The sequence below is a fragment of the Sylvia atricapilla genome, chromosome 6, assembly GCF_009819655.1.
Source record: "Sylvia atricapilla isolate bSylAtr1 chromosome 6, bSylAtr1.pri, whole genome shotgun sequence".
NCBI lineage: Eukaryota > Metazoa > Chordata > Aves > Passeriformes > Sylviidae > Sylvia > Sylvia atricapilla.
Window position 1 is genome coordinate 19,733,602 of NC_089145.1, and position 288,358 is coordinate 20,021,959.

Sequence of the window (288,358 nt, forward strand, 5' to 3'; positions counted from 1 at the left end):
TTCTTTTTCCATTTGTCAACATTCACTTTTAACATTACAGAGAGCTTAACTATGTTTTTATTAGAGTATACTTTCCTTAAGTATGGTTCTGAAATTCTTCTGGGCTTTGCTAGTTTTTTACTAAGATCAGAATATAGAAAATGCATTCTTGTGTTGTCTATATTCAACTTCGTAGTTTTACATCTCAAACATGGAAGTGGTGAAATATGACCAGATTTATTCTAAGTCAAATAATTCTGTCTTTTATGTTGTAACTTTACCTTTTATCCTTAAATTATTTTGCTTAATATTTTCATGGCAGAAGGCATCAGGTCTGATTTTGTGTTCTGTATTTATTTACTTGGTGCTTTCTATGTCCAAATAACTCCATGTCTAACAAAATACTTTGTCAAAGCCTAAAGTGAAGTCCAAATAGATTCTCTTATTTGATTTGTCTTTTTGCTGAAATTTTCTTCAAGGAAATTTTAAATTTTGTCTTCAGCTTACATGTCAAATAATTAAACCGGTGTGGTTTTTTTTGTCTCCTGATCTGCACCCTCTGCCTCTCAATACTGGCTTTCCAAAAGACATGCACAAGATGTGTAAATATCCTGTTTTTCTAGCCAAAATTCTGAAAATTTTGTAAAACTCAATAACTGTTTCTTAAAATTGTTCCTTTAGCATCAAATATTAAGGTTTGTAGCTTACACTTTGCTCCTGCAGTGCCCTCGTCTCAGTCTCTGACTGTGATGTTATTCCTATTTAAATAGAAATTCTTCAAAATGGTTGTGTCCCAAGATCTGATTAAAAAAAAAAAAAAAATCACCCTTGCCCATCAACAAAGTGGTTTTCCTCTTTGTCTAGCAGTACCAGTCCTCCTCTCAGTCTAGCAATTCCGCTTACACCATTACTTTTCCTTTCTTCACCTAATCCTAATTAAATCCATGCTTATTTTTCATTCATATACTTCCTAAATTACCTCTTGCAAAATGGTTGTGCACTTTCGTACGGCTTTCTCTTTGTCTGAAGTAGCTGGAGAGAGCATTATTCTCACCACAGGGAGATGCAACAGGTAGTACATAACATGATAGGATTAATGTCTGTTCCATATAAGAACAAACAATTTGGGAGCAAAAAATTATAGGATGGCATTATTTGCATTAGTCCTGTTTATAGGTTGGCTATATTTCACTTGGTCTGTTTTGGATGAAACTTAAGAGGTGCATTGATTAGGAAATTTCCTTGCATATTCCCTTATTCAATGGCTGTGCTGAAATATGAGATTCTTATTGTACTTGATTGCTTAATCGTACAGACAGCTTCACATCATCTTGGGTTACAGCAGCACAGTGGAGAGCAAGCATCAGAATCAGACTGTAGTTGCTGACAGGTCTTTTCTTCCCTTGGTCAGTTTAGGTTGTGGCAGAAGTGTTTTATGGAGTTTTAAAATGAAGGGGTGATATAGACTGTGCCATAAGACAACTGAGGGAAAGAAAAATGGGAAGGGTAACAAATGACATAGATAAAAAATTCAGTTTTGTACACATACTGGTAGCCATGAAGAGCTCTCTCAAGTGTTGGGGAGAATAACATGAACATCTATATCTGCATGTTTTTAAATTTTTTTTAATGTTGTTCAAAAGTTGAAAGTTAGAGGAAAATGTCACTTGCTATTCCACGTGGGGCAAAAGATTGCATGCCTTTATCACTAAAGTTTAAAGCCATGAAAAGAACAGTTTCAGGGGAAGTTCTGTTTTTAACACAAGAAAAAGGAGGAAAAATAGTACTCAAAATGGCAGTCAGCAGCATGTGTTAAGGTTAATTTTGCAGGAATTTTCAACAAAGGATTGATTTATTGTCATTATATTTCTGCACAGGAGAGAGGCTTTAATCTCTCAGAAACGTGAATCTTCAAAATACAGAAGAAACATTAAATCCTGGTGATTCCAGATATAAGAGGAAAAACCCCAGCCACTTAATTGTACCAATAATGCTATCAGAAACAGCAGGTATAATTCTGAAAGACACATGGTGGGTTTTGGCTGCACTATTTTTGCACAACTGCTACAGTGTAAGAGTACTATTACTTCTTTATCTAATGAAGCCCTGGATAGGATGTTTCTGAACTCCTTTAAGCCCTATCAGAAAAAAAAAAAAGAAAAAAAGAAAGAAAGAAAAAAAAAAAAAAAAAGAATGAGCTAAGCAGACCACAATTACTTTGTTTATCACGTACAGTTTCCACTGATTTGCTCTGGGTACTCTGGGTATCTGTAAGGGGACCCTCAACTGCAGCACAGATAACAAGGTTCTGTGTTTTGTAGCCCAATCTAAGTGCCAAAAGACACACAATAAAACTGGATGAAAACTTACAAGAAAATACTGTCTGCTGATTTATTTTCCTTGATATATCTTGTCCCTGCTACATATGGTTGTTAACCAGGCTTCGACTAATTAAATATGTAAGAAAACAAGATTTTAAAGGACCAATCTTCTCAAATTTAAGAAAGGTGAAAGACATTTTTTTCCTGAAATAATTTCCTGAAAGAACTTGAAGGAAGTCAATCAGCACAGAGAGACTATTACACTTCCCTTAACACCTTCTAGGTGTTAGTGCTCATTTCAGGCAGGCCTGTAGATAAAAAAAGAAAATAATATTTCAGCTCAGAGAGAACAAGGGAAAAGATAACTCAAATTTATTGAGCTGGGTATAATGACAAAAGATGGGAGAAACTGCAGATTCATTTGCAATTTTTCTTGTTATCACATGGGAAATTATGAAAATCAAGAGTTTATAGGATTAGCGAACTCATAGTAGTAGTCTATTTTATGCGGAAACTGTCAAAATCCTTCAATCATATCTGATATAACTGGATGGAATTTTATGCACTGTTAAACAGGGTAGAAGCTCTTTAGAAAAATGTGAAAACAATTTATCATCATTAGGGACACATAAAAACAACTGTGGACAGCTTTAGCAGTCTCCTTATAAACCCTGAAGAATGAAAGCTCAAAAGCTTTGGCTTAGGGACTGACACTGGACTCAGAAAATGTGTGGGTTTTTTAAAATTTATTGCAAGATAGAAGAATTTTCTGGCTATTTGCATTTTTCATTTTTTGGATTTTCTACTGCCTCTCTGGGGCCCAGGTATGAGATTTTACTAGAAGACTCCCTGGACAGATTTGGCCCTCTAATTAATACCCAGTTCTGGTTTTCCAGGTCCATAGTGATGAAGTTGAGGAGGTCTAGGACAATCAAAAATTGCACTGGGATGACTGGTTGAAGGGACAGGAGCAGAGGTGGTATTTTCCTCAATCCCTTAGGTAGCAGGAAGGTAAGAATGCCAAAAGGAACAGGAGAACCCACATGATCAACAGGTGTCCTAAAGACTGGTGCTGTCATTGTAAGCTTGGCCTTTTTCAAGTATGGGGCATTTTGTATGGCACCAGACCTTCTGGACACAGATATGGCTTGCTTGTCTAAAAGGGGGAAAAATATTCTAGTCCATGAATTGGCAGAGTTGATGGAGAGGGCTTTAAACTAGGTTTGAAGAGGGAAGGGCCTTGAATAAGAACAAGCTTGCTCAAGATGAATTGCCTTGGTTGTTGGGGTTTTTTTGTTTGTTTGGGTTTTTGTTGTTGTTGTTTTATTTTTTTTTCTTTTATTATTTATGGAAAAAAAGCACTTGCTACTTCTTATTCCATCTTCTTTCTCTTATCTGGAGCTCATAGTGAAGTCATAAGTAAAATGAAGAAACAAAAAGTCTAGCAAAGATAATTAATACATTTTATTGGCTTTGGGTTTATATCACTGCTGAATACTACAGAAAATTTGAATACTAAAGAAAATCATAGCTTCATGAGAGGTCCATTTTGTTTCCAAAAGCATCCTGTACAACAACCATCATATAATCCTGCTGAAGAGTCCTTCAGCGCAGGGTAAACAATGTAATGCGGTACATTTGGTACAAAATAATGACACTGAACCATTTTGATTTCAGTCCGCTTGACAATCTTGAGGCTTTTTAAGGTCACAGAACAAACAGTATTTTATCTTTTTTGCAATAAAAAGTGGGTACTGGGACTACCCAAACCACACTCCTGTATATAAAGAATCCACCCAGGTTTTACAGATACTGCACTCAAAGAGGTGATTTTAAGTGTCCTAGTGGAGACAAACAGATGTGCTTTTAGCTAGGAGGTGGCAGTTATCTGGCATCAGAGAAGCTGACCTGGACTGGGATCATGGACACATCCTGATGGGACACGGTTCTGCTCTCACAGTGAGTGCTGCTCTTCAATAAGGTGGTCACATACAATATGTGTATTTTATTAGCAGAACTGGTGGGACACATTTTAGCATCATGGGAGGCTTACTTTTGTGCTTTATTTGCCCCTGTGCACTTTGTACGTAAATCTGAAGGGGTTCCAACAAAAAGGAGAAAAGAAACTTATGTTCTTTCTCTTCTTTGTGAGCAAGTGATTAAAATGAAAATGCTTCACAAAAGACCTTGCTTCCTTTTCTGCTCACAGATAGGACCATCTTCAGAGTCAAATGTGCTGTTTGGAGAAGCTTTACAGTAGCCCCTTTCCTTCTATTCTCTCCTCTACTTAATAGTCCATGAAGAACCTTAGGATCTGTGAAAGCTGTGTCATTCTGAAGCCTCTTGCTCCCTGTAGCGTGGCTCCCTCTGATGTTTCAGCCCTTGACTCACATGCACAGCAGATAATAAAAAACAAAGTTGCTTTGCTAGAAAAGTCATGGCTCACTGATCTCTTTAGGGACATACCTTATTCTTTCTCAGCAGATCCTTTGGCTCTGGCCCTTGAAGTTGTTTGAAATTCTCCAGCAGCTCAGGAGGGAGGCTGAATACTGCGATATTTGTTCACTCCTCATTGCTAGTCTGACAAGTGAACAGCAGTTCAGCAGAGTTCAAACATCTGGCAAACAGCTCGCTGCAGCTCTAAGCTGTCACACATTAATAAAGACCAATTGTTCCGTCAAGACCATGGTGAGAAGTTAAAAGGAAGAGAGGAGCCAAGGGGAAACGTGCTAATTAAAAGTATCTTTATAGAGATGTATGAATAAAGGATGATTAATTCAACTTTCTAAGGGTAAATCTATGTTTCAGGATCAGACAGGAACTTTGTTTAGCCTAATTGAAGAGGAGCACAGTCTGCCACTCTGACTCCTGTTGAATAACACCTTCTTCACTTAATAGTTCCATGGAATCCCATCAGATTCTGAAATGTAATTCTGTGATGTCAAGAGAAGTTGGAAGGGCACATTTTCATATTGAATCTTCCTCTGATTTTAAAAGATACTGATCTACTTCTGAAAGAGGACAGAAACATACCAATCCTCTTTGTTCATGTTTTCAGACTCTTTCCTGCTCGTTATGCCAATACACTCTACCTTATATATTGCAGAGAGTATTGGTTTTAAAATATGCCTTGAAGAGAGGTATGTGGAGAAAGTAATGAGACATGCTCGATTTGTGTCTCCTGGAAAATGAATTCCATTTCTATTTCAAGAGATCTAACTTTTGCCCCATCACTTTCTAATTGTAATTTTCTCTGCTCTTTTCAAATCCTTGGCTTTTGTACTACATTAGAGCATTAATTTTTAAAGAAAAATCCATAGATTTTTAGAAATAGGCACAATATTTTAGCTTTTAATTCTATGTCTCTGACCACTTCTCTTCCTAAGAGCTTGTAGTGGGTTGAACCTGGCTGGATGCCAGGCACCCACCAAAGCCTCTCTGTCACTCTCTTCTGCAGCTGGCAGGATAGTGAAATTATGGTGAAAGGTTCATGGGTTGAGATAAGGACAGAGAGAGATCACTCATCATTTATTACAGGCAAACTAAACTCAAATTAGACATAGCAAATGAATTTATTGCTAACAAAATTAGACCAGGACAGTGAGGAATAAAATAAGACCTTAAAACACCTTACCCCTACCCCTTTCTCCTTTCCAGCTCTACCTTGTCGCCCAGCAGTGCAGGGAGACAGGAAATGCAGGTTAAAGTCAGTTCACCACAGATTGTTTCTGCTGCTCCTTCCCTGGCTCCAATGTGGGTTTGTCCCAGTGGAGACAGCTCTGCATAAACTTCTCCAGTGTGAGTACATCCCACAGGCAGCAGTTCTCCACAAACTTCTGTAAAGTGGGCCACTCTTCCATGAGGGGCAGTCCTTCAAGTGCAGACTTCTCCAGCTTGGGTCCCCCATGGGATGGCAATGAGTTACAATTCATCATGGTTTTAAGGGGCTATTTTCCCCCAGGTATCCTTGAATTTTTCTGGAGTCTCATTAAATATCACGGTTGTTTGCAGTATCCATCATCACAAGTGATGGCAAAATATCCTTCCACACATGATTCACAGTGTTACTGGTGTTCAAATAATGCTGTCTCGCTCCCTGATGAGATGATTTTCTTCAGGGCATCTAAAGGATGGTGTATGATCAAAACTCTTGAGTGTACTGTAAAAGAACACAGTGTGTGAAAGTTATTCAATAAGAGCAGTCTTGAAATCTTGAAAGCCAAGTTCTTTCTCCAACAACAATAATAATATTGTTGATGATGTAAAGTTTTTTACTGTATTTATAAGGTAATTTTATTCAAGTATGCTAAGAATTCTTTATTATGCTGTGTATATAGCCATGCTTAATTCACAGCTTTTTGGGTGTCAGAAAATATGTTTAACAAACTAGCAATGCAAGTTAATATTTAAGATGTAAAATAACTAAAATAAAAATCTGGGAAAAGAAAGCATGTGCAAAGATGAAATTTACTATCTGGTATAAATAAGTGAGCTGACAGAGCAGATTCTATAAAATCAGTACTATGGAGGCAGCCTCATCTTTTTATTGTGGAATTACTCATGTTGCCATTCTTGAGACTTAATTTTGCCATATGCTTTAAGGTTCTATTATCCATCATAAATTATTTTAATGCAGGAGTTCACACTGTAAATCTAGGAAAGAAAAAAGCTAAAAAATATGACCTGTTCCATATTGCATACTTGGTTCTAGCTTGAAATATCTAAGTGAAACATGGGAAGCTGTTAGTAACTGGTAATAAATTTAAGGGATCAGAGTAATTTTAAAGAATTTTGGCTTGACAGAGTGTGTGCTTTCACTGTAACAAAGTTAAAAGGAAAACCCATGCCATGGAACCCCAAGGGATCCAAATTTTATTTCAAAGGCACGGCTTAGAAACAAATTTATTTGCATTTTGGGTGAGGGCCACCATTTTCTTCAAGAAATCTATTATGTAACTATTTCCTCTGATACACTACTATATTAAAAAAAATGTGTTTATATATAGGTTCAAGATTGCTCAGAGAAGGCCTATTAGTAATTGAGTTCAGGGACTTATATCTTCATCTGGTAAATTGATACCGCTCTGGTGATTTCAGTCTGTGACATTTAAAGAGTAATAAAAGAATGGAGAATAAAAAGGTTAAAACTTTTACTGCTCTTGGAATGTAAGTTACTTTCCCTCTAATTGTTAGTGTTTTCCTCTGGCAGTATAGACATATTTATAATAACTACACTAAAATACTTGGCTGATCTCTCTCACCTGAGGGAAGAAGACAACGATTTTTTGGATGTTTCTAAATCCAAGGTATCTAAAAGTACATCAGGTAAAAAAGAAAGTAGAAAATGAAGCAGAGATAAGACACTCAAAACAACTTCAGGCCTACACACTAGTATTATGCTTGGATTTAGTAAGCCTAACCGTGATGATAAAAAAAAAAAATCGGAAATAGACTTGGGAAAGCAAATCCAGTATGAAATTTGGCATTGTTATTTTTTAGGAAGTATGGCTGTGTATATATAACTCTCCCCTTGCCTGCCACATATCCCTCACAAAGAAGGTATCCCATAAAATTTGGCGTGCTTCCTATAAAGATCAGTAACACTTTAAGAGGCACAAGCTTATTGCTTAAAATTCTTTCACAAAATATTTGCTTTACACTTTTATTATTGTCTCAGAGGTTCCTGGCCTTCAATTTACTTCCTATTCGTTCCTTGGGCTCCCAAAATTTTATGGTTTTGTTATGTTCAGCTGAGGCCCATGTGAGTCCCCCAAGGCTTCAGTAGTGGGTGGGAGTGCAGGGTTTGCTGCCAGTGGGAGAATGACCCACAGCAAGCTTCTCCCACCTCCATTTCCAACTGCTGAGTCTCTCTCTCACATCCAGGTAGGTTTCTGTCCCTCTGGGAATGTCAGATCATAAATCAAGTGTGTATGTTATCCTCTTTTGACAGAGGGTATGAAACCCCACGGCACAGCTAAGAGGAGGAGATGAACTCTCTGTCCACTGTGACTTTCTGGAAGCGGTTCCAGGCTGCACTCACAAGACATCTCAATCAGCCTTTATACTCACCATTTTAGTGAATCCTTGTAGGATGCTTCCCTTAAATGAAACCATGTGAATCCCTCTTCTTGAGAAGATGAGGGGGCACCCAGATGTTGCAAGGACTAAATGCTAGAGGGGTGAGTGCTTGCATCACTCCCAGGGAAAGAAGGGCAAGTTCTAAGCTGTCTTTGTTCTTACTCCAGCTGCATGGGTCAGTGACCACTGATTTGCTCGATCACGTCTTGGTACAAGGGATTTTAAACACCTAATGGTCAGTTAGTGCAATAAAAATAGCGCAAGATGAAAATGTTCTCCTCTTACAGAGGGAAAAAATACATATTATAAACTTATTGACCAACACCACAAATATAAACCATTAGGGGGACCCCCTGTGATACAGAAACTGTTATAAACAGATGTGCTGCAGCTTTTTTATATTACTTTCAATAACCAGAGCAGTATGTCTTACATTTTTAATCAATTTTCCATTTTACAGCCTGATTTTCAGAAGGAGAGCTGGAGTTTTGCATAGCCTTTGCCCCTGCACTGTTAAATGACCTCTTGGATTTTCTTCACTATAACAAAAGTCGTAACTACTAAATGTGCCATACTTGCTACTGATTGATATGGAGCTGTTAAGTGTATTTTTACATAGATGAAAATCTTGACATCAGGTTAATATGTAAATAAGGAGAGGAAAAACTCCCCTTTCCTGAGCAGCATGTGCTCTTTGGAGGAGCCCAGAGCCAAATGCTCTGCAGTTTGCTTTGGCTCCTCAGCTCATAGCTGTGCTGTGTGCCCAGCCCAGCAAAGGCTCCCAGTGATGCTTCAGGGCCAGGAATGAGCAGAGCTGAAGGACAAATTCCATATATGCTGGGAAAAGGGAACTCTGATCAAGGAGACTTCAGTTTCATGGAACCTAAAGCCTAAGCAGAGTCTAGCCAGTAGTTGGGGAAACTCTCTCTGACAGACACTCACACATTGCTCCTTCCCAATGCCTGCTTTCTTTCCTCCCAGCTGATCCAAAACTTGTATTTGCTGTCCTGGTCTTCTCTGCCACCAGATTGTGTAAGTCACCTTTCCACAGAGCTTTTGAGGTATAAAAATGTTGACAGTATGATTAAATTATGATTTGGATACTTGTGGTTTGGTGTTGGGTTACATTTCCTCTGTAGTTTTTTCTGGATATTCTGGGCTAATTATCCAGTTCATTGGCTCAATTCTTCAAAAATGAAAATTCATTGAAATCACAAACTTCAGCATGGTATCCACTGACTTCATGAACATTTTGCCTGTTCTTTCTGGTTTGATCTGTCATTTAAAATATCAATGAGCTGCTAAAATCAGTGTCTCCCTAACTTTATCAATACTCAAGTTTTATTGGGCATTCCTACTTCAATTCACTAATAGAGAAAGGCATCAAATGTTGCATATATGTTTTTAGTAGCGTTTGAACATTTGATCAAAACCAGCAGAAACAATTCCAGTTGCTGAAAGGAGATGTTCAGTAGCCACAGAAGCTCAAGAAGAACTAATTCTGTTTTCCAGTCTTCAAGGGTATGGTGCTGCTTTTCCACCATCAGCAAGAGGAATAACTAACTCTGATAAGAAAAGAAAAAAATTTTAAGCATATACATATAAGCATAATTAAGCATCATAAAAAGTCTTCTTAAGTGATTCTAAAGGGAAGTATTGTAAGATCAAGGCTCTCTGAAAATTTTATCCAGCTGTAAAGGCCAAAGCACCATCAGTGCCCACCAGGCCCACACTGACTGCCCACTTCCAGCTGCAGAGGACAGGAGGGGTATTCTTCCCAGGAACTGGTATGCTCTGGAGAAACCAGCTGAGAGCTCCTTGGGAGGCAGCAAGAGGAGAAGGCTTGCTGTTTAACAAAACAGTGTTGGTTTGCATAATCCACCAGGAACTGAATGAATCTGTGATGAATTGCTAAAACTGTTACCAAGTACCTAAGGAAAGTGATCCATGGAACCTCAGTATACTGTGTATTTAATTTCACTGACTTTCCCCAAACACCGACGCATGCAATATCTATACCATGGAGCTGTCTGCCTCCAGTGGCAAAATATGCCCTATATGGGTGCTTCCAGTGACTTCTGCCTCTGTAGGAGCACCGGACATGGAAGGAACACTCTCGCACAGCAGGAGGCTACATGAGAAAACCTGCAGAACCACAGTTTCTGTGATCTAAGGAGGGATGGAGGATCCTCCTTAGATCACAGAAAAGGACTTGTTGGGAAAGGACTTGTGTTTTCTCTGGAAACGAAATGGAATCACTTTGGTAATTCCTCTCCTTTTGAGACTTTGTCTGGCAAGGTTACCTACAACAGTGGGAATGGCAATTAGGCACCATGAGTATTCCTTCCAGTCCTGCATTCTTAGGAGCTGGCTTCTCCTCTCAAATCTTAGAGGTCTTTGGGTTTATTCACAGTGACCCTGGGGCTTTGGGAATGTTTTCAAAAGCTTCAGTAACAGTCTGGTGAGATCTCCACTGAAAAGTTAACCAACACTCCAGAGCAGGACATGTTCCTCCTTAAGTCACTCCTACCTGTGAGGACCTTGGGATGATTCTGTGGGACAGTGATTGCATTTTACACCTGTTTTACATATACAGAGGTGACTGTGCAGTGTATCAGGCAATAGAAACCCCTGCTAGTTGTATGTACATATTTGGATAACTAGATTTTAGAGATTATTTATGAAAATCCTTTTATTCTCATCTCCAAAGAGGGCATACTTAGATAGCTTATCATAATTAAAAACACAGACTGCACTGACAGAAAAAGGAGTAAGGTCCTCAAAACACATTCATGGTTACAATTTTTGTTGCAAATCCATTTCTTCACCTCTTTTGAAATCATCTAACCCCTGCCAGGAGTAGTGAAAGGAGTGACCTGGAAGTCTGAGCTGTTGGTGCACTGCCAATGGATAATTTTTTTTTTTGTATTGCTGTACTGGTATGGGCTCAGCAGGTACATAAATTACAATGTTCCAACCCATTTCACTCTCCAAGCTGGAGTGAAGTATGTTCATTTTCACTCTTTGCACTCATTGCTTGTTCTTAGAGAGTCACAGCTCATGTTGTTGTGCAATCCTGAACTTCTTTTATCAGCTTAGCTGGAACACTGTTGGATATCTTTTTTCATTGCGGATCTTTTAATCTTGGCTTGCAAAATCAGAAACTCTTTCCTGGCTGCAGAGATGATTACCTCACTTTAGGTCTCAAACACACTGAAGAACCTCACGCAGGTTTTACAATATAATTTTTCAACCCCCTTTTTTTTTTTTTTTTTTTTTTTTTTTTCTCTTCAATAATACAGTTGGTTAAAAGTGCAGAATTAAAGGCCACACTTGTGTCCTTTTAATTCTGCATATTGGCTAGTGGTTGACTAACATGTCTGACTATGTAGTAGCCAGTCTGTCTTTGATTTTGTTTCTTCTTATATTTATTCATTCTGCTGCCAGAGAACCATGGGAGCCAGATGTAAATATTTGCCCCATTTAGATCCTGAAAACAGACTCTGCTGTCAAGTGCAAAGTGTACACAGTAAGGCCAACAACAACAATTATAAATTAGGGACCAAATGAGCAGTTGGCTTTGCTACACAGGATCATGATTTTGATTTGGAAATATTTTTTTGTTTCTTGGAATATCTAGTAAGGTGTTTTTGGAATACTTCAATGCCACCCCTCTCTTTTTTTCACCCTTTAAAAAAGAAATTAGAAAAAAAGCATGACCTCAGTTCCCCTAATAGAGCAGAAAATCCAAGATATAAATTTTGTTATGGACTCCTTTCCTATACTGATAGCTGATCTAAAGAGAACCTTCAGTTTAAACTAGTTCACGTTTGAGGCAATCTTCTGACAAACTCTTCTCCATCTATATTTCGAATCTGTCTAGATTATGGTGTGGTTTTTTTTTTTTTTTTTTTTTTTTTTTTTTTTTAGGAAAAGGTTTGATGGATGACAGCCTACTGTGTAACTTCTATCATCATAAAAAGTTGTCCCTGAGGACAATTTGTTCTTTGGCTTCCTTTTCCACAGTCCCTGTATATATTGGAAAAGGAAATGCCAAAAGATTAAATATATTTCTCAAGGTCATGTAGGAGTTTGGTGGTAAAAATTGCTCTAATTTTCTACATCCCAGATCAGTATTTTTCGTGCATGTCCAATCTTTTTATTCTCATCTGGTGAGATATTTTGAAATTACTAAAAAAAAATAATGAAATTTTAAATTGCAGTTGTACCACCACCTTCAAAGATTTTCTTCTTATTATCATTTTGTTCTGAATCCCAAAACATCTTGTCATTTTATTTCAGCCCAATCAGTAATACCTCATCAAGCAGGTCAATAGTACCTCATCAAGCAAAAACTCTGCTTGCAGATAGCAGGAGCTGGGGAATCTGATGTTGCCTTCCTGCCACAGATATGTGATCAGTGTATCTTCCTGCTGTAACTATGTGTCAACCCTTGCTTATTTTGACTGGGATTTTTAAAACAGAAGCTATATTTTGCTTCTACCAAGTGTTTTGAACACAAATTTTCTCCAAAAGATATTATTATTGTAGACTTATTTACTAATAATTTACTAATATATTTGTAAGACATTTGAATAAGCTTTTCATTGACTTTTAAACCTTATAGATATACTTTATTACTAATATGCTTTTTTCTGGATCATGTACTGTTCAGTTAGGTGTAAAGATTCAGAAACTTTGGGCTTCCTAATAATTAAAATAAAATAGTTATTTTTCCTATTATTATAAATAAGACAGGTCCTAGTGTCAGTCTTTACTTACTAGTTAAAAAATGGTCTCCTCCGTTTGTATAAATTGAGACAAGAGGCAAGGATAATGAAGAAATACTAAAGAATAAAATTTCAGATTTGTCATGGAAAAAGATGGCAAGCACTGCACAAAGATTTACAGGGAAAAGAAAAAGAAGTGACAAAAAGACCTAAGGAAAGTTTAGCTGCTGTGGATTTTGTGTTGCTTACGGTTTTACTACAGTGGAACAAAGTTTGGTGGGAATCTTTTACCTGGGGCCAAGATAGATTCCACCTGACTTCAATTACTTGAAGTCTGAGCATATTCAGTATCACTGCAAATCATCTATCAATTAATCTGGTACAATTATTTCCAGTGTACCAAGGCTGAAACCATTCTTCCTTGAATATCATTGTTATTTAATAAATTGCATTTTTTCCTTTTGCATGATATTAAATAAATGGCCCTCAAATTTCCAACGGAAGGACTGCACATTATGCACAATGCCTTATGAAATACTAATTAATGGCTTTGTGTAATGTCTGAATGAAATAATTGTTTAGTGTGACACTTTCGCTGAAAAAGTAATTCCTTGCATTTTTCCTTTGCAAAATACTTTTTCTTCCACTGTAATGTTTTCAGAAAGGTTTCTGGTTTGGAGCAACTGGACCATGGTCTATGATATTGCTTAACTGCTGAAGCATGACCTGCATATCCACTGTTTCTAATTTTTGAGTTGTCTGCAGGCAGCTACCCTCCACTTTGAGATACTTCATGCCTGCATTTTCTGTTGTAAGATTTGCCATGCTCTATTCAAAAACTGGCTTGTCAAACCAATGCAGTACCTCTCTTAGAAAGCAGAATTTCCAGCTTTGAAAGAAGACAGGATAATGCCAGGAATCATAAGAAAAAACTGTCCTTCAATTTTAACTTGTTATCATAAAGAATTGCAAGGGAATAATTTCTGGTTGCAAGTAGTTATCCCTAAATTTAATGAATGCTAATAGGCACAGAAAAATATGGAAAATCTAGGTTGTTTTGGGCTTCTGTGGAGATTTGGTTGTTGAACAGTTGTGTTCTTTTTGATACACCAAGGTGAGGAGTCAGGTTTTCCTGATGTGATTTTCCCTTGGTAAATCTCAGTCCTTCCTATGCAAACCTACAGGAGTGCAGAACTTCTGAAGCAGAAGGGAGGTGTGCTCTGTGCACCTGCACTGAGATATCACTGGGACATCTCAGTGCCGTGCAGGACAGGCAGTCCAGTGACACATCCAGTCAGGATTTGGGAAATAGCACAGCTCTAGCACCAGTGAGCTGAGTTTAATCATGTTTTGAAGGAACAACATGAAAATAGCCTGGAAAAGGAACGTGAGAATGAATCTGACTATAAGACATCACATGGATTGTTTCTGGCAAAGATGTGGCAGGCACCTGATAGGTGTCTCAGACCCATGTGCAGGCTCTCAGCACTGTGGGGTCACTAAGTAAGACTGTGCTACAACTGCATTTTTTGTATTAAGGGAGCAGCATGTTCAAATTCCTATAAATATGGTTTTATTTAATAATATATTTTAAATATTACCATGAAATGAAGAGCTTAGTAGATTCATTTTGCCTAAAGCCAAAATTCCTTCTTTTTTGGGAGTGTAGAAAGAGATGCATGGAATTATATTCTCAGTGAGCTGCTTATAATGTAGATTGTTAAATCCCTAAAGATTTAGCATGCAGTTCAACAATTGTTTGTCAAGTGTATTTAAAAATTTTCCAAAACTGCATTTCTGTTTTTTCTAGGGAAGACAATAAGAAAAAAGAATCATTATAACCCAGATTTAGCAGAAGCCTTATCTGTGAGTGGTAAGGTGGGAGTTTGGCTTTACATGGTACTTCAATCAGAAACCTGATTCCTATATTTATTTTCTTATTTCCATTGTACTCAACAAGCACCTTTCCAGCAGATGTGTCATCTGAAGCAACTGGGAAAAAATCTGACAATAGGTTTCCAGTTTACATACACATATTGATAGAACAAACTAAAACATAATTTCCAAAAATTTGGAAAACTTTCCTTGCAGATGCATTTAGCGATACACAGGACACAGAAAGGGAAAAAGCTGCATCTAATCCATCAGAGGTTCAGTTCTGAAGTAAATAGTGGGTATATTCTTATTCCAGTGATTTGCATAAGATTCTACTTTGTTTCTCTGTAGACAAATATATTTTGAATAGTTTGGCAAGTTCAATATTAAGTAAAAGAAAAAAGCATCAAGGAATAAATGAGGACAGTAAGGAAAATGCAGATGATTTGGGAGACAGTGCTCTATTTCACAGACCTTAAATTTTAGTCAAGAGTGTTCCCTTACCTGTATTATAGTGTGAAAACAACCATAATTATTTCACATGCCAATAATGAAGAATGGTTTTTTCATTGTCCTTAGGGTATGGAAGGATGTTTTTAAGCTTTAGAAAAGGAAGATCTGAAAAATGTGTTCCCAAAGAGAGCTATTAGAAATACATTTTCTAGTTAGAAAATAATCCAGTATTTTAAACACATTGAATATCACAGGTAAAAAGGCCAAAAAGAAAATAACTGAGGACTCCATGCTGTTTAGATAGAATACAGATTTTGAACATATTAAGCTAGTGTGCTTAGAACAAGATGAATCTTTCCATATGATGTCAAGGAGCCTGGAAACAAAATTTGTGGCGCATACATTTTTTAGATATTTTTATGAAAAAAACTTCCCACAAGCGAAACCAAAAGACAGAAAAACAGCCTCATTTTCCAGCCACAGAGTTTAGCTTAAAGGTATTTTTAATCCCCTACAAAACAAGAGAGACAACATAACAATTCTTTTATGCATACTTCTGAAATTTAGGCACATCTAAAAACAGAAAGCATTTATATGAGCTTGAACCTTAGCATGAGATTTTGTGTCGGTGTTCTTGTGCATGAAATATAGAGTAAGCCTTCCATTCTGTTTCTTGACAGCCTGTTGCTGACACAATGCCATGAAGACTTCACTGATTCAGAAGCATAAATCTGAAATGGGTCTGTCCCATTACAAATCCTTTTGAGTTTTCCAGTTCTAACAGAATGAACCCATTCTAATTCTTCATTAAAGCTGTTAATTTAGGAGTTACACTACTCCCGCTGTCAATTTACCTTAACAGACATGTACACCTAAAATAAATTTAAATTATCTTTTAATATCTTCATTGTGAAAGTATTTCTTTTTTCTTTTTCAGCGTTACAGAAACTTTCTACTTCTATTATCAAAAACAGCTGGTATTCTGTTCTTGAGGCTGTAAATTACATTTTTAAATGACATAATAATAATAATAACAATAATAATAACAATAATAATTACATTCAAAAATGTTGAATTCCATTATTAATATTTCTACTGTTATTTCAATTTGGTTTTGCCTGTCATTTCTTTACCCATAAATTAAGCTTGACAGAATTTTTCTCTGATGAAAATTTAAATAAGGACTTCGGATTGAAGAACAAATTGGTGTGGCAACTGCCAGATTTGTGCAGACACCGTGAAAATATACTTTGAAGCTAGTTACTTCAGCTTTCTTTCATGAGGGTGCTTAGCCCTGGGAAACACCAAAGGGTGAAAGAGCGCCAAAGCCAGTGTTGGATGTGACAGTAAAATGTAGCTCCACCATGAATATGCTTAAACTAAAGAAGAAGCAAACTCGTTAAGAACAGGAAGATATCTACAGCTTGAAAACTTGCTGGATGGGAGAGTATGTGAGAGTTTGTTTTTGTCTTCAGGGGAAAGGATAAGCCACAAATATTTCTGAAAAAATTCTTCAGTGAGTCTTAGAATATTGGTATTATTTGTACTCTCATCTTTCTGGATCAAGAACTTCAGGGTGGCAAAGAACCAGGAACATTTCTCTTTGTCCCAATGGATTTGGTGGTGTGGCTCTGTAATGAGTTAGGGCCAGGCTCAGCTCCCATCAGAGTCATTGGGGAAAGTCTCATTGCTTTTGTAGCATGTTAATCAAGCTCTAAATGGTCAGAGAAGTGGAACAGACCTGAACAGACCATTCTTTTCTATAACGTCACATTTTGGTACCAAGTGGAATAAAGAACCTGCATAGCAAAGATCAGAAAGAGATTACATTTTAGGACAAGGAGATAAAAGAGAAAGATGGCCAAAATAACAATAATCCCAAGTACTTTTCAGCCTGCAAAAAGGCTGTGACATGTGGCATTCTCTTGAGGTATATGCATTCCTAATGGATTGTAAAATTCCATTAGAAATTACTATATCCAGCCTTACAAACTCCATCATCTAAAGAGGATTTTGAGATTACAGTTTTAAGACAACTCGAAGAATGGGTTAAGTCTCAGGCAGTTGCTGTTTTCATTACTATCCTTGTCTCAAGTCAAGATTAAAGTTGTGCCATTTGCTATTTCCATTAAGCCCTTAATCTGAAAAGTGAGTGTCAATTTAGTCATGTCAGGTTAATATCTCAGGAAGTGGCTGTGCTACTGACCTCTCACTTACTTGTCATATCTCTTATAAATTTAAATGTTTCTCCACTTTCTTCTTCTGCTGATGTACCTAGGTAGGTATTTTAGAAATGTGCTGCCTATACCAATCTATGGCATTCTGTGATTCTTCATATAGCTTATAAATATTATTTATTCCTGTTTGCTTTTCCACTATTTATGACCATTCTTATGCAGACAGGAATTACATAGGTGTAGATACATCTCTATAATTTTTGCCTCCAAGAGGAGAGAAGAAATAAACACGAAGTTATGAAAAACACCATGAGTGTGCTATTAACATCCTCAGATGCTATGAGTGATACCTGGTGGGCAAGATCCATATGGGGCATGAGCAAGTTCTTCAAATACTGGGCTAATTTTTGATGAGCTGGATGGAACCAGGAGAGGCACCAGCAACAACAGGAGATGTTTTAATGTTCTTTTAAGTGTAACTGCTGCAATGTTAAAAGTCTGTATTCTGCATAGAAATCCTTGGCTGAGTCTAAAGCAATGTGCAAGTCACACTCCCTTGAGGCAATCACTGTTACTAATTTATCTCCAGAGTTGCATGGGTAATAATTATTCTCTTCATGGATATTAATCTCTTGTCCTATTGCAAAAGAAATTCCACCTTGTACATCACTGTGACATGTTCATTCTGAACAAAACCTTCTGTACCACATTCTTCTTTATGCTTATATTCTGCATAAAATCTCTATTTCAGTTAGACAGAGGTTAATTTTTGTCTCCTGCCCAAAAGCACAAGTCTGCTGAATTATAGAAGAAAAGCATGAAAAGATCAGTGATTCTTCTGAGAAAGGTTGTTTTCTGATGTAGTACTGGGGTCTGGTAAATAATATCTGTTATAGCAACTGCCTTTGAGAAGAGTGAGCGAACCACTGCCAGCTGCTCATGTCAGCTTCATACTCATGCAGTCTTGTGGTTTTCCACTTATTTAGTACTACACAGAAAAGGAACTTTAAAATATGGCATAGAGTATTGTGTTTTCAGATGAACAGCACAGAGACATTATTTTGGGGTTTTGGAAGAGTTTGACAGCATTTTTTATCATCCATAACACCTTGTAACCTTCTAGGAAATGTTTTAGTCATTAAATCACAGAAAAACTCTGGTGTTGATTTGAAGTTGTTTTTCCCAACTTGACAAAGTGTACTCATCCATGATTCCCACAACAGATTCAGCAAAAGGCTGTCATCTGCATTGATATAAACTTTGAAAATGTATGGCTGCTCCAGCAAGAAAGTAATTTTAATAGATGGACAGAAAAGCCAGAAGGTTGAAAAGGTTTTTGGTGTTCTTTTGAGAGTGTGTGAGGAGACAAGAAGTTGCAGTATTGCAGGATCGAGTGGGAACTGAAGTCGCAGAGGATGGTGAAAGAGCTGAGGCATTAAATGAATACTTTACAGGCAAGAATATTGGGAGATGTGCCAGCTGAAACTGGTTGTTGTATCCACTATCACGGTTGACTTCAGAGCTAGTGAGGCACAGATATTGAATAAATTAAGAGAAGTTGAAATCAAAAAATCATTCATGCCATGTGCAACCTTGAGGCTTTAAAAGGAGGATGGGATAGTATATAGCTCAGGTAGGGTGGCCTTCACTCAGTGCTACAAATGCTGACTTCTCCAATAATAGAGAAAACTGCTGTAGGCCAAATACCATAAAATCTTAATTATAACCTTGTAATTACAGGAAGTCCCTGCCAAGTCAAAGCTGGCACTTTTTTTCTCTTAGTAGAGGATCTCATTTATGCATTTAGCTCATATATATATTTATATATTTAGCTCTACTGACATGAAATGTGCTTTTCTCTGTTCATATACATTTTAAGGTTTAAATGAGTCTTTCACTGGCAAAGCATCAAAGATGTTTATAGTAGGCTTTGTTACACGTGCCATATGATACATATTGAGTCAGCCTTGACACTATTAGTCTATGGAAGGGGAAACTGAGCAAAACAGCAGGGAAATGGCTCTCTTGTTCTCTTGTGTTTTTGTTTTACTTTTTCATTTGTGGTGAGGGAGAGAAATCAAGGAAGCAGTTTCAGAAGCCTACCTACCATCTCCTTGGAAGGAAAGATACAATTCTTATGAATATTTCTTGTCATCTTTGGCACTTATCACATAGGTTTTTCCCAAGGGAAAGCTCTTTGTGCTTTCTGGGTTCCACAGTGGCTTCTGCTAAACAGAACCAGGCAGGTGCTTAAGTCTACCTCATGCAGCTGGCCATGGTGGACTGACACATCCATCTTCTCCTTTTTCCATATTAGCTGCATGCATGCACTAATTAACAAAACCATCCTTCATTCCAATGTCTAAAATATAACAAGTTGGCTGCTAAGAGGGTTGTATTTTAAGACATCTTGAAAGATCACTTCCCTTGCTGATTTTAACAAATGAAAGAAGAGGGCAGATGAAAATGTAGCCATGTAACTAGTAAATGATGACTGAAATATAAGTACAGTGGGAATCTGGGTTTTGTGTAATGTACAGGAGGGCAATGGAAAGCCCCACCATATCCAGCAGAGATTTACTTATCTCTCTGAGTGGCCACAGTGCAGCTCATCAGAAACATTCTTGTTCCTCAGATGAGTGTTAATCCTGTAGTCTTTATTTACATTCATGGGATCACTCTTGTGTATGTGAGCTGCAAAATCAGGTCTGTAATGATTTCTGCTTCATAGATGTGACTGAAAGACCTTTTTCCTTTGTTTCACATTGTTGTATGAAAATGAGCAGACGTTTTTCACACATGAAAATAAGGTATAGCTCATCACTGAACATCTTTGATAAAATAGCTGCTAATTATTTGACTTCAATCACACAGCTCCTTTTAGCACAAACATCTATGATAACATATGAGACCAGTTTGGAGCCAAAATCTTCTATAAAAGCACCAGAGATATGATAAAATAGGAACAAAGCATTTTCCATTTGAAATGCTTAAAATTTATTGCATAAAATTTAAACTCTCCCACTTAAAAAACATTTTAGTGAAATATAAGCTATCATTTTTCATCAGGAAACACTTACTTCCAGTCCATATAGAAATTTCCCCAGGAGATGTGTTTTCAGAAGAATGTTCTTCTTTTCCTAAAATATTTTTGTCAACATATTTTTGTAGCTTTAGTAATGGAAAACATGTGAGTGCTATTCTGAAACATTTCTGTTTTCCTTAACTCTGCAAATTCAGAGGAGAAAAACTCACAAATAAAGGCAGATATATGTGTGTTTATATGTATAGTTATTTACAGCTGATTATACTGACTTGTCCTTGGTGAATCATCCTTACTATTCTCTGGGGGGAAATAAAATAAAAATACAAGACTGGCACAAGAAGAGAAGTTTAGTCCATTGTCTGTTCTTATCTCCTGCCATTTTTTCCAAGCATAATAATTTTTTAGCTAGAAATAGAAATCAAAAGAGAGCCATATGTATATAAAGCTTGGACACTCATATTCTTTAGACCTGTTGACATTATAATCTGTAGTATTTTGTGTTATATAAGCCAGTAATAGCAAGACAAACTCTGCTCTAAATAATTTTAACATCTTGGTTAAAGATACAATTTAAAAAAAGTTACTGACATCATATGCAATATTTGTGTGAGGTGAAGATTCTTGGATTAGTTCAAGCAAGGGTTTTTAATATATTTTTAAATTGCTGTAATTTTCCAACAATTTAATTAGAAATTTGCTGTCTGTGCCATTCATATGCCTAGCACTATTAATTTAACAAAATTTCAGGCCATTTTCTTCCTAATCACAAAGAATAATGTGTAATATTAAAAAGAATATCCTTTTAACAGAGGGCAAACTTGTCCATGCCTTGCTTTTCCAAAGTCTAAGCTTTCCAACTTATTGTCCCGACAATTCAGCCTGTTTTTGTTCACTTTCTTCCATGGGATAAACAAAAAGCCAAACAAGTAAATTCCTTTAAGATGATTGTTTTGCTTGACTTGTTATTAACTGGAATTATTCTTGAAGCTTCACTGTCTTTTTCCTCTGCCCTTTCATCTTGTACTTGAGAAGCAGCTTTGAAAAGAACAGACTGATCCTGGGTATCAGTCCAACACCATCTTCTAATGCTTTAGCCTTCAAATGCCTCCCCTAAAATGGTATCAGCGCTGAATGTCTCTGTACAGCAGCATTTAGCAATAAAAATCCATCACACAGAATTTCTATGGACAGAATGTGATTTAATCCAGAAAGAATTATGCTAGCCTCTAATCTGATTTGCTCCCTGGATTTAAAGAAATTTCACATGTAGAGAGTAACTCTATCCATTTATAATACTGCCGAAGAAGAGCGGCCTTTTTGCTGCCCTCATCTCTCATTTGACTGTGGGCTCAGCTGCTGAATCCTATAAGTCTGTAAAATGCCACCTGCCTGGTTCTTTACTGCCCACTTCCCAGGAAAAGATTTCATACAATACAGGATTTAACTCATAAACTGTCATGGCAAATTCGAAAAGAAAGACAACAGCTTTTCCATCTATCTCTGTAAAACCTTATGAAGACTGATATAAAGGTTTTATCTATATAATTCTGGCATGACGAATATTTTAGATGTGCTATTGGCATGATAAACACATAATAATCTGCATACTTGTAAAGAATAAGAATGAAGGTGTGTATTTGTCAGCACGAGCCTAGTGTATGTTGTCTCATTATTATTGTTTATTATAAATGTGGCAGCCTCTGTAGGTCTCAGTAGACATGGCAATGTTGAGCAAGCACAAATTAATGGGGAGTGTGCATCCAAAAAGATCTTATTGCCTAAATCAGAAAGGCTCAGAATGGGAAAGGAGGATATTCATCATCATTTTAAAGACAAAGCAGACTGTGACTGTGAGGGGTGTAATAGCTTGTCATGTTTTTGCACAGTGTGAATGTCAGAGCCACACTCATGTCAGCACGTTCCACTGCACACTGTGCAGAAAAACTTCAAAGCAAAGTACCAGATACTCTGGTTAGTTTCATATTTATATGTGTGTCTGTGAGAAAAGACAGTGACTTACCAAAGTATGAAAAAAATGCAGCAATAATATCAGTGAAGTCTTAATATCTGCTAATGAAATACACAATATATTTTCTTAGCTTCTTTCTTAGTTTCTGCTACTCTTAGCCCACCTTCCTATTTTGGAAAACTAGAAGCAATTGTTATACAGAAGTTCAAACTGGTGCATCCCGGTGTGTAGAAATACAAGGAAGGCCAAGGTCCATTTGAAATTAAATCTGGCTGGGAGGTTTTTTTAAACTATTTTTCAGTGTCCTAGGCCATTTTAGGCACCAAAAAGTACCAAATCTGGTGCAGAGTATGTAGCAAGACATAGAGGTAACTTTAAAGTCAAACAGACAAGTAAACCCATCTTATACATATGTCAACACATGCACAACTACACAAGTACTTTTTTCTTGTTCCTTTTTGTTTCCACTCACTCTAGCTGTAAAAAACTCACCAAAAGTCAAAGAATGTTATATCTAAGATCACACTCCCCTTCCCAAAGATTATATTATCTCATCCTGAAAATCAGGTATGTGTCATATTCCCAGGCTAGATAGATGTGATGATTTTCTTTATTTCAGTACTGCTTTCTCCAATATTAATTTCTAGAGCCATAATCTCATTTGTTCTCAGGATGTTGATAAAACATGTGAGGGAATGGGCCTATCTGTTTATAAAATTTCTCAGGGGTAGAGGTAAGGGAAGAAGGTATGGCTTTGTTTTCCACAGAACAGGCATCCACAAATAAGCCAAATACCCACTCTATCACTGTGGCCAACAATGAGCTGGTTCAAAGGCTGTCCAGCAAGGTAAGGTGGAGGTAAGGTGGAGGAGGTTATCTGTGCACTAGTGATGTAAAACTTATGTCTGGCATCACAAACAGCTGAATCCCCTACCTGAGGCACACACAGGGTCATAAACAACTTCGGAAAAAATGACTTTGCCAGTTAAAAATTGATCATGTTGCCTATTTTGACTGTAGGCATCATGTCATTTTTTGGGCAAAATCATAAGAACCCTTCCTAATGGTGCAAAATCAACCCATGAAGTCAAATGAGCCTGTGCCAAGGAGGCTGAAGCTTTTGGGTGCTTTTGCTCTGAAGGATGTGCAGAGTGCTTGTGTTACCCCTCCTCTGGCCTGAGCTGGGGAAGCCAAACCTGAAAGCAGCAGAGGTTGCAGAAGTATTTATGTGACTGAGTTCTGGGGGGCTGTCTCTCTAGGTCCCATGATACAGCTCCTTTCTGGAAAACAAGAGAGAGGATGCAACTGTTCCCTTACAACAGAACTTTCATTTAAAGGTAGAATAATCTAGCATAAAAGATAAGAATGAAGAGATTCTTATATAGAGGTTATCTTATTTACAGCTGATCTTTCAGAATGTGTGGTGGGAGTTTGATTTGCTTCATTTTAAGCACAAAAATTAAATTTTTTTGGCAGCAAGCCATATGAAAAAAGCAAAATGCTAACTAATCACATTTAATGTTAAATCAATGGCACAGTGCTATGAAAGCCTGAAGGAATAGAAATGTCTTTTCTTAGCATGCACAGTAATAGCCTTTGGGGTCAAGAAATGATGTATTACTGTAATATCTGCTGCCTTTTAAACTGACACTTTTAATAAATGGCGTATATTCCTCTTATAATTTCTTTATTAGTAACACAAATTTCCCCATCTGTGATTATCATCATGGATGGCAGATGAAAAATTCCCCTTTGCCAATGAACATGCCAGTTGAGCTACACCAGGGAGGCACATGACTTGCCATGCACATGAAGAACTCAGCCCCAGTGGCTCTTTTACTGTAATCCAGCAGCAATTATTGGCCTCTTTACTTGACAGGTGGCCTCTAACCTTTCCAGGCTGCTGTGAGCAGGGTATCAGATATCACAAATGAGGGAATACATCAAAATTAGGCGAGCATTTACTTTCAGCATGTATTTGGCATAGTTCTGAGGATCGGCAATAGACCTTATCCCACAAGCAATTTCCTTTTCCATCTTGATTGAAGGAAATGGATGGCTTAGCTGCAAGCTCTGTTGAATTCCCTACCACGAGCTCTGCAGATATGTAAATGAACATTAGCTGCAGAATATCAGATTATGGAAATACCTAAAGAATGTTACAGCTTGAGGAAGAGGAAAAAATAGTCTCTTGCTAGCAAGACCTTTTCTCTTTGAAGGAAACACCTGAGTGACATGAGTTGAAGTTAAAATATAAATTAAATACAAAAAGTTGAATGAGAAGTAATTATTAAAATTATTTGGATTAGATGGAGAAATTCAAAGCCTATTTCAACAGAAAACTTGTATGCCTGCATAAAGAAATTTTTGAATTCATTGTCAGGCAGGGGCTTTCAGTGAATTATCACAAAAGAAATTGTAAGTTTTACAAACAGAGCACGAATGACCAGGAATTCAGATGTCCATAAAAAATTCATTGCTGTATCAGTGAGCATCCAGTAGCAGCTCAAGAGTGGTTCATATATTATTGCCCAAGAACTACAGAGGCTTTTATCAGTTGTCTAAAGAAGGGTTTCTTGTGCCACCTGAGGTGCCTTGGGGTGTCCTGAGAGCACTTTCCAGCCAGGATGTATGGCTTCTACTCCCAGACTGTTGTGGGCATCTCAAGTGTGTCAGAGCATCTCCAAAGCCTTACTGACACCTCTGCTTGAACTGAACATGAAAGGAAACATTGCAAATGTTAGAAGCCTTTAGAAGCTAATGGAAGACCTAATGTTTCATAGTAAATAGCTACAGATCACTTACTGCTCTATCCCAATATGCTCTGTATCATGATGGCAGCTGGTAGCTAGCAAATAGCTAGTTTGAAAAATTTTACATTACTTTCTGAAGATAGATTTCCCCCCCCTGCTATTATACAATAGCTCAGTCTAGAAAAGGCTATTCATTTGTTTTTGTATTCGTGCAGATTTCAAAATTATTACTCCTTCGTCTAGATGTGGCGTCTCATTCCCAAAATATGATTTTTTTTTCAACATCACATTTTATTTCACATGAATAATCCAAAGAAGATTAAAGCAAAAAGATTAAAGCTAGAAGATTAAAGATAAAAGCTTCAATAGGGAAGGGTTGACAGGACATAGCCAATTAATATTAGTCAGTGTTTCTGTATTTGGGTTCAAAATGAGGGTGACAAGTGGCTAGAGTGTTAACATTGAAAAGGTAGAAGACAACAACCTGGATCACTGTTCCAAACTACATATAAATTCTGATAGACTCTGCCAAGGAGACAAGCCTATACAAAGACATCTGTGTGTTTTAATAGGGATCATGATTCTAACACACACACATGTCTTTGCAGAAATAAATAAAAGAAGAATTATTTTCCTATTCCCCGCTGGAATCCCATCTGGCACTACTAATTGACCAATTACCTTCAACCGCTAATAAATGAAATTATAAAGAAACTGTGCCAAAGGATTATATTTTTGGTTACTTATCCTGAATAGGATAAGTGTCAACTACAGCTTCTGCCTGTGGAAACAAAGTATTTTCTGGATAAGTTTCATTTCATCAGTTTTCTGAGTGTAAGGAAATAGTTCTCAAAGAAACTTTTAAATTCTACTGGGCTGTCTGATTTGTCTTCTTGCTTAGACTCTGATCCTGTTTTAATTTGTCACTTTCTCTGGTTTGCTAATCAACCTCTTTTTGGTTCAAGTCTCTCAATACTGATGGTATATACTCTCGGAACATTAATTCAACAAGCCAGCCCATTTCTAAATTCAACATTTTCTCATTTCAAATGTTATGATGCACTCAGGAAATGAACCCAACAGAGACATTCTGGATGCTTCTCTCTCAGAGCTTTCTGTAAATTCTAGCACACTTTTTCTTGATATAATTATTTTTCCCCTGATTGTTCTAAATAAGCTATGTTCACCTATCATTTAAATCCTGTAATCTATTCTGAAATCCCCCACAAAGCTGGCTAAGTGTCATATTTGGCTCTGCACTGAAAAGGATTCTTGTTTTCAATGATTCATACCATTATATTTGAGTTAGATACATGAAAATATTATGCAAATATTATGAGCAAGGTATTATAAAATGCTATTTGTTCACTTGAAAACAGTCTCAGAAAATGCTTACTTTTAACAGTGAAATAAGTATCCAGTTCATAATTTCTCATAACCAGAGATTTTAAAAAGTTTTTCTGTTTCTGTGGGGTCTTTTGCAAGGTTGACTGCATTTTAAAATTATTTTTTTAGTTGAAAATATGTTAATGCTTTTGAAAATAAAGTGTTTGGCTTTTTTTTTTCTCTCCCTCTTTCAGTTAATTTGATTTAGGCATATGAACAGCCAAAAACCTGCTCAGTTTAATCCCACAGAATAGCAGTAGTGGTTGAATGACACCAGCCTGTAAATGAGTTTCTGTCAGCCCACCTGGATCCTAAGCATCTTAAAGTTTCTCCTGCTTTTCAGAGGGTTGTGTCAAGTCAGTGACAGGACAGACATTCTGTTGCGTGCTCTGTTTTATGAACACAAAGGCACTATTTTTGCTCCAGATATTTGAATGATATTTGCTCCAGAATGGTTATTCTGGTTAAGTGATTACTGATTTCCAGCCTTGGGTTTGTTCAGTTCAGGGAAAAGAATCTCTCTGTGTTACTGAGCCAGGAATACTTGGTGCCTGAAGCTGTGGGTCATGTTTTGCTTGATGACCGTAGTTCCTATTTTTAAAAACATTGTTCTTCTTCTCCTTTTTCCTCTGATGTCCATGAAACAGCTCCGAACCTCTAATTTCTGAGCTTCCTGGATTCACTGTGTATTCAAGGAGGGGCTATTGAAGAAACCTTCTTATTCCAGCTATAGAATGCATCACACTCCTAGGCTCTCATCCTGCTAGGGGACTTCAACCACTCTTAACATCTGATGGGAAAACAGCACAGAAAGCTGTAGGCAGCCCAGCAAACTCCTGGAATTCAGTGTGGATATCTTCTTCATCCAGGTAATAGACAGCCCTACCAGGCAGAGTCGCAAAACTGGACCCGATGGTGAGCAATGCAAGTGAGGTAGTTGGTGACATCAAGATTGGAGGCAGGCTGGGCTTCAGTGACCATGAAATTCACAGTTCTGAAGGATATGAAGATGGATAAAGCATTCTTAAAGTTCCCTACTACCAGAGGAAGCAGCAGAGAACTGGAAGCAGCAGAGGGCAAGAAGCAGTGTGAATGATAGTCTGAGAAATGCTTCTTGTGTTTGTTTTTTCTGCCATTTCTCTACCAGAAAAGCCCAGGTGATGCTGAGTTTATTTCTGCCTGAGCTTGGGCCAATATTCCCCTTATACAGATCAGCCACACACTGGCAGTTGCTAATCTTCTGGGCCACCTCATGTGTGTAACCTCAATGAGGACGCCACTCAGTTACTTGTCTCATTAAATCTCCTGTGGAAGATTGATGCAAACCATTTTCTGAAGATGAATCCCATTGTGTCACTGAAATCAGGTTTCAATTCCAAATATTTTCTGACATTTTCCATGGGATTTATTCTGGAAGGAGATGTGAGAGGACAGCTAAGAAAAAGAAAAAGAAATTGCTTTACCTTCTCCTAAACAATTTCTGAATTCTTTGCCATGGAGAGGTAGCTCACTGTAACAGACCTTTCAGCAGAAGAAATATATTTACATGTATAGTTTCCTCTTCCAAACATGTTGTAAAATTAGAATACATGATAGAATTTAACTTGACTCTGGAAATAATGTGAAATAGAAATGCGGATTATAGAGCAAAGGATTTAAGTCTGAGTGGCATAAATGGAGATTAGTGAAGAGCGCAGTACAGCATTTCTTCTTGCAGAGGTTTCTTACATCTTATCTACCAATTATGCTGAATAGCAATAAGACCTGCTTGAATTAAAGCATTATTAAAGGTTTGTGTATTCTTGACTTATTATGTAGTGGTAAATATTAACTAAAAATTAATATGTTTCTCACCTGGCTGAAAGTCCCCAGTCACAGCCTGACAAAATCTTTCCTGGTGGAATCTCTCATGGATCTCTGTGAGCCCATTCAGGAAAAATGACACATAACTGAGTAGCTTATTTCCATCCAGGGCCAGGTATTGATAGCACATAAGCAGAGTGCTATTTGATTAATATTCTGAGTCTTGAAATAACTCTATATTTCATCACACTTGAATATGATAAGAAAAGAAGTTTGATCCTGGGTCACATTAAATTTAAAATTGAATGTGCTCTTAATGTTTAGTATGGACACTTAAAATCTCGAGTGAATACGATGTGACAAACCAATGCTGTCAAAACAGAATGAGAATTATAAAAGTCGTGCTTCTGTCTGAAACTATAGTTTGCATACAATCCACTTTAAAGCACAGCAGTACTTCAGGAGGCCCTGAACTATTTTATTATGTACTAGGGGAACTTACATACGCATGTGTGTATGACTTCCAGCAAATTCCTACATTTATTATTTTTGTTGAGTGGCAATAGCTTTAGTAAACTTTCAATTAAACTGATAATAAATCAAAAATTGGTATTTAATTTGAGTAGGCAAAATACATCAGAAATTTCTTTCTTGCCTCATCTGTTCAGTGCTTATTGGTTACTAATCTCAAAAGAGATGGCAGGACTAAATTATTTACTTGGTTCTCCAACTGAGAGTATAAGTGCATGACATGAGCAACGTAGAACAATCTTACATTCATTCTCCTTTGCCATGGATATAAAAGATCTTCTGGTGTGTGACAAGATATAAAATTATCTTTTTTTATTCTGCAGAACCTCTCTTGCACAGGGCACAAGGAGCAGATCATGTGTTAAGAGCTTATACGTACTGCAGATCTTAGCCTGCAGATAAGATCTGAAAGCACTCCAAACAGCCCAGAGGCATGGAAACAAGTGAAACAAAACGTGGTGAAATGCTCCTCTGCCTCCTGCTGCTTTTCTAACTCACCTGCAACACCAGGTCCAAAAGCTAAAGGTTAGAAATGCCAAGTATAAATATTGTATCTTTTTTTTTTTTTTTTTTTTTTTTTTTTTTGTTATACAGCTGATCTCTTTTCTGTCTGAAAAGGAGTTTTCTTTCCCTCAATACCTTTGCTTCAAGGAAAAGAAAAATGCCAGTGTGCAAACATGCTATTTCCTTTCCACAAAAGAAGTGGGGAGTATCATAATGATCAAAACAAAAAAGGTTTTCAATAGAGATGCTGAAGGACCAGAAATCCAAACTGTAACCAGCTGTGGTAGCAAACTTTAGCTAGCATTCCACTGTACTGGAATAATGTGTGCTGAGTGCAGGGGGGCATAAGGTTCCAAAAACCTGTTGTAGATCTGAATTTCTGCATCCATCACAAGTTGAACCAAAAGTGTCAGCATTTTTACTTGAACTAGAGGTTTAAGATTTTGCTGGTTTGGTCCATCTCTTCTGCAGAGTTTGATCAATTATGACCTGATTTTATCAGGCTGATGGTTTTAGCTTTACACTATATCATAAACACCTGAAAAGAGGGAGCTGGAAATTTATGAGAGAAGCCCTAAGAGCCCCTTACCTACAGTGACAAAATTGCCACCACCATAATTTCTATTAAGTGCTACAAAATTACAGTGTAACTGCTCTGAAATTACATGTGACATCTGCATGAATACCAAATCACTTCATTGCATTCAGCCATATCACAAAAAGCACTTACTGAATTTGTACTGATTACAACTCTTACAAATTAACTTACCCAAGCAAACGTACTTCCCAGTATACATATATTATTTAAACATCTCAGATTAATCAAAGGAAGGCAACAGAAGAAATAATGCTGGCACTTAACATGGAGTATCATATTTGAAAGAAGTACCCCGATATTTTAAAACTCTTTCAAAGTGCTTGATTTTCAGCAAAGATTCTTTTGTACCTCTCTCTTTCTTAATTTTTGATTAAGCATGCCATGTCATCATCCAGTCTCTCCAGAAAAAAAGCCTAAAAAGGAAAAAAAAGTAAGAAAGAATATGATAAATGTTCATTACACAGAATTTTCTTTTTTGAAATTGCATTTTCCATAGTGCAAGCCAGATTTTATAGAGGTATAAGTCACAAAGAAATAAGAAGCTGGTAATGAGATAGAAGAATATTTGAAATATGGATGCAAATCCCTACTACCTGCTGAGCAAAATAGTCTGCAGAGACTGTCCTGAAAACTGAACTGCCATAACATCTTGTAAGCACTAAATTGCAGCAGAAGATTATTGGAATGATATGTCTGTGAAATGCCAAAGGCATCTGATTTATCTCTAAGCAGAATGTTTCAGCTACATCTACATAAATATTTTAACAGGAATTTAATTTCAGTTTCAGTCACACAATAAATCACTTTATTGTACACATCGTCTTGTCCTAAATAAGTTACCTATTGTGTTATGAGAGTGAAGATGGTTGTGTGCATTCATCTTTCTGGCTTGATGAACAGTCTGAAAACACAATGTATTGATGCACCTATTTACACACACACACACACACACACACACACACACACCACACACACACAGAGAAAAAAAAAAAATCTTGCCACAGGCTGTTTAATTTTGTCTAGAGCATGTGTTAATTCAGATATAACTTATCTAATGTTCATCAAGTGATTTGTATTTGACTCCAACACTGAATCTCTCCAGGATGCCGCAAAACAGAACACAGTAAAAAACAAAAGAAGGAAATCTAACAGAGGTATATTGGCAGCTGTATTCGCTAGCAGACGACAAATAGCAGACCTTTACTGCTTATTTCTTTTCAGTGCATTTTATAAAGAGCATTAGGAACTCAGGTAGCTACTTTTTGACTGACTCTTGCTCACTGTGCATCTCAGACACCATTGCTGCTGCAGTTTGATTGTGTAGTCTTAGATACAGTGAAAGAGTTCAGTTGGTAATTTATAATGTCTTCAGAGGATGCTAAGCTGGGCATGGATCACTTTTTCTGCTTGGCAGAATGCTGGAAATAAACTCCTAATAGTAGAAAGTTTTTTGTGAGTGGCAATCTGGTGCAAGGGTTGCCTGCCTATCCCAAGTCTGTTTGGCACAGGCTACAGAACCAGGAATGCTGACACTGCCAATGAACAGGCATGTCTCTATTTAGCCTTCTTGCCATTCTCTTTGCAAGCTCTTTCCAAGCTCTTTACTTGTTTGCTTGATGAAAGAAAACTGTGAATGAGCTACTGTAAATCTCCTTTCAGGCATGTGAATTCAGTCTGGACAAGTCATACTGCCCTGCCTGAAAACTGATTATCACTTCTGATTTTATTTAATCTCAGCATAGAACTTTTTCCTAGCACTCAGAGGGGACAGGCACAAGTGTAAATAACATCTGGCAGTTGGAATTAGGGCTGTTAAGGAAGAGATTTTTGAAGGCTTAGACAGAAGCTAATATCAAGAAGTCCTAATCAAGTCTTTCACTGTAAGCTGGGTGCGTATCACTCATTTTTACTTCTGAAGATCTCCTTGCAAAACTGTCATGTTCAGGATTTTTTTTTTTTTAATTGGAGACAAGCATAAGTACAGGTACTTGCAAATCTGTTGGCTTAATTTTAAAAATCTGACTCTGTATTGTTAGCTAGGGAAGTTTTAGGCTGCAAGCCAAATTGGCAAAAATAGGTAAAGACACATTTTTATAGGCCCCCTCAAGGCAGTTGTCTGCTCTACAGAGAATTTAGATAACAGTGGACAATTAAGGTTGTGTAATCAGTATCATTTAGCAGACCTAAGCTGATTATAAAAGTTTTAGAAAAGAGTAACTAGACATTTTGCAAAAACACTCAGACATCTTTAAACCCAGATGACTATACTAGTGAGAGCATACAAATGTGTGGTACAGAAACAGAGAGGTGGAAATGGAAAAGGACATGCAAAGATGCCCTGTTGAAGGATAGGCTCCAACATAGTACGGGGCACTGCAATGCAATCCTCTTTTCTGCTTAGAAAGCTAATTTGTAGTTGTCTTGGTGATTACTGAGTCACTGACTTCTCTATTATGCCTGTTAAGCCTGGGATTTCTGCTGTCTAAAGTGGTTAATAAGTCTTCCACTTGTGTCTTTTATTTTTCCCATTGTCAAATAAGGTGAACAGAAAAGACTTTAAAGGGAGTTAGGAACAGCAGTGCCCTTCTTGGGCATGTTTTAAAGGAGAGTTATGCAAAATCTGGGATTGTGTTTTTCCTTAAAGCTGCTGTGACTGTCACAAAAGTTTTTCTTTTCTAATGTGCACCAAGGAGAAAGGCAGCGAATACGCTGTTGTACTTCACACATCTTAGCAATAAGTTAACAGATCTATTTAGGAGCAAAGACATACTCAGCAAGTCTTGGTGCTTAATTAATAGAATCATTGAATATCTGCTTGAATGAGATCCTTGGAGGTCATCTGGTCCAATCTGCAGCTGGGAAGAGGACTATTAACCAAGGCCAAATCAGAAGAGCCCTGGCTTTTACTGATTCCATCTCCTGTCTGCTGTGGTTGTGATGTATGGACATTGTCTGTCTTCCCCAGAGTCTTTTGACACCATTCACTTTTAGACACAGACCACCAGCTCACCAAATCTTTATTCAGTTTAGACAAACAATACAAAGCATTATTTTTTTTAACCCAGTTTCCTGTATTTTCCCTGAATTTATGGCCCAGCTTGTAACCCACAGAGCCTTCTCACCAGAGTAAACAATTCCCATTCTGAGGAATTGTGCAAATTCCATATATTTCTACAATTTTAGCCTACTGGGAAAGTTTAGAGCTCAATGGTCCTTATGCTCACTGTTCATTTTATGGTATAGGGAACTACAGGTACTTTCTATCATAAGCCTGTGGGAGTATTGACTGATTCCAGGCCAGGCAGGGGACTCATTCTCTCTGTTCCACTTCAGTCACTTGTTTGTGACTGCTCATTTTTGCTCTTTGAAATCCTCTCCCAGTCACCTAACTTGTAATGACTCTTTTGCTTTATTCAGGTAGAGCAAAAAATTATGAGAAGATTAATCTGTAAAAATGTAATGAAATAACAGCAGATTGGCAATAGTCATGAGCCAGGTAGCTGAAATTCCCACATGGGAGAGCAATGCCTCCCAGAAGACAATGCAATATTTATGTTATGTGAAATTTCTTTTGTCCTTAAATTCTTCCTTTTTAGCAGCAGGTAGTTTGAGGGATCTGCTTGAAGTAACTGACACCGTTAATCCACAGATCAGACTGCTCCAATCAGAAGGTCACAACTGGATTCTTTTTCTTCACACATCATCTTCCTGAAGAGATTCAATAGTAAAAAATATTGCTTATTTTGAGAAATTAAGAACTTCCAAAATCAGAAAACAGACTCAAATGCAAATTACAAACTGCCTATGACAGATTTAGTGAGATTAGTGGTCTGTCAACAACAGTTTAGACAAACAGAAAGTTTATTCTTTTGAATATGGACAGCTCAAATAAAACAATATCTTTTCCCTCCTTTCCTGTCTTCCATTTGAGTATAACATTCTGAACTTGAATATTTCCTGGAAAGAGCTGCAACACCAAATTAGTATGTTCTCCTGAAATATTTATCAGAATTCTGGAATCCATTTTGAGACAGATGGGGGTCACAATTTTGTACAAATATACAGCACAAAAATGGGAAGACAGCCTGTCTTGCCCTAGACAGTGGACGTGTCACAGGAATACCAGCAGCTTCATAGGGAGGACAGACCAAGTGAAAATAATGCACTGTCCCATCAATAGAAAGGGCAGCACAAATAGTGCATCTGTCATAAAGGACTAGCAAAATTTATAAGCTTCAGGACATACTAGGAAGAATAAAAAGTAAGATATCCTGTGACACAAAGAAATACTTGTGTAGTCCCTTTTTTTCCAGTCCCCAGACCCAGTAATATGAAAAGCCATTTGCCGAAGAATTGTGATAGACTTATCAGGGTAGAATGTAAGGTTTTCCTTGGGAAAATGACTGATGCCTTCCTTAACCTGCTTTGAATTATGCTGGTTGTCATCCTAGATTCCAGATTTGGGAAGAGAAGGGTAGACTTCTGATATTCCTGTTGCAAATGACAAACCTGACATCCTGTTTAGAGATCTTTTACAATGCAATTCCCCTGAGATGGTGGGGAGATCCTTGGAGTAACTCAAGTGCCAAAGTATAATGTTTATTTCTAGGGCCAAATAATATGGTTTATAGATTTCTTGTACACTTATCCAACAGAAACAAGGTAATAGTGGCAAAGCCAAAGGGACAGGGAAAGAATTCCCTGAGATATATTTCATATGCTAAAGCTGTTATTAAAATACAGGTGCACATCTATCTCAGAATCTCTGCTCAGCAGAATGATTGTACAAATTGCCTCTGACTAATGACAGTAAAGGGCCTGAATCTCTGTATTCCCTGGAAAATGTGAAATCTGAATTTAATATAGTGCAGCCTCATTTCTGAGCTAATGCAGTTGTTTAAAATATGTTTTGTTTAAAGAATGCTTTTCTGAGAGACAGAAGTCGAAAAGGCGTGTCTGAGAATGCTACCAACCACAGAGGTCCTTAAAAGACAAATAATACAGGAAAATATTAAAATCTGCTTATCAATCACAGCAACAATAATCATTATTAATTGTTATTATTATCTATTTTGGCCATATAGTCTGACAAGATACGAAATCCTGTGGTGTGGTTCCTCAGGAACAAGGAGGTGATTTAGGTTTACGTCTTCTAGCATTTAGAAAAATATTCACTATAAAGCCAAATAATCTTAAGTAGCTCTCACTAATTCAGATTTCCACACACCCCTCCTCCATTTGTTATTGAGGTGGTTTCTCTGTCAAGAAGTTTTTGGCCTTTCTCATGGTCATAATTCAGACCTTTTAGAGCCTGTAATTCAATAGACTCTTTTAGCTCTTCAGGTACAGAGCAGCAAATTTGGCAGTGCAAAGGAGCTGCCTTTGATCAGTCAAGACCTGGGCAATAACCACCTCACTTCTGCCTATATTTTCTACTTATAAGAATCTGCGTGCTTCTTCTGCAGATTCCGCAGAAGAATGGGGTCTGCTGCTGTCTTCAGAACCCAAAACAACCTAGCAGCCAATACCACCTCTGAAGGAAACATTGTACCACTCAGTAATTGCACTGAGCTTGAGGCCAGATGCCCTGATCAGGATTTGTACTGCAGTTAGGTAAAAAAATCTCACATCTACCTTAGATATTTTTGAGAGTGAGATTGCAAGGGATTTAGAAAAGAGAGGAGAAAATCAAAATGGAATGCCTCTACATGTACAAATATATTCATATAAATGCCTGCTCCTTAGAAATTTCCTTAATTGGTTGAATTCAAGTAAACATCACAGAAAAAGTTTCTTGAGAATTCAAAGTACTGAGCAGATCTAGTAAAGGTGAATTTCAAAATATTCAATGTTCACTGTGATTTAGAAAAGCTCTAAAGAAACACAGAGATTCTATAAAGGCCACTGTAAGGTCTCAAGTGGTGTTGCTATTGGTTCTGCTATTGGTGTGAACTGAATACTGGTTGAAGATAAGCTGCAGCACAGAAAATACCATCCTTCCATAAAGCAAGGCACAAAAACTGCAGCAAGGAAAATCTTAAAAATATGATGGGGCTACAGCATTTTCTTTTCACTGGGATACACATTATATAATTACCAGTATTTCACAATAGAAAGTCATTAGTTATCATAAACCACTTTGAAGTAGTTCACAGAAACCACCCAAATCCTCAATTAATTCACAATTGAATCTGTACTTCACAGTGAGTGATATGTAAGACTATGTTATTTCCCACATCCTCTGCTCCGTTACAATTCTTCATAGAGCCCGCTTTAAAAGCATTGTCAAAGTGTCCAAACATTTTTAGGCAGGATATGGCTGCCTATATCCTTCAAATATATCATGGTTTTCTTCTGAGGTCAGTTTTTAAAAGCCACAGGATTTTTGCATCAACAAAGAAGTCTCAGCAGCAGTGCAATCATGTGGATTATATTAAACTGGGCCATCTGAAGGACTAACCAAAGCCCTGTAAAGCTAAAGGATGTTGCTGAACTTGGGCATTCACATAAGAGAAATGTACAGTGAACTAATTAAAATTTCTGTCCTGTGTACTGTCATTCATTTCACAGCTTCCCTGAGTAACATTCTCTCAGCAGTCATGAAGCATAACTGTCCCCAAAAGTCACCTGTGAAGGCATTATATAGAATCTGATTCTGGGCATTGTTTCTGGGCTTTAATTGGAAGCTATATCATTTTGACTTGTCACAGCCCAGTTGTATTTGTGTCTACTGGTGGGACCATTCATATTTATAAAACCTTTTGTGATCTTAGGGGCCTTGCAATACCTAAGGAGCTTGATGAGTCAGGATATCTCACATTACATGGTCATTCACTGTTTGCTGACTGATGAGGAAAGAAACCCACCAATAAATCCCATGGAGGAGAACATATTCTACCGTTTGTTCAGCAATGCCCAAGCTCTTTAGAAATTAGCTATAATTACTGCCTCATGGTAAAAACAAACATAATAATCCTTGTTTTTAAAAAAGGATGAAAATAAGATCAAATTTGTCTGTCCCAATGTCATATGGAATCAATGAAAAGAGCTTCCAGGAACCCACTGTTCACTAAGGCTGCAGGCTTTAGTGCCAAGCTTTGTCAGAATGCAGCAGCAGCTCCATCTGATAGGGTTGGCCCAATACTTCTGCTTTTGAACCTTAGCAGAACACAACCTTCTACCCAATGAAAAAGTATGTGATGAAACTTATGCAGAGCACAAAGAAGTGGGTCTCCCTGAATGATAGACTACAGTATTATATTATCCAGCTGTCTCACTAATCCAGGTCGAGGGTCCTCCTGTGGATAAGAAACTGCAATGCATAATGCTGCTGGCACTGGCACTTAATTTTCTGCCTCTCTCTGCTATAATATTTCCCCTTGGATTCTGAGAATTCAATTAATTTCTTTTCAAAATCTGATAGCCAAAAAAATTTTAATATTTGGTCCTCAAGGTACTTGCATAGGAAAAGGGTGGTTTTGTTTCTTTGTTTGTTTGGTTGGTTGGTTTTTCGGTTTTTTTGGTTTTGCTTTGGGGGGATGTTTTTGTGTGCACCTACCAAGAAAGTTATTTTTGAAAAAAATAGTGAGAAAGTTGCTCCTTCTAAAACTTTTTAAATCATCCTGAAAATCTAAATTCATGAAAGTAATCTGGTCTCTCCTTTTAGTAAAGCAGAATGAGGAAAAAGGAATAAAAGGCAAAAAAATTGGCTAACTGCAATACGGCAAACTCAGGGCATGCATCAGAGAGACGTGCATGCAGATGGTCCATGAGTGATTTGAAAAAGGTTTCAAATGCTTGTACCTCAGGATATGTCATTATCTGCTGCTATCACATGGAACTGAAGTTTATTAAATCACCCAGCTTCATGCCTAGTAGATAGTAAATCTTTATATAAAATTCAGTGGAGCTATTATATCACAGTTTCACAGCCTTCCTCCTAGCTGTTAAGCATTCTTTTTCTCTGTGTCAGATTTTTAACAGCAGTTTTCTCCCTATTTCATCAGAGGAAGGTGTTTAGCCCTTTTTGTGGTGGGGTACTTTTAAAAAAATCTATTAATTTCTCAGCATGATTCACCAGACTGTTCTCATACGCCAAACTCCTCCTTCCCATCATGATCTGGCTACCCACACTCCCTCAAAAAAGATTTAATTTATTCCAGTGGATATTAACTCTAAATCCCGTGTGCATGCTTATCCACCCTGCCTGTTATTTCAGGACAGCTCCTCGCTTGTGCTGAGGCTCTAATTAGTCAGCTGCCCGCAAACCTCTGGTTCCGAGAGAAAATGCCAGCACAGCGCACTAAGCCCCGCTTCAAATGGCAGTGTCTCCAAAGTGAAGGCATGGGTGTTGGAGAGGAGAAGCGTGTCTTAGCCTGACTTTTCCCCGCACTTGATTTAGTTTGTCTGAGTTTTTGTTTACTGGGAATCTTTAACGGGCTCTGCTGTCGATAAGGCAAGAATTGTTTTCTGCTTAAAATGCAGCTGGTGGGTGGAAAGAGGCGGGCGCGCAGAGCAGCTCAGGATGGCTGGAGAGGGAGTTGCCAGGCAACTGGTGCCTGCAGCATCCGCATCGCCGGCACCGCACCCTGCGCCGGGCTCCGGGACACCCGCTGCCTTCCTCTCCTCTCCTCTCCCTCTCCTCTCCTCTCCTCTCCTCTCTCCCTCTCCTCTCCTCTCCTCTCCTCTCCTCTCCCCTCCTCTCCTCTCTCCTCTCCTCTCCTCTCCTCTCCTCTCCTCCTCTCCTCTCTCCTCTCCTCCCTCTCCTCTCCTCCTCCTCCTCTCCTCTCCTCTCCTCTCTCTCCTCTCTCCTCTCCTCTCCTCTCCTCTCCTCTCCTCTCCTCTCTCTCCTTCTCTCTCTCCTCTCCTCTCCTCTCTCTCTCTCCTCTCCTCTCCTCTCCTCTCCTCCTCTCCTCTCTCTCCTCTCTCTCCTCTCTCCCTCTCCTCTCCTCTCCTCTCTTCCTCTCCTCTCCTCTCCTCTCCTCTCCTCTCTCTCTCCTCTATCCAGGTTATATTCCTTTTCCACTCCCTTGGAGATGTCCGAGGATGTATTCATGCCAAAACTGTTGTGCAGCAAGGGTGTTCCTATGGCGAATGATTTTGTTTTTTAGCTCTGTTTTTGTGCCTAGAGAACATTTCTGTTGCTGCTTTCTTCAGAAAAGTTTTGCTAGAAGATGCTAAAGAGCATTTATACTCAAGTCATGTAGATTCCCAAACATCATGAGCTCTTCAGTTAGGCTTCCCCTCTTATGCCTGATATTGACCTAACACAGGTGAAATTATTTCAGTATTTCCTTGATCATTTCAGTATTTCCTTGAAGAAAGATATAAGAACTGTTTTTGTCATCAGAACTGTGTGTTTATGTATAAGCATATTTTCAATATAGGAGTATGCCTTAGGTAAAACTGTAGATGTCACCCAAGGCAGTGGTCTCTGGAATCTCCTTTACACACTCACTCTGAATGTTGTCCAAGTCCAGTTCCCCACTCCTCCTCAGTGTTCTGACTTTTCTGTGCATGGAAGGGTAGAGATGGCTAGGAAAGGGCAGATGGAAATCTGCCACAAAAATGAGATTTCAGAAGATTTTCAATTTCAGTATGTTTGTTTGGGAAACCTTGAGTAGACAGAACCTGGAAACACTAGAGGCAGAGTGCTAATTTTGATGATAGACTCACCAAGTAGACTGAGAGAAAACATCTGAAGATTTTTTTTTTACCAAGAGACAAGACTGAGATTTGGGGACAACTGCCACAACTCTCCCACATTGGTGCTGAATTCCTCAATTGCTTGTGGACAATACTCGTGATGGGCTTTCACTTTTCTTCCTGCATTAGGTCTGTTCTGCATTGCATGATTTGCAGGGTTTTGTTATAGGCAAGACAATCCTCTTGTTCACCTGCAGTTTTGTATAAAGCTCCCTTTCACTCGTCAGCCTGAATTAATAACACCACTTAAATATGAAAAGGTTTACCAATTACCTCCTCAGTTTTCACCTTTCATTTCGGTGCTAGCATTTACCAAAGAAAATAAATTACAATTGTAGAACTATATACTTAAAATTTCATTTGCCATGTCTTTTCCTTCTCTAAGATCATTGTTCACTAAGTTCCTTCTAGATTCAGACCACTGGGTATGCTTTGTTCAGCTGTACAATTTATATCATGTAGAGACAGAGTTTTCCTTCAGGTATTCAACAAACAATTAACAACCTTCTGAGTACAAACAACAGTCTTATGTGATGGATGCTCACATGTGGAGCTCCTCTAATTCTGGTGTCATTCTGAATTAATTTTAATTTACACTTTCCTGGAAGGGATTTGTTTTGTACCCCTGACTTCCATGCATAGGGCTCTGTGCTATCACCACTTGTACCAGGAAGCAGAGCATCAGGGAGACCTAATGAAATAAGAAGCTGCCCTGAACACATTCTTTTTCAGATACCCAAAGACATCCTCAGTTCTTGTATAGTGTTTCCTCCCCTACACAGCAACCATTTCCATGAGAACCCAGGCACTGGAAGTAGATGCTACAGAAAACTAAATACTGTGTGGTTTCTGTGGGAAAAAGGGTCCTCAATCTCACTTCAGTGAAAGAAAAGGAAATTTTCTACTCATCCACGCAGTCGCCTGGGACCTGGCAAAGCCCAAAGGTTGGATTATTTATCCCCAACTTCTTGAGGACAAACAGATCTATGGAGCACATCAAGCCTGTCAAATAAGTCTCACTTATCTATCTTATCATCTGTCAGAAAAAAAGTCAGTTGCCGAATAGGAGGAAATCTATGGATTGTGTGGAAACCATTAGACTGTAAGCCATTGCCCCTTTTAGATGCCAGTACTTTTCTCACTCTGGTTCGAGTCAGTCTCTTTCAAAGAGAAAGAATAATTGTCAGATGCTAATGGTATATTTACAGTGCAGGATTCCACAATGCAGGGTGGCACATGGTAGGTGAAGAATCCTCCTCTCACAGGGAAGGATGCTAGTTCTGTGTGTGACAGAAATTTTCAGATTATTTTCATAATTTTTCAGAGCAATTAAAAATCCAAGGCAGGGGAAAGACTTGAATAAAATTAAAAAGCTTTGTGGATATAAATCTTCTTTGTTTAAAAAGTGGTTAAGGAATTGAGATAAGATTTTCTGTGAATTTTCTTTCTGTGTGGTCAAAATGTACCTTTTTACTCAAAAGGTACTCACACAGATTTCTGAAGAGTATTTTGTTCTTACCGGTTTTCCTATTCAAAGTACACAAAGACGACACTTATTGACATGGTTTATTGGTGGACTTGGCAGTTCTGGGTTTATGGGTGGACATCAAAGATCTTTTCCCACCTAAATCATTCTATGATACTATGATTAGAGAAGCTTCAAATCAGCTCAAAGGAGTTGAAATCTCTCTTTCTCACTCTGAAATAACACAGCCACTGTCTTTGAATGAAAAGGTTTTCTGTGGTGTAGCTGACCTGGGGCCGTGCCAGCTGGCTGAGTTCTGAAACAATAACAAGAAAATAGGTCACCTCCACATAGTGTTTCTTTCACTTCTTACCCCCCTATCAGAGTGGCTTGTACTAATGCAAATGCCATAGTCATAATCTTGATAATGGATGCAAACCTCTGAAAGGTGAAGGGATAAGCAGTGTGCAATTCAGACCAGTTTTGAGAAGAAAAAAAAAAGGAGAAGATGAAAATCTGTAAGGAAAAGCCCACTTCCATGAGATTTTTCTGAACTAATTCTAACTCTAACACTCTGCCTTCTCCTGCAGCACATATTCCAGCCCAACTTCATCATGCTATGTAAAACAACAGGTAAAAGTGGTTAGATTTCAGATTGACTCTTTGGCCTATCAGCATTTCTTTACCACTGCACTGAACACAGAACAAATCCTCTATACACCCTCTACACTTTCTTTACAATAGCCTGCAGGAACCTATTTAATACATCATTCACTATTCACCTGCAGACCATTTCACTCCAGTTTGTTTTCTTACATACACATTTCAAGGATGCACCAGTGCACTGATAAACTTTTTGTGCAATGGGCACTTTCAGTCATGTGTTTGAAATAGTATTTTAGAATAGCAGGAGAAATTAGATAGCAGATTCTGTCCAGAGAAAGGTCAATGCTCTGATTTTTCTTCTTTATTGTCCCTTGTTTACTAGCTGGATGAAGCAGTTCTCAGGCTTGACCACAGGTCCATGTCCCCTAAAAGGAATTTGATCTGGACCAGCAACTCCTAAAGACTGTAACAAAACCTATATCAGCCCCCATTGGCTGTGATAACCAGTGCACTGTGTGTGCTGCTGCTTTGAAAAAAAAAAAAAAAAAAAAAGAACCCGCCAAAAAAACCCACCAAAAAACCAACCCTTCTTTCTATATGATAGAATAAGGAATGTGAAATACTTGCTTCTCCCAAGTTCTCCAGCACTGCTAATGATTTACTATAATTTAGGCTTAAAAACCAGCAGAGCTTTACTGACATTTCCAACTACTGCATGAGACTGCATTCTTACCGCTCTTAGAATTATTAATGGCAAAATCCTGCCGCTACCTGCAAACCCCCCAAAATATTAATTTGCTTCACTTTCAGGGCATGTCGGCAAATGGATTCTAAAGTCCTGAAAGAGGTATTATTCTTTTGTTATATGGAACTACTCTAGTCTCTTTTATTATGCAATTATGGAAAAAAAAGTTTAAATCACCACTACCTGTAATAAAAATGAGAGGTTTGGGCTTTGTGGTTTTTTAAAATTTATTTTCTACATTGGGTTTTTTTTTTTTTTTCCTTTATAAAAAGAGCAATAGGAGATCAAATGTGAATCTGATTTACTTAACATATTCTCTATGACCTCTGAAGGTCAGAGAGCCAATTCAGAGAACTGAATCACTAATGGCTGTCATTGAAGTATGTGCACAGGAGCAGCCCTATTTTATGAACCATAAACAGAACTTCTCTACCTCTTAGAGGAGCTGCAGGGTGCGGCGACAGCTTCTGTCAAACAGGGAGCTGCAGTGTGCCACTGGGTGAAGGCTGAGATTAGTGTATTTTAGAGAGAGCAACAGGATTGTGCTTCATTTCATTAGCTCAGCACCGACATGACAAGACTAAGGACAGTTGTTCAATGAGTTCATTGATACTGGAACATATGGAAGACTCTGTCTGTCACAATCTTATTAGTGCAAGGATTTGCTGTCCTTTGGACAGGCTTTGGATGGACTTCAGAAAGCAAGAGGATACAGCTGTTAAGGCCTCACCTTTCACCTTGGCTGGGGAAGTTTCTGAGAGTGCAGATGGTGCTCAGTTTCAAACCATGAATCACTGTCACAAAGCCTGTGTTATGTAAGGCTGTGAGGTGGGTTGATCCTGGCTGAGTGCCAGGTGCCCACCAAGCTGCTCTATCACTCTCCTTCCTCAGCAGGACAGAAGGGGAGAAAATAAGATGGAAAAAACCCCTCACATATTAAGATAAAAACAGTGTAATGAAGCAAAAGAAGAGGCCACACATGCAATCAAATGGAAACTAAAGATTTATGCTCTATTTCAGGTATGTCCAGCCAGCCCCTGGGAAGTAGGGAGTGGTTGCTCTGGAAGACGAATGACGCTATAAGAATTGCCACAAGTTCCCCTTTTCTGCTGGTTTAAAGACCCCAGATTCAGTTCTGGGCAGCATTGTCACTACCCCATGTGTGTCTGTCTGTCAGATTACATTCCTGGGAGTTCATGTAGTCACTGCTTTGCCCCTATATTCTCGGTTAGTGCAAGTCCTTGAGGCCATAGAAAGGACAAAAAAGGCTTGCCTTAGGCCGGTGGCTGATCTGGCCTCTTTCCAGGGGAAAAGTGCTGGGAAGCTCGCTTTCTCTTCTAAACTTCCCTGAAGAAGTGAGGGGGAAAGTACAGCTTAGTTTAAGGAACAACATAACTTAAGGAATGAAGTGGAACAATCTTCAAGCTGTTGGAAGATATGAAGAGTAAAACTTCCATTTCACTAAAGAAGCGTAATCTGCAAAGGTATTGAGAGGAGCTGAACTGTGAAGTATGAACCAAAGCAGAACATATGAAACTTCCAGCTAGTAAAAGCCACTCAGAGTTTCTGAGTAAGTTGTGTTCAGGCTACGTTTCCAGTGAGGTTTGCTAATGTAGCAACACCTTTGGTGCAGGTGCTGTTTGGTATGGGGTGCAGCAGGAGGAAACTGCAGCTGGAGAAAGTATGTAGGAACAGTTGGCTAAAACCAAATTCACTGTCATTACAGTTACTGCAGAATAAGCTGTGTGGAGAAAAGTGTGGCTGTTTATGTGGGAAACATTAGGCAACTACTGGAAAAATGACCTCTTTAATATGGTGAAAAATGCAATTTCACATATACACTGTGTATATAGTGTATATACTACATACACTATGTGTATATAATATATACACCCTATGTGTATATTGTACACATAGTGCACTTGCTGACAAAAGTGCATGTGTCAAATTGCCCAGTGCACTGAAACATGTTTGATTAGTTTAGATGAACCCAAAGGGTTAGGAACTCTTTGTGATTTTGGTCTGGACTTTCAAAATAAAACTATGAAATAAATTACTATAATTACATTAGCACGATACATGGAAAATGTTTTCTCTTCCAATTAACTGAAAAGAATAGTTAAATTTACCGTGTTTTCATATCCAGATAGATATTTTTATGAATCACTGTCATTTCAAAATAATAAAACAACTTTCATAGTTAAAACACACTGAAAATTGAGCTTCTGAATTTCTTGATGATGATGTGGTAGTGTAAATTTTTTTCTGAAAAACTTAATTTACTGCTATTAAATGTCTTTCCTTTTCAACCTATACACTCAATAATAGCAGTTTTTATAATGTTCATACATGTTATGGGCACACATAGCTTTTTGTTTCCAAAGTTTTCCCTGAAACTACAAAAAACCTTCGCCTGAAAGCACCTCCAAAACTGTATTACAAAGGCACGACACAAAGTGCAGGAAATCAAAGGGCTGGATTTTCAAGCTGCTTTTGATAATCTAAGTGGAGACAATTCACCTAATTACTTTTCTCTATGTTTTAAATTCCATTAATTGTTTTCTACCGCATCTGCTCTCTAGTGTGACATAGATTACTCTTAACAGGAAACAGTAGCAGAAGATGAAAGGAAGAAAAACCCCAAATTAACATAGTATGATCTGTACGAGTAGCTACATTTGCAAGCAAAACCACAGCGTATGAAGTCACATGGCCACAAGATTTCTTTTGTACCGTCTATTTCAGTTAAATAATACACATTTTAATGAGTTGATTTAACTGTGTGCAGAGGGCCAGTACTTGACCAATGTTCCACTTAGATGTCACTTAAGCTCTGGCCACCTCTGTCCTTTCCTACAGCCTTTTGTGCAATCATTAATCTAGCTCAAGAGGGAATATCTAACCTCATAACTAGGAGGAAGAGAAAGAACAAAGTAAGATTTTGAATAAGAATGGACCAAAATCTGATTAAGTAGTTTCAAAGGGATCTTAAATAGCCTCTGTGCAGGAAAAGAAATCTTTATTTTGCCATGGGAGTGAGTTTCTTCTGCTTTTATAATGTGAAAAATCATTAGGGTGGGTTTTTTTTGGTTGTTGTTGTGGTTTTTTGGTTTTTATTTTCCCCCTCAAGCAATGACCAAAGATCTTGATGTGGCTGTAACATTGTATGAATGGAGAAATGAAAACAAAGTAGGGACAGATAAGTGCATGTAATGGTCCCTTTAAATAGTTTTGACATGTTTTCATGCTTTTTTTTCCTGGTAATAATTCAAGAGATTTATCAGATAATTACGTAAATATATGAGAGAGATGTGCTACCCGTCCAAGGAAAAGGTTAGTGCCATCACAGGCCGTGTAAATCTTCTTTTATGAAAAGGAACGCAAATGAAATGATCACCTAAGTCAAGGTTTTATAAAATATTGACTAGGATTATGTTTGCTGTGGGAGTAATTTTATTTTAATCCCTCATTTGGGATTCTATTCTTATGTAGAGTAGATGATCAATCAAGAGATGCCATTGAACAGCAGGTGGGAATAAGGTCAAAACTGCAATATGCTTACCTTAAAAACTACTGAATATTTATTTTATAGACTTGCAAATAATGGCATAGATCCTTATGTTCTGCTGGTGCTCCTCATAGCTCCAGCTGTATGGGAAATGGAGAATATGTTGTTCTCAAGGAGTCTAAAAATTGATTCTAGACAATACTTGTTTGCCAGTATGTGATATAGTTGGTATTAATTAATATCTTTTGAAATAGTTCAGAATTCTAACTTCTTAAAAGATATTTTTTAAGACATCACAAAAATTTTTATTTCTTGAAAATCCAGGACTCGTTTTGCTTTTTTAATAAGTGAGGTGATTCCTTCCCATTTAAGGCCCGAATCTACTCATAGAGTTGGCTTTCATTGCTGTTGCATGTCTGTACATAGCTGAATGCAAAATATTTCCTGACAACATTTTATTTGCTGGTAAGTGTGAATAAAACATAAATCTCTCACTGTTCTGGAGTTGTGCAATTTAATGTGAAATGAAAGCATTCATCTTTAATCTTTTCTGTCTTTTAGAGAAAAGAAGGGTTTCAAGAAACCCAAAGCAAAACAAAAATCAATGCAGGATAGGAAAGAGGAAGTAAGGGGTAAATGGGTTCAAAAAAAACAACTTCATCAGTAGTTTCTGAGACCTGAGTTTGGTGTTGTAATCCTGGTGGTTTCACAATTCCTGCAACGGCCTGGTCCCTCTATGAGGGTACTGCAAACACTGTGTGTTTGTTACACATGTTGGCAGCCCAATTAATGTTTTGAGTTGCAGGGCATTTTACCTGTGTGTATCTCTAATACAGGTTAAAAAATAGGGAGTGAAAGGGAAATTTTGGCTTCCACTGGAGTGCAGTCTTTACCATTAAGATGCAAACTTGCATATCTTAGTTCACGTAGACTAGATTGAAACTTGGATGAAGAACTTTTAAACCCAGGCAATTATTTCTGTGTTGAATTCTCTCCAGCACCTTCCACAGCAAATTTCCAAGTAAGACTTCTAAGAAAAAGTAAATCTCTGCACAAAAGTTTTTGCAAGTGTAACAAACCAGGTCTTGCAGCCTAAACAAAGCCCAATAGATAACCAGCAACCGGAGAGTTTTAGCACTTAGTTGACAATAAGCTTTGTATGTGTGACTTCAGTGTGTTGTATCTCATCTTCTTATTTTGAAAAGAAAAAAAAGAAAAAATGGTAGCTAATAATACTTAAAGACTGTTTTGAAAATTAATAGAAGTATGTATAGCAGCACTAAAACACCCTTAGCATCACATGTCACTGCCAAGTGCTATTGTTGTTATTGTGGATGAACAATAGCAGCAGCCAGAGACTGGACCAATCCAGGACTAAAACTATCCAGGTATAAAGACTTCAGAAGCTTCAAAGTAGCAGGCACCACAGTTCGTGGCAGTACACCAGGAGAACTTCCCAAAGCATCAGTGTCTTTCTCAGTTAACGGCTTCATAGAGGTTACTCATTAGGCTTTCATTCGAACAAAACCAGAAAGAGGGGTACTTTTTTGTGAAAATTCCTTTACAAAAATAAAGTTAATAGATTTTCTTCACAAAAGCATACAAAAGAGTTCTACTTAAACCTACCCACACTTTCTTTTCACCTCTAATCATTCTTGGAATTTTCCTCACCCTGCTATCTGACATGGGTTTGTAACTATTGTCTGTCATATAGTATTTTGTAAGCAGAGTTTGCCTGTGTTAAAAACTGCTGGATAAAAGTTTTTTATGATTGACCTTAGTTTGACACAGCTCTGTAGGTGCATTATAATCAATAAAATTCTAAATTTTAGGAGGATGTATTTCTTCTGACTATAATGACAATGAAGAGGCAAATCATTAGTGTTTATTAAAAGTGAGTAGTTTAGAGAAATAGTGCTGATAACTAGACCATGCAAAAAACCACTTCACAGTCATGCCAGAGCAGTCCTGAAAGCTGCGGCTGTGCCACACACTTCATGTGAAGTTAATAACACCTCAACGACTCACTGAAATATCCATATTTCATTCTCTTCTGAAATTATTGCTCTCCTTTATGCCATACTCCAAGACAGACAAGATATTTTCTTCCCCTCCATATAACTGAAATTTGAACTACATTTCACTATTGCAACAGGTTTAATTTTAATCCTTGCATACTTGTGTTTGACAAGGAGACAAGGAGAAAATTAAAATGATCTAGATTAGGTCTGCAAAATTTTTAGTACAGTGGAGACTTGATCAAGGGTGGACTGCATACAGGAGTGGATACTTCAGTGTACTTTGTGCACATGCAAAGGCACACAGATACAGGCTATCAGTTTGCAAATTGTACTTCTTGGACTTTTCCCTGCAGTATTGTAACACTACTGAATGGCACTTGTAACTGTAGGTACTTTCCTAAGTCACATTTGACACTTCATGTGACTTTTTACTTTTGTCATGTTTTTAGGCGACAGTGTGTTAAGGACATCATTTCAGGAGTAAAACACTTGAACTCACAGTGTTAGAGTCCAGCTTCTGCATAAAAACACATTTAAATAGATGATGGCAAATTGTGAAAATTCATTAATGTAGTGTTATCTAAGTGTAGCAACAACTGGGTTTTGGAAGGCTAAAGGAAGCATCAGCAGTATATCTGTTCAACCCTTCAGAGAAGTTCCTTTTTCCCCCAAATAAATTATGGAAGCTGTACCATACTTCCACTATGATTATTGCATGGTCCAAAGCAATTGAACAATAATTCACAAGAGGCACTCCTAATATAAGGGAAATTCTGAACAATTAATTGTGACATGATTTACAGATAATTTTGAATAGTGAAAAAGAAAGATATGCCTATTTTATTTGGTATATAAAGAATTGCTCAAGCTCTTGGAAAAATCTTTCTCATATCTCCTGAACAACCTTGAGGGATCCTTCTGTCTCCTTCTTTGAAAGCACTCCTAAAAAAGACATTCAAATCCTCCAAAATAGTTAAAGATTTAATTCCATGCACTGTAAGTTGCAATAATCCAATTTTTTTTGGTGTCTAATTAATTACTTAAATGGAGGAAAAGGAACTTGATACTTATTACTATCTAGATATATGCAGAAAAACCCCATCTTTGGTTATGTTTTAAATATTGATCTTTTCATCTTGTGTGATGATTCAGCTGGTTTGGAGACTGTGAGCACCTGTTAGCAAGGAGGTTTAACTACCATTTTAAAAGGGAGATATCAGTTCCCCAATATTTACAGTATTAATCATAATTATTTTTTTCCAGAACTACTGTGTAAAACTGAAAGCTAAAAAAAAACCAAACCAAAAAAACCCCAAACAAACAGGAAAAACATCCCAGAGAAATTTTGACTTGGTTTTATGGAAGTCAAGCTAAGCCATTTTCATGACATTGTCTCCTGGAATGCACAGATAAATTCAGAGTAATGGCTTCATTGTTCTGTATTATGTTATCCCTCCAGGTTTTGATTGTCAGCAACAGAATTTTAGATCAGTTTCAACCATTGAGTCAAAGTCTGTGCTCTCCACTCAATTTTTTTGAGACCTTAATTGAAAATATGCTATTAAAGGAAGTGTCTGAATGCTTACGCTAAGACATTGAGGTAACAAAAATGTTCTAAAATATCAATTTAGCATTCATTATGTCACACTGGATCCCCTTTCTGAGTCCTTTGGTTCACAAGTACAAACCATCTGCATTAGCATAAATCCTTATTTTCAAGGAAGTTTCAAGACCCCTGTGGATAGTCTGGCTCAGCTGAATGGACAACTACTCCTTTAAGGCCACACTGACTTAGCTATCTGCTACATCCTCAATGACTGAGTGATGTTTTATGTTGGAAGGAAGATTTGGGGGACTACAGGTCTGTCAGCCTCACCTCAGTGCCAGGGAAGGTCGTGGAGCAGATTATCCTGAATGTGATCACACAGCACGTGCAGGGCAACCAGGGGATCAGGCCCAGCCAGAATGGGTTGGGAAAGGGAGGTCCTGCTTGACCAACCTGCACTTCTATTACAAGTTGACCCATTTAGTTGGGAGAGGGAAAGTCTGTGAATGCCGTCTATGTGCACTTTAGTAAAGCTTTTGACAGTGTCCCCCACTCCATCCTCCTGGAGAAGCTGGCTGCTCATGGCTTGGACAGGTGAACTGTTCACTGGGCTAAATATTGGCTGGATGCTGGGCTCAGAGAATGGTGGTAACTGGAGTTCAACCCAGTCAGGCTGGACACAGCAGGTGTTCCCCAGGGCTCATTTGGTTTAGCCTGCAAGGAGGTTCTAATGAGGAGATGACTGTTCTCTTCTCCCAGATAACAAGCAATAGGAAATAGCCTCAAGTTGCACTATGGGAAGTTTAGATTGGATACTAGGTAATATTTCTTCGTTGGAGGGGTGTTCAGGCCTTGGTCCAGGCTACTCTGGAAAGTGGTGGAATCATCATCTCTGGAAGTATTGAACACATGGATGTGGCCCTGGGGACACTGTTTAGTGGTGAACATGGTGATCTTGAGGATCTTAGAGGCATTTTCTAACCTAAATGATTCAATGACTAAGTCAGGGGTGCAGAGGAAAGGATGGGAAGGAAAAAGTGGCATCCACTATAAACACATTAGGAGCAAGGTATCTGTATGCACGGCTGAAGACACCTCTAGATCACCAAGAGGAATCGTGACATGGAGAGCAATTAAAAAAGTGAGTGAAGTATCTCAGCAGCCGATGAAAAAATTTCTTTCAGTCCCTGTTGTAGAAGCCACTGGGGAAATTCCTATTTCAAGGACACTTTTTAAATGGAAATAACAGCATGGTCTTGACAGAGATTGAAGTCTCAGAGGAGGAAGTTATGGAGCAACTCAGCAACTAGGACAGCAGAATATTCATTTGAGAGGCCTGAAGTCAGTGTGGAGTAGCAGAGTTAATGAAAAGAAATTTATCCTTAAAGTGGTAACTGTGCTAGGAAATTCACTTATTTGCTTCCTCCGATTGAAACAGGACCCAAAGAAAATCCTGCAAATTACACCTTGGCAAATCGTAATTTTGCTCAGGGGAATGCCCTGAAAAGCCTAATTAAAGACTAAGGTAAGTTAGTGTAACCTGATATAATCATGCCAATCCTGCTCCTCCAAGGAAAGTGTGATGCAGTTCAGTGCAGCATGTGAAACAGTTAACAAAGTGGAGAGGTAGAGGTGAGTGTAATAGAGTGTAATAGATCACTGGCAAAGATAAATTATTAAAACAGGCACGAAAAATTTTTAAATGTCCAAAGGGACAATTATGATAACAAACTACCACAGCAACATACAGAATATACTGTGAAACTTCCTGTGATGTCCAAGATTTTCCTCATATTTTTTTTCTTTGCCTGTTCCCAAGAGCATACAAGCACAGACCAGTGAGTGTATGTACACCTGGAGGCAGCACTAGGTATATATGTTGTGTAGATATATGGTATACACATATATATATATATATATGGCTTATCAACAACACCTGCATGACATACACAGTTATATAAATATGCCATACATGCAGCAAATATGTACTTTGCATATACCTTGTGTATATGGCAGGGTGAAAAGGAAGGTGCATTTGGAATAGATTAGATTTTCCTAAATGTGACAAGGAATGTTTTTGGGCTACAAGATTTCAGGACATTCTTTGTGTCACTAGATAACCCATAAATGGGAGTAGATAGCCCAGTGGTGATGTGAAAAAGAAATCTGAAATCATCCTTAAGAGCTTATATTTTGAGTGTGAACAATTGCTTAGCCGGTGCCCAAGACTGATCTGACAAAGCTTAGAAAACATGGCTAAATATTTGTACCTCACAGTGAAAAATTTTTAAAAATTTGAGATTTTTAAAAATTGTGAACAACTGCTTACTTTCAGAAGCCGAACTTCTGACACCCATTTTCACAAAACAGACTCTATATCTTTTTATATTTACCAAGATATTTTACGAAAAGTGAAAAATCTAAACCAAGAAAAATCAAAACCAACTAACCAACCAACAAAAAACCCCCAAACCTTCCTTGCAGACAAAAAAAAAAAAAAAAAAAAAAAAGAGAGAGAGAGAGAATTTGCTGTCTCTCAGTTGTAAGAAATCAGATACTCTATCCTTGACAATCCTTCATATGCCTCAAAACCATACTTCTAGATGGGTTAAACCAGAAGCTTCTCTTTACATTAGCATATCCTTCCAGTCCCAGGAATAAGTATTTCTCTGTCTTTATAAATCCATTTTCTGAGTTTATGATTGACAGAAGTTAAAGTGAAAGAAAATACTCTGTATTCAGGTCCGTGAAGTCAAATATCCTGGGATTTCCTTTCTCTCAATCCTCCCTTTCATTTTCCTGTGTAACCAAACAGGACAGAGTAAGGTTTTTCCTGAGAGAAATCTGGGGAGTTTTGCTGGAGCTGATGAAACTCACTTAGTGCTTGCTCTGAACAACAGGGACTGTATATAGCAAGGTCCTGGGCTTAGGCCAGCTCTTTCCCACAGCAATCAAGAGTTAGGTGCAGCAGGCCTTCTGGGCATAGCCTTGAAGGATCTCAGCAGCACAGGACTGGTAGGAGCTTCACAGGGATGAAAGAAAGAAATAGGAACTTGTATTGCTCCTGGTCCCCTGTCCTTTTTCCTGCCTGTCACAAAGGGGCTCTCTTGTGAGAGAGAAGAGAAATCTACTGCCAAATACAAGGACAGTGTTGCAGTGAGGATGAAGGACAGCTAATAGTAAAATGTGAGATGAAAAAAAGAAGGAACTGTATGACCTTAAGAAGTGCAGTAGTGCAAATGGGATCAAATATAATAGTACGAAAGTGAAAGATCATATCCTGAGGAGGAAATGGAATTTCTGCTATAACCTGGGAGCTGATCAGCCAAAAGTGACAGAGTGGAAGAAAGATGTGGGTATATGAATCAGTCACAGAATGTCCCTGAGCAACCAGCATGATATGACTGTAGGAAAAGATTAATTTTGTACTTGGGAATATCAGAAACGATGTGTCTGGCACAGAACAATGTACTACATATTTTGTACAAGACTCTGGTAAGGCTTTGTGTATGTAATTGTAGCTACCTTACTTCAGGAAAAATGAGGAAGGAAGAAGGAATTTAAACTAAAGGATGGTGGCAGTATCACAAATGGTCTCTTCCAATACATGAATGGAGGGGGAACGAACAGCTTTGCTCTAGTAGTATATACTATTTTTTTCTAAATCTGTGAATAAAGCATGGGATTTAAAGCAGTATTTTCACTAGACTGATTTTATATGTCTCAGTAAACCTTAAAATGCACAAATGTTGCAGTTGAATTCTAAGCAATACAGACAAGACTAAGTGCCAGATAACCTAACTTTCTCACCAGGTGCTGTTGGTACTGCTCAGACAGTGTCTCACTTCCCTGGGATAAAAGCAGGTGCAGTTTTAAAATACCCTCTGGTTTAAGTTCTTGAGGCAACTTCTATTTTGAATAAGTACCATTTAATTAGCTGCCACCTTTCTCTTCCCATTGTTATAGTTCGTTTTTGAATTATGTCAATTCAAAGAAATCTAGACAAGAGTTAGTCTCAAAATATGTTCCCATAAAGACAAATCAATATTATCAGTCTTTTCAAGCTATTTAAACAAATGCCTGTTGTTAACATGATTTCAACAAATCCTGAGAATAAGGTGATTTAATCTGTCTGACATTTCATAGTCCTTTTTTTTTTTCTGCTGATCTGTCAGTCCACGACCTTGAAATCATTATTACTTAGACTCTAGTAAATTCTAAGTCATGATGGTTTCTTTTCTCTACAGTTTCTTTTCTCTACCAGATAGTTGGGAATTTTTTTAAGTTTTCAATGCTGAAGCTTATAAGTAATGCAATTTAAATTGCAAGGCACATAATTTTAGTAAATAAGTAGAAGAAAATTTTAAATATTTTTTGTGCCCTGGAGCTTGGAGGTTTTGGAAAAACTTGGTTTTATAATCATCTGACTCTAGTGGCAGAAAAATGTAACTTGCATTGACACACACTCATCAGTGGAAGGTAGATTGTTAATGAAATGATTTAGTAAAGAAGAGACTTAGAACTCTTTACTGTTTGAGATGGAAATACAAACTTAATAGCTTTCAAAAATGTCACAGTCACATGATCTGAAAAAAAGTATTGTAGTCATAGTCATAGGCATGGCTACAACCAAGGTCAGAAGAAATTCCCAAGCTGGTATTTTAACCCATGTTAAGTGAATGGTCATTAGGCAAGTTAATGTAGTGTTGTCACCTGTGTCTTGCAATCTTTGTGACTGATAGGGTCAAGTGTGGTCTTGGAATGGTGGGATCTTGAACCAAATTATTTTCTCTTTTTTGGTATTGGTATAGGTTTGTAGAGGTAAAGTAAACAGCAAGAATATGACTGCAGAAAAAAGAAAATTATTTCTGCACCAGTACAGAGCAATAAGATCCTGTTTGATAGTGAAACTCACCCTGCAGAGCTCTAACATACATTGGCAATTGCATGCAATACAACCTTGATAGAAAATTGTGTTATTCACTGAGCGCAGATGGTACCCTAGCAGGCAAAACCAAAATCAAAGAGAACTTACCTTACTCGACAGTTTCCACTCTATTTGAGAATTCAGAAGAAGAAAACTTGAAGATTTCTTATAATGCTTGTTGTGGATGAGAGAAGTGTTCAAAAATCCTGACAATATGGAAGACAATTCAATGGCAATTTTTATTTTCAGAATGAATCAATGAACTCTGTATTGCTGTATTCTTCCCAGAAAAAATTGCTTGTTTGGTTTTTCTTTTTAATGGAGGGATTTCAGTAAAAAAATATGAAAATGCATTCTGGAAGTTTTGTTTAGAAAAGCCCTTGGATAGTAATATACTTACTCTGCTTTCACCTCTGTGTTCTGACATCCAGATGGTCAGGGTGATGGCTTTGAAATAGTTGCTGAATAATGCATTTGTCCGATAATATTCAGTTCAGTGTCTGCACTGACTATTCTCAACTTGTTGTGTTGCTCCTGTACATAACCATCCATTACACTTCTTAGCCACGTCTGCCATATTGCCCAACGTGGGCCTGCTTTGTCAGAGTTTTTAATTTTCATGTATAAAATGTTTATGGATTTGGATGCTAAAAATGTTTATGAGTAATTTACCATGCATGCTGGAGTATTTAAAATGGCTTATTGTGTCTGTCTGTACCATCTGCAGAGTAAGTCACTAGACTTTTAAATTATCCTCATGGGAAAGGAGGTTTTTAAGCCTTTAGTTTGTTCTAATCAATGCATTTGCCAATGCCACATAAACTGCATGCTGAATGTAAAAAAACCCCAACATTGTAAATATATTAGCTTTTAACTACAGCTAAAAGTTAAACATTTGGATCAATGACACACTAATTAATACTGAAATTCTGTGCCCTTCTTAGGAAGTACAATGTTAATGACATCAGCTTTGGCCCAAAGGGAATCTTCCAATTCAGTCAGAATAAGTACAAAAAACTGCTGGCAGCCCTTCCCTTAGATTTCAGTTGTGTGAAAGCCTCTCATTAGCATCTTTGATTCTAAGATATGTGACTATGCAAAATGGCATTATGTGGCTTTTCATATTTGCCATTGTTCTCCATCTCAGATCACTATACCCCTCAAAAGCTGATTTTCCTCTCCATGTCCTCAGAGTACAGGATCTTGAGATTCCAGCTGTAAAAATGGAGTGCCCCGATGTAAGGAGACTTACCATATCCAGCAGACAACCAATATAAGAAACATTATTTTTCCCTAACCAGAAATACATTGCAATACATAATATTTTGAAAACACTGATATTTTTCACCAAATAATTGAAATTATAATCATTTTGATAACCAAGAGATATTTCTTTTTTCCTATTTCCAAAATAAAAAAAGTATTCATGGTATTTTAGCAGATATTCTCTTAGAAACAGAAAGTAAAAGTTGTCACTGAAAGAAAAATTCCCTAGCACAACCATAATAATTGTAATAGTATCAAAAATGAACAGGGATTTTTTAAAATTTATTAGAGAATGTATTTACAAATCCTGACATGGTTATTTTACTGCTATCTCTGTTACATAGAGATTCCCCTCTGCAAACAGTTACATCACCTAAAGTGATTTTTCCCAGTTCTACCAGAGAAAAAAGAAATGAAATGAGTATTTCAGACAGTCAGACAGGTTAGGATAAACACCACATGAAAGTGCTTTGGGCTAACTTGAGAGACTCTGCCTGAAGGACAGAGCCCATTTATAGAGAGTGATGAATAACTTGGGGTGGAGGAAAGTGTATAATATCTCCAGGTGGCACAGAAAGAATCAGAAAAGGAAGCATGCCTGCAGCCTGTCATACAAACGAGGGAAAAGGACGCTGGGATGGAATCTTTCTCCCTTACACCATTGTATACATTTTATCTGTGCAAGGGGGTATGAAAAATGCCAGCAAACCTCCTACTGATGGTAGTAATGTTTGAAGTTATGCAGTATAAAGTCTCTCAAATTAAAGAGAATCAGGTTCACCTTTCCACTCTTCTAACATAAGCAGAAGGTGAATTTGGAGATTATAGCAAATGTTTCCAATCTCAGCTAAACTGTTTAACATGCTGAATGATAAGAAATGCATTGCCTTACTAATAAAGCATATTTAGGTCATGCTCTGCATTGGGATAATCTCATAGAACAGCTAATGTACGATGTGCTTCTCTTCTCTACTTCCAATGATACTAGAAACAAAACGAAACAAACAAAAAAAAAACCCACATAAAACACAGAAGAAGAATGAGGATGAAAATGCCTCCAAACAATGAAATGCTGTGCTACTAAATTCAGATTAGTAAAGTTGGAAGAAAATAAAGATGTTTTTCATGTTTCTTGCAGGTTAGGCATATACTGAGCGTGTTTTATAAACTGGTTCATACAGATGGTACTTAAAGCATGTTAGACTTAAAAAAAATTGATATGCATATAATGTCATTGTGACCATTTCAATTCTGACCATATAATTTCTATACATTCAATTTTCTTCATATATAAAAAGGAAAAAGAAAATATCTTTTGCACAGCTGAACATCTGCTGCAGGGCACAAATTTTGACATATTGACAGATTTTAGTCTGTAATATTCTATGGAGAAGAAAAAATAATCCTCCTGGGTATTAAATATTTCAAGCAGTAGCTTAAATATGCTGGTAGTATGTTGTACTTATTTTCAACTCAGAACATCAGCATCCAAGGAGTTTATCTATTTCTGAAAAGGATTGGCAGAGTTGATTCCTTTTATTTAAAGTTTACTTAAAGGATGTAATCGGCTGTTCTGTTTTAGAGAGGTTATGTGGAAGTGGAGGAAGCATAACTTTAAATGGGACTCTGTCACAGATGACAAACACAGAATTGAGAACAATTGTGCAAGGAACTGTGGTTCCTTGAACTTCTTCAGAGATACTATTTGCATTCCTTGTTCCTGGGCAGAGTAGTTTCCTTTTGCCTGACAGCTTTCCAGTAGGTTAAATGAATTTAGTGACAAGGGACTCTAAAAGCCAGTAATATAAATGCTGCAGGGATATTTAAATTACATAAGGTATTCAAGGCTTTTTCAAAGCCTGAAACATCTTAAACCTATCCTAGTCCATCTTTCCTGCTGAGATACTATTTCAGATAATTGGATCTCCTGCTATGTGCAGAAGTCAGGTGCAGATAACACCCAGCTTCGTGTATCTAGAAGTAAGAAGAGATTGTCTGTCATGCAGATGTCAAATTGGTTAAAAAAAAGAAAGAGAAATGAATAAAACCAAATGACCAGCTGACTTCACAAAGACAGACTTCCATGCACAAAGAAATCTGAAACAGCTTTTCTTAAATGAAAAAAAAGAAAAAACAACAACCGTTTCAAGGGTATTCTGTGCAACTTCAGGTGCCAGGTTGCAATCACAAAGTCATGTTAGATTCATCAGTGTTCCAGGACAGGTAAAAATAGTAGGAAGAAGTGTTTTCTGTCATCTGGCTTGCTGAGACACATTGCCTTTCCCAGCTCAGCCAAGCCTTGGTAATTCATGTGATCTAAAGGTTACTCAGCACCAATGTGGAGCTGAAAATGGTGGGAGAAAAGGCAATGATCCCTCTGCATTAACATATGCATCCTTTGAAAAGTGAAAACAAAATACATGTGAGTGGGTTGTATAGACAAAGGTCATCTAGATAGAGTAATGGCAAGGAATTATCAAATTTCTTGAGTAGTGAAAATTGTTGATCTGAAAAAAACATATATAAGGAAAAGGGCCTTTACTCCTTCCATTTAGATATCTGCACTAAACTCTTCCCTGGGTAACTGGCAGTTTTTCATTGAGGTTATAGAGCCTACTGGATTACGAAGTAACACATGTTCTTGAGGTCTGTGTGAACTTGGAACATAAAATGAAAACGGCACCAGTCCTTCTCTTGCTCTATTAAGCGCAGTGAGCTCCTGAAGGCACTAATTAGCCAAATGTCACAATAAGCAGTTTTATATTTTTGCTTAAACTTGACAATCACTTAAGCTAAGGTATAAAAATTGGTGAAACAATCAGAGAAACTTTATCACAGAAAAATGGTGTGCTAATTTGGGCTGAGGTAGAAATAGTTTTCCTCACAGTGGCTGGTATAGGGCTTTGTTATGAATTTGTGTTCACCACAGGATTGATGTTTTCGCCTTTTGTAACACTGTTTTCTTATTTCAAACACACATTCCAAGTGCCGAGGCCTGAATTTCTCCCCACATCATGTATGCATGTGAATATCACTCAGTTTTTTGGTAAATCATTCAATGAATGTATATTTGATAGGGAAAAAAGCAAGGATCATTACAGTGAGCAAAATATATTAGATTAAGAAATGAAGCTGTGCAGCAGACATTCATATAAATGCTACGAAATGTATTGCATTTTAAATTCTACGAAATGTATTGCATCACATTTGAGTGATGTAAAATGCTCTTCAGAGACATCTAATTCTTTCTAATTTAAGATCTTAACTTAAAAAGCTTGAAAATTCCCATGTGCCTTGAACAACCTTTAGGTGTCTTTCAGCTTTTGAAGAGAAAGTGTTGACTCAATCATGAAAAAAAACTACTTGAAACAGATTCATTTTCTTTTGTAGTCATAGATCAAATAGATCACAGAATACTTGTTTGTCCATATGACACTTGTCATTTTACCTAGCTTCATTAATAGTGTATGCAAATATTTATAAATTAATAAAATAAAAAAGGCTGCCACAGCAAAATAAAGCAACATTATTAATGTTGTTGTTATATTCTTGTGATTCTTGTGTACCTTTTAGTATAAATATATCTTCTTCAATGCAGAGGCATAACTTTCTTCCTGCTGCTCTTTATGGCTTGATCTTACAACCTCATTGTGAGACGACAGTGTTTTGCAGTTCAGTTTGTATGAGCACAATTTCAGAATCAGGGTTCTTTTCTGAGTTGGTTTCTTTTTTACTGCTTCACATGAATGAGCAATCAATCAAATTACAGTCTGGTTCTGAAATTTGAAAACAAAATAGTTACTCGCTCTGTGGTTGCCTTTTATTTTAAAAGACTCCAGCACAACAGAGAGCATTTTTCACTGTTAATGCTTAGTCCTGTGCTAATTTGTTTTCTCTTTAATAAAAGAATGAGTGGCAACTGAGGTTTCCTTTTCACCTGCAATGGAACTCAATCAGAACATTGCAAGTAGTATTAACAGAGTGTAATAATTTCTCATCTACTGATGACCTTTAAAGAGAATTGTAGTTATTACCTTAGAAAATTCTCTCATTTATTGCCTGTCTCTTCATTGAATTTCAATGCCTTTACCTAACCTAGGAGAAATATAGATGCTTGGCTTCAAAACAGAGAAATAGGATTTTATTATTATAATGGCTGCAGGCAGTGAATCTAATTCAAAATTTTTCACATTATATGGGATTTTTGAAGAAGATGATGGTTACCAGACCAGGCAGTTCACTGCAGAGAATAGAATGAGTTTATATCTAAGGGCTAAATTATTTATAAAGAGCATTTTCTCAGATCTAGCAGAAGTTCATTAAACTGATTAGGTGTGCTTGCTGGATAGCAATAGAGGCTTTTGTTGGTGGTGAAGTTCTTTACATTGTAAGAAAAAAAGATGGATATTGAGATGTGAAAAAGTTCTTGAACATGCATTCTCTACAGAAGTAAAAGTCAAACAAGTTCATCTTTGGTGCAACAAAACCCAGTGGCAGAATTAGTTTTGTAATTTTCTGATCCCAGGCACTTCCAAATGTCTTTTATGTCGCCTTCTTAGTCCCAAAGCTCTGACAGTAGGCACACAAGTTCAGGATTTTTTCTGATGTTAGAAACAGGGAAATTTTACATTGTAGCTAGCTCCTTTTTTGGCATTCCTGTTGCTCCAGCATTTTTTATGGTTGAATATTTTTCCCAAGTTTTCAAACAAATGTTGATCTACCTGTTCTTCAGCTTACCTCTCACATAATGGCAGGTGTTGCTATTCCTAAATGGACACAACTAGGAACACTTAGCCATAATTAAAAAGGAAATATGAAGCCCATGAAGGAAACTTTCTTGAAGGGTACTTAGATTATCCTGTTCAACATACAAATTGTATCATTACTATAAAGAGATTTAGTGTATCTTATGACAAATGACATAGATACAGAATCCAATGAATATTTATACCACTTATAAATGCAACTCACTGGTGCTAGTCTTCAAATTGAGAATTACAGGTTGGAAGATTTTTCTGACTGTCCCTGACAGGTTATAAAAACTATTGTCTTAGTGGGTAGTAATGGTTAAAAATAGTGTATATCATCAGATATCAAGAAAGACATGGAAACTCCATATAAATTCTTAACGTGACTATGCTATTAGTGCTGCATTCAATTCTAGCGGGATCAGAGACTATAGATAAGGAAAATTAAAATAACCAAGAGAATGAAGCAGAGCCTAAAAATCCTGGGATCCTTCAGAAGTCTGGAGACCAGAAGGGCAAGAAGTATATGACTGAGTTCACGAAGGGTTGCTGTGTTGAATGCAGAGTGGATAGACCAAGTGCCACTATTCTACAAGATTTGTTTCAAACAGATAAAATGTAGTAACAGGTAGAAAGTGTATTTCTATCTTTTGTCTTCCATCCATCCCTCCATCAATTTCTAATTATTGCCTTTTTTCATGGTGGCTAGTGAGTTGATGGAATGGGTCTTCTTCCAGCAGTGAGTCTTCTTCCAGCACAGAAGCTTGTGTAAGCAGAGAATATTGTAAGGTTTAGATAAGAATCAAGGCAGTTAGTGCAATATGCAGGACATATCTTATACGTTTGTGTTCCCAGCTTCAGTAGCTGCTCCTGTGGCTTTAGTCAGAGCAAGATAGTTAAAACTCTTAAAAGTATTATTCTCCTGAAGTTGCTCATTCATGTTTGTTAAAGAGTTTCTTCCTCTGATTCTCAGCTCCTCATAGGCTTTACCTGGGATATCTCTTCCTATATTCTTAGCCTAGTTCTTAAAGGAATGGGACTCCAGTTACGCTGAAACCTCCAGACGAAATTGTAATATTCCTGCCAATGCTTAGATTAATAAAAAAATATTTTAAATATTACAATTTTGAATATTCCAACATACACACTTTGGATTCCTCACAGAAGTGGTACAGTCAATTCAATGCTATCTACAAGTAAAATATGTAACTCGTGCTTTTCTAAGAAAAATCATAGCTACATTGGTGTTATGGTGTTCTCTGGGATAAATGGTGAGGGCAAAATACACTAGTTTGGTACAGAGTGTCTTCACAAAGTTAATCACAGATTTTCATAGGCACCTCCTCTCTGCGAACCTGTTTTTTTAAATATAGAGTAGCCTGTACATTGAGAATGATTTTCCAGAGGTTGAACTAAGAGATTTAAATTGCAGACTCCCAGTTAATCTTGATCAGCACTATTTAAAACAGCCCAAAAGCTAATCTGCCCTAGATGTTATAACCTCATGGTTAATGAGGCTTGTTTTGAATCTGATGAGAATTTTTTTTTCAGAGCCAGCCTAAGTTCAGCAAATCATGGTAAAAACTATTTTAAACAGCACACTTAGGGACCTTTGCCCTGTCTTCTTTAATCAAGCTTTGCAGACTGAAGCAGTTTCAATATGGTCCAGCATTGTTTTTTGGGTTGTTGTTTTGTCAATTGTCCATATTTCTTTAGCAATTTGTGTACATTAACCAAAAAACAAAATTAAAACCACAACAATTTGGAACACAATATAACAATCCCACTCCCAGGGTAGTCTTTAAGGCTTCTTACATACGAACCACAGCAAAAAGTCAAAGCATGTGGAAGGAAAGAGGACGGAGGTGTCATGGTCAAAGTAAGGTTGCTGCAGAAAAAAGAATAGAATTTTCACTCCAAATCTTGTGTGTTAAAAGAGAGAGGTTATGTTAGGGGAGGCTTCATCCTCAAATTCCATGTATCATTTCTGTCAACAGAGCACAATAATGGGAACTGCTCACATCCAGTTCTCCAAGTCACAAAGCAAGGAATGTGCTTTATATTTTTCTTGTGATGTAAATTACCCACACTGGTGTTTGCATGACTCACAGGAAATCACACAGGAATGTGCTGAGCACCCTGCCTCTTGGCACCTAAGATTTCCCTTGGATATGCTCAGAACATCTCAACATAATTTGCTTCTTCTGCTGTCAACTGGTTTCCTAAACTGCTGTATATATCTTTTCTTATTAATGTGCCAGAGAAAGAAGATACTATTTATATACAGCACATAAAGTTGGTGGACTCCTCTAGACTGTAAAAAGGTTCTTTTCCACTCTGCAAATATTGGTGGGTGATAGGTAGGCCAGCAGTTCAGATACTTGACATTATAAATCATTACCTTCAAAGTCACAATAACTGGACAACTCAAAATTTAATAACTTGATCAATTTTAGAAACAATCTTGGCTGAAATTCTCCATGCACCATGTTAAGAATATTTCAGCCCTCCAGAAATGGAGCAGCATTTCTAACAGTTTAGAGGCTGTTAACTAATACTTAAAGCTGTTTCTTTAAGAAAAAATGCCATCTTCTGAACACCCAGCATGTGGAAAAATCTGAGCCTTTTGCCTTCTGCATGAGAAGAGTCAGGTGTGTTCTTTCAAAAATTACTGGTTTTCACAAAGGAGAAGTGTGAAAAATTTTTCAGCTTGATTCTCCAGGACTTCTTGCTCGTCTCAAACCCCATTGTTTTCTTAGAGCTTCTCTGTGTCACGAAATTGGAGACTTCATGGGGCAATTATACTTCCCATTTGACAGTCAGTCATTGATAGAAGAGTAATCTGTCCACCTGGAAATATTTCCAAAGATTTAATAGATAATAACAGCAAAAAATACAGCAACATTGAAGTTATGTCAAAATTGTTAACTGAAATACTTCAAATGTTCTGAAATAGATCCAATACTCTTCTTGCACTAGCACGGGGAAATGCACACAGACACATGTGCTGGGTGATATAAAAGATAGAAATTGGTTTGGAAGGAACCTTTATAGTCATCCAGTTCCAACCAACTCTGCCATGGGCAAGGACACCTTCCACTGGACCAGGCTGCTCAGAGTTTTGTCCAACCTGGCCATGAACACTGCCAGGGGTGGGGGAGTCTACAGCTTCTCTGGTCAGATACAGACAACATGTTTGATTAATTAAAAACACTTAATTTACACAAACCTCCACCAAGGTTGCTGCCTAAAGATAAACTGTGAGGTGTGAAAATTACTTAATAGCATGTATTAGGTTGTAAGGTAGTATTTGAAAAGTTGTTTTCTTGAAGCTTTTATTGCATAGGATGAAGTGTAGTAGGATTTCCACTAAGGCTATTGTGACATTTTAACAATATGTGAAAACCCAAGTAAGCTTAATGCAATGTTCTAAGAACATTTTCTTCTCTGTTTGCTCTGTAACTTCCTGGTATTGGAAAAAATGGGATCCTGGCATGCAGCCTGCTCATGTGCAGGAGAACTCAACAGGTCCTGGGCAGTTCCCTGTTTATAAAGTAAGATCATACTCATACTTGCATACCAGCAAGGCATTCAGGTCAGCATTCCAGACAGCCCTTGGCCATCCATCCCCCAAAACCCAGCGTAAGCTGGAAGCAACAATCACAACCCCCACAGGTGATTATGGAAGGTGGGATGTGGGCACATCCTCACAGATATGACTAGAGATATATTTACCTCTTTGAGTCTGAAGCCATTGATAGCCCTGCAGGAGAAAAATTTTCCTTTTCTTCTATGACATGAACTGTGTGTATCTGAAAGTCATGAATTACTGACATGGGCTGGTTTATTATGGCAGCAACTTAAAACCATACATTCAGTTTATCAAAAAAACATATCTGTCTTGAAAGCAAAGTTTTGCTCTCCACAAGGACCATTTGAGAAACTTATTCAATAGTTATGACAGGTATATGACATAGATGCACGTGTCATAATATATCTTATGTACTCATAATGTCTACTGTAGAGCCATGCTGCTAGCATGCCTTTGCATAATTAAACAGTGCCATCACAAAAATTTGAAAATGTTGTAGACAGCAGTTATATTAATGTATAACTTGCGCATAAATTATGTAATGTCTATATGGGGAAAATCTATTCACTATTATCACTTTTATACTGCTCTAATATTTGATCCCATTCCCAGAGAAAAGACTAAAATGAATTCGGAACAAGACTAGACTCACAGTCTTCAATATCAGTGAAGCTTTTAGTCCCCAAACTCCTCAAACAAAAAATGTTAAATGCTTTCTTCAGTTATTACATCTAAGCTAAATAAGAATTAATTTTGTAAAACAGTTTTGTTGTCATTTATCAGGCACATAATTAATAGATATTTTTACACAGGTGTAATTCAGAAAGCAGTTAATTGCATTTCACACAACACAAAGCCTATTACAACTACGTTGAATCTTTTTGTGATGCAATTAATTAAAAATATCACTTTATTTATTCTTTCTATAGAAACTGATTTTATGCATTCTATTTGGAAGAATCAAAAAAGAGGGCCTTTTATGTGCAGCTCACAGTAGAAATGTCCTGAGGGAAATATAATGCATAGTTGTTTTTCCACTAGATAATACTTTAGTTTTTTTAAAATATTTATACTGACATGTCTTCATTTTGAATTTTCTCATAACTGGAATCTGAAGCCTTATCTTAGATCTGGATGCAGCATGTAAGTGGAAAACTACATGTTGGAGGTTGTGTATGTGTGGGTGTCTGTCTAAAGCCCAAAGATTTACTGTGGTAAAGAAGTGGTAAGCCAAGCAAATTCTACTTTCTGTGTCCTTTGAATGAAGGGAAGGAAGAACATCAGACCCTTGTGGTCTGAGCAGATTGCTCATTAAACTTGACAGAAGCAAAGATGTCAGGTCAAAACTTTCAAGAATGACTTTGCTACAGGGAACTTAAAATTTTGCAGAACCAATTCCTCAATCCCATCCCAGATGATCCACTGCAGGTTTTGCTGCCTCAGTGCAGTTTCAGGTGGCTCTGCTTTCTGCCTTACCAAAAATGACACCAAGTGTTGCATGTCAGGTCTTGTGTTCCAGACCTTTGCCATATAATGTGTTTCTTGAATTGTTTTCAAAAACAGTTTAAAAAAATCAATAAACCTACATATTCCACTGGTTTCCTTGTATCTTTGCTACTGAGATCTCACAGGTCAGAGGAAACCTTGATATCTAAAAGGAGACATAGAGAACAACAAAATAAACACTTAGCGGTCCTCAAAACCTCTTTATGAAGACAGATTATTCTTAGGCTAACATATGCCTGAGCCAAGATAGATAACATTTGTGATATTCTAAAGATAGAAGACCCAGGAGTAACAGGAATTATTACCTAGAGGCATAGGGAAGAGAACAAAAGCAAGTTGCTTACATAGACCAGAGAAAACTTAAAATTCTCATGATTTTGAAATGAACACTTGAAATGCCTACCCAAAACTTACTGCAGAATTATAGCAACTGAAACATGGATCATTTGGATGGTGTCAGAAACATCTGCTTGGAATTTTGGTAGTCCAAAGAGTCCCTTCACATGCAGTAAGTTGAATATCATCATCACAAGCAGTCTGTGCACTGGTACTACATCCACGCTACATCTTAAAATCATTAAATACTTACTATTTTAAAGAAGATACTTTTTAATTAAAATTATGGCTGCATATTTTAATTCTTAGATGGCTTGGGTATTATAAAAATAATATATACTTATTACTAACAGTGAAAGCAATCTAAAAGCACTGTGGCTGATAAAACAATAAAAGCCAGCAATAGTGCAAATTTCTCTAGTGACTTTCAGCACAGGATTCCAAGGTACTTGTAAGGTACTAATATGCATAAACGTACTACTGAGAAAGCACAGAAGATATGCTGGGCCAGCAATGCTGCTAACATTTTTCAGGATAGGAAGTAATTAATAACTTCTTTAATTGAAACCACAGAAAACATTTGGGAGAGAGAATATAATTAGCTAGCTTGGAATCTAGCCAGTGAGCTAGCATTGGTACACCCTTGCTGTTATGAAAAGTGTCATGGGATTGTCTATAACCTCACTCCAGTTTCATTTCTTATGGAAAGACAAAATTCAGTGTCCTCTTCTGACTTCTAGGAAAATACTGGGAGACTTTAAATTCAGGTCAGGCCAGAAAAGCAGTTTCTGTAGTAGCAAGTTCCTAAGACATGCATAATGTCTAAAAGACAGAAAGCAATGGATCAAGTAGATGAAAACTTGCCAGATGCATTCATTCTTTTTGTCTGTATTTCAGTTTAGTACCTGTCAACACCAGTAATTGTCTCTTAGTAAACCCACTCAAATCAGAAAGATTTCATTTTGATTTTCTTGAAGTCTTAATGCACACCAAGACATTAAATAAAAGCAATGATTGTGATCAATTTTTTTCTTGTCTTTCTATGTGTAGTTTAGACCCTTCTGTCACTCTCTCGATGAACATTTGTGATACTGTAGTTGTCTCAGAAATACTATGTTGCACACCATCTTCTGGCATTAGACCCTGCATTGTTTGCCTGAGAGTTGATTTTTCAATTTTACAATTTGAATATGAATGCTTTTGCTTTTCAAAAGACCAGAATGTGAAGTGTTTGGCTGGCTGTGAAAGGCACATCTTTTCCCAAACTGTTGGGACAGATGTTTTCACAGGTTGTCATATTTTGCATTTTTTGCTCCTCTGTCAGTAATGTTGTGATCTCTGATCCCATCCATATGGATGGTGGAGAAGCTTGTTCCCAATGCCTATGGCAAATTCCATGCATGCCATCAAAATTAATATAAAAACAAGAACTCCAGATTCTCACACCAAGTTTTAAATTAAGAAATCAGGCTAAAGACTGCTTATGGATAAGTCTTTGCTTTTTGTGAGGGAGAAAGAAATACTACAAAAGTGCTGAGGGATCCTCCATGTCAGTGCATGTTCTCAGTGCAAAGGAGTGTAAAAATCAGGAGCTGAAATCTTGTACAGATGCCTGGCACATGCTTTCCTCTTGCTTATTGGAGGTGGACACAGGAAAGGGTCATATTGTATTTTAGTAAACAACAAGTTTTTGACTGAGATCAATTCCCATTATCTTCTGAGGATGGGAAAAGATAAAAACACATGAATTTTTTCATTTTGGTCCTTCTCTTCTTTGTCATTTGCCACATCCTACCTGAGATGGGAGACAATTTTTTTCCAGCATTGCCTCCCTACTTGCTGAAGAGCAGATTGGTGGAAGCAACATATTGAAAAAGGTCAGTTATCACTTGCTATTTCATTCTCACTTCCCACTAGGTTTACTTGGTGGCCACGGCAGGGAGGGAGGGAGTGAAGGAATGGGGAGAGTAGTGCTGTCAGCCTTCAAGGCCAGGACAGGAGGCTGGGAATAGCATGAACACTCCATAGTGGTAGATATTGATGGATATTTACACAGATAAGAACATGTAGGTGGACAGCCATTTAGTTACCTTGCTAGTTGGATAGATCTATGTATGTATGGATATACTATGCAATTTCTAGTAATGATGCATGCAAAACATAACTCTTTTCCAGTGTTTCTCTTGTTTTTTAGGGTTTTTTTTTGTTTGTTTGTTTATATTGGTAGAGAATTCTGCCTATGGGAATATAATTATTAATTTTTCTGGTATTGAAAGGACTTGATAGAGTATTTGATCCAACAGAGAGGTCTAGAGGAATCTGTAACATTCGTCTTAACTTTTGTGTAACACTTCTCTGAGAGAAAGAAGAGCACCATTTCTTTATTAGTCTCTCTTTAACTGAATCTATCTCACCACAGTGGACAGCAATTCCATTTTCAGTTCTCTGTAATAATAGTGGTGCCTGAAGCACATTTCTGTGGATGAATTCTTGTGTGTGGATAAACTCTTGTTCATAAGAAAGTCAGAACTTCTATCAATTTCCATAAATCAGTTTTGTTACTCAGAAAGATACAAGTAAATTTGTAAGCTCAAAATGTTTCCACTTCTCAGTTTATCTTCCTAGATTCCTCATCTTTCATGTGCTTTTTGCTGAGGTAGCATAAGACAGACTTACAATACAGTCTATGCATGTATGGCTGCATCAGAGGTAGGATTCTCAGCTAGTGCAGGTAGAGGAGTTTACAATATCTTTATCACTTTTGCTAATATAATTATAATTCATTTTTGCTCTGGTTGAGGGTTGCTTTATGGTTTTGTTATAAAGATTAGACTTACTCATATTCTCTTTGGGTAGTAAAGGAGCTGGATATGATACAAAGGAGAATTTAATGCTGCTGTACATAATGAAAATTTGTGTGTGTAAGGGCTAAAGGTTTGCAATCATAGTATAATTTTCAAGGAGTAAATAAAATCCTTGTGCGAATCACTGTACTTTTATGTAAATTCCAAACCATGTATAGAAATGGGCTAAGATGGAACAGACTGCTGGAGAGTAAAAGTTCTTTCAATAGTCCCTGAAGGTAGGGTCTGTCTATGTTTTAATCAGACTCTAGAACCTCTAAACCCCAATTTCAGAAAGTAGTGTTCAAAATGCTCCTAGAAAGACCACTCATTACCTTGAACAGTGTACTTCAAATAGATTATGTGATGAAAGCCTTCACTTATATAATTCTGGTTGTCTTTCTGCAGAAAGATTTGTCTTACAGAGGTTCTCAAGGTCCAAACTGAATGAAACTTTAGCTAGTGGTGTTAAGGACTGTACAGTGAAATTCTAAGCAAGTCAAACCCCAAGATAATTTCCTAGTCTACATCTGCATTTTTACAGGATTGCCCTGACTTGAATAGCATCTAGCTCCACCTGTTTATCAGCGTAATCTCTGCTGACCATCCTACTCCCAAAATAATATAAAAAGAAAGGCAATCCCTCACACTGAGGATGTTAATGGGTTTCTGTTGCAGTGGTAACACTTTGAATTAGAAGCTTTTCTTTTTAAAGAAGATATTTTACATTAAAATGTCTTGTAAATATTGATCTAACACTGTCATCAGGATTACTGAAGTCAGTGAAGTTATATTCTGTATGAATTTGACCTCAGTGCTTGGAAAAATCCTTAATTGACTGCTAAAACAGATTTATCAAAGGACTACATTTTGCATCACGTATGATTTTTCCAAGAGATTGCAAAAGCTATTCATTTTCAGACCCTAAGGGGGTCTTAAACCTATTAACATAGTTTTCAGCATATATATATTGACAGTATACAGTATACAGCCCAGTTAATTTAATTCACATTGGAGTATGTTATTGTTTTTTCAGGAATCTCTGAAATTATGTTGCAAGTTTTCAAATTGCAACATTGCCCATATCAGTAGTTCTTCCTGATGAATATCTGGGCATGTGCCCTGTTTCTCTACATGAAATCAGCCTCCAGTCTCATCTGACAGGAAATGAGATTACTCCTCCTTATGATTTTTTTGAATCCCTCAAAAAGAATCTAAAATTTTAGGAAGTTAGCTTGTAGGCAAATCCAAGTATATTTCAAATATTTATATCAAAGAAAGAAACTGCAGTCAATGGTAGTCATTTTACAAAGCACACTATGTAGAGGCAAAATAATACTTGCATATAGTTCTCAGGTACAATATTAGGAAGGAGGAATAATCCATCCATTAAATGTTTCAAGCTTCAAGCAAATATGTATGAGAGGCCCAAATTTGTTGCCAGTCCAATCTAAAAAATAAATGAACAGATTTTTAACCGCCCACTGTGTATATACAGACAGACACACAGAGATGACACACACACAAAGTGTTACTCCCTACCAACAGGAGATGTCTGGTCCTTTCTTTGTGGATACAATAATGATTCCAAGACTGTGTAACATTAAAGATTTGTGGCAATATAAAAAATCTAAGTATGCATCACTGGAGCTTCTACTAGCTATGGTTTTGTTGCTGGACACAAGCACTGGACAAGCCTCTGTTTCCTGATATTTCTTTCCTCCAAGGTTATTGCAGGATGAGAGGCTGTGGCCAAAGACATGAGGTGCAGCTCCAGGACATCCTTCAGGCACAGCAACAACCGATGCAGAACACTACTCAAGCACCTCAGATTTATTTGCAAATAAAAAGGAAAAAGAAACCCCAGTGTTTCAGATTGTCTCTGAGGACTCATCCTGCAGCAGAAACTTATGCCTGAAGTTTCTTTGCAGGTCAATTCTAGTCTACATTTTACTGTGCACATTTTACTAGTCTACAGTGTCTTCATGGGTCAGTTCTGGTCCACATTTTACTCTCTACAACTTGGCAAAAAATGCTTTTTCATATTCCATCCTCATTGTTGGGACTTCTCATCTGTATCAGAGGGATGAAATAGTAAAAATGAATTAATGCTTACAATTTTGAAAACATTAAATGAATGTTGGAATTAGAAACTAATATGAAAAGGAAAAGAGTCAATTGTGAGTTACAGTGTAGCAAAGCTGGATTTAGGAATCCTGCTGACTGTGCCAATTTGTTGCAAATGGGCAATTAAAACTGCTTAAAGAACCACTGTCAAAGTTATCACCAGAAGTGGTTTTATTGAAATATGACGCTGTAAAATGTGGCTGAACAAAGTTGAGTATCAAGGTTCACTCTATTACTGTACTGCTCAAAGGATATAATGATTCAAAAGTACCAAGACAAAATCAGTGTTATCAAGACAAAGTGTTAGAAGACTATATCATGAGCTTGTGTGCAATATCAGACACTTCCCAAGAAGCTGTAACTGTTAAGAAGTCACTCTGCCTTGAGGAGCAGTCTTGAGAAGAATCCCAATTCAGTGGAGTCCCCACCATGCTGCCAGCTGCTTAGTAGGGAGAACTCAAAGAAGGCTCCTTTAGTCTGCCATATTTATGGAATAAAGGGCTTGGCATGAAGTCAAATCACATGTGATGGATAAGGTGTGTATGAGAATCCTTGTACCCACAACTTTCTTTGCTCCTTGGTGAATGAGAACTGAAAATGGTGTCTGCTGTTCATGGCTTAATTGTGTGATCAGTGGTGCATGCTTATATGCACTGATGTCCATTTTGTTGCTCAGTTCCTCTGTGGATTTCAGAGAACAGATTAGAACTAAAGAAGACCTTGGCTCACAGATCTCTGGCCTTTACCTCTTTTGGAGCCTGTACAAAACTAGCCCTAGTTTGAATAGGGAGCAAGATACATCCATCATATCTTCTGCAGGGGATCCTCTCAAAATGCAGAAAGACCCAAGCCAGGGCACAACCCTTGTAAATAAATCTTGCTGCAAAGAAGTTATCAGTTTTATTTTACAAATATTTGTTTAACCTTTTGTGACTTTGCTCAAAGACAAGCTCTCTAGTTTCTTAAGACTTCTCCAAAAACTTCACCTTGAGGAAAGCTCATTTGGCAGTATAACCTGTCAGAAAGAAACTTTGTTTATTTTTATTCTTGTTCTCTTTAAATCTTTTTGGGGTCATCAACCTCTGTCCTTTCAGGGAATGCCTCTCTATAAAGTGATCTAATTTTTTGAAATATGCAGCCCATAGCTTTGATATAGTGAATTGTAGAAAAACTCTGCTTTGACTAGGCCTGTGTGGAGTTTAACCACTCTCAGCCTCTAAACTAACCATCTCAAGTAAAAAATTCTAAGAACTTCTTCAGGAAGCATGCAAGACATAAGATGAAGGCCTTCAATTTTTCTCACTACACTGGTATTTGAAACTGAATTTAAGCAAAAGTGTTCAAGGGACTCTCCTCCTTTACCTTCTAATCCTATCATAACAGAGAGAACTTCCTGCCTGCCTCAGTCACTGGTTATCATTACTGTTGTTGCCTTTGCTGTGTAATCTGAAAGACAATGTGCTATTGTTCGGTAATTACAAACACTGAACCCACAAAGGGCTGCAGTGGTTGTGTTGTACACACTTGTTTTTCATCCTGTTTTATGCACGATGTCCTACTATTTTGAGAAAGATAAAAAGAGATCAAATAGATATTTACTCTAACCTATCCCTTATCCCTGAGGCACTTGAAGAAGTATTGGATTGTGTTCCACACAATCATCAGCCTTTATATCATCTTTTGATAATATACTGAGAAAGAAAAGCCTTTTTATCATTTGTGTGTGGTCCTGAAAAGAGTGCTAAATGGGTTGTCACTGAAGGTTTTTGAAATTCCACACACAAGATTTTCTCCATGTTTTCTAATTGTATTATCTTAGCAACTAAGTGGCTCACACAGGATGTTGTACAAGGAATGATGACCTAATCACAGAATCACAGAAAGATTTAAGTTAGACTAGACCTTAATTATCAACCAGTTCCAACCCTCCTGCCATGGCAGTAAAGTCACCCCAAAGCCTTATCTTCTCTAGGCTGAACAATCACAATTCTCTTAGCCTTTTTCTTGTAGGGAATGTGATCCATCCATTTAATCATCTAATACTCTGGAGTTCACAGGCACCTTTGAAATCTTTAAATGTCAGTCTAGATAGTAGCTTTTCACAAGAACATGTTATTGTTTTCCTTATTCACATTTTACATTGCCTCTGAAATGTGCTCTGAACAACAGTAAGAAAGGAGCTGACCTTTGTATGTCCAAGTTTATAACTATCTGGATCAATGTTCTTGGGTGTTAGGTTCCCCATTGCATCTTGATATACAATACAGACTTTTTGTATAACTTTAACTAACTTGTTACAAGTTTTTTAAGATATATAGGACAAATGATTTTTCAGGAGCAAATGTTCTCATCCTATTTTTGATTCTATATGGAGTGTCATTATGCTCACATTGTCCCAGGGAAAAAAAAATTATGAACAGTGGCATGGGCAATATTGCAGAGTAGAAATTCAAAACATGACCATTAAAACCTACTCCTCCTATGAAATAATTAATGCTTTCCACATAAGTGAAATGAACAAATGACCCTTCCCCCAAAATATGATTCCTGAAAAATGGATCAGAAAGTGAAAGGCAGCAATGAAGTAAATTTTGCTGCAGGGCTTCAGGTTAACACTTCTTAGATGAAATGACCAGATATACTATAGAATGGTTAAAAAGGAATTATACAGGCTTAAAAATGCTGAGCATCTGTGCAGATCCATGTTTTAGAATGTTATGAGGAGACATTATAGCAAAACCTTATCATTGAATGCTTGAAGATGCAAATATATTCAAATCCGACACAGTTAGGCATTTATTCTTTATCTACTTAGTTGGAAGAGGCATGGTTTTATTTTTTGATTTTGTCCTGCACTAATCCTAAGGAAAATTTGTGATTAAGAGATGAAGCTGGCACAAGCATGAGTTTGGAATTTAGAAAAATCAATGTGAATCCAAATTGAGGTATGCCAGCAGAACGTGGTGGGAGCCGGAAAGATCAGAAAAAAATTTACAAATTTATTTGTTATTTTATTCCAAATCTGTTTTTAAATACTATATTTTCATCTCTAGTACATTTACTAAGTGATATATATATATATATCTCACATACATGATATAGGCACATCTTAAAAATCTATACATTTTCTTTTGTCCTTCTCATTCAAAACAGAAGTTTGCCAAAGAAGGCTTGTCTGAGATACAAACTTAGTTTTGTTTATAACAGAAAGGGAATGATTACCATGATATTACATCCTTATAGGAAGTCTTAACTCAGGCAGCCATGAAGGGAGGCAGAACTGCAAGATGGGGATCCCGTCCTTTGCTACTGGGCAAGGCTGGGTTATCCATTCCCTCCATATGTTCCTAATAAAACATGCCTCGACTCCTCACATGCTGGAGTAAATGAAACTGTAACATTTGACTCTCCCCTGAGATGAAGGCCCAATAGGTACTACTTCAGATATTTCATTCTGAAGGAATTGAGAAAAGCCTGAATAACCCTGACTTTTTCGAGACGTGATTCTTACTGCTTATTGCACAGACGTGGCTTACCTTTTACTAGCAAAGTAAACAAGTAGAGCCACAGAGTTATAGAAAATATTCCCTCAAGGGCAGAACTGTGTATGCAAGTCACTTGCGTGGATGAGGATCGCAAATTGCCTCTGTTGGAATGGGAGTTGCCTCTGTGTCAGCTTCAGAAGCCAATATAGAAATAACACTTGGTGTTTGTGAAAAGGAGCACCTTTCCTCAAGCAGTTTTCACAGCTTGAGAAGCCACGTCTAACAAAATCTCCCATCTACCTTGTGAGGCAAGGAAGTAGTAATATTAAATGCATTTTCAGTACTAATTGGAGCTCTGTGGTTTTGTTCCTATAATTTGTGATTTTTCTCTTCATCTCACGCTGGAAAGATAAATCAACATTTTAAAATTGTCTGCAAGAAAGGTTACAAGAAAAAGTTATTCTGGAAATGCTGAGAACACTTTCCTGACACGTTTAATTACCTGCTTTCCTTTCATCTATCTTTACAAAATACAATCAGATGAATACATGCAATCAAAGTGACTGAATTGAAATACCTTTTTAAAAAGAAATACTGTTTTTATGAAGTTGAAGCAAAATATATGTCCATTTAAAAAATATTTCCTTCTTCCAAATCTACAGATGTGAAAATTTCTGATGAACATTTTGATTTCAAATTGCCATATGTGTGTATATAACCCATATCTGTACTTATACCTACAGCTATACTTTAACTATGTGGCCTATACTTATTTGGAAATATATGTATTTCACATGCACTTGAGTTTAGGTGATGTAATTTGGGGAAAACTGCCTCAGCCAGTAAACCTTTACTGAGCACATTTTTCATACCCTTCTGTCGCCCCTCTTCAACTAAACTTCTGAGCCATAGTGGGCACTGAAAAAAATAGAGGCTAAAGGGCAAAACACCAACGTGCACTTCAACCCAGCAACATTTTACCTTGCTCTATGGTGGTTTTTTTTTTTTTTTTTTTTTTTTTTTTTTTTTTTTTTTTTTTTTTTTTTTTTCTCACTAGGTTAAATCCTGAAGGCTAACTAAAGTAATTCATATTTATCAGATATACTTTGTGGCAAAAGCTTCCTTTGAAGGCTCTCTCCATTGTCTATGGATCTAATTTAGTTTAGCTGTTTTGTCTAGTTCTCTTTTGTGAATGTCCTAGCCTTTCACCATTATTTAATAGCCAGGCAGTGCCATGCCATTAAAGCTCCCTTTGTTTGTTTGTGTGGCAAGTGTGATCCCTAGACATTTAAGAGTATAGTATAAGAAAAGAGAGCAGTTGTCACACGTTCCCTGGGAAATGTTCTCTTTAAGGACAACACTTACAAAACAGTGCTTGCCAGGCAACTGTAGAAAGGTAATCAAACTTTTCAGTGTTTTGTGCTTTTTAGATCTGCTTCTCATGTAAAATGTTTTTTTATTGCCAGAGATCTGATTTTTTTCCAGCTGTCATTCATCTAATTCACAGCAGTGGCCACCTAAATTGCTGTATTCAATATGAGAGCCAAATTACTTTACCTGTCGACATTCTGCCTTTGTCTTCATTGTAAATATCATTCAACCCTAAGAATATTGTCTCTGCTGGTGCAGAAGTGAGTAGGAATGCCAACAGAAATTAAATGACATTTTATCACTTTTGAGATAGCATATGATTTGTTTTAAGAGATTATTGCATTTTCTACACGTATTTAATCAACTGGCATCTCTATTGCTTCCTGATCCAGCTTCCCCTGAAGCCAGTGGTAATTTTTCAGAGACTTCACACAGAGCTGGATTAAACTCAATGTGATTGATAGAAAGTTATTAATCAAACACAATAAATTTAACAATTAGGTTGGCAGGCTTATTGCCTCAGTAGATCTTAGATGTTTAAGGAGATAATAAGTATCTGATAGATGACAGTATTGGTCTCCTATTCTAGAACCCTCTTCCTGGCAATGTGCACTCGATCCAGAAGGTGACTTGTTCAGCACTCTGCCTGTTGAGTAGGAGTATAGCTGTTTACTTCCAGACTCTTTGCATATGTAACCCACAGAGAAAAGAGGTTGGATGTTTCTTTCTTACTGTAGTTCTCACAGTCACCATTTTTTAAAAGATCAAGAAATAGCCAGAGAAATCAAATGAGGTGAGATGCACAGAGTGAATAGATTGCATACAAAGAGGAACTGCCTTTTAGTCACTTGTAAATTCTGTGTGTTCTGGATATGACACTCATCAGCCCTTGCCCTCTTCCACATGGAATCATTTACTCTCACTTTACTCATGACAAGGACAAGAGAGTTACCAGGTAATGAATCACCAAAAATTTGTTTTAGTAATGACAAGAACTTTTAAAAGCTCAGTTTATCTCTTAGATAGCTGATGGACTAGGACAATGTGGCCATAGCTTCTTAAAATCACATTGCAAAAAAAATCCTCAATGCATATTTATTGGTGTTGGTTTAAAAATAACTTGAGAGCAGATGTTCATAAAACTTGGTGCATGAATGATTGCAAAAAGTAAACATCCAAAATATTCAAAGAGTATTTAATGAGTTCATGTAGCCATTGAAATAAACATTCACTGAAAAAATACTTTTGGTATTAGCTCAGCTCTTGCCTGAACTTCAGAGATGGTTTGTGAAGGAAAATGTTAAAAGAAATAATCTAAAAAAGAAAATTTTCTTTTAATAGGCACATTTTTGAAAGGCTTCTTTTGAGTGAAGTACAAATATATTCAGACTTAAAAATACAGTTCTGATAGTGTTGTGTTTTTAATGGTCTCTCATAAGAGTGTGGCAGTGCTGGTGAAATGTTCTGCATGACTTTTTTGCTATTTTTTCAGAGTGGAAGTGGATCATTCCACTTATTCAATAACAATAGGAAGTTGCCTGATATTATGCATGAATAAAAATGATGGGTTTCATTTTCTTTTAAGATGAAGAAGACCATTTGCCAGGAAATGGCGACCTTTCAATCCAGAATATCATTTGTTTCTACTGTTGCACACCTGAATATCTTTAAAACTTAAATGCTTTGCCACACAGGATAAAAAATCCGTGGCCAAAACTCACAGCCAAACAAGAAAGTAGAACAAGACCTGCAGAAAGAACTCCAAAATATAAAAATACTTATTTTGAAATTAGATGCTCAGCTTCTAGAAAATAGTTGGCCAGATAAAAAGAGTATTTATGGAAAAGCAGTTAGCAAACTCACTGATGGTCATTGGCAAGAAAAAAGATATTTTTTTCACATATAGTTCACATACTATAAAAATTCCTACAAAATTTCAAATCACCTACTCAATCAAATGGTACCTTAATTCACTACAAATATTTTCTTATTGTCTAAAGAACTCAACTAATCAATAATTTATATGAAAATCTTGTTTGATGGATCTAGCTGTTTTAGAAACAGCTATTGTTAAGACTATCGTTATTATATAACTCAGATAAGTATTTATCTTGCCTGGTGAAGGTGTCTGATGTCATGAACCTTTATGACAAAAAGGCCAAAATTATTTGATTTGGGACATTTGATGCTTGGGTGGTTTTTCAGTTTTGGTCTTTGGTTGGGTTTTTGTGTTTGGTTTTTGGTTTTGTTTTGTTGTTTATCTGAACATGGACAGTGCAAAAAATCTTTAAACTTTCAGTGTTTAAAAATACATATTTTTGAAAAAGTAAGGCATTCTCTTCAACAGAATTTGATTATTAGTGAGTTCCCAATTACATAAAGCTATCTCAAAATTATGCAAAATCAAATAGCTTTATTTCAAAAAGATAGTATTTAAGACATTACTACTACATAAAAAATTATTTCCGAATTTTTTAGAGAGGTTATTCCTGGAAAATATCAGTCCACTGGTCTCCTTTTTAAAGCAGGTGCCCGCTTCAGCTTTAGTCTGGGCTTATTAACTCATAAAAAATACACCATGGTGGTAAAATAAGTTGTATGCCATCCCCAGAGAAAGAGAACCAGAAGGAATAAGGACACATAGAGTTATAAACCCTGTTATTTAGCCTGACAGAGCAAAGAAGAGGGCAAAATTCCCAGCAGATGTTGAAATCAGTGTGGCTAACCTCAGTCCAATTATTCTGTGCTGATTTACACCAGCTGGGGTTCAGGAGGTGAATGCCTAAGGTGCAGATGTGAACTACATAAGCTACTCTGACCTTTGAGGATGCTTCTCTCTTCAAGTTAATAAAGTGTTCCTGAGGCACCTTGATTATATTCGTATTTATCTCTTGCCATTTACATGAATTATGTTGTCATGACAGCTGTTCTTCACTTACCTAGCTAATATTAGTCGTTTCTGGAGCTTTTTGCAGTACTCATTTTCTCTCAATGCATGCATATCTATTGTGAGTTTTCAATGCCTTTCAAATTTAACCAGCCTCAGAAACCTGTCTTCAAATCTGTGCTGTATATTCCAAAGGTCATAGCTAAGCTGACATGTACAGATTTATGCATTATAATTCTTCTGCTTTTGCACTTACTGCACAGAATACTAGTGAAATATTGTATTGATTTTTATAATTTTAATGTGGTTATTTTCACAATCTTTCTAGTCCCTCTTACCTAGCTGACCAGTTAAGTGGCCAAATTAGAAACATCTTTCTCTTAGTTTATCCAATCAAAATATGCTTCTCTATTTAGAATATTTTAGAATTGCTTTTTGTGCTTTGATTTCTAACCTACAGAATATCCTCTTAAGGGCAAGTGAACCTTAAAACCTCACTGCTACTTGCACATTTCAAGGCCTTTCCCTTAGCAGTGCTGCACTGTTATTCAAGTTTTGCTGTTGGTTTAGCTATGCCTAAAAGTTGAAATTTACTTTGTGCACTTTATTGTCCATAGACTTAGCTTTATTAAAATTAGAAGAGTGATATTCACTATTATTGTATGAATAGTTATAACAGTTTAAGCCTGTCTGATTATCACAGCAAAATCTTTTGAATCTTTTCTGAAGAAAAGGTACTATATCAAATAAATCAAATAAACAGCTGCTGCAATTACATAAGGTAGAATTCAGTCTGCTTGGAGCACAAGCCAGTTACTAGCAGGAGGCAGGAATTGTTCCACTAGGAACAATTATCTAAACTATATGGGAGGTAACAGAGGTTTTCACCCTGGAACATTTTAAATTCTTTTGGTTTTGAAGGAAACAGTTACTTACCTAGAAATTGCAATCATTCTAAAGCACTTACCTGTCCAGAGCAATACAGTTATGGACTGTTACCCATGGTCACTGAAAAAATAACAAACCCCTGGTGTTATTACATGTACCACAAAAAACTGGAATAAACTCAGTATCATGTGAAAAGACTTCAGGGGCTATCTCACTGACTCTCTGGTTTCTAATTATGCAACTTCTTTTTGCATTCAGTAGGGGTATTGACCACCTAGAACCAAGCTGTGATCTTGAATTAATCCTTTGTTTTATATCTTGTGTTCCTATTGAAAAACGTGTAGTTTATACATAGCTTCCCCCCCAACACTGAAAGACACCAAACAGCAACACACAGGTTGAGCCAGAGTCTAGGTGTGTGCAGAGACCTGGGGCTTTTTTTCTTGTTCCTGTCCTCTGTGATACTGGAAGCATGTGTTGGTTTTGTTTCCTTTAAGATGGAGATTTGGTGTGCATTAGTACTGAGTGGGGGCAACTTGTCTAGGAGGAATAGGGGGTGGGGTCCTTTTGTATCACAAGCCCCATGACTATTAGTGTGAACTCATTTTCTGGCCGGTGGTGAAAGAGTACAACTGCCTTTTGCATTTCCTGTGGAAAGGTCTTTGCCATGGCCCCTCTGCTTCCTTGGGGCTTTTTACTCCACTTGTTCCATTCCAGCACAAGCTTTACCTCCCGCACAACAGCTGCAGAATCCCCGTGGTTTTGCTGTTGCAGCGTAACCTGCACAGCTAATTTGACAATCCTGTGGCATGGCTTCTCCTGTAATTACCTTATGGAGCCTTTTAACAATGGTAGTGATACATTTCTTGCTGTTTGAAAAATGGAAGTGGCGGCAGTTACCACAGGTGAGCACAACAAATACTGGCACAGTTAAAAAGAATCAGTTTAGGGAGGGCCGTGGAACTGTGCATTAGGGCCGCACGATTTGACATTTTGCCCATAGAGATCTGTTTCAGAGATTTTCAATTATTTTCTTAGTGAATTTATGACTTTTGAAAGGCTTCATGCTGATGGCTGCAGAGACTGAAATCCTTTACTTATAAGATAAATAGTGGCAGTACCAGCTTTCTAACACTAATATGCCTCAAGTGCAACTCTGTCCTAAAGAAGTGATTGCAGCCTTTACATTCTTTCATGACTTTGCTAGAAGATTAGAGGGCATGTTGATAAGAGCCAGATGAGGGTTTTAATTAGGTGAATATGTATTCAGTGTGGGTAAGATTTAGGTAATCTTAGCTGCCATTCATACAGTAGGCTACAACCATCATATGATAGAAATTTCTAGCCCATATGAACTTGAATAAAAAGTTAAACGGTATCTTACATCTGAAAGTGCTACTCTTTGTGTTTTGGAAAATCTCTTTTGAGTGTCCCAAGACAGAGATGATGCTTGTCACTTCAAGAAAGAGTTGAGTCCTGTACTAAAGGGCTAGACATAAAATCAGGAAAAGGTGAACAAAGAAGAAATATGACATATCAAACACTTACTACTTCTGTTCCAGCATTTCCATTAACAAGATTCCTGGGGTGAAAAACGCAAAAAATCTGTAAAGGACCTGAAGTTCACAGTTTGTCTGATTTACCTGAGTGTCATGACAACTTCGAGAGTACATGGTGTGTGGCACATTCTATGGAGAAAAATGTTCAAATGTACATGGAGGGTAAGAAGAACTTTAGATAGTGTGCATTTCTCTACATATAGATATATATGTACACATCTATATATGACAGTTTGCTTAGCTCATCCAAGAAGTTCCTATGAAAAGCTCTTTAAAGAAATTTGTCTCTCCTCACTGTGGATGCAGGGAGGTGCTTCTACTCCTGGTGGAACTAACAGCAGTGCTTCCTTTGTATCTTTTTCTCTGAATTTTCTGCCCACTTATAAACCCACATTATAACTGAACACCTAGATCATCATTAAATCTTTAAATAATGAGGCTGCAGAAACAGTTACCTGGCTCTGAAAGCAAAAATCTTTCTGTTCAATCTTGTCAAAGGAAGTGCCTGAAATTTTTAGCAGCAGACACTGCCTATCTTGCACTTCTTCAGGCAGATTCCAGTTAGATTGATGCCATTATTATAGTGGCTCAGAGGTCCTCAACTCACAACTCCTAGGTTACACCCACCTTTTTCAAGATATTCCATGGATCTTTCAGTTTTCTAACTGGAGATTACAGCCTAATTATTTTTCTTCCTCCATATGGATCCTGCAGGGTGACTTTTTAAGGTTTATGAAAATGAAATGAAATTAAATTATATGAGAATTAGTCTCTTTTAAAGCTATATGAATATTTTTTTTTCCTGTGGTATAATACCATAAAAACTCTCAACAGTAACAAAACCCTGTATGTATTAAGTTTCACCACTGTAAAAATTCCAAACAACCACAACAACTTAATAAAATAAAAAAATACTAAATCTGAACCCAGTGTACACAATCAAAATCAGCTACAGTCAACAGTGGCACTGCTGACCTTGAACCCAGAGTGCTAGCCATATTTAAATAACAGTCTTTCAGATTATATCTCCGTATACATGGATTTCAGTTTTCCTCTGACTGTATCCCTACCTGACATTTATGATGTGCTGATTCCATCCCTCCTTATCCCCTGGATGGGATGAAAAACATGTAATTGGAAAATACGGACAGCAATTCCCTGAATAACCCCAATAGAAGCTGGGTGAGATGTAGCTGATTGCTTAAAGAACACTGACACAAATACATAATGAAGAAATTCCCTCTTTCCTTGGGGAAAGAAGTTTTTATTTCCCCGAGGTGAGGCATCATGGTGCTAGGAGCCTTGTCTCCTCCTGGTCTGATCCTGGAGAGAGAAGCAATGATATATTTTCTCCCATGGAACTTTTCAGATGCAAGACTTAATCCCTAGGGCTGTAGACAGCTGAGCATAATTTAGAGAGCCACAGACTTTTCTAAATTGCACTGAAGACTGAAGAAAAACAAATATGATTTACGGCCACATTGGTTATTTTCCTTCTTTCCTCAGCCATGCTAAGATTATACTGGTTTCAGTTTAAGCATCTAAATTAGTTCTTATCCTTTATTCATGCAATTCATGATAAGCATAAAAGGTGATGCCTTCATGAGGTCCTTTTGGCCTTGTAAATCTCCACAAGAAAGATAAAACCGTGTTATGTAAGTTTTATGATATTACCAACTCATTACTCAAAAATGCATCTGATTGTGACTGCATTCTTTGTAATGGATCTGCAGCAATGACAACCATATGCTCTCTGTTTTGTATAACCAGGTTTTCAAATCATTAAAATCATTAAGGATTCTTGGAGGCTTTGTAAAGAAAAATAATTGCAGTAATAAGGATGTGTCTAAAGACATTTTCATTGGTGAAGGATAGCTTGACAGACTGGTTTATTTTCTTTCTAAATTCCTTCCTAGTTTAAAACATTGTGTAGTGATCATCATTTAAAGGATCATCTCAGTTGTGTCCTTACGTATTAAAATAATGTTAAAACAACATTATGTGAAAGACTGAGGTAACATGAAATGCTGAATCTTTTACATCTCTACGCATTAAGAAGGAAAAATCAAGGCATAAATTTGCAAGACTTATACTGAGAAATACAATGGTACTGTAGACCTCCAAGAGAAAGAAATCCATGATGCACGGTAAGAAATCAGAATGTTATTCTCCTATCTGCTTTGGCCAAGTGAAAGAGTTATACAATTTCCTGAATGCTACAGATTATTTTGCTATTAATTCTTCAATGATGGAGGAATGTAGCTCATTCTATGATTACTTTTCAAGCACTGTGCCAAAGGCAAATATCACAAAGAAATCAGTATGAGTGGATCAGTGTATTTCTGCCACAGACTCAAAGAATATCATTTGGGATAACTGCAGTGCCAGAATTACCTGCAGAGTCTTGAAGGACGTCTCTATGACAGGGACAATTAATGTACAAAATACTCATTGGCCTTTTACAATGAATGCTTCTCAGCATATATATAAAGTATATTCTGCTAAATATTATATTACATAAATCCATCCAAATAATTACTATTTCTTCCAGCAACCTTTTTTTTTTTTTTTTTTTTTAATTTATCTGAATGGTCTTCAAACATCGTCATCACTTCATCCATTTCAAGGACATTTGGCCTCTTGGAATAATAATATGTCAATTTTGGGGACAGAATATCCTGTGAAAACCATCTAGTCTGTTCCCTCAGCTCTCAATTCATAATACTATACATTGTTTACATGTTTTAAATGTACTAAGGGCACTTCTCAGTAAAGACTCGGGTTTGTTAGCGCACACAATTTTTTATAAAGCTTAAATGTATTGACTCATGAGCTTTGCTTCTGATTTCTGCAGTGTCTTATGCTCATAATCTACTCTCTGCTCTAGTTTAATCTTATAGTCCTAGTTAGAGGTTAGGACAGCAAATAAAAGGAAAGAAGCATGTCCTGACATTGTTGCAATCAATTGAATTCATTGACCTCTGTCAAAAGACAGACCTCAATTCCTAAAACTGTGGACATCTTTATTTTTTGTGGTGTTTTCATTGTTCTCAAGATGCAAGTTTTATGATTTAATGAATTAATAAATTAAATAAAGGCTTAAATATGTAGAAGGACTATTTGTATGAAGAAAGTATGGAACAATGTGGTAGAAAAAGAAGTATGGAGAATGTGTCCCAAAGAAGTGCCAAAAGAGAACTCAGAAAAACATGCAAGAGCAGCAGCATTGTTTGTGCTGAATAGTGGCAGCAGGACTTCATATGCCCTGTATTTCAGGATACTGGATAGATAGAAATCTGTGACCCCAGTAGACATGCTGTGCTTTTTTCTTTGCCTTTGTTGCAGATTTACCTTTTTATTGAGAGTCTATTTATGGAGAGGGTCTGCTGCAGAGCTTTGCTCTCATGCAAGAAGGTTGTACGTCATGCTGTGGTTTCTTTTTTGGATCAAGATCTTCCCCTGGATTGAGGAACGTTGATAGTTCTTGTATGTCATAGACACCAAGGAAAAGAACTGAGTGTATTGCTCATTCTCTCAATGGAAATGGATGCTTTATTTTACCCATTTTGAAGAAATAAACCATTGGGGCCCTGGATATAACTATTCCTGGCCTAATTTCTCCCTCACTTTAAACAGACAAAGAAACTGCACAAAATTATTTTCAGTTATGTTTTCCTAGATATACCTTACAAATTGGTTTGTATTTGTTAAGGATTGGGATAACTCATGAAGCCTTCAAAAGAGCCTCCACAGAAGAAGTAATAGGAGCTTTAAAAGAAAGAGATTTAAAACAACTGCCATTCCATGTACGTGATGCTATTTCGGCAATCCCAATCTAGGGATTGGCCTGGGGAAGTAGCTGCACTCTGTGTAAATAGATGTGCCCTAGGGCTGTAAGTTTATGAAACTAGTTGAAGTCACTGGATCTGCATGGATTTCATGATTGAATCTTGTGTAATAACAGGGATACTCTTAATTTAATGCATGGAATGAAAGTTAAAAGCAAATGAACTAAAACTGACAAAAGAAAAAGAAAATTCAAGATGATTTTTGTTTCTCAGTTGTACAAGAAAAAAATTTGAAAAAAGCCTTTTGCTTTCTTTCTCATGCCATAAAAACCTTATGGTCAAAATATTGCACCTAATCCTAGTTTCTGTTTTGTATGTTTCACTAATCATTATTTTTGTGATTAATAATTAATAAGTTGATTCTAGAGGCTATTTCAGGTTAACTGCTTTTTAAAAAATAATGAAAAAATTTAATGTATTTGAAAGACAATAATTATTTTTGCTATTTAGAAAATGCTCAGCACAAGTAAGTGTGCTTAAAAAATACTATCTTCATCATAGTTTAATTAGGCCGCTGCAAAGTGGCTACTTGTTATAATATCTGATTTTTATCTCTTTTAAAGAAATAGATAGTATTTATTAAATTAACTTCTCTACAGTTTAGAATTTACTGATACTAATCTGCAAATTCTTTTATTAAGATTTTTTTACTGAGACATTAATGTCTTAAAACATCCTCATGTAACTTTTATTCTTCAATCTGAAATCCCAGCTGTGTGCAAGATAATAACAAGGTCTCATCTATTTCAGTAGGATCAAGATTTCATACTAGCATAGCAAATAACAAGCTTTGTAGGTGAATGCATGAGGAAAGTACTCATATTTGTGACAAACTGTCTGTCTAACCTTTTTAAGTGCAACCCTGTCTGAATGCACAGCATTGTTAATGGGAACTGGTGTTTTACTTTTATTTTTAGATTCAGTATTAGCACACAGCAGCAAGAATTCAAGTGAAGCCTCTTGCACCAGCAGTCAAAGGAGTTATGACAGCAATAGCTGGATTATTAATTGAAAGCTGATGCACTTTTATTCGGGCTTGGTAGCTTTCATTCTCAAAGAATAAGGCATATGCCAAAGGAGGGCTGTGGGCTCCCAGAGCCCAAACAAAGAGGAGACAATGCTGAAGAATTGACAGGGACTTTTCAGACATAAAAGTTTTACAGAAGCCAAGCTTTCATTTTGGCAATGCAGAAGATAGCTCATCTGAGGGGGATTTACAGAGGTGTAAACAATACCCCAATTATAGGCCATTTGCCATGTTTATTCGTTAGTCTGAATGTGTTGCATCTTTGATGAGTTCATAAACCACGGTGAGTTTTAAAGAAGGTTCTTAGGCATCATTTGAGTCAACTTCTGTCATGTGTCTCCAATTTGAGATATTTGCAGGATCCAACCTGGCTGTATCTCCTGAAATAGCAGCAGCTTGTACCCTTGTGACTGCAGCACCAGTTATGATCTGAGGGAAGATTAATGACAGGTTTCTATTTTGGATATTGGCTTGAGTCTGACAGTGAGGAGTGGAAGGGGAGATCTTGCTTTGACTGGCTTGAGATGAGATCTCAAGGCAGTCCCAACTGTGCAGGGAATGTAGACCTCTGCAGTGAGTTTCCTAAACAATAACCAAAAGCTTTCGAACAAACAAGCACACAAACAAAGAAAATATCCCAGTTTTAGTAGAATATAAAGTAGTTTAATTAATTTTTTTAACAGAAACTAGGATGGAATAGTAATAAAAGGGATTGTCAGCCAACTTCCCCATGTCTACCATGTCCTCATAGGCTTACCATTGTCTCAGCTGTCTCAGTGTCTTTCTGACATGCAACAAAATGCACACCACCTCTGGGCACTTTTTGCAGTGCCTTGGGTCCAGCAATGTCTACAGTTCCTGTTTCACTGAGCATTATCTTTGTTGCTTTTAGAGCTACAGGCTGTCTCCCTCTGTGAACTCTCCTGGTAGCCCTTCTTCCTTCAATTTCTTAGAAATCTCCTCTGTGTATCTGTGCAATTCCTCCAAAAAAAAAATTTCCGTCATCCTCCAGAGGGTTATATATGACCTCCAGCTCCCCTTTTTAAGAAGTGTAGTGCCTACACTAACAAAAACAAAGAAAGGGTACAGTCTGTCATATGGCTGATCTTGTTAAAATCCTCAAAAGAGAAACTGGTCCTCCTACTTCTGTTGCCATGACAATGAACACTTTTACAGAAAGTCACTTTGTGGCTAAGAAATATATTGTGTAGCAGTTCATACAAAGCAGTAGCATCCCAGCCATTAACCTACTGACTCAAAGTGACTGGCTGCCAACCCCAAAGTCCCTTTTCTGACAGTGACTAGTACCAGATGCTTCAGAGAAAGATGGCAATAAATTAGTTTTAAACAAATTTTCCATAGAGGACTTTTCTAACTGCTTTTATTTAGAGATTAGTTCATTAGACAAGTCAAGGGTTTGTGTTTTTTTTTTTTTTTTTCTTTTTCCATAGCTTTCCTCTGCAATGTAACTGCACGTGTTCTCACCTGACATACAAATGCTTAGTTGTCTTCAATTATCTTCTAAAATCTTATTTCCAAAGTTGCCTGTGGCTGTGAGTAAGAATCAAAGGTTTAACATTGTTTTTTTTAAACCTGTTTCTCATAGATCAACTTCTTTTTTGATGAGAGCTCTGTGTTTGCTATGTTCTATATTATATGTTATGTCTCTACTGTATCTTACATTGCTTTTCTCACAAAACTAAATAGCCTATACATTTTTATGTTAGTCTTTTATATATGTTAGTCCCTGTCTGTGTAAATTCTGATCATCTCCTCGAAGTGAAGCCATGTCTCTTATGAATGAGATAATAGCACAATCTGAACTGTAGTCTGGGCTTTACTAATTATCATAATAATGACGTCACAGCAGCCTCAGTATTTATTAAATATGAAAAAAAGATGTGGGAGGGGAGTGTGTAGAAAGTATGAAAGGAATAAAAATGTAAAAACTACTGATGTAAAAAAGACATAAAAATACTGACAAGAGAATGTCTTGTTTTAAGAAATGGAGAAGAAATTCCCTTGCGTCAACACAAGAGAAAAGCACTAAAACAAGAAAAATCCACTGACTAAACATACTTGAAGAAGCTCTTGGCTCTCACAACCAGTGGTTGGAAAGTGGTGCAGATCATCCAATGGGCTTTGGCAGTAAACCAGAGAAGCATTTAGACACTTTGCACCTTTTTGGATCCTAATAAACTAAGGGTGTCTTCTGCAAGCAGCTGACTTACTTAAAGGACTAAGTGTAATTTTTTTCTTTTCTGAGTTGAAGACTAGATCATTAAGGCAGAAACAAGAACAGATTTGGGGGCATTTGAGAAAAAATAATAAAATATTTTTTGCCAGGGATTAATCCTAAGTTCCAACTAGGACACAATAATGGTTTTTCTGCCTTCTAACAGAAGTTGCTGCCACAATATTAATTAATCTCTTGTACATAAGACAAGAGAGTTTGAAATAAAAAAAAAAAATGAAATAAAAAGACTTTGTATCAAGAGTATTACTGACAAGTCAGCTGTAATTCTGTTTTACACAAAGGCTATTAAAATTTCAAGTAAAACCTGAGTTCAAACTTGAGCAAATATAGATTGAATAAAAAGAAAGAAATAAAAAGATACAGTGGGGTTGTTATTTAGATTCATACCATAAAGAGAATTTTATGTATTTACATAGCTGAATTATGGAACATTTACCTTTTTTGGTACTTCAAAGATGTACCTTCTTGGCAAATATGAGTAAATTAAATTATAAATTCAATCAAATAAATTACTTATGATGAAGTAAAATGTACAAACATGCAACAAAACCACTAAATCATTTTTAGAAGATTTTAGATAAGTCCATCTTTATTTTGCATGTATTCATCTAAAACAAGAATTTTATGAGCAAATTCCTGGGCAGGAATGCATTCTGGGGCAGACAATTATAAAATAAATATGTCAGAAAATTTATTGTAAGATGATTTACAGCTTGAAATTGTTAGTATTTACCTTGGAAAAACTAAGCTTGGATAGGTAAGATCTCATAGAGGCAAAAATATAATTACTTCTATGCCCATTTGAAAGACTGCAAAAGCTTTAAAATAAGATACTAAACACTTGATCCGAGACCATAGTGATGCACAAAAATGCATCCATATATCTATTTCTAGAGTGCTAATACCACATCTTAACTGAGCAGAGTATGTCCTTTCTGAACAGGGAAGGGATTTCAAGAAAGGGAAAAAAACCTCATCTGCATCCCATTCTCTGTTCATTTTGTAAAGGTAATTACAAACTGGTCCAAACTACCAAACTATCTCTGAGTGCTACTGTTAGTGCTATCCAAATTACAGGAGAGCAATTTTCAGAAAAATGGACAGGGTCCTATTTTCACCAGAATAATATGCTACTGATATATCTGCCCAAAAGCCAAAATTATCTCCTCAGCTTGCTAAAGAATAATCTGCAGAAAATATCTAAGACACGTATTTAAAAGGAAGTGGAGGGTGTGTGGAGCATATAATTTTCACAGGAGCTGGTTTGAAGGGGAAAAACACACCCATAAGTGATCTTGCTGATGAAATCTAATTCATATCAGAGATCCAATCTCCAGTGTTAATGCACAGTGCTTGTAGGGGGTGGCATGCTAGCAGAACTATGGTGCAGTCTGCATTTTAAATGCTTCATAATTGAGTCTTTATTCATTTCTTTTGCAGGATTACTAGTAATTGCAGTGAGACCCTCAATCGTTTAGTGGTGGCCTGCACAGAGAGATCGAGCATTCAATTGAATTAAACCAAACATGCTTCAGCAGGGAATTACGAAGGAGAAATTGAACAGAAAAGAGATGGAATATTGCATTAATCGAGGGCACGACTTTTCAGCAGAGGTGACTGTACATAATTCAGATCTACTGACTACAGCACACAGACTGAAGTGAATACGATAAATTGATGTGGGTGGTGCAATAATTGCAGGTTCAGAACAGCACATACTGCCAGAGGGTCTTTGAAGGGCAGAGGATCAAACAGAGGTTACGTTCAGGATTTACAGGGGGTAAATTCTGCTGACCTCAGTGGCAACAAAAGCACAGCTCAAAACCTGAACAGGTGGCTAAAGCAAGTGTTCCAGAATACAAATTGGTCTTGGAAACAGCATTAGACCAACTTAAATTGTTTTGTTTTGGTTTTGATAAATATAATGAAGTTTCAAATTAAGAATCCTCCTCCTTTTTTACTTAGCCTATTAGGACTAGGACTACTGCACTCTGTAATGATACACTCAGTTTCACCAGTGAGCAGTAATTATTGCTCCTGCTTGTGTGGGGGGACCTGTGAGACTACCCCAGGTCATTCTTGAGAAACGCTGTGGTGGATTAAGCACTATAAGGGTTACTCTTCCTTCAGAACAAGCGCTGCATTAAAATCCTACCGTGCAACAGATACTGATGCTGTTTTCAGCTGAGACATAAAGCCAGCATCCAAGAGGTACAAAACCATTTTAATTAGAAGTGAATGTGTGACTTTGAGCATCTCAATTAATCTCCTTTGTTCTCGAAATCTTGCCCACATTCTACTTGTTTAGTCATTATGGTACTTATCAATATAGTTCTACTGTGTGCTCTCATTTTACAGGGACCTTTATCTTGTAGAGGTAAATTCGACATCAGTAAAATTAAAGTCTTTAAAATATTTGTTATTATTTCTACTAGTAAGAAGAAGCTTTGCCTAATTTTGACTGACAGTGCTCTAATGGACTAAAATGAAAGGATTTCAGTGGGTATCAAATCAGTACCAACCGAAAATCACCCCCATATAGTGGTATAAATAAGTGCCACTAGAATTGCTTCTTTAAAATTTATTAGTTTTGGGGTTTATATCCATTTATTAATTTGATACCACTGAGAAAAACACTTCCATCATAAACATTTTTGTTAAATATACTTAATGTATTCTCAGGAACACAGTAGGCCAGCTAACAAACATGGGTTATTTCTACTACTTTCTATCTGAGATTCTACTTCCTCTGAAATTTACAATTTAGAATAAGAAAAAAGTACTTTACTGCTTTGCTCTATGAATCTCCTACTCAAACCAAGAGACAATTTACATAGATGGTAAAAGTGTTTCAGAAGTCATTAATTAACATTCCTAGCTGTTAATTTGAAAGAGAATATAAAACAGAGATGCATTGTAAACCAAATATATCCTCCTCTCCCTGATTTCCATTTTCTTTTGATCATAACAGTCAACTCGCATTACTAACCTGAATCTTGTATTTTAGAGATGAAATTCACAGAATACCCACAAGTATTTTGCAGCAAAAAGAGCAATCAGTCCCTTAAGCAAAAATAAAGTCTTTCATGAAAAAGGAAATGAAGTAGTCAATTAATGTGTTTATAGCAGGATAATTTGGAATGAAAAATTGTTATTGCAAAGCATTTTTGAAGTGCAGCTCAAAAAATATATCAATATTAAAACCTTTCTGATAGTAATGTGATCTCACACTTGTAAGTACATAATTTTAGAATGATCTGGATTTTATAATATACATGTATCTCACAGCAGACTGTAAACATGACATGCATAATTAGAGGAAGAGAGGGAAAAAAATTGACAGAGTAGTGAACCATGCCACAGCTCACTGTTAGAAGCTGTTCTCTGCAGTAAAACCTATTTACTGCAGCTCCAATACTGTGTTCAATTTCAGTGCACTTTATGCTATATAGGTAGGCAGACTACAGGAGTTAGAGAAGAGTTATAAGAGATAACATGGTGCAGAAAGCAATGGTCTGTAACCATACACAAAGAAAACACTGTGGACAATGTTAAAAGCCAAATTGTTAACACAGAAGTGACACCATAATAAGCATAGTGAAAAATAGGCAAATAGAGACAATAGATTGAAATTAAGACAAGAAAAATGTATTATTTGTTAAAAATCTCCTTACTGGAGGTATATGAACACATAGAATAATCTCCCACAAGAGATACTAGAAAATCCATAGCTTGGACTGATCAAAAAACTAGGAAGAATGTGCAATAAATGGCTGTAGAGGAAGACAAATTAGATGTCCTACTGTCACCAGATCCCCTTTCCCTTCCAATTTTTGTGAGTGGAAACCCACACAGATTCATTGCTAAAAGTACAGAAGGACATTGAAGGTATTTGAGCCCAGATAATTTTTCTTTCCTGTTCTTCTGTTTCTGTGTCTTGGAATAAATCTAGTGCAGGATAAGTAAAAGTGGCTGAAAGCACAGTGATTACTAACACAATCAGACTGAAGAAGTCTGACTCTAAGTTATAGTAGACTAAGACAGTAGTAGGAGTTCTGAGGTGGACTTTTTTATTATTATTTATTTTGGAGAGGAGATGAGAAGATGAGGGGAATTCAAGGGGCAGAAAATATTTGTATGAATATAACTCCTCTTTGGTGCTTTGTCTTGATTTATGCTCTAATAGTGCACATATAACCTTGAAGATCATTTCCCAATGCCAAAGGATTCATTAGCTTCTGGACTGGAGGTATTTGTAAGTGGACAATCATACTGACACAGCAAAATTAGTCATTAAGGCTATTATAATAAAGTTGTGAAGCCTTCAAAGATTCTTCCTCTACACAGCTCTGGCACTCATGAAAGTTATTGGTAAATGTGAATCAATGTGCCTTCTAAACATGGGTTCACATATTTAGTCTGCTGCTCACTTACAAGAGCAATAACTGCAAGCAGAAAAGGATATTATGTCCATATAGCATAAGGCCTATGCACTTGGGCAGACAATACATAGGTTATACTGGATTCATAAAAGTCCTTTTGTTCACAAGAAAACAATAATTTTTGGTTTTAACCTGTCCAGTCTCAGGACAAAAGCCCCAGCAATGAGGAGTAAAGGCTTATGTCATGGACATTGCTTCAAACTTTCTGCTGCTCTCGCTCATTTGCTTGTACAAAACTGAGTAAAACTCTTCAAGCAAGCACTCATTTCCTGCGAGACATCTGTGGAGTCTCTATTGAGATAATTAACTGCAAATGGAGGATTTTGTATAATTTCCTGGACTTCATTGCCTTAAATTTCCTCTAATTATTGTTTCCTCTTATTATTACATCCTCTACGTTTCATACCTTCTTTGATGCCCTCATAAAATTGTTCTAACAGGAGTCTTCTCTGATGTCACCAAGAAATTCTTCTAACAGAAGTGTGCTTAAAAAGTCAGGACAGCTTTTTATCTGCATGTCCCAAGAAAAAGAAACCTTTTGGAAAGCCTTTTCAAGTTCACTTTAACAGACCACTCCTTCTGCCTTTATACATGGCTGATTTTTTTGCAATATCCTGAATCAATCCCTCCTTTCTGATATGTTTCACTTAATTATCAATTTGCTCATATCGAGTCCTAACTGCAGAGTCTGAACTAACAGAGTTATATTTCTCATATAAGGCTCTGTGTGATATGAATGGTGCAGATGCATATGGCCCCTCTTTGCAGGGCTGGTGGCACTAATACGTCTGGTCAAAGAGAGCAGAAGTGCAGTACGTCCAGAAAAGCATTAATGAAATAAAAGAGAGGTACTTATCTGTTGTACTCATTCCTCCAGGAGAATGACAATGTGGTTTGTCATTGCTCTTTTTCAGCCACAATGAGGGTATGAGCAGCAGGAATACCCTAAGTTCACAGTCATTTAAAATACTGTAATAGAAAACATGACTGTGGTAGCATCAACCTTCTCCACCTAATTCCAAATAATGTTAGGATATGCCTGATCCAAAAAGAACAGGTTAATCACATTTTCTCAGGAAATAACTTTGGTATCATCTGGGACAACACTCTATTCCACTAGGAAAAAATTCAATATAAACACAAGATAGGGGTCATTCTTCCTTTAAAAATACAGTAACAACGGAAAAGCTCGAAGGCTCTTACTCTTAACTAGAACATAAGAATGAAGAAAGATCTTATTGAGCTTGAAAATTGTAAAGCAGTAATTGAAAATCTGTTCTTATCTTCTCCAAGAATGTGAGGTGGAAATTTGAAACTTTCAATCAAATAATAAAGTTACTCAAAAATAAAGTTAATAAAGTTAATCAAAAAATAAAGTTACTCCTGCAAACAAGAAAGAAAGCATATGCTGACAAATCCTTGTGTTCATCCCTGCTCAGATAAATATTGCACTCTTATTCTCTGCTCCCACCATCTGAATGACACATGTCACTGGTAGAAAAGGTAGAGGAAAGTCAGTTGCTGTCCTGGAAATGTCCAGAAAAAAATATGACAAAATAATTTTGTTCTTTCTTTGGTTGTCCGAAGTGCCCATCGCTCCCTAAGTAGCCTCCTTCAAAATTTAGCTGATTAGGTCAAGGTGATGATTCCCTAGAGATGTTTTTAATGAAATCCTAGTCCTCACATCCACTGGAAAAACTAAGCCGTGCTCTAAGTTTTTCAAAACCTTCTCATGATTGATGTAAGCAATACACTAAAATCCCACTTTAGGTCAGCCCTAATGGAGAGGTATTTACACAGGAAACTCATTTCACCTGGCATACAGCAGGAGTGCTGAAGAAATAACACACATGAGTTCTTATAAAAATTATGAGTAGTGAACTAATGAAAAACACTAGCACATTTCCTGTTCTTTTATTCCAGCACTAAGAATGTGACTTTAGCAGGGAGCCAAGAAATCAAAGTTTTATAAACAACCACTTACAAGATTTTTCCTTACCTCAGCGATGTGGCTATTCCTAACATCTTTGCACACTGCTGAATGGGAAAATCTCTTCCAAAGTACACAGTAGAAATATTTGAAGGTACATATGAGCATGACACACCAACCTGTATCTCCTGCAGAGGCTACAAGGCACAGCTTAAAACCTGACCGAAAACCACATACTGCTACTTTGCAGTTTGTCTCAAGGCTTAATGAAAGCCTAACATTTGAAGTTAATACCTTCCACGATAGACCACTTTTCTACAAAAAAGAATATCAGTGTTTCAAAAGAAGCTGCTACATGGTACCGGCCAAACTCTGTACACATCTATCCTCATTTAAGGATGCTGACTACAACAAAATAAGAATAGCCTAACTGTCACAGTCCATACATATTTGCATGGTATTTAAATAGCTGATATTTGACATATGCAGTACAGATAAAAATTGCAAGATTGTACTTGTAGAGAGCATCTCTTCCTCTTCCTGTATTAGATGGGCAAGCTTGAGGAGTGGTGGTTTTTTTTTGTTTGTTTGGTTTTTTTTTTCATTTTCTTTTTTAATTGCAAATGAATAGCTGACTTTTCTCTTTCCTAACATTTTATAAGCTGATTAATTCTGAGAACCAATTCCAGTAAAGGTATCAAGCCAGACTATATTAAGTGATAAGGATTACACTAATTCATCCACAGCATCTTGATAAACAATCTTTCAGTGATGGATGAGAGGAATTTAATTTCTACCAACTGCGGGCTGAATTCCTTCAGAGTTTTATGACCTACTGAAAAAAGTCTTGCATTCAGATATATAAACTGATTCCAGCAACCAAAGCAATCAAAATAACTTTTGCCTGATTACCAGCTGCAAATCTGCAAGCAGTAGTTTGTGCATTTACTAATGCACATATACTAATGTATTATATGCTCAAATAATAATAGATTTATAGGGACACTTAAGATGGATTTTGATACTCTTTTTTCAGGGGTATTATCCCCTGTCCTGTTCTGAAAGTGCTTAGCATCTCCCGTTGTCTACATCCTTATTAGGCCATGATTCATGCTGAACTTCATCTAACTAGGAAAAATGACATGGAAGCAGTTTTATATAGAAGGAAATATGATTTTTCCCCACACAGACAGGCAAGCCTGAGTAGACCATCTCAATCAACATAAACATTTTACGAAAATGCTGCCCTTCAGTTGTGATCAATTACCCAGTTGGAAAAAGAATCACAAAAAAAGTCATACTGACTTATCTGGCCCCATATTTTTTCTGTATAATAGCATATAGCATAAAATATGCATGTCTTTCATTTCTTATAACACTTACAGTCTTATTACTTTCACTGAATTATCTTTAAATATTTCTCTGCCTTATGAAGTCCATTCTATATGTATATATATTAAAATGTTTATATGTAGAAGATGCTTTCTAGTGGTGGGATACATGATGTATGCACATTTGGCTTATGCAGTCCAGCACTTCAAAATACTTTTCTTTCCTAAAAATAACTAATATATACACAAGGTATTTCAAACTAATCTCACTAATCTTCTTATCCATTGTCATTCCTAATAGGCAGATCTTCAAATCCTTTGGAAGGACGATATCAAACATTTCATCTTTTATAAGACCTGTTTTACTTGAAAGCAAGTACTTTGGTGATGTCTCTCTTTTCAGGAATAAAAGTCGGGAACTCTGTTTTCATTTTGCAGCTAAAAACAGCATGACAATGAAAAATGTAGATGAAAGATATGACAAGACAAAATTACTTAAAGACAACAAGTATGTGCACATGTTTCAGGTAAGGAGCCAAACTCTAACACTGTACTACAAGTAACAGTTTTCTATACCATAAAAATATATATATAGTGCTTAACAAATCCATCTAAATATCTAGTTACATGTAATTCTTCATTGTTTGTCTTTATTCATTGTGAAAGCAAACTTGTATCTTTCAATATTTATATGTAAAAATTAGATTTAACTACATTTGCTGTTATGGAATGAATTTTCAGGCTCTGTGATAGTATATAATCAAATGGCTTAGGTTGTGTCTTGGGTTTTGAAATCAATAAAATGTTTATTCTATGCCATCTGTTGAAACCCGGTTGGGGAGGTTTTTTTTCCTTATCTGTTGTTACTCCAGGTTGGAGGGGGTGGCTACCTTTCTGATAACAAGCCAGCTGTTAAAACCAAGTGAGGCATTGTTTCTCATCTCTGTTCACCCTCCCTTTACCACCATGGGGATATCTTCTGTCAATGAGCCATTAAAGCTCACCAGTGACATGGCACATTACATCATCCTATTGTGAGATGCTCTACCCAGGGAGGAGGAGCCAAATCATTTCCACCTAGATAAAAAGGAGCCACAAGTGTCACTAGACATCCAGTGTTCCCACAGGACTCCCAAAGGAAGACTGGACCCATCTCTGGAACCTTTTATCTAAAGGACCATCTCTACTTCCAACAGGACCACTTCTGCCACTCCAGGAGGGCATTCTTTTGGACTGTTTCCAACACCCTTACCAAGAGGGTATCAGGTTATATTCTGACTCTGTCAGTGGTCTTTTGCATTACTGCATTTATTTTAGTTTACTCATTTTCTTTTCTTATTATTAAATTGTATTTCTGAGTTGAGGTCTCTCACTGGTTTTGCTTTCAAATCACTACAGGCTGGAAGGGACCTTAGAGATTGTCTTGCTCCAACCCCTATGCTATGGCCAGGGACAGCTTCCTCTAGACCAGTTGCTCAAAGCTCCATCCAGCCTGGCCCTGAACACTTCCAGGAATGAGATAGCCACAACTTCTCTAGACAACCGGCTCCAGTGCCTCACTACCCTCAAAGTGAAAAAAAAATCCTCCTAATATCTAATCTAAAGCTATCCTCTTTCAGGTTGGAGCCATTACCCTTTGTCCTATCACTACATGCCCTTGTGAAAAATTCCTGTCGAGCTTCCTTGTAAGTCTCCTTCAGGTACTGGAAAGCTGCAATAATGTCACTTCAGAACCTTCTCTTTTCCAGTAGGAAAAATCCTAATTAACTCAATCCTCATAGAAAAGATACTCCATCCCTCTAATCATCTTCATTGCCTCCTCTGGACTTACTCCAACAGGCTGATGTTCTTCCTTTGCTGGGGATCCCAGATATTTACTCAGTACTCCATGTGGGGCTTTGCCCATGAACAGCTAGACATGGCTTCACAAGGGAAAATTAGAGGGGGAGAACCTTCTTTTGATGCACCTCAGGATATGATTTGTTTTCTAGGCTGCAAGCTCACATTGCTGGCTCCTGTCCTCACCCAGCAGTGCCCCCAAGTCCTTCTCAGCAGAGCTGCTCTCTACCCATTCATTCCCCAGCTCACGTTGATGTTGGGGGTTGCCCCAACTCAAGTGTGGGACCTTACACCATATGAATATCAACATGAATGGTTGTACTGCCACTGCAAAGTTACCTATGGTGCTCTTTGCCTTGAACTCTCACTTCTAACTATAAATGTATGCAATCGTTCCTTTCAAGCCTGAATCAAAATCTCATAGTTTTTCCTTCTTTCCTCCTCCATCTCCCAGTTGTCTGGAGTGTCTCTTCTAGGGGGATTATGTCATTGCTTAGATGTATTAAAATGCATTAGTGAATTAACTTTATGTTAATTATTATGAAAATACATAGGGCGAAAATAGCAAAGTCAAGCCCTAACTTCAGGAGGCTGTCAGGAATTGATAGGACTAAATTACTCATACAAACTGTCTGTTAAATAAAAACTCCTATAGCTAAGATCCATTATTTTTTTCATTAATGCCAGTAGCATTTCATTAAGTAGTTTCCATAGCTTCTTGAACAATGAGCACAAAAGATAGTCTTGTGTTCAAATTAAGGTTTATATAAATGCAATGCTGCATGAAATCTCAGCTCTGAAACTGTGCAAAGAGTCAATGACATCAATGTAGCACTGGTGACTCCTCTCCTTTGCAAATATTGCTGAAACAGCAGTTTTCACAATGGATTTTATCTAAATTAACTTTATTTCACACTCAATTTGTTGTGCATAGTTTACCCTGTCTTTCATGCCAATTAACTTCCAGAAATGCTTGGTGTGCAAAATGAGGAAGATCTAAATGAATTAAATTGGAACTTAATTGTACTATGTGATAATAGCTTCTTTGCAGATTACACAGTGGTTGCCATTAATGTATGTGTGTTTTAATAAGTTGCATTTGTAATGTATTCACCTCAAAATCATCTGGGAAGCCAAAGTAAGTAGCTGTTTCAAAAGCCTGAAATCTCTTCTGTTGTCATATTAAAGAGGGGAAAAATTTACTTGATAAACCAGCAAAGATGCTAAACGCATCACTTTGAGAAGTTACCTGATACCAAGTGGGAATGAAATCTCTTGTGATTATCTTTCTGCTCATCATTAGTAAAGCAAATTAGTTAGCAGAATGCCCATTCCTTTTAGGTGCACTGCAAACACAACTGAGCATCATTAACTTGCCATAATTGTGATAACATAAGAAGTAAACAATATGTTTTTCAAATGCTGACCTAAATATTAGGAGACATTTTCCACTGGTCAGAATGTCTGTCTAGCAGATAGAAATAATGGATATTTGTATCAGGCTCCCCCCCCATACTGAATCTGGTTATTTCCAAAATTTCTCACCACTAATACGGGAGATATTATATATATATATATATATATATGTATACAAATAATGTCACCTGTACTTACATATATCTATACATATGTATATATGCATTTTCACAGAGATGAGCTAATTATGAAACTTCTCTAAGATCTGTAGATGGACTTTTTTTTTTTTAATAGAACTTGAGAAGGAGGTAGATCCTCTACAGGAACATTAAGTAAACTTACGTGAATGTGTGATCTCTATTAATGGTTTATGAATAATAAGAATTTATTTGACCTAGAATAGCAGTATTTATTTCATGTGAGCTCTTTTCCTAAATTTATGTATGAATATAATTCACTCCTGTAGGCACTTTTATTGTCTACAACTACAATGAGAGTGTACACCTAATACCACTCAATGTTTCTCATCACCTGGGGAACCATTTTAAGCTCTCTGAGAAAAATATATCTGTGCCACTTCTGGACCTCAAAGCTCTGGAGCACAGCCACTATTAACATCTTTTCTAAATATTGTGATTTCAAAATGAAAATCAGCAGTATTAGCCTTTTCTGGAATTTTGAATGCTCTATAGAAAAGCATTACAGCTGGTGTCCTGGAGCCAGAAGAATGACTTATGGGAATCAGAAATGCTGGAAGCACGTATGACATCTACCTCTCAGTTACATATTTTCTCTCTACCCTTCTCTGCTTAGAAAGTAATGAACCAAAAATCAATCAAGAATTGCAAATCCTCTACTTCTAGCTGCCCTCCTACATGGCTAATTTTCAGAAGGGAAAAGTCACATGGCTGTTATTACTACATGGCTATTTAAATAATGCATTTGTAAAAATTAGCTGTAGAATGGGACATATAACAACTATATAATTTGCAAACCTGACTTTACCCTCTATTTCATACAACATAATTTTGATGTGATGAACAGATCAGGATTAAGACCTTATGATACGAGGCAACAACTTTCTGGGATGGTTTCTGAAAGACGGGTTAAACTGAAAGATGGGGTAAAAAATTTAATTAAATGTTATGCAAAATTTAGGAAAGTTGTTGCCTTAAAATTCTTGGAAAACAAATCTCTTTTTCATTCATGCAAAAGGAAGCAGCGTTGTGAGGTACTTCACAATACAATGTGGAATTAGGACTGGATGTTTCCTAATGAAATCCAGAGAAGCCAAATTAGAAACCTCTGTACAATTTCACAGGACTCAGAGGGATGCCCAGCATGATGTATCCACTCAGATATCTACACTCTTGCGAAGAATAGTTGATGAAGTGTAACATGTTTGCCTGGAGGCATGACCCGTATCAGTGCTAATTTTGCAGATTGAAGGATCAAGGAATAATTAGACAAGCAGGGGCATCATTAATATGTAGCATGTTTTCCTTTTATTCTCATAATTTTCAGATGCATTTCAGTTGTTTAAAGAGGAGAGACAAGTCAGTGCTTGCCGCATTATTAAAATTCTGAATTATGTTTTAATTCTTAATGCATACACTCTTTCTCAAGACAAATTGCTGTATCTAAGCAGTAGTTTCAACCACTCTAGGAGATAAAAAAGGTAACTAGTTATATTCACTTTTCAGTAGTGGCAGAGGTTTATCTGTGCTCCTTTAAGGATTTGCTGAAACAGAAGTGTAGCTCATTTGCAGCCACAGTAATCAGCTTACCTTTAATCTTTTGTTTTCTTTATAAATAGCAAAGATTTATTTGCTTTGAGCTGTCTAAACCAGAGCTATCATAGATCATCCTAAAGCAGTAATCTTTGTTCTCTGCAACCTGATTTCTGAAAACTGGGGGCAATGCAAAGAAGTCAATGCAAGAAAGTCAAATAAACACATTTTTCCCAAATTCTGGGGTTGTTGTCACTAAGTTAAGATGTGATAAAAAGCAGCATTTTTCTCCCAGGAAAAAAAATTCATGGATAGTTATGAAATAGATCTTTATTGATTCAGATGCCATTGAAAATCCCTCAGCACAACATTTGTTGGCAAATTGCTGTCCTTTATTAAAAGGCCCCATCACAAAATGCTGAACACCAAGAGAGGATTAAAACAACCAATCAGCAGAGCTGCTCACCATGCTATTGAGTCTTAGAATTTGGCAATGCTGGTGGAATTATGCTTCAATCTGAACCAAACCAGATGTTAGCAAAACAGTTTGTATATGCAAACCATAATTGACTTCTTAATTTCTTGCTTTCTCTAGTTGGAATGTTAATTAACGTAGTTATGATTAATAACAGGATAGCTAATTGTTATTTTTCCTTCTCTGTAAATGTCCTTTTTAATTTAAAGAGACTGTTTTGTTTAATTTGTATTTTATGTTTCTGAAGTCCTGATTTATTTGTCCCCACAAACTGCTTATTTGAAATGCATGACAAAGTGATAATTACAGTCAGATCTGGGCAAAGCACGTCACATGTTCAAGAGTATTATTTAAATCTGTAACTGAGTATGTCAGCCTAGTTTGTGCAAATGGAAATTTCAGGTAGAGACTCAAATAATGTAAATAAAATGAGAAAAAAAAAAGAAAATTATGAATACTCTATAAGGATCATAACCAGGCTAAATGACAAAGGGTCATAACCAGGCTAAATGACAAGGAGTAACAACCTTTACAGTTAAGACCATGTAATCCACCAAAAGTGACAATTAATTTCAATTGTCTAACCCCAATACAATCTGAACATCACATGCTTAATACAGCCTTCAACTAATCAGAAAGCCAGATGCTACACATCTTATATTAACTTTTTCCATGCATTAACAGAGGTTTAGAGTCTAAAATCACCTAAATCACATGAGACATTAGTATTATACTTCTGGAGTGGTAGGTGTATTTCTCTACCTTAAAAATGATGTTGGTTTTATAAAGTTGGTAAGTGCCCTCTGAATTTTATCTTTCCATTCCTTTTACTGTAAGTGTGTTGAATATTGAGAAGACTGTGTTTTTTTTGGGTTTCTTTTTTTTTTTTTTTTTATTCCATTGAGATCTAATGGAACATCCAAGTTGGTTTTGTTTCTGTGTTTGGGTTTTTTGTTTTGCTCTGGTTTATGTGGTTTTCTAATTTGTTTTGATTTTTTGTCAGAAGTGAAACTATATCCTTTGAACTTTCCCAAATCACTTTGTTTGCCTTACTGGATCGTGAGACTACCTGAAAAGCAGGTGACATTATAGATCCTCCTTTCACTATGGCATATCATGGGGGACAAGCATTAGCATTATTTTGATGATGTTAAAGCTGCATCATGTGATCCTGTTCCTAGAGTTTGAATCTTAGTAGTTCCTACAGGTTGAATCTATAGTAGATTTTTGCTCATAAAGTACTGACAGTTGCTTTTTGTCATTCACAAGTGACAACAGCTGGCCAGTTTGACAGACTGACCTTTGAAACAATACAAAGACAAAAATGGTGATCTCAGGATTCTTCTGAGCTTTTACTCCAATGGATTTTTAAATTGTTCTTCATTCTCTCAAAATAATATTATGCATTTTTTTATATTTTAAGGGCTCTTCTCAGGTCAATTATTCTTCCTGAAATTTCTGTATGCAGTTCATTGTGTAAATATATATTTAACATTTTTTTACAAGGTCAAATTTTTTTTTCTGACAAGAACTTGGGCTAATTTTTGAGGAACTTCTTTTATATTGGCAAAATTATTTTTTTTACTGAGAAACATATGATGGTTGCAGTTTGACAGACAGCCTATGATGGCAATGGTATGGCAATAGACAAGATCCTATTCTGTGGAGGAGCTGACCTGTCCCTGCTTGGAAGGAAAACTTTGGGGTGAGTAGTGTGTGTGATTCTTTAAGGTTACTGCAGTATACTACTCAGATCACAGTCAGTATTTTAATAAGCAGAAAAATGAGTATTTGTGCCTTTGCCATTGACATTTGCTGAATGACTTTTAAGACAAAAGCCTGTACCACTTGTCAGTATGGAAGATGAGTTCTCACTTTTCATAAACAAGACAGAGGTGACTAGATACGGTGGTCTTGTTCCAACACAGGCAATCATATTCCATTTTCTTCAAATTTAATATGTTTTCCAGTAGATCTGATGCTTTTTCAAATACCCTCTAAGGCGATGACTAGAATTTCTGCATGCTATGGAATAAGTAATATGGTCTACCTGACACAGGGATATATTTCAGCTATAGAAAATTGACCTGTTAAACACCCACAGGAAAAAAAAAAAAAAAAACACAACCAAAAAAACAAAAAAACACCAAAACCCTATCATTAAAATCTCACTATTCTCTCCTCTAGGTAGCTGCAGTAACCATGGTACTGATCTACACATAACACTAAAGGTACAGTACAATAATCCCTGTGGAATGGCAAATGTAGAATTTTAATGATTCCTGCTTTATTTAGGTTGTAAAGTGCTTTGGGAAAGGTATCCTTCAAGATGAAAGCAAGTACAGAAATATAAGCTATTGCTATTATGCTTTGAATTAATCACTACTTGCTTTCCCCTCCAGAGTGATGCAAAAAAACATCTTAACATCTATTTTACTTGCAGCCTGAAAAAGAAGAAAGGCCTTCCTCTCATAAAATAGGATAAAGTAAAGAAAAATATAAAGCTCCTTCAAACCTGAAAGAAAGAAAATCAGTTTCATGTTGATATATATAGCTTTCATCCTGCATTTCTTGAAATTGATATTCATCTGAAGGAAAGAAAATGACCTACGAAATAAATTTGAGTTCTTGGTTATTAAATATCTGCTAGGACAGATTCTGAATGCGTAATGTCTGTAAGCCCCTAAAGTAGGGGAACTGAGGAGACAAAACCTACCACCCACTCAACACAGCTAGTGTGAATGAGCCACTGTCATAATGCACAACAATCATGCTATGCAGACTCCTATTTAATTAAACCTCAGTGTGTGTGGGGCAATATGCTTAAAATAAAAGCAGAAAAAAATTTAAACTGGGGAGGATAATATATTGATGTAAAGGATAATAAAATTTACACATATTGACACTTAAAACTCACACTTTTAAATAGCTCAGTGGGGAACCTGTTTCCAGTGTGCAGTGGCGCACACATGTGGTTACATGCATGTATAAGTGATCAATGGGATGCAAATCAGTCTTTTTTAATTTGATTTCTATCTCAGAAAATAAAATTAGAATCATGGAAAATAGAGAATTGTCATTAAGACAGGGAGAGACAGCATGTTTTTCTTATGTGTCAAAGAGTACAGAATAGTCTGGTGCACAACATTCTCTTTCTCCTTTATTGCAAAGGGTTCTGCATGTCCTGCATTCTACATGGATGAGACAGTCTAATCATGGCTTTATGTAATGATCTGACTTGGAAAGAACCTTTAATGATCATCAGGTCCAACCACCCTGCAATGAGCAGGGCTATCTTCAGCTGGGTCTGTTTGCTCAAGTGTCATCCAGATTTTGAACAGTTCTATTGATGGGACATCCACTGCTTCTCTGGGAAACTTATTAGAGTGTCTCACCACCCTCACCATAAAAAAAAATAAATTATCCTTGTGTCCAGTGGAAATATGCTCTCTTTCAGTTTAAAACCATTTCTGTCACTACAGGTCTTGGTAAAATGCTTTTCTTCATCTTACTAGTAAGCCTCATTTTTATACTGAAAATCCACAGTGTGGTTTCACCTGAGTTGTTCCCAGGTGAAACCATGTTAAATAATGTTAAATTATTTAAATTATTAATGTTAAATTTATTTTTCCCATGTTAAATAATCCAAACTGTCTCATCCTTTATTCATAGAAGGGGTGTTACCATCCTCTGATAATTTCTGTGGATGTCCTCTTTAGGTACTGTAACAGGCCCATGTCTTTCTTGTGCTAGGGACCCAGTAATGCTAAGATGTAACCTCGATCACAGCAGAGAAGATCCAGTGGTACTTTCTAGAATCTCCTGCTTAACACTTGTAGGAAAATGAAAAATATTTTTGTTATTACCTATTCTGCTGAGAAAAGTTGTTCACCTCATCCATCATATCCAAAATCCTACATGGGAATTAGTGGGGGCACAGGAACACAAGCCAAAGTCTGAAGAGATTCTGTACTACCTTATCTGATAAATTTAGAAAGTCACTGTGATTTTAGACCACTTCTTTGACTGATTAGAGACCACTAGGTCTTATTGCAGAAAACAAGTTGCCATGGAGTCTGAGCTATACAACATACTCTTCAACAGCACCTATCAATTATTCTTGAAGTAGGGAGCACAAAAAAATGCATATTTTTAGATTTTTTCTTCTATTCTTTGGGTGCTGTAACATATGTATGTGATATGTACATATGTCACCATATGTAACACAGTCTGGGAAGTGGAATTGTTTAGTCTTGGGTTGTTTAGCTGGAAGAAAAGGATGCTCAGCGAGAACATTATCACTCTTTATGACTGCCTGAATGAATGGTGTAGTGAGGTGGGGGTCAGCCTCTTCTGCCATATCTCAAATGAAAGACTGAAAGAAAATGGCCTCAAATTGCACCAGGGAAGGCTCAGATTAGATATCAGTTAAAAAAATAAAATATCAGTTATCAGTTAGATATCAGTAAGGCACTGGAATGAGTTGTTCAGGGAGGTGATGCAGTATCTGTCTCCAGAAGTGTTCAAGAGGTGTCTGCATGTGGCACTTGTGGGTATTATAAGGTTTAGGGGCATTTATGGCAGTGCTGGGTTGGTGGTCAAGCTAGATCATCTTGAAGGTCTCTTCTAACCTTTAGGATTCTGTGACATCGGTATATATGTAGGTAAGATATTAGCAGCATTGGAGTCTTTCAGTTATCTGAAGATTTTTTTCTCTGAAGAAGGTTCTATCATCAGGTGGCTTTCAAGATGTTCTGATGAACAGATGATCCTGTCTTTGATTTTATCTGGGACATGGATCTAGAAATGTAGGTCCGCCAACCAGTGATGAAAAAACAATCATAAATAAAAATAAAGCTGTGGAAACTAATTTGCTACAGTTACATCAGTGAAGAACATCAAACTGAGGCCCATCCCACCACACAGGTATACACATTGTACTTTTTGCAAAGTTGCAGCAGAATCAGAATTTCTGTCTGACTTTCTAAATGGGCCTCACTCCCTCCTGTCCTGGGCTCCACTTAGATGACACTCTTTAATGATTGCTTAGACACTTCACACTCTGTGCAGGAACACACCGAAATTGCCAGTTCAGTTCACACTCCTGGCTGACTGTAAGCACTTTGCCACTTATCAATGTCTTTTTCCCTTCTTAAGAGTTAAAATATGGGAATGAGTATGTTATTTACTATACTGAAGCCAGAGCTGGCTGTTAAATTAACAGAGCAGCTCAGCCAAGAGTCTCATAAAAGCTGTTTATCTGCTTTTCACACAACTGAGATCCATCTAGTGTGAGTTTGGCCATCTCTATTCCATGCTGTTCCATGGACACTGCACAAATACTGTATAGCTAAGGATGGTTACAGTATTAATTTGATATTTCCCCTCTCCCCAGCCAATAATTTAAAGGACCATCTGGTAATTTAATATATGTTTATTTCCCTCTTTGTCTTCTTTAACTTTAAATAATCACTTTCCACTACTTCCAAGAGATACAAGATGTGTCAATATGTCTTAAATAATTTTTCATAAAGCTAAATCCTTTCTTTGCTGATAAGCAAGCCTAAGATTGTGTTTTCTTAGAGTTGGGGGTGGCTCAAAACCCAGAGACGCTTTATCTAAAACCACACTTAAAACTGAACATTGGGAAACTTTTTAAATCATGTATCAGTTCTTTTCCTGCTATTTTAATTTTACATCTGAAGGAAGAAGGCAAAAGACAGACATTTGAAGAAGTTTCTACTGAGAAGTGGAAAAGAAGGAATTTAAAAGATGACAATCATCTCTCTGTCCTCTCATTAGCAGCCATAATTTGATAACAAAAGATACACTAGTCAGTGGACATCTAAATGCAGACTCAATAATGAATGGCAAAGTAAATCTATTCTCAAAGTTGCCAGTACTGTCTCTGAAGTGACTTTTCGTGATTTCAGCCTTCTGGGTTAAATGCTCAGTTGGTGAATATTGATGCAATGTCATTGATTCTAATGGAGTCAAACTGAATTAGATGAGCTGAGGATGTGAATGTCTGTCACAGTTTACTGAACTAGATTTCTTGTACTAAAAGTTGCCTTTTTATTTTCATAAAGATGTCATGCCTAGCAGGAAATCTCTGTTCTTGCACCAGAGACTCTGTGAGTGTTTCTCAGGTATCTGCTGTCTTGCTGAAGTCGTCACAGCTTGCTTGCTTTCTAAAGTAATAAACTCCACACTTCCTAGACAGCTCCCCCAGAGAGCTGCACATCCAAAATCCTTTAAACATCGAAAGTCTGAAGGAAGAAAGATAAGCTGTTTACTCTTAAAAATTATGAGCCCAGTAGAATAAACTCCCAAAGACTTGCGCCTGTATCTGCAATGTCAAAAATTAAGCTCTTGCTCCAATAATATCAGTGTCTGGCTGTATAGTCCGCCTTTCTCTGAGGCAGTCATATCACTATTGTATGAAGGAAGGTCTCCATTAAGGGTTTTGCAGATGTTAATTGTGAAAATGTCAGCAGGACAGCTGAGTAACCCAATCAGAGAGGACTAATTTTTGCCAAATGGACCTTAATGGTAGTTTACCTGGAAAAAAAAAATGTTATCAGCTTTTGTTACTTTATAAATAACCTCACAATATTTAGTGTCCAAACACAATGATTATTTGAGACCCTCATGTGTTTTTCCTTTTATCTTTTTATTTTCTTCTTATTGTGTGTATAATAATCTAAAGGGAATCATAAAGACATGATTATTTTAAGCCTATTTTAAAAACTAACCTCTCTTTCATACCTCCTCAAGCAAAACAACCCTAAAAATCAAAAACTCAAGCCAATTGAATAAGATTTGACCCAGGACATTTGGATGCTTGGCTTCTTTTCATCCTAGATTAAAGTGCATTCCTTCAATTCTGTATAATGATTGGGCTTTTATGACACTCTCTGAATTTCTAGGGTAAAGTTTTTAAAAAGACTTCATGGCTGAAAAGTATTTGCACTGTTCTGATCACCCAGTGCACTTTGATTTCTTGTGACACTTGGTAGAATTCATCAGCTAAAACTCAGAGCACAGAGGGAGGCAGTGGGTCTACTGCAGTGGGCAGTAGGAAAACAGATTGCAAAATTAAGTTTTAGGTCCATTTCCGCAGACAGGATCCAGCTTTATTTAAATAATGCATATCCTAGAAACCAAGCTGTAGAGCATGGAAATGCCAGTGAAATCTCTTTGTGGAGTTTTCCAATGCCAACCCAAATCTGTTTAATAGAAGAAAGTAGGAGCAGTGTGGAATGTTTTGTTTTGGATAGGCCCTTTAGAATTACATCAGTATTTTTACTTTTACAATTCACTGTGGGAATTTTGGTTTTGACAGCTGAGCTTGGCCTAGGCAGAGCTCTTGGTGCAGTTACCTGTTATTTACAAGTGGCAAATCTCTACTGATTTTCTCAGCAGATGTCAGCCACAAAAATCACAGCTGGTAAGACAACTTGCTTGTAAGAAAAAAGAAAAGCAAAAATGAAAATTTATAAGCAAGCAGCTCTCTCATATGAGATTTGTAACTTTAGGTAATAATTCCTGTAAAGCCCATTTCCCTGTCCCCAGACACCATCCCTAGGGCCCACAGTGAAAGTGTAAAATACAGTCTGTAATGCCAGGTACAGTGCATGTTTTCAGGTAACTATCCCTAGTTTATGGAAGCCAGACAGATGGGAATGCACTGCACTCTTTTTCCCTTGTTTAAACCATGAAAACCAACAGGCTGCCTTCCTAATCCGCTCCCTGGAACTCTTACTTATCTCACTTTTTAAAAGGTGTGTGTGTGTGGTGCTGTGTCACCCCTGCTGCAGGATAATTGCTTGTTGCTGTGTGAGCATCACAAATCCGACTGCAGGGATGGAGCTCTGCACTTCCTGCAAGGAAACTGCCACCTGCAGTGCTCCTGTAGCTCAAGGAACATTTCAGCTTTTCAGTAATAGAGACAGTGAAATAAGAAACTGTTCTTAATTTTACTAGGAGCACATAATCTTACTCACCAGCTAACGATGGCAGTGTTTGAGCTCTTTCTGCACCTAGAAGAAAAGCATTTACTCAGACTAGTAAGTATGGTTAATATAAAGAACCATACTAACTATAAAGGATGAATGTGACATAGCAACCTCTAAAAAATGAGAAAACTGCATCATCATAAAGAGAAGAGGAGAGAGGCAGACCTTTCTTGCTTTATGAAACTGTTCATAATTCAAAAACTTTTTGTTTCTCCAAGCTATTTCAGACAAATGAACTGTGGTGGAACAGCTAGATGTTAATTTTATCCATCAGCAAGAACTTCCTAGAAAAACTGTACATCTTCTTACAGTCTTCTGAGGCAAGAATATTTTAAAAACATTCAGAATAACATTAAATCCTTAAGAGATACCTGTGGTTTAATATTAATTATTTATATTTCTCATTATTTGTTCCTTATCCTCTCCTTTCAGAAGTTGTGCCTATTTGAACACAGATCAGAAATGGTATTTTGTGAGTTATTGGCCAATATGCTAATTTTAATAATGAACTGCAAGAGCTTCGCAAACTAAAAATTGTTTATCCAGTGCAGAAATACAGGTACTTTTGACCAGAGAAAAAAGGGCGAAACCCATCGGCTGATTTGTAGAATGATCACTCTCCACAAGTTTCTTTAGGTTATCAAGTTAATACTGTATTTTCAAAAATACATATTATTTTATTAACTATATATATGTATTTTATATATGTATTTATATAAGTTTATTCATATAAATGGAATGAACTTTTAAACTTTACTCTCTGTTTTCAATGAATAACTTAAATCTTCCCTGATCATGCATACTGGCAAATCACTGACTGTGTATTCAGCTTCAGAAAGAAATTGCAAATTGAGCATTCAAGCATGATTTTATCTTCTTTGCTATCAGTGAATTCTTAAAAAACCCTCCTAGTCCTTTAAAAAAGAATTGCAGAAAGCAAAGTTGTTCTTCCTTATAGAACTAGTACTGATAGTTTGGTAGCCTTTAATGTAAAAATAAACAAATTTCATAGAGGAGAGGTGGGGAAAATACTAAATAAAGATAAACCAATATACTGAAAAAGACTAAGAGTCCTATCAGAATTGATAAGGATTCTAGAACAAAATGTAGGAATTTTAAGGAAGCAAACACAGGGTAATAGGGATATTATATTTGCTCATAACTGTAATATTTCTCATGCTTATACATATTTTTAACTGACTTTTATTGAATGAAGTAATGCACTTCAAATCTCATTTGTTCATTCAGACTCATACCAAAGTATCTCTAACCAAAATATTTGTTTAGGAGGTGGAATAAATACTTTCTATTAATTTCATTTCTTTTATCATAATGAGCATTTCTTCTGATAGCATGGTCATAAAATTCACATTTATAATCTAAACTTAACACTATAATAAACTACGGTCACATTATGTAGCTGATCCCTATGATGGTATCTGAAAAAAAAACCAAAACTGAAAAAAGTCACTTTTGCTGGTATTTAATGACTATACTGGTATTCTAAAGATTGTAGTTTATTTCCTCGCAGAGATGATATAGCTTTTCTATTTTCTATGCTGAGAATCCCTAAATATTTTTGAACCTATTGAAACACAGGATAGTGGTTAAAAAAGAAACACGATTTTATACACTGCCCTTCATCACAGTTCCTTGTTACAGGTGTGATTCAGAGTTGCAAAGGTCAGGAGTAGCTGGTCCATTGACCTCATGATCCATTTCTTTCCTAAATGTTCCTTTCTTGCAGCTTGCCATTTCCAGTACTGCTTTTGGTAAAAAAAAGACAAATTACACATTCATGCCTTCTTGCCCTCTGAGTTTAGCAGTCCATGAAGTACAGTTCCCCCATTCCTGACCACCCCAAAGGGCTGAACCTATTACCCACTAAATTGATTACTCATTGATTTTCCTATCCCTGTTCCTTATCCATCAGCAGGAAGACGGAAAATAACCCTCTCTGTAACTCTGTATGTGGCACATGCAATAAGCTGTGAAGCTGAGACCATCCTGGTGAAATGATAACCGGATGTCCAGGGAAATTATGCTCTTTAAGCATTTTTGACAGATTGATACCTACAAGCCCTGAATTCTCACGACTGGAGGGCATGCAGCCATCTCCTAGCAGTACTTCATAGGAACAGAGATCATGTGCACTTCTCCCTAAGTGAAACAAGGTGGCTAAAAATATCTGTTCTTTTCTCTTTGAAAACTATGTGAAGATATCTATTGTTCTGTAAATAGATCATGCAAAATCATGTCCAGTTTACAGTTTGTTTCCTGTCAGCTGAATGTGAATGTTTGATATGCAAAACATGAGCAGTGTCACTGGGTACAAGAGTCACATAACTCATTGGTACAATCTTTGAGAATTGAGCTTTATATTCAAAATGTTCGCACTAATACTGATTTCAAAATGCAGTTTCTGAAAATATCCTTCAATATCTTCATCCTCTTCCTGGTTGGACTTGCCATAGTAACTTCATTAGCTGTCAAATTTGCAAAAAACAACATTAAAGGAAAACTAATGGAAAAGATGGAGCAAAAATGAAGACAAAGTTCACAGAAAAATACACAGCATTAAAAAGTAGCAGTATTGCATACTATTGGTTTTCAGCAATTAATAGAAATCCATCAAGGTCAGTCTGAATTGATCAATGTTTTACTGGACTTTGGTTGTTTCCCTTTGTTTCTCTAACACACATTTAATTTATGGTCAGTATGGAGAATTCATGGCAAAACCCAAAACTCTTTTTTGTTCTGAACTGGAGTTGAAATTAAATAGATGTAGGAGGCATAAAAGCAGCCTGTTCCTGCATAATTGGGATGATGCTGTATAAAATTGTAAAAAATGGTCAGAGGGATTAATTAAGCTAATATGCAACAGTGACCCCAGTTTGTGCTCTCTGCTGTGAATCCCGCTGTTGTAAAATGTCAGATTTTTTAAAAACATCAAACAGTAAGAGAATAAAAGCTACGATTGACATGCATAGATCTCAGCTTAATTGTAGTTGTTATCACCACAGTTGTCAAGAAATCCCTCTTAGAGGTCACTGTGGCTGCTGTAGGGATAATTTCACTCTTTATAGAGGCCAGCAGACCCTTTACAAGCTACACACCAACTGATTTCAGTAACACAGCATCTACCTGTTTTCCTCAAAATATATTTTGCAGCATCTTATCTGCTGTAATGTGCAGCAGATTAGTAGCCTGAAAAATGAGCCATGTACCCAGTTGAGGAGGGATAAATAATTGATGGTTGGAACTATAATCAAAAGGAAGTAAGTTTTCCTCATCAGGTCACTCAGATTCACAAAGCTGTTAGGAAAGAAAAAAATCTATAATTTTAAGTAGGAAATGATGGCGTGCTCTCATAAAGGAGCATTGTTTGTGGTGATAGTATAGCATACCTATGTAGGAATGAGAAAGGTACTATTTTATTTCACAGAATGACAGAATCACTTGGTTGGAAGAGACCTCCAAGATCATCAAGTCCAACCCAATCCTAACCTCAACTAAACCATGGCACCAAGTGCCACATCCAGTCTTTTCTTAAACACATCCAGAGATGGTGCATCCACCAATTTACTTCCCAATGGAAAACAGACCAAATAGTCTTGACTTTTTAAAATTATTTTTCCCAGTTTTTTGGGTCACTCTTCGTCAATTTTTTTTATGCTGATTCAGAACATTTTAGTGTCACCCTAATGAACAGACTGTTCATGCAAGATGGTATAAAATAATCTTTATTTTATATTAAATATCCACTATGCAGAAACATTATCCACCTGAGAAAACACACAAGTGAGAATGAAGTATGTTTAACTGTGTATTGCTGTAGAGACTTCCTGCGGAGACAGTCATAACTGAACAGGCCCATTCCATTTAAAAATGTTTAATTTCACCCTGTTCAGCTAATTTAGCTCAGAAGTTACCATCAGGCAGCTGATGAAATATTAATTAGTAATGGCTTTTGATAAGGTTAGGTTCATATTCACTGAAAATATTTCTTCCTGACATTTCAATTCAAATGACTTCGTACTTGAATATTCCGAAAGTTTAAGATTCACACATGAATGCATTGATTCCAGCAGTAATACTTACTGTATTTTAATTTTTCTGTTTATATGAATGCACAATAAGAAACAATCTATACAAGGTGTTTTATTATTGTCTCAAATCAACTTCAAACCACAGAGCAGTTTTAGGTGCTACACATGGACCAAACACATGCAAACTGGGATGGACTGAGCAGTAAGATGTTGTGGCTCTTGGGTTTTACAGATAACTAAGTTATATTCAATGCATTCCTAATGCTGCCCATTCACATAATTCTGTTTAGCCACTGATGGAAGAAAAGGTGCTGTTATTTGAGCTGACTGTGGAAAAGCAATATCTACAAGAAAAATTATTGCAGGTGACGAGTTCATTGAAACTTTTTTTTTTTTTTGGGTTTCCTGAAGGAGAAATAGACTACTAAATTTTATTATTTAATTGACAACATATATGAAAACATTTCTCCTTTATATTCCTCAAAGGAACCTTATGTCTAAAAGGCATATACTGAGAAGACACAGAAGTTACAGTAATTAGCATTCTAAAAATATTAACATGAAGCCAGGACATAGTCCAGATATGAATGATAACTTTCATAACTGGCACTCATATTACACTGTGCAAAGACATAAGCTTATCAGCAAATGGGCATTTGATGTGACAAAGAGCAAGGAAAAATCCTGTGTCCACTGCCATCTTAGCTCCTAAGCCTTCCTTTGGCCAATCCCTTCTGTGTGCTGAACAGCCCAAGGTTATAAAATGCTCTTGGCTATGGCTTGATTCATTCTCTTTTGTAGCAGGCAAACGTCTTTATCTAAAACTTGTGTTCATTGTCTTCAGCTGCACAAAGATCAGGCCTTGCCCCTTTGTCTACACCTCAGCTTCTGATTACTGCATCACATTTTGTCTGACAAATAGTCTTACACTACTGATTCTCAGATTGCTGATGCTCAGAATTATTCTGCTCTTTAGTCTCTTTGGCACAACCTTACCTCCTTCCATAATTTCCCCTTTAGTTTTCCTTTGTCCAGTGCCTTGAACATGAATATTTATTAGTATCTTCACCACCTAGAGATGTGCACTCACTTCAGCACCAAAATGAGGCACCACTCTTAATTAAGTTTTAAAAGTAGAGCTCCATTTCTTAAATCCTGCTCAGGGTTTGTATAGCAGGCATGATGGTCATACAGACAACCATTAGGGGCTAAAAAGTGCTGCAAAATTTTTGTGCAAATTTCCCCTTCCACTATGACAGTGTTTTTCTAACGGATCTCAAGATTCCTTCCACCTCTCTTGCATGTATTTGTCTCAGCATTTCTGTATCTTTTCTGTGTATGGGTCAGGCCTTTCACCTTGTTGCAAGGTATGTTCAGTAGCATAATTCCAAATGGAGGAGTACCTTAGCTTTAGCAGAGTGGCTGATCAGTAGTTTAATCAGTGATAGATACTGTTTCTAATTCCCTCTGTGCTGCTCCACCATTTTTTTAGCTTTGAGTGCTGCAGATGCAGGGTCTAAATGGGGTCTTGATGAGGCACGAGCCAATGGGAAAGAAAGCAAGTACACCTGGCTGCTAAACGCCTTTGGAGCTACCAGATGAAGCAAACAGGGTATGTAAATCCACACAACTATGCTTATACTCCCACTCTGCCTCCAGAGCAGTTTATTTGTATGTAAAGATCAAAAAGTGGTTTTCATGAGCAGGAAGCTTTCAGAAGGAGTAGCAAGAAGAGTGACAGTGTTAAAGGAAATTTAAATGTATTTCTTCAGTCCCTCTGAATTGAAAAACTGGAACTCAGTTTATTTCCCACCAAGGTGCTATATGATTTACTGAGTCTAATTTTGGAGCTGTTTACATTTTATTTCAGTTGATTATCATGAGCTACTGAAATATCTCTGCAGCAATCTTATTTCTGTGGAAGCATTTATTGATATTCACTAGGTAATTTATGCTAATGCAGAGAACATTTACAGCTGTTCTCTTCCAATACTAGCACTTACAGATGTTTTGTCAGTCACTTAAAAATACAAGCAATGCAACCGGATTACTTAAATGTTTTAATTCATACTGTTGCTGAGAAACAATGGTGAACAACAGAACATATTTTGCATGATCACTTGTAATAAATAGGTCAATAAACAAAAATCACACCTATGCCTGCAATAATATGAAGAGAAGAATAATCTTCAATAGATCTGTAATGTTTTCCACCAGGCTAGGTCCTGATATACAGTATAGTGTCTATAATAAAACTATTGAAACCAATGTGAGGTGTTTTGGATGAGAGAAGGGCAAATTTTCAAATCTTGACACCCCCCAAAAAAATCAGTGTTCATTTAATGGTATTGTTTTTGCTCATAACAGAGTCAAATGTTATTTTCCACTACACATTTTTCTTCTTTTTTACTTTAATTGCCTTTTTAGGTTCACTCAGACCACTTGCATGTCAGAACTAATCAGTAGTGAATTAATTACAGACATGGATTTAGTAATTGCTTCTTTGCTGGAATTTAATATTTGCCTTCCAGTAATCTAGCAGGAAGTCAGCACTACATTGTTCAGCAGAGTTCCAAGGGATAAAGAAGAGTTTCATAACTACTGTATTTTTAGTCTTTTGGATGACTCATAATTAACTGATGGATATAGTACAAACACTGCTGGAGTAAAAATCATGTAATTTTTCTACCAAGCCAGTCACAATTTTAATCTGTTTGGAATCCCTAAAAATATTTTTGCAGGTATTCTGCAAATACTGGTCAGTTTTGAATGCTGGTAGAAACCCTGTAGATTTATACAGATTAGAAAGCACAGGAAAAATAGACTCTCACCTGGCATGTGATTACTTAGGGTATAAGAGGTAAATCTAACCATCCAACACTAAGGCAGCGGTGCTGATGTTATGCTCAAAGAATTATTTCATGCATCTAGTGATGTCTGTAAAAAAGGTGACAGACCTTATCCAGTTTCAGAAGAAATGCAGTTCTTCTCTCTATAGAATTAAAGAGGATGTAAGTTGCCAAAAAAGGAGTTTTGAGAGCACAGGAAAAGCTGCCATCGTGTACAATGGCACAAGCCTGTTACAATGAACCAAACAGCTCTTGGAGGTCCCCTGAAGAATTGTAAGGGACAGAGCTGAAATCCCAGAGCATTACTGACCCCACAGACTTTGCCTACTGACAAATTTGATCAGCTTCAGCAAGACTTCAGCTCATAAGGGGACTCTAATTTTTCAGAAGAGCATTTTGTTGTTTTATGCACCTTTAAAACCTGCCCTCAGCTGATTGAACAGTATCATCTAGGGGTTTCCTTTAAGAAATGTTTCCCCAAACAAATCCATTAACTACCTTAATTTAATACCCTCACTCTAAAACCAGATTTTACAGTAGAGGGTTATGAAATAACTGGTCCATTAGAAGTACTTTTTTCAAAATCCCATAATTTTCAGGTTGATTTTTTTTCCTGATGCATCTTTTTACATATATGTATTATATGTTTTGATACTTTAAATCTAATTTCCATAGGAAGAAAAAAGTTAGGGATATTAGAACTAAGTAGAACTAAACTCAGATTTGTATCAGAAAAACACCCACTTGCTTTAGCAGTTGAATTTATAACAGATAAAAATAAATCTTTGTGAACAAATCAGTATGTAGGTAAAGCATTCCCTACCATTCCACATTCTGGTGTTAATAAACAAAGGAAAGAAAGATGGAAGTTATAATTCGTGCCATTTCTTTTCTTTAGCTGGCATAATGTTAACCAACGGATGGAATCAAAAATGTCTGTTTGGCCATGAATATTTTGGCCAACAGTATCATGGCTTATTGAACAGAAAATGCTGTCAAGGTAAAAACTGGGCAAAATCATCAAGCAGCTGTAGCTACAATAAGTTCTGCCAACTGAATGTTGTGCCCGATATCTTGATCTGATTTATATAAAATAAAAATCTCTAATTAAATTTAATGGGTGCCCTTTCCTTTTATGTAACCTTGCAACCAAAAATAAATGAAGTTATGTGGTCTTCAATATGGGGAATATATGAGTTCTGCAGCATTACTTTGCAGTCAGGTAGGCAGATATTTCTATTTAATTTACTTAAGGTGAGGGTTTCTGACACAGGGAAGTTTGGGGCATTTGGAAGATCAAAGCTGATAGAGCTAGTTTAATGCTTTTAAATAAACCGAGTATATTCAAATGCTTAGATTGGATACATTCTTTTGCTTTGGTTTCAATAAAAGTGAGGCAGTAAGATGTTATTTTCCATTTGTATGCAAAGTGTGTTGAGAGGCACAAAAGTGTAATGGGCCATTACATTTGTTTTAAATTCATGTGAACAATATTAATAAGAAATACCAAAGATTTTTGTCTGAGATTTTCATAAGAAATGAGCAAAGGTTTATTATGTGAAACTGCATACAATATTTCTTTCTGAATTGTACTCTGAATTATCACCTTGAAACTATGCTTGTTAAAAAATACTTAACTGTCTCAGTCTAGAACAGGAACATCTTGTCCTACATCCACTTGTATATTGTCTATGGATGATTGTTAATTTAACATATGCAACTAATGCTATAAAGTACTTGAAACATTTTTTCTTTTTCCTTATTTGCTAAATACCTACAGTGTACTCTGTTCATCACATTACTAGGAGAGAATTTTATCTTCCCTTAAATTTGTTTAAAGCCTAGACCTAGAGGGTGGTCAATGAATTCAACACTGAGTGTGGGGGTCATGAGACCACCTGGGGCTGCCACCAACATCTGGGCATCCAAGAAATGAGGGAGCCAGTCTGGCAAAACTGGCTTACTTGCCTTTCCATGAAATAAATGCTGGGATACTTTTGCCTGCCCAACCATCCCTTGCCTGTGATTAATTTTAAATTCAACCTCACCCAGGTTTGATAGGTTTTAAGGTTAAGTGTTGATATTTCATGGGTTTGTTTTTGTTTTCTTTTATTGGATTTGCTTGCTCAGGTATTTTCTAACCTTCACAGAAAAGTTGGAGAGCACTGATTTTACATAGAGAATGTTCTTCAGCAAGACATTAGCAATATTATTTGCTTTTTAATTGTCTTTGATATAAGAGGCAAGTAGCATAGTTGCTAGTGTACAAAGACTCCTGCAGAAAATAATTACATACATAGGCTTAAAAAACTTTAAGTAACCCTAAATAGAATTTATAAGTGCATATTTATTCAGACTTCTTTTTATGGATTACTAGTGTAAAAAATCTCAACTTTAGAGAAACATATCTTGAATTAGGATGCATGTTCTTTAATTTTGGATTTGTGCCATAAGATGCTCAACACTGATTTCCTGTCACCCTTGCTACCGTAAATTAGAGGTCTGGCTACTGAATGTTTCTGAAAATCAGGCCTAATTATTGTCCTTTTAAAGGGAGAGATTGATAAAATTATAAAGGTGATTATTTTAGGAACTGTGAAATAGAATATGAAGCATTGCAGACAATTAGTCAAGTATCTATGTGAGCTTGAGGGGAAGAGGTGGGACATAACTAAAAACAAGTCAGGTTATAACTCTCTGAGCTGGATATTTTAAATTTGTCTTTATTTGAAGTTCCTCGCTATTGTGATTCTTGTCAATGACCCACTCCAAAATATAAATGATTTGATGTTTATTTCAAGTTTAAATGTCTAAAAATATAGTTTCACTGGATTATAATATTTTCGTGACATTCAAAGGCTTGGAATTACATGAGTTCTTCTTTTGATATTTGGTTCATACCAATGTCTTGGCAATGAAAATAATTCTACTTTTATTCTCACTGATTTGGCCCCCATTATATTGCCTTTTTTTCCCTATTTTTTTTTTTTTTTTTTTTTTTTTTTTTTTTCCTTTTTTTTTTTTTTTAATTTTCACACTAAAAGCTTAAAGAAAATTAGCAAAAAGCATAGGATTATGTTGAACAAAGCTTCATGTAAAAAAAGTAATTTCAATGTCCTATTGGAACAGATAAGTCTTCCTGAAACAATATTTCAGTGTTTTGAAAGAAAAATGCCATAATGGCTTATGCAAAATGTAAGCTGGGAAGAGCAGTCAAGAATCCTTTACAACCTGCCTCTTCTTCCAGTTAATCACTGAATTATGACCAATTCCATAAAATCGAAGCACACCTCTCTCCATTTTTAGGGGCTTTCTGATGAGAGCCGTGAATTATTTCCCCCCTAGTTTCAGAGAGGAAACATGTGATGGAAATGTCTCACTGTTGTGAAGACCCTGCTCACAGCTGCTCTGGGGCTCAGAAAGATGCATGACTGGATGATTTATCCACAGGAGGAAAAATGTTGCTGTGTCAGAAGAACATCGAGACAATGAAAGTTTCCTTCCCACTGATAATTGTGCCTTCTGTATTTGTAGCACTTAATATTTTCTGTGGTTGTAAGGAGTTTTTGATAACTGTGTTTTCTCTGAATATTTCTGTGCTGTCACACTACTGATGTGACCAAACTATCCTGAATCATGGTAGTCTTTATCTAACAGGATAGGTATTATGCCTTTGTGGCTGGAAAATTGTTGCTGTATTACCCAATCTTCAGCATTCTTCCAGGAGGGTGATAAATTTTGCTGTCTTGAAATGGGCTTTCTTTTCTTTTCTGTTCCTGTCATTGGATTATTCAGGACTTTCTCTATAAGTACAAAATGTGGCACAAATTTCTTCTGTCCTCTTTCCTCTCCCTTCAAGATCTTGGCATGGCTTTTTGTTTGCGTCAATCCTCTAAAATATCAGATAAAGCATGTAAAGAAGGGTACTGCTGGAGATTGGTACTTTTGAGGGCACAAGTAAATGAAGCCCTAACTTAAATGAACAATTTCAGAAATTTTCTGATATCTCAGGGAATTTTTTTAATTCTGGCACAAACATTGGTAGCTTTTTGTCTAGTGTTTATTGATGGTTCCAAGCTGGCATTTATGGCATACTGCAGTAGTGTTTCGTACTTACTTGCTTTTCATGTAAGAATATCAAAGCAGCTTAGAAAATAATAATTCTTATTTGAATTTTCTAGCTCAGGCAACTGAAGGAGCAAGATAATGAATTATAAGATCAAGTCTCTGGGCAATTCTACAGCAGAGTTAAATATACACTTAAAAATCACTGCTCCTGCTGTGTTTCAGAGGTAAAACACAAAGCTACACAGAGATTGTGAGGAAGCTCAGAAGAATACATGTATGGCAGGAGATGGTAAATTAATGCACAACAGGCACAACAGGTGTCTACTGAAGTCTATAATTCCCAATGCAACCATTTCACTACGAATGACAAAAAAAATCTTATAACTGTTTCTAAACACAAAAACTTAACTTGTTTTGAGAATTTCAACTTTGAGAATTGAAATTTCTCATCTGATGCAAGGAAGAAACAGGATTACTTTGATAATTTGTTCAATTGTCTGATGATTTTCTGACAAACTGCAAATTAGATAACATCTCCAACCCCATTTTGAAGTTCCTTAATGTTTTGCTACCATGCTAATCCCTTCCCTTTTTCCATCTGATTATTTGTGACACTGCCAGTTATTTTCTCAACCTGTCTTTATCCAAAAGCTGATGCAGGAATATTAGTACACCTCTGACTCAAAGACTCCTGGCAGGACATAGCGAGTTCTTTTGAGGACCAACAGATCTGAGAGTGACACAGAGTGCTTCCATCACTCTTCCACTGACCAAGAGTAGTGGGCACACAGCTATATGCAGATAAATTTCACTTCCTGTAAAATGACTTTTTTAACCCAGACATCTATTAGTCGACACCAACATGTTTCAGTTGCATGGGGCTGGCACTTTATACAGCAGCAGCATTTTCAGGTGGCAACAGAATTACAGAAACAGTCAGCTGCGTAATAATAAAAATTGTGTGCTGTGAAGTTCTGCAGCTACAGTGTGAAATACACAAATGTCTTCTGACAGCAGATCACTCCTGCTAGCACTGCAGTCTTGGTGTGCACTGACCATCTCAATATCTCTTCATTATTCCAACATTAGTGTAGATTATCCTCATTAAAACAAAACAAAACAAAACAAAAAAGTTTGAACATACAGTACATGCTGTTAGAAATATTCACAGCCGAATGAGTGTTAAATGACACCTTTGCTTGATTTCTACCTTGTTCCTCTTACTCCAGCATTTGACTCACTGCAAATACATTTTAAGTGCAATTACCCTTTAATTCCTATTAATCAAACTGCCGCAGGAAAAGGGACTAGTCCTTGATCAGTTTTCAAAATCCATGGAAGCTGCCTTTATAACAAGTATGGCTGAATCATTGTTATGTACCTCAAACTGCCAAGGGCACTTGCTGGCGAACCCCTGCACACTGAGGAGTAGATCCACTCTCTTCACCACCAGAGTCTGCCGTCTGAATTCCGCAGGACAAAAATTCCTCCTCGGTAATTTCGCACGCACTGGTGCCACCCTGTGGAGTTCAGCCCAAACACTTCGGGATAGCTCAAAAGGAGAGGTAATTCAGGTGCTGAAGAAGTCAGACCTTAACATTCACACCTGCTTCTCCTTGGAGAAACATTTCCCATTTTACAATTACAATAGAAATGCATGTCATGTAGGAGAGTCTTGCTCTGGAGTGTAAAATACCTTCGCATTCGGGGGAATGTGATTAATTCATTCCTTACATAATTTTGAGTTTGTTGTCTCCAATATGGATGCTTATGTGAGCACATATTTCTATCCAAATCATTATCATATGTTTTTGACTTTAATATAATTATGAAGAATGAAGATACATATAGATTAAATAGGTTGAGTAGAGCATTATTTAAATATATATATTCCTATTATTTAAAATTTCCACTCTATTTCTGCCCCATTTCTACTGTGGGAAATATTCAAGCTAATGAGATTATAAGTAGATTCTTTAGTCTGCTAACATACAAGGCACTGGAAAGAATAATTCTTAATTTTCTTGCTATTTTTCTGTGCCCTCCAACCAAAATATCCAGCTCTGTGCTTGATTACCAGTATCCAATCCCCTTGGCAGGCACACTGTGATCCATCTCCATACATGACTGCCAGTACCCAGAACTCTTGGCTTGCACACTCTGGAGCACCAGAGCAGATGCTAAGCCATCTTCTTTTGTGTGTGCTGGGATGCGCTGATGATCTCCCACTGCACTGCTCTGTGAATATTCTCCCTACCCTAAGAACTCCCTTATGTTTTCCCAGCAGTGTCAGAAAAATAAAAAGATGCTGTATACCAGCTCCTGCCAGCTGCTTGCTTTTGCCTCAAGACATAACCTTGTAGACAAAATCCACAATGGCCTCAACAAACAGAAGGTAGCTTTTCTTCTGTCAACGTCTTACCCTGAAACAACTTAAAAAGCTTCTCTCATATGAGGCATAACTCTTTATACATCAGTTTACAGGGATTCTACTTTCAAAAGCTGTGAAGAAAAGCCAGGAGGCTAAAAGATCTTGTGGGCCACTAAGCATTAGATTTCTGTGTCTTATCTTATAAGCACACATCATCTTGGGCAACACTGGAGTGAACACTACCCCTGCGTGGGGGTTCAGCTGGGTGACTGCATCAAAGGTGGCCACTGCAAAATTTAGTTTGGTCACTTTCTCAACTTCAGCCACAGAATTTCCTTCAATGCTCATTGTATGAGTATGAACACAAAACCTAGTTTTAAACCTGGCTATTTTTTCCCATGTTAGTGCTTCTGAAGAAAATTTGAGATGGTGAGTGGAAAGAGTGTGATTTGCACGTGGATGGATATGTCTAATGAAAAGAGAATGGAGATGATTAATGGGTAGTTAGTTGCATATGCAAAGAATCATGTCTGTATTCATGGCACACATTACAAGCTGATTCTTATCTCTTGCAATTCTTGCAGTACCCTAGCTACATTTTTGTTGAAATAAAAGGGCTTTTGATCTACAATACCATGATCAGACTCAGGTGTGATTTCCAGTGGAGCTTATGCTCCTAAAACACTTAACTTGTTTTGGAAGGATCGCACCAACAATATGTTTAAATTGGATTTCAAGGAATTTTTTTGCTTCTTATTATAACTAAGCATTAGTTTTTGGCCCCGTGGGGCTGAAGTATTAGGCAATGTGCCCAATTTCTTTTATTGCCTACTCCATTCCCACTTGAATGCCATGCTAACCTATTTCCTGGCTAAAAAAGCCTCTCACTCTCTCCTCATTTCCCTTAGGTTCCTGTGAGTTTACAGCAAGAATTTTTGCCCCATTTTATTTTTAAAGTTACTTCCAGAGAGAGCCATTTAACTCAAGCCTCAGCAACTGACTTCAAGTGTTTCCATAATAGAGTATTGTACGTAAATATCTGTAGCCTTCTGAGCTGTACGTTCACCTCCTGCTCTCAGTCAGTTTGATGCCTAGACCAGAAATCTATATTTACTACTCTGTACCAGGTAGGGACATGTCCAAGAAGCAATGCTTGGGCAGCTGTCAAGACATGCTTCCTGTGATAAGGTGGGAGCTTGGAGGGGTGACAAAACCTGAGCAACAATAAATGCTACTCACACAGAGAGGTGGTGGAGAGGCATTTTCCCAAGGATGGTATTAGTCAGGATCCCTGGAAGTGAGTAATTTCTGCCTTAATGTGCTACCATCACTTGGGATCCTAGGAAACTGCATGGTTTAATTGGATATCTGTTAATGAAGGCAGGTTTCTTTGTGCTTATCCAGGTTTAATTCCAGATTCTGTCAAATGAGAATGCTACCACAGAATTAGAAATTTAAAAGCTTCTGATCATATGAGAAAAAAATATGGCTCAAAATAATATATTGAATTTTAAATTTACATCTCCAAACTTGAACTTTATTTTATATCTAAGTACTTCAATTTGCCTTAAACTAAGAAAAAAAAATAGCATAGTTAACTTTTTTATTATTTAATTTGGGACAGAACTTGTCTTGAAAATGAGTTACCATTATTGTAACTTTTAAAAAGCATTTATTTGCATTAACTTGAAAAATGAAGTAATTGTAATATGGTTATATAATCAATTTATATTACTGCAAGGAAAATTGTTGAGTATGCTTCTTGAATAATAAATAGTAATAATAAATAAACACAATAATTTTGGTTTTAACCATAAAATATATTAAAGGCCTCAAGATATTTTGGTCCTGAACAAGCTTATGTATATGTTTAATTACAAGTACAGGAGTGATACGGTGAAATTACAGCAATGATGTCCACATACAAGGAAAAGCTTTTCCATGCATCAGTAAATCATTCTAGAATTGATTTTTCATTTCAGGTATTTTTGTTTTGGGAAACATAAGGGTTTACAAACTGAATAATTTAAATTGTCCTGGATTTTCTTTTTATCTTGTGTTATTAGCAACACATAATGTTTGAGCACTAGTTCAATTACCTGCAATATTAAAACAGCTCAAGACTGCTACAGCTCTTTACATTTATATATTTTTAAAATCAACTTTAAAGACACAATCCTGTCTTCACTGAGATGAAGAGATTAGGGTTTTTTTGTTTTATTTGCCGCTGTTTTTGCTTATGAGCTGTATTTGTGTCTGAGTTGAAGCTCTGTGTCCAGGGCAGCAGAGAACAGGAACTTTCCGGCCTCCCCATCTCCTCAGCTGCTCCTTGCCTGCCTGCTTTGCTGAACCTAGGCATGGCACAACACTGCCCACATCAATCTAAAGTGATAAAGTGCATCCCACATCAGTCTCAATATCTTGGCCTCTACATCCATGCTCATGGATGGTAAGGGCAATAAATCTGGTTTTGAGGGCAGCTTAAGGGCTACTTCTGCAGGGGGGACTGGTCCAACTTATCCACCATAAGTGCTGCTCTTGGACCAAACAAGACAACCCAGGGGAGACAGGCTAGAGGCTGGAATGGAATCCTTATTTTATGCTCTCCCATTTCTCTGCCATAAAATTTTATGTCCAGATTGAAAGGAAAAGATAATCAAGGCCAGGTCCGGCAAATGTTTTTCATTTTTGATGAGCTGCAGTGTATGTAATGAGAGATATTTCAAAGCCATATATTCCAACAATGCTTCATTGTCCTCAAGCTACTCAGATGATTTGGAACAACTTCAGTGTTAGAATAACAAATATATTTGAAAGTTAAATATAGGAATCCTTTGATTTATATTCCTTCTCCTGCTATATTTTGTACAGGACAGGATTGCTGAAACTTCTCTGTATTGCAGCATCCGAGGAGGACTCTAAGGAGACATTATTTGCTTTGCAGGAGGAATAGGTTACATATGTTTACTGCATCATTTCTCTTCCTCACTATGATTGTTGCCAAGGAATGGATTCATGCTGCTCCATTTCACAACAGCAATGCAGCTGTAATTTCCATGTACAAAATGAATTCCCTTTGAATAACTGCTTCCTTCTACTTAGAGAGAGAAAATTATTATATTAACAGAAAAAACTTCTGATGTAATATGTTGCTGCTGCTTTATACAACCTTTACCACACAGGGTTAAGGACAGCAAGAAAATAGATACAAATACTGAAAAAAAGTTGATACTTCTTTCTTCCAACAATTTCACACTGTCACCACTGAAAGAAATGCATTGGCTAAATAACAAAGTAAGAGACCCTCAGGACTAATTTCTCTAATGGTGGTTTTCAGCTTATTCTCTTTACAGTCTGTTCATGTAAACTGATTTTAGTCTTCTATATGCATATTTTTGTTTTATTCATTACTACCTATTTATAAATTTAATTTTTAAGAACAGAAGTAGCAGTGATAGACACCATCTCTTTGGGTAGCCAATTTGTTTTAGAGACTTAAGGATTTTTTTGCATTTTCTGTAATTTGAGGGTAGTCAACCATCCTTTGACTCTGAATCTATGCACTACTGCTTTAATTCAGACTTGTAAGACTGAACACATTTTGCTTAAGGGAACGACCAAGAGTTCTGCTCTATTCAAAATATAGATTCTTTGATGAGGAAAATTCTGTATAAGGCCTATTCCCCAAATATACATGATTCAGTGTGCTTTTTCTAACCCATTTGGATACTTGGAGATAACCATGGAAAGCTTAGGGCTGCCATGTCAACCCAGATGAATCTGCATGGCCAGTCCCTTAAATGTTCAGCTGTACTTATTTCCATCCTCATTCTATAAAAATACCTCTCTGATGATGTGCAACGAAGTGTCCATTTTATTTCAGGTATTTAATTTTGACAAAAGTCCAGGAAATACTATCTTAGGATTGGAAGAGCACTTCCTGTGTATAGGTATCTGCTTCTCATGTGGTATATAGGGACCACTAGGTGCTGTGTACGTATGGATGTGGAAGCTTATTTCAAATGCACCTTGGCTGTGAAGCAGTTTCAGTCTTTTGGCTCCAGCAACAGGATTTTTCCATGACACTCTTTTGGTTAGCATATAGGAGGAACAATGAATGGTTTAAATACAACACCTCCAGAGCTTATTTCAAGCACTAGAAACAGCTGGTTGGTGATAAAAAAGCTGATGCTTGAAATCAGGATGATTCCCATTACATTTTACAGACCTTAATAAAGGCCCAGATGACCTGTTTTTCTGTGAAATTTTTTCTGTCGCTAGATGGATGAAAACCTCTACATGAAGGAAGATAATAATGGTGATGAGTTTGATTTAGGACTGATACACAATGTCTGCCATGCTCAAGGAGATTCTGTGGAAAATCCTGTTTGAAAGCACAAGAATGTAGCACCAAGATTTTCTTGTACCTAATGAAATGAGATACACAAGCTTTAGCAATTTTTAATTAATTTAAAATATTCACAGTTTTTAGTCATAACATTCTTCATTTTGTTTTCTTACAGTGTTTACTTCTGTTCATATTGTGAGAAGTTTAGTAAGTAAACAATCAAATTTGTCAGAAAATTTAGTGAATAAATGATCGTACCCTGATTCTTACCTTTTACTGCAAGCATTCATGTAGTCAACTGAAATTATTGTCCAGAGATTACAAAACATTGTGGCACCAATGGAAACGTCACTGGGAGTTTCTTTAGAATAAAATAGTGCTTTTCAGAACAGAACTGCAGCAGCCTCTAATTTGGATTTTTTCCCCTTTGTTCATAGCTACTGCAGTTTTTTAACTCTTGCAATTTCTTATAAGGCCAGGTTGTATTTACCAGCTGTTGTAGCAATTTAATATCAGCCTAGTAGAAAGCAAAGATGACCATCAGTTCTAGCAAGGGGGTCTTTATTTGCAGAGTGTTTGTCATCAGAGCAGTAGGGAGATATTCCCAATGAGCTCTCTGAAACTGATTTAATTTTGCATTTATAAGAAACTTCTAAAGACAGGAGAGTTGTACAAAATGCAGCCTCACAGTACCAAAACCTCACAGTTATTTTTTGTCTTCAAGTGACAGAGTCCTGCTGAGGCAGCTTTATGTCAGGGTTAGAGTGGGAAAACTGGAAGCATTGTGGAAGTTCAAACAAGCCCTGTGACCCCCTGAAAACAGGACATTAGGCAGCTCTCAGGCACTGATGGAGTTCAGATGTGTAGTGGGCATGGGGACAGTTTTTCTACACGAATAGAAAAGTCACTTTTTAAAGATTTTGCAGAAGGGAAAACCGAACAGATCTTGGCATGGCTTTGACAGGATCAAGTGAGTTTTTGTCTCTCCCCTCAAAGCTTTCCCTAAGTCCCCTGCCAGCCAGGGGACTAATCTGACAGCCTGGGCTGCAGTCAGCCATGCAGAGCCCGATTTCATCTTGACCCTGGCTCTTTGCCAACAGGACTTTCTTGACCTCTGTGCTGCCTCTCTGAATGCAAGCTAAGGAAGAATGACGTCTGAATCCTCTCAAGAAACAGGTTTCTCACACATGTCCTTGCATAGGGTACAACTGCACCTATAAAGGCTACAGTGAACTCTGGGGAACCCATGAAGTTTAACTGGTGGGGATGGATCTAGTACAGTTACTTCTTCTTACAGAAGGTAGGGAGCAGGCATGCAGGCATATTTAGCATAAACAGTGTCATGACAAGCTAACAAGGATGTAAAAAAGAAATTCTCATATGGATAAGCAAATAAATAGAACCGACATATGGTGTACTACTATTTCCTAGTGTAAAAAGGGTGCCATGCAGAGTCTTGCAGTAAATCCTAATTCTTGCTGGTAGGTCCTGTCTCTTTTTTCTATTTCAGTATTTCAAAAAGGCCTATAAATGCAGAGTTCATGCATACATCTCACTAAAAACAAATTAATTTATGTTTAAAAATGTAAATTCATCAAGTTCATCACTTGTTATTTGTATATATAGTTTGTACATTATTTGTGCCCAAATTTGTGCCCGAGAATTGATGCCACCTTGCATTTGATCACTATTAAGACTAAAAATGGTTCTCTCTGTGTAATCCTGATGAAATTAAATATGTCTAGCAATAAAGCTAGAAAACAAAATGTTGTTTTCCTAAAAAAATATTCATTATTCCTATTGAAGAATTACTATGGTTACCATAATTACTGTTGATGATATTAAACACTGGTGAGTCCTGAGTGGGACAGGCCAAAAAATAGGCTTGTGCTGTAGAAAAAGATTGTACTGATCATTACAGTATGAATTTCTCTTTTACTTAGTGCTACTACTGTGGCTAAAGCTGTATTATGATTAGATCAGCTCTGAAATGTATTAGAATTAGTATCAGGAATATTTATTATTATGGTTAACATGATTATTATATCTACATAGTTCCTGTGTCTATTTTATAAGCCTATAGTCATGTAGTCATGTTTAAGATTGTTTTAAAGACACTTGCTAGTATTAAAGTGTTAAGATCTGGCAACAGGCAGAAAGTATCTGCATTTATCAGAAGCAGTCAATAATACCATTCGATTATTAGCCAAATGTCTCAGATTATTCTAGTGCTTTAAAACTCCCCAAATTTAAAGATATGTGTAGGGGTTTTTACTTCCTTCCCCACCCCCTTATTCTCCATCACATTCTTGAGTAAATATTTTAAGCTGTCGTTTCATCTCTACAGAAGATTAATATTTACATAATATAAATGTCCTTATTTCTATGTGATTGGCACCTTTCACTTTTCCTGCTGGGGCATGAAAAGACTGCCTAATGAAAAGGATATTCTCACCTTTAGCAGAGGTCTACAATATCCTTTCTTAACCCTTTTTAATTGATGATTTCATTATTAGAAAGTAGCTTTCATTCATAGAAATTCTATAATAACTGCTTCATGCTGCCTACCTGAAATGTACATATTTTTGTGTAAGAAATAACTCTAGAAGTTTTGCTTTGTGCTACCTTTAATCTAAACTTTTCCAGATAAGGCACAAAAAGCAGGTCCAGACTTTTGGGGATGTCATTCACTGCAAAAATTCACATTGGTTCCACCAGAGTGAGAGCAAGAACACAAGAGAGACAGATGAGGATCTAAGTGCAGCATTATACAAGGACTGATAGAGCACTTCTCATAAGAAGTACGCTTCCAAATTTGTATCTTAAAGTGACCAGCAGAAAGCAAAAACGACACAGTTGTGCTAAATCCAAGCATTCAAAGATCAAAAGACAACCCCACAAAAGCAAGGCTGATATCAAGTCATGGCTTGCCTTTATACAATCCTATTTTATTGGCCTTTTGAGATTTCAGTTCCATTTAAAGTGCATTTCTCTGCAGCTAAAAGCTCTGGAAAAATAGTTTAAAATGTGGGAAAACACAGAGACCCATAACAGCTGTAGGAGGTGGGAATGTAAGGGCAGTATCTAAAAGCATGACAGCTGTGATGGCCAGGATGCAGAGTGATGATCTAGATAGTAAAGGTGCTGCTCGTTTCTCTAGGAGTGAGATCAGTTATGGGAGTAAGAGATAGGGAAAACGTATTAATGACTTATTTCTGGTTCCAGTAACGTCTGGCTTCCTCGATTAAGTCTTTAGCCTTATGATCCCTTTAGATTTAAAAGTTTCAGGTGATGTTTCAAGCAGAGAAACATTCTGTGTCAACTATTCCTACTCATGAACTAACACATTTTCTGTATATGACTCTTGTCTGAACATCAGGTCTTTGAGAGGTCTAACAGCTAAGACAGATGTTGATATCTGCTATTAAAAATACCTTCCTTCTATTCAGTATTCCACACTCTATTCTCGCAAAGGGAAAGGAGCAGGTAATAACTATAATAGAAATATTAATTCAGTATATTTGTGTAAGGAAATGGTAAGGTCTTAAAACTGTTTTTCCCTTCCCGTTGGGGAAATAATTAAAATGCAGCAACTCAATTAATAGCCTCTTTACTTAAAGAAGAACTCATGAGTAGTTTAAAGGAAAAATTTCATCTGAAGAAATAGTGTAACATATCTATTAATCAGCCCACCAGAAAAAAGCCTAATTCTCATGCCATCTTAAATATTTTACTTTCTTTATCACTGTAATTTTCTTATATAAATTTCCAATGTTCTTGTCAGACACAAACTTGTGTTCTGGTTTTAACACTTCAAAGAACAGTTTTACAGCCACCTACTCATGGCTATCATTCCAATGAAATTTGATACAATGTAGTGAAAACTTAATTTCTAGTGATTAGTGAAACAGAAAACCCAGCAAATTATCATTGGTATCTCATGACAATATTGAGAAAGATGTCAATCATCCTGCTTGGTTTTACAGTTTGTAAAACATTGTGTACACTGCAGAGATTATAATTTGCAAAGAGCAAACAGCTTTTACATGATTGCCCATACCTCCACCCAGGCCTAAGATTGAAGAACACTCAAAATGTATATATATATATATATACATGTGTTTGTTTGTTTAAGATTATTTATCCAGCATATTGTACAGACCTGGTCTAGCACAAGGTAGAAGAAAATCAAAATTTTCTGTGACTGACTACTAAAAATTACCACCCCATATAAAGGGCATAGGACCAATTGAATGCTTCTTTAACTTTCTCAAGCTCATGGCACATATTTTAAAGAGATTATTTAGAGTGAATTTTTCTCTTTCTAAAGAACTCCAGACAAAATTAAGAAAAGCATAAATAAGAGAAATGTAGTTCTGCAAACTTACTATGAATGAAGTGTAGGACATAGAGCAAAGGAAGAATGGAGGAAAGGAAAGAGGAGCAGCCATGCTGGCTACCTGACATCACAAGCACAAAGGCATTGAGTGAGGGGTCCAGCATTCGAGATTTATTTCACTTCAGCAACATCTAGGATCTATCAAATTTTTCTCTAGATTGTGGACCCAAATTGAAATCTAGAGATGCACAATATGACAGAGGTGAAAAACTGTATGCAGGGAAAGACCATTCTGTTATTTTCATTCTCAGCCATGATTATTATAAAACTTAGTGCCAACAGCCTCAAAGCACAATCACTTAAATCTTTGTTATTACAGGGTAGTCAGCTTCTTTCCTACTGGAGGGAAACACATAAATACAAATGGGTTTTTCTTCTCCTGTTTGGCTCACTCACATGTCATCTAATAGTTTCTGCACAATGTTCCCTGCTCTTTCATTTTTAAAGGTAATTCCAATGAGAACAATGGCTTGGTGCTTAAATAACAGTAAAACTGAAGATAAAAAGCCAAGATAATCACCTATATTCCAAGAAACCATATATTCTGAAAAGTATGTGTTTTCCATGCAAGTGTTGTTGCTTTTCAGGTTTAATGATTAGAATTCTATGAGAAATTAGAGAAAAAAGGTAAATATTGAACTTGTGGTAATGAGATAGCTAAAATACAATCTAATTGGGGTAAGAATCACTCACAGAGTACAATATCTGTGGAAGAAGGTTTGAATGCTGAGTAAAGAAGAGGAAAGAGCACTCTGAAACCAGCTCCAAACTTTAATTCGTATGGACAATAAAGCTGGTCACTGATAATGAGCAGTGCTGCATGGAATTCACCAGGTACACTGCTGAGATGCTAGTACACTGCAGAGACTCAGACAAACTAGAGTTTCCTCTGTTAGGTATAGAAATCTTTGCTGTATCAATATGTTTGTTTTTTTTCCAAAGCAAATATAAAATAATAGCCACATGAAACACAGTTAATAAAGCTGAACATGAATTATACCTATGCACAGGAAGGCACAGTTTTGCTGGTATTGTTCACCCAGGCATGTTTTCAGAGTTTGCATCACTTATCAGGATTCTTCTGATAAGCCACTCACCTGACCTATTTTACTAAATAATGTGCCATATTCATTTCTGTTGCCACACACAACAAAACTGACTGTATAACTATATTACTGTGTGTTTTTCAACCAGAGCAAATATTTCATCATTCTATTTTATGACTTAATCACACATAATACATGAGTTTTGTTGCTTGTTGTACCATTACCATACATAAACTTTAAAGCACAACTTCTGTTTAAAATTTTATTGGAGTATATTTAGAAAAAGGATGCTGGAATCTGTGTCTCATTTTGGACAGAATATTCCTGAAGTATCTTGATTTGCACTGCTTTTACTGGAAGCAGTATTTGGCTCAGCATCTCTGAGCAGCACTGACTTGAAGCATGAAGCATTGTGTACATCATTACTGATGGCTATACCCACAGCAGACAAAATCTGAAAAGATAAGGAACTTGGAAAAAACCATAGGTTAAAATGCTTCATTTCCATGCATTATTTCATTCTAACATTTTTTTCAGTAGGGAAAAGCAAGACTATAAAGATTCAGGATGAATGCCACCTTCATGGAAGCTATTAATGAAAAGTAAATATCAGAGATGCAATGCAATATAAGAGGAAAAATTCTGTGTAATAAGCCAATCCAAATGCTGTACATGTAATACAAACAACACCTTGTTTCTGTATAGTCTTATTCAAGAAACAAAGTAACAAAATTAACAGATGACTGTCCCCAAGACAAGCTCAAAGCAAGCAAATCAGGGGCTATAAGTTACAGAGTACAAGTAATGATCCAGCACTGTAAAGTTATGGACAGCCTTGAAATCATCAGTAAAATGACCTTCAAGGTTTTGGTTTTAGTGGGTGATTTTCTTGAGAGCCATGAGTGCCACTCTGCTGAGCTGTGGTTTATGATAGATAACATACCACCGTTAGATTTATTGCTCAAGTATAAGTAGCAATGGTAAAATATTTGCAAATATGTAGTTCCTGAAATTGATGTAGGAAGCATGAATAACAGCAGTAATGGTACCTCACCAATATTTATGAACTTTCATGTAACACTGTCCCTGAGGGTGGCTGGTTATCAGAACTGCTCCAAATTCCCTCATTCTCAGTCTCCTGCCAATTAAATAGCAAGCTTACAGCTTTTTGTTTCGAAAGCCATCACCTAAAGCACCAGCTGCCAAAATCCATTATTTTTTCATTTTCGTTGAACACACCACAGGTGATTAAAATAAAAGGAAAAAAAAACCTTCCAAAGCACAAAAAATATTTACATTGTAATCTGAGGCAGTTGGGAGATTCTTATCATTACTGTGGTAATAATGAACTGAAGTATGCTCCTTTCATTCTGTCATCTTTTTTCCCCCCCTACATTTCATAACTGGGGACAGGTCAAAGCAGCCCCTTGGTGTTCTGAATGACCCAGGGAACACAAGGAAACACCCACAGGAGTGGACTGATAATGTTTGCTTGATCTTTCAGAGTCAACCGCATCATACAAAGGAAACCAGGATGATTTTTGGTCAAAGCAGAAAGAGCTGATTGTGTTTTAGACAACCAGAATATTTATGTTCAGCAAATTCAACTGATAGTGAGATGTGAAACCCACACTTACCAGAACTGATTGAATACTGTTTAGTAACTTAGCTGACATACCTATTTAGAAAAATTAATGAGCATACTCTGTCTCCAACTGTTATATCCTTTTATTTATGAATACACTAAGGAATAGATACCCTTTTGCTATGAATATTGAAACAATTTTATGCAAACATTGAGAAGTTTTTATAAGCTTTAAGGGAAATTCAGTAACAGTAACAGTTCTGAGTATTTGCTCCAGAAACTTTGTTCCAATAATTATACACATTGAAACTACAAACAGAAACACATATTGTGACCTTCTGGTACAGGTCTAATGAACTCTGTTTTAATGTCAAATGTCAAAATGTTTGAATTATCTCCCTACAAATATACTGCAGCACAAGAATTACGTATATAAATTATTTTTTCAATAAATTCTAAAAGGAAGGAAGGAAGGAGTGCTCTAATTGCTGAGAAATGCCAGGCAGATGCAGGGTGCTAAAAGCCAAAACCCAAACACATTTGTAATTTTTTTTTTCCTGTGACCAACATTCTCTACTGACAAGTTTCTTGAAGCTTTCTTTGGAGGGTGTTCTGGTTACAGGACTAAAAAGATCAGATTTTATCCGTACAGGTATACTTCTGCTAGTATTCTTTGGTTGCTGTGAGAATTAATTTAGATCAAGTGTGGATTTATCCTAGGTGTACATAACACATGAAACTCTTCTGAGCAGGACTAAATTGCTCATTTTTTTTATATTAGCAAGATAAATGGAAGCTTCTGCTGCCACACAGCAAGACAGTGAAGATTTTGTACTGGTGCCACGACTGCTTGCCTGGAAAAGATTGGTATCCCCTGCCTCATGCTAGTATCTAGCTTCCTGAAAAGTGAGGAGATTGTAGCACACACACTGGCAGCAAACAGATTAAGGAAGAATGATCTGGTGGTTTTGTGAGAGGCTAAAGGTGAAATTGCTCAGCACTGGTAAGCAGTCTAGTAGGAGATCCTAAATAAAATGTAGGAGACAACTTTTTTTTGAGTCTCTGGATCTTGAACAAATGCAATAATCTCTCCAAGCTAGCCTGAGCCAAGATATCAATCCATGTTTCCTCATGGGAGGCAAAGTTTCAAATGGCTATATTTTGTTTTTCTTCTCACTTGAGAAAGTGACTCCTTGAAAAACTGCTCCAAAGGGTCTGTGCTGAGGTATCTGGAAGGAGTAGATACATGATTCTACATATTTGCTTTAACAGTAAAGTGATAAAACAGCTTTATCTACCTCTGGACCCCCAGCCCAGGCAACATTAGAGAATCTGTGCTGTTGCTGGTTTTGTGGAGTCATAAGTTTGGTCACTTTGAAATTTGTATATGCAGTTTGAAACTAGTAACACCTATCTATTCCTTGAAAGGCTTTTGTTTTTTAACTAGTATAACTGCTGGAAGACTTAAAGCATTTTACAAACCTGTACACATAGAGAAATGCAAACTATCACTGTCAATATTTCCACCTGTATAACACAGTCCAGAACCTTAAGATGAGGTATGTCAACCCTACAGTCATGTGTGATGTTGTCGAAGTTCAAAGATTTGTAGATGGGTGCACTACATCAGCTGGTCTAAGAAAAAAACATACTGCCTCTTCCTTAAAAAAGCTGTGCAGTCTTTAAAACAAATCTAAAAAATGCCTTTTTACTTTTTATGGGTCTTAAAGAAAATGTACTGGTGTTCGTTCAATCTATTCAAACAAACAAACAAAAAAATCAGTCCATAATAGGCTGATCTGTTTGCACATTTATGACAAACAAAATTGTTAGTTGGCTGGTATCAGATTTAGGTTGATATAATATTTATAGGTCTGTGTTTTATGGGGTATTGCTGACAGCTTGTAGACATCTTCAAAACAAGCTTTAAGAGTGAAACCCCTGCTTTTGCTACTGGTTCCTGCCAGCACCTACCAGATGATTAGCTCAGCTACATCACTGTAACTGCAGTGTGACAACCTGACAGAACTTCAGCTGAAGTTCAGGGTCTGTTTACTAACTAATAAAAATGATTGATATTGCCAAAGCTGGCTTTTCTTCCCCCTCCCTTTTTTTTTCTCCTGTTAAAGAAAATCTGGCTCTATTAGTTAGAGCAGTTAGAATCTTTAATAATATAGCATAAGTTACTTTCAGTACATGCAGAAATCCACAGAGGAGAAAACTATACATTGCAAAGGATTTAAGTTTGGATTACTTTTGTCACCTTTGAGAAGCAGGCATATGTAATATACAGCATAAAACAGATATTATGATAGTTTCATGGAAAAAATTGGTGTTATTTTTATGTTCCAAATAATATTGCAATTTTTTTTATTCTACAATCCTCTTATGAGAAAATACCCTCAGTGTAAACACCATCAATCTAGTTGTAATATAAAACCAAAAAAGATAGGTGAGGTTGTTTTGCTCATACCCCCTGGAAAGAGGCCTGAACAGAAGCACAATACAGTCCAAGAGTTTTTGCCACATTCTGACTATCGTGTCTAAATACTTCACAAAATAAAATCCTGCTTTCCATTACAATGGGTGGGCTGTTTCATATTATTTTCATACAGAATTTCAGGATGCTACTGATTGAGGTTTCATAGGAAACCAGGCACCTGTTATACTATCAAATAAAATAAAAAAAGGTGGCTCCCATGTTACTTTGTTGCACTGTTGAAAGCATGACAGTATGAAGATGCAGTACCGTGTACTCACAGAAATGTCATGATTTTTCAAACATTTAGTGTATTTTAATGGAGTTATAGTTTCCGCTGTACATTTAGAGGGGAAAGTGCAGTGCTTGCTGTTTGTTTTTCATCTCACCTATTTAAAATATTTCATACAGTATGGCCAGATAGACAAATTAGTCATTCACACAGCAAATAGTCAAAGTGAACAGTTCAGAAATATCTCACAAACTGACATATGTTCATTCAAGTTCCTGGAATATAACTTATGATTAACAAATACATTACAGAAATCTGAGCCAGATCATAAACATGTGTTGACCATCACAAAAACTCTTCCCATTTGCTAGTTCTGATATTGATGATCCATTGATCTGAATTATAAAGGGCACAACATAGATTCATATTGTGGAAACAAATCTGTTTTCATGTGTTCCTTTCCCATTGGATACAGATAACATATCTAGAGTGATAATTTTTTCTTCATGTTACTATTGCAATATTACCTCAGGGCCACCCTCCCTCCTAATAACAATTAAAGATTAAAAAAAAACAAAAGGAATTTGCCAATTCTTTCTAACTCTTACACAGTAACTTGAATGGGATTTAATTGAAGGAAAATCTATATCCTATATAACACAGTTCAGTGAACACCGTGGTGGTATTTGGCTTTTCTTCCTGGGAATCTGAGCAGTGTCAGAACTCCCTCCCCCTCTCTGCACAGGACTGGGCAGCCAGTCATCCAAACAGCCTTGCCCTAGGAAGTCTCACTAGTTCTTTGCCTCTGAATTTTCTTCACTCATGCCGGGCTGCTGCTTTTCCTCTGCCTTCAATTTGTAACTCCCACAAATCTGCCTTCGAGTACATCTGTGTGAAGACTGATGGTTCTACCCAAGTGCTTTTGATCAGCGAGAAAGACGGCTGTGATTGCATTGTTGGTGCATGTGAAGTTTTATGCCTCAGTCTATTAATATGGAACCTGCCTCAGATTTACCTCAGATTTTTAAAAAATGTTTTATTATAGAACTTTATAATTTTGAAATTTTCATGCTATTGAATGGGCTTCTTCATGTCAGGGTAAAAAATGCAGGGAAAGAAACAAATCTTGCTTTGATTTGTCCTTTTGAGAATGTGGATTTAGTCCTCATAAAGAAAACGAAGATTTCAAGGCTTGAGAATCTAAAAGTCACACAGAAGCCACATATTGGTAGCCTTCCTTCCAGGTAGCAGAGCTCCCCATGAAGCCATGCAGGCACAGTCACTCATTTCTGCCTGAACATGACTCATCTCTTCACAGAAAAAAATAGGGACTTCGACTATTTGGGAACAGATTTAAAGATGTGAAAATCTGTTTGTCATTTAAAGAGTGCCACTGATTATTACTGCTTTGGTGTAAATCTGAAGTAGGTTCATGGAAATTCGGGCCAGGATATGCCCTCAAACTGAAAATTAAAATGTTTGTCACAGAAGTTATTTCATTGACATCAGGTTCTGAAAATAGAGAGAAATTGTAATGATATCAGACTCTTTTTTTGAGAGAAACAACTTGAACTTTTTTCAGCTTTTTGAAATAGAGCATAATAATTACATTCATAGGAGCTGGCTGAGACTGGGCAGCCAATTCACAGGTGGAAGAAACATCTGACTAAATCCCTTTTAGCAGGGAAACCGCCAGAGCATGCACCTGGCTTTTTGTTGGAGTCATTTCCATCTGCCAAAAAGCATTGTTGCGAAATGATTGGGAAAAAAACCACAAGAGACAAACCATACTGGAATGCTAACTAAAACAGCATCTTGCCTGAGTTTGGGAAAGGCCAGGGGTAGCACTGGAGGGCCTAGAGCCTTCCCATCTGCAAAACAGGGGGAAAAGAAGAAAATTTTTTTTTTTTTTGCTTCATCTGTGTTGCAAATGTTTTTCTAATATTTATTATTTGTTTTCAAGCAGTCATGAGGACCATATTGTTGGACAAAAGCCCCATTCTTTAGTAATTTTAAAAATGTAAACTGAATTCTGGATCTTGTTCCAAGGACACACTGTAGTGATTTGTAAACATTTCTTAATGATGTCAAATTCTTGCTAATAGTATTTAAGTGCTGATGAATTTTAGTTTGCAGGCTGAGTTCACAAAAGAGATATGTCACTTCTGGGTAAGTACAGTATACAGGAGTTGCTGGCCTCCCTAACTGTTGTAATTAAGTGTCCAGAATGTAAGTGCTAAGTGCTCAAACTAGCACTGAGTATGTGCAGTGAGGGCTGACCAAGTGGAGCATACAAGACCATAGCTCCTCGACTTTTTTCTACTTAAAAGATTATAATAGAGATAACAACAATTATAAACCAAAGTAAGTGAAACAGAACTGGATCTTCTGGGCTTTAGCCATGTTGAATCTCCTAAAACTCTCAAAAAAAAAAATGTAGCTTTAAAATGGCCAGCATGGCCCATCAACACCTAGGAAGGCTTATGTGTAAAGGGCATGCCAGGCACATTCTTGGTCCCTATGTTGGGTCATTTTTCATGTTCCATATATTTCTGACTCCTAAAATAGACTGTTGACAGACAAAAGCATCCATTGTGCAGAATTTCTTAGACCTTTTGCCAAACTCATCACTGGCAAGAGGTGAATCCAGCTCTGAGCCAGTAAATGAAAGTAAAACACTACAACTCACACCAATCTGCTGACACTTCTGTCAGAGAGCTCCAAATTCCTCCTTGCACATTTTGTGTTCCAGCCATTCTGTCTCCTTCTTTTGTATTGCACTTCTCTGCATGTGGAAGGCAATTATTTATCACAAGGATGAGGAGAGACAGCATCTTACCTCATCACCTCCAAACTTGCTGACTCCCATGCATCTAACCCCCAACCATGTGACTCCCATAAGGGCACTAGATGTCTGCTCCTACCTGTGGTTCCTTTTTATCTAATCACTTGGCTCCTCCTTTTTGGCAGGCTCAGCAGTGATAGACAACAGTCCCCACCCAGTTTTCACAGCTGGCTTGTTACCTCAAAGGCAGCCTCCCCTCTCTCCTGGAGTTATAACAGGTAAGGAAAACACACCTCCCCAAGCAGGTTTCAACAGGTAGAATAGAATAAATGGAAAGGAACTTATTAAAGATCCAGGTCGAACCAGTCTCCCCATTTTACAGCATGTGGTAAGAGTTGGACTATCCATGAGATCATTTTACACAGCTGCAGTTTGTGACTCAGTACCTGTCACATCTCTGAAATTTTTATCCCAAAGGGAAGCACTCCCTAGACAGCTATTTCTCTGGGAAAGCTGGAAAGGTGGGATTGCACCTGCACCTTGTCTTTCCTGGGCTTGGCCTATTTTCCTGGCACTGAAATGCCTGTGTCTTCAGAGCAAAGTTGGGTCTAAGACTCACAGGGTACCTATTTCCAGAAAGACATAAAACATTGTCACAGTTGTGGCAGTAGGAGGAAAAGATGAAAACGACCTTGGAGGGGCTGCCTGGACTTGCTTCACTGCCAGAGCTTGAGGAGATGGAGAGGGAGAAGGTGTGAGGACCAGAGACTCAAAGGGCTCCCTGGGGATCTCTGTGGACTGAAAGATGATGAATGGCCTTTGCTGTGGGGAGAGCCAGCAGCACCTAAACGTCACCTTTTCACTCAGGCCTTTTCCCTCTCTCTACATACAGTTTTGGGTGGGGGTGGTTTGGCTTGCCCAGGAGTTGTCGTTATTCTCATCAGGTTTCCAGACTTTCTTTGGGTGCTCCAAAACCTCTCTATGCCTTGTGAGTGTGTGCCAGATTAACCCCACAGCACTGGGGCTCCCTGGGTTCCTCCCTATCTGTGTCCAAATAGGATCTGACTGCAGAAGGGAATTCATGCATGCTGTCCAGCCCAGGGCTGTCACACACTGCCAGAGGTTCTCCTCTATGAGGGTGAGGATGTGAGATACATGGAAAGCAGGTGGGCTGCAGTGCAGATGTGGTGAAGTGAAAAAGAGGCTTGTAGCTGCTTCAGTGTTGAAATCTATTTGGTGGGGTAGGGGAGGTTGTTTTACTTATCTTCATATTCCTATTTATGTCAAAAGCCTCTTTTTGTTTCCCCCTTTCATTTTTCCTATTGCAATTCATTTTTTCTAAAATCTCAAGAACAAATCCTCAAGGAAGAGGAGATGATTTTTTTTTCTATTGCTGAATCCCTTGATATACCCTGCCAGGTCTTGTGCTCTTTGCTGGTAATGTTACATCTGAGACCACAAATCCCCTTGACGGTCAAAGTCACTTTGTCCCAGTACTAAATTTTTAAAGTTAGGGAGAATTTCCCTGGAACAAATGTGGCCAAATGAACCAAGGAAAACAATCTCAAAGAAGGTAGGAGAATTGTTTAATAGATGACCCAGAAACTGAATCTGAAAGTCCATCGTATTCTCACATCATCAGGATGTGAGCTACAGAAAAGGTAGCAGGCTGTATATGACACTATTCAAAGAAATTCTCCTTTACAAAAATGTAATCCTAATATTTCTGGTGGTTTTGAGATTAGTCCTGTAGAGGCTTCTTAAAAAGAATACTTCACCAAAATCAAGGGGACATTGGTCAGACCTATTGGATACAGAAACCATTTGGATAGATAAAATCCTCTGAATTAGAAGAATTCTATTGTGGATTTTGTAGGTCACATTTTCTATTTCTGATGCAAGTGCTGCATGTGGGATTGAGCCTATGATGTATTTTGTGCCAGCTATGCTGCTACTCTGAACACACAAAGTATTTTGTTCACCATATACTTAGAGATCATTATTTTACTCAATATCATTAGTCTTTATGAATTGGAATTTTATAAACTCATTGGCTTTAAGGACTAGGGACTGATATTCTGGTATTGCTTTCTGCACTGTGCTATTATTTGATTCATTTATTATGGATAAAATATGTGGATTTTAATTTGCTAAAGGAGCTCTGAAGCTGTTCACAAACACCATAAATGCAGACACTCACACAGGATCACTTTTTTTTTTAGCAGAAAATACACCTCTGTCCAATAAACAGTTTTTACAGCTGTGTAGTCAAAACAGAGGGCTGTAATGGCTACACCTGAGAAGTGCATTAATCTGGGCTGAATCAATATTAGCTTGTCTTGAACCCAAACATAAGCATGAAATAGTACTGTAATGAACATATTTTGTGATACTGTGATTTCATGGGCAGGCACAAAGTACAAGCATTTGGCATAAGTGTGTGGGCAACGTGACCTCCAAAGAAGGCAAAGACTGGTACAGCTGTGCTTAGGTGGAACAGGAAAACACTGTATTACTATAAGAAGCACAATTTTCAAGACCAAGAATAGAGTACAAATTAAGCACAAAGGTCTCTGAGTGAGGAGGTAATTTTGCTGAACACATAAGGACAACTCACAAAACCAGAAATGAGATGAGCAACATCAGGAGCACATGAGATCCTCCTTTTGGAGGGAGCAAGGCAACCAGGAAAAACAACAGATGTGAACAAGGAGAGGTGCACAAAAAAAGATATTGAGGTCTGACTTCCCTTTTGGAATAGCTGTGAAGCCTGGTCACCTTGCTGTCAGGAACTGAGATGTTTTAAGGGCCTCATCCCTCAGTGCTCACTATCTAGCACTGCCTCTGTGCTATTGTATAGTCACAACAATTTTAATTAGATGTTAAGATCTTACTGGGTAAGAACTAGACATTTGCCCAAAGTATGTTAATGAGTCTACTCCACTGCTGTTTAAAATTTAAAACTAGTTTAATCAGTCTTTGAAACTCTCTCATCACAGCAATCTCTAAATCAGCTATTGATATTTATGTACATGGAGACATTTATAACATTTATTCATTTGTGACTGTTGTATTTTTGTTCACCCGTTAAAATGGAGGAATCCAACAGAGGTACCAAAGGCTACTGTTTCCTTTGTACTTCACCTTAAATTAGGAAGAGGCAGAGGAGATTGTTTTCTCACAAAACATGAAAGTAAACAGCAGATGTCATGAGGCAGTAGTTGTCACAAGTAACACATTTGCAATGGCAGAGACCGTGTTGTTTTTGACTCAGAAATCCTCTTATCCAACAGTTTCGTATCACTGGAAGCATCAACTCATTAAACAGAAATTCACTGTGTGCTAGGGACATGAGAATTACTGAAAGTTTCTCTGGTTGTGGAGGTATGAAGCTAGAGATGCTGATCACTGTATTGAAGTATCACTGTATTAGCCCCTCCAAGCTGCAGATGTAGAGTGAGGCTTTCACAGAGTACAAGAGTTTTGAACAAAACTATTCCTGGTACAGATTAGCCCAGGACATTTCTGGGGAATAAAAACCACAGTTGTCACTACATATTGGTTCTATATTGGTTCTTTATTTCAACCATGGCAGTTGGACAGTTTATACTTAATCACATTTTGCATAGAATTTACTTATTCATTCTGTGGTTTACTTTTTTTTAACAACTAACATATTCTGAAAGTTTTCTTGAAAAGGTGGTTAAAAGATTTTTTTCTGAGAATTGCTGCTAGCAATTTGCTGTGACAGTGGCTGTCTTTGCTCTGCATTTAGAGGAAAAGAATTATTTTAGCTAACAGGAACAATTTCTATTTAATCTTAATTATATCTTGGTAGCTAGCAATCAAATCTTATACAGGATACTAAGCCATGAGGCACAAAACTTACTTTGCTTTCTTAAAGTTGGATAATCTTATTGACAAGCTAGAATTATGCAGCTGGGGTCTCACAAAAATTTTGCCATGTAACCAAAGACCTTTTAATTTTCGTCACTCATTCAAAATTTCGTCACACTACAGTCTTCAAGAATGTCCAAATAAGAGGCTTTAGTCTGTAGTGTTGGGATGATGCTTGTCTTTTTCAAGTGAACTAAGCCTACAATAAAATCCTGATATAGGTTGGTGTTTCTTTTTCTTTAGATATTTAATATCCCTATTTAATAAAAAACAGAACAAGGTTAAAAATTGCATTGTGACTCTTCATAAAGCTGATTGCTGTCATAGGTTTTTGACTAGACAGTGCTACAGGCACACTAAGATTTCAGTCTTACTGTGATTGGGGATTCAGTAGATCTATTACATAGATAGGAAATTATTTTCAGATTACATATCCTGGAAAGATAGAAAAGAAGTTTTAAGTTAAAAGTCATAGCAGTGGACTATAACTGTTTAATTTTAAAGCTCTATGATGTCTTGAGTTAAAAAAAACACTACTTCTACCTAATTTTTCTGCTTTTTACCTTTTTATTCAAGCTTTCTTTACATTTGATTAACATTAATGAACATTAATTAGCCCATCCTTTTTGCATAGTTAGCAAAGATATGCTTAATAACTGCATTTCTATAATGACATTAAAATGTATAATTTAATTTATACATTTCTGAGAATAGCAACTGCTCTGAAACAAGGTTCAACATCCTTCCTATTAGGTGGTTCCAATGTTCAGAATATTTAATTGGCTCTGGGTGAAGAAACAGGTACTAGGAGATGGTAGACACTATTTTCCTAGATTTCATAAATGTAAAGAATGAAACCCTCTGATCTGTAATCAAAAAGAAGTGATGCAGTTTTAGGAGACTCAAGCAAATATAAGCAAAAAGAAAATATCGACACTACTGTAGTGACATAGGCGCTAAAATATTCACAACACGTAGTTGCAGAATTATTGCATCCATGTATGGTTTTAAACCTATGTATGTCAAAGAGAGTGAACTCAGGACATCCTGTATCTATAAACAGAATGGTGTTTGTGTACTCATTTGAGCCTGTGTAACAGAACTGCAAGTGAAAATAGGATCATAAAAACTTTTGCTATCAAATAATGGTAGATGGAATCAGACAATAGCCCTCCTAATGAAACATGTTAATTCCTCCAGTAAGCTGTGCAAGTTCTGTTCTGTGCTTGTTCTGAAGACATATAAATTTACAGAGATCATGCATGATGTCCTGCTTTGTCTCAGCTGTCTTTTGCTAATATTGCCATCATCAAAAGATCAGCTGGAAAGAAATCCTTTGTGTTCCAAATACTGACTAAAGAAAAAATTAAGCCTTAAGATGATTATACTCTGAGTCTAATTGATAAACTCTGTATTGTTGACTGAAAATAAGACAATTTAGATCAGTTTGGACTGTAGAGGAACATTTCATGTGCAATTTGTTAATCTTCTCCATTTCTTGAGGGATTGTTATTGCAGTCCAATTAGAGAAAAAAAAATTGTAAAAGCTAATTTTAGGTTACAGCCCCCATAGGCCAAACAATAGAAAATGCTTGTGAGGGAAAACTTGGTAATGTGGAGGAGACTACTCTGAAAGCTAACGTTATAATGATAGAATCCACAGAAAACACTGTCTAAATGCTGTTCAGCCAAACCAATCATTTAATAAACAACTTCTTTATGAGATTCAGTTTATGAAGCTCTTTTAGATGTATTAGTAGGAAATCAAAGGCTGGAGGTCTGAAAGGTGTTTTCAGAGGTCATGGTCAAGACAAAATCCTAAAACAGATAACAAAGGCAATTCTGCAAGATGGCAGTGTAATCTATAGCTGAAAATCTTAAAAAATAATATATCTTTTGATCCTTCTAACAGTCAACTCCATTTCTCATTTGTTTTCATAATAAAAAATATCTTACTCACATTTAACAGATAACGTTGCAGTTAAAATACCTTCTTCCTTGTTCTACACTTCAACGAATATAGAACAACTTACTTTCCTTTTTTAAGGCAGCATTTCATGTATTTGACGTCTCCTGTCTTTCTACTAATTTATTTTATTTCTAAACTAACTAAATCTGATGTTTTTTCAGGTCAAAATGGAGGTGGGCCTGTAAATGCATAGATATTTTGTGATCAAAATGCTACTTTTAATGAAGGAGAATATTTATATCACATAAATAAACTTAACTATAAATGCAGAATGACTATGTCTTGTAATTCTGTGTTAGAATCATAGAATGCTTAGAAAGAAAAAGAAAACATCATCTAGCTCCTTTCCCTAGATCTAGTTACTCAAGGACCCATCCGACCTGACCTTGAACACTTTCAAGGATGGGGCATCCATAAATTCTCTAGGCAACCTGTTCCAGTGTCTCACCAAATTAATATCTTCCTAATAGCTGTTCTAAACCTACCCTCTTTCAGTTTAAATCTACTTTCACTTGTCCTTTCACTACACTCCCTTGTAATGAGCCTCTCCATCTTTTTTGTAGCCTCCTTTTAAGCACTGGGAGAGTGCTATAAGGTTTCCCTGGAGTCTGCTAGCCAAATAACCTAGGGTAAATAACCCTAGGCTCTATAGACCCCAACCCCCTGATCATCATCGTGGCCCTCCTCTGGATCATTTGTGCTGAAGTCATTAATGCTTCTTATTTACACATAGTTCTTTCCTATTAAATTTTTCAGACCCTTTCTTCAATTTATCAAGACTATACTGTGTTCTAATTCTGTCCTGCTGAGTGTTTGCAGTTTTGCCTGCTTTGTGTAATTTGCAAGGTTAATACCCCTGTTCTTCCTCCTGGAAGTTCCTGGGGTTTTGTTTTTTTATTCTTTTTTTTTTTTTTTTTTAGCTTAAATTGCCCTTTTCTGTTTTGATTACACCACAGCTCATTTTCTGTCCCAGCTCCCTATACCTGCTAGCCAGTGCATTTCTTCCACTGCTACTAGTCATGTTGTCAGTCCTCCCAGTTATCTCCATCCCTTGTCATTGTAACCTGTCTTTTCTCTCCAAAAAATTATCTTCTGAAGGATCTGCTCCAATCCCTCAATAGAAGTGAAGCTCCCTAGCTACCTTAGCTTACCTGCAAACTCTTAGAAAGTATGCAACAGCCTTGTCTCCTCAGCAGAGGAGATGCTATGTGTGTTTTATCTTCCTGCCAGGGCAGGTGGAGGATTATAGCAGCCACAGCATGTGCAGAGCTCCCACAGGCCACAGGCCAACTCCAGCCTGGCTGACTTCCTTCTCTGTTTACCTCATTGTGTCATAAAGACTATATTCATCCCAAGACTTAAGTGGTGAATGGGTACCATCAGACTCAAAGAGTTCTGGTAGAAATCAACTTCAAATCTCCCCCAGTCAAACAAAGATCCATTGATAATTGCTTGATGATAACAGAGAAACTGTTGGGATTTCCTAGGTTGCAGCTGCTTAGCTTGTTCAAGAGAACATGACACTGAGGCAACCACAGCCTTATAGAACTCGAGGTTATTGTTACTCTCACCTACAGCAATTGCATGTGTGTATTTGTATTGCATGCAGTTAAAGTTGCTTCTGACTGTATATTCTGGTAAAATATCCAATGACAATTAGTTTTTTCTGGAGTACTTCTACAAATTGATTATTTTCTGTTTGCCTCAGGGAAGTTAAACTAAAACAGTTAGATTGGAATTTCTCAGTTCTTTTGCAAGCCAAGTATGTTTCCTTTCATCCCACTCACTTAAAATAGTTTTCAACTAGTATTTTTTAATTCAGAAATATAACTCAGAAACATAACTGATATATATAGATAGATATAGATATAACTGATCCTGGGGCTTTTAGAAATGCTACAGGTTAGATTTGATTAGGTTACTAGAGAACTTACCTGATTTAAGTAACGTCTGGCTTGCTTTTTATAATGGATATTTAAAAAATCAACTTACTTCTTATCTTATTTCCTCCTAAACTAATTTTAAAGGGGAAAATGAGAAGTCAAGATGATGTTCTCAGGTGAAAATTATTTCTAGAAAAATAATATTACTATTATAACTTTACCGGACTAAAGCTTGCTTAGGTTAAATTTCAGGAGAAAGGTTTTATCCAGAAGGTGGATGAACACAGAAAAGCGGTCACAGCACCAACCCTGTTTGAATACAAGAAGCATTTGGAGAATGCTTTCAGGCAAATGGTGTGATTTTTGGGGTGTCCTTTGTAGGGCCAGGAGCTGAACTTAATGATCGTCTTCCAATTCAGCATATTCTGTGATTCTGTGATGCTTCTTTGATTGAGCTATCACATTATGTTTCAGATATTTTTGGTAATGGATTAAATTAGCCTGCCTGCAGAATATTCTAACACAAACAAAAAATAAGTCTTCCTATCTAATTAATTTCTTAACTGCAAAAAACCACCATATCTCTGTATTGTAAGCCCAAGGTAATGACGACAAAGAGACCCTAAATCTGACACTGTTTTGCCCATAAAAAATGAAAGACCTCTTTTTTCTATCTAAATCTATTGAATTCTGTTAATGAAATTAGGCTCAATTGCATTTTATTTGTCTCAATAAGGAATGCCATTCTAGTTGCAAGAACAATTTATAATTACCAGAATGATATACAAATTTTGGGATTTTGGTGGTGTGTAGGAGTTGCACTGCAAAAATAGTGAGAGTAAAGCAAATTCTTAATCTAATTTTTTTCTCTCACCTTCTTCCCCCCTCTTTTAGTTTCATCGAAAATTTGCATATCTCAGAGACATTTTGCTGGTATGAGTGACTTTTCTTAATTGCAAGATAGGAGAAGTTGAAAGAGTCAATGCAGATGGCACTGGACATGCAAGAGAGACACAACAGTTAATTAACTTTCAGGATAAGAGTGCTCACAACAGTCTGATTACTTTTAGTTAGGAATGAGATGAAGTGTGATAGTTGAAACTTTGAAATTTTCTCTTCAGTGGCTGTAACTACATAGAATGACTTGAACTTTAATAGCATCAGCTTTCTTATCTCAAGCACATTCATTAATAACACATATGGTCTGTGTGTCTGCAAAGAAAACAAACTTTTCCTTCACTTTTTATCACAGCATAATACAGCAGGGGAATGATTAGGCGTAAGTGACAATATTAATACTAAGAAACTTAATCTGTATGCAGAATGTTGTATTTTTGTGGATTTGAACTTTTGAATGACTTATCTTACATCTCACAAATTAACACTGTGTTCTCTTGGCATCAAAGGGAATTAACAAAAAGCATCTCACACAAAGGGACAAAAAGCATCTCATACAAAAGTGTAAACAAATAGTTTAGTATAGAATTTCTTTTAGTAAGGGCAGTCTTTCCTAAGAAAATGAGTGTTTGCTTCTCCAAGGATGTTTTATAAGGGATAAAATATCTTTGATAAGAACCAAATCATTGCACTTGTTACTATGTAATATCCTAATGACTACTGTTTGGTATCTATTTAAAACAAAAAATGAGATAGAGATTCCTTTTTTTTACTCCTCAGACACACAAAGAAGAGAAGCTGAAATTACACATTTCTTTAGTAAGTTTAGTAATTACTTACTTTAGTAAGTAATTACTAAAATAAATATTCTTAGTGATTTTTTTGCACATTTTAATTACTGAGTGAAGAAAGGCTTTCTGAAGTCCCAAATGCATTCGTTGTCAGAACAGCAATATATGGAATCTCTTGCTAGTATTAAGCTGCATTTTACTTTATGACTTTTGTTTCTTCAGCTTTGGACAAAAAGTTAAATGAAGTATGAAACTGTAAACAGCTAAGGAATGTATAAATAAAATCACAGCTTTTTTTCTTTTTTCCCTCCCCTGTGTTTGCCACAAAAAAGAAGGCAAATGCTTGCAACTTTTTCTCATCCTGTTAGAAAATATTACCTCATGTTATTATTTATAAGATGGAGTTTTCTAAACAGCATGAGATTTAAGTTCAGCAAATTTATCTCTGTCTTCAGTGGTCAAAACTTCATTCTTTAGGAAAAGCTAAAAGGAATTTTAGTCACTTTCAGGATCTAGATAAAACTAGAGGTGATGTGTTGCTGGGATGTTTATGATAGGTGGGAAATGAATCTGCAGAAAAAAAAACCAGTGATAAAGGATAGAGATGAAAATACTAAGTTTTAGAATCCCTTTCTTAACTTCTGCTATTCTACAATTTTCACAGTGATAAAATAATTTGTTGCAGATTTATCTGTTTCAAAACTAAAGTTAGTGAATGCCAGGCTTTATTTTGTCTGTTAGAAACAACTTTTCAAAATAAAGTGGAGCATTAATCAAATAAGAGAAATGACCAGTAGATAATTAATTGTCTTGAAACAGTCTCACCAGGTAATCCTGAAGGGCAAAGGAGTCTGGGAAGGCTGGATATTCTTTAAAAAGGAAATCTTAAAGGTACAGGAGCAGTCTGTCCCCATGTGCCCATAGATGTGCCATCAGGGAAGAAGGCAGGCCTGGCTGAACAGAGATCTTTGTCTCAAACTCAGTGTAAAAAGCCAGGGTGCACAATCTTTGGAATTAGGTATTAACAACTTGGAAGAACTATAAGGGTGTAATGAGATTATACAGGGAGAAAATTGGAAAAGTCAAAGCCCAACTAGAACTTAATCTGTCTGCTGCTGTCAAGAACAACAAAAATGTTCACACAAACTCATCTGCAATAAAAGGAGAGCTAAGGAGAATCCACATCCTCGGCTGAGTGTGAGGGAAAACATAGTGACAAAGGGTGAGGAAAATGCAGATACCTTCTTGGCCTTAATCTTTGATAGCAAGATGACTTTTGTTCAGGTACTCAGGCCTCTGAGGTGAAAAACAGAGACAGGGAGCAGAATAAAGCCCACATGAAACAGGAAGAAAGGCTTAGAGACCTGCTACATGACTTAGACACTCACAAGCCTGTGGGGCCAGGTGGGATCTCTCTAAGAATAGTGAAGGAGTTGACAGAAGAACTCAGTGAGACACTTTCCAACCTTCTCAATTCTATGGTTCTGTGAACTTAATGAATGAGAGCAGATAAGTTATTGGATCATACTAAATACATTCTATGCTCACAATGACAAGCTTTCTGTTAATTGCTCTGCTGTATTTTTTGTTTAGAAGAATATAATTTTCATATTAATTCTCAATAAAGAAGAAAAGGCTAGAGAGGTTTATAATGTTTATTTCTCTATTGAAAGGTGAGATGCATTTTACATTGTAGTTCTTTAATGTTTTTTAAAACATTAGAGTGTTCTTTAATACTCTTATAAACATTTCTTTATTCCTAGAAGCAAAATAATTTAAATTAATATAGAATTTATTGATTTGTTGTGTGATTCATGGAAACTTGCAACTTTTTTTTTCCCCCGTTAACATTTTCCAAACTGAAAAGAATTCTCATAAGCATGTAGTTATAGAGAAATTCTATGAAGAGACTTACTTCTATATTCATGGAGTAAGCAGTTTTGTTTAAGAAAGGGAAGCATTCAAGAAGACAATAGACGACTAGATGGAGAACCTCAAAATGCCTTTTTCCAAAATGCTCCAATTCACAGAGGCATATCTATTAGCAGATTCAAAAAGAAATAATCTGCTGTATAGACACTAATTGGGCTGGTGAGCATGTAACAGCCCTACTCACCAAGAAGGAATTGACTATTCTGTAAACAGAGAAAGCAATCTAAGTAAATGAGCCATTTGGACATCACTAGTAATAAAATTGTATACTTCTCCTGAGAAAGTTAAGTTTCACTTTCAGGGACAATTTCTTTGTTCCCTTGCCACAAAACTTTTATTATGATGTTCACCTTAGGCTTGTCACTGGAACTTTAATATCTTTCACTGGGCATTGTGTTAGCCAATCAAAAATTCCTTCCCTAAATTACTTTTATGAAAAGAGACTATTAAAAGCTCAATGCATCCTACAGTATATTGGAAATTATTTTTGCTTTTGCACTTAGGATATTTGCAAATTCAAAAAGCATTAATTCTGAGCATATATGATACTATAAAGTTATTGAAGATGAGGAAGTCAGTTGCCATTTATCCCATGACTTAACAAAAAAGGAATTAACTAATGAGCGTCATTAACTTTTGCTGGTGAACACAGACAACCATCTCTTTCCCCTACTGCTGTGCTGAGCAGAAATTCATGAAGATAGTGTGCTAACATGTCATATGTCAGTAAAACAGAACAAATGCAAGTGTAGGGATGGTATTTTGTTTATCACTATCCTCAAAACACAGTGAACAGAAGAAAACAGGGCAGATGGGTTAAAGTAACTAGAAGATGAAACATGAAAACCAGATAATATATGTGTGTTCTGTTTTTCTCAGACTTATGCCTTGCTTACTTGCAGTAGCAAACAAACTTCTGAAATGGTTTAAATTTTGAAAAGAGGAAAGATTGAACTCAGAAACACCATAATGACTCATCTGCTGTAGAAGAAATCAGCACTTACAGGCTTGTAAGAACTGTAGAATTGATAGCAAAGTTTCATGGAGGTGATAAATTTTAAGACCCTTAAATGCTGAGTAGTTACTTTATCAAATAACAAACAGTAATGGCAAGATTTTTCTACATGGTTAGTGATATTAACAGATATAAACTTTATATCTATTTGCCTGTTTCCAGATGAAAAAACTTCAGAAATATTCACTTGGGTTGAAAATTCATTCTTTTTTGATGACAAGATTATTGTTACAAGCACACACCTCAAAAGACCGAAGAAGTTTGCAATGGTGATTATATCCAATTTGTGTCAAACACCAGTCCTAAAGAACTCATCACCTACTATAGGAACACAGTTAACATCTGAAAACATTTTTATCCCAAATACTTTTGTATGCCTGCATTGGATCCTGTCAGACCAATCTTTGATAGCTCTGAGGGTGGAAAACTGAGCAGACTGGATCAGACCAAAAGGTCATCAAAGGTTTTGTAATCTACAAAGCCAGTAGGCTTCCAGTAATAGCAAAGAGAATTTTCAGGGATGTATGGAAGAAAAATTTTACAAACTCAGAACCCGCTGAAAGTCCTCTTTTTCCTTCCACAGGTTTCTGATTTCCAGAAGGTATTTTTTAGGGACTTTCTGATTCTCCCCCTCAATGAGGTTATGATAAACATTCTGACATTGTGTTCACTGAAACTGATGACAGGAAAAAACAAAACCTAAACTACCAATGGAAAGAAGTTAAGTGATTAGTGTTGGGATAGAGGAATTGGATGAGATCTCACATATTTTTACAGAGCCCAAACGCTGTGGGGGAAAAAGCCTTATTGTCGAGATGTAACCTTGTTTATTTAACCCTGAGGAACTGCCGTCACTCTCTCAGACTTTTTTAGTAACATGAGTTCCATATGTTCCAAAGTGATTTCTGTCAAGATGCAGTGTTTACGAAGCTTGAACAGAAGGGACATTTCAAAAGCTGATATATGGTGAAAAGAAGTAGATTTTTGTACCACATTGCTATACTCAAGCTTATTTGGAATTAAGACAACTTTAGTAAATACAAAGTGTACAAGATCACTTTTTAAGTAATAACAGCATTGCAGTTATGATAAATACCCAAAAGAAAGGGAAGTAAAGGGGAAGGGTGAGATTGTAGCTGTGAGCTGTACAGCTTTATCTACCTTTAGCCAGGGTTTATAAACATTCGTGAAAACACAAGCCATAGGAAAACCTATACTCATTTCTTTAACATGGAAAACATGCCATGTTGCCAAGGCTTGTTTCTTAGCTAAGAGAGAAAACCCTTTAAAAATGGTGGAGACATCAGAGAAATGGAGACCTATTAAAGCTGTCAAGGCTATAGCTGAGTGACAAACTAAGAGCAAATGCCCCAGCTATAAAAAATTAACTACTTCAGTCAAAGGAAAAAATAATGAGAGGCAGACAAGATAGATATATGTAAGCTTCTAAAGGAAGTTCTAAAATGATGCAAGAACATCAGTATTCAAGCCATTGAAATGGAAAACATGTACAAAACTTCTAGCACACCAGTGAAACAGCAGCTGTAGACAACACAGTCTTTTTCCTTCTTCTGTTAAGGAAAGAAACAAACACAACCTAACTTATATACCAGCTGTAGGAACATGTAATCACAATCAGAGTCCCATTTCATTCATGAGTGGTCATTAACAGTGTTACTTCCGTCTTGTTAGCTCATCAGAAGCATCCAATTTTATTTTGCCAAGGACTGCAAAGAACAAGGAGTAGTACTATGGGCTAGAGGATTTTCTTTTTTTCCTCTCTGAGTAATATATAATATTCTCCTTGGTTTCATTAGGATGGTTTTTGAGACACATGCTTACAAGAGGAATATGTAATACAGTATGAATAGAGTAATTACAAGGAGAGCTTATAAATGAACTTATGGTGTCATATGATCTTTTGTTAGAGCACTGACCAAGAAATAGTCTTCAAAATTGGTCTCATATCATCCAAGGAAACCTGAATTTTTGATTCTTCTATAAAATGCTCTGGATTAATTATTTTATGACTTGAGGAAGAGGGGAAGGGCCCACCCTCCCCCACCCAGTGGCGGAGACTAATGAGGATGGATTTTGTTGGAATCTGTACTACATTATGTGAAGATTTTGTAACTTTCAGGGATGTTTGGATTATTAAATCAGCTTAAACCCTCAAAAAATCGTTATGGTTATTATAATGTTCCCAAGCTGATACTGTCATATCATGCATTAACTCATTCTTTCAAATTCATTGAGCAAAATCTACGTCTAAAGGACTGATGATTTTTACAGTCTATAAAGTCTATTAAGCATATAAAATGAATTAATATTAAAAACTGATTCCACCTCTTTCCTGAGGTTTGGATCTACCGATGACCATTTAACCTCATTTACCTTACTTGACCTCTGCAGTGGGATAAAATAATTACAAAATATTTTTCCAAATTTTATAGGCCAAGGATATTTTCTGAGTTTTTGGAGCGGACTATCTCCATTATTCTAGTTCAAGTCTCGATTTTTTGGCAGTTATCTTTATTTTTTTCCCTCATATTTCCCAGTGTATAATTTGTTAGGAGATTTGGACTCTTACTGTTGTCCTAATTTTTGTTATAATTCTGCAGGTTATCTGCTGTAATATGAAAGCAGCAATGTGTACTCACACACTTGTGTACACAAGGCTACTTAAAATTCTCAGAAGGAAAGTACATCAAAGAGTAATACTTAAAATACCCAACAAACCAGCCCAACCAGAAAAAAACATTTAAGCCCTACCAGGTGCTCAGCTAAAATTTTCTTCTAAATTAGTTCTATTTTCAGTTATGAATCTAATAAACAAACTTTTCGGAAACATATATTAGCCTAGCCTTGAGTGTTCAAACTTGAAAAACATAACCCTTTCATTAAAATTGATAAAAATAGATTACTGAAGAAAGTATGAGTCAGTCAAATCAATATTAAAATATTTAAGATGGTCTAAAAATTATTTTAATTCAGAAAGGAATGAAGGCTGACAATCTGAAGGGATTATCCTGTGACCCACCTATGCTTATTCTCCAAAGCTTCTCATGTAAAACGAACTGAAACAGTCATGTGCATGTTCAGACTTCATTTTGAGCAGTTCAGGCAAGTGATGAGGAATAGGATTATCTACTTATTATAACCTGGAGTAACAGTCAATATTTCTATTAAACTGATAAATTTTTTACTGGTAATAGTCTTGGACCAGTAAATAATGGGAGTATGAATCATAACATCATAGATCACTTTAGCATGGTTGGAAAATTTCCACAGTGAACAGTCTGAAGAAGAAGTATAAATAGGAGGTAAAAAAATCCAAGTCTACTCATGAAAAAAATTTATTCCTGCACCCTGGAAGCTTGTTTATTAAGCATATCTCGAGCATATTGAAGATAAATTATCATTAAGTGTCTTAATATGTCCGAGGTAGGGGTAGAGAGAACTGACAAAAAAGGTGGGGGGGAATAAACATAAAATCTAGAATTTATACTTCAATATTGATTCTGCCTGATGTCTAATCAACTTATGCAGCACTTCATCCAATGCTTTCAGAATAACAAAGGGAGTCCTTGCTAGTGAAATACTAATAAGGTTACAGGTATAAGCTACAGCTAAGGTTTTAAACTGTTTAAAAACAAGGCAGTATAACTTCAGATCAGTAAGGATTTAATATTGTCTGATATAAATTAAGAATTTCACCAATTTAACTGGCTTTGTACATTGCCTCAATACGAAACACAATTTTGCATGCAAAGCATATTGTCCTTATAAAGATGCTCCTCTCAACATCCACATTTCTGGTTTCCACCAGTAAAACTGAACATTGAAAAAGAGTTCTCAAGAGGTTATGGGGATTTGATTGATCCCTGATGGAAAAATCAAGTAAAGATGAATACGGCAGACCTTATTTTATTGTTTGTCATGAAGATAGATCCTTGAGTTCTGCTAGACTTGCCCTAGAAAGAGGACTACCTGACTTGCTGTTACATAATGTGTGCAGATCGAGCACTAAGTGCTTAAACTGGTCATTCTGACTCCTTCTAAGCAGCCTTCTATCACCTTTTCATCAAAGATCTAATTTTTCATGGGTGCCACTTAGCATCCCACACATTCTGCTCAATCTAGTAGAAAATATGGTCCTGAATTTCAGTTTCCTCTTAGATTTAGTCTTAGGCAGTAAACAGTGGTAGACACTTCTGCTCTCTGTCTTGGTTTAAGATCTTTAGTTGGAATTATCTTTAATGATTCTTGGCATGCAGTAGACATTATTAAAGTGTACCCTTCTAAGATCAAAAAATGAATTTTAATCTCAGTTGTCCATTTTCCTGTTTCTGTTATCTTCTCCCCACACTTCCACTTGTTAAATTGTGTCCTGACACAGCTGGTGTAAAGAAGAAGAATTAGTTTTCCAAATCTGGCACTGATATGAAGAGGTTGGAAGTTCAGACATATAATTTTTGAAGCAGTAGTGAAATTCCAGCTCATTGCCAACACTAATAAAGGGTTCTAATTTACAGACATGCAAAATGAATTTGAAAAGACATAAATGGCACTGAATACTTCATAACTGAATGGACAAATTGTGATAACCAAGTGACAATGGAAAACCTTTGTACGCTTTATGAGAAAACCAAACTACGTGACAAATGACATAGAACTCGGGTTGTAAAACTTCCAAGAGATCTTGGAAACCAATTATTCAAATTCTCTTCCTGAACAATGGGCTCACTTTATATGGCTTTATGTGCCTGTCACTATTCCCATTTGTTCAGCAATCTGCAATCAATTATAGCTTAAAGATTTTTTCCTTACTGGAGAAGCATCAGGGTGTGGTTAGTCCATGGACTAACAGTAGGGCATAACACTGCAGCAAGCTGTATATTTTGGGATGGGCAAATCACCTTTAAGATTCTGGAGACAGGCAATTGGTTTCATATGATGGATTTCAGCAGGAACATTATTTTCATTGAACTTCCATGCAAACTCACCAAGAAGCTAAAATGTAGTGTGGGTTTATCATTTAACTACATAAAACTTCAAATGAATACTTAAAAGCTTCTTCTGAATCTTCACTGCTTCAGGGAAACTCCCTTTAAAACACAAACATAAGCCTCCCCGTACTGCATCTAGGTTTTACTCTGGTGCAAGGAATCCCTCTGTGAGAGCTATAAAAAGTGCTTATCTTGTAAGCCTGGAATCTTACTAATTTTTCTCCATTTATTTTATTAAGTTTTTAGCTTTTTGCTTATATTGCTTTTGTTTTTCACCTGAATTGCCTCAGTTACTACACTTCAAATGACACAGAGAACTCTAGTATTAAAAAAATTAAAAATAAGTAAAATTTGGGAAAAAATCAAATAAAACAAAGAAATGTTGATAAAAGAATACTTCCAAAATCTGGAATAGTGAAAATATTTGTCTGGGAATACCTCATCATAAAAGAATGAAAATCAAAATTAACTTTCCTTTTATTTTTCTTTTTTGACAGCAGATGTTGTGAACATTAAAAGATGACAGTGAATGTAGGGGGAGACATATTAAATGAGTCTCTGGAATGACTGACATTTCTGAGTTGTGGGCAATCAACTCATGAAGAAATAATTAAGTTTGCTGACTTTGAGGCTATCACAGAGTTAGCTTTGTCAAGTTCATAAAATGGAGTTGCTGAGTCAGAATATGATTAATATTCTAGGAGTTTAATTCTTCAACAATTAAGATATGCTTTTCAAAAGGGGAGATTATTTTTTAAAAAAGCTTAGAATGCTGATTAGAAATAGACTGAATATTCCAATCAGCATGCATCTGATTTGTTTGCTTGTTTGTTTTGATAAAATGGTATTTTGTTTGAAGTCAAACATACATTAAAAAAAAAAAACATACATTAAAAAAAAAAAAAAAAGGCACTCTTAATGGTTTGTTTCACCTACCAGAACTTGCTAGCCTAGCTTTGCCAAGTGTTCGCTTGGTTTGCTGGTTTTAGAAACTGATGAACATTTATGTAACTTCACATAAATGTGAACTACAAGGACAGAATTATTTCATCTTTAGCAGATGTCAGTGTCTCAGCACTAAATCATGTTTATTTACAGCATATAATAACGATGTGTTGCAGTCTGGCTTATGATCTACACTAGTGTCTTCAGCTGTCTGTTGAATATTTAGCCTTGTCTTTGCTATGTCAGTAAAGATACACTCTTAAAATTCAAACTGCTAAGACAATCTTTGATTTTAAAAGAAAATACTTTTTTTCATTCAGCTTCTGGTATTAGAGAAGCTAAGGGATGACATCTGACAGAAGTTTTACAGCACATGGACTTTTAAAAGAGGTTTCACAGGACACGTGCCTGCCAAAGATTTGGAACATCTGTCCTTTTGTGATGCTAGGAAGGTATTTGGAGGTCACAGAATGACAGAATGGTCAGGGTTGGAAAGGGGCCAAAGTTGGAGTTATCAGAGGTGGGACCATCAAAGGTGGTCACACCTTCCTGTGCAAGCAGAGTCTTTCCAGGACATCTTGCACAGGACTGCATCCAGATAGATCCTGAATATCTCCAGTGAAGGACACTCCACTCCCTCTCTGGGCAATCTGTTCCAGTGCTCATTCACCCACACAATAAAATGGTTCTTCCTTGTGTTCAGGTGGAACTTCTGTGTATCCCATTGCCTCTTGTCCTATTTGCTCAGCAGCACCAAAAAGAGCTTGGCTCCATCCTCTTGACAACCTCCCTTCAGAAATGAGCAACAGTCAGCCTGGTTGGTGTCATCCTGCTTGCTGGCACATCTGCTATATGACTGCTTAGGAAATGTCTCTTCTGGATTTAGCTGAAGATCAAGTCTACTTTCCTGGGAGATGTGGTAAAAGAGGGCATCCTGTCTCACACAGAGCCTCCTATTTCTGTGCAGGGTAGTCCTGCTGTCTTGTGTTTTGCAAAAGTCTTGGTGATATATGAGTATGAACCTTGAAGGTCTTTCTGAAGAAGCACATAGTGAGAGCTGTAATGAAGGGGTTAGCCTACATGTGTAGAGCTATACAAGTAGGAGAATGAAGGATGATGTTGCATATTTGCTCTGGAAATACCTTTCTTTCTCCCTGGTGCAATGACCTGAAAAGATTTGCAGGAATGTAATTTCTCCATCTGACGTCTTTGAGTGCTTCCTTCTGTGTAAGCAGGGGAGAAAGATGCTTGCCCTTGAGCAGCTGAATGGTGATGAAAAGCAGGCATCTAGTCTGGACATGTTGTGTCACCTAATTTTGGGCTATTACTTTTAGTCAGACAAATTGTACCATAATGAAAGAGGAAATAAAATCTTGGAGTTTTATGAGTTTTCCCTGTCACTGCTCTGCATACTAAACAAAGCACAAGCAAAAGCAGATGGTGGGTATTTTAATGCCTTCACATGTCTGTGTATCTAGGGAAAAGAACTCCTCATCACTGATAGTTTCTGAGTAAGTTTAATAATTTCTATTAAAGTTCTCACAACACATCTAGAATCCAGGTTTTGTTAGGTTTTTTTTCTCTTAGTGCTTGTGGGGTTGTTTGTTAGGTTTTTAAATTTTTTTAATCAAACACATGTTTAGGGAAAAAGAAGCTCCTTGTCAAGAAAATTTACAACTTTTATATATTTCCCTGAAAGCATCTACTTTAGTTAAACTGTCAAAATATGCCAATCTCTTGACAGCCAGAAATTATGTGGGTGTCTAATATAAGGAAAACTATTTTGTTTTCAGTTGGGGCAGCATCTGGAGGAGTGTCCAATCTTATACACTGCTCATGCCTATCTAATTTAAAGAGCTGCCAGCTGGTTCAAGCTATGCACATGGGCTTCATTTTCTTTACTGCTGGAAACTGAAGTATTCCACTGGAGCAAGTCATGTCTGAACAGTGCTTAGTGTTACTCACTGGGGTCTGATGACAGCTTCATGGTGTTACAATACAATGCACTTCGCTGAAAGCTCTGATTAACAGCAGTTGGCTGATTTTTTTAAAGTATTTGACCAGCCAATTGTTGCCTAGTCAAATCAATATTTTTTTTCAGAAAATCAAGAGAAGAATTAGTATTGTTGCTTCACTGCATGTATAATTCATCATGAACTTTTTCATTACAAATACTAAATATCTGCAATTTATATTGTCTATATGTTGTGGTCTTTTGTCTAATGACTCTCTGGCCAAGGTAAAATTAAACTACAGTTATTGGAAAATCAGCTGAGCTCTTAAAAATGTCTAGTCCAGACAAAGTCTACTACAGAAAACTTTCAGATTAAATGATGAATGTATTTTACACTTGTAAACTACTGAAGAGTGTCTGAAGGAGGGCCATGAGGGGAATCCCTGGGAGGAGCAGCTGAGGTCACTTGGTCTGTTCATTCTGGAGGAGACTGAGGGAAGACCTCGCTGCAGCTGCAACTTCCTCGTGAGGGGCAGGCACTGATTTCTTCTCTGTGGTGACCAGTGACAGGACCAAAGGGAATGAATGCCCTGAAGTTGTGTCAGGGGAGGTTTAGGTTGGGTATCAGAAAAAGATTTCTCAACCAGAGGGTGGCTGGGCACTGGAACAGGCTCCCCAAGGAAGTGGTCACAGCACCAATCCTGACAGAGTTAAAGAAGGGTTTGGACAATGCTCTCAGGCATATGGTGTGACTCCTGCTGATGTCATATGAAAGGCCAGGAGCTGATCATCAAGATCATTGTGAGTGCCTTCCAGTGCAGCATATTCTCTGGTTCTGTAAAGTATTTTCAAATGCATCCAGTGACCTAGTGTATAGTGATGATTTTGTAATACCCTGGATATACTAGGCAGTCATAAAAAGAATCCCAAAATGAGGCTTGTGGTAGTGCCCCTTAAATGCCATGTGCACTCAACTTTAAACCTATATATACTTAAACAATTTTGATTTAAAGATGAAAAATCCTCAACTTGTAGCCTTCTGTCTCTCCCTAAAATAAAGCACTAAAAATATATTACAGCACATACACTTCTGTATGTGATAATGCATGCAATATATATTTTTTGTGATAACAAAAGATAAGGATGGTACTGTAAATAGTCAATGCATACAGATTTTTCCTCCACATTGGAATAATGAATGCATGAGCAGTTTCTCTTATTATTCATGAATGATCAAAATATCATACTGTAAAGAACATAATTTATGCACACATTTATTTGTTTATTAAAAACAGAAGCCATTATACGTGCTTTAACAACCAGTACTGTGTAACCTATTTTTTTATATTTCTTTGCTTGCCAATTATGCTGGAAGGGATGAGACTCACATTTTATCTGAAGCCTCATTAAATATGTTCTGGATGAAGCACCAGTAATAAATATGAAAAGGAAGGATGTGCTGCTCCCTTTCCCCCACCATCTTATTGCCTAGCATATATCACCATAATATTAAACATTTAGCATGCAATACAGAAAATAAGTGATGTACTAAGAGTATTGCAATAAGAAGTAGGAAATCCAACCCCATTGAAATAGCGGCTAACCTCCAAAGGAGCTTATCTTGGAGAAAATTCTGCAAATTGACAAACAGCAAATATTCTGGTAATACTTGATGGTGACTCCAAGGTGAACCTTTGTGGAAAGTTTCTTGCAATGATCAATCACAAATGGGGATTGCTTTTCTGACCTGATTTTGCATCAAAATTTGCTGGCCATACACAGTGTTTGGACAATGTATTTCCCTGTCTTTTGGGCAAAGTCCACTGCTCTGCTTCCCCTTTTGTACATCCCAGAGGATGCTTGACAGGTTGTGCCTCTAGTGCTGTGCACTTGTCTGATAGACCTGGTTCTTCCTTGCAGCTACTCACAGTGCCCACTGATATGCTGGACTATAATAAATTCCTTTTCTTTATTCCAACTTAATGCTCATAGTGTTAACGCAAGAGTTGAAATTTTCAGTGATTAATACAAGACTCAGCATAACTCTGAGCTGTGAACCCTTTTTTATCAGTCTTGTATCTACCAACTAATTAGCTAGTTCATGTCAGATCAAGAGGGGTCAGACTGATTTTTTAGTGTGTTCAAACTGAAAAGTTAAGAAAGCTACAGTATGGATTTGCATTTAAAAAGCTTGCTTTTAAAAATATTCACGATAAATGGAGTTTCTTTAAGTCAATCTGGTAATTTGGAAAAATGTCAAATTAAAAGAAAGGGAAACAAAACTTTGTATTTTCACTTAATACACTACAATAGATTGTGATACTATATTTTTTTCTATTTATACCAGAATTCTGATTTCTTTTGGAGAGACTGATAATTGACCAAATTTGAGTTCAGTTTTTATAGTATTGTATGCTGCCCATGGCAGTATATTCAAGAGACAGACCGCAGAGACAGCAGTGGAACTGCATTGTTGGTGCATTTTATGATAAAACATAACTTTCTGCTGGAAAATACACTGAAGCAACCCATTCGTATCATATTGGAAGTCCAGGTATCAAGCAGAAATATGATTTTTTCAACACAAAACAAAACTCCTGTGCTTCATTTAGGAAAGATTTTGTCAGGTTGTTTTTTTCTTTATAGTCACATGAATTTTCTCTTGCTATCCTTCACCTGCTTATAAATTCTCAATCATCCAGGTGACACAAAAATAACAAGACAAGATTTTTCTCCAGAAGACAAAAAATAATAGATTTTCATATCTGCAGCTGCAGAATGAAAGAAGCAACATAAGGCCTACATTGCCAACAAGTCATATAAGGCCCAAATAGCATCTAAAAGATCCCAGGCTTGAGCTGTCTCTTGCTTTGTGTTTGCAAAGTTTTCATTCTTTTTGGAGGTGCTTACCTACAAAAGTCAAAGTCATTGCAGGTAATGTAGATAAAACAAGGATTCAATTAATTTCAACCCTGTCCAAGCAGAGTAGCTATTTTGGTATAAAAAGTATGGGAATAACCAAACGAGTAGCAGCAGATACATATTCTCTTCTGTATTCATCCAAAAGGCTGAGATCCAACATTTATCCTTAAATGAAATTAATTATTTCAGTTTAACAATTACCTTCAAACATTTGTCATTTAAATGCTTGAATATTTTGTAAGACAAATTATCCATGTCTGTTGGAAGAAATACTAAAAACTTGGTTATACCTCTTCAGGTTCATTAGGGCTGAATCTAATACTGTAATATAAATAATTTCCAACCCAATTTTCAGGAACAGAATTAAATATTTAAAAAAAAAAATCAATTCTTATGCAGCCAAAAATGACATCCAGAGCTACCACAACTGCCTTTGTTAGCAAAGCCCATCTATCTTCCACAATCTCAAATCACTTTTAATTAATCCAGATACTGCAAGATAAATCCCATTACAGCTGACGCTTTCTATTTTATTCCATGTCTTGTATGAAATATTTCTACTAATAATATTTCTGACATTCTCTCTTTGAATTCACAGTTTTTTTTCCTTAAGTGGAAAACAGCCTCCTGTTTGTGGTCTAGATCTTCTTATTATCATGAATTTATGACATTATTAAAATCCTTAGTTGACTCTTTGTAATTAATGGGGTTCAAGATTTTAATGCCAGATCTGATAGTGGGCTTTCTAATGGGACAATAAAGACACACAGGATTCTCCTGAACTAATTTTATCTATGCCTCATCACTGAAAAAAAAAAAAAAAAAAAAAATTGCTTCCATAGGCTAAACCCTATTCACATTCAATAAGTAAATAAAATGGAAATATCCACTTGAACATACCTGCCAGTCTGCATTGGCTCAAAAGAAAATTTCAGACATAATATTAGCTGTATACTGCTTACACAGCTAGAGTTAGAAGAGCTGAATTATACCTGCAATGCCTAGATGAATACTAACAACACTAAATCTTCGATTGAGGAACTGTTCACCAACTACATAAAAAGCCAGAAATGTAAGCCTTAGCACCAGTTCTGTTGCAATAACTGGGCTTTGTCACTGGTAGCAATTAACCTCACTCTTCCTAATTGCTGAGATAGTAAGCTGTTAGCCATATGAATTTATAAACTTATAAGCAAAAGTGTTCATTTAAGTGAATAAAATGTGCCTATATAAAAGTCACTTGACTATCACTCTGTATGAGAATAACTTAAAATATGTCTTTAGTTGGTGAACAAAAATACCATCAATGACCTTGAGTAAAAATGGTGATTTGGAGTTCTCTGGGCTTTGAAGAAACAGAGGTTTCATATGAGAATGGGTTTCAGATTACAGATGGAGAAGACATATTTTCTTCTGCTGTTATTTACATTGTACTGATCATCCAAAGGCCACCCATTTGTGATGTAAGCAATACTATTCAGATCACTGAATAAGATTTCAAGTCTTTTTCTGCTTAAAATATTTCCAGAGTTTCTTACCATCACACTAAATATTCTCACTGGAGTGTGGGTTTATTATCTTGATATACAGCTTGCTCTCTGAAATCTTACAAGAAGAGTAAAACAAAATGGCAAACCTCCACACAAACATGAAATAATAGAAGACACAAAAGTAAATAACTATGACTGATAAAATTCTGCACATCATTCCCACTAATATTTTCCATACTGTGCTATGAAATGAAGTACTTTTCATTTAATTTACCAATCAACAGAAAAAAAAATTCAGACCTCTGCAAAGCAGAATGAAATTGCATTTTGATGAAGAATGATGCAGAGAACTATTCTAGTTGTTAGTTTTGAGGGAAAAATAAATTAATTACTTTTATTCAGAAAGAAAGTAATAGAAGTCTTCATGAACATCAGCTGCCTAAACTTCCAGGCATAGATTTAAAGTGAGTTTTAGATAATTACTAAAGCAGGGATTGAAGAAGGTCCAGAGAGTGAATTGTCAGCATTATGTACAGTTCTTTCATCTTCACATAAAAAATTTATTGCATTTACAAGGCATGTGGTTTGAAAGTATCTTTTCATGGCTGATTAATCTTTATTTATGCTAACAGGGATAAGTGTCCAGTGACTCGATGAAAATTAATTAACTTACTAATTTTATTAAGGTGGAATTTGGAGACATGTTAATTGTGAAAAGAAAAAGTATGCTGACAATGATGTTGAGATTGTAACTGGAACTCTGGAACTCATGCTGTGGTTCTGCCATGAGGGTTGTGTGGGTGCCTCCTTCTCCTGTGCATTCCCACAGTCCCAAGGACAAAGAGAGGATGCAGAAGCAGCAGGAGCCAGGGGCCTCAGCACTTATTGCTCCACACCTTGTCCTTCTCACTTGTGCCTGCAGAGGCAACCTCAGGGACAGCAGCACCCTCACACAGCTTCCACAAGGCTCCCTGAAGCTGCCAGATTTGTCCATCACACCATGAAGCATGTGTACTTCCTCATCTCCTGATGGCTGGCTCTGCACATGGCAAGTCACTTTTTCTAGTACCCTTACTGCACAAGGCTCTTGTCTTGAACTAACAGATTAAATAAGAATTTCAGAAAGTATGTGTGTTCAAGTATTTTGCTGAAAAATATCTTAAATATTGTTTCCCTGCGCCATGTTCTGGTTCTTTACTGCTTGTGATTCTTAACTGATTTATTATTTATACCACACCTTCAGCATGCAAACGTAGCATGCAAATGTAGCAAACAAACATTTTGCTCTTATTTGAGCACCTGTTTAACCTCTTACACTATTGTAGACTTGAATGTTGCCAGGAAATAAAGGAAAGCCAAAACTGAGAAATAGACAACATCTTGGGGCTAACGATTCTGCAGCACTGAATGTAGACTAGAGGTCCTGATACACTGCCCTAAGGACCACATCAATACCAATAAAAATAAATGGGACATTGAACTGCTGCATGGACCAGCATCACTGAGCCACCTCTCCCAGGCAGTCCCTTGAAAAAAAAGCTTTCTGTTTTCCCTGGAGATGGAAACCACTTTCTTTCTAGAACATGACTCCTCTAACTCCCTGTCAAACAAGGCTGTCCAGCCTGTTTCTAAACGAGCTCAGCTTCATCCTCCAAAACTCAGGTCGGAGCCTTGGAAATCCCGTACCAATTTATCATTGAACAGTTTTTCACAGAAAGCCTTTAAGAACTGTGGTAGTTAGCTTTATCTTCAGCCATATTTTTAGTCACTTGTTTAATAATGACTGAACAGAAAATGGTGAGGAGACCCGTCCATGTAGCAGGAACTACTTGTGAGAACTTGTGTGAACACCACTGTGTGATTATCCCAGTGTCCTCATCCCATGATTATTTGAACTGAAAAATATTTTTTTTTTTTAATTACTACCTGTCCTGGGTTGACTATGATGCCTCTGTATCACCAATCATCTGTTCTGTGTGGTCTGTACCTTTAAGAGTGGTTCTGAGGGTGAGCAGGGAAGAAGACGCGCGCAGTTTGTGTTTGAAAAGTGTTCACTCCTCCACATTCCTTTTTCTTTCCTTCCTCGGGACGGTGTGTTCGTCGGATACTCGGGAGAGGTTTTTTTTTCTTTTTAGTTAGTTTAGCTAGCTGAGGCAAAGAAGCTTCCTGGACTGTTTTTCTTTGTTTTTCTTGGGACTGTTCAAGTCTGCTCTGGACTGAAAACTCAGAAGAGTCTCTGGGATCCGGCATCTGTGGCCCCCCTGGGGCCTGGACCTCGGCATTTTCCAGCACCAGAAAGACTGAAAATAACTTCTGGCAAGAGCCTCCTCAGTTTGCCATCCCTCTTCGGAGCAGTGAGAGGTTTTGTTGTTTAATTTTCCCATTCCTCATGCCCGTGGGCATTTGTTTGTTAAATAAATAGTTTTTTCCACTTTTCTCTGAGGAATTTTTTTTTCCCTCTGGACCTGCTGGGGGTGGGGCCGTTTGGGTTTACTCCCCAGAGGAACCCCCTTCAGAGGTTTCCTCCCGAATTTGACCTAAACCAGAACCCTACCTTCTTCTAAAAAAGTTATATATCTTACTGGTTTCTTTTTCTACAAAAAGCTGTGAAACTGAGCACCTACACATTGCCAAGAGAAAATGAGAAAAAACCCCCCACTGTACCCTTCAGCCTGTTAACAATGAGGGCTGAAGTACCGCATTGCTTCGGTGATATCTGCAGAACAGAGCTATTCTTTCCAGGAGGGATGGCTTTGGCAGACCAACTCAATTCCTTTTCCGTGCTCTGTTTTACCTTTTGCAGCTGGTTGAATGAGAGGCGTAATACAAAGATGGATTAGTGCATCTAGAATCCAAAGAAATATGTAGATGAATAAGCAAGATATAAATTAAGAGCCCTGTTTTCTGCTTGGAAATAGAGAGAACAAACTCAGTATGTTTCTTCTATATACTTCAGTCTTGGGAATGTTCTTACCTGTGCTCCAATCAAACACAGAAACTCGAAGTCCACACTGCTGAACTGCTATCCATCCTGGACAAAAATAAAGGTTACCATTAAATAATACCTCCCCACCATTTGATCATCTGCACAGTTTGAAAGAGAAATAGTATCTGCTGAAGATTCCAGCAATTCTTCCTTAGTGTCTAGAAGAACATGTATGTTCTTAAGCACATAATGTATATTCAAATACTTACCAGCCGGGAGGATGTGTTATGTCTGAGACAGAGAGTGCACTAAGCCCCTGAGATCTCTGTGGGGTGCAAAGTTGATTACATTTAACACTTAACACCCACTTCTTTGGTAAACTGAAGTTTAAACAGCTGCTCTAGGAAATGTTTGGCTATCCTGAGAGCCTCATCTGGGGACAGCACTTCTCACTTACGTCCACAGAGAAAGGTTTATTCGGTAAGCGAGAGTGAAGTTGCAGGTGGAGCTTTAAGCTGCACACAGTCCTCCTGGAAGTGTGTTTTTTTCTTCTACTGTATGGAAAGGTGTGCCTCTTTGACTGCTTGATAAACTCTATGGGAACTGACTGCGATCTAGGAGAAACCAGAAAAAAAAAAAAAGAAAGGTAATATTTTTCACAAAATTATACGACCTGAATTTAGAAGACTTCTTGATTTTGTTTTCCACCCTGCGTGTATTCAAACTATGTTCAGGCTGTATAAATTGTTTCACTTCTACAAGAGAAGCCAAAATATATTCACAAAATAAAATGTGTATAATTAATTAGAAGAAAATACACCAGACTATCAACAAATCTCCTGCATAATTAGAATAGTAATGTTGTTGTGCAGGAGTTAATAAAACCTTAATTTGTTTTCGCTAAGTCAATAAGCAATATACTATATATTTTCTACTGAAAAACTAAAAAACCCTCTGGAAACTTCAGTGCCAAATATATGTATGTATGCACATGTTACTGAGCAATTTATCAAATAATAAATCTCTGTGGAGGACATGCACATTACAGTCAACTATGTCATGCTGTTGTGAAAAAGCATCATACTGGGATGTATAAACAGCCACAGAGACTGCAAGGCACACACAGTAATTACTGTTTCCAGCATGGGTGATGCCTTAGGTGATGTACTGTGTTCATTTTGTGCACCACAATTCAAGAATGAAGTGGACCATTTGGACAGCAGAAAGATTGATCAAACATCTAAAACTTATGACTTTAGGAGAAGGAGAGAACACACTGGGGTTATTAAACCTACAAAAAAAGAAAATATAGGGGAGACATAGTAACAGTTTCAAATATGCTGCCTTCTGCCAAAGATGAATAATCTACTCTCCTGTCCCGCTGAGCAAGCCAGAAAACAGTGGCCTTAAATTGCAGGGAGGAAGATTCAGGCTAGAGACTCATGGGGAAAAAAGAAATCTGAAACACTGGGAATTACCATAATAAAGTTTGCGATGGCTACAGAAGCTTTAGGTGTGAAAATTTGTATGGAGAAGATTAGATTAATACTTTTCAGAAATGGCACAGATTTGTATGGAGTTGTCTTGAAGGCAACGTTCAACTTAATATTGTTCCTCTACTGTTTTCTTATTTGAGATTTGATTCTGAGACATCTGTGCAGTGCTCCACAGTTAGCTTTAAGTCTGGGATAAGAGGACACTGCAATGCTCTTTTCTCTGATTTGAAACACAGGATACTTACTTCAAAAAAAGACTCATGGCTTTAGTTTTGAGTGTAATTGAATTGGATTGTGGAGTTTTGAGGAAGTCACCAGGGAGAAACACAATTCAGGAGTGAAGGGTAAACAGAATCAGCTTTTAGACTGTCTGGGGAGAAAAGTTTGTAAGTTTGAACCTCATTGACCAAAAAATGTTGTGCTCAATTGGTCTTTCAAGCTGATCATGCGGAAAACCTTCAACCATATCTTTGGTTCTGAAACTAAGTAAAAAGTGAGATTCACAGTCAGTGTTTTCTCATGAAATTTATCTTGCCTTGTAAACCTCTAGAAACTATAAAAGACATGACTAAACTTAACTACTGGCAATCCTTCAGGAAGAAGATACTTTTCCCTGACCTCTGTAACTTCCACATTCCAATGCTGCTCCTTGATATGTTACATTTAGATTTCCTACTTCTTGATAACCAAATGCAAATGGTTGTTCAGAAGGTGTTCATTGTTATCTTTTTGTTACTAAATTAGTCAACGTTCTTAATTGCATTCTTATATATCTGGAGTTACATAAATTGACATGGTACTTTATTCTACCCTCCTTATAAGCTGTCTCATTTGATTAGTTCTGTAGTCACAATCTGCTGAAAATATCTGGCTGACGTATTCCTTCATAGACTGACTTTTCCTATGCTTATATGATTAGGCATCCTCAATAAAAATATCTTTACAAAGATGAGTGGAGTCTAAACAAGCACATGCCCACAATAGTTACATACAGTGGCGCCATATGGCACCATTCCTTTACAAATCACAATGGATAAACATAAATCTTCAAAAGGTCACTTTTGTAGTTTTTCAAAGTCATACTGCTGAATACTATGGGAGATGCTGAGTCTCAGCATTAAAGCTGGAAATGTTTGAGGACTTTGGACAGAGCTCCCATGCAGAGGCACAGGAAGTGCAGTAGGACAGATGGAGTTAGCTCCTTTCTATCTCTGCATGGGGAGGTCAAGCTCCTGTCCCACAAAATGTTTCCCTCAGATCACTACCCCCGAAGTCCTTCTGAAGAAAGCTGTGAGTAAATGGATGCATGCAACACTATCAGCAGAGAGAAAAGTGGTTTACCCTGGCATAGCTGCAGGGCAACATTTGTGGGAAAAGCAAAAACAAGGGCAGAAGTTTGTATTTCCTACTCTTGTTTCTGCATTTTAGGCACTGGATTATCACCATTTATCTTTACCTTTCTTTTGCATGAAAACAAAGTAGGTGAACTCTAAGAGAAATGATCATGAATATTTTCTGCAATTGTAAAAAAAGTCCTCATTAGTGAACTAAATAGCAAAAATTTGGTTGATTTAAATATTCAGACCATAACTTTGGAGGAAGCATAAAATCACCTAAGCTAAACTGCAACAGCAAATTTTTCTGTTCCAATAATGCCTTTGGCTAAGTAAAACTTGTGATATATGCTTGGATCTATTAGTGACAGGTATATTTTATTATAGGGATTAATCATATAGTAAAGATCAATCATTTGTTCTCTTTCATTTTTTAAACCTGAGAGACTTGAATTCTTGTTAAGATTCTGAGGGAAAGGGAGTAATTTATGTCAGTGATTCAATATCAGATTTTGTGAGAAAGGCTAAATGAAGCACTTTTGAAAACTAGACACAAAGGCCAATACAGGCAAATTTTGCTGCTGTTCCATCATTGAATCTGGGATGCACTATTTTCTATAGAGCAACTGAAAAGACTGGAAATTCTCATTCTATCACAGTAACACCATGTCCTTTCCTATATCTTCAACCTTGAGGTACGTTTTTCAGCATCTTTAATTTTTTTTTGGTTTGACAACACAACTCCAAGAAGCGTAGGATTAACGTACACATCTGTGAGCTATTTAAATGCACTTAAATAGGTTTATTTCTTCACTTAGTGACATCATACAAAAAGTTCCATCAACTGTAATAGAAATCTGACAACATCTTCTAGATGAGCCATTTTTGATTCATTGCCTGGCAGAGGACAGTAAAATAGATATCAAAATGATGATAGCCTCTGGACATTTTTCCTCTACCTGTATGCATTAATAATACATTTTAAACATGGCAAAGCAGCTTTGATTTCCATCTTGCAGTAATAGCTGAAATTAGAAGAGAATTACTGTGTACTGTGAGTAAGAAGGAGAGAGAGAAAAATGCTTTTCATTGATAAGGCAGAATCAGACAAAAGAAATGGAAAAAAGAAAACAAAACTAACTGTGCAATCTCAAAGATATTTGTTTTTAATTTTGTGTGTTAAATTTTCTCTAACAGGAAATTAATTAAGCTGATCTAAAATTTCCATTCATTTGTTGTACAGAAGTAGTGGTGTTATTACTTCGCTCTTATAGTCTTCAAGATTGGATTAAAGTAATAAGAATTAAAGTCACAGAAAAAGTCTGCAAGTAGCAATTTATGTGCTAATTGTCTGTTCTGGATTTAAATAAGGCTGTATTCATAAATACATACCTTCACAAGGTGGTGTTCCTTAGAAAGATTTTTAACTCCTGTTAATCTATTTACCCAACTTTGAAAAATCACAAGAAGTTATTTTAAAATATCCAGAACTCTGTGTATTGGCCTAGGAGCTATCATCATAATTTGGTGCTCTTTTCAAGCTGAATTCAATACTGAGAGTTTTAAACAAGCCATAGAGGTAGGAAAAATACGTACACACAAATTAAAAGTGAGCTTTTTGTTAAAGAATTTTACACTTCTATATGACACAAGAGTATATGAAGGTAGCATTGTATTTTATATTATGTCCCTATGCCACACATTATTGAGTCTACAAAGCCAGAAGCTGATTTTACAAGAGCTTAAAATATAGATGTCAGAAATATCTTAGGGTTCTTGGAGTGATGGGAATTTACCTTTACCCTCGAACACTGCCAGTGTTCCAGATTGATCCCACAGGTTTAATAATGCCATCACAGATATCACAACTGTTCCTATGACACAATGATTGTTGGGTATCAATTCTGCACATGGCAAAGTGTGCCAGGAAGTTTTTGAGGTTTTACTAAAGTAATTTTGACTCCCAAAACTGTTACATCCAGTCTTTTTAGCTATATCTGTTCAGGAGCTACCAGATGAATGTAGCGACCAGACAGCTGCACAGAGTTTTCCAGCTACAGCTCAACTTCCTTTGTTTCGTGAGCTGCTGAAAATAGTGAGGACAACCAGAAGCTGTACCTGGGCAATGAATTAAACATCTTAGTAACACAGCTGCTTTCTGTTCAGCTGACAACAGCTGTTTTTACTCCTTGGAAATAATATAAGCAGCAATTCAGTGTTCTGCACCCAAATATTTAAGTCAAAATGGTAACCAACTTTATCTGCACAAAAAGAATATGGAAAGACATGTGGGAAGGACTGTAAGGCAGCCTCACTGTAAATGAAACAGGGATATTTGAATCTCAGAAGAATATTTCTATCCTTCTTGCAGATATTTTTCCGGTATCACCCTTAGTAAAAAAAAAGTAGAATGGGAATTTGTTGTTAAATATTATATCTGAATCAATGTAATAAAAATATTGTATTCCAAGAAAGCATACATGAAGTAATGAAGAGGAAAAAAAATCAAACTAAAAAATAAGTTTTTGTCTTAAAATTTACATGAACTAACGGATGGAAAGATGTTCTTAGTCACTCATGAGTGCATGGAAACCCGTGGGGAAATGGAAATGAATGTGATGAATTAATTTAATCAGTATCTCAACATATGTGATATCTGTCCAAGAAAAGATATTTATAGTACCATATGGACATACAGGATGCTGTGTGGGCTGAAAGTGCATTGGAAATAACACTAAGGGCCTTTTCATGTCTGGGCCCTCCCTATGCTCTTAAAAACTATATGTGACCTTAAATCCACAGGAAAAAAATTCAATCAAATTAAAACATATAAAGCAACTAAAATGTGGATGTTATACAAGGCAACCCAAAATTTTGCTAAGATTTTACTTTTTAGATTATTCAGAAGATATAAAGAAAACCAGTAGTTAAGATAAAGGGTATGAAAAAGGGGTAGAGAAAATGAAAGCATGTTTGGAGGAAACCAGAACTAGGCATATTTTAGGATCCTTCTTAAGAAAAACTCCTACAAAAATATATGGATTTGATTAACTATTTCCCATAAACTTTTAAGTAGTCATTTATTTTACAGCAAAACACCAACCAAATGCAACGTGGGTTTTCATTGCTACCAGCTCAGCAAAACATCACATAATACTGATGTTACAATCACTTTTCATTCAGCTTGTATTGAAAGCAATGTATTTGAATCAAAATATTCATCTCTATGCAACTTTTCCAAAATTATAACCAAACAAATTCTGCAGTGGAAAAAATGAAAGCAACAATCCTAGAAGAATTTAATTTAAAAAATATTAAATATTTCAGTTATTTCTCTGTGCTCCCTCAGAGAAAAATGTTTGAATGAGAAAATCCACAGAGGCTTTCAAAATTAACTGACTCTCCTGTTGGCAGTCAAAGCTTAGAAGCCAGCTATTCTATTCCATGAAAATAATCCCTCCATGTCCTGGAATGAGAATGCCTGTATTCGTGGGGGCGAGCATTAAAAACCAATGGTGGCTTCATTCCCTCTGCTAATTGATTTTAGTTAATCTTCTGAGAACTGTTCTACTTTCTGAGTTTCATAACAATTAGATTCTGCATTACCTACTAGTGTACACTAGTGACAACAAAAGAAAATAAAGTTTTTATGATCCTTGCATTAAAACTGAAAATCAATTTGGGATACCTTCCTGGAAGAATATGGTGCTGACAAACAAGAATTAACTGGTATTAATACAGTCCTAACAGTGGCTTGTGACACAAAGAAATATATTAGAGTTTAAAGTTTTACTAATCAAAGAAACACAGTAAAACTAAACAGAAAACAAAATAGCTGACTACTGCTTTAAGGAAAGAAAGAGTGGGAAAACTACCTTGTATTTATGAAAGCAAGAAAACACAGCAGCATAGATAAAAGTAAACAAAATCCTAGCCAGTGTCTGTGGAGACATCATACACTATGCATAGGATGCAATTGCACTACTGACAATCATTCCAAATGACTCCAAAAGCAACTGTGATAACCTCTAGTGTTTGAAGATTTTACATGACATTCACCAGAGCATAAATGAAAAATGATTAATTTATAACTTTTATACAGCACACACAGTATTTTCAACTTTCTGAAGTCCATCAATTGACAGCTTTAACTTTATACTGAGAATGAGGATAGCAGAAACAGGGCTGGCAACATGAAGGCTTTGCAGGAATAGACCTTGCTGACCTGAGTCCTGGTCATATTTATGCCCTCCTGAAGAATGCAGCAAGCAATTTCCCTCTCATAGGTCATGAAGTGTAACACACAGAGAATTTTTCAGAGGCAGAATTTTGTTAATAGTGATGCAGAGGTGAGAAAACATCAAAGATGATCTGACACAGTACTAAAAGTTGGCTTTCATTTTTCAGGTGGATTGTATATAAAGATTTGATTTTCCTGTTAAAAGCTCAGCTGAAGTTTATCAGAGTGCTTTTAAACTATATAAAAAAGTGTTCATACATTGAAGAGAACATTTAGTTTATATGACAGATAAAGGAACACTCTTTCTGTTCCATAAATTCTTTGTATATACTATATTTCCTTATTATTGTTAATATCTTGCCATCTGAAATATCTTCACTTCAGGATAGCTTTTATTTTCATTCATCTTAATCAAAGGAGACAGTATTTTCTTTAAGTTCAGCATTATAAAAGGAGTTGGTTACACTTTCAAATCATAGAAAAGATAATAGATAGAAAATACATTAAATACTATGATCAGAAGAGTGCTGCCATGTTACTCTCAGTAGAGTTTTACTCTCAGATATATTTTACTGTTTTCTTCCTAAATCTATTGATTCCTCTTGAGTTAAAGAGCTTGGTTTAGCTGCATACTTGACTTAAATGTTTTTCTTTGAATTTTTCATGACAGGTAGGAGGTGTGAGGTGATCCTCCTCCCAGCTCTTGCTCAATACGTGTTTAGACTTCTGAAGTATCCATTGTCCCATCTGTGCCAATGAAGCAAGAAAGGAAAAACAGGAAAACCATTATGAAAGTGTATACACTAAAGTCTTGGTTGTTGAAACTGATTTTGTATGTTTTTACACAGAAGAAATGGTATTTTAAATCTGGACATTTGAAATCTATGCAGCAAAACACACCCTGACTTTTCTGGATTAGAAACAGTGATAGATTCTGTGCCTGACTGATTTAAGCCAGCTATGATACAACAATCCTGTCCTTTATTATGAACAAAGCCTGGATGTGAACATGCTTTCAACCTCAAACAGAAGTTTTTTGTTCATCTACTCACTCTAGAAGTCTGTCCAGCACTTTCTTTTCTGAGTTCCAGTTTCTTATCAGAAAAACACTGGTCAAAAAGAAGATAGGATCATTTACTTTGTTTAATATGATTTTACTGGTAAATTGAGGCATTTTCTGTTGCTCTGGTCTTTAACCAGAGAGCAATCACAGCCAGTTGAAGCCCCTGTTTTTTTCTTGCCAACTCAAACAGGCTTCACAGTTTGGAAAGCTGAGGCAGGAGCCTCGCCCTTTGCCAGCACTGGAGATATGAAATTATTCTGAGCAGAGACTGGAGTGAGAAGAAACATCAGGCATGCTACAAATCCATGGACCACAATCATAGAGAAAAAACATCATAAAAGGTTCAGCTTAGTGAGAAAATCATAAAGACCTTGGATGTTCTACACTGCATAGATTAGCACCATTTCTGCTTTGCCTCATTTCACCACTGAATCCAACAGTGTTACGCAGCTTCCAACAGGCTTTTGAGCAACAGTAGCATTGTGGCTCTGAGCACTTCTGGCTCTGAAATAGAATGCAAATGTTGAAAACCTGCTGGCAATGGACATAACACACTCCCTCCCGTGTCAGCAGTGAAAGCCTCAGACATTTTGTGCTCTAGACACTTCCAGATGGCAAATCTTCAGATGCTCTTGATTTCTAAGGTAAACTGAATCTGTGCACTTCTATGGGAATTGGGACTTAGAGGACTGTGAAGCTCCAGAGTGCAATTAGCTTATAATCCAGTGGTCAAGTTATGACATAAATGGGTTTTAGCCCACCAGTTCACCAGCAGAATGACCAGCAGCACTTGAGCTGGCTTCCTGCCAGCAGATCTGGGCTGAACTACCTTTTATTATTGATGAGGCAGCCAGGTCCTTCAAGCCTGTGCTGCTTGTGCAAATATGCCCTTACATAGAACAGCAAAGAGCTGACCTCTTTAGATCATTGATGTCTCAGGCAAATGAGTGGAGGGTGCTGCGCTGGCTGTCACCTCTGCTCCCTGAGGGACAGTCCTGCAGGAAAATATATCCATGTCCTCTGTCAATCATGCTTATGGGAGAGCAATAGCTGGTCAGGTAGGGAAACCTATATTTCTCATTCATTGTACCATCATTTAAGGTCTTATATTCAATTTTATATTTGTCTTCTACTAGCTAGAGCTATACTGGTGCGTTTAACCCTCTCCTAGAAAAATAAAGCTCTGCACCAATGCCCTTTTGTTGCTGTTGTTCTATAAAATATCAATCACCCTTTTATTTGTAGGTAGGAAAGGAAGAAAGAAAATAAGGAAGATAAGTAAGTTTTGGCATTAGGAAATATTTAAAGTGTTAAAATATGTTTGCCATTCCAAATATTTCCCAAAAATTACTGTGAAAGTTTAGTGTTGTTTAAAAAAACCCAAACACCCTATGAAAGCTTTTTGAAGGGAAGGAGAATACTAAAAATATAAAATTTTAAAGGTGCCTTTTTTATCACTTTGGAATCACAGTGACATGCTACAGTAAGGGCTATTGAAATACCAAAGAAAACTGCTGTCTTGATTTGAAGTCTAAGCATATTCCTTAATCAAGTAAAATGACTCTTTTAATGTTCTCTTTCATTAATGTGAAGTCAGTTTTATGTCTCACATTCAAGCAGCTGCTTCCTCAGTGCAGAACTGTGCTCTTCAGGTGTCAGAGCTGTGCTCTGGTACAGCCCTCAGCTCTGCTCTGCGTCTGTGCCTGGTGATTTCCTGGAGCTCAGAAGGCAATTCACAAGGAAACACAGTGGCATGGTTTTAATGAACGGGATTAAAGATTCTGGGTCAGGCAATCACAGCAAAAAGGGGTCCCTCCTGATTTTGATGAAGTTTCAAGAAGCTAAATGCTGCAATAAAGAATGACTTTTGCAATTGCCTTTCTCTCTTATCATTAGATTAATGCTGAAAAAAGTGACACTTTAAAAGGCTTAATGCTGAGCTTAGAGCCGTAGCACTGCTGCTAAGTGGATGCTTTTCTTGTTGAAAGAGCAATGCAACAAGGAAACTCACGTTGCTTCCATTCTAAATTGCAGGCTGATATCCATTTATAGTTCTAATTCTAGGTCATTATTGGGAATAGAGAATTGTAGTGTCCCCTCTTTTCATTTTCCATGGCTTCAATGACATTAACTGTTCTGAGTCAAGAATCAAGTCTTCTTACAAGTCCCTTTACATAGCATCTGCATTTCACTGTCTTGCTATAGGCTTCAAACTCGTTTATACACATTTTAACAGGATGATATGCTGCATGTTTTCTCTTTATGAACTCTGTCCCTGATTATTTGTCTAAAAAAGATTTATCCCATTTTAATTCTCTCTCCCAAGAAACATGAGATTTAATAACACGTTTTAAATCCCTTTATGCCTCAGAAGTATATCTTCCACACCATATTTCTAAAGATATTTCTATTCAAGCAACTTTTTATAGACAGCTTGACAAGAATAATTTCAGTTCAAAGCAGCTCTGTCTTTCTGATCACATTTCTCTTTAATATTGTGTGTTGAGTCTGGCTCAGATGGAGTTAATTTCCCTGTATCAGCCCTCACATTGCTGTTCTGTTTGCTGGTAACTAGAAGGGTGTGGAGAACACACTGGTGTTTTAGTTACTGCTGTGCACTCCCTGCACAGCATCAAGGCTGTCTCACTAAAATTCTCTCACACACACCTGTAGTCTTGGGGTTGGGCAAAATCTTGGCAGGGGATGTAGGGACATACCCAGGACAGGTGACACAAACTGATCAAAAGAATATTCCATACCATGTAATGACTGATCAGACACACAAGCTAAGAGAAAAGAAGGTGTGAGGGCTGCTTTTGTTTTTTTAACCTGCATTTATCTTGAGCCACACAATTTCTTTTCCATCTTATTTTCTCCCCTCCTTGTCATTCTGAGCACCTGGGTATGTATCTCATATTCGGACAAGGTCAACCCACCATGTGTTGGCAGCAAAAGTTTATTGCTCATGCTTTAAATATGAAATACAGGCTGTGAGTCTTAAGGAAAATACTCTTTTAGTCCACTGCAACAATGACTGTGAATGAAACACAGGAGTGCAAAATTTTAAACTATGCTGTATCATAATAGGTAAATCTAAAACAAAGAAGACAGATACTTTCCAGGCAGTATAATGCACTGTTAGGATACAACAATTTTTTTAGGGACATTAAAAACTAATTGAAACCCACTTTGATTTCTGTTCCTTATGTTAAATGTATTTCTGTTTTTTCTTAAATATAACCCTAAGTGTAGAAAGCATTTTTACACTGTCTTTTCCCTAGTTTAGTAAGTTTTGTTTTCAAGGAGCTAAGTTTTATCTTAAGCTGAGAAAACACCATATCTTCACAAGATGGAATGTGCTGCTTTGGGCTAAGGTAGGGTTAGCTGGCTGCTGGTTGTAGTTAAACCACAACAGGAAGCAGAATAACTTGCTTAATAATATTCTGTGTCTGAATAAAAAAATAAAAGCAGCTGTCTCCCAGTGTTGTGTTCTGACAAACAGGAAGAATTCTACACCTTTAAAACAAAGCCACAATGACAGCACCTTCTCTCTCTTCACAGCATCCTATGTATGCTTCATCTATGCAGTAAGGAATAGAGAAAACCCTATCACTGAACTCTGTTAGAAGTAGCACTATCACAAACTCATAGTAAAATCTACTTTTTGCTAATACCACTGATGGTGTTTTCTTAAGAGGACAAAATCACTCATCCACAGCAGGAGGGGAGTGAAAGAAGCAGGTTTGCTGGTACTTGGCATCCAGTCAGGGTCAACCCACCACCAATTACCAAACATGTTGGCTACAGAAAAAAGAAAAAAAAACCCTCTTAATATTTCAACATTTATCAGAAGCAAGTCAAAACACTTCCTCTTGCATTTTGCTTTTCCTAGGGTGTAGAGGATGAAGAGATCCCATCCCCTCTTTAGACTTTGATTAATATTCTTTTCTCTGACTTCTTCATCTTAGTCTCTGTTGCTTTTTCATGGACATGTGGGAGTTTAATTCAAGATGCCAATCCTTCATGGCAGTTTATACACAAATAGGTTAGAATAAGCATGACATTAGTGATCAGGATATGCAAACCTTGCATCTACATCTGAGCAACCTGTAGAAATCTACTATTTGAATTCCTAATGGCATTGGCATGGGTCAGAAGGTTCGATGACTTGCAGGGAAGATTGAAATCCTCTTAGAGAAAGAAACAGATCTCACCCAGGTTTAATGGAAAGAAATTCTTCCATATCAAAATTCCCTTAACCGAATCAGCTGCTTATCAGCACTTGAAGTTTTTGTATTTATTTTCTAAAGTGGTGCTTGGAGATGCTACAGCAATCCCTGAAGTCAGAGCAAAGTTCTTTCTTAATTAAATCCAAATTAAAGTTTGATTTTTTCCCTGGTTAACATTTTGCACCTATTCAAGAGGTAGAATAATATTGATAAGATACAGCAAGCCTATAAAATATGCAATTCTAGTTGGTTAATTTTGGTTTGGTTTGTTTAAGAAGTCACAAAATCCAATGAAAAGGTGCTAGGAATAGGGTTAAACAAATTGCAATGTAAGCTTTCTTTCCAGTCTTTCTCAAATTAGGCATTCTCAGCTTGTCTCACTTGTGAGTTCCCTCCCACACCAGAGGAGCAGAAGTGGTGTGCTCCCAGCAGTACCATTGCAATCCATTAAGCTGTGACTCCAGCAATTGAATATAGCTCTGCTTACAAGAAACTAGTTTCCTCTGGTCTTAAAATTGAGGAAATGAAACAGGACAGGTCTTAAAACCCTGTCGCCCCCTGCTGCTCAGAGGGCTGAGGATTGCCTTGTCTGAATTAGAGTTCCCCATTAGTGATGGTGTAAGTGGATTTCATGCTCTGTGCTCACCTTAACCTGACGAGGCTCCAGCTCTATCTGAAAAGCCTCTCCGCCAATTTCCCTCACAGCTCAAAGCTTAATGGGCCATTCAGGAGCTAGACTGCTCTTCACTGGCCCTACAAATAATAATTTCTATAAGCCTGGGACTTTTATCCACAGGTATTCCCCTCTCTGCAGCCTGATAATTCACCTCTAATTACTGCTGCATGAACACCACCGTTCTCTCAGGCTCAATTCCATATCCTTTCTCCTCTGTGCGACTTAGTACATCAGAAAATCAATAGATGGCTAAAGCAAGCTCTCCCACTGCCCTGCCTTCCCCAGTTATACTCTTCCTTAGCAATTCTAATGCTTGCTTCTGTTTGCTTCTCTCAGCCTGTGAGAGCTGCCATTTTTATTCCCTGTGCCTGATCTGATTCCAGACTGTTCCAGACCTGAACTCAAGTCTGTTTAGTAAATGCCCTTGGATGAAGCTCTTCTGTGGCTATGTGAGACTTCAAAATCTTGTCACAGATTTTCAAGTCCTAATTGCATAACAAATTGTGATGTTATTCTACAATTAACCTTCAGTTACATGGCATCACTTCTTACACGCAATAATTACATTTGTACTGATATAATTCTATGTATAGTTTGATTAGATGATTTTAATACAATTATAGAAATACACAGTAAAAAAATGTCAGTAAAATTATGATTGGGAAACGATTAGTCTTGGATATAAAGGACATTTTAAACAATGATATATTTCTTACTTGTCAGTATTTAAAGTGGGTAAAGTAAAAAAAAAATTCTTTCTAGTGAAAGGGATTGCTTACTATGTGAGGTCAAATATTTCTTTTATGCATTCTCATTTTAGTAGTCATAGCTAAGGTTCAGCAGCTCTAAATTTGCAGCCCTGAAAATGAGCTAGTTAAGTTGATAATTTTGAAAACTGCAAATTTTTAAGAAGTTTCCTCTTTTCCTCTGAGTAAACCAAGGTCATAATCTTATACAAGGAGTTTTAAATTAACAAAGATTAACATACATTAACATACAATAATGTGGTAATATTTACATCTCAAGTCCCGGTCAATGATATTTGTGGGGGTTTTGAGTAATTTTTGCTACAATGTTTATGTATGTCTTCAGCTAAAAACAATTAAAAGACCAGATGCTGCTGAAAAAATTCTGATGCATTTACGTAAGGATAAAGAAAGCTTTAGTATTCTGCTTGTCTTGGATAAGACTTTCTCTATAAGATCAGCACAAGGAGTAATTACCTGCCTGAGAGAATTTCTGAAATCAGTTTTCCAGCAAACTGGCTGTATCCTATTATTTCCTCCAGCGCTCTGCAGACACATGTTTTGTGTCAATGCATCCTGCTCAAACAAGCAAGATCACACTGAAGCAAAGGATCTTGCCTAAAAGGTTAAGATTTCAGTGCTCCGAGGAAATGAGTGACCACAGGACACTGAACTGCCTCCATCCTTCATCAGCTCCACAGGAGGAACATCCCAGCTCCTTGCTGTCTGACTCCTTTCTTAGAGATGCTGGACAGATTCTGGACAGCCACTCTTGGTCCCACACCTTGGCTGTGTACAAGCAGCCTAAAAACTGCTTCTCTCTCACCATGTGCTAGCTGCAGTGAGAGCAGCCTAATCTCCAGTTAGTTGTCACAAGGGAGAAAATTAATTTCTATTTCTTGTCTAGGCAAATAATCATTAGAATGGCATGAGTTGGAAGAGACTTCCAACATCATCCAGTTTCAATCCCCTGCCATGGGCAGGGACACCTTCCTCTAGACCAGATTGCTCAAAGCCCCATCCAGCCTGGCCTCAAACACTTCCAGGGATGGGATATCCACAGCTTTTTGGTGCAACTTGTTCCAGTGCCTCACCTCCCTCACAGTGAACAATTTTTTCCTAATATCAAATCTAAACCTTTCCACTTTTAGTTTAAAGCAATTCCCCCTTGTCCAGTCACTACATGTAAAAAGTCCCTCTCCAACTTTCTTGTGAGCCCTCTTTGAGTACTGGGAGGTTCTTCTTGAGGTCTGCCTGAAGATTCTCTTCTCCAGGCTGAACAAGCCCAGCTCTCTCAGCCTGTTCCTCTCTCAGAATAAGAGAGGCTCTGAGCCCTCTGGTCATTTTTATGGATTCCTCTGCACTCAATCTAAGTTCACTTTTTCCTCATGCTGGGAGCTCCAGAGCTGGAGAAATTCTGTAAATTACAATAGTATTTGTAGTTCTGGGGGTTTAAGCTGTAAATGTGAAATATTTAAAGAAAAACAGAGGGGAAAACACCCATCAAAAAATCTTACACAGCAGAGAACAGTAGAACATGTGTGAAGGGGAAACCCTTAGTCAACAGTGAAGCACTAAATGGGACTAAATCAAATGTGACTTTAAGAGCACAATTTCAGCACATACACTGTGAAATACTGAGGATGAAACAACAAGAATATTTGGAACTGATCTGCCCTTCATTGTCTTTGAGAACATTACATTGCTTTATTAAAGCAGGAAGATGGTTTTTATTCTTTTTGCTGAGATTCGTGAGATATTAATGAGAATAGATAGTGGTTTCCTGGTGAAGGGATTACAAATTCATTGTAAGTAGGTGCCTCATTTCTGGAAGTCCTGCCATAGACTCTTACTTTTAACTGAATTTTAACAAAACTACTGAGAAAATGTATTTTGAAAAAAAAGTCTTTTCAAGAGTCTTCATTTGTGTAAACGAAAATTAAAGCAGCTGAGAACACCAAAGAAATATTTTGAAGCATGTCCCAAGGCATAAGGGGTATTTTCTTGTTCTTCAACAGTACAGGACTTACATTTGGGAAACCAAGGAGTCTTTCCTCCAGTAAAAACAGTCAAAGTAAACCAGGAAGGCAGGTTCCAGCTTTTTTTTTAATTTGTTCTTTGTTCTACATGCTTTTCTTTTCATTGCATGTGACTTAATATTACTTAAATTAAAAGAGAAGTATAATCCAGATGACTTATATGCAAGGTTCTTCTCCAGCCTCATGGTATTTGATTTTTAGTTAAGAGAAACCTTGTGAAGGGCTTGCAAGCCCTTTCCCAGTAACATAGCTCAATTTTAGTAGAAGTATAAGAAAATACAAGAAATCCAATATATTAAATCACTAAATCTTGAGAGACTGTAATGCCCTCAAGGACTATGCAGATAAATTGGCAGAAAAATTAATACTCTGGTGAAAGAAAGGTTAAAATTACAAAAAAAAAGCATGGTAAAAGTTATGTTGAAATGATTGAATTTGTTAAAGGCTCTATACACCCAGTTATATTTGTTACATACTCTTTATAGCCAGTTGGCTATAAAGAGTTTATTTTTATTTTACCTGAGTGAAAAACAATTTTCATTCTCTTATTTAAAATGAACAGACAGCAAGTGAATAGACCTTTTCCCAGGGTATATGTGAGATTTGGTTCTTTAAAAATATATAAAAATGATTTAGAATTATTTTCAGGAACCACATGAAAACCACAGGGAAATATTTTTGTATACCAATAGGACTAAAGTGCTACAGTCTCTATTATTTGGAAATCTGGGACTAAGGGAATAATTCAAGAAATGGTTGAGCTTCATGAAGTTTTGGGTCAAAAACTTTCAGACTTCCTGAAGGTTACACTGCCAGCTTGTTGACTGTGCTGCAAACTTAAACATTGCCATACATTTTGCCAAATATTTCAGATGTTCAGAGGATTTTAATGTCTTTTACAACTTCTGTACAGCAAAATCAATGTTAACAGATTTCTCCATTTATAGGTGAATGCTTAGGTATTTTATTTTCAACACTATCACCTTCTTACAACACAGGAGACCCAAAGATTTTTTAATCAGCTCCTCTTCAATAAAATTAGTCCTTTTATTATACATTCCAGCAAAATCATACATGGGTCACTAAAATGAAGAAACTTTGGGATATCAGCTTTTAGTATTAAGACTCTTTGTGTATCAAAGCAGTCTTTAAAAAGAGAGAAGGTTAGTACCTATTTATATATTAAATGTCTTCCAGGAATTTTGTTTGGCAAAAAATACAGGTGGTATTTTTGCTGATTTCTCCTCAACTTTCCAACGACCTCAAATCACACTGATTGTTTCAGAAGGGAGGAACATGGGGAAGAATCTTCAGTTCGCCCTTCCAAAATCAAAGAAAAAAGCATTTCTGAATACATTCTGTAACAAAAAATTATCTTGCAAACTGTTCAGAAGTGACTGCATACCACCAAGTAGTGAATTTTCTTTATAAGGCTAAAATGTGAAATACAATTTCTATCTGTTACCACTTTGATTTTTCCCACTACACCTTCCAGTGGTCTTTGAACACATTGTATTCTTTTAGAGTTGCAGACCTGAAAAGACTGAACTTTCATTTTCATTTTAATGCCCTTTCTTCACAGGAGAGGTGAAAATAAATGCTATTCAGAGCAAATCTGCTCCACAAAAAGAGGTTGTAGTCTTAATTAAACTCATCACATAAATGTTAAATACGAGATGTAATGGATACTCATCTGGCAGCTTCCACCAAAAAATTTAGAATGCAGCATCTAACCCTGTTTTGTAGCATTATAGCATGGTCTGCCTTCACTTTCACTAAGGCACTGCTCAAAGAACTGCTGGTAGTTCCTGCCACAGTTCTGTTTCAGGTGGAGTGAATACTCAGTTTTGGAGAGTGACACGAGTTCCAAAGCTGCCAGCTTTCCCTGCCAGGACCATGGGGTCTACACAGGCTCAGGCAAACTACAGACCTGGGGGCACCCCCGGCACCCCAGGCTGTGACACCCAATCCACAAGCACCCCAGAAAAACGGCTTTACAGAAAGCTGTTCTCAGCCAGAGCCTCAGATGCAAAACAGGGGTGGGGACAGGTATCAGTTCTGAGCTACATTCACCTCTGGGGTGTTCGAAAAGAAAAGTGAAGGTCACTCTTTCCATTAGATTCTTTCAGGCATGAATGCATTGGTATGTGCATATTTTGAGACGATGTCTGAGTAAAGTGCGCAGGCTGGCAGGAGAGAAAATAGTTATAAAACAGCAGAAAATGCACAGTGGCTACAATTTTATATTATCTCGTTTTCAGAATAATCACTGAAAATAATTCTGAGAACCTAATTTGAAGAAATATGTGTGCAGAATTTGTTTAGGGTAGAAATTATATTGTGGTGTACTTTAGACATGCAGTATAATCATATGCAGAACTGCAGTTTTGAGATATGATTTTATTCAAAGATGGACAGAGTAAATGGAAAATTTCCACACCTTGGTGACACTGTTCTGCAGTTTCAGTGACAAAGAGCTTCTCTGAAATGTTTCACACGGGTCTTTGTTCCAACAAGGGAATCCCTCCTTTTGAAAAATGTGCATTTTAAATTTTAGTATACAATATAATAGTATATAGAGCATAGAACATAGTGTCACATTGCAATATTTTTGTAGTTTTAGTCACTGGATATTGTCATTAAATTAGTGATGTAATTATGTTAAACATAAAAATTCTGGGAAGCTATCTTCTGTGACAGAGATAGCGATTTCCTGTTCTTCAGTTAAAAAGCAAAATTCAGATATACCAGAAGCAAGTTTCACAGAAAAATTGACTTGTCCAGTTCTCAGTATAAAATAATTTAAAAACATGAAAGAAAAATAAATCCTTTTATAAAACACTCAAGAAAGACTTCTTGAAGTTGCTCAATTTATGTAGGGGGTGACTTTTCGTTTTAACATCTGCCAGTCTTCATTGTCATATTGCAGAAACACATCTTTATGTATAAGCAGAGAAAAAGACTGACAAGGTCTTTGCCAATATGGAAATCTCTTCTTTGATCTTTTTGCCTACAAAGGATGATGAAAAAACAACACTAATTTGCCTTTTGTACTTTATGGTTGACGAAACATCAGCAGTTGTCAAAGGATTTTAAAGTATTCATGAATACTAGTGCTCTACAACATGGATAATACAAGTGCACTTGATTATTTATAACCCAAGACATCAAACTGGGGGCTCTGAGCCAGACAAGTGCTTAGTTTACATTCTGGCTCTTTATTCTGTTTTGCTTTTTGCTTATTTGTTTCTCCAGAAGAGATTGTCTTCTGTTCCTGAAATGAATTCATTGCTGAGAAGCATTTATAAATCAAAGACCAGTCTTTTTTCCTTGCTGTCTTTCTCTCTGTGTGTTGTTTTAAGCTGGCTGTGCTCTGCTCACATGCATTTGAAGTCCCTCTTCAGCACTACCAAGTGAAGGGATGCCATTTTCTACATTAAATAGTGCCTCTGTGCTTGTGAAACTTGGCAACTGGAGAAACAAATGTCTTAATTTAATTTTTTTTAAGTTCTTGTGAATTAATAACCGTCAAAAATATTTTTAAAACTCCTAACATTGTTTTTATGGAATTTAATGTAATTCAAATATCATTCACAGACTCTGTAATGGTATTATGGAAGAGACTTATTAGATCACAAAATGCAGGATATGTTGGTCAACAGTTGTGCCCATGATTTATCCACTCACACTGTGGTGATACTGTCCTAATGTTTCTCCCTGTGCCTCTTGGGAATGCTTCTCACCTTTAGGATTTCTATGGTCCATTTACAGTTGTCTATTTTAATGATATCTTAAAACTGAAGTTCATATCTCCAATCTTTTGTCATCTTTCAAATAGCTTGGTTTTGCTTGCTGGCTGCAGCTCCATTAATAACCACCAAAATTAATTTCTAATGCAGTCACTTTAGCAATGCCAGAATTTTTCTTTTTATTTCCTTGAGTTTATATCTTTTTGAAATTATTTTCCCCTTGTGGTTGATTGTTAAGAATTTTGATATCATCTCACCTTATTTCCATTGATGCAACAGTACCCCTCAATTCTTTTATCTTTTATTCTTTTTGATAGTCTTGTCTCAATGTGGAATTTTTTAATAAATCCTGATTTTTTTCAATAATGCCTTGCTACTTTTTAGTATACCCTGCTGAACCTTCTTCTATAATTACAGTATTTAAAAGTTCTCTCCCTCTGTCCTCTGTGTAGTTTCCAGTACTTAAAATCACATAAATTTTAACTGCAACATTTTTTGTGTCATCAAAACCTTTTAGATGAGTAAATGAAAGCATCCAATTTGTATCTATAGATCTATTTTAGGAAACACATATGACTAAGAAACATATCTTTGGGAAATATTATTGCTATATCAAATTTGTTCAACATTAGTTAATGGGTGTAAAATTATTTAAACAGGAGCAGAGGGAAGTGAGAAATCACAACCAAGAATGAAACTGATATACAACAAGACATAAGCCTGCACCAGGACAACCACATATTTTTAACTTTAGAAACCAAGTTTTTCCTGTTATCTACAATTTTCACTAAAATCTACTTATATTTTTCCCAAGTTTTAACATTTCTTTTGTATTTACTAATGTGACACATTCCATTGTATTTTGCTTCACATGTAGACTTTCTTTCAGACCCCTTTCAAATTATTTTCGTCTTGCAGTGCCCGAAGACAATCTGTTCCACAATTATTTTAGAAAACAGCTTAATTAGTTGGCTGTATCTCCTCATCCTCTATTCTTTCCTGGCTTTATTTCTGTTGAGGTTTTACCCCAACCAGCAACTAAGTACCACACAGCTGCTCACTCCCTTACCATAAGACTAGGGAGAGAAATGGAAGAGTTAAAGTAAAAAAAAAAAAAGAAATCATGGGTTGATATAAAGACAGTTTAATACGGAAAACAGGAGCTGTGCACGCAAGCAAAGCAAAACAAGGAAATCATCCACTGCTTCTCCTGAGCAGGTGTTCAGCCATCTCTAGGAAAGCAGAACTCTGTCACGCATAACATTTGCTTGGGAAGACAAATGCTCTCCAAAACTCTCCAAAAGTTTCCCCAGTTTGTTTTTCCTTTTCCTGCTTAATGTGCTCAGCATGACGCCATATGGTTTGGACTATCCATTTGGCCAGCTGAGATTGGCTGTACTAGATATGATCCTTTGCAGCTTCTTGTGCACCTCCAGCCTTCTCACTGGGGTGAGATGCAGAAAAGCCCCTGATGCTGGGGAAACACCACTAATCAATAACAGAAATATGTCTGTATTATCAACACTTTTTCCAATACAAATCCACAGTCCTATACTTGTCACTGTGAAGAAAATTAATTCTGCCTCAGTCAAAACCTTATGAAACTCAAACAAAGCATGATTTTGACTTTGCTTTGAGAGAGCTCATTTTCCACAAAGCATTGTGAGTAATTTCAGGATATTCTACATGGTATTTGTCCCTTTTAAACCCAGCAAAGATTGTTACACAGACTGAAACTGAAAAAGCTAAAGGCAGAGGGAGTGAAAAGACAAAGGGAAGGAACTGTTAAGTTGGAAGATGATAGTAAGGAGAAAGGTAGAGTGGTTACCCCAACAGGGTAACTATACTACCCTGAGTCAACAGAGAACAAGAAATAACACATCTGAAATAATATGTGAGCCCTGAAGAGCTAAGCAGGGGAAGGAGCAAGATTCAGCTCAGAGAAAGCAATCCTGCATATAGACTCCTTGGAGCATCTTCAGGAACATGGGGTACATGACTTTGGTGAGTACTACTTTCAATTATATATGTAGCTGAGCCTTTTTAATTTAAGCTTCAGAGAAAACTTATAGATGAGCATTAAAGAGATGTGTAAATCCTTGTGTGTGTGCTATGTGTTACTCTTTGCAGGGCACTTCTCTCAGCATCAGTGTGTGAGCAGAACTGCCTGTATTAGATACTGATATGAACAATTGTCCAATAACGTCCATAGCCATGGGAAAAAGTAACTGTGTGGAAAGGATTAGTGTGGCAGCAGCTGGTGGTGTAGCCGAGGGCTGCAATAAAGCTTATGGAGTAGAGCTGCATTGCTTGCATATTGATGGCTTAGCTTGCATATCCACTGCTGTGCCCTGGGGCTGCAGAAATCAAAATTCCTTAAGAGGTGTGTAGGACAAAGAGATTTATTGACCATATCTTCAGCATCTGAATAAACATATTCCTCTCAAAATCTTAGATTCCTCCCTGGCATGCACAATGCCGAGTGTGACAGAGGAACGTATTTCCGCACGTTTTCTAGTTCTTTCTTCTGAGCCTTTTTCTCTTGTCAGGACTCACAAGAATGTTGTCAATCCATTAAATCTGCACAGCCCTAGTCCTCCAGACCCCAATACTACTTTGCACACAGTATTGTAAATGAGGGTCCTCCTGTTCTGCCTTCTTCACTCCCTCTCTCCCTCCTTCTCTCTCCCCTTCTCCAGGGTTAGAGACACCTGCAGCTGTCTCCTCACATTGAAGAGTGACTTGTTTCCAACAAAGATCTCAGCTAAATTCTATTGGCCTAAGATCTACATGGAGAAACAGTATCTAACTGAGCGCTTTAAATTTAATAGAGGAGGAGAAGACAAAGCAAATGGCTTTGGAGAGGTACTTTACTGACCTGGGCCACTGAACAAAGTAGGGAGAGAGGAAGACTGTCTCAGAAGGCTTTTACCTTTCTTTTTTACTAGGTGTGCTGAGCTTTCCAAGTGTGTTAGTCAATCCTAATAAAAGGTGAAAAGTCCTAGGAAGTGAACACAACATCAAAGGAAATGGAGTCTAGTGTATTTACTCCAACAAAATTCATCCACTTAACAAAGCCATATATTTCTGTACAAGCAAAAAAACATTCAGAGCAGAGATGTGTTTAGTTTTATTACATTGAAAATATTCAGTGCTAGCAGATTACATTTACCGATACAAGTTTTTATGTCCTGCTTTAAGGGACAATTTAAAACATTATTTTCAATATTTTGTTTCTTGTCAGAGATAGCAATAAACTTTAAAGAGGTTGAAAATATTCATTCTAGTCATAGTATCCAATTTAACTTTGAAAAAGCATATCTGTTCAGCAGGGAAGGAAATAGTAATTTTATTAAACCTGCAATTTGGGGATGTTTACCATTCAACCTACACTGTTTATAAATATGATATTAAATGGTCAAGCAACTACATGCAGAAATTACATAATATTGCTGCCCTGTAATTTTAGTGTCCTACCAATGCTCACTTCAATATAAACATGAAAAATTGTTCTACATTCAAAATAAAGCTGCATTAATAGTTTATTGTGTTTCACTTGCACATTATGATGTGACATCTTTAAAACATTCACAGAATTTTGGAAGATATTAAATGTAGCTATGTACCTTGAAAGATACTAAACCAATTTCTGTCTCACCATAAATCAATTCAACTCCAAATAACAAAATATTGCAGACAAGTAGGGCTAAAATTATTTTAAACAGGCAGAATTATTCTCTCCCCTGAGAGAATATTTCTACAGGAAATCAAGCTGTAACTCAGCGTAGTGGGAAACAAGAAGAAATTTTTTGTAAATTTGATAAACAACTAAATGCAAACAAAACCCCTCAAGAACACAACAAATATAAGGAAGAAAAATAAAGAGAAAAAGAGACATCTGAAAGCTCTGAGAAATTCTTAGAGACAGAAATGTTCCCTGAATCCCTTGTCTTTGCCTTGCAGGTGTCTGGCTCTGCCAAGGAGAGGAGAATTGCTTTGAATGTTGGCCAGTTTGTGTTTCAGATGGTTAATGCACTCCAGTTTAGCTTCTCCAGCAACAAGAAGTTGGGGATATAAAACCAAGTGCCTTAGCTTCCCAAACAAGCAAACTGCTTCAGTACTGGAAAAGAAGAGGATAAAAAGGACTTTTCATAATTATTCATGGTGTCATAATTTATGAGATGGGCTACTGATGAGACAGTACACTATCATATGTGTGAAAAACAGCCACAAAGAGTCCTGAAAGAAGACATGAAAAATGTTTTGGAAGGGAAAAGAAGAACACGCTGTCCCTCAGTTATATTACTGGTGTGTCCATGCCATGGCCTGACTCTTTCCTTTGAACAAGGACTGAGGAAAGATGACTGTCTGCACTGAAAAACACATGTTTCTAGCCTAAATATTCGATGTTTCACAGCAACTAGAAGGCCCAGGTAAACTTAGTCACCTCTTCTTCAGTCTTCACCCCTATATAGGAATACAGATGAGAGTTGCAAACTGTCTTACACTGACAACACTGTCCAGTTATCTCCCAGGTGAAAAGGTCCTATTCCTTATCAGTAGGCACATGAATCTGTTTTTGTCCAAATGTATAAAATACAAAGGAGAAAAGACATAAATTTTAAAGTAGAGTTTTATAGGATTTAATCTTCATTCAGAATAAATATGGGTATCATTTCTAAGTGCCTGCTTTACTGTTGCTGGACAGATTACGACAGAGAATACAGAGTACTTAGAATCAAAGCTGTATAGAACCAGAAAACAGGGTGAGGGGACACAAGAAAGGGGAATGCTGTCTCAAAGCCACTGAGTCCCTTGGAAGCCTTTCATGAGACCGTCTGCTGTTGCTGAAGCCATGGCAGATGGGACACCCTGCAGAGCCATATGCTACCTGTAGCAGAATACCTTTCACAGCTGGATCTTTCTGGCTCGTACAGATAATTACATGCTGTGGGGCAGGGCCATGTGCTCTGATGACACTGCTGGAAATGTGGTGGCAGCAGGAGAAAAAAGGAAATGGTTCTTTGGCTGTGAAAAATTAGGAAATATATTTTCATGTGAGCAACAAAAGTACTTGGTTGTGCAGTTTCCTTTAACTAGGGGTGCAGTGTGCAAAGCAGTGCTCTAAATTGCAGCAGGCATTGCTCTCTGAAGCTAACTGACACGCAATCTAGAAAAAGAATCCTGACGTTATTCCAGTGGCACTGAAAGGATTAGGGAAATGAAGCACAAAGTGACAACAGAGATTTATACTATTCTACTCAGTTGCAGTGCAGCTAATAGAATCTCTTAAATATTCTGAAGTGTCACAAACAGAGAAACCCTTTCCACAATATGTGTGTGTAAACAATGTGAAACAGGTTACGGCACAGGAAGAGGGGACCACAGTGACATCGCAGTGGGATCCCTCTGAATCACTAGGAACTTTACCTCTTACTTCTTTACACACTGAATTTAAAGAGAACACACATAAAAGTTGTCTGCTGAGTTATTAAGCCTAGGGTTAGATTTTTTTTTAATTCTTGATATCTAGCAATAATAAAGAGATTTAAGAAGTTAGGAAATTATTATGGCAGCAAGGAAACATTTATTTTGAAAAAACATTCTTTAGGGAACCACAGACATTCAAATCTTTGTAAAAACTCTAAGTATTAAATGACAGATTCATCCCCAGAATTGGAAGAAATAGATGTAACATTTAATGTGCATCTTCCAATAGGAAATTGCAGAATTCTGTGTTTATTACTCACAATAATTCCTTGATCAACTGGTCCTTCGTTTAAAACTGAAAAGATGGTTTGTCTCATTGTGAATCTACAAATTCATGAAAAATCAATTCTGTGCTCCCTCCCAGAACATAAAAAAGGTTTATACCGGCACGTATTTCCTGTGTGAAGAAAGAATATCCAAAAATGTGTTTAATCATAAATGGGCACCTATTTGAAATTTCGTGACATACCAAAACTTTTAACAATTAGTCATTGGTTGGAAACTTCTCCAGTTGTGTACTAATCTTCTCACATGACTTTTTTTCCTCTGATTGATGAAACAATGTTTATGGTTAGAAGGTCAGATCAACTGTTGTGACTTTAAAAATAAATTAATTGAGGCTTGTTTCTCTGCTCAAAAATAAAGAATACAATCCAAATGAAAAATATTCTATACAAAGAAAAAAAATTATGCAAAAATGGTGGAAAACAACACCTGTAGCTGTTGTATGGAAGTGAAATAATGTTCCTGTAAGTCTATGATATTTACTGAACAAGAATGAAGAAGTTTTATATGAAACTAAGTGTGAGCTTAAAATGAGGTTTTATACTGGTGGGGGATAGTTTTTGTGGTTTCTTTGTTTTGCTTCATATTTTTGTTTTGGTTATTTGTGGCTAATGAAACTTTAATAAACTCTTGTGCAGTCTTTTAGACAAAATAATATGGCAGTTTAGGAAAATGAGGGATGTGGAAGAAATAAAAATACATTTAATAAATAACCCAATCCATAGTTTCATAGTTGTACATTTATTTCAGATGGATCTGAGGAAAATTTTAAATATAGTTTTAAAATACATGCCATGTGGTTAAAAAACCTTACCATATAGCTTCTTTCACATGGTAGAAAAATGTTATTAGCATCTGCAGCACATATTTGGCTGCAAATATGAAAAATTACAGAAAATATTACCTTTTGACTTCTGGATGGCTATAAATTTCCTTTTGGAACCACTTATTTCCAAAAGGAACAATCTGACTCATGCAAAATGTTGTTCATCTCTAGAGAAGCCATTAGATTAGTATTCCTATGCTGACTTTCAGGTCAAAGAAGGTTTACTGATCTTAATAGCATAAGTGTGACTAATGAAACAGTTTAGGGGGCCAATATTATCCATGAAAATTCCTGCTATTTACAGCAACCAAAAAAAAGCAAAAATAAAAAGCAAAATATCTGAGCTGCTAGCCAACAAATGTATGCATTGCCCACATACTCTGTTTATAATTTTTCCTTGCATTTCTCATTCAAAAAATAACTTTTCTTCAAAGGTACCATGAAGCAATCTTTTTTAATAAGAACAATAATAAGGTATTAATGTTTCAAGATATTACAATGGCTATTATATCTTTAAATGCATTAGAAATCTTATAAGAAGGCACTGAATTGAATGTAAAGCATCTTATGCAACAGCGTTTCAGCTTAGTTAGTTTTGTGGTTTATATAATGTTGCAGCAGTATTTTCAACACAATGAGCATTAAGAAGACATGAATTTTGACTGTATTTTCCTAGTCAGTGGATAACTTTGGGGTGGGCATGGTGGTGAAAGCACTCCCAGTTCCTCATAACACAGATCTCCAAATGAGTGCACTGACTGCTGGGCTCAATGTAAACCATGCTGTAGTAGCTACTATCCGCCTAAACTGTTGGAATAGGAGACAGCAAAAATAGTGAAGGGAATAAAAGAAAAAAAAAAAAAAGGAGCTGAGAAGAAAATAAATTCTGAATAATGAGCCTGATTTATCATTCATCAGTCTTATGGTGATGAATAAAATTAAGTCAGAGTTAGTCTCAGTAAAAATTTCCAAAACTAAGGATTAAAGGTTTGAAAGTTTCTTCTTGGATCAAAGGATGTACTGGAGGATTTTGCCACAGAGTAAACAAATTTATTTTTGGTTTTGAAATTAATATTAAAAGATTTCATTTTGTGCAAGCACATCTGCAAAAGGATTACAGGCAGAATGAGGTATCAAAATACTACCAGTATCCAAAATGTCTTCATTTTTCATCTGGGAAGAAGATTAACTTTTGCTAAGAACAAGCGTTCAATCCTGTGTACTTGAGCTGAGGTTGAAAGCCAATTACAGCCTGTTATGCTGATGATTTTTGTAAATGAGGTGCTTTATATTTACATACATGTATAACATTAAAAGGATAAATCTTTTCTTTAGCATCTCAATAAAGCATCAGAGGATTTTCAGAGGAACTTAGTTCCCAGACATTAGTGCACTTCTTTTATACCTAAATACTGATGAGTTATGGATGTAACCTGAGGTATCATGCTTTGAAAAATACCAGTCTTACTGTTAGATTTTACACATCCCTCTTCCCTGCCCCATCCCTGTGAAGGATTTAGCACTCAAAATAACAATATATATATCAGGTAGCCTGAAGTTCAACCATATATTAAATTAACTAGATGGGTCCAAACAGCTGAAGTTGTCTCTATGGAAGCAGTTTAGCTTAGGTTCATCAGTGGCTTTTATCATACGTATATTCAAGAAGTGTATATTCAAAGTAAAAATGACAAGTAGCATTTTATAGACTCCACATTTTTTGTAACTGGATTCTAGAAGACATGTAAAGTTTGAAAAAATGATATTTATAAAATGGATAACTTCTTTTAAATGTTAAGATACCTTAAACCACCTTCTAGAACATCTAGACACATCTAGAACAAAATTTTGGTTTTCAGTCTTAGGAAGAAAAAAAAACACCCCCCCCCAAACCAAACAAACAACAAAACAACAACAACAACAACCAAAACAAACAAACAAAAAAAATCACACCAAAAAACCCCCCAAAAAACAAACAAAACAACAACAACAACAACAACAAAAACCAACCCAATCAAAACAACAAAACCAACAACAACAAAAAACCCCCCAAAAACCAAAAAACCAAAAAAACACCACAAACCAACAACAACAACAAAAAAAACACAACAAAAAAAACCCAACCCAAACTGGAAGTAATCTGCACACAGGAAAAACTAATATGGGAATACTTTACATTGTTAATGTCACACAAATAGTACCATAGTAATTTTCCCATCCATTTTGCTGTTTTTCTGGTTCCAGTATTTCTCACAGGGAAGAATTTATTCCTCTTTATTTGGAATCTGGTGAATCACTGAACAGGAATGTCTTTTAGATTATTCTGACTTTCTGGTCAGAGAATATCATATCAAAAGAAGTAATTTACCAAAGATATTACAGAACTCAATGCTTAAGACAGATTTGGGATTATTACTCCGTCATAAAATGTACTTTTGATGCAATTTGTGTTGCATCTAAAGGAAAACAATTTGCTTAAAAAGCTTTATGATTCAGAGACCAAAAAAGTAAACCTTCTGGTTTTAACAGGATGGTCTAAGTGGAATATTTGAAAATACTCTGATGGGAACAGGGAAAGTAAGCAAATTTATTCTCTGAAATAAACTTTTGAATTCTAAATTACCCCAAGAGAATCTACATATCTTGGGTCTTTTGAGCATATATGACTTACAAATATCAGCATAATTGAATGTAAGTCTTAGCCCTAAACATTCAGAATTTGTTGGAACAAAAATGATGTTAAAATTATGGAGTGTATTTAACATGGGAAAGCAATATTACATCTTGTGTGCATTGCACTAAATGCAATATAATATACATAAGAACTAAACTTCAACATTTTCTGCTGCTTCAGCAAAACTTATTTCCATCTAAAGCTTTGTCAGATGGCATTAAAGGAAAAAACTTATTCACTCGACTCACTTAAGTAAATTCTATTAACTTAAAAAAATATAAGCCACTGCTTCTGGTTTTGTAGGAACAGTTTATCATTGTCAGTTAGGGGAAGCAAATCTTCTCACTTCTTCTTCCAGAAGAAATATATGGCATTTACTTAGCGATAAATAATGCCCAGAGGAGAGGGGGTGTAATTTCTGACATATGTGAATTTTGAAAAGTAAAAATACTATCAGCATGTACATATGAGCAGGGGTGTTTAATAAAAAATGAGTACTCTCAGTTTGTGGAAACACAAACGTTTTCAGAAGAGTGTAAAAAACAAGTTTCTTAGTAAATGACATTTCATTGAAAAAGGCCAAAACATTTTATGTTGAGCACCAGCAAACCTCAATCTCCATGCAAAGCTCAAGAAGATTCTCATTCACTCCAATTTCAAGATATTAAATCCAAGTGCTTTTACTAGACTAGACTGATAGAGTGGACAGACAGATGGAAACGCTGGGATGAGGGCACATTGTATGAATGTTCTGCGTGAGTCAGACTGGTGACAGGGGAGTTGCTGTGGTGTTAGACTGAAAGGGCTAGAACAAGGAACAAGGTTGAAACTTTTAAACTTTTTTAAAAATTAATTTAAAAATACATTTAAAGGAAGAGAGCTGAGGAATCTGCACTTGAACCTTGGGAAGTCAATACTTTAAAGGCATGGTTGCCATATACAGTTCACTAATAGGACACCTCATCACAGTTTGGGGTTGTTGCAAATGTGATGTCCCCACTGCAGCATCTTCTAAGTGCAGTAGGAAGGACAGCAAAACCCACCAAAGTAGGAATGTCAGCTAATCTGGTACCTTTCTTTATCCAAGAATGATAAATTCATCTCCCATATGAGAAGAATCCAGGTGTTCTCTGTTTTCTGATCTGTGCTGATATTATGCAGAATGCCTACAGCTATGTCAGGGCACAGACACTAGCTGTGACATCCTGTGCTGCATCACATCACTGTGCTGTACTGTACAGCAGTGTCACATCACTTCTTACTCTATGGTCCAGTGAAAATCAAAGCCTTGGAAAAAGCACTGTGAAAAGGCATTTCAAGACCATAATAATTCTCACATGGCACCTAGGTAAGCAGGTTTCAGAATGTTTCAGTCAGCAATATTCATTCACCTAGTTCAAAATCTAATCTTTTGCAAAAAAAAGACCAGACTCATTTAACATGAGATTAATTACTACATATATTCTTTTCAAATATATGAAATGATTTCTTCAAATACAAGAGTATTTTTTTGTACAAGAGTATTGTTCTTTCTTCTCTTTCTGTCATAGCTCTGATGGTTACAGATGGGCAATCATTAACCGTGGTTAAGATCCCAGATCATCGCAGTATTAGCAGTATTAGGGTATTAGGGGTATTCAATTATTCACAGACTAAATAAAATAAGGTAATTAAGAAATATATGCTATGCATGCAATACAAAGGCCTTTTATTATTGGCCTTTCTGGGCAATATCTGGGTTACAATCCAAGAAACTTCCTGTAAGTTGTAGAGAGGTTCTTCAGCTTGCAGGTCTCATGTCTGCTGTAATTTGCTTCTCTTTTTATTGACTTTTGATTTCAAACTAAAATATTATTAACATCCAATTGATTATATTTAAACAATTTTTTCACAGGTATAATATCCTCTGTGTGCCATAGTACAACTTCTACCTTTAGTTTACGGTGTAACACACCTGTGTGTTTAATGTATGCTATGGACAATACTCAAGGTTTTAAGGGGATTTACATCTTTTCCTGCTGTAGAAGAGGTAGGAAAGAGAGAGAAAATATGTTCTATGGCTTGCTCAGTTTAAGCAAAAAAACCTCTACCTTCAGGACATGTCCAGTGGAATGCAATCTCCCACTCAATGTAAAAGAAGCTCTGAAATCTCTCACAGTCTCCTTTTCATTATTCACCCAGTGACTAGACTTAGAATAAATTGACCAACTCTTATACAAAAGAGCAGATCCTTCTACAATTATTCTGTATCTTTCCCTGAAATTTCTGTTCCCAAAGAAGCCTGTTATTTCTTGATCTCTTGATCCTCCTATTTGCAGTGGTTCCCATATGTAATCATACACATACTGAAGAAAGTTTTGCAAGAAAATTATTCACTAGAATGTCACCTTTCCTAGTGTATATCAAAAGAAAAAATCGTTTTTCTTCTCTTAAAATTCTAATTATGTCATTGTGTATCACGGTCTATCCTGCCTCCTCCCTGGCACAAGGGATACAGCCCAGCCCAGCCCATTTTTGACAGTCTAAACTCATTTGGCTTTCCTGAAACCAGAAAATTTTCAACATATCTCAGGATAGTCCAGTCATCAGCATTCTGCAGAAACTTTTAAATACTGGTTAAAGTGAAATTCTGCCTCTATCTTTCTAGTGTTAATGCATATGAAACACAGTCGAGGTTTAAGAGACGGAATATGTGTTGTTCCCCCTCATTTGACTCTCATGGAGGAAAACAATTCCATGCTTTACTGATTAAAGAAATCCATGAGATAAATCATTTGGAGACACTGTAAATGGCCTCGTTACTGTAACTTTTATTTCTTTTTATATTAATGCACAAATAATCATAACCCCAAGGTTTTAATAAATGCACAATTAAAATCTTTTCAAGGAAGTCTTTAAGGACATAGAAATACCATGTAGGCCAAACCCAAATGCCACAGTATTGAGCACCTGATCTAGAGGGCAGAAAAGCTGGCAGATAGAGAAAGAGCAAGAATGTGAAGGGAGGATCAAAAAGCAGACTCTGTATGCTAAGGCTAAAGAGATGGATGTGAGTGCAATTTGGATCAGGCTGTAGTCAAGAATGGAGAATTTATACAATGATAAGAGAATCTGAGACAAGAAAGGGGCAGGGTGGACCAGGGCTGGATGAGCTAACCTGAGGCTGAGGAGGTAAAATCCAGGTCTGGGTTGAGGTCTGGAAGCAAAATGGTATCAAAGTCCAGACTTCAGCTGGAAGCAGTTTAATAGTCCAGCTTTCCCAGGTGCTGCCTAAAAGATGTGTGCTTGGCAGGGATATATAAATCTGCACTTCTGTTTGATGGATGACTCAGGGCTGAATTAACTGTTTATAATTTCTTATTAAGTATGTGAAGTATTCATGTCTTATATGCAGACATAAAATAAGGGGTAAATTCCTCATCTCTGCACCAAACAACTTTCTTCATAGTTTTACATTAAGGAACTATTAAAAAGGACACAGAAAAATGTCTTTTGCCATTTTTTCCCCATTATACACAATGGGAAGAAAAAAACCCCCCTCAAACACAGGTCACTTTTAAAAGCTTACTTAGTCCTAGTATCACATTGATGCTAGTGCTTTATAAGTTTAATATGTGAAATAGCTTTGTCATAAACCAGTACCTCCATTTTGTCTTTTACTTCCCTTAAATATTTTCTTCAAGGGCTCTATGCATAAATAATGGTAGTATACCATATAGTAGTCAATTTTTTTTCTGTATTTTCACATGCCTAGAATAAATCATGGAACATTATTCTAGATGGGGAAAAAATAGGCTTGATATAACCTTCTCTCCACATTAGCAGTGTGTGTAGTGTAGTGTATGAAACACATTTGTAGTTGATGATGAACTCCTAATGGAGCTCCTCTGAAGCTGAGCACAAGAGGCAATCTGGATATAGAAGATTCACAGGTTCTGACGGTTGGGCCTTTGACCTGTATGCACGTGATGATAAAACAACATCAATCCCTCTTCTGCCCAATCAGGCATAAAATTGACTAAAAGAGCAAATCCCTGTCAGTTAATGAAAGAGTATTTTCACCTGAATAACGTATTTGAGGAGAGATATGATGGTGTCTGACCACACATGCAGGAGTCAGAAGCTGTAATTAGCCAGGTGTGATCTCCATGCTACCAAAACCAGGTAATTTTAACAATTTATCAGCAACTGAAAATTTGGCAGTCCAGTGACAATGTTTGTTTTTTTAAATAATTACACATGGAGTCAAGGCTGACCACAGCTAAAAATTTTTTTATATTCTCTGTATTGCAGGATGCTGCTGCTGTTTGCTCCCTAGACAGACCTGCCATAGCTTATGTCTTCTTTGAACCAGAAAGCTTAATGCAGCTCTATATTTATTTAGACTTACTAGTGAGCAAGAATATGAGTCAATATCTCACTACTACAACTCATTACTCTTCTGTTGTGTACAGTTTGAAAGGTACCTTGGTACTAGAGGTGGGTCTACAACAACAGACTTTGTGTGTGGGTGTTCACAAGGCATATAGGCCATCTCACATGATAAAAGTGGAGATATTTTTTCCTAACCTACCATTTGTAAAGATAAAACACACAAGTTGTGAGGCACTCAGGTACAAACCTGAACTGCACAGGCCTTTTTCACAGGGTAAGAAGTAAACCACATGAAAGAACGTGAATGTGTTTGGAAGTCAATGGATGAATAGCCTAAGTCTTACAAGGTCCTAAATAAATCTGTTCAATTAACTCACGGTGACAAGCACAAAAGCATTGTATTGTCTGCTATACGTTTTAAAAAGCACATCCTAGAAATGAATTAAGGTAGGAGAGAAAGATTAAATAAAGTATCTTTGTAAGTCAATAACTCTATTTGTCAAAAAATGCTTTTTCTTGAGCTCAAAAGTATTTTCAGTGATTTACTCTAATAAAAATATTTTTTTCTACTATTGAAATACCCTTGCTAATTGCTATCACTAGAGGACAAACTGTGCTCAATTGCACTTGCATCTGAAGCCTGCTCTTTGCACAAATGTGCACAGAAAAATGAAGAAATTTCAACATATCAAAATTTTCATTATTTGAATTTTATCTGTACTCCATCATTTTGATGTCTGTGTTAACTAAGAATTTATACATTGAAAAAATTACAGAAAATAATTATTAGTTTCATTCTTAACCAATATTTTGTGTTTCTGCATACATATATATGTATGTATGCACATATAAATGTGTGTTCTTCAATGACATTGGAGGCTGTAGAGTTGTTTCTTGCACATATTCTCCCTCTTCATTCCAGCTGCAGTTGCTGAAGGTTTTTTTTCTTAAATTACAGAGGTGCTACTGCAGCCTCTGATGGCCTTGGCCAGCAGCACGTCCTTGGAGCTGGCTGGTGTTGGCTCTGCTGGACATGGGGAAAGCTTGTGGCAGCTTCTCACAGAATCCACCGCTGTAGCCTTCCCCAGTGCCCAATTCAGGTACCAACTTTTCTGACTACTAAAATGCATTCTTCCCAGTGCTTCACTCTCAGGCATTAGGTAAATATAAGAAAAAAACCATACACAAGTGCTGCTTTGAAAATAAATTTCTGATTGGAAACAGCTAAGACAGTTTCCTAAAGGCTGACGGATGCCAGAAAGGAACAAACAAGCATCTGGTCTATCCAGGCAACAGATATTCCAAAACATGCAATCAGTCAAGGGCACAGCCATGTTGGGTAGGGGGGGGCACCCCACCTTCGTGGAGAATGAAAGGGGAATTTGTGTTACATTGGGAGATGTATGTCACTGAAAAGTGAATTGCTGCTGTTAAACAAAAGCCAACAGGGTTGGTAAAAAAAAAAAAAAGAATAAAAGAATAAAAGCATATATTTTCTCTGCAGTTTTATTAATGTTTGGAAAATGAGCCAGTGCGGTACTTTCAGTGCATATTGAGAAGTTTATTAAAAAAGGAAAAGGAGCCTGCAGTCACAAACAGACCCCACTAGTTGCTTCTTTCACTGATGGCTGATATTCTACAACCATGGTCATTTAAGATTTGACATGCTATCCATGCAATATTTAAAATTCCAGCAGTTGGGTCAGGACAGGCCACATGTACTTGCAAAGGGAAGTCACAGGGATTGATGTAAATGCCCAGCCTAACCTGACCATGGCAAAGCTATGACAATGAACTCTGTGAATTATTCAATGGCAGCAAATCACTGTCAAAATAAATAAATAAATAACCATCCTCCAGAGTGTAGTATGGACAGATTCTGAGTACAAGGACGAATGTGTGAATCAGGACAAGCAAAAGGAAAGAAGAGAAGAACTAGTAGTTACCCACAGGTGGTGCCTCAATATATGCTACCATATTTCTAACCTATGTATATTTAAAAGGTTCAGAGTTGCAATCAGTGTGGATTGGAGCAGAGAAAAAAGATTGCTGTGTTGTAGATGACAGCATCTGCTGGCTGCCTCAAGCAGGACCATTTGTTTGGGTGAACAAATCTACGGCCACAGGGAGTTTTTCCCAGCAGATTTACTGATCCTGCCACTAGTCTTAAAGAAGCAAAACTGAGGAACAACTTACCATGTGATACAGATGACTGCTGAAGGAACATGCCATAATACTTTCTTTGATATGAAGTATTTGAAGTTCAGGTGTAGGTTCCAAAGATACAACAAATCTGGAAGAAATAATTGAATTGAATTGAATTTTGTAAGGAATACACAACTACATTATATATATTGTAGTAGCTTTCCCAAAATATTAAAAAAATTCAAGGCTCTGCCTAATTACTTGTATGTCCTCCTAGGCCATCAAAAAATGCAGTATTTAATCACTTTTTAACTGCACATGTTAGTGGGCTCTGCTCTTCAGCAACCCAAATATGGAAATTAATGTGTGCCAGCAAATTACATCAATTTATTTGCTGTGGTTTAATTTCATTAACTCATGATAAGAGAGATTGAGTTTAACATCTCTCCCTTTATGTACAAATAACCCCCCGGGTGACATATCCTGTGAAACCAAATTACTGCACATAATAAAATGACACCACAAATAAAAATGTATTTCCTAATACAGCTATACTCCTAGTCGAACAGTTAGTAAACATACATTTGGCACGGAGTCAGTAATCAGCTGCACTTCCTTGCTTTTGGAATAATCTAAAGCATATGATCCCTGGTAGCAGCAGAAGGGGATGAGCAGTTCATGATGGTTCCCATCCCGTTTGCTCCTTGTTTCTGGCCCACTGATTGCAGCAGGCAAAGTGGGGACTGCTACATAGCAACTCCTTGGGGCACTCCTGTGACAGATCTGGGCTCCACACCAGCTCTCTATCGGATAAACTTCCAGCATTCCTCTGAAACTGCAGCCAACTGATTTGTGAACCCATCTGTTTGGGACATGCAGAAGCAGGTTTGGCATCCGTAAAATAAATGCCTTTCCATTTATTAGGAGCACTTGTCATTTCTATTGTAAGGCAAGATAGGTTAGTGATTTCTTGTCAACAAACTCTAGAAACTGAATTAAACAGAGCTATTTCCTGTTCTAAAGAACTTACAACACACATATTTTATAGCTTTTTTTTTTACAGGACCATTGAAAGAACTGACAGTGGTGTGAAATGGACATTTGTGCTCTGGAAGAACAGGAGTAGAAAGATGTGCCAAAGCGTGACTGCCTGCATCTCAAGTAGCAGAGGCAGTCAGAAAGCCTGGCTGCAGAATATACAGCAGCCCTGGCACAAGGCTGAGTCAGGAATTAGACTGATTGGAATCCATTTTCTCATGGCTTTGAAGCAATGCTCCTCACTGCCATGTACGTCAGGCTCTTCTTCTTGTGTCTTACCAATTTTATTATTTTTATGAGTGAGCTAGAACTGATAACTGCAGTTAAATGAAAGGTATTTCAAAGATTACTGCAGTTACTCCAGTCTTTACACTCCCTGAAACTCACTTTGTGATTCCTTGAATAAACATCACTAAGATAGTGATCCAAGCACAAGCAAGCCTAAGCAAAAATGTGCAGCATAAAAGCAAGCAAGGCAGATTATATTTCTCTTCTATGCTTTTAATTCTCTCTCTTCACACTATCTTTAAGTTTGTCTTCTGCATTTGCTCCCAGAAACATGTATGCCAGACTACATTAATTAAAAAACAGACAAAATACAAATAATACTATTCTTTAGCTTGCATGGCAATAAATCTGATGCTGGAAACTGTTGAACTTTAATTTGTTGTTATTAGTATATTTTCAGTCTTTAAGGAGTTAATGACAAGATGGACAACAGCAATCATCCCATAAGGGTTAACTGATGAAAGAGCCACTGCTTGTTGCTCCAGTCACTGCTGCAGAATGTCATGATTTCATAAACTTATATATAGGATCCAAATAAATACATTGCCTTCTATAGGAAAGCAGGACCATTTATCAACCCTGAGGATATTGTCAGGAGAAAATAAGGAAAGTCAAGTGCAGTAATGCTCTTGATATACTGCCTGATGACACCATAAGACGTAAAACACAGCTTGGAAAAAACGGATACAAACAAGAGGTTGCTTTTCCTCGAGGCTACCCCCCTCAGGAATATATGAAACAGCCTTTGAGAACACTGGAAAAGAGAGAGGAAAATTGCATACAGGCATAACTGAGATAAAGTTCCTTTATCCTTTTCTCTGAAATCGTTTTTGGTACCAAAAATCGGCTCTTCAGGAAATGTCAAGAACAAATTGTGTGAATAAAGCAATTATTTCTTGTAGAGTTGGGACTGACGCTGAAAGATTCTGCACTTTGACTCGGTTCAAAGAGAACTTGAAAGTTCGGGAACTTACCTGCAATTTTTGGGGAAAATAAAGTGTGCACATGCTTACCGTGTGCACCTCTAACTTATCTTTGCAACAGTGGAGCAGACTAAAGAATTTGTTGGTATCATGGTTGAATCTTAGGTCCAGAATATGAATAGGGCCAATTATATACAATGATATTTCATATCCTAGTGAATAGTACCTGTCCTACAGGGACCCCAGAGTTAGCAAGGTATGGATATGATGTCTGGATGGTTTTTAGCAGTGTCCGTTGTGATGGAACAAGGGGTAATGGTTTTAAACTAAAAGAGTGTCAATTTATATTAGATATAAGGAAGAAGGTGATACACACAAAAAAGGTGATAACACATTAAAAGAATTTGCCCAGAGATATAGCAGATGTCACGTCCCTGGAAACATTCAAGGTCAGACTGAATGTGGTGGGTTGGACTAGAGGACCATTGAAAGTCTAACCCCAACAATTCAATCATTCTATAAAAGGAACAGTAATTGAAAAGTCATTGTTTTCTCAACATGTTTAAAATGTCCAAGTCCCTGTATTAATCTGTCCTACAGAAGTAGTGTCACAATATACTTCTTGACTTTTGCATAAAGCTTTTTATGTTTTTCCTCATTATTCATTGTTAATGAGAATTATATAGTCTTCTGAGAACTTTCTTTGACTTTCTAATATCATGTTCTTCTTTACATCACTACTGAGGTTGAATTTCACCCCTGACTTCCTGTGAGCTATCTATAGTTTGAATGTAAGAATCATTTAATTTTAATTTTAGAACAATTTCTAGATTCCATAGATCCCAAAAATTTGTAAGAAAAGAAACATATCTTTATGGAATAATAATTTATACACTTCAGTAGTATTTTTTAGAAAAACTACATCTAACAATATGTTCTGTTATTGCTAAAGTCTTTCTTTTGAGTTTTTAGTTAAAAAAAAATCCTATTTCATTCTGTACCTCTTTCCAAGGTTCCATCATGTCTAGAGACATGATGTTTTCCTGTTTTTAAGAATTGGTATTTTTAAATGCAGAATAAGAAAAGGATCATGCTCTAAGGGAAAAACTGATCTTGACAATTCAAAAAGTGTTTTAGAATAATTACTCAAAATCATGCAAATATTTTTACCTGGTTTATATTAGGGGGAACTAGGGAAAAAATACTTTCCCTACATCTTGAGTTTTACAGAAATTGCAATATTGATACCTCAAGCTAATGGTATTTAGGTTCTGGCAAATCAGTTGAAATTTCAGAATCCTGATATTTCTATCCTCTCAATGGTCTTGTGGTAGTTTATTTAGATAGTGAGCACTAATTGTTCTGTTTTAGGCTAAGTGAAGTAAGGTAATGTAAATGTACAGTGAATGTTGTTGGTTTGTCTAATGCATTAAATACTTCAACACACCTGCATAAATAACTTATTAACTCTAAGGCTCCATTTGCAAAAATGTAAAATGCTTTGTAAAAACTTATGCTGGAGAATACCTGGAAGATTGGTCAAGTTTACCTATTTTAAAAAAAGAACTAAAACATAGGTGTCCAATTGCTAACTCAACATGTGGAAGAAATGTTATTTAGAAGGAACCACTAGTTTTCTGCACAGGCAAAATCTACTGCCCAGGAATACTTAACTACTAAATGCCCCAGTTTTTGACAAGGATTCCTCAAGAAATGGGGAGGGAAAATAGGGAGCGATAGACTTTGGAATAAGAGCGATTATGTTACAGTGCAATATATTCTTTTTAAAAAATGTTTTTCTTTCTTTTTGTCCATAAACTTAAGTGTATTTAGTAATAATAAAAGTAAATTTTAAAAAATAAAACAAAACCGCAACCAAATATTGAATACGGCTTATTAGTAAAAGGAAAAAAGTATTAAGTCACTTTTTAATTTTAACTTCTACTGAAAATGTCTACATCATTACATTACTTACATCATTACGCAGTAATGGCTGGGCTTTTCTAACTCCAAAAGGCTTTTATTTTAGCAAATTAACTCTCCAGGCATTTCCATTAATATTGATCTTATACAAGCAGTTGACTTGAAATATACGTTCAACAACAACAAAGGGATAATTTCTGATAGTGGAGATACAGTTTAATAAACAAGACACTTGACACTTTCTTCCCTGAAGTATTCTCAATTGGCTACCCATAAATAATTACAAAAAATGGACAACTAACCTCAGAGGTTGCAATCCTACTTCATCTATGATTGGACCAAAGTATTTCTTTGAAAGCTCGGGTGGTTCTTCAGTGTTACATAAGCCTTGAAAAACTTTTGAAATAGGATGGATTTCAGCCTAAAAGAATTATAGCAGTAATATTATGACACTGAAAAATTAAGCAATTTTACAAAGAATTGCAAATATAGTATGGAGATGAATGAGACCTTGATAGCAGGTATGGTAGACAAATCTGACAAATACTGCTAGGAGGCCTCAAAAGAGATTTTATTAATACATATGTGTATAAATCATTTGAATAGCTGTACCAAGTAATGCAACAATGTTACTTATCCTTTGAAGTTACAAATATGTAACCAGAACACAGAGCAAAGCCTAAAAATAACTGCTGGGTCAACTGCTTATTTTTCAAAGATGTGAACAACATTTATACCTATTTTCAAGATTTGTTCTAGTGGCTTTTTTTTTTTTTTTTTTGTGTGTGTGTGTGTGTAGAATGCTAGTGATGTAGCTGTCATTAAAAAAAAAAAAAAAACAAAACAAAAAAAAAAAAAAACAAAAAAAAAAACACCGAAACCAAACACCAACTTAAAGAGAACATAAGAAAAGTATTTAAATATATATTTGTTTTTTCAATTCACAAAGTTTGGATTTGGAAACATCTGTCACATTACCAGAGTCTTTCTGTTTCATCAGTCCTTATATTTGACCTATGTACTCCTCTATTCAAATCAAAAATTGTTTTTGGCATAGACATGACTCTTGTCCGGATGAAGTTTATCTTTCAGAAAGCAATCCACACACTGGGAACAGTTACAGAATCCATGTTTTCATTTGGCCATGTGCTCAATTATTTGCACCATTAAAAAATAATTGTATTTTATTTTGGTTTTAACTCGGGATTAAAAAAGACTCTAGCACTTAACAGTTGTTGCCTGATAAATGTAAACTGACTTTGCAATGCTTCTTCCTTTTATGGAAGAATGCTTTATTCAGTAAGACTATATTGAAAAAGGTAATTAAATCACACTATTTACTTTTCTCCTCACTACTCTGGAATCCTTTAGTTTGTTACCAGTGTAATTTTACAAGTACAAGCAGCAAGCTGAATGAGATGAGCAGCTAATGACAAATATTTTAAATTAATATAAAAACGTTCATTGTTAAATAGAGCTCAGGCTGAAAGCTATGAAGGTAACTCCAGGTTTTAGCTGAGATTGTTTCTGTTTGAACTTGGTAAAATATTTGGAGCTATTCTGTGGAAGCAATGGTGCTGCAAATCAGTTATTTGCTTTCTTAGATGTATATCTTAAGAAAATTTTGTATTTTTTCTCTTATATCTAATAATTATACTGTCCTTCCTTAAAATACTTTTCCTTCTAAAATGCTTACATTCTGGAGCCACATAATGTGTAGCTTAATGACAAATATATATTGATATATATATACTTTTAAATGATCAAAAAGACTGTGCAATGACAGGCTAGCTCTCCTTTTTTTTTTTTTTTTTTTTTTTTAACTGAGTAATTTCCCTGGACCACCCATCAATATAACAAACAAATGGGATAAAGAAATAAAGATATTTTGAACCTTGGCTTAAAGTAGGAGCTTTAATTTGTTCCAGATCGTCTTTCTGAGAAAAAAAAATGAATAGTAATGATAAAAAATTTGTTTCTTGGTGAGTGTCTTCAGGAAACAGAAAGTTCAGTTTCTTGGATCTTAATTGGATTGCTTTCTTTCCAGCACCAGTTAGACTGTAAAAGAGATGAGAGGCAGTATTTTGGGGACAGCTCCTGGGAGTTACTCTTTCAGTTCATGTGAGCAGCCCCTTGGTCTTCTAGACCTAAAAAATCAGGACACCAACTTGTAAGCTGCTTCCATTTAATAAAAGTGACTGAACTGACTGTAAATAGTAAAATATTTGATCTCTAATCATACAGTGTAATTAGGTCTGGGAGGGAAACATGTTTTATCTGTATGGTTCTGATGTACCCTGTAAATTTGTTGTACTGTGCAAATGTTCTAAAATAAGTTAAACAAGGAAAATGCATTGAAAGTAGTTATCTGTACACTTTGCTACAGTTCCTCAAAATGCAAACAAGATCTGGCTTGGGGAATTTGAAACATTTCTGATTATCTCCTGGGTTATGATAAATCTTTTGTATGAAATGGGAATAGATTATATGGAGAGTTTTGGGGATTTTTTAATTTGTTTGTTTTTTGATCTTTGCAATGAATTTTTATCATTTTCATTTGTAATTATTTTAAGATCTGTTATACATCTTAATTTTCAAAGCCTTCCGGCAAGGCTGCATTTCATCAGATAATGCAGAACAGATCATGGACCTTTTATTTCATGCAAACACATTTATCTCAAATGTGCTGTCACGGTGGTACACATTAACTCACTCTACATGGTGATTAGGGATCATGGAAAGTTCTTCCAGCTAATGAGAAGCCAAGCCAATCACTCAGCAGTCAATTAAAAAAGGTGATCTTCAGTAGCCAGCAGTTCTTAAAGCATCTTAAAGCTAACATAGGCTGAATATTTACAAGACAAATTAAGGATTAAATTGGTGATTAAGATTTTTATTTTTATTTTTATTTTATTTTTATTTTGCACTGTAATTTCTGGCAATAAAACCAGCACACGTTTATGAGTGAAACATAGCTAATAGATTACAAGTAAATATTGATAGCAATATTTCTGGATTTTCTCATTTTACATAACATCTAGGTGGTTTTTTTTTTCTTTTTTTTTTTGGTGTGTGTGGGTTTTTTTTTTTTTTTTTTTTTTTTTTTTTTTTTTTTTTTTTTTTTTTTTTTTTTGCGTATAAGGGATTTCCTCCAAATTTATCAGAAAGATTGAAATATTCTTAAACTTTTATTGCTTCCTTTACCCATTTCAAGCATATCCAAAATTTATTGTCCAAAGTACTAAAAACTTCAAGAAAATAGTTTTAGGCTAGCTAGCTTTCATATCTAGAAAACTATTTTTAGGGGCTCAGATATTTTAGTAGAAATCATCCATTTTCTCATTCATTTTCATACTCAATTTTTTGTTAAAATATTTTTGTACATGTGACATATTAGAAATTATTGGAAATTATTACTTTTTTTTTTTTTTCTTTTATGAACCAGAGAAATTTAGTCCTATGTCTTAAAACAAATATTGGTTGTTCAAGTATTGCTCATTTTGCATCACTGGTGACCTGTACACTCATTTCAGAAAGTCAGCAGGGAGCAACAGCCTACTCAAGCTTTCACATGGATGTTATGATGCTTGCAGATACAGGAATTACACTTTCAAATGAAAAGGATCATCTTCTGTGATGAACACAGTCAATATGTCTGTCATATTGACATCAGGTCAATGTTTTCATGACATCAGCAGCAAACCTGGGATATCACCATACAAGGATGTAAATCTTAGCCAGTCCTTACTGCCATATTTACTCTGTTATAAGGCTCAGATGTGAGTGCGCTGCTTAAAAGTCTTCTTCCAAGATGTTTTCCACAGACCTTTTTAGAGAACTGAGTAAAGTGGACTGAAAATGAAATTTTGCCTGAGCATTGCTGGGGCAGAGGGAGAAGCTGTCGCAAGAGACCTCCTGCCACTGGGATGTGTGTGTTCTTCCTCAAAAGAAGCAGCCAAAATGTCCTCAATGTTTCTTTTCAGTTCAGTACCAGCCCCCAACAGGCTTGTCCTTACACCCCTAGAACACACCTGGAACTTTTTGCTGTGATGGTTTAAAATGTCTCTTCTTCCCTTGATAATTGAAAAGCAGACAAGAGAAAGTTGGTGTTTCTTTCCTCTTCTCAGATAAAAGATGGAAGAACTTTAAAAATTGTGTGCTTGAGTCTCTGTAGTTGTTAGAAGCTATATGTGTGTCTTTGTTAAAAGATGCATGCAATGGTCAAAAGATAAGACTAGATTGTGATGATTAATTAGCTTAATTCTAAAATTTAATTATTTCAGTTTTCTAATGTGCAGTAATATCTCTTGGTTCACACTGATGTTTTCTCCAACACGAAATTGTGTATTCATCCTTGTTTCTAATATTCTTATTCCTGCACATATCAAATGAAAACGTGTATTATCTCAGTGTTTCCAGTTGACACCTGTGGCTATATAAGAATCAATTACAAACCAATTTTAAACACAGCGTGGATTCTCACACAGAAATACAGAGGACAAAGAAGATAAGCACCGGAATTTATTTTTTTTTTCTTTATCAAAAATGCCTCTGGAAGGAAGTATATTCTGTGAATATTGTTTAATTTCAAAGCAAGCCTAATTCTTTTGTTTGTATAAGAGTAGGTCTCTGTGAGGGAAAGCTCTTCATACAGGAATAGTTCTCATTCTGGAGAACTTCATGTGCCAAGAAAGTTATGAGCAAATGAAGTTCCTTTGCTCACCTTTCACATTCTCTTGGAATTATCTGGCTTCTGATTTTAGGTTTTATAAATGTCAGCTAAGCATAAACTTTTCATTAACCTGCAAAGGTATTCTTGAGGGACAGCAAATCAGAGAAGGAAACTGTTCTTAAATCATGATAAATTACAGCTGAATGGGACAGTAAGACCTGAACCTGGCCCTAGAATGGCACACTTTCATACTTTTAAAAGAAGATTGTGTCAAAGACACCTTTTTGCCATCCTGTCTTGGGGGTTACAACATATTAGATTTGCTGAGAGCTCGTCTGGATGAGATTGACTTTTTAGTCCAATTTTAGTGCTAAACATCTGAGTAGACAGATGAAGAACAGGAGGGTCTACATTAATCTTTATAAGTGCCAAGCCTAACATAAAGATGTAAAATAAACACAGGCTTGGTCATAGTTTACCTAGAATATTTTTACTTTTTTCAGTGCTTTAATGTAACAGAAATTGTAAAACAATAAAAACTATTTATCAATAATTTCCACTTGTATTATATCTTTCTTCTTCTTTTTTTTCTTAAATTCCACTAGGTTCAAGAAGACTTTTGACATCATTGAGTCCAACCTATGACCAACTACCACCTTGTCAACTGGACCACGGCACTGAGTGCCACATCCAGTGTTTCCTTTAAATATCTCCGGGGGTGGTGGCTCCAGCAACACCCTGAGAAGCCGATCACAAGGTCTAATCCTACTTTCTGTTAAGTTTTAACAGACTATCTGGAAGAAGCCTAGCCTAAAGGCTGAAATAACAAGGGGGTAGTGCATTTAACAACACCATCTCTAAATTCCAGAGATTTTTTGAACACCATCCAGAAAGTAGAGATTAAATCCTGGCTGCTCTGAGGAAAAACAAAACAAAACAAAACAAAACAAAACAAAACAAAACAAAACAAAAGCAAGACAAAAACAAACCAAATACCTGCTCTCCACCTTGTGAATTCATTATTTCAATATTATGTCAATATTCAGATCCATACCCATTTGAAGGTCACAGTGTTTAGCTATAAAACATTAAATAAGTTAAGTTCTCTTGATGACAAAGACCTCTGCATTTCAGCTGGACATTTCTATTTAATGGGGACTCATCAGCACCTTTTCATGTGGGTGGGCAGCAGTTTCAGTGTGCTGCCCCTGTTTGCAGGCTTTTTATCATGAAGGGTTATACTGTACCCAAATATGAGGGTTTTGAGGGTGAACCCAAAGACTTTAATTTCTCCTGAGCTCATATGACTGAGATATGAGGACAGCTCTTTCTACCGTGGTATTTAATGTTGGATTATTAACCTCATCCTCTTATTGCCTGTGCTGAAATTGCATTGTTTAATGAGTGAGAGGATACCTTAGGAAATTAAAAAAACCACCTATTTTGAAAGCAAAAAATATTCCTTTTTGATAGGACAAAATAGAGAAATTTGCCATGTTATAGCTTAAAGAAAATGAGCCATAACATATTGTGTGCATTTTAGAGGAAAACAAAGCAAAACATCTTATTCTCTTCTGTTATGGCATTGATTTGTGCCATTGCATCTGATATGTACAGAATTTTCACGTCATAGCAGTTGCAACAGGTACTGGCATTGCATTTCTTTTGTCCAATTATTTGGTAAATATAAACACAAGGCTGTTTCAAAACTTCCTCATGTGTCCTAAGAACAGTTGAAGTATATATGAGCTTTTTTGGAAGCCTAAGCATCTAATTTCTTTTAAAGGAAGAAGGTTCTTGAGAAAAAAGACTGGATTTGATTTTCAATTAAATGAATATGAACTTAGCTTTGAACTCCGTGGGCTTTTCCTAGAATGCAATTTCTTACACAGATAACAGTGAACGTGGTATTCAGTCTTCAGTGAAATCTTCCTAAACAGCTCCAAGCACAGTCTTCTGAGGAATAGGGAGAGGAATATCCTTTAATGCACTCAGAACAGTCCTGTGGTTATACTTCTAACAAGTATACACTTGATTCCTGTGTGTGTTATAAGGAATACTGAATTGATGAGACTAAATTGGATGGTTATAGCTTGCAGAAAAATCAGAGACGTAGAAGCAGGAAATGTTAAGAGAGAAGTTGAAGAAAAAAATGAAAAATCCTTGCTATGCAGGAGAAGATATCAAAAAAAGAGAAAGCTACATGTTGACTTTTCAAATCATGGGAATAGATAAAAATGAATCTGTGGGAAAAAAAATATAGCAGAAGGTTTTGCAGAGGACTTGAAAGCCCTGCACTATGAAATCAATTACTTGCCAGCTAAAGAAGAAGCGTTCAAAGACAGTCAAGAGTGCAGAACTCTCAGATGACACAGATCACTGTCAAAGCAGCAACAGAAAGCAAACACTATATGCTTTGCTTATTTTTCAACTGCATGTATTTTGTCACTTTTCCCATCTCTGAGTGCCCTAGGGCCAAGTTATTTTTCTTTGGTAAATTTTATAGAAAGGTCCAACAATGAATTTGGCTCAGACAACAGTGGTGGCAGGCAAGGAGTCAAGAGAATGTGTGTGTGGATTCCCTTCCTGAAACCTGAGATAGGTGTTTTCCTCCAAACTTAATTCCTTACTTCTTTCCTGCCTTTACACCTCTATATCAGATGGCTTTTTACAGTGACTCTTCAGTGATTTAAAAAAAACACTGAAGTGGTAAGAGGGATGTAAATGTAATGTAAAATTGTAATGTAAAAATAATTCATCCAAAGATGGGAGCTAGAAAACAAGCATAGGAAATCCATTGTTTGAATGGAGGGAGGTCAACAGTAGAATTTGGTGGGCTCTTGGCTCCATTTGTGCTGATTAGCACACAGTGAAGGCTGTGGAAGAGTGGGTGAGCAGGAAGGTGACAAGGCATGCACCTGATGCAATTGTACTCCAGATAAAAAGGACAAGGGCAGACAGCGAAGGGCTACAAACCTGCTATAGGAGACCACTTGAGTAATGAAAATAGCTTGTGAAGTTTAGTGTAAAGAATTGTAAAGTGATGCACATGGGAAAAAAAACCTTATTTTAAATTTCACATTAAAAACTTATGGGTTTTGGGCTGAGGTTTTCACTGAGGACCACAGTTCTTGTATTTTAAATCTTCCTGAAAAACTCACTTACTCCTTATGCTTTTCTGTGGACAACGGCAGAACGAGCCTTTTATTTCCATTCTTCTGTTTTGCTTAAAAATAGTGCTGCCAGAGGTACTCCAAAAGTTATCTCTAGATACTAACTTTTCAAAATATTTCTTTTTTTCAGTTTAGAAATCTGCAGTGTTTTCCTTTTGCAACATTAATTTAAGGTCATTTGTTCTCCTGATAATTAGCAAAGGACACTTGTGGCAGCCCCTTAGTGTTGTGGAATACATTTTTATATTTGCAGCCTCACGCTGGGCACTTGCAGCACTTTGTTATCAAGCTTCCAAGAAGATATGAATGTCAGGTTTTATAGTGGAAGTTGACAAGTGCACATTAGAAAAGCCATAAATGTGAAATCTGTGGCCCACTGTGTAACAAAATGGTCAGTGACTGAGGATAAAGGTTAACAAGGTGGAAGCAATAAATCTGATTTAACTGAAGGGCTCTTCATATCTATCTCAATAACACATCTTAATTAAACAGTATTTTCCACATCACATAAGATGTTTTCGCTTCCTTTTCAATAATTGCCTAGAAACTTGAAAGAATAATCAAGAAAAGAGAGTGGTATAAGAGAGAGCTGAATTGTTTCTAACTTTTCTGCCTTTTCAAGGCATTTTAAGACATTTTGTTCTTTAAAGATTGAGCTTAAGATTAAGCTTGAGTGTGCACTGCACTGATTTAAAGAGGACACTTTGGTGACTTACATCTCTGGACAGTTCTATGTTCAATGCCTTAAAAAGATACCTGCTACCTCTCAGAGACAGAATAATTTCAGACTAAGACTTCATTACAGCTTGTATTGAAATATAGAATTTTTCATCTGCAGTGTGTCAGAGGAAAAAGGCCTTAGCAAGAACCTCATTTAAGTCAACAGGCTGGCTTTAGTGTAAATGATTTCAATAACAATGCTTACTGACTGTCAATAAAAAACCAAGAAATTATGTGAGGATTTGAATAGTTCCAGCTAAATCAGAAATAAAACCCCAACTACTTTATTTTTGTCTATAGGGGACTAGGAATTAATTTAATGTGATGTACAGAATGAACTGATTCACCTTATTATATATTATAGAAAATGTGCTTTTTTATTTCCAAACAGGCAGATATATGAATATTTCAGCATAGACTTTAAGCACCTGTGATGACCTATTTTCATATCAGGCGTTCACTGTTCAAATATCTGTAGTCTGAGTTATCTAATGCTTTTTTATATCACCTGTAATGAAAAATTTTTAAATAATAATAATGAAACCTAATGATGGACACCAAGCATGAAGAGCCTTCAACAGAAAATAAGCATCAAAGAGGAGACAAAAAAAAGAAGAAAAAAGAGGCAACAGAAAACTAGAGAAAAGAATGAATGAAAGCCTAAATACCTATCTATCAATGTAACTGAACAAAGAAAGTTGCATAATTGTCTTGAAGGTCACTTGTCAGTTTTCACAAGACAGCTGCTGAGAAATGAACAGACATCTTATCAATGCATCCACTGAGAATTTTGCTGAATGTAGCACAGTCCGGTCAAAACTGCTCATAACTCACTGCTACAGAGGGTAGAAATCCAGTGAGTATTTGTTTTAAAGCACAGCTAATTGCCCTTAAAACAAACAAGCATAAAACCTCACTAAGATGAACAAACCAGCAGCAAAATAACCCAGTGTTGGACCTAGGACCCAGATGAGCTGTTCCAATACCTAAGGAAGGATTTTCACGGTATATATACACAGAGTCTGAACATTAGAAGAGATAAAAGTACTCTTAGATCTTTTTAATGAGTATGTACTATCATCACATTTTTAGATCCATTCTCTTCAAGAATTCCATCAACCTTTGGTACCTATGGTTGGGGCATCTTTATTATGTCACATTCTTTCCTATTGCTCAAGATGATAAGACCTACTTTTAGAGAAATATGTTAAGATGGAGGCAGCAAAAATCAACAAGATTAATAAGGCACATTTCAGGTGACAAAGCAAAGGATAAAATATATTGGGAAAAAAAAAGAAAAGAAAAGAAAAGACAATCCAATATTCACCCAAAATACTTTCTCCTTTGAAGTTGAACCAGTAATTGTGATATTTTGGCAGGCTGCCTTGACATGGAAAATATTGTGGGAAGAGGCAGCTCATTCTCCAGTTAAGACATAAAAAATGGCTACCTCTAAAGATTTGTTAAACTAAGATCTTTTCCATCATGTGCTTTTCTTCTGAATTTGCAGGTTTATGCATTTATGCAACCCCTCTACTTCAAAAAGTCCAGTGTTTCTCCCTTGCATCCCCAATACTCAATTATCTGTATGAATTTGCAAATCTGAGACATTAAAAAACAAAGGAAATGCAAGTGAAATATTACGCTTGAAAATTTCACTAAGGTGGAGTTTTGGCTTTTTGATAAATTAATTTCTTTGTTTTCAGAGCTGAAGTCAGACTGTTATTACACAGATTAGATCATAATCTTTCTCTCTCCCTCTCACCAATCTCTTCCCCCACCCATTTTTAATATAGCTTTTTGGTTGCTGCTGAGGCTAATATCAAAAGCATTTTAAAGGAATAGCACCAGCAAGTAATGTCAAAGCCTCAATGAAAGTATAAGAGAATCTGTCAGCTGCTCAGCCTAAGAGGGCTCATAAAACTCAAGAACGTCCACTTTTTTTGTAAAATAAACACAGAAGCCAAAGCTTTTAACTTGTTATCAAAGCATAAAAACACAACAATAGCATAATCAAAGACAATTTCAATTTGTAGGATTAGACTGGTTTTGGTTTTTTATAAAGAGGTATTATCTTTGTAAGCTAAAAATCCAATGCCTCCGTGGGTGATAGGACAGTAAGTAGGAAAATATTTCCAACCACGATGGTGTCCATAACTAAACAACTATGAACAACCTGCAGATCTCTCTGTTTGGTGAAGGGTTTGGTGGTGAAAAGCTTTTTTTATCTTTTCTGCTGCTCCAGGCCTGAGTGAATGCACTTTGCCCATCTGAATGCCCATGTAAAATGTGTGCAAAGGAAGGGATGCATTCTGTGGGGCAAGATAGCACCTGGCAAAGCAGGAGAGGGCACTGTTCCCACAGAAAGAGAGCTGGTGCCCACCTATCTGCACTAGAATTCAATGAGTTGCAGCCAATCTTGACTCCAAACGGCGCTACAGTCACGGTTTCTCTCCACGAACAGCATGTGATAACGGAGGTGAAATTTGCTTCCTGCAGCCTGGGCATTTCTGCCCAAACCCAGCCACCACTCAGTAAGGTCACAAAGTTCCCTGTGTACAAAATTTTCTGAGTCATGCTGCACAATATGGCAAAGCAGTGTTACTCCAATCCAGCAAGCAGAAAGACAGCTTGGTTTTCTCCAGAGTGCTTTATCCACCTTCTCACAGCTCTGTATTTTTACAGATACTATACATTCATTGTTTAGAATTGAAAACAAATATTAACATTTAAAATTCCACATTCAACTACTTCTGAAGGGTTTTATGTCTTTTTTAAGAGATTAAAATCTTTGCTGTCAAACACTTTTCTGGATTATGGCTCAATTTTAACACCTATGAGAGCAAGACTTATTTCCCAGATAATGTAGGTGAGGCAGTGACATGGAGTGGATGAGCAAGCAGACTTTAGACATGCCTGACCACACAAAGTTAAGCAGGTCTTTTTCTTTAAATATATGGCATATAATCCCACCTGGAGGAATGTTATCAGAATGCTGTTGCACCAGGACAGTCCTAAATTCAATTCAAGACAGAGGAGAAGAATCTCAGGCCTTCCTCCATAAATACACCTCAGAAATACCTTATTCAATTACACACTGTTTATCTTGCACTATTCCTCCAACTTGCTAGCATCACAGTCAATTCAAAACCTCCCATTTCTATACTTGCAGTCTCCCTCAGCTTTGTGCTGCACGCATGCAAATTCAATGAGCTGTTCTCAGTCCACTATGAAAACAAAAGCAGAGAAAGGATTAGTCTGAACAACCACAAGAACTGCCCACCATGCATCACCAACCTACATGTAGCTTTCCAAATAAAATGTCACTTCAGCTGTTTCCTTTGCTTGCTCCTAGGAATGTTATATAAGATGGTATCTACAGCCTTACTGAGGACACATGCATTGGCTGTTTATCTGTGTCCACAAGATCTGAGCCTCTGCCACCACAGGGAGTGTGATTGCCTTAGCAGGATTTCTTCTTGGTAGATCCAGGGTAATTGTCACTAATCTCTTTGTGACATTCTAGGAGTTTACAGACTGATTCTTTGATAATTTCTGCAAATCTGTTTCTGAGAAATATTATTTTTCACTCTGTAAGTCTTCTTCTTCTTTTTCCCCTCAATAAGACTGGCATCATCCAGACTTTGCCACACTGCCCAACTTCCATATCTCCAGGTGATTCACTAGAAAGATTCATAATGATTTGACAAAATAAAGAAACAGTTTACTGTCTAATTCAGTAAAACCAATTTATTACTGAAATATCATCAAAAGCCACTGAAAGAGCTTATATGCATTATCTCCTTTTAATTACTCTTTTTGTCAGTAGAAGTTGTTTTTTTCTACACTACTGATACTCTTTATGAATGATTGGAATTTTTCCAGTTAGTATTTCTGGAACTAAGAATTCATGTCATAATCTGCATTTTTTTGCAAGCATTAATCTTCTGTGTTACAGAATGGAACAAATATGTATTTAACTACTGCAAAGGAAATATTACAGTGAAAGGTGACTGTCTGAACCAGGGGTCAAAGAAAAGTAAGCACTTTTCATCTTGGCTGATGGCTAACTTCAACATATGATAGGCCATATGTGAAAAAAATTAAACAAAAAAAAGAGAAGGTAGTGAAATTGCACTTCCTTCAAAACAAGTTTTAATGTGAAAACAAACCACGCAATTTATGGTTGGAATTCCAAAGCAAAAAGGAGAAATCATACTAGTTGTTAATACATGGCTCTTAACAGTCTTAAAAAACACAACCAACCAACCCAAAACCTAGAGAGCATGCTAGCCTGGATGTAAAGAAAACATTCAGACATTATAACATACAGAAAAAAAGATAATTGAAACTTCTGAAACCTGCTCGCCTGTTAGCCTACATGAAATAACCTGCAATGCCAACAAATAAATGGAATGAATCACTTTGAACACTTTCTATGTTCTATCTAGAAGCTTCATGTGAACTGATTTCATTTCAAATAGCATGGTGTCCTGGTTTCAAACTACAATTTATTCACTAGAATGTCTAGAGGGTTTATCAAAAGAATAAAACCTTGAAATAGTATTAATTAAAAGACTGAAATATAAGGGATGGGAAGGGATTAAAAATTACTAATTTAGGATAAGAGAGGGAAATAAATTGTTCATATACCTTGACATCTACTGTGAAAAAATAAATAATCAGCTGAGAAAATTTTACTGAATTTGGAAAATGCATTTAGTTTTTTTGGCAGATAAGAAGAAAGGTTAAGAGACCTAATTTGTATTGCTCATTTTTAATGAGCATTTTTAAATTGTCTAAACTACCTACTGTCACAATCAGAAATTCCAATTCATTTAAAACTGGGGTACAAAAAAAGTTCTTCTGGTCATGCTGGGGCCCACACTTCTTGTCTGGGATTCAAATCTTTGGTGTCACTGCTGTTGTGCAAAAACCTACCTGCGTAAGTAGAGCAATTGTGGGGCACAAGCAGGCTTGCTTAAACCAAAGATGGGCAAGATGTACAAGATGTACTATTATATTAATATGAAATATTCTTTTTCTGTTATGAAAATTGGACATTTCAAACTGATAGAGAATAACGTAAGATAACATACTTGGAAATATGGCAATCTGGGGTAAAAAAAATCCATATATAATCAGTGCAGGAATCAAAGAATGAGTTTTACATATATATACATTTTTATCAGTGAAAATTTTTAAAAACTAATAAAACTTCTCAGATTCTCATCATGTTGTGAGGAAATTGATGATGGACTTATTGATAAAAAGGCAAAACAGATGGAAATCTGTCTTTGAATACAGTCACAGTTACACTGTAACTGTTTTCTGAGTAGGGAACCAGAAATAAGTGACAATACTGAAACAGGAGGCTGTAAAGAGAAGAAACAGACTGTGTATATAGGTGATTTAGTGGGTATCTTAATTTCTGGAAGTAAAAGTTTTTCAGTCCTGTCTGACATTAACTTTCTCTGAGTAAAAACACAAAAAAGTATTTGATTGATGCTTACATTCATTACAATCATTTTCTTTTTTCTAGTATGTGGAATATGCCATCAGCACTCAAATTGGAGATTTGCTAGAAACAGTGAACTCATAGTGGATGTGGACCTGGGCCAAGACAAGGTAATACGCTGACTCAGGTAACCCATAGAAATGAAAGATAGGGAAGGATAGATCTTACCTGGCACCACAGCTGGGAATGATTATATCTCTTGGAAGGCGCTAAAATTACAGCAATCAGCATTGGGTTAGACTATGAAAAATTAGATATGAGGGCTAATAAGTTGCTTTGTGTGTGTACAGTACAGCAGAGTCACTTCATTTTCCAAAAAAAAAAAAAAAAAAGGCAAAGATACTAGTATTGTAAGTGGGATAAGTAAAAAGGTACATTGAGATCTCTACCACACTGCCTTATCGCCTGTCTAAATATAAGGAATTATACTGTTCGTGGTATACTGTTCATGGTTATTTAATTCAATTATATCATGCAGCATTTCTTAAAGGAAACTACCATGTTCTTTTGTTTTCCTTCATTCTTACAGCTGCTGATATAAGTTGTTTGGTGGATCATTATACTCAAAATGTTTCAAAGTGGTCACACATATATTTAACTTAAATTTTATATCCCAAGACAGTCTGCCTAAATTTCAATTGCCATAGAACACTTAACATTTCTATCTGCTTTTACCATGGACAGGCTCCTGTAGGTTTAATTTCCATAAAATAGACAAGAAATTATAAGTTGGTAGCACAGGGTGGAGGCTGAATTTAATGTAGTTATGCTTTAGTCTTAACCAACCCAACTTATTAAATTCCTCAGTGTCTCATAAATAATTCCAGGTTATTTAACAAGATATATAATCTAATGATGAAAGGACATAGCCTGGTGTATTTATACTCTTCTTAGGCTGGGGTTTGTAATTCAAACATTCATCATTTGCTCCCCAAAGGGAACCTTGCCATATCAAATACCATAAGAGATCATTAGCTCTGATAATGAGGTAAGCTCTCAAATATTTTCTCTGTTAAGTCCTGGTTAAACTGCCTGTTTTGATTTTATATCCTTTCTGTCTGAAAAAAAGTGTTCCATCATCCTGGCTGTGCAGATGGCCATATGTCTCTTTTGTCACAGAACTGGAGTTTCCTTCCAGTAGCAGATTGGGCAAACATGGAACAAACCCACCCATTATACTCAAAAGCTTTTGGTATCTGGTTGAAGAGATCATAACCATCCAAATCCAAAAGCCAAATTGTATCTTCCCTCCCCACAAACCACTTTAGGTTTGCATATTCTCCCCATGAGATGTGTATGGCAGCAACTGGACAGCTGGTGCAGATTTTCTTTCTTTTCACTCTGTACTTTCGAGGGGCTGGACTGGTGTTCTGTTCAGGCTCCAAAAATGTAAGCTGGTACATGGGCTGCTCTGCTGCTGCTGCTGCTTGCTCAGAGATATAGGTTACCAGCTTCCATCTGGGTCATGGCAACAATTTCAGTGAGATCTCTGTACAGGATTTTCTTCAAACAATTGTGTTCTCCTGAGAAAAGGTCTTGTTATTTTTGAGAGCCAGGTTTCAGATAGCCAGCTTGCTACCACTTCACAGGCTTGAAGCTCTTCTCTGCATTTTGCTTTCCTTAATAAATCCTGATTCTAGGCTGTAATGAAAATCTGTGGATTTTGTGGGTGAAATGAAGGTGAATCTGTAGGTTAAAATAATTTTTAAATTATTGTCTTTGTATGTATATATATACACACGGATTATATATATTTAAAACTACAAATAAAAATCCTGAGAATTTATGGATTTGGCACGAACTTCTATGAATAATTTCGGTTTCTTGGGTTTGCGTGCAAGATTTTCTTATTCACTGTCAAATCCATTTCTATCTTTCTCTGGATAACTTGCTTTAGGATGAAACTGATGAGATAATATTAAGTCTTGGTGACAGTAAAGTTGCATTTGAACAATGAGTCTGTTCATAAAAACTCTCCTAAAATTCCAGATAGATTTGTTCTTTAAATATGTCTTTCCTTTAATAGTGTCTGTGTACAATGCACAGAAAGGTCATAATACCTATCTTAATTACATGGAACATAATAAAAGTTTAGATTATCATCTACAAATTTTCACTGAAAAAAGCAATAGTAACCTCAAGTCTTTATTGGCAGATGAATAAATGTCTACATTAAGTCTGGCCCCAAATGTTGGACTTTAGAGAGAGAACATGTATATAATTAGGGACCTTTTCTTTACAGTGCTTTAAATAAAATTTTATCATTTTTATGCCTTTTATCCTAAAGTTTTAATTGCAAATATTTAATCTATATTTCATTATGGGAGGCTATTATAACCTCTGGAAAGTATTTTCATTTAGGATGGGACACAAAGTTTAAAAATTCGATGTAGAATTTTACCAAATCCCCTATTTACTACCTTAAGAATATACCTAGTTGTTTTTCAAGCTGAGAAGAGGTACATAATTAGATTTTAATTCAAACAAAGAAATTACATTCACGAGTACCACAAAATCTTGTAATAAATTGGCCCTCAAATCCCCTGGATTAATGTATTTTGTTACTTTTAGTTCTTCAAGTTTTTATTTTCCTTCAGTGGGACTTTTGAGCTATCTGCTATAAAAGCATTTCTTGTAGATTTTCTTGCATTTAGTTTCTGCATACAGTCTGTGAGCCCATGGATAGTACAGAAATGAGATTTAGGTCAGTGTGACACTCCAGCTGGCTTGCTGTCCTTTCCCAGGAAAAGATGAGGAATAGATGTAAGAGCAGCAAGTGGTACCCGGACAACTCAGCTGGGTGCTATTCCTACCTCCAGGGAGCAGAAGAAAAGAGAAACAGCATTAAGTGAAGGCTTAAAAGATCTCTCCTGTCTGATGATACCCTCTTGACTTGTCTCTCCTGGCAAGGTGGAGACTGAAGCTGGAATTGGGTCACTTCTTCAGCACTGAGTATTGCCACTCAGCTGAAAGCTCAGTTATTTTTTTTTTTTTTCAGCAAGTTTTTACTCCACACGGTTAAATCTTCTTCTGTTGTCTGTGTCAACATATTGAATTTTTAATTGCTAATGAGATGTAGATTTTCCTCATGGTACTACCAATTGCGGTATTTCACAGAGTCTTTCCTTTTCTACTCTAGGCTGACCTCAGCGGTTAAACTTTATTTGAGTTATTGTTACTAATTTTATTTCTTGCTATATATTACTGAAAATACTAATTACAAGAATTCATATATATGCAGCATAGAGAATATTTAGTATCTGCACTAAAAAAAATGTTCATATTGAAGAGAAAGTTCATGACAATTCAACACGTTTTGTCTTGGTTTCACAGCTTTGAAAACTAGCAGCCAGACTTGAAAATTCCCCGGTATTCCTTCATCTTTTAAGGGTCAAGAGTTTCACTTAGAGCAAATTAACTGTACTGATTTAGTGTTTATCCGCCTGAGGGTCTTAGTTGTTCCATATGTAAAATGAAAATAAAGGGACACTTTTCATGAGCCGTATAGATTTTGTCATAGTGAGATCTCTAGTGGGTGTATTTGACACACCGAGCTTCTAAGAAGCCATAACATAATTAATATTTCTCCGAAGTGCTTTAAGGGCATATCTCTGACTTTAGTACTAAGTTCCCCTGAGCCTTCATGACTCATCTGCCTCTTGCCTCTTAAAAAAAGAAAAGCAAAGTTAATAAGTATACAGCTGTACAAATTTATTTCTGAAGGATAAAATCTATTGATATGACAGCCCATATGTTCAAATTTTGGTAACAGCCAGACAGAGTTAGCAATAAAATTTGTAACAAGAATTTCAAAATGACTGTGCATCTTGGGTTTTGAGAGAGAAATAGATAAAAAATAGTCATATCACATACAAGGCTGGAATATATTGTGAAAATTGTCTGGTTCTTATTTAAAATTTGCATTAAATTTGCATATATGAGAAAAGATTAAATAATTTGATTTCCCACCCTCTCAAACTAGAAAGTCTTTGATTCAAAAGAAAAGTCTTCAGATAGCCTCCATTTTCAAGGAATAGGAAGTGTCAGTGATGTAATTACAGAAAAGCATTGCTGAAAAATAGACTCCATTTTTGTCACACACATTCACTACTTGATAATAGAATAACAGAAAGAAAGGAAATCAAAACTCAAAGGAAAAAAAAATTAAAAAGCCTCATCTTCCATTTAAATTGTCTCCTTCAGATTTGCCAGTCTCGAACAATTGCATGTTCTTTTGGGTGTCTGTGTCTCAAGTTTTGCAAAAGAAAAACTTTGGCATTTCTTGTGCTCAGAACCCCTTTTCATAGATTTTTATATTTACTGACCAAACAACTTCTATGTCTAAAACAAGAAAAACAAATAGAAGTTCATAGAATAAAGTTTTTTCTCAAATAGATCAGAGTAAGATAACATTTTTATGAAAACTGACTTCAGAGATTTTAATCTTTCTCTATGTTTCAAAAATTATCAATTTGTTCCTTCTGCTGCTGCACTGGAGCAATGCTTTGGCTTTGCAAGGTATATTCTCCCCCATATTATATGTAACTGTGCAGAAACTGGCAAAAATAACCATGCACTTTGATTTCTCTTGTTCTTGCTAATGATAACTGCTTCCCTGATCTCACACTAATGTATAGTTTATAGGGTTAGCACCCATCTCTCTATATATAGATTGCTGAGACTGACACAGCTTTATCCTGAAAGGAGAAAACTGCATTTATATAAATCTTGAACTAAAAATTAATGAATGAAATGGTTGTAATCAGAGGTTTTTGAACACTAAAGTGCCTTTGGCATGAGCAGGTAGGGGACACCCAGAAAAGCCTCTATAACAGTTGCTAATGATTTTATTTTTCCTCCTGTATAACAATCGTTGGTGTCTCTAGTTTCCAGCTACAAAAGATATGCTGATTGTTTTAAAATTGTATTTCAGCTGCAAAGTAATATACGCATTTTAGGAGCTTGCTTTAAAAACAAATGTGGTGCTATCTGTTATTGTGTTAGAAAATTGCATACAGAAAAAACCTGCATGATTGCAGTGCAAAACCACGCAGCCATGAGACTCAGTGTTGCCTCAAAAGCTTTGCCAGATGTCTATTATTAAAAATAAGTAAATGGATATGATTGAGATTTCAGGGACTGAGCAGAACATCTTCTATCTTCCATCTAACCTTTTAAAACAGTGATCCCCTTTTCTCAAAACATTTGAAGACTGATTTATTTTAATCCTGTACCATTGCCACTGAAGATGGCAGCTTTCAGCCTTTAATTTAAACAAATACCAACGTGTGCTGCAGGTCAGAGTCTCTGAAATTACTATATATTCATAGTCAACCCAAACTGTCATTCAAAAAAGGTCAATTTGGAAAAGAATACCTGCAGAAAAACACTATAAGGGTAAACAGGTGACTGGAGACCCTGATTTAGAATACTAAAAAGCATTGGCCTGTTTAATCCAGAAAGAGAAGAGGGATGTTTATTGTTCTCTATCATTTATTCAAGTGAATAAGCACCAGGGAAAGTAAAGAGCTAATAAAGTTTAAGGATGATTTTGGCAAAAGAATAAATGAGTATAAATAGTCTATGAATAAATTTAAGGTTGATATTTCAGGAAGGTTTCTAGCCTTTATGAAATTTATGTTCTGAAAAAAGCATTTGAACTAGAACAACTGAGGAAAAAAGTAATTAGTTATAAGAAAGAACTACTGCTATTTGTTATTTGCAGTTCCAATGTTATCTGCAGTTTCCAAGAACTGTAAAGATGACACAAAATTTCTTGTCTAGCCCTGCACCCACTTCCTCTTGGTGTGATGCCCAAAGTGTTCAGTTCATGCATTCTGTGAGACACACTGGCTTGCAGGTCTCAGACCTCCACTTGAACCACTAGGAAATATTTGTAGATGTTGAGAAACTGGAGGATATCATGCACTATTATGTAGAGGGACTCATTATTTCTAAGTCTTTTAACAGAAATACATATACTATTACAGAATTACATCTATATCTTACCCATCAATCCTGTAGCTGAAAAAATACGAAGAAAAATGATACGTTTAAATCACAAACATCTCAATATTCATGCTTTAAATCTTACAAGAGAAAATTACTTTTAAAAAATCTTGTTCTGCTGCTACAGAGTTTAGCCTATAAACTATTGTTATATTCATCATCAAAAAACCTGAGTATATCTGTGGCAAGTCCCTTTTTCTCATCTAGAAATATATAGGGTGAGATAGTCAGCAACATAAAAGCTTCCAGCTCTGCAAAACAACAGGTGGAAATTATATATTACATCTTTCATAGAGCAGCTTCACAGACACACTGCTGCAGAGAAAGAACTAAGAAATGTGTGAATTCAGGTTTGCAGAGAAAACTTCACTGCCAGAGCCAAGGGCTCTTGAAGCCAAACATTTACGTGTCCCTCAGAAATGTCTTATAGCTCAAATACTGCAGTAGTGGCACACTGAAATGCCTTACATAAAAGGCATTAAAGGTAAGATTGAAACTATTGTCTGAGGGGATTTTTAATATTCATGAAGATAGAAATATCAGAAAGTACCAGCTGAATAAATAAAGCTATCCTAGAACTGAACATTGGAGAAGAGTACAATTATTTCAGATGGGAGTAATTTAATGAATAGTAATCAACATTACTGACTTTATAGCATCTATTGTGACCATTTATATTAACAGCATAAGAAATATAAGGCATGGAAAAATGCAGTTTATTAATTAAACTTCATGAAAAGAGTGACTTCTGGGTAGCTATTAACCAAATAAAAAAACAGGATGTTTTAATTAGTTACAGAGGTAAAACAAGAATTAAACTGGCAACCAAAATGGTAAACAGGCAATGGAAACTAAAAACTCTTTGACCCTTTACTACTAAAGCAGTAAAGTTTTAACAAAAATTATCTGAAGATTCACATGGACAAGTGAATAAGCCAGGATCAGATTTTTTGGACGTCATGTGTGACAAAGGAGAGGAATAGAACTGTAAAAGTTGGCACAGAGGCAAAGGAACACACTTAGGAGAGTGATGATTGTCTTTCTTCTTAAAATAACAATCAAGATAAGAATCCAAGTGAGTAGCATAATTCTTGAAAAAAAATCAAAACAGAACACAAGTTAAAAAAAATCATATGGGATGTCAAGTTCTTTGCAACAATGCATGTAAAGATGAAGATGTAGCAATCTGTTCTTGTTTCTCCTTATTTAGAGTTTTTCAAGTGATTCTGGCAAAGGATCACCTTACTGTGTCAAGAGCATTAAAATACAATTTCAGACATCCTGCATTTAGGTTTTCTCTTTGTCAGTAACCCAGTATAAGCCCATGTCAGCATATTAGGCAGAAGCTAGCAGATGAAGAGCTGTGACTGCCCAAGTAACACCTGAGAGAATAACTTACTGTTCCCAGTGCCATTCACATACTTTAGGTCATTTGGCATAGATATTCCCTCCAGAATTATCCTCTCTTCAACATCAGAAACAATTCCATTCCATTCAGACACTTAAGTAAAATAAAATGCATGCATTGCCAGTGTTACGTGACACAGATAAAGTTAAACCTCCCTACAGAACATGCAGGGCTCACTCTCCAGTGGAGATCTCAGCTCACAGAGACAGCGTGTGATCCAAGTCTAACTCTGTGCCTTTCTTTTGCTTCCTACTCATAACAACCCTGAACTCCTTTTCCAGCTCACCAGGGGATTGAGCCCTTTGCTTTCAGGTGAGCCCTGCTCTGGAGTTCGTCACACTTTTAAGTGTGATGTGAAGCTCAGCGCACTGCCTCTGGAGGTAGGCTGCAAGTGGAGCTGCTATTAGTGCCTAGCAATGCCCGTGTCATGTCAGGAAACCAGTGAGAAAAGCAGCAGAGCTTGGCAAAGATCACCTGATGCTTTAACTAGAATTGTGCATTTATAGCTTCCAAATGAACAATGTAATATTTAAATTGGAACAACTCCCAGGACTTCTTTAAATTGAAGTGGGAAAAGCATTGATGAATACAAAAATTGTACACATACAATTCCCCCAGGGCTGCAATAAAAACATCTGAAATGGTGTTCAGTGCTTATATCTCCCTGCAAGGTCCTTTGGCTATTTCTCTACACCTTCTTGAGTGCTTCAAGTAAACTTCTGGAATATGTGTACTATTAAAATATTGATCCTTAAGTATCAGCCCAGGAAAGGGCAAGGGGCACTTTAATGTGCTTCCTCCTGGATGATGAGTTAATTCCTCTAACTGCTCAGTACTGCTTTATACGACTTTTTCTTTGATGATTTGTTTTCATCTTTTTAATGTGTTTGATGAAAAAGTCAAAATGCATAATATTAATAAAGCTCTGAATATTGAGACAATTGCTAAATTGTTATATTTGTTTCTGAGAATGGATACGCTGTGTTAGAATAAAAAATTGCATTGAATGATCCTATATGCTCTATTGTAAAACAAAGGTTAAAAAATTATACAGAAATTAAATCCTTCAGACAAATAACAATAAACATTTTATTTTATAAAATAGAAGTGTCTAGGAAACTTAGTGCAGTCTAAAAAGAAAAGATGTAAAAACTTGACAATAAAAAGTCAAAATAAAATAAGCGAATAAGACTGGAAGTTGAATAAACAGTAATGACTACTTTGCTGTGTTAAGAAGTTCCCTGAAGATTGACTAGAACTAATATTTGTTTTGTTTTGGTTAGGAACTAAGAAAAAATGATCACAAAGTTATCTTCAGATGAATGATATTTAGCTCCCTTTAGAATTCTTTTCTTTAGAGAGAATGTTGTAAAGGGGATTTGAAGTAAAGCACACAAGTGGTCCCATAAGTCTTTCTCACTACTGCAAAAATGTCTGTTATGCAAGAAAAGAAGACAGAGTAAAAGTTAGAAAAGAAATTTAAGAAAAGAGAAAGAGAACAGAAAATGGTATGCACCAAAGATTTTTTATACATGTGCTCTGCCACAAGATACTTACCAAGGCCACTCTCTGGGCCACTGTTGCTTCTAGCTAAGTCTTAAATTCACCTGCAGAGATTTCAATTTGCTCAAGTTGAAAGGCCTGATAAAACTTAAATATTGGCCAAATTTCATAAGGCTTCATGCTTTTTACAAATGATATAACAAATATTTCATACTCCAGTCTCATTATTACAGTTAACTGGTACTCTGACCAGGGTAAGAGAGTGGTAGAAATGTTAAAATGGTAGAAAGAAAGAGACCACAGACTTCAGGGAGAGTAATTATAAATCTGCTTTTCTGTATAAATCATGTTAAGTTTATCAGAGATTTTAAAACTTCAAAATTTCAAAGAAGCCAATTAACTACTGGAAATTTTACCATGACTCCAGATATCATATATCACAAAATACGAATGCAGAACTGGCACTAACATACAAGCAAGAGCTGAGTCAGACAAAAACTAGAATCTCTTCATATTACTTATGTTCAAATCACTTTTCTTAGTTGTTGGCTCAGATGCTTTTTGAGAGTTGCTAAATCATGATGGAATTTTGCTGAGACGTGAACATAAAAATTTTCTGAGGAAAGGTTAGTGTGAAAGCCTCTGCAGAACGAAGAGAACAGAGGAGGTATTATCTCCTAGGGGTGAATAACAGGTAATAACCTCTCTGTTATACCACACATGATACACTTCCCTTTTTCCTGAAGCTCTTCAATCATACTCTCCTGCCCAGTAACACTTACCTATTAAGATCTACATTTTCTCTCTGTTCACTTACATCACCACTGGGAGACTAAGACCTTTGTTTAGCTTTTGTGTACAGGGAGAAGAAAAACCCTGTCTTATTCCTGGTGTAGACTTATCTCTCTGTAATAGCTGGTATATCCTTCACCCTGCTTTCCCCCTGCTGCCTGTGAACCAAGGACCACAGGCTCAGCTCTGACACTGCACAGATCCAAGATTTCAAACTACTGAAGAAGATCTCTGAGCAAGTTCATAGAAGGATAGGAAATCAAGAAATTATGCTGCCAGGATGAAATCACTATCAAATCAGGGAGCCAAGAAAAAGATTCTTCTATGGGAATGTAAAATACCCATGGGAAAAAAAATCCTGTGAATCTGGCTGGGGTTGGGTTTTTGAGTCATCACATCAAGTTATCAGCCTGTGCTGGTGAGCTGGTTGAAAATTCCACCTCAGCAACAGGGAAGAGCTAACTTACAGGTGCTAAGGTCATCAGTTTCCCATTTGGCTGGGGCTCTCTGGGTAGTAAAGAGGTGTTGTGTCAGAGGAGGTGAATACATAAAGTGTTAGCCTGACAGATTACTAAGTCCTAGACATCTTTTGTACATTAGTCAATAAGTATTTGCTTAATACTTGTAAGTTCTGTATATTCTGCTTTCAGAGATTCTTAACACACACCTAAAATCTGAACAAAGTGATCCAGAAGACAAGATCTATCACTGGAAAACTTTCTTGTGATCTGTCATTTCTACTGCACTTGTGAAAAAATCCAGTAATAACTCAGCTCTATTTCTACCCCTGAGACACTAAAACATATTTGGAATTGAGTGGAAGATGGTAGATGTTTAATACCACCTATGGCTTGTATCAGTGAGCACATTTGGGGAGAAAGTAAGTATTGTTACACCCAGTTGAAGCTTCAACGAGAACTGGTATTAAGCATAAAGTATCATTGAAATTTGCTCAAGAGGATAGGTAGTTACTCACACTTCTATTCTTTTGAAAAGTGCCAAACTTTTCCCCTCCTTTATTTTCACTGCTTCATAATACAGTTTCACTTTTCAAATTGAAGACTGATTGTAGGATGGTCAGAAGTATTGAGACAAAGGAGAATGGTGTCATACTGGATCAGCAAAAACACAAAATCCTTTGTTATCAAAAGGCTTTGAACTTTAAACAACATCACTTTTTTTTTAAATTTTGGTGGTGTTTTGGGGTTATTTTGAGAAAAGTAGGCATTTGAAACAGTGCTTGCATTAACGTTTTTATCTATAGCATATTTAACAGCACAAAAGAAAAGTAGTTTAAGTGTTTGAAAAGGCTAATTATTAGAAATGTACCCCAGCTCAGAATGAATTCCACTGTGATTAATAAAATGTTAATATTTACCCATAACATCACTCCAGTAGTAACAATCTACCTATTGAAATTCTCCTGCAGCTGGTGACGAGTACTAGTTTCTACACAACACAGAATATTTAAGATCTCATTGAGGAAGAACAATATAGTATTTGCTAATCTTTTATGGAGAAGGGGCTAGCCCATACCTTCCCTATATTTACAAAACTGCATTTCTCATTTCTAAATAAATAATAAAAAAGTTATTTAGAGTTCTCCTAAATTTAGTTGCTGATTGTTTTTTAGAAAATCATAATTTTTATTTTTGCCTTTTGAGAAACTTAGCATGGTATCCTCTTTTTTCTTTAAACATTTTTGAAGTTGTTCAATTTCACATATTTCCCCTTTGAAAACCCCATTTTTCACCTATATATGTTAAATAATTAACAATGCTGATTGAAAAGCACTTTACATGTTCAAAGTGCTATGTAAATATTCATTACTGAAATTATTTATAGACATTAGACCTGGAAGGAGCACTCTAGATTTTTTTCAGTAACTCTACTCTTCAATCAGGTGCCATTTTAGCCTACTTAGAAAACTTGTCCCTGTCTGAGAATGATCTCCACAGTTTTTAGAATTGAACCAAATTAATATAAAACAGTTGTCTGTTTAAAGGTAGACTTGCTTCATGGATATCACATTTTCCTTCAACCATCTTCTTCCTTTAAGAGGTACTTGCCAAGGATATTAAGGAATAGATTTGCAACTGGAAGGTACAAAGTGCTTATTTAGATATTTTATTTAATCTCTGCCCTCAGTGAAAAGTGACTCTCAGTTGCACTTGACCTAAGAACAATGAAAAATTAAGTTTTATAAACAGGTGAAATGATACAATTTGTACTGGATAACTTTCAAGGGTTTTTTATACATTTTTGTAAGTGTAATGATGCATCTTTCACTTGATACATGAATTTCTTTGTTAACCTAAAGGCATCTTTTGATGGCAGGTAGTAATTGAGAAAAAACAAACCAAAGGCATTTTGTATGTGGAGGCTGGGATACAACACGGTGGATGGCAGCTCACAGATCCCTCAGTATTCACCGTGGATGTTGCTTTGCAGTGTTGTGCCAGAATTTCACTCAGGAGTAAAAACTAACCTAGACTCTGCATACTCACACCTTCTTGTACTTCAGGAATTATCAGAAGAATTATCACTGAGTGAGAGGTCTCACATGAACACCTTTGTACTGAGAAGTCAGGTATGAAAATGTTAGTCTAAGATAAATGAAATTGAAGCTTTCAGCTCGTCTAGCTCAAGATTAGAAACAAAACTCTCAGAAAAATGTTGATTCCAGGACTAGAGTTTGAACCATCCTTCTGAATTTTGAAAGGTTCTTCTGGCAATTTACAGGCAGTTTTGACATGAGAGTTGTTTCTGGTCACTGTCAGAAGTATCTGGTTACTACAGAACAAAAGTTCCTGCTTCTTTTGTGGAAATATAGAAATGCCAATTCAGTGTCTCATTCAGGCTAATCAGAGGAATCTTTCATCCAGAGTATTCCATTATTATTGAGACTGCAATAATGGCAATCTTAAGCTCAGACCCTTTAAAGGAATATTGATGCATTTCTTAGAAGGTAGTTACAACCATAAACCCCAAACATAATATCAGTAGAACAATTGGCATCCTTCTCTGCCAATATATAATGTCTGAAAATTACTACCCCCAGACACCCTTGTACCACCAAGCAGTCATCAAACAGCTTCTTAAATCAAACAAAACTAAATGAATGAAAACTTTCTTGTAAATCTCCCTTGAAAAAGAACATATAGAATATAATAAGAACTTTACAGTTCTGTAATTACTCTGGCTCATTTTAGCAGTCTCTTTCTCTTACATAAAAATTGCCATTTACTGGTGTGATGAGGATCTCATTAATTAAATTTTCTCTGGATTTCTTTTTGTTTTCACCCCATAAATACCATCCAACTACTTCTGAGAATTTGTCCAAAACACTTTGCCTGACAAATCAGGAAAATTCTTTCAGTAACATCCTCTTTTCCCCCAAAAGATCTAATAATTAGTTGATTTTGACTTCTCCATGCATTGAATTTCTTGCTCACAATTTATAGACCATCTACTACAGTTCAGGTGTAATTTAAACACACACTGAGTAGCATGGGATCACACCCAAGTATATGAATTAAGCATGTGCACTGGGGCCTTTGATTGCTTCTTAGTCTGCTCACACAGCCTCCAGATTGGCACAAACTCAACCAGGCTGCTATCTTTAGATTGACTTCACAGAGCTTTCTGCTTCTGTTCCAGTGTGCACAGCTGCAAGAGGAATAACATCTTCCCTCTTAAAGAAGGAGAACCTACTGCAGACACATTGCCTTTCTTCCTACTTTCTCACATAAGTGCAAAAATGGTGGTGGAGTTTTTTTGTTTGTTTGTTTTCATTTGGTTTGGTTTGCTTTTTAATGAATTCTACATCATTAAAAATAACAGGACTTTAATGTTAAAATAGATCTTCCAGCTTGCCTAGGCTAGAACTGCAGTGTTCAGCACTAGCACAAATTTTCGTGACAAATGCTCTAAGGTGAAGAGCATTATTTTTAGAAACCAGGTCAGTGAATAATTATGGAAGAGGAAAAGCCAGTCTCATGCTTGTTAACCTCTGTTCTGGTTTTGGTTTCAGTAGAATTAATTGTCTTCATAGTAGTTAATATGAGGCCATGTTTTGGATTCACAGTGCAAACAGGGCTGATAATGTAGAGAAGTTTTTGTTATTGCTGAGCATGGCTAGCACAGAGCCAAGGCCTTTTCTGCTTTCTGCTGCTATGCTGGGGAGGCATCTGGGGCTATATGACCACATGCACATGACCCAGCTGACCACAGGGATACTCCACACCCTAGGACAAGTAAGTAAACACAGCTGGAAGAAGATGCAATATTCAGAGGGATGGCATTTGCCTTCCCAATTCACCATGACACATGATGGAGCCCTGCTGTCCTGGAGGTGGATGGACCCCTGCCTGCCAATGAACTCAACGGGGACTTAGAGGGATTGTGCATAGACTGTATCTGTGTGTATGTCTATCAAAGGTCAGGAAAGACACAAATGGAGTAGAAATCTTCCTGGTTTTGTCTGGGATAGAGTACATTTACTTCTTAGTAAAAGGTACAGTGATGTGGTTTGGATTTAGTATGAGACTAGTGTTATTAACACACTGATGTTTTGTCTGTTGCAATTTAAGTCAAGGGCTTTTAAATGTCTCATGCTCTGACAGTGAAGAGCCGCACAAAACACTGAGAGAGAGCATAGGAAGGACAGCTGACCTGAACTGACCAAAGGGGTATACCATAATAGAGAATGTCATGCTCAGTATATAAACAGGAGGAGTTACACAAAAAGGCGCTGATCAATTCCTGGGAGCAGTCTGGGCATCAGTCAGTGGACAGTGAGCAATTGTTTTGTGCATCTCTTGTTTCTCTTGTGTTCTGCTACTCTCTTTCTCTCCTTATCATTACTATTATTATTATTGTTTTATTAGTAGTATATTGTATTATTAGTAAATATTATATTTTATATTAATTATGAAATTATTCTTACCTAAACCCAAGAGGTTTACCTTTTGTTTCTGATTCACCTCTACAAGTGGGGAGTGTGTGTGTTGTGGAGGAGGCAAAGCAGTATGTGTGTGGTGCTTAGTTACCAGCTGGGGTCAAACCTCAACAGCTTACCTCAGATATTCTCCTACAGCTGACTGCAAAACCTTTAAAACACTAACAGAAGTCCAGCACTTCGATAAAGAAATAGAATGAAAAAACCCAATATCATAAGGAAAGAAAAGTGAGCTCTTTTGCTTCCAGGGATTTTATATTTTAGTGTTTTCCTTTGTGACGGGTAATTCTCTGACCTTTTATACCAGCACCATTTCTTACGCACCTATAGATTTTAATTCTACTAGGAAACAAGATAATGAGCAGCATTTAAGAAGAGCCTTACAGGCCTGAGTAAATGGTGGTCATTTAGGGAGGTGCCCTCTACTCAGTACCAAGCAAAGTTCAGGTCAGGACAGACAGAACACAATATGGTATGCCAAATAAGGTGTGTGTCCTCTTAAACAATCACCAAAGAGGTCATAAAATACAAAAGCTTTACATAAGCATTATGCGCCAGCTTCTCAACAGACCTGGTAACATCGATTTGCATTCAAAAGTGGGGTTAAAGTGAAAATCGCACCATCAGTACATCTGCATCAGCAGTCAAAAAAAGGGACAGAGACTTCTGCTTAAAGACATCAAAGCCACGGATACTTTTGCAGCAGGTACAAATTATTTTTTTTTCTTCTGTTGACTTGTATACAAAGCTGGCATATCCAGCCAGTCAGTTTAGAATCCCAGCGAGTTTTAAAATATTCCCCAAAATCCTTGGGTAGAAGGTTATATGGAAGGAATTACTATGTATGAAAATACTTAAAACTAGAAAAATCATTGCCTACTTTGAATTGCACTCTCTTGTTGATATTTTTACAGAGATGGATGTAATTAAATCAGCCATACCTGTTAATTTTGAAGATGGATAAGACAGGCTTTTATATGAAAAAAATAAGAGTTTATGGTTGCCAGTCTCTCTCACCTCCCTTCCCCATTTGCTCCACTACACAGATTTCTTCAAAGTAAGCAGCATATATCTGGTGTCCCTGTTGAATGAAAGGGTTATTTGTGTACAAGTGGAGAAAGCAGATGGTTTATTTCGTTTGTGAAAACCCCTTTTCACTCTCAGCTGGAAACGTTGAAAAGTGGGAAAAAATGTCAGTTATGCTTTTGGTACAAAAAAATCTCATTGCTCTTGGCAGTGACCTCAGCTTGGAAGAGGAGGTGTTAGCCTTGCATCATTTCACAGCAATGGCTGATCAGGAGTGGCATTAACCTAACTTTAATAGAAGCTCCTTTTAGCTCTCTCTGCCAGAAAAGAGTCAAAGTGACATGACACATATGAATGGTACAACAATGCAGAGATTACATTAAAGGAAAAAAAGAAAAGGGGGGAAAAAAAGAAAGAAAAAGAGAAAATTGTGAGGGCTCAGGTCAGAATATATATAGATGGAATATTAACTGCAATACTGGAAGTTGTTTGCCAGCAGTTCTATTGAAACTGATGTATCTTGAGACCTGGCCACAGTGGTTTAGCGAGACCAGCTTAGATACATAAGTAATTAAAAATCATAGCTTACTTCAATACAATGCAATAATAAGCAACATCATGCCTTGGCTAGGAATTATTTTAACAGAACATTACCAACATTTCTGTCTAAGCAAAACAAAAAGGAAGTACTTGAGATATGACATTAGCTTTTTTAAAAAAGTGTGAAGGAATTTTTTTTTCTTACTGCAATAGATAGAGTATACTAGAGATAGAGAGGCTCTTGCTTGATATTCAGTGAGGCAAAGTTTATATTTCATTACACTAAAGATTGGTGGTAGCACAGAGGATGTACTGACTCTGTTAATGCTCTTAACTCATAAATAACAGCTGTTTAAGCTTTTGCTAATTCCTCTTTTAATCCCCTTTCTTTCATACACAACTTTGAAAAACGTTGCATGTAGTCTTGCCATTTATATTAGTATTGTCTTTACACGAGATTTCTTTCCTGTGCAAGAACTCACTCTCCTTTATTTCTACAAATAATTACAGGCTCATTACTGCCACTGCCCTCTCCTCTGCTTTCATTGCCTTCCCTGAAACCAGCCATTTGTTGAATTTCATTAGCATTAATATATACAGGACAAAGCTTAAGAGTTTCTGTTACCCCGATTAGGACTAACATATCACACTTCATAGGAGGTCAGAGGGGGTGAGTTTCTTTAGCAGATTTTTCTATTAATAAAATGAATTTGATAATTCACCAGAAAAAGCTGCTGTCAAAAGCCTATTCTGTGTGTGTTGCACAGGCAGCCATCACCAAAAAGTGTGGAGATGTAGTATTTTTGCTTTTTTTGAGCAAAACACTGATTTTGGAAGTGCCAAATATATACTGCTCCTAATAGTTTTCAGTAGCAGATATCAACACCAGCAGTGAAAAAATTAATCCAGATCTGGTAAACTCTTAGTGTTAAGACTGACCTTTAAATGGGCTTTTGCAAGTAGCACTGGGCAAATATCAGTGGACAGTAATCTCTCTGGAAGTGCTTTTAAAGTTTTTCTGCGGTTATTCTTAGTATTGACTGGAAATTAGTTCTCACTGCAAGAAACATCCTGGAATATGAAGACTCACAACAGGTGACTCAAATACTTGTATTTAATTTTTTTTAAATAATTCCTTCATCTCCTTCAGGCTTGAATAATATTTCAAAAAGAAATGCCTTAACTAAGAGATCACAAAAAGTTTTTCTTATCTCTTCTTCTCACAGAGAAAGTCATGGATGAACAAAATTTTACTGATGCTAGAAACTCACAGTCCCACTAGGTCAATATATTCTATCAGGTCAAAGAAACAATCTCAGTGACCTTTCGAGTAACGAGCAATGAGTAAAATAGTACAATTTCTCCCAAACCATCTTCAAAGAACTATCACTATATAGCATCTTTCAGAGATTATCCCTATGCAACGGAAAGAATGGCCAACTTCAAATGAGAATTTTATTTGTTCAGTGTTACTGAATTTCCAGACCGCAAAGAGCACGGTTAGCAGATTTACAGCCATTTAGTGATCTCTGCAAACAACAATTCTACATTTTGAATGTCTGAAACAGTATGACTGTGTTTATCACAGACTCTGTCATTATAAAGAGCTGATTGCCAAAGTCAGGTTTTGAGGCAGATTGTATAAGCCCAGCAACAATGAAAAATCACATAAAATATTTTATTTTTGGCTCATGTCTAACTCTGAACTAGAATTACTGTGAGGTCCAGTGATTTCCAAGCCATATCAAATAAAAAAGAAGGCTGGCATGAAATTCATGGACATCCATGGTCTTGTGTGCAACCCTGTATAAAGCCAACTCCTGAAAAGCTCTTGTTTGTACAATATTAGACAGTGGTCCATTAGGATGGATAACAGTGGCTTTGTTGGAAACCAATTTCCATATATTTCCTTTCCTGTCACCGAGTTCAAAAAGGTTTGTTCTGGCATGGAAAGCTGGCAGAGCAGAAGCAAACTAAAAACACTGTTTGTCAGTTTGACTACTTGTGCTTGTGAATAAAATTACCATAAAAGACATGATAATGACTATACAGTTTATAGCATCTTGCGAGAAGAAATTGCAACAATATAGGGATAACTCAGCTGTGTTCATAAGGGTGTATTGCAGTTCAGAGTTTCCTTTTTCTTTTCACAATACTGGCCTCTCTATAAATGTTCTCTAACAAAACCTATTGCTATACTATTAAAAAAATCTGGGAGCTAAAATGTTTTCCCAGCTTTCTGGTGGGGCTTATTGAATCTGGATAGTCATTTCCATCAGCATGTCCTTTTTTCTGACTAAAACCAAAATGTAATCCTTGGTTTAATTTTTAGTCTCTCTTCCCATGCTGAAGCCTTCTGTAAGCTAGTGGAGTTTCTGAGGGTATTGGGAGCAAGAATGGAGGAGTGCTTGGCAAAATCCTGCAGCTTTGCCTGATCCTATACAAATACTTGGGGAATCACAATAGGTTCTCATTTTACCCACTTGGCAATATGGCTGCTAGATCATCAGCACTTTGAAATGCAATACCCTGGAGTGTACAATAGGCCAAATTCTGAGTCAATTTTAGATGTTATTCATGTCACTGTGGGTAATTCCTCCTTTGGATGAGGACAAGAAATCACGCTGTAGTTATCTCAAGGCATTAACCACAACAGGCCTGTCAGAGAATATTTTCATTTTCAGTCTTGATGCTCTTGAGAATCATCTCGTTGGTATTTGTAAACATATTGTAAAGTTTAATGATCCAGGCTCTGTTGAAAACTTACCACTGTGCTGTTCCTCTCAGATAATAAGATTTATGCTAAAAGATTTATGATTTTATCTCATCTAAAATAAAAAAGCATGTTGTGCTTGTCAATGCATATTGTCTCTCTCTCCTCTGAAATTCTTGGTAAATCATGGCTACTCCTACCTGGGAAAGCTTTGGGATTTGTAACTGGAAACAAGATAATTTTTCTGGTTCACTAGATCTAACACCACAATCAAATTTATACCACAGATTCCAAACTGACAGGTACTTTAGCAATCCAGGAAGGAGAAATTTTCTATTAATAGATGGCTCATCTGTGCTTCAGCAGTGTAAATTGGTCTCCAGAGAACTTCAGAAAAAATCAATAGTCACTACTACCACAAGCACCTAGGCGTCTGTGAGGCAGAAGTTAATCTCAAAAGCAGAATTTACAAGCACCCTGCCCCACCCTGCTGATGACTTTTTCCAGAAGTTTGCTTTGTTTTTCACAGATGACTACTGCTGGTATACTTCCAGTTTAACTCACCTCATATTTGGAGGGTATGAAGAATTCCAAACCCCAGAGGCATGCATTATTCATTACACCCTTACAGGAAATAATTGAATCATGTTTATAGAGTCAATATATGTACACAAAAAAAAGTTCAAAGACTATAAAAAAAATAGAAGGTTTAACCAGCAGAGAGAAACAGCAAAAATCAAAATGTAATTCTACTTGGAGAGAAGTGCACCAAAATAACAGAAGGGAAAAAGTATTTTAAGAAATTATAAGGAATCTCAACTGTTATTCAGCTGAACATCATTCATTGTTTCCCATGAGTTGCGGAGTTCTCTTAAATTTATCATAGCCAGGGTGTATGACACAGCTTAAAAATTTAGAGGAAATGTACTTAGAAAGATGTCATTTTATTACTGTTATAAATAGAATATCATTTGAAAGTTTTTGCATTTATAAATATTTCATGGGGTTTGATGGTGTGTTAGAATGAAAACAAAACAAAGCCTTAGGGTCACAGGCAACCCCAAGGGCATCTCTCTGCATTATTCACCCCAGGGAGATACTCCTTTCAGAAAGCCAGACAGAAAGTTGCTATAAGCCTGGGTTTCTGAAGGATACTGCTGGCAAAAGAAACAGAATTTCAATCTTCTGACTGCTTTTAAATGCAGTTGCAAACTGTGTTTCCTATCCAGCCTCAGCTCACGTCAATTTCTCCTATTTTTTTGAGACCAAGTGGCAGAGAGTACAGTGCATAGGAATTCTGTATCCTGGCTCTCACACTATGGCCTGACCAGACCTTTAAAAAACGAGGTCTTTAAGTTATGATATTTGCAAAATACATGTCACCCTCATCCTTGAATGAACATAACCTGCACTTATTGAAGGGTGTTGAGTGAGAAGCCCTTTTAGGGTGAATCCTAAACAAACTTTCTGTATGAACTGTCCAACAGCCTTACAAAGTTCCCTTTTCTAAAAGACTTTCCCACAAATGGTTCATTTCAGACAGATGCTGTTGTGCTCTTAATATCTGCTGTTTTCCCTATTTTTACTAGGTAGGTCCTAAAAATATTCTGAAGTTACACAGCAGAAGATACAGGTTTTGCCTTTTTTTTCTCCCCAACCTTTAAGAAAAGTAGTGAATTCTCATCCTTTTAATTTCCTATCACAGGGAAAAAGCCTGGTTTGTAATTACTGTGCAGAAATTACGAACCCATTGCAGAGAACTCTTCTGGCCTTTTGGTATTTATTATTTTTTATCAGCAATGAATAATTCTCAGTGTGGCAAGATTCATGTATGTAGAGAAAGAGAAATGTAATCTTTCACCTTAGACACAGAACCACCCCAGCAGTACTTTATTAGCTGTTAGCTGTACCTCTAATTGGATTCAAGGGTCAAAGATATCACTTCATAAGAAAATTGAAGTGTGGGGGAAAAAGAGAGAGATGACATGATTTCCTCTCTTATAAGGCTTGGATTCTATAGTATCATTTGCACACTGATGATTATTATAGGTTTAGTGGTCTTTAACTAAGTTACAGGTTTTTTCAAATGACTCAGTTTTTTGTCATCACAGAAGCTGAATCAGTTATAATGGCACAAACCAGCCTGACAATGTGTGTGTGTGTGTGAACATAACATTTGTGCAAGCACACCAGCACCCAGACTTGCACACGTGCAAGTGTCACTACGTTTGATCCCTTAGGAAAGAATGGTATTTAATTACAGTATTACGGTCTGTGCATAAAGACAAAGTCTGATCTGATTTTTCTGAGAAATTTTGTCACTCAAAGAAAATTTTAGTTTCAAGTACATCCAGTCTGAACCCAGCACTAAAGAATTTAATTTTGATTTCCTAAATCAGAATTTGTTCGACTGATTAAACTACCTTGGTTCCCAGAAGGTACTGCCTGTTTTGTCCAGCAGTCTTCTCTAGGCTGCAAGGAATCAATTTTTTCATAATCATTATTTATTCATGGTATTCTAGCAACTTTCCATATCTTTAATATCTAAGAAATTGAATTAGCTAGTGATTTTAATGTTTCTGTACTTGATTGCAGCATCTGCCCTACTGTTATCACTCTTAAGACCAGAAGCTGAGCTTGTATTTTACTCTCTCTTGATCAGTACTAGAAGTAATATTCTTGCACACACTGACATGCTTTCAGAAGAACCAAATAAAATCTGCTAATTTCAGAGCCTGTCAGCTTCACTGCTGGAGTGACTGGCTCTACATCACAGCTACTGGTGGTTTCTACAGAAGATGACCAGGACTTTCCACTTTATTCACACACCACTGGCTTCCTGCTTTTCCTCGCTTTACATTGCTTTGATTTGGAACAAGAGCTAACACCAAGTAATATACCAGTAGTGACCAAAAGTGATGCATCACATCCTTATTTCTACAACAGTTTGCAGTGCATTCATATATTGTAATAATTTATGAGTAAAGATTAAGTTGAATGCAGAGAAGTGAAATTCTATGACTTTTTAAAATATTAAAAATGTTTATGTAAATGAAAATGATCTCTTGATGTGCAAAGTTTTATTTACAAATTTATCTTGTCAAGCAAAGTAGTTTTAACAGGAAAATTTTCATCTCTCTCTCCATTTCTCAAGCCTGGGTTCAATAAAGGCATTAGAGGCTAGATTCTCTAGCATTATGTATTTAAAAAAAATAAATTATACGCAAAGTAAAATTAACTAACAAAATTTAGCAGTGGTTAACCACCATTTAAAGCTGGCTAACAAATTCCATTATTCCATCATGTTTCGTTGGCCTCCCATTGTGGATACCTGAAGATTTCCAGAGGATACAAACAGAAAAATAAAAAGTTTCAAACCTCACCCCAAAATTTTGCATCCCAGAAAGTGGCACTAAAGAGTCAGGGACTGGGACTGCTCTCTCTGAGCTAATTTATCAGTGCGTTATTTGCACCATTATTTACTCTCCCTAGGTACAATCTCTTATCTTTCCCTTCTTTTTATTTTTTGCATCTGATGCCAAATAGCCAAAGGATAAGCATATTAATCATTCAAAGAGATTAATTATTCTCCTCTCTGAAACAAATACACTCTTCAAATTCCTGTTGCAAAGTTTTTGTAAGCAAAATATTTAACATGAGTGTCAATGTCACTTTGTAGTTCACTGGACAGTCTCAATTTCTAAAAGTCATATTTTATCATTGAATCTACCAAATATTACAAAATCTCTCATACAGTTAGTTTATAAATGCTCATTTCTGCTAATTTAAACACACCCCCCCACCCCCCCACCCCTCGTATTACATCTTTTTTTTTTACCTAAGGAGCCATGAGGAGTAAATATAGGGTCTGGTCTGAATCCTCACACAAGTCATTATTCCTTCCAGCTTCTTTCAACTAGTGATTAGCTACTCTCTGAATGCTAACTGAGAGTTAAAAAAAAGGGAAATTTGACTGAAAATATTTTTTTAGTGTCCTGCTTATTATCATAACCTTTCTAATTAAAGCACAAATTATAAAATCAGATTATATTAGGCCTCTCAGGGTGTTTTTCAGATTTGCTTGATTTTGTCATGAAAACAAACTGACTCATTTTTCTTGCCTCTATTCCTGATCTATTCAATTTTAATGTGGAACAGTCCAAAGCTGGCAAATTTCAAGAAGCCTTTCTGTGAGATTGTGTTGAAAATGATAAGCAGTGGTGGGTCAAGAACAGACATTAAAATTATAGAAATAGGGGTGTAACCCATCCAGAAGAGCAGTCAGAGACTGTAACTATTCGGCTTAGGATCCAGTAACATTTTCTGTGTATTCAAGACACCTGAACCTGTGAATTCAAAGAGACTTTTTGTGTAAAACAAAGTACTTAATTTATACTTACTTGTACATCAGTTTTCCTGTCTTTATGTCACCGGTGGCTGTATCAAAGGCTGGAACGTACCTGTCCTAATAAACTTAATAACCTTTACCTATTCCCTCTGTATGCATATCCAGAGTCAGAACATGTGACTATGGATAGTTCACTGCATCACTTTGATTACTCATTTTTTGCACAAGGGAATCCGTGAGGACTACTGACCCACCTGAATCTTAAGCATGCAAATGTTGGGAAGTTTTATGTGTGAAGTGATCTGTCATGGATACAGTGTGGCTTAAGCACTGGAGGTTACCAAGTTGCACATGAACCCATGGTTAAAGCAAGGCATGTGCACCAAAAAAAATGCAGATTTAGTTCTTAAAACTTTTTGGTAACTGCCACTAGATGTTATAAAACATTATGATTTAGAGAAAATGTACTTTAGTGCTCATTACAAAGCAGAAAGGGCATACCAAGATTGGTGGACTTCACTGCCTACATTTCATATCATATAACATGCCGATACCATAATCTCCTGGTAGCTTTTCTTCTTTTAGCACTCAAATCCAGGCCACCCAACATTTCAGTATGAAATTGCCTGATTGTGACACTGTAATAACCATTGGCAGCAGAAAAATAGTTGCTCTTAAAGGATTTATAAATTTCGCAGAGTGCTATCTGGGCTGCCACCCCTGTCCACACCACTGATTCATGTGTTCATCTCTGCTAAGACAGCAACAGAATTACTGTGACACAGAGAAGTGATAACATCTTAGGGGAGAAGAGGGTCAGACTGTCACTTGGTGAATATCATAAAACATAAAACTCAAATGTTATAACACTGTAAAAACCCATTAGGTACCACAGAAAAAAGGGCCTTGCTGCTCAGATTCTGTCAGGCAGCAATTTTTACTTTGATTACCCAAAGTCACTTCATCTGTCTCTCAGCATTACATCATCTATAACTTCTCTCTCTTTCTCAAAAGCTTATTGAATGAAGTGTCAATCTTTCTCCAGTGTAACCTTAAAAAAATCTGAACTTTGTCCCTTTATTCTACATCCCAAATTCCACTAAAATTTTTCTCGGAAAAAAACACTTTAAAAAGCATTCAGACAAGTATCTTAGTCTGCTTTCAGAATAATGATACTGACCTTTACATATATCAGTGATGTGTTCTTGTGTTAAGAAAAGTATTTTCTTGTCATGTTACTATCTCAAAGGAAAGGCAGACAATGAAAAAATAAAACAAAATCAAGTAGAAAAATAGTAATATTAAAAATAACAATAGTAATAAAAAATCAGGTGGTTTCTTCCACAGCAGGGTAAAAGCTGGAAAAAGATCTATCAAGTGCATGTAAAAGTGATTATCTTTCAAAAAAAGCAGGCATAGACTTTAGTCTTGGCAACTTCATTTCCAGTACTGAAATAATGATCGCTAATAGTCTGGTGCTTAATAACAACACCAAGTATTTTTATGCTTTCTTTCTTCCATATTTAAATTCCTGTTCAGGCTGCAACTGGTTATGAAAAATAGTAGTTACAATGTTCTCATTCCCATATCAGAGGCAGAGAAACACATATGCAGAGAAAGTGGTGTGTCCAAGACCAGAGACCGACTAAGTAGCAATACTGGTATTAGTGACTTTAATACATAAACCACTTCAAAAGATTGAAGGGTGAGAAGTCTTAAATGTCTGTCATTTAAGAAACAATGTCGTTTTTGTTTGTGCATAAATTGTCTTGAGGATTAAAATGTGCTTAAGTATAAAAGCCAATTTAAAGCCTTAAGCTCCTAAAATGTTTTATGAACACAGTCATGATGGGTCATCCTGAAAATCTGGAAATGGAGTTTGATTTGATAGCAGAGTTAGGTTCTAGAGGGAGATTTATAGGGCCAGTGTCTTTGTGATCCAATTTCTGGATGTACTGACAACACTCTTGGGAAAGGGCCTAGAAAAAGTTCTTTCCTGACTGATGGTCTCATAGAGGTGTCAGTGAGAGTCATGGAGGAGTCATCAGCAGTGGAAGGAAAGCAAAAAGGAAAATGGTTCAGTTCAGAGAAGGAAATTGCCACTGATGACACCAGTGAAGACCAGTTGCACAAGGATGGTGATGTTTGGGAGAAGGCTATTCCTTACTGGAATTGCTCCAGAAAGAAGGCTTTGGATATCCACCAGACTGAGGTTCAGGGCATGATGAGTGAATAAATGTTTCTTTATATGACAATGTATTTAGGTTCACTCAGCCAAGCTGATATTGCTATTACCAGCATCTGATCAATACTTGAGAGTTGAGGGATGCTTTAGCAGCTGAGAGAAAATCAGTTTCCACAAACCTCATATATAAAAGGAATTTGTTTAAACCAAGATCAAAAATAGATAGAAACTCTGTTTAAAACCACAGAATGAGCTTGCATACTATATTTCATTTGAAAGAGCTGAGCAAAAGCATATAAAGAAATACTAGTACTTTGTTCATTACAGGAAGGGCTACACCCACAAAATCTGTATGTATCTGGAAAGTTCATGTTTTGAACTTGCCTAGTTAGACTTTCCTCTTTTTAATGCTGCAGTCTGACACACCTCTTTGTGCCTGCTTATTAACTCCCTTAGTCAGTGCAATCTCATCCTTTTTTTAATAGCAGTGCTTGCAGATAAAACTCTCAGTGGAGGTTCCTAGCTATAATAACTAACTGAAGACCACATTTCATCTGCATTTTTGAATTAATAAAGGAAGGACACAACCTACTGAAAGCTTACTCTTAATATTAAAAAAAAAATCTATCTTTTTTCATTAAAATATTAAAACATCCTGAAACAAATCCAGGTTCTGAAATATATGAACTACATAATGGATATACTTGTTGCTGAGAGCCTGAAGAATATCTTTTGTCATTAAATTAAAAAAAAATTGCTTGTATGTACCCAAAGCACTGATAAACAAGAGAAATATCCACACTTGAGCAGCTTCTAGTAAGCTATTAAAATTTATTTTGGAAGAAGATAACTACCCTTCAGGCTCTCTGAAGGGGCACATTTTGGATAGCTAAACTGATGAAATTTTACAAGGATTTGAATTAATTCTTTTTGTCATTACCTCTTTGCACAGTCTGTTTCAAGGAGAAAAGAAAAGAAGCTTTTCAAGCTGTTGAGAGATTACTTTCATTTTAAACTGTCATACATTGCTTCCAAAAGGTGGTGTCAAACTCGGCTACGTGGGAAGAATTAGGGAGGCTATGTCAGCTTCAAGCTGTCATTGTCTGATAGAAATGCTTTTTCCTAAGTGAGTCCATAAACTCTCCAGATTTGTGCTTGTCTGTGTGTGGTGTCAGGAAAACAATTAGTACTCATGAAACCTTTGGAAAGGAAACTGGGTTTGATTTTTTTTGGGTGACCTAGAAGTATTTAGTCCTCCCATGTCACTCCTCCTAGTGCTATTAATCATACAAAGTTGTTTTGTAGGCTTGTCTGAGTGTGGAACAGACCTCACATATTTATTGGAAGGAGCTCATGGCAAACAGATCCCCATCATCTCAGAAAGGTTCTTAGCTGCTTGAACTAACCCTTAAGAAGTCAACATGGTCCAGTGGAGAGTGTAAAAGACTTAATGACAGGAAACCTATTTCCTGGCTTTGTTGCTGATTCACTTTCAGGGAATTCTGGCATTAGTGTAAAGGAATAGATTTTTATGAGGTAAAATAAGATATGAACTTAATATGTGCTATCTACTCTGTTTGACTTGCTTATATGTGAAAAATATCATGGGAAATTCAGTCAGGATGTTCTGTTTCAGCCCACGGTTTGGCATAAAATTTTAGCTTAAGTTTACTCTCTAAAATAAACTCTTTAGTAATTTTTCTTGCTTATGTGTCTGAGGTCTTTCTAGCTCTGCTCCATTTTTAGTTTATGTATGTGTATATGCAGTAAAACTGTCAGAGTTCTTCACTAGATTTTGAGATTCCAGTGAAGAATTAGAGATACACAGAGATATGTTTTAATATTTTCCAGGTTCTAAATTATTGAATCCTGACATTCTTGGATTTTTGTAAAATGAAAAAGCATGAAACCCATGACTTCAGACTCAATATTTTCTAGGTTTTGTTTCTATTACACAGTCATTTATCATTTTGATTAGTCTGTGTTTTTGGGTTTTGACATATTTTCCTGTTTATTCTTCTCTGTAGCTATTCCAGACTCACTTCAACAAAAGCAAGTGGTAGTAAACTGGAAGTGTAAGTACTACCCAGGAATGACAAAATTGTTGGAATTAGAGAATGGCTTTCTACCGAGTTTTCCCACATAATGTATTCCCTCAAATTTTTGACATGACAACCAAGAGTATGAACCGTGCATGTACACCAGAGAACAGAATGTATTTAAAATAAAGCCTCTGTTAAAATGAGATACAGGAAGAAAAGGCAAACTTTCTGAAAAATGTCTGCTTCAATTAGGGCAGGCAAAACAGTGAGACGTTCTAGGCAGAAAAACATTCCTGAACCACAGTAAATTTTTCAGTATGTTTTCAGAATCCATCAAGAATATTTGGTTTTGGGGGGTTTTTTCTGAAGCAAAAGAGGTCAGTCACCCTCATATTTTTACAATAGAATTCTTGCTAGTACTACAAGCAAAGCATTTCAAGCTAGTACTATCTACTTGGTAGTTTTCTTTAGCTAAAGCTGAAGCCAAAGCAAAATCCCAATAAATATGCTTTGTAATATCCATAATACTTCAAATTAGTTACTATTATTAACTACTATAAGGTAGATTAAAAAGAAAAGAATAGCTGCTAGCTATTGCTGTTTGAATAACCTTAAGCTGGATTTTGAGAGACAAGGGTGTATTTTTTTTGGAAGTGTGTTACTGGAGTTGACAGATGTGATCAAAAAGGACTATTTATGTGACAACAATATGATAAAAAAGCCTATTCCTTTGCTAGAAACACACATATACAGACAATAAACTCAAGCAAATCATCAGGAAGTATCATGACTGCTGTATTTGTAGTGATGATCTTTCATGTTGTGAACTTCCAAAATGTTAGCTCAGTTTGTGTAAGGAGTTTTTATTATTCATAAGGGGTGTTCTGTTAGGCATTAGCTACTGCCATAAGACAGGCAAAAAAGTTTCTTCATTAATTTCAATCTAGAGTCATCAATCGTTTAATGAAGTCAGTAAATGCCACTGACATTTTTAATGATGAAATTTTAAATGATTGCTGCATATCATATTACAAATTTAATCTATTAACAGGTGGATATTTTTACTATGTTGGAAAACTCGTGTAAAATCACAGTTTTCAGTCAGCTTGTTCTGTAGTAGAGAGGGTTCATTTACACTTAACTGAAAAATTCAGATATTGCAAAAAAAATTGTAGACATTTGTGCACATATAGCACAACATTACAGCTTTCATTCCTTGTAATTTAAATATTTACTATTAAAATTTTAACTTAGATTGCTACCCAATTTTCATTTTTGAATTCCTAATTTCTGAAGAGTTTGTAAACATACTTCCTTTGATTATTCCCTTCTGCTAATATTTTGTTGTTCTTTTACACCTACATGGCCCTTCTGATTAAACACAGAATGCTTTCTATCCCAAATTACTCTTTTTTAAAAACTAAATTTTCTTTTGTATCATTGTATTCATCTAAATTAATGACTAGAATATTAATGTCTCTTTATATTCCTTAAGCTGGAGACAATTCATGTATTAGCAATCATTCCTGGCAAGAGCTTCTGCAGCTGCAGCCCAGTACAAATTTACAGTAACTTTGCTGCATTCCCTGAATGGAATAAAGATTCGTTTGTTCTCCTGTGATGCAAAAATGCTTCACAGCATTTTTACATGAGAGGTACATTTCCACATTAACACACACATTAACATGAGAGAGAATTATGCAAAGACATTAAGAACCTCAACCACAGCACAGGTCTCACTACAGACCTTCTGAAGGAATATGATCATATCATAGTCACATGCAAAAAATATTTTACTGATATGTCAAAAATTATTTGACTCATAGAATGTTGCTAAGCTTAATTAATGTGCTATGGATTTCTGAAATTAAAAGTGCTATACTAGACTTCAGTATTATTTACAAAAGACTCAAAGCAAGACTGTGATTTTAAAAATATTTTCTGAAATCGGATGCTGCAGAATTTAGAATAAATTATGGTAATCTCTGAGTTTTAAAGCTCAATTTTTCTAAAGTATTTCCATCATAAATTATATTTAAAAGGATGAGGTGGCCATGAAGATTCATGAAACCAGTCAAGGAGATAATTTTAAATGCTTTAACATAAAAGTATAAAAAAATATTATCCTTTTTTGTCATTAGCCTACAGAAATGCTCTCTAATTAGACTTCTATCTCACTTCCTCTCTGATGGGAATCAAATGTTCGAACCAAATTCCCTTCAACTGAATGAACCTGTAGAGATGTAAATTACCTACAGGTTGTTCAGAGCCAAGTATAATAATAAAAAAAGAACTTATTATTATTGCTGGGTTTGTTATTATTGTTTTTGAATTATCTAATATAATAGGTGAGGAGTCTGGTGGCTTCACAGAGGAATTTCTGTATAAGAAGCACAAGCATAAAAAACTGTTACGTACTTGTCACGCTCGATATTTCTCTCTTTTGGCTTTCTATGGCTTTTGCTTTGTTTAAGTTTGTTGTGTTTTGGTTTTTTCTTTTATTCCAAATGACAAGTAACATATTGCTTGACCATAACTCAAAATATTTTAATGTAATATCCCACCATCAGGTGCCACCTGGTATGGAAAACCCCAAACATGAGACCTCCTGTTCTGACCAGAAGAATGGCTCCTTTCCTTTCCTTTCCTTTCCTTTCCTTTCCTTTCCTTTCCTTTCCTTTCCTTTCCTTTCCTTTCCTTTCCTTTCCTTTCCTTTCCTTTCCTTTCCTTTCCTTTCCTTTCCTTTTCCTTTCCTTTCCTTTCCTTTCCTTTCCTTTCCTTTCCTTTCCTTTCCTTTCCTTTCCTTTCCTTTCCTTTCCTTTCCTTTTCCTTTCCTTCCTTTCCTTTTCCTTTCCTTTCCTTTCCTTCCTTTTCCTTTCCTTTCCTTTTCCTTTCCTTTCCTTTCCTTTCCTTTCCTTTCCTTTCCTTTCCTTTCCTTTCCTTTCCTTTCCTTTCCTTTCCTTTCCTTTCCTTTCCTTTCCTTTCCTTTCCTTTCCTTGTTGGGATATATTGCACATCAACATGCAAAGGAGGTGCATGGATTCAGAATGTAATTTTATTCTTTGGATTTAGATTTAAGTTTTCCTCAAAGGGAATCTCAATTTTCCTTTTCTACATACAGAGCTGATATTGATTAATATAGAAATTTCTGGCTCACACTTGAGAAAAATTCTCTACTACACCACTCCACAATATTGAGTATTTCAGATTATTTCCTCAGGGGGCTACAGTGGTATGTTAAAAATTGTAATTTTTTTCATTCCAAAAGGATAAGTGGTCTGGTTAGCATAATATATACACTAACATGAACTGTTAGGGAGACACACGAAAGATCAATTTTATCAATAAAAGGATCAGAACAATTCAGGTGATGTATTTCCTTCTATCTGCCCTCTGTGGAACTGTGGTATCTATGGGCATCTCAGAGGCTCACAACTTTAATTTTAATTCCTGATGCTCAAAAACTTTATCTATTTTCATAAGGGGAAAACTTTATCTATTTTCAGGAAGCTAATTGCAACAGTCAGCTCAGAAATATCCTGTATCAGCTCCTACTCTAGTTGATTTTTTGAGAGTAGAATTCACATTTGCAAACTAATTTGGCTGCCATTCAGGTAATTAGAAGATAAAGATCAGTAAATAAAGTGAGATGTCCTCAGACAAAAGAGTCTACAATAACTGACATTATAGACAAAGGAATCATTCTTCTGGGTAAAGAGCATTTTAGAATTCATTCATATCTATCGACCTGGTCCTTCAGTGGTTAATTTTTGGCAGTTGATTTGAAGTCTGAATTTAATAAGTCTATAGACAAGAAACATTGTATGTCTTTCACTCATATTTTTTTGCAGTTAAGAAGAGACCTCAGTCATCACCTTGTCGTTATCTTATAGTAAACAGGCAATTATAACTGACTTTAAATTTATCCATTTTTTTTTTCTGGCTCAATCTGTCAGAGGCAACTAAATCTACAGAAGAGGAAAAAACCCAGAAAATTCAAAGTTCAGACTCAGAATTTGGATGAGGTTAATTTTCTTACCTCAACAGCTTTTGAAAAAATATGCTTGAAAATGTCATAAATACAGATGTTTACTGCACCATTTAAAGATCTGGCCTCTATCTTCAAATTGTAATTCACAGTTACAGATGCAAGGCAACAGGGAAATTTGATCAGCTGGTGCTGAGGAAATATCATAGAGGTGTTGAAGAGGCCACAATCTTAGGGCTTTTGTTTGTATTTAATCATTAATCTAGGATTGACTTTCCATTAGAAAAACGAGAAAAATAATCCCTGCCCCAAATGGGCTACAAATAACTTTAAGACAAATGCTTCATAAAGAATTCAGCATTGTACAGTTTGAACCAGGTCTTACCTGTAATCAGTCCTACAAGGGAGTGATTCACCATGGAGATGCTTCTCCTCTGCTATTAGACAAGACTCATTTTTAAATGGTAGAGAGTCCTCTTTCAAACTTAGAAACAAATCTGTGTGCCCCAAAATCCTGACCCTGAGACCTTGTCACAGTTTCCAGATTCAGAGAAGAATCTGTGTACCTTGCATGAATTTTACATTTTGAGCAGATGAATTAGAGATTTAACAATGATTAGGAAATGAATTGTAAACATTACAATTCATAACAATGTAAACATAACAATTCCATAACTCTTATGGACAGAGTTCTTTGGTCATCTGGATTCCAGAGAGGAAGTGATGACGATAAAAGAACAATTTAGAGTACTGATTGAGCAGTTCACTGCATGGATCTCTAAAAGTAAACACTAATCAACCAAAAGATTTGTTGTACACAGTTCACCACATCCACCAGGAAATAAATGCTGCTTCAATCTGACAATCATCCCTTATACTCACTAGACAAATCAGTCGGCTGGAAAGTGTGACATGAACAAGGGATAAAGTAAGCACTACATTACATGGAAAAGGATGAAGCTGTATTATTGTAGTATTGAACACTTTGAATACAAATGTAAGAACCAAGAACTTGTTAACATTTAGTGTATGTAACAGACAATTCCCTCTGCTAGGATTAAGCCTACTTACTAGATATGTTGAAATTATCATGGAGAAAATACACGTGTGAGAAGAATCGAGTGTTCAACTATCTGCATTCCAGAATGGAATGAAAGTCTGGCAGAGAAGTTTCCTCCTAACATGAGCCTTCTTGTATTGATAGAACTGAGATTTTATACATGCATTCTTCACACAGACTAAAGTTCTGATTTGTCATAGAATCTCAGAAAGGTTGAATTGGAAGGGACCTTTAAGTTATCAGGTTCTTAGGGCAGAGATGCCACTCGCTATTTCAGGTTGCTCAAGGCCCCATCCAACTTTTCTGAGCAACCTGTTATCAGCATTTCATCACTCTCTGAAGAAAAGAACTTTCCTGCCATCTAATCTAAACCTCTCCTCTTTTTAAAACTATTCTCCCTTGTCCTATCAGTATCTGGCTATATAAAAAGTTGTTCTCCTTTTTAATAAACCCCCTTCATGCTGAACTTCATGAAGTTCTTGTGGGCAAAAACCTCAAGTTTCTCCAGGACCCTCCGGGGGGCACCCCTTCCTTTTGCTGTGTCAGATTTGAAACTACTTGACTATTTTAACTGTTAGAGAACAACCATTTTAGTACTTGTTCACATTTGTGCTTACAAAAGATATTTACACCTGCACACTCTATATTCTTGTTTACTTGTAGGCTCCATACAGAAATGAAATATAAAGTTGAAATATAGGTTCTTTAAAAATCAGCAGCATTATATGTGTGCTGAGATTCTAGAAAAGTAAGTGCTATAGGGTAACTACAATGGATAAGGTTGTTATCAAGATTTTAGCAGAATCTATCCCAGATGACTGAGACAAAAGGAAGTTTGTAATTGGCATCGATAATCTGTATTTTTTCAGCATTCAGTCTTTGGTAAATTATGATGAATAGCTCAGTTGGCTGCTTAAAATTATATTAGCAGAAGTAATGTGACAAGAGACCACTAACAATGCTAATTAATAGTCCCTAAGATTAAGTGCATTGTTGCATAGATCAAAAGTGAAAAGACCACCACCTGAGGCAAGCATCACTCTGAACCAGAGACTGGCTTCATTTAAGTGATGGAAGCAGCCATAAAAAAGTCAAACTTGTGTGCAGTAATTTAAGTTAAAGACCTTAAGACTTCATATCACATATTCAATGGCTTTGGTATTTGAACCTGTGGTAGAAGTTTGCAGGGACAGAGGACACCCATATTCCTTTCCATTTGGACACAGAATGGATTATTCTGATGCTATTATCTATAGGAGACACAAACAGGTGTTGATTTTCAGTAATGCTCCCCTGAGCTGGCCACTTGCAGGGTGAGGATGCTACAGGTCAATGTGCAGACACAAAAGGGAACAATTAAGTTACATGTCTGTCCACAGCACTCCTGCTGGCAGGGAAGTGCCTCTCAATGCTCTGTAGCTACAGAAGACCTTGAGAAAGGATGAACCTTTTGCAGTGAGATTTTCACCCCACTCACGAAAAGAGGTGACCAATGTAAACATGGATAATGCTCAGAAGGAACAATGGCAAATCATAATGACTGCTCACAGCTGACATTGTGGCCAAGCCTTCACAGCAGTGTGGAGGGCAGCAATGTTCCTAAGCAAGAGCATGGAATGAGCAGGAGTGTGTTTTTCCAGTAAAAAGAAATTGCATCAAAGCTGATTCCTTAAAGTACTGCTCCTAGCCCACTGAGATAATCTATTTGTCTTTCTTTCTTTGGGTTTCAGATATTACTCTTAATCCAATCACTGGGTCAGGAAATGAAGCACTGGATTATTCTGATGGTGCAGATAGTGAAAAAGAAAATAATGATGAAAAATTAAGTCATTAAAATGTGGAATTGATTGGCATATTTAAATGCTGTCCTCTAAGTAGAATTTTTGTATCCCTTCAAGGGGAAATTGATATTCCTTTGAGAAATTAATGTAATTATATCAATTCTCAGATAAGCTGAAAATATTGCTCAATCCATCTATGACAGCTGCCTTTTACTCTAATTTCAGCTGCGACATGGCAGCCTCATAAAATTAGAGGCACTAAGGAACAGCCTCAGACTTAATCCCAATATGATGAAATTATTTTAGTAGTGTTTTTTTTTAAAGTCTGATTAATATTTGTGAAATCCGTACTACATCTTATAATTATTTAAAAAAAATTAGGACAATACTATTCAGAATGCATTCAGAATGCAGGTCTCCATTAAACAAAGCATCATTACAACACAGTACAAAAGATATGGAATAGTAAGATTGCTATACACAAATGCAAAATTTACAACAATTTTTGTAAGGAGAAATAAAATGGTGTATGACTCATGCTGTCTCAACATGTCACTTCCTAAACACAGAAAACAAGAATTTCTAAAAAAACCCCTAAAAGACACCAGCACTATTTTTATCTTCTCAGTGCTGGGAAATACAAAAGAAATATAAGTCTTCAGATGCTGTGTAATTTCTGAAAAAGGAACAGAAAAAGTCCAGTGACATGCCTTTCCTACCTTCCACATATAACCAAATCAAACTGAATTTTGTGCAATTAATGTTCTCTTCCTTTTAAATGGAAGCATAACAGAAGGATAAGGAAGAGCTGGGATGGGAACCTGAGACATAAAGTAGTGGGAAGATGCTAAAACAGGAGAAAAAGAAGGAGAGAGAAGAAAGGCACATTTCATACAGAAATAGATCAAGCAGAGGCAGTGAACACTTAAAGTAAGGTAAAGATACTCTGGGTGAAATTCTGATTTCAAAGAAGAAACATAAAATTTGTGGACTTTCATTTGAAAAGGGGGTCAATAATTTGTAGTTGGGAGCTTATTAAATTAATTAATTCAAGGTATTTGAAGCTGATTATGACATCCAGAGAACTACAATCTGTGTATGACCCAAGTACCCTCAGTTATTCCACAACAAATGCACAAAGTATTAGAGGGAAAAAAGCATAAAATAAAAGAGAAATTTGTAGCTTCACAGTGGAATTAATAGAAGGCACTGAAGTCATCTGAGGCTTTGGGTTACACATCTACAGAAAGAGCAATGCCTTTTTGCATTCAAATTTTACTTAATTTTATTTTTGTGCTCTAAATGTAATCCTTAGCTTTATAGTAGAGGTCCAATATTTACCTAAGGATTTTGGCACTTATGTAAAGGAAACTTTCACTTGTGTGGACTTATTTTGTGGACTGAGTAGAGAGATTTAGATTGATGAGAAAGTAATTTCTGCTGGGATATGACACATAATGTATCATATATGTACTCATTGCTATAGGACTGAAAGGATCTCCTGAGTAAATTTCTAGGTCATCCTGTTACTTTTACAGGCTTTCAAATAGGCTTAATGCAACTAAACCATGCCTGAAAGTTATTTGTCAAACCTGTCTTTTAAAATCTCTGAAAGGTGTGGGTTGCAGTATTTTGATATGTTACAACACTAGCATAACAGCATGTGTGAGAAATGCTTCCTCTCAATTCCCATCTAAATTACCCTTTTTATAAATTAAATCAATTCCCACTTGTTAACAATCAGGTTGAAAACAACTGATTTCTGTTCTCTTTGTTACAGAGCTTTTAACATGCATTTGAGAATGCATATTAGAAGGATTTGAAGTATAGACCAGATCCCATTGAAGGATAAAGTGAATAAGATACTTACAAATGCATAATCAGGAAATGAAAAAAGCCCTCAGAGTTGTGAATTATTTGGAGCAGGTGCTCTGACACTGGGAAATGGAGACCAGAGGAAGACTTGGTCTCCTCCAGAGCAGCACAGCCTGAAGCCTTTTTCATTCTCATGGGCTTGAGGTAGATTCATTCTAGAAGTCAAGCCTGCTCTAAAATAAATCCATTTTGTGGTCTAAGCAAGAATCTTAATCTTAATTTACTGTTCTACATAGCCTTAATTTATAGTCAAGATGTTTGCAGCTGATCCTTCAAGAAAACTGAATGACTTGTACTGAGAAATAATGGCAACCATACTTGACAGTTTCAGCCATCAAAGAGGAAATCACATAAAAGTTGTATCTGCACATATTCCTTCCATTCCAAACAGTCTCCAAAGGATCAGCTGAAAGCTTATTCTTCTAAAATCGATAAAACTTGCGTCATAATTAGTTTTAATACTTCTATAATTAGCAATAAGCAAGATCTGTCCACAATGAGTATACAGTGACGTACAAATTCAATCACCTTGAAATGCTTGGAATGTATATTCTGCAGAAGGGGTTCTAGGAAAATATTATATTACAATTACAAAGATAAATAGCTATTCAGGAAATTCTGAAATGGCCACATTTTGAAAAATTGCTCTACAGAGGGTTATAGAAATTCTACTAAAAATCACAGCATCCTGTACAGTCATACCTGTTGATATACATGCCTGAATTAGGGAAAAAAAAATCTGGGTGTTTGAATGTTGGGATAAAGTTGTTTCTGTACAAAGACAGAATCACAATCCGTATGATTTACCAATTTTTTTAATTGCATATTTATCTGATTTGTTTAAACTCATCACTTACCCAAGAATCTTTGACTAAAGACAATTTTTCTTCTATCTCTACAAAGCTAATTAGGACAGAATCTCACGGCACTTTAAAAGCACTTTCATTATCTCAAGTCAATTAATAGTTGATTTATCAATTACTTTTGTCACTGATAGTTCCAGAAACATTCTGAATTGCAATGTGGCTCAATTTAGTTACATCAGATTCTGTTAGTACATGTTTTAAGGCACTCAGTCTCTGGTGGTTAATAGCAATAAACATATAAGCAGGTTAAAATTCAAAAGTATAAATTAAAGCTTACAAGCCTTAAAATTGCGAAGGAGAGGAGTGTAATGAAGTACATATTCTGATACTAATATAGTTGTGTTTCTACTCCCACTTTGCACTTTGGTGTCTTTCACTCTTCTCAATAGTTACTCAATAGTGATGTGTGTTGCTAGGTACAAAACGTTTTAGGGAAGTGCATAACTAAAACACAAAATTTTTGAAAACAAAAAAGAAAAAATGCAGTATCATGATGCCAAATTAGAACACTAAAAGTAAAACCCCTTTGTGGCATATAAAATGTGTTAATGTTACACATTCCTCTGATGAAAGAGAAATTGTGCTTAGTAAATTTCAGGCAGCCTGGCTATTTATGAAACATTACTTTTCCTTTCAAGTTTTTTTGGGGGCTTTTTGTTCTTTTGTTTTTGTTTATGTTTATTTTTTTTTTCTTCTCCTTCTCTAAAACACGAACTCTGCAACATTCAAAACTGAATAAGCTCACTTAATTTCAGAAGAACCCAGTAAGGTCCCATTAGATACTCAAACCTGGCATTGCTCTATCTGTCCTTTCAGCTGAGACCATTTTATTAGATTTTCAAAGCAAGCTACAGTGGAAGAGCAACATTTTTGAGCCAATGTATGTGTGTGTTGTTCTAGCCTTAGAGATTAATGCTATCCAGCTCCAGGTGACTCTGCTCAATGGTTTTACACCCAGATTTTAAGAAGCTTCAGAAGCATTTCAGAGGCTCAGCTCAGAAGTGGATATTTAAAACTTTATCAAAGGGTGATCTTCCCTTGCCTGAATAACAAATTGTATTCACAGCTTTTAAATTAATATTTTCTTAAATAATTTATGCATGTGCTCCAAGAGAAAGTCACATTTGCAGCAATTCTTTATGAGGAAACATTGCATTAATTTCTTTTTGTTTGGATGGATGATGTTTATGCTGGAATACATTATTTAGACTTCTGGTATTTTCCACTTCCCAGCTAAAGCCCAGGTGTGAATACTAATCATGATACTAATTCATCTTTTATTATTAAGATGTCCTGACATAGGCCTGGTTGTTGAGATGTAAGAGGCAAATTTGACAGCAGCTCAGCTCCGATCTTAGTCAGATGATTTCTCATCACTTCATCCCCAGCTCCGCACTTCCTTATGGTTCTTTCAAAAGCTAATCCATTTTCTTGCGAAGAACTGAGTCCTCTACATGGCTTTTAATCACAGAAAAAATTAAGTCAGGTAGGAGGGGAAAAAAATGGGGAAAGTGGAGGCAAGAAATCCATCTTGCAGTCCACAGCCTTCTGTTGTTAATATGTTTCCATAAACTGATTAATCATAAATTATTAATGTCAGCCTCACTGCGATAGAATGTATCTCCTTTATTGAAATCTGTCTCCCAGGCATTCTGCCAGTGGTTTTGACTGATAAGGCAATAGTGCCTCTATTTGCATAATCATGCTGGTACCTGGCTGCATAGCTAACTTACTGTAGTGCTGACACAATGTCATATGATATATTCATCCCTGGCATAATCTTGATGGACCACAAACAGCACTTCTGGATGAGAAAATCGTAAATAAGTCAGAGTGTTAAGGTATAATTTCGCTGTTGTTGTTGTTTTTAATGCACAGTCTTCATGCTATGCCTCCTAGAAGAGATGGAGTTCATTTCTGTGTGCATGAAAGTATTGCAGAATATATTATGCTTAGAAAGTAGCCACAGAGAACAGTAAACACAGAAAATCAGACATGTCTGATTGTATCACACAAGAATTTTACTGCTTTTAACTTCTTTTCTAAAGTGTTGTCACAGATGCAAGCAGTATAATAACTATATTTGAATTATTACCAACACTGAATCATTATTACTTGACTTCTGTCTGAAGACAGTTACTTCATTTGCCTAAGTTTTCACACAAATGAAGATGTTCTGACAGCAGCCACTGAAGATAGATCCTTTCTACTGTTCATGTAGAAAGGCTGTCTTACAGCAGAAAGAGATTCTTAAAAATGAAAGAGTACAGCCAGTCAGAACTAAGTAATATTTTTTGGCCAGAAAGTGAGGTTTTAATGAAAAATTTAAGAAATCTCTTAGGTAGCAAAAATAGTGACAAAAAAGCCTGAAAATGTTAAGAATTAATCAGAATCAGTTTATTTTTTGGCATCAGTATTTTGAGTTTTCTTATCTCTAGTAGCGCTTTTTTCTCCAGAAGGATCATAACTAGCAGTGATATATGAAATACCCTGGACCTATAGTCCCTTTTCATTGGAGAATTTTGAAGACCACTTTTGTATGAGTTGTCCAAATATTCTACAAAGGAAGAGAGAAGTGGTACAAGATTTGAAATTCTTCTGCTACTGGTTCAAAGCATTTTCAGAAAGTAGTTCTCAGACATTCTAACATTAAATGGAAACAAAAAAGAAACAGTTGAGTTTGCACCATTCCTGCGTCTTTCCAGGCTACTATTTTTTACTGAGAAGACATGATATTCAGGGACCATTTATAAATAAATAACTTATGGCTTCAAAAAGGCAGAGTTACCAATGGGTATTAGTCTTTCTGCGGAGATTAAAAGCATCTTAAAACACACAGAGAGAAAGAATTGTGCATATGTTATTTACTCTTGCAAATTAATTTAATTTAGGAACATACGACACATTTGAAGAAACATGCTGGGCTGCTATAAATTACATCAACATTTTGTTGCTGTAACTGTTAAAGATTACATACAGAGGCCATATTTTTCCTCTAGTAACTGTATAAATGCACATTAGTTCTCTCTCCTTTATGTTAGCAATAATGAGGCAGGAATGCAGCTACTGAATGGCTGCATAGGAAAACAAGTAAGGCTTACTACATACCTTAACAACTGATTTTTCTTCAGGCTTTGCACTTTAAATATATATGTACAGACCTATTTATGCATTCCATTTTTATATACTGTGCGCATATATACATGAAAAATTTGTTGTTTATAACATTTATTAACATATACACTATCATTTTAATCTCAGATTATAGAAAGTACCAGCTGCTCATGGAGGTGCTCCCATCTCTGGGGTCTATAAAGTCACTCCTAAGTGATATCCTTTCAGTGTGTAGCTACTGAGTAACATTATTTTTCTTTTTGAGAGTTTATTTTTAATATACAGGAAGAGTGACTAAAATTTGGAATGCAGCATCATTTGGACTGGAGATTTTGACAGATCAAATACAAATAGGTAGAGAACTAAATGTTTTTCTTATACTTCTTATCAAAGATATCCAGAAAGACTTTTTGTGTGTCAATTTTCCACTAAAAGGCTAAGTAGGCAAAATTGTTCTTTGTAAGCACTTGTTTGGTTTTCTACAGAGACTTCTACCAAAATCTCATTTAGAGTCATGATGCACATTTCTGTCTACTAGAAAGAGGTCTAATATTGGCTTAATTTTGGCTAGGTTTTAGCAGACTTAAAAAGTCATTATCATTTTGTGATACTTAGAGTTCATTGTGATAGAGAGAAAGGGGAAAATAGAGAAGAATTTGAAATAATTTAGCAGTTTAAGAACACCTTCAGTGAAATTGATAGGCTTCAATATTAAATATGAATAAACTACATTTTTGCCTTTTTATTGTTCTGGAGGTAGCATGGTAATTTTTATTTTTTGCAGCAATATACAGGGAAATGTAAACTTCACGTCTGCATTTTCAGAAGTACATTCAGTTAATAGAGCTGGACGGCTTTGCACCTAATTCAGCCTAATTTAGCTGAATTTAAATCCCACCCAACAAACCAGGACCTGCCCAATACCTAAGCCCAAAGAATCTGTGTGAGAGATGTATAGTTTGAACATAGCCAATATATGTTGTCAGAACTAATTAGCAGGAAGCATTCCACATTCACATGGAGGTCACAGCAGTACTTTCTTAACCAGCTATAAAACATGCTCAGGAAATGGAACCTTTGGATTGAGTGTTCTTTTCAGCCTGAAGAAACTTCTTGCCCATCTTCAGCACTTCAAAAGTGTATCTTCACCACCACTCTGGAACTAAGAATGTGGTCAGAGTACTGTTTGCCCTTCTGTCTTAAGCAAATCCTTGAACAGCTCTGATGGAGTGATACACTAGATCAGAAAAAAATGTGAAATTTAATACACATTTATCTGGTTTTAAAGGTCAGTGATTACTTATGTGTAGTTTCATGTAGCTGTTCTATGATAGTATATGTCATTTAATAGAAAATAAATCTTCAAACACTGCAAGTAACACAAAGCACTGTTACTTGACATTAGAGTGAACAGCATCTTTTCAGAAATTAATGGTGTTAGTTCACATGAAGTAAATGTCTGTTTTGCTTTTCTTTTAAAGATCATTTAATTATCAACAGTTTCAATTTGTAAATGATGAAACTTTAGGAAACCATGTAAGTGTGAAAATCTATTAAACAGGCATTTCTGATACTCACTCCTCAATTTACTGAAACACTGAGACAATGCCATATATTCTATGCGAACATGTTTTGAGTCAGAGTTAAAATTGAAGGTTAGGGCCCTTAAGCAATGCTTCCTAGAAAGAACTAAATCCCTCTAAAACATTTATTCTTACCACAGTTTACAAAATGACAACAGAAATGGTATACTGATTGAAATTTTTGCTTTAGGACTTCTGGGTGTGTGACATGAAATGAGATGTCATTTATTTGCCAGTTCAAATGTGGAGGTAAGATAGCAGGGTGATAGGGTCATCAGAGGATGGAGCACAAAATTACTAGTTGAGAGATTACATGTTACAGAGTTTTTGTTTATTCTACTTGCCAGTCTTGTTACAGCTGCATTTCAAAAATAGATTCACATGTTGCTATTTTCTGTACTTGTAGCAATGTCTCATCACCAGACTTAGCCAGCAAGAAGTGGGAATAAGAAACATTTAAAGAAATGGAATAGGTCATTGTGCTTGACATTACTGCTGTTTAAATGCAATTCTCAGAAAAGTGCACTAAGGCAGTGATAGGTTACATTTTCTACCCTCTATTGCAGTCAGACAGTGATGGCTTAAGCTAAAACCTAGAAATGAGAAAACCTGTATACTTACTCCCAGCTCTTCTGCGGAGCATGACTCCAAGCAAAGCATGATAATTTCTGGCGTGTACTTCAGCTTCAATACCTGTTAAAAATAAGATTTCAAATCTGTTTAAACATAATCTGAATAACGATCAGACCATCACAGAAACTAAAAATAAAAAAAAAGGCTTTTTTGTTTATTAGTCCATACCCAAAAACTGTATAAAAGAACCTGGGAAGTGGTCTTTAAAAACAAGGAGAAATAAGCAGAAGATCCTAGAGTCAAAACTGTTGATATTAAAATCCTTACTGCTTAAAAGAACTATTTAAACAAGACAAAAAATGTTAATTTTAAACTGAATTTTGGTAAAAGAGTCTCAAATTTCTGTTTGAAAGCTGGAAGGTTATGAGCAAATGAAGAATGTGTTCATTCCTCAGGAACAGAAGATCAAAACTAACTGAATAGTATATTCAAATATGGCCATGTTATCTATAAAAACAGATGCTGCAGAAGTTACAAGACACAAGATACTTTGGAAAATAAAACCATTGAGCCTGGTAATTTACTAATATTTATACTTAAGGAATAACACCAGACACTTACTCATTACTCCTTTAATATAAGAAACCACAATTTGTAATAATACTTTTAAATAGCTGAGGATATTAAAATAGAGAAAAATATACTCTGAATATCTATTCTGTAGATCTTTGTCATGGATTGTTGATAATGGTTAAAACAGATATAGATATAAAGGAGAAAATAATCTAAAAAGGAGTTGTCAAAAATCTACATTTTAAAAAAGTAAAGAATTTTACCCATTCTTTTTATCACTGAGTTCCTTGAAACTTCTTCTTGTAAATCAGGTAATATCTGTGATATATGTATAGATATGTATGTAGAATCACAGAACAGTGTAGGCTGGAAAAGACCTTAAAGGCTTAAAGCTAGACCCACATGCAGATGTGTCACCCACTAACTCACCCAGGGTCCCACCCAACCCAGTCTTGAACACTAGCAGGGATGGGACATTCCCTTCTCTGGGCAACTGCTCCAGTGTGTCACACCTCCTGAGGAAAGTATTTGTTCCTAATATCTAACCCAAATTCCTCCTCTTTTAGTCTAAACACACTTCCCCTTGTCCTACCACTACCTGCCCATGTTAAAAGTCACTCTTCTCTTTTTTGTAAGCGCCCTTTTAGGACTGAAATGTGGCACTGAGGTTCCCCAGAGTCCTCTCCATGCTGAATAACTCCAGCTCCCTTGGCTTGTCTTAATAGGAAAAATGTTCCATCTCCCTGGCCATTTTTATGGCCCACAATTTTATAGGATCAGAAAAAAAATGACTAAAAGTATTTTCTCTTCCCTGTTGGATTTGGGCTTTGTTAAAATGAACAGTGGAATTACTGAGGACAAGTAGTTTAATAGTAGTGGAATGGTATTATTGGTTAAATAACTAGCTAAAGGTCATAGAAGTATGAGGGTTGGTGGGAATCTGTAAAGCTATTCAATAAGATAAACAAAAAATGCAACAAACTTGTATGCCATCAAAACTTCATGGAGGATTTTAAACTAATAAAAAAGCACTTTCATCAAACATGAAATGTTCACTCTAATCACTATAAATGCTGCACTTGAGAAAAAACTTTGTCACAGTTTGAATCTATGGTGTCCCTTTAAAAGGATCCCAATGCATATAATTAGTCTATTTTTCAGCCTAGTTTTTAAAATACTTTTTCAGAAAAGAAACCAAAACAAAAAATATCCAAATAAGCTGTACACAAATGCAACATAGAAAAGCAGACGCCTATTTGTATCATAATTTGCTTGAATCTCACTTTTAATGAGTACACTGAGCCACATCACATAATCTACTGAATTGATTACAAAATGACCCTCAATGTACTTGTTCCATTTTAGAAGGCTATTTCCAAAGTCATAGTGAAAAGAGATGGGTTACATTTACATATGATAAAATAAGGCATGGGCAGGGTGCATGCTGGGTCTAGAATCACATAATGCATAAGAATGAGCTCGGATAATACAAACATTAAAATGTTCTTCGCATTCTCCTTTGTGTGCTTTGACTACGGTCAACCAGATATTTAGGCCCTGAAATCTCATTATGAGATGAGAATTCGGAGTTCCAGCCATCACTGTCTTTAAACAAATCAGTAAAACATGACTAGGCTTGATGGCTGTGAGAAACTTTTTGGAGTTCCATACAAATTTTATGAGACATGCTGCCGCTCCGGGAAAAATGAAGTTAGAGTTGGATGGCAACAAGGTAAGTGTGTAGCAGCAAATCATCTATCACAGCATCCAACTCTACAAGTTATATGCTTGACTACCATGTCAGAGAAAAAAAGATAAAGCTTTGCCCTGATGAACGTATTTCTTCAAACCACAGATCACCATTTGTCTATATCACTCTTAAGAATCAAAATTCATGCAATAAAATCCTAAATAAAATGCACTTTGAGTATACATTTTGTTCTTGTTGATGTTTCCTGACTGTCTCTTACGAAGATTTTCCAATATCTTTGGATTTTGCTTTTCCTGTGAATTCTAACACATTTTGCAAACTTAAATGACAGCTGCATTAAACTGAGAAGGAACAGTACATTGCAAATAAATATTTTATTTTAAAAAGTCTGAACTAAAAATTAAAGCCCACTGGTAATAGAGTCCTATTTGTAGCAGGATTATTTTCAAGACAAAAGAGCTAATATTTAATTTTTGTCTTCCTTTAATCCTGACAGCATAGGTCTTCATGGTACTCGTGCATTTTCCTGATGTGGCAGTGAAGAGGCAATGCCCTCAGTCTAAAAGAGGTTTCTCCTAGTCTTTTGTAAAACAAGAAGATGGTAGAACTACTAAACAGCCATGTGGTTTTTGAAGATAAACTATATGACCAAAAGAAAGAACCAGAACTAAAATGGGAAGTTGTGTCTGTGTTTATATTTCCTTTTCTGTTAAATGGGGTTTGTTAAAGATGGTACAGCAGAGTTTTTCTATTAAATATCAATGTTTGTATAAACAATAGATGTATGTGAGCAGAACCCTGCTTTCATAATTAACTTTTGCATGGGAAAATCTCCCCTAGAAACTAATATGTTACAGGATGGACAGTAATCTCTTTTGATCAGGCATTTCTTTCCAAATGAAGAGTCTTTTTCTTAAGATATTTAAAGGGACTGATTCGAAACATCTTGCAACCCACCTAACAGAAATATCAGAACTCCTCTTACTACCTGATAAGATGGTAATGTGCACAGTGCCCAGAAAGCTCTTAATTTCAAGCAATATATTTTTTTCCAGTGATTATGTTAAGAAAGCTCTTTTCCAGTGTATTATGTATAGGAAAGCACTGACAACCAATCACGGTAAGCTGCAGGTTGGACTCACCAAACAAAGATGGTAACCTTCAAGTTTGACTAAAAATAAATCACAAAAATAATACATTTTTTACACACTCCCTTATCCCTGCTCAGGCAGCAAACCCAAATTTTTATCCATATACACCTAATAATTAAGTAAACACCTCTGTGACTGTGTAAATCTATTTTCTTCCAGTTGGCAACCATTTCAGTAAACTACAGGAAGCTGTATACACAATTATGCATATATATCTATATGTGTGTGTGTAAGAAAGTTCTGCCTTTAAATTATGGTGAGCCCTTTTATGCACACTGATATTCATTTAGCACACTGCAGGTGTGTTGTTAGAAGATAGCACACAGGGAGAAATATACGTCTGCAGTGAAAAATATTTTCTGTCACTTTCAGTGATGAAAATTACTGAAGTTTTACTTCCTTCTCAAATTTTCACTTTAAATTACCAGATAAGGTAGATTACACACAAATACTCTGCATTCTACTTTTATACGGAGAAATAATAGAGACAACTGTTTACCTAATGTTATTTGATATTGAAACCCTGAAGTTTCTTTCAATATTCCTGCATTCAACTGATATCTCTGTAATCAGCTGTGCTGCTTACGTTATTGCAAAGATTTTTGCCTCATGCCTTTGTGAAGGAAAGAAGAATTCTTTCACAGTCTTCCAGTATTTGAAGGGCCTCCAAGAAAGCTGAAGAGAAACTTTTTACAAGGGCGTATAGTGACAGGAAAAGGGGAAATACCTTTAAACTGAAAGAAGGCAGGTTTTTATCAGGTATTAGAAAGAAATTCCTTACTCTGAGGGTGGTGAGGCACTGGCAGAGATTGCCCAGAGGAGCTGTGGATGCCCCATGCCTGGGAGTGCTCAAGGCCAGGTTGTGGTATATATATGGTGTATATATATATATATATATATATATATAAAATATATGCCACCACTGGACCAGCTTGCTCATGGCAGGGGGGTTGGAATTAGGTAATGCTTAAGATACCCTCAAAACCAAGCTAACCATGACTCTGTGTTTTGAGGACATAAAATATGCTCCTCTCCCATCAATTCTATATGAGTGCTTTTTGAAATGTTTTCTGAGACACATTAATTGGTGGGAATAGTATACTAAAGAGGTATAAAATGAATTATCAAGAACTTTCAATTTATGAATAAAATTAACTCAAAAAAATAATATAGGGAAAAATGCTAAAAAAATATAAAAGCCCAGCAGATCATGATAAAGAATATATAAGAAGAGCAGAGATAGCTGGATACTCTGATAAAAATTGTGTACCCAGTATAGAGAAAGGTGGATTGGATAACTCATAAAATATTTTTTTAACAAGTATAATGTAGTGAGGGGGAGAATAACGGGACTAGCAGTGTTCAGTGCTATGCCCTCTGTACAATGGTCACAGTGAAGTGAGATGGAGTTAGGTAGGTTGTGCTGTCCTGTGTGTTGACAGCTGAAGACAAGCCCCTTTTGGTTGTTCTGTTGCTTCAGCCATGCTGAGTGTGAAGATGGTGATATGCTGTTTTAGCAATCCAGGATTAATATTTGCTTGGGATACATTCAGCTTTATTCCTTTGCAATACAGGACACAGAACTTTTAAAGTTCTCTGTTACTTTATGGTGCTAATAAAGCTATTTTTGTATCAGCCCCCTCACTGTGCTCTCCCTCTCCATCCTTTAACTTTCAACATCCTCTATCTTTTATTGAAGCTGATGTATTTCTGATGTAGCATATACCAATTTCTAAAAAATTCCTTTACCTCAAAAGAGTTTCAGTTTGATCTACTCACTAATATTAGGCACAGTAACTTCCTTGGAGAAAAGTAGCTTCTTGTTAAAAAATGCTGTTTGTTAAAGGTGATATTTGGGGGGGTTGTCTATTGTTCTCAGAGCTATTGCAGAACATCTAGACTTTTAAAAAACATCTTTATGGGATCTCACTTGGTGCAATAAAATTATGTTTAAAGAATATTTTTGGAAAAACTGTTTCTATCTTAGACCCTTTTCTATTATTCCTACTGAGATTTTTATACTACTGAGGAAGGACTCTTTCAACTACAGAGGCACTACTTGTCCTTAGCTTACCTCAGAAGTAAAATTATAGTTTGACAATATCTATTTCTCCTGATATTTTCAAGAGAGATTTCTTATTTCTAATGGCTTGTATGTTTGACAAGAAATGAAAAGTGTCTTTATTAGTGACATATAACAATTATATTGAAATAGTGCCTGCAGATGTCACTTTGAGAATGAAAAGTTTTCATGCATGCATTCTATCTGAACTTCATATTAAAAAAAAAAAAAAGGTTAACTTAACTCTTGTTAAGCACTAATATCCATTAATAAACGGGGTGAAAACCTGATGTATTTCCTGTTTAGTTAAACTGCTATAACAGATTTACTGTATTTATACTTAGAAAAATGTAAAATAAGAGTTATCAAACTGAAAATGGGTTTTCAGGACATAAAAATAATTTTCAGAATGGTTTATTGTTATGTAATATTACACCAAGCAAGTATAAGGATCTGGCAGAGAAGAACCTGGGAATTTTTTCTTTTGATCTCAAAATTATCGTTATGTGAGAAGCAGCCTAGGACTGTATTTCCTTTAAAATTACTTACTTCCTAGGTGCTTTAAAATATGGACAGGGAACAACTGAAGGAAAATTCATATTATGGAATGGCTAGGTGGCAATCTGATTTTTAGATATGTTTTTATTCTGCATTTTTAAAGCCTGCTTGTGTTTTAAAAAATGAGAATATGGTGTTGGAAAGAGAAGAGTAAGAAGGGTATTCAGAAGTTTACTCTCCTAAAGATTCTCTTTGCTTAGATTCCATTTTTATTTCAACTCAGTCTTTGTTAAGGTACTCTTTCTAAACCCTTCTTAGTCCCTGCTCTATTTGATGGTTTGGCGTATGAAAGATAGAATGAAGAGAGATTTATTCTGATGACTTTAAAGATGTTTTAGAAACAGATCTTTCACACAAGTCTTTCCTGATGTGACACAGTTACCATGTAAAGCTATTTAATACATAAAATGACTGTTCCTCTATAATATTTCTCGTCTATAAGAAAGCATCAAATCGTATGTTGCTTCAATATGTAAATCAAAGATGCTGAATTTCTGCTTTTTTCTAGTTCTAATGGAATGAACAAAGGAGAGGGGTGTTAAAGAACCCCATCCAAATCTTTTAAAATATGATTTATAGAGTGCAAATTTTCTAAGGAGAAAAACATTTATATATAGCTATAACAAATCAGGTATAAAATGCATATTTAAACAACTTTGAATTGGATTTTCTGTAGAGCAGCTGAGAAACTGATCTGAGGCAGAATGCAGCAGCTGCTTGTGGGCTAGTCGTTTCATTTTTCTATTTTTTAATGTTCTTTGGTTTACATTATTTAGTTTTTTTAATCTTTTACTGCCCATTTCATCTGATCAATACTAAATCTGCATCTGAGATGCATACTGATTAGAAAAGTAATCACAGTGAAGAGACATTGTAATGAATGGTCTGCTCCAGGGATTCTCAGCATTTTAAATGAAGTATTTACTTTACCTTTTCAACTATGCAGTGCTCCTGCATTGGCTTTCATTTAAAACAGAACAGTCTGGCTGAACTTTGGCTTCCTTTTATTACCACTATTCTTCATTTTCTTCTAATTTGCTTTTTTCTGTCTTGCACACATGAAAATATTCCTTCGTTTTTTGCAGACCAGCTATCAATGTCTCATGGACCACAGCCTGAGAAACACAGCTGTAGATGCAGTAACCACAGACAACCTCACAGCTGATACAAGAGAACCACGAAAGCAGTTTGGTAATCTCCATAAGTACAAGAAGTTCAGAAAGACTCCTAAAAATATAAGTATTCTAAAGTGCTAAATTTCTTTTGAGGGTAAGTGTGTATTCCCCTACTAATTTTCAGATGTTTCTCAAAAGAAGTTTCTTGAATTCTAAATATTTTATTGTCACACACCTAAGAAATTATTAAACCCTAAAAATTCAGCCTGGACATAACCTGTAAATGCCAAAATGAGGAGAACAAGACAGTAAGAGTGGAGCAATTCTTTCTTAACTGTTTAGTAGCACCTCAGCATAAAGAAGTGTCTCAAGAAAAAGTGTCTCAATTCTGGACAATCTACAGCAAATGGGAGAGAAGATGAGAATGAGGAAGTAATCTCTTGGCCACAATACACAGGTTTTGAAGAGAGTCATTAGGAGTATCATTACATTGGCAAGTTTTGAGGTCTATTTCATTTATTATGGACTTTCAGGACTGTATAATATATGATTTATAAACTAGGTGCAGACACAAAAAAGACATACACAGAACACAACAGAGAAATCTGAAAAAAAAAAAAAGCTCCATTTGGTGAGGGGAATTTTTTACACTCGGTGTAAGATTTTGGGGTTTTATATTCAATAAATATTTCATATGAATTATCATAAAAATAACCCTAGGTAAGACAAGGAAATAGCCAGCAACTTTTCATCCCTGGAAGACCTTTTTATTTTTGCAGGTGTCCTTATTCTAGAAGCAGAAAAGGCTTGTTCACTGACAGTCCTTGTGAGAACACAGTGAATGAAAGCTGAACAGAAGCTGCTTTTTACACAGACACACTTAAATATTTTACAAAAAACCCTGAAAATGTAACTTTATTTTCTTCTATTAGTCCATTTAATCCTAAATTATCCTCATGCTACACTTTTATTAAAATGACAAAACTAACTTCTCTTTTTGTACCATTTCTGGACTGATTTGTTAGCAATTATCTTGCAGTTCTGTGCCCTCAGTGTTTTGGAGGTACTGCAATGGAGACAATACTGAAACTACACTTAAAAATCTGGTGTAAAAGTAACTTTAAAAAAATAAAATAGCATTATTAAATACTATTTTATTAAATAAAATTAAATAGCAGTAATTCTTTACTGATCAGTGTCTTGCATCTCTATTTTCTAGACATCGTGTCTTCTTTCTCATGTATACAACTCACATAGTTCACAGGGACCTTAGGGTGGAAGCACAATTAGTAACAGCAGGGAGTTAATTAAGATTAAAAGATACACTGGAAATTTAGATTCATATGAATGACAAACACAGTAAGCACAGTTCTAAAGAATCCTTAGTCAAAACCTGAATTTTCCCTCCCTTAGTCAAGTTCCTTCTTGCCTCTCATTGGTCCACAGAGGAGAAATTTTTGTTATTGATATCAGGTCAGGTTCTGCACAGCTTGTTGGAAACAAAAATTCACAGTGCACTATTACACAGCCCACAGTCTGTTGGTATCATACCACACTACTTTTCACACATATATTAATATGTTCCACCTTTCAATCCATGGGGTAAGTGAAAAGCTTTTCACATTTTATTTATTCATTATCTAAGTGTGATCATAATTCTTTCTTTCAAGAATTTGATTCTCAAAAAGATAGTTTTTCTCTATATATGGTAGATTTAAAGCAACAGAAGCATAAATCTGATTAGGGATTTTTAAAAATTCTTAAGAAGATAATAAAAATAATCATTAAAATCTTCATATCCATGGTTAAAAGAGGAGAAGGGTCATTACCCCTTCTGATGCCAAAAATTCTGGACTAGAGGAAGTAGTTTTAAAAACCTTTTTGAACCCCTAAAACTGATGAGGAAAGAACATGTTGAAATTAAAAAATAGATATCATTCTACCTGAAGCATCATTAATGCTGAGTTCTCATTAACTAATTGCCTTAAAACACACTGAAGATCTTTTAAAAAAAGTTTAGCTATAGAGATCTAAGTTTTCTCGGTGTGAGTGGTAGAAACCTAAAGGAAATACTTATCCACCTAGAAAGGAAAGGTTGCCAGCACTATAGAAAAAACAAAACCTCAAAGGAAACAAATATCAAACCCTGAAGTCTTTAAAGAGCCTTTACTTTGAATATACTGAGATCATTAAGTTGTCCTGAAAATATTTGAAAAAAATATCATGCAGAGATGCCTTTTTCAAGGAAAATGTTCTTAGGGAAAGAAGATGACCTGATCACCCTCTCAACAAGTTTAGCCTTGTCTGTGCTCAGCACATTAAAGCCTTTATGAACTTGTTAAAGATGCAGTGAACCATCCTGGGTTCTCATTTAGGATGTATTTTAAAAAACTCCATATAAAATATTACATGCCTATCTTGTCTTTTTAAAGCATTTCACTTAGATTGAGATGCTCTACCAGTAGATAAGCCCTTGAAAGCTCAGAAAAATCACCATTTTAGATCGGGATTTAATTGACGGGACTTACAGTTTTTTTGATTCCTTCTTCAGGGACAAGACTTTACTGAATCTGTCATAATGAAAGCATTATTGTACACATTTTCTTATAATCCAGGTAAACGCACAGAATAATTTCAGATTTTTTTTTCCAATAGATGGCATAACACACAGAGTAATATCTTCTAATATTTTACAGTGTAGATTTCAGAAATCAAAAATCCCTATCTAAAGATTCTTATTTTTCTTCATTGATTTATGAACCTAGACAACTACTTTTTGGACAGCTACTCTTTAAGATTTACAGGAGTTCTAATTAATATTTCTGACATCTCTATATGCAAAAAACCACAAACCTTTCCAGAGCTTATCTGTTAATGACTATCTTTAATGTAATGCTTGTTCTGACCTTTGATTTTATGGTGATAAACATATTATGTCTGCACTACTTGCATTGTTTTGATATTCAAGTTGTAAACTGGGTGAAATGAAATAAGCTAACATAAGACTGAAAAATAATAATAATTAAAAATATTAGGACACACACAACATTTTTTTATCAGTTTTTGTATATTTTTGATTTCGCTGTTCTCAAGTGACACCAAAAGCTCAAGTAGCTAACACCATGTCACAAGCTAATCTCCCACTGAAATGGCAAATCTAAATGTCCAAACTGGACAAACATTGAAATACTGGACTTTGTACAGCAGTGATAGGCATGAAAGACAAAGGCAAAAAGAAAATTTTTCTATTCCTACTTTTTAACAAGTCTGGGTCCCTTGGGAAAAGCACCGCAATCCTATGCTTCAGAACATCACTACGTAGGGCATCACAGCAAGAGCAGGAGCTGGATTCAGATCTGCCTTTCACAAACATGTGGGCATTTAGTGATGATTAAAGAGCAAATATTATTTGGCTGTGCTTAACATCAGAAAGAGGTAACTGAGCATCCAGCAGAAGGCAGAAAACACATTTCACAAATGACCATTGCTGACTATTCTTTAGCATCCTCTGTTTTTGTCTTCCCACATCCCTCAGTGATTATATATTTCCTGCCTTTGCCAAAAAAGCCTTAACTCTGTTGTGTATTCTCACAAGTCAAATGTTTGACCACATGCCTTCATTTTGATTGAGACAGAAAATAAATAGCAATAAAACTATGCACTTTACCTCATGAAAGTTGTCTTTCATACATCAGCTAATCAAAATAAGTGATCATTTTATTTCCGTAATACTTCCTATAAGTGTCAGAATACTAGATCTGGTGTCTTGGCTGAGTTCCAGGTGTTTATTTATATACCACATACCTAATTTTCCTTGAAAGATGCAGTAATATGCAGTTTTATCTCCAGATTTTCCTCTCCTTAAATAGTACTGTTCAAAGACTGTCAATTTACATGGTAAAGGTAGAGTTGGACTTCAGAGATATTCTTTTCAGATAGCATGGGCTGATGTGAAATTTGGAGATTTTGTATCTAAACTTTCTGAAAGTCAATCAATTAATAATCAATTTAAAGTAGAAGATGTCATTTTTTAATCCATTAATTAAAAAGATAGATTGAGTAATTTAGCAGAAAGGAATTTCTTTAGATGAAAAAAAATCTTTTGTAAGTTGTTCACACTTCAAAGATCCTTTGCAACAAATACATGCAATAAGATTATTCAAAGCATGTTAAGTTTTTCAATCTTTTTTTTTTTTCCATATAAAGGGTTGCAGAGCTATGTATTGGAAATGCAGGTTTAATTAAGATTCAGAATAGGAGATGAAATTTGTAATGTAAGTGTACATTAGTATTTTGGTTTGGAGATGAAATGTGCTTCTGAAGTGAGTCTCCAATCAACTCCATTTCATAGGATCATAGAATGGGTTGGGTTAGAAGTGACCTTAAAAATCACCTGTGTCTTAACCCCCTGTCCTGGGCACTCATTAGCTCAGATTGCTCAGGGCCCCATCGAGCCTGGCCTTGAACACTTCCATCCACAATCTCTCTGGGCAACATTTACCATGCTCCAATTCACATTGTGCAGAGATCATGGAGTGCTTGAACAGAATTTCATTCAGGAAAAAAAGTTAACTGAAAAATGCTCTCCCAGGGCATATGAATGAATTAGGGTTCCAACTGCTAACAATCATTCAGGGTCTTTCTATGTTCTTCTTCTCACAGCAACATGAATAGCATGTTTTGTAGTATGTGAGGAACATGCATGATGCTATAGTTGAACAGTTTAATAAAAACAGAGATTAATGTATATTGTATCCTAGTAATTGCAAGAGGACTCCAGATACCACTGAAAAGACTTTCCTCCTACTGCAAACCTTTGCAGTTCTCTCCCATGCTTATGGACCATTTGCTAGTCAAAAAGACTGCTGAAAATCAGTATTCATCTTAGAATTTATGAGATGAAAGTGTCCAGGAGCAATATGGTCACATTGTCCTGGCTGGGTTTGAGGTACTATGAATATCTGGGAAGTTTCTGCATTCTTTCCAGGATGCATTGATCTGTACACTTAATATTTCCCCTCCTCTTGTGCGTTAATGCACAGTTGTCTGGGCAAAAATATCAGATGAATGTTAGGAAGAAATGCTCAATCCTAGATGATGTCTAATACTTTCTGAACAATCTAGACAGACAACAGAATTTCAACTGCATCAGATTTTTTGATGGACCAGTCACAATCCAGAGGTGGTACAAATATTTCAGTTAGATGAGGAGAGAGGGTGAGCTACAAGATACTTTAGAAATGAAAGATGACAGACACACAGTATGACAGAAGAAGGATGACTGAAATAGCTGTAACCTTACTGCAGAAAAGACACAGGAAACACCTGTGTGCAAAGGAGATACAGGCAACTACTTGGCACCATTTTCACTGTCTATACTAACACAGATTCACTGGGTACATGAATGAATTTTCAGTCTCAGAAAATACTTAAGAGTTTATTGTTTATTGGGAGTGGAGTAGGAAATTGCTCTGCCTGAGTTTCTAACACCAGGTTAAAGAAGTTTAACCCTGTCCTGCTTTCAACTGGAATACAGTTAATTTTCTTCCTACCAGCCAGTACAGTGCCAGGTTTTGAATTTAGTGTGACAATAATGTTGATAACGCAATGATGTTTTAGGTGTTGCTAAGTTGTGCTTACCCTAAATCAAGGATGCCTCAGTTTCCCATGTTCTGCCAGTGAGGAGATGCACAAGAAACTGGGCAGGAACATGGCCAGGAGAGCTGTTCCAAACTTGCCAGGGGGATATTCCACAGCACGAAATGTCATGCTCAGTATATAAACTGGAGGTGGCTGTTTTCCCTAGGTTTAATGTCTGCCTCTTTGTTTCTCCTTTCCATCATTATTTTTATCATCATCATGTTGATAATCATAACTAGCATAATTTTTACTATATGTGTTAGAATCTTTATTATCTTTATTTCAGCTGTTAAACTGTTCTTATTTCAATCCACACATTTTACCTTTCTCAGGCAAGACTGAGGATGGGGGGGAGATAAGGGAGCGAATGTGAGGTACTTAACTGTTGCCTGAGGTTAACTCACAACAAATCTGCTTATTCAGGCACTGAAAAACTAAACTGTGTATTTTTACAGACTGAAACGACCCACCATACATAGGGACATACTCTATGAAATGTTTTTTTGAAATGTACCTATAATTAAAGATTAATCCTTGATTTGAAAACAAGGAGATTTACAGTCAGAGGAAAGCAATTTGGCATTCAAAAGTACTTTCTGCTTAAAATAGATACACTGTAAAATAGAAATTTGAAAGAGAAACCAATAGCTTTGTAGACATCTATCATGAAAATAACTTTAAAGAACAAACTGAGAAAGATGCATTCTTTTGCCTGAAGGCAAGATTAATTATGCCTGTGTAATTCCTGCTTAATAATTGTCTGAACTCTTCTTAAAAGTCTTCAAAATTGAGACTCCATAAATTGTGGCTTCACAGTGTCACCAGAAAGATTCTCTTCAGTATCTTAGTAGTTTCATTTGTGGGAATTATTTAAGTTTTCTCTTTAAAACAGGCCTCATTCACTATAATTTAAGCCACTTCTCTCACACCGTTTCCTCCAACAGCTATGCTTTGTATCTTTGGAAAATGTTTCCTCTTTCAGTCTTTCCATGAAAGCCATATTGCCTAGTTCCATAATTATTTGCATTATTTCTAATGTGATTTTTATAATCATTACAATCAGTCCAGAAACTTCTAAATTGCAGAATCACAGAAAAGTATTTCAATTTAGGGACTCATTAGTTTGTTGCATAGAAAAGTTGCCTCCTTCATGTCGCCATTTCCCTACTTATTACTGAAATTTTAAAGCTTATAAATGAGGTGAAAAACAAAACAACATGTTTATCTGGACCAATAAGAAGAAGCATGGGAATAATAAATTAAGCAGTACTCGTCATTTTCTGCTAAAACAATGAGAAATTTTTGCTTTTACTTCATTTGAGGAGTATGGCTAAATATTTTGTATTCTATTTGACATACTGGTCTTGCATTGCATGTAGTGACACAGGCTGGCATTCCTTGCCCTAGGAACCCAAAGTGTCTTATTACTTTGTTCATGAATGCACAGAGCTCATCCCCTCAGATGCTACCAGTACCCAAGCATATCATCAAGTCTTACTTTGTGTGTGCAAATCAAAATCTGCATTGTTAGGGGTAAAATTTGTTTTAATTACCTTATTCATCATTCCACATGAAATGACTGCTTATTTTGTATGTAGTTATACATCACACTGCGTTCTTATTTCACATCGAGTGATTAGCATCAAAATTTTAACCCAAGCTACAATAGAAACTTTGCTATATCTTCCCTTTTTCATAATAAACACAAGAAATGCAGATTCTTACAGTAAAACAAATGTTATTTAATCTTAGGTTTCCATGAACAAGCTGGATTTAGGACAAGATTGCTCATACTGATATAGGGAAACTAAAAGTACAGAGGACATTGGCTGACAATATAGAGAGAAAAGAAACAAAAGCCTTAGCAGCAGAAAGAATTTTCTGAATTTTGAAAGAAAGTAGTATTTTGTTTACAGCATGAAAACAGAGTGGAAGGCTTAAGAACAGATGAAAACTACCAAAAATGCTTTAGATGACTTCCATGGAAATGGGAGAAGCTAAGACAAAAAGCTGCTCTATGAATACCAAAGTCCAGGAACTGAGCTGCATCCTGGAGACATAACAAAGAAGATGGACAAAAGGACTTAAACTGCATGAATCTTCAGCCCCCCCCCCCCTTCCCCCCCGCCCCCCAGACGTTAATTAAATCCCCTTTATTTTCTCCAGACCATGGCAGTATACGGGGTTTGCCTGGAAGAAACTAGAACACACCAATCTGAAATAAAGGCCAAGGGAGCATGTAGGAAAGCTTACCAATTCTGTCAAGAGTTAGGCATCTCTTTGTTATAACATTGCACCATTAGAACATTGCTTTAACTCTCTTCTTTCATGTATAATTGTATTTAAAACCTCGAGGTTCCTGAAGGCTCAGTTATAATATTTCTAGACAAGATGCCAATGCTGTGAGAATACACTGTGTAAAGTAACTGTCTGTCATTCTACTTTGAAGTAACAGGTCCTGAAATTACAGCCATGTTCTATAGCTACCAATGAGATTTTTTTCTATGTTATTACTGAAGACTTCTGACATTGCCCTGGCAGAGAGACAGGCCACTCCCAATCCAAGCTGGACACATATCCAGCAATGGGAAGCACTGAAATGAGTGAAAGCTTTGCTTCTTGCAATGTGTTTGGCTGTGCTTTCTCTAGAATATGCCACTGCCACTTCTCTTATGTAGCTTTGGTGATGTTTTCTAGTCCAAATAATAGACAATAAAGTTAAGAATCCAAGTAATTTATTCTGGGCAGAAAGTAACTATTGAATTGGTTCCAGTAATCTCATTATATTTTCCAATATACATCTATTACAAAGGCAAAAATCTTGTGACACACACAGAGACACAGATTTTCACTTAGCAAGAATGCATAGTGACAGTTTTGAATACTTCAGTTTTAAATTGCTTGCAATTTTTGCTATTTCTGAGATAAAAGATAACATTTTAAATCTTAATTCCAATTAATTTATTTTTAAATGAATTATTGTTTAACAAATAAAACTTATTTTTAAAAGCATGCATCTGAGTTATTACAGGAAATGAAAGAATAATATCTCACTTGCTCTTCCCTTTATTTTTTACATGTTTGCTGATTGTTGGAAATATTTAATACAACTTTATTAGTAATCCTCCACTGTAGTAAATAAGTTGTTTTGTATTTTTGAATATGTCCCTGACTTTGGTGACAAAAATTCTGTAGGTCAAAATTAGCCAATCTTATTGATGTTCACCTTAGTCCTATTTTGATGACTTAATATTTTTCACCAGACATATGGAAGTTTCTGAGCTAGAAATTTAGCAATTAACCTCTCCAGATAAGTCTATTATGACAGAATATTCAAACCATATTGCAATTACTCCAATTCAGTAGTGTGATTATAAATATTCCTCATGAACACCAGAAATATTACTGTACCTTGTGTCTGATATTTGGGATTTCAATTTTTCAAATAATTTAGTCAATCTCAGGCAAGGCCAAGAATAATTTCTCAAGGTTTGAACAAAACAGAATTTCTCAGAAGTAATGGCTTTTAAACAAATATTCAGCCTGAAACTTTTGGTGGTTCTGCATTCTGCCATACACAGATGAGAGGCAGCTAATACTCTTTTTCTGTAAAATCACGTCAGAAAATGCACAGCGCTGTTGAGAGGTAACAGGATGTAGATATTCAGGATTCAGCTGAGCTGATCTAGTTTAAATAATAATTTCACTCTGAAGGGGGGTGAATCAGATTAGATTGCCTTCCAACCAAATTTTCTGTGATTTTATTATCAACTGAACTGCTGATGTGCCAGTTGCTTGTTTTTAATGTAGTGCCAGCTATGGAAATCTAGTCTGGTTTCCTTCCTATCAGACAGTTAGCATCCTGTTTCACTGCAGAAATTGAATAGAATGTTTGCATTTTTCACTTGTAAGACTTTGTATTTTTAGGTCATGGATGTTCTGCTCTGTAATCTCTCGATAGGGTGATCTCAGATTCTGCGTCTTTTATATGAATAAAAATTCCCCTAATCTTCATGAACTAAATCCTGGATAACTTATAAACACATATTACAGTAACCCCTTGATTTTTGACAAACCATTTTGCTATCAGTATGTGTGTTATGCAGTCAATGAATAATAGCACTTTTAATAATTATGAATTATGACCAAAAGCCTCAACTTTTCACAGAAAAGCAAGGCTTGCATTGCCATAGACTCTTATATTTTTCATAAGTTGCATGTATTTAAATTTATTTTTACCAGAAAGTCTCAATTTCTACCAGAGTAAGAAACAGAACACAACAGAAAACTAAGCGTATCATATTTTCCACAACTCTTTTCTTGTGAAATGGTCCTAGTTACTATTTCATTATGCACTTGACAATCCTAACTTTCAATATTTCCTTATTTGCCTAAATTATTTCAGGAGAAAGGTATGATTAAGTATGTTATTACCTAACATAGCAGATAAAAAGATTTTTTTTTCTAGAAACATTCAGCTTTTGACTATACAACAAGGAGCACAAAGACTGTTTGGGTGTTTTCCAGTTTGTTTTTGTCAGTATTTACTATGTTAGAGTATAGAAGCAGCAAGTTCATTGTTCTTCCCAACAATAAATTAAAGTAGGCTGTGTTGGTGAGGGGAAACCATGGGTCATAAATGATACATTAAGTTATTTTCACTTTGCACTGAATCAGTTCATTCCAAAGAAGATGGGAAGGTCCCAAAGTGTGAAGAGTCTGGATGTCTTACAAAGAAAATTTTACTTTATTTCCCTATAGAGTTCTGTCCAGTGTCTTTAGCCTCTACAAAGCAAAAAGCTACATTAACTTTTGAGTGAATATGTGGAAATGGAGCATCAGGATGCAAGAGCTCACTCATGGAGGACTGCTGGATAGCAACCAGGTTAATATTTAAGTAGCTAAACTTCCAAACACTTCTGTATAACTGACAATCGTAGCAATTACTAAAAATTTTACAATAAGAATTACAATAAAAAAGAGACTTACAACTTGTTTTTTTAAGCTGCAAGAATTGCTATTTGTTTTAACAGCTAATCACTGCAGCCATTGATGATTTTCTGAACTAAATAGATATTTGTGTTCTCAAAAGAAGAAATTTTGAAAGGCATTTGATTGAGCCAGGCAGATTTTTATCGTATATGCACAATATTGCTTGGGGAAATTGCTGCAAAGAATAAATTTGTTGCTGAAATAAATGGTCATCTTTAGTCTTCAAAAAATGCTGTTGCTCTTCACTACCTAATATGGGAAACACAAGCCTTTCAAAACAAGCAGGAAAACCTGTTCCATATGAGTTTTAACTTTTAGAACTTTAGAACAAAAAAAGTTTCAAAACAACTAATCTATATTATTTTGTGGCTCAAGGCTTGCGAGTGGTAAGTGCCATAATAACAGAGAGTAACTCCTCTGACTCCCGGGGATGTTTCTGCTATCCCAGGGAACTGTCATGGAGCCACTTTTGGTGGAGCCTTACAGGGCAGTGACTCCTTGTCCCAGCAGCTGCATTTCTGCAGCAATAGATTTGGGTCTGTGCAGTAGCAGGTCAAGATGTATTTATTGTACCGTGACCTTCTGGATGAGCTTACCCTGATCCCTAAGCCACTCAGGTGCCTTATCTTCAAACAGAAGGTATACAGAGACAGAGATGAAAAAGCAGAATTGAAAGAGCCATCTGAAGTAGCTTCTGTCAAATGTTAGCCAAAAAATATCTGTAAGTGAAGCTACAGATCAGTATTTGTGAATAGAAGACATTTTTCTGTTTTAAAACCTATGGTGGATATGAACTATACATAGTCAAGAACTTTTTTCTTTCCTTTCCTCTTTTTTTTTTTTTTTTTTTTTTTTTTTTTAAAACAGGCTTTTGCAAGTGTCTGACCTTACTAATACAAAGGTATTGAAGGTTTCTGTGCTAGAAATCTAAGAATGTATTCAGAGAACAGCACTAGGCACAGAAAAACATGACACATTAACATTTTTTCCTTTTTTCAACAGTAAGCATTTGTCAGATAGCAGTAAAAGGGTAAGGAAATAGAGTCAGTTTGTTTAGGGAAAAAGAAACTAAGCTGTTTGGTACTCTTCTCTCTTCCATGTTGTCTACTGCAAATATATATTTTTTTGTAACTCTTGTGAACTTGCTTTCTGCAAATTCTGAAATATCTGCAGGTTTGTATGTAAAGAGGCAATGACCTTTTGAGAGGCAGAAATGCCTGCATAAAAAATCTTGTTTGTTCTTGCCTTTATTTAAAGTATAAAAGTCATCGAGATAATAAACAAGTCTGTTCTTCATGTAGGAATAAAATATTCTTTATGAAAAGAATGGAATTTAAAGAAAAAAAAGAGCATCGTGATGATTTAAAGCTTAAAAGAAGAAAAAAATTAAAGTTTTTAAAGTAATAGATATTGTTTGAGTATATAAAAAAGGGGAGTGTTAGCATTTATATTGTTTGGTAAATAAAATAACAAAATGCAGTGGAGATTGTATATTATTTGCTTCCTCCTTGTGTTTGTTTGGAGCTTTAAATATAAAGGCACCATTACCACCTTTTTACTCCTTTCCATCCTGAATATTATAAACTCCCAGCAGCATATTTTACTTCAGCTGTCTCATTCCCAGGCTGAAGAGTTTTAGTCTAAGCTTTTTACATAGAGGCTGACCTCATCCTTACTGATGTTTGTCAATTTTTCCCTGTGAGATTTAGTGATCAATACTGCACATCATATCCAAACTGTGGGCACACTACAGATTTATGGTGTTCTAATGATACTGTCGGCACTTATCATTTTTCCTAATATTTTCCACATATGGTTTGCTTACTGACCACTACTGATCACCAAACATTTTCCTAGTGTGATATGTTACAGCTCCTAGATTTCATTCTGTATTGAAAACTATCAACTTTTCTTTGTTTTTATTATTCCATCTCTGTTAACCCTTTAGTATTAAACCTGTGAATTTCATCTACAGTTTTAGACCTTAGCCTCTCAGTATTGTTTGAACCTCCTGAAGTTCCTTTAGAGACCTATATTTTGAATATAGGCTATGCTAGTAGCTCCATACAGCACAGATATTGTTTTTCAAACAGATAATTCTGGCTACTCTACCCAATTTTCAATCTAACTAATCTACATAATTATCACTGACATTTTCTTATCTGCAACACTCCGCAATCCTGACATGAAAAATACAACATATCACCTGAATAAGGTTGGGGTGTCCACTGGTGATAGAAAGTGCTATGACCAGGTGAGAGAAATCCTGGGGACGTTTTTTACAAAGTAGGAAAAAAGGGAGAAGTAGGGAAAATTTTTTAGATAAGAGATCAGTTTTACTCCCCCATATGTGTGTTTGTTTTTTTCCACAAAGAGACGATTTCAGAAAATCATATCCGTGAATAAAGCAGAATTTACTAACTTAAGAAAGTATCCTAATTCCCTATTTAAATACAGACAACTTAGGAATAAAATAGAGTACACCAAAGAATATTAAATTACGCTGGGGAATAAAAATATAATTTCACAACTGAAACTGGAACATAACACTGAGCAGAAATACACTTTTCAAATATAAATGTCAAGGGAATGTAAAGGCAACTGCCTTATTGTTCTTTATGCTTGCTATTTCATCTATCTTTTAAAATGCTTCCTTCACAATATACCTTTATTGTGATGCCCTGCAAGGAAGGTGCGTTAACACCTTCCCGAATGTGTAATTGAGAATCATGAATCTGCTCTAGACAATAGAGGTCTTCTACTTGTGTATTGGTTTAGGGTAAATTATTATACCTGTGTTGGCTAAATGTTGAAGTTTTATTTATAAATTCTGTTCATACTCATCATAAATTAAGTGCTAGAAAATAGTTAATCCTAGCTTTCAAGAGCATCATTCTAGTGCACTCCCCCGATACCATCTATGTCTGTTTATTTAGATGACAAAGACAACTATGGCAAAAACTCCCACTGTGGTGTGTTTTCTGCTTTAATTTGTGTTGAGTTCAGTGTTCTCCCACTGGTTAATAAATGTCAAAGTTGCCAATGCAGGAACCTCTCAAGGCAAGGATAATGAATTTTCTGAAGTTGGAGGTCTTTTTCTCTATGAGTGATATTGTTTAATGATTTTATACCACAAAAGAAAATTTAAATGAGAAACCCATGTTTCCTATATTGCAGAATTTTGTGAAACGATATTTAGGAGACACTAGCTGATTTCTGAGGCAGCTCAAAGAAGCTCTTTTTGAAGAAACCTCAGCTTGAGTTAAAGTTTTATATTCCTAGTACTTTCAAGATAGATGGAAGCAAAATCTGTGTTTCATCTGTGTTATTTGAAAATTAGGCTTCAGATACTTCAGATACTATGTTACTAGGAAAAAAAAAAAAAAAAAAAAACAACAAAAATGCATGTACCAAACTGCAACTATACTCATATTTTATACCTTTGAACTAAGAGTCCATGGACTTAGGGAAGTTATGCTTTTTTATACAAAATTGTTGTTGAATGAACTGAAATAGGCAATGTCAAGCAGGGATGAGATAAGACACTGGTGTGATTCCCTCTGGCTCTGTGCACAGTGAAATCCACAACAGTTTATAAAACATGAGAAAAGGCAGAATTTCAGGGTAGAGTAACTGTGATGGGCACGCTGTCAGCAATAGAGAGAAAACTACTTCCATGTTTGCTGTCCTCATATACACTCCAAGGAAGTAAAATTGCTTTCATGTTGGAGTTTTGAGGATGGGTTTCACTGCTGACAGCCCAGAACAAGGCTTGAAACAAGTACTTGCACAAAGAAGCATCTTCACAACGTGAAAAGGCCAAGATAGCACTGTTCAGTGATCAGCAGTGAAACCCATTTGACGCCCTATATATTTTAATGCAATTACAAACTGTACTGGAATAGAAGATGAGGAACAAAATGCATGAATATAAAAAGCGCCTACATGTTTTGGACATCTGGAGAATGAAGCATATATCCTTCAGCAGGAGATAAAACTATCTGATGCAATTATAATTTCAGCATTATTGTACTGTGGCAAACTTGACAACTGGAAGTCAACGATAACAAGAAGCCTAATGAAGCATCTGCAAAATAGTCTCAGAATTACTGACGTTATCACAGAAGTGGTGACAAAATGTGAAAGAACACTGGAAAAAATATATGCTGCTTCCGAACTTAGGAGATGATAACTTAAAATGGGCTTGCATAGCCTTATGCTCTTATGTGAATCAATTCTCCAAGGAGTAAGGGAGAGGGCAGCTGGAAAACAGAAGGAAAAGCTGAGACGACCTTACAATGTGTTCTACCATGGTTATGTGGACTGGCTGGTAGAACTTGCTTTTACTCACGCTGAAAGGACAACAGAATACATAAGACAAACCAGTATTCTGTAATATATGGGATAATTAATGACCAAGATATTGTGTGTGTTGTTACAGCATCTCAATTTCATTTCATAGGTATGCGTAAACTTGGGAGGATTTAAAGCAAAAGACAAAGTATGAGGGTTAAAATCAGCCAGCTTCCTTCAGAGAAGGGCATTTTCAAAATTCTGTCTTTTCAAAATCGTAGTTGTTACAATGTTAAATGAAGTTTGCAAATGATTAAAGAATTACATAATTGATGTGCAATATGTAAGAGTTCAGTGATCTCAACGGCAAACTTACCTTGTCTATGAAAGAGTTCATTTTACAGATCGGACATCGGAAGTGAATATTCAGAATCTTGTTCAAAATTGTAAATCTAAAATCATAATCCACCTTTCTGATATAGGCACAATCATTGTGCATTTGTGTTAAGCACATATGCACCATTTGGTTGAATTGAAAGATAATAAGAAACACCTATACTTAATTTATGCTTTAATAGCATATAATATGAATTAATCCACCAGTTACTCTAGTTCCCAAGTGTAGGCGATCTGAATGCGCGCAGAATTTTCAGGTAAATTTAAAATCAAGTTAAGTGTCTTTGTTCTTTTTTTTTTTTTAATAAATAAGCTCCTGTTTCCCCTTTTTGGTGTTTTGTCATACACCCTTGCTGAGAGAAAGGGGATATCATATATCTTATCAATATAGAATGAAGTTCTAAATTTGATAGCACTTTAATATGCAGCTTGAAAACTGATCTCATTTCTGAGATAGATTTTTGCCATTAACAGCAATGGAGGAGACATTTTATTGTTCAAATAAAGCCAAATGGCTTTTTAGGTGAACTTTTTCATCCTCTATGTAACTATTCTATACATTAATGCACTTTCTGTCCATTACACAGTTGGAAATGTGTCCAACTACAGGCTTTGTATCAACAACTTGAAATACAAAATTGTGAGCAGGAAACCTAAATGTTAAGATTTTGTTCAAATCTGTAACACAAATTCTAAGGTTAATAAAATATTTCTGGATAAAATATATCCAACATGAGGATGGAATTAGCTGTTATCCTTAAAAGTCACTAGTATTTTAGGCCATAAACATCAACATAATCATGGATGGCATAAACTAGTAACAGAAAGAGACCTGAGCTCACACAACTGAATTGAACATGGAACTGAAGTAAGAGGAGAAGAAAATCTTTCCTATCTGACATATTTAAAATAAAGTAACAGGAAATGGAAGGAAATAAAATTTTTCATTTTAGAATAAATTAGGGGTATAATTTTCTTGCATATAAACCAGAAAAAACAACATACAAAATTAGAAAAATCTCTAAATAAATTAAAATGAAAATTACTGGATCACTAGGATTTGAAGTTCAGTAAAACTATCCTGTGATAACTTAAGTAGCCAAGGATATTTTCCAAAATTTCAGAAGTACTTACAAGGGTATCAAAATTGTTAACTGTGGCTCATTAAGATGGATGATAACTGAAATAAGAATCTTAAAAGTAAGGTTAAAGAAGAAAGCAAGTAGCAGAACAATTGGTAAGGCTTGTCTGGGTAAAAAGTCTTCATCTTCACCAGTTGGGTCTTACAGTCTTTTGGTGTTAAGAAGTAAAATATCCACACCTCCTCAAGTTCTCAACCCTACACTTAATTTAAGAGTTAATATGTCTCTATACAGGGAAATAGCAAAGTGAAAGGCTAAAGTAGGTCCTAATGTAATAAATTACTACTGGTTAAGCATTACATGTTTTAACACAGAGTACTCAGCCACATAACACAGTGATTTATCTCTCCCTTCGTCAGCTTCCACTGCAAAGAAAATTACAATTAATTGTTATCATCCTATACTCAAATACTATATTTATTAGCAGTGTCTGTTTGTGTATAGTTTTCTGATCCACTTATCCGGACCCAGAATAAACAGAGGAGTTTCATGCAATCTCCCCCCTGTTATCTGTCCTCAGAAATCAAGGACATGGAGCAAAGAATTCAGCTTTTTCAAAAATAGAATAGGCTTCTTCCTGCAGTAGCTATTTTGTGAGCTGTAAAGCAGTGCAAATCTACTAATATCTGGCAAAAGTATCCACTTGTGATCTCTTGTTTTTACTTCATATGGTTGTCTTTTTTTTGCTTGGGTCTATTGGTTTGTTTTGGTTTTGGTGGGTTTTTTTGTTTGTTTGTTTGTTGATTGTTTTCATCAAGGACCTAACATTTCCTTAAAAAGACACTACTTACTATGAATTATCAAACATTGCTATCTTCCCTTTCATTTTTCTCTCTTATTCCCTTTTTTTCATTTAGATGTATATAAGAGCCTTTTAATGGGTCTTTAAATAAGTACCTGATGTTATACACAGATTTGTGTGATCAAAAGACAATGCTGAAATTACTTAGAAAAAAGTTAATGAAGCAATCTGGCTATAAAGCATCTGGTAAAGAGGCAGTAGATAAATATATGGTATCATCAGGAAAAGCAAAGCATGAAAAAACCCTCACAGCTGAGTTATGGAAGTATACTGACAGAATTATGCATTAGTTTTATATTCTGCATTGTAATGACTGAAGCACAAAACGCTACCAACCTGGAAGACTAAAATGACTGTTAAGTCAAATATTTCTTAATTAGAAGTCATGAAAATCTGCATTTTTGCTGCTGTTACAAAAAATTAAATTAAGAAGTAGGCATTTGAAAAA